The 258,452-nt window shown below is 40.1% G+C and overlaps 1 protein-coding gene across 4 annotated transcripts; it reads left to right on the forward strand.

Annotated features, from left to right (window-relative positions):
- Positions 1-18,643: 18,643 nt before the first annotated feature.
- On the forward strand, positions 18,644-221,040 carry ARHGAP26 (Rho GTPase activating protein 26). 4 transcript variants are annotated; one of them, XM_072146117.1, is made up of 23 exons: positions 18,654-19,138; positions 66,068-66,163; positions 66,929-66,990; positions 68,484-68,555; positions 69,636-69,737; positions 77,048-77,158; positions 82,369-82,473; positions 84,533-84,662; positions 85,696-85,796; positions 89,221-89,315; positions 92,116-92,194; positions 104,330-104,366; positions 113,390-113,455; positions 115,372-115,446; positions 126,471-126,558; positions 129,539-129,597; positions 131,874-131,979; positions 140,180-140,339; positions 156,572-156,710; positions 167,631-167,787; positions 196,684-196,788; positions 210,463-210,551; positions 219,270-221,040. In XM_072146117.1, the coding sequence occupies exons 1-23, from the start codon at positions 18,985-18,987 to the stop codon at positions 219,356-219,358; spliced, it is 2,277 nt and encodes a 758-aa protein (XP_072002218.1). In that variant the 5' UTR covers positions 18,654-18,984; the 3' UTR covers positions 219,359-221,040. The 4 variants fall into 4 exon arrangements, with proteins under 4 accessions (XP_072002219.1, XP_072002220.1, XP_072002218.1 ...); XM_072146116.1 differs by having other exon boundaries at positions 18,657-19,138; positions 167,628-167,787; XM_072146119.1 differs by lacking the exons at positions 167,631-167,787; positions 196,684-196,788; positions 210,463-210,551; positions 219,270-221,040 and adding an exon at positions 160,255-160,315 and having other exon boundaries at positions 18,652-19,138.
- Positions 221,041-258,452: the final 37,412 nt, after the last annotated feature.

Consider the following 258,452-nt stretch of genomic DNA (forward strand, 5'->3'; position numbering starts at 1 on the left):
CTGTATTTCTATGTTAGTGAAGTGTGGTTTTATTTCATTTTTTAATTTGTATTTATCAATGAACATAGAACAAAAGTAAACATTCTTGTATAAGAAAAATCCTAGAATAAAAGTTGACATTATATAGGCACAACATAGCAAAAGGTATAACATTAAGATACTGGGCTGGTTAGCAGAAATGTATTTACAGTTGTGTAGCACTGTAGAAGTTGCGAAGGGGCCCGCAATGTCAGGGGGCCCCAAAATCCAAACTGACACACTAAAGAATAGAGGATATGCATCATTATACATCCTATGCTGAACATTGTACAGCATAATATGTATATCAGTGCACATCTTCTACAGTACACAGCATGAATCAGCAGCTCATATACAAAAATGTTGGGTTATAGGGAGGGGACAGAAAAATGACAGGACTAGGGACCTCTCATCTCTAATTCCTGTTATGTACTTCCCCTATGCGGTCAGCAGGTAATGAGACAGATCTGTGTGAATAAATGTTGGTGTGTAAGAGTATACAAATGTGTATATTTTCTGAGGGGGTAGGGGTGTCCCATTCAGAAGTCTGCTTCTCCCAGTTACCCCCATGCTGGTTAGGTATCTTGCAACCAAGTAGGAAGAGCTAGGGCAATACACTGCTCCTGTAGCAACAGCAACACCCCAGGTGCATCAACTACCCAATCTGGATTTTCCTTAAAACTTTCCTGGAAAAAAATGTATATTAAAATGTATATTAAAAATGTGGATGAGGGGCTCTGTGACAGTACATTGTCACCACATGGTGTTTAATATACTCTAACTATTTATAACATCACCATTAGATGCTGGAGTATTAACAAGCAAGTGCTGTTTCCTAGCCAACGGATGATTAATAGATGATTAATGTTACTGACTGACGTTAGCATTAATCCGAAAAGAGGAAACTATAAAGACAATCAAAAGAATAGGAAAAGAGATGACAGCATGCAGAGAGCAGTCACCTCATACGTAGAGCATTCTAAGGAGAACCGAATAATCCTCCTGTTCTCAACGTTCTAAAGGGTGAAGAACATAATCTGCTATAAGTGATGTAAAATAGCATTGATTCACCAGCTAAGTAAAGATTAAAGTGTTAACATAATTAAGATCGTATAGTCATTAGCTAAATTAAATTAGCTATTAGTTACAACAATGCAATGCTCACACTACACATATCACCATTAATGTTATATTATTGGACACCGGAATGACAGCAGTGTAGTGTCATCATTGAAGTTTTCATACAAATGTATACATTGTATAAACATAAAAAGCTGCAAATACAGTAGGAATGTTACACTGACATCTATTGCTATGCTGTGACAAATAATCTTTTTGTGGACTTAAAAGGTATCTCTCTGTGTTGTCACACAAAATCCACACCTAAATTTGCACAAAATCCACCAATAGTTTCTTTGTGTTTATTATGCATATTTCTGTTATAAGAAATGCAATGTTGATGCAGATTAGTATATGGATTTTTCATGTGTTTTGTTCACAAATTATGTAACATTATTTCCAAAATAAATACATATAAAATCAGCTTCAGTGTTCAGACCAAAGAGATCAGTATAAAAACAAAATTCCTCAAACCTGAATTAAAGTGTAGCTGTAAATTCTGACATGTCGGTGACAATTCAGAATATTAGATGGAAATTTAGGTGGAAATTTGTTTCCCGAGATCCCCACCAACTGCTGAAATAAGAGTTTGACCGCTACTCTGCTTAAGTCTTTAAGGAGAGATGTGTAAAGATATTTATTTAAACGTTTTTTTTCCTTTTTTTACTGTAAGTGGAGCAACTAAAAAAACCCCAGTTGTAGGGGGAAACAGTCATGAGTCTTGAGCAGAACAGTACTTGTTCTGATAAGACCCAGCAAACCTGCCATTCAAATTAAAAGGACCTAAAAGGACCTTAAATGACATTACCCTGGTCACATGGCATGACAAGTGTTGAATGCTGAAAAAAAGGCATGGGACATGGCGAGGAGTAGATTGGAGGGGCTGGCTGAACAGGACACGCCCCCTATGACGCCAAGTAATATTACATAACGTTGGATGTGAGGGGAAAAAAAATTAGCTAAAAGAAGGGTGTCATTTAATTAATAGGGCTCCGTGGAAACCTACCAGTAGCTTTATTTGTGAAAATGTGGTGAGAGGTTCCCTTTAAGTTTTTGACAGCCGTCAACGTGATCGAGTAGGTGATAAAATAATTGCATACTATCTAAAGTTAGACCTTAGTTCAAAACCTAAAGTTATAGCAAAAATCAGTTCCTTCCATTTATTATCTGCTCCCTGTTCCAACTTGGAATCAGGATTTCAGGGCAGATTTATCAAAAGTGTCTTAAAGTACAGTGCAGAGGTAGACTAGATGTTTACTGATCCCAACATACACTATACACACTGGATGCAATACACAAAAGCAATTTTTCAACATCACACTCCACACAACACATACTGTACATAAAGCACATACATGCATTTCCTTTGCAGTGTTTGGCCACACCATGCTGTCACTAAAAGCTCTGCATCTATTCTTGTGGTTTTGCAGTCGTTTTTTTTTTAATTCTGACAACAATGCAGCAGTCTTGGGATTTTTCCAAAATCACTGTGGTAGGGTTACCATATAAGTTTGAGGGGCTTTAGCAGGTAACTGCTGTATTTTGTGTTACTTTGACTGTAAATTCTTCTTCTGTGCATATTTCTATTGTAATCCCCATTAGAACAATGGACTCCATAAGTGGCATTGCTACACGGTGTACATCCTGTGCCATGTATGCTTTCCTTGAACAGCCATTTGAGGGGGAATACTGCTGTGTGGGATGTGTGAAAATTGCTCATCTGGAAGCCCAGATTCTGGATCTAAATGAGCAAGTTTCAAGGCTGCGGGCAATTGACAATATGGAGCGAAGTTTACTGCTCCTGGAGCACAAACTCTCTGGGGAAGATGGGTGTGGGGAGGGAAGTATGGAGGTGCAGAGTGAGGGGGCTGCTAGTTGGGTAACATGTAGAAGGCGGGGTAGAGGGAAGAGTTGTAGGGAGTCTAGTCCTGATCTGGTGCACCCCAATAAGTTTGCCAGGCTGGCGGATGAGGGGGATATCAGCTCTGGGGTAGCAATGCTGCAGCAAGACGTGGCCTCTAGCAACCAGGGGACTGTCTGCTCCGGTAAGAAGGGTATTGGGAGCACAGGCAAGGTCAGACAGGTGCTGGTAGTGGGAGATTTGATTATTAGGGGAACACACAGGGCAATCTGTCACAAAGACCGTGCATACCGAACAGTGTGTTGTTTGCCGGGTGCTTGGGTTCGGCATGTTGCGGATCGGGTTGACAGATTACTGGGAGGGGCTGGTGAGGAACCAGCGGTCATGGTCCACATTGGCACTAATGACAAAGTAACAGGTAGGTGGAAGATCCTTAAAAATGATTTCAGGGATTTAGGCCATAAGCTCAGGGCAAGGACCTCAAAGGTAGTTTTCTCCGAAATACTGCCTGTACCACGTGCCACACCAGAAAGGCAGCGGGAGATCAGGGAGGTAAATAAGTGGCTCAAAAGTTGGTGTAGGAAGGAGGGTTTTGGGTTCATGGAGAACTGGGCTGACTTTTCTGTCGGCTACAGGCTCTACAGTAGGGATGGGCTGCACCTCAAAGGGGAGGGTGCAGCTGTTTTGGGGGAAAAAATGGCTAGAAGGTTGGAGGAGTGTTTAAACTAGAGACCTGGGGGGAGGGCAACTACACTTGTGCAGGGCAAATAGACAGTGTAGATAGAGAGCTGGGAAGAGTCATAGTCCATGGGGGAGGAAGGGGGGCTGGAATGAGATTGGGGAATAAGGACAAAAGGAATATGTACAGGGAAAACCATATAAAGTGTATGTACACAAATGCCAGAAGCCTCACAAAAAAAACGGAGGAACTGGAACTCTTGATGTTGGAGCGGAAATATGATATAGTGGGTATCAGCGAGACATGGCTGGACAGTAGCTATGACTGGGCTGTTACTATAGATGGTTATAGTCTTTTTAGAAAGGATCGTATAAATAAAAAAGGGGGAGGGGTTTGTTTATATGTGAATTCTTGCCTCAAGCCTGTCTTGCGAGATGACATCAGTAACACAAATGCAAATGTGGAGTCCCTATGGGTGGAGATAAGGGGAGGGAAAAAGAATAATAAAATATTACTAGGGGTTTGTTATAAAGCTCCAAATATAAAGGAGGCAGCAGAGGAAATGCTGATAAGTGAAATGGATGCGGCTTCAAAGCATGGTGAAGTACTTATCATGGGGGACTTCAATTACCCAGATATTGACTGGGGGACAGAAACATGCAGGTCCTTCAAAGGTAGCAGGTTCTTGTCAACAACAAAAGACAATTACCTGTCGCAAATAGTCCTGGAGTCAACAAGAGGGGGGGGGGGCACTGCTGGACCTTATCCTAACCAACAGACCTGATAGGGTATCAAAACTACAGGTTGGGGGGAACCTGGGGAATAGTGATCATAATATCATTGATTTTGTACTACAGTTTACTAAGAGCGTCAGGGAAGGGGCAACCAACACTCTAAACTTCAGGAGGGCAAATTTTCAGCAACTAAGGGAAGACCTTAAAGGCATAGACTGGGATAATGTTCTCAAAGACAAAAGCCCCCCCCCCCCAAAAAAAAATGGGAATTTTTCTCATATATTCTGAAAAAGTCCTGTGAGAAAGATACCTTATGGGAAAAAGCATAAGAGGAGCAAGAAAAAGCCAATGTGGCTAACTAGTCTTGTAAGGAAAGCAATAAGCGAGAAAGATAAGGCGTTTAAGGTGCTAAAACATGAAGGTAGCGATGAGGCATTACAGGATTATAGAGAGAAAAATAAATCCTGTAAAAAGCAGATAAAGGCTGCAAAAATAGAGACTGAGAGAAAAATTGCCAGAGAGAGCAAAAATAATCCCAAATTGTTTTTCAAGTATATAAATGATAAGAAACTAAAAACAGAGAGTGTGGGCCCCCTTGGAAATAACATGGGGATCATGGTGGAAGGGGATGAGGAAAGGGCCAGTCTACTGAATATCGCCTTCTCAACTGTCTTTGCCCAGGAAAATCCCCTGGTGGAAGACACAATGAGGAATAATGTAAATTCTTTTTGGAATGTCAACAGTTTAACCCAGGAAGAGGTACGGCGCCGCCTCGCAACCACTAAGATAGATAAATCACCGGGGCCAGATGGCATACACCCCCGGGTTCTGCATGAACTATGTACCGTGATAGACAGACCGTTATTTTTAATATTTGAAGATTCACTGAGGACTGGTTATGTTCCACAGGACTGGCGCATAGCAAATGTGGTACCAATATACAAAAAAGGATCAAATAGCGATCTGGAAACTACAGACCCGTGAGTCTAACTTCTGTGGTGGGGAAAATATTTGAGGGGTTTGTTAGAGATGCTATCCTGGAGTATCTCACTGTGCACAACCTTATAACCCAGCGTCAGCATTGGTGGATGGTAAACTTAATTTTAGTGACCAGAGCCAGGCGGCTGCTGCTAAAGCAAATAAAATAATGGGATGTATCAAGAGAGGAATAGATTCTCATGATAAAGACATAGTTTTGCCCTTAAACAAATCGCTGGTCAGACCACACATGGAATATTGTGTACAGTTTTGGGCAACAGTGTATAAAAAGGATATAGTAGAGCTGGAACGGGTGCAGAGGAGAGCAACCAGGATTATTAGGGGAATGGGGGGATTAGAATACACTGACAGATTACAAAATTTGGGATTATTCAGTTTAGAAAAAAGACGACTGAGGGGAGACCTCATTACAATGTACAAATACCTGAACGGACAGTACAAGGATCTCTCCAAAAATCTTTTTATACCTAGGCCTGTGACCAGGACAAGGGGCATCCTCTGCGCCTAGAGGGGAGGCGATTTTACCATCACCATAGACAAAGGTTCTTTACTGTAAGAGCAGTGAGACTGTGGAACTCTCTGCCGCAGGAGGTTGTTATGGCGGACTCTATGTACATGTTCAAGAGAGGCCTGGATGCCTTTCTGGAGAGCAAAAATATCACAGGTTATGGGGATAAAACATTTATTTAATTCTTAAAGGTTGGACTTGATGGACTTGCGTCTTTTTCCAGCCTTATATACTATGATACTATGATACTGTGATATATACTTGAGTATAAGCCGAGTTTTTCAGCACATAAAAATCTATAAACTTGGCTTGTACTCGAGACTATGAAAAAAAACAACTCTGTTTTTTTGGAAAAAAAAAACCTTTCCAACAACCTCCACAGGTCCTCTTCTGTCTTCAGCTCTGTCTCCGTCTTCGGGTCCTTGCGCGCTGCGTTGCACACACCATGACGCCTGTTGCTCACTGCACTGAGACCTGAAGATGGAGCTGAAGACAGAAGAGGACCTGGGAGGGGCGTTAGGGGCAGGCACTAGCTATATACTGGGGGCAGGGGACTACTGGCTATATACTAGGGGGAAGGCACTGGCTATATACTGGGCAGGGGCTTTCTGGCTATATGCTGGGGGGGCTGCTGGCTATATACTGGGGGGGGGGGCATGTGCTGGCTGGCTATACACTGAGTATAGGCTGTGACCAATGCATTTCATACCCTAGGCTTATTGTCGAGTTAATAGTTTTTCCAATTTTTTTGTTTTAAAATTAGGTACCTCTGCTTATACTCGGATTGGCTTATATTTGAATATATAAGGGAAACTTCCTCAAAGCTGGTTAAAATAGAGTTGCAATTTCTAAAATGGGGTCATTTATGGGTTTTTTTTTAATATAAGCTTTTCAAAGACACCTTTAACTGAACTTATTCCTCAAAAAGCAGATTTTAGTGATTTTTTTGTGAAAATATACAAAATCACACTAAAGTTTATAAGCAGCCATATCGTAAATGTTAGTTATTTTGTCATTTTTTGGGGGGAAAAATTAAAGTAGAAAATTTAGATTTTAGAAAATGGACAATTTTTTTTAAATTTCCACCAATTATTCTTTTTTTAAGATTAATAAATGTAAAAAATATGCTTTCAACTAACATAAAGTAAAATATTTCACGAGAAAACAATCTCAAAGACATCTGGATAGGTTAAAGTGTTCCAAAGTTATACTTATGATACATTTCAGATTCTAAAAATAGGGCTTGGTCACGAAGGTGAAAACTGGCTTCAGACACAAAGAGGTTAAATAGTAGAACATGTCTTGCTTGTCATCCACAGCAACATTGAGGGAGAAAAATAAAAGTTGTGCTTTAAGTACTCTGGAAATGCCAAAAAATATAGTTGTGTCCTGAAGAACAACACTGGCTGCATCCTGAAGGGTTTGGGGGTTAAAAGATCAATGTAAACAGGAAAGGTATAGCTTAAAACAATGGCTGTGATTTGTCACATTTTTGGCTTTCCTTTTACTCTTCTTTATTCAGCTTTTTCTTTAGGCGCAGTTGTGGATTTACACGTTTTTGCACCTAAGACTCACTCCCTGAGCTGTGCCTTATTTAACACTAGAATCCAAATGTTAAAATCCCTAAACTGTTGCGTGGTTCTCAAAAGAGTTGCGAATTTTTCCTCTCCTATAACATTGCTAGAGATGCACAAAAAAATTGTGACTTTTTTAAAGTCACAAACCTCCACAAACTAAAATGAAAGATTTAAAACCCTCTAGTATAAATTAGAAAAAAATTAAGCTCAAAAGGTTGGCCTTGACTGAACTAGGAAATGCTTTACTCTTAAATGGATGGGCATTCAACTATTAAAAAGTATTGGATTTTGGTCAAGAGAAGACTATAATAGAAGAGCAGTATATTCATAATATACAGTGATAAAAGTTGTTTTGCAGTATTGTATGAGAAATAAGTATGAGTAATCAGACCATCTCAGGTTTTAACACTCGAGGGGGGGAGGCGGCTATAAAACATTTCAACTATAGGGAACTCAGAAAGGAGGAAGAGAAAAAGGGTATGTTCTCTACACCAGGTGCTCAGAGATGGTGCAGTAAAACTGATGAACTGTTCGCAGAATAACTTTGGATATGTACTGTTATCTGGTACGGTGGGGAAAAGCAAACCCAAATTTTCTAAAAGAAGACAATCTTATTCTCAATTTGCTAACTCAAAACGGGTTTACACTCAAAGAGGGATGGAAAAAAAGGAAGCTGAAAGTGGATTTTAATGATAGAAATATATCGACCCTATGTCAAGGGAAAGAGTGTGAATTTTTTTTATTCCATTCTCTCCTCCGCCTAGGCGCATATTTAAGGAAGGTGTGTGTGCGTAAGGGATTATAAAAAGTGGAATAATTAGGAATAAGAATTATGCATAAACTCAATATGAAACTGAATTATGCCTACTGCACTGTATTAATTTACAGTACACCGGTCAGGCGCCAGGGGTAGTGGACCCACTGGACCACCGCGGACAATGACGTAAGCCGACACCTGGAATCGGAGTGGCACCTGGTTTTCTCCAGAGCCTGACGCCAAGCAGATTAGACTTTTTGCGGCGTGGTACCAATAGGTTGTTCCCCAGCTGCGACTTTGTCCGAGGTGGCAGCCAAGGCGAGGTACAGTGACGTTGAGCAGAATCGCAGTTGGGGACAGGCAGAAGGTCGGGACGGGCAGCACGGGATCAGATTTGGGGATGTAGCAATAGTTCAAGGCAGACAGCAGAAGAGCGTAATCAGGAACGGAACCGGGGTCACAACGGGAAATGACAATAACAGTGCAGAGCATGAGACAAAGCTCTCTAAGGCACAAGGCACGAAGATCCGGCAGGGGACACAGGAAGGAGCTGGGAATTTATCAGGGAAAGTGGTCAGCCAGGGCCAATTATTGGTGCGCTGGCCCTTTAAATCTTAGCAAGCTGGCACGGCGCTAACTAACGGTGACTCACGCGCTAGAGCGTGGGAGCCGCAGAGACCACCGCTCTGTCCAACTCCTCCATGGCAGGAACATCGGAAGTTACCGACAGCAGTAGAGATGGACGAGGATGGTGTCCATAGACATTAAAGAAGGGGTGGAGCTGGCAGATTCAGAATCCAAGGAATTATAGGAGAATTCTTCACACAGCAATAGAGTGGACCAGTTGTCTTGACAAGCAGAAACAAAATGACAGAGATTACATCCCAGAGTCTGGTTAATTCTCTCTACTTGTCCATTGGACTGAGGGTGGTACGCAGAGGACAAATCCAACTTTACTTGAAGTTGACCGCAGAGAAAACGTCAGAAGCAGGAAACAAACTGGACCCCCCGGTCAGAGACGATGTGCAGAGGAAGTCCATGTAATCGGAAGATCACATGGCAGAGGCACAAAATGAGACATCTTGGAGAATCGGTCCGTTACCACCCAGATGATGGTATTCCCATAAAAGATGGAAGACTGTGATGAAGTCCATTGCCACGTGAGACCACGGGGGGCTGGGTATCGGTAACAGCAGTAGTAGACCAGCTGGTTTGGTCGTCCACTTGGCAAATGAGGTTCAATGTGGATAAATGTAAGGTTATGCACCTGGGGCTAATAATCCAAAGGCAAAATATGTCCTTGGGGGAGTAAATCTGGGAGAGTCCCTTGTTGAGAAGGACCTGGGGGTAATAGTAGATCATAAATTGAATAACAGCATGCAATGTCAATCAGCTGCCTCTAAAGCCAGTAGTATCTTGTCATGTATCAAAAGGGGTATGGACTCTCGTGATAGGGATGTAATATTACCAATGTACAAGGCATTGGTTCGGGCTCAATTTTTTTCTAATTTTCACCAAATATCAGTTTTTTTTCATAAATAAAACATATGCAAAACATACCACCATTCAAAGTGTCACGAGAAAACATTTTAAAAATCACTTGTTAACCCCTTAATGACCTGGCCCTTTTTAGTTTTTTCATTCCCATTTTGCACCCCCCACCTTCAAAAATCTATAACTTTTTTATTTTTACACATAAAGAACTCTGTGACAGCTTGTTTTCTGCATAACAAATTGCACTTCATAGTGACAGTATATTATATTCCATGGCGTGTACTGGGAAGCAAGAAAAACATTCCAAATGCAGTGAAAATGGTGAAAAAACGCATTTGCACCATTTTCTTGTGGGCTTGGATTTACTGTGCGCCCCAAATGACATGTTTACTTTATTCTTTTAGTTGGTATGATCATGGGGATACCATGATTTTATAATGGATTTTTTATAAGGGATTTTTCTCCTCATTCATTACAATGTGCAATAAGCACTTTGTAATGAATGGGTTAAAACAAGACAGCCTGGGGTCTTCGGAAGACCCGAGGCTGTCATAGCAATGGATCGCTGCTCCCCGATTACATCACCGGGAGCAACGATCTTCAGCAAGATGGCGGCACCGATCGCGGGTGTTCCAGTAAGTCTTTGCTGCACTATGCAGCAACGACTTACTGGCTATATAGAGGGCTCAGCCCGTGAGACCTCTCCATGTACCTGCACCCAGGCTCGGACTGGGGAGCTTAGGGCCCACCAGTGAAGTTGAGTCTGGGGGCCCACCTACTGCTACAAGGAAATATTGCATGTACAATATAAGCCTGCGATCACACAATGCATTGGGGCACATTTACTTACCCGGTCCTGTTGCGATCCCCGATCCGGACTGTCCGAGGAGGCGAAGTCCAGCGCGATTCACCAAGATTGTGCGCCCAAGAGTCAACACGTGTTGCTTCGCCGCTGAAGTCCGCTGGAGTTCACCTTCTTCCCTGTGTATGTGAGTGCATGTCTTGCAACACAATTTGACATGTTAAATCCTGCGCGTTGTCTGAATCCGTCGGATCGTCTGACGGCCCGCCCCCCCATTTGTGTTGCATGAAAGCCGGCACCAATGCGCCAAAATCCTATCGCTTGCAACAAAAAGCCTTTCTAAATGCAGTGTACATTGGAAATCATCAGATATCCTGACTATAGTGCAGTCCGCGGACCCTTAGTAAATGAGCCCCATTGTGTTTTCAAATGCTCTAAAAAAAAGCCCCTTAACGACTTGTGATATACTACGGTAGTACGTCAACCAATTACATCTTGTAATTCCTTTTGTAAAACAGCTGTGCTCTGCTCTCAGACACTTTTGATTCATCTCCCCCATGATGTGAAAGCAGACTAAGGGTGGTGACAGTTTGCATGCGATTAACTCAAAATTGGCCTAAAAACAGGTTCAAAACGCCACGTGTGCCACCACCCTAAGGCCTCATGCACATGACAATTTTTATAATACAGGCCACAAACAGAGAAAGTTCCAGAATGCTCATGAGTGTCTCATGGTTAGGAGAGACACGGTGCTGCCACGGCTAGCTTACGGCTCCCAAATATGTTTGTGTGCATGGGGCCTAACGTCAAGTTCACAAGTTGTGTTTTGATATGCATTTCAAAGCACAATTCAAGTGCAACCTCCAAATATGGCAAATAGCTAATAACGCAAAGCTAAAAATTAAAATCACCCCCCTTTCCCTAGAACTGATATGAATATAATGAAACCATAAAGATCAAACATGTTAGTTATCGCTGCGCCCGAAAATGTCTGATCTATCAAAATATAATAACGGAAAATTCCACTTTTTTGCCATTTATGAAAAATAAATTAAATAAAAAGTGATCAAAAGGTTGTACAGTCCTAACAATTGTTGCATTAAAGACGTCAATAGTCCCCGAAAAATGACATCACCCACAGCTCTGTACACCAAAGAATGAAAAAGCTATTTGCGCCAGAAAATGGTAAAATGAAGAATTTTTTTTTTTTTGTACAGAAGGTTTTCATTTTTGTAAATATATGAAAACATTATAAAACCTATATAAATCTGGTATCTCCGTGATCGTACTGACCCAAAGTATAAAGGAGACCTGTCATTTGGAGTGAATAGTGAAAAGTGGCTTTGTGGTAAGGGGTTAATTCCCTGACATTACATAACCCTTGTAGCTGGTGCTTACACACCAAGAGCCAAGCTTACCCAACCCAATTTTGGTCCATTTTCAAGCAGTCCGTTAAAAAAACGCATGCGTTTTTTGAAAACGCATCCGTTTTTGACAGGTTTTACCAATTATCTTAATTAAAAGTGGCCAGAAAACGGATGCGTTTTCAAAAACGAATGCGTTTTTTAACATATGTGTTTTTGGACGGACTGCTTAAAAACGGACCAAAAACGGGTTCAAAACGCCACGTGTGACATCACCCTTAAGCTCTATGTCTGAGCCTAGAGCAGGTCCTATTCTTGGTTGTGCTTGCAGCTCTGCTGTACAATAGAGCTCCTAAATTACATGAAAAATCAATGGGAGAGCTTTATCAGAAGTGTCTGAGCAAAACTGTTCTAGTTTCCCATGGCAACCAATCAGAGCTAAGCTTTCATTTTCCCACAGCTGCTTACAAAATTACAGCTGAGCGCTGATGGTTTCCGTGGACAACTAGAACAGTTTTACCTCAGACACTACCCATAAATCTTCCCCTTTAAGGGGTAATCTCATTTCAGCAAATACACTTCCAGTGGAGAGAAATCTGACCATGGTCACACAGGTGCACGGCTCGTTATATCACACAGCTCTGATTACTCTCTGTGATGCTAACGAGCCGTGCACCTGTGTGACCATGGTCAGATTTCTATCCACTGGAAGTAAACATAGAAGCTTTCTACAATGACAGCAAGCAGAGATCGAGACTGTGATATATTGCTATAGAAAGTAAATTGTAAAATTGTATATCTTTCCATTATACAAAGAATATTAATTATTTGCCATACAAAAAATAGGCTTGTGTGCAGGAGATTCTGCACCAGATATTATAACTTATGTTTGATGATATATCTAAAGTAATTTAGAGTCTACTTTAGACCAGCTTTTAGTTATACGGTTCAAGGGGTTGTCCACTTTCAGCACCTAATTGATATGGTTTGTGTAAGGAAAAGTTTTACAATTTTCCAATATAGTTTCCATATCAGTTCCTCACAGTTTTCAAGATTACAGTTTTCTGTCCTTTTATTGAAAACGTTTATGTTCCTTCCAGTAGTGATGTGTCGTTCCGCGAACAAGCCGGCTCTAAGAGCCGACTCTTGTACGTGAATGACGGGAGCTGGCTCACTGATGGCTCACTTAACCCTGCCCCTAACCGGCTCACCATTCCCCCTTTTAACAATTGGTTAAAAGTGGAGTGTTGTGGGGTGATTGACTGGCCTGCGGCTCCCTATTATATATTTAATAGGGAGCCTTCAGGAGCCAGAAGAGTTGGCTCTTCTTAGTGAGTGGAGCCCAAAGAGCCAGCTCACTAAAAAGAGCTGGAATTCCCATCCCTAACTTACAGTGGATAGACCTCCAAACTTGTCTGAGGCATTGTGCTGTGTGATAAAACTGTACATTTTAGAGAAGCTTTTAACTGAGGGTAGCCTAATGCTCAGTTCAGTTCCGGTTGCTGAGTGTTCAGGCTAGACATTCAAGCAGGCACACAATGCGAGGTAGTCGCGTCAAACTTGCTTGTGAGCAATGGGCCCAAGTCACACTTGTGCTATAATCACACAAAGTTTTGAATAATATTTGACAGAAAATGGTTGATTTGGATAAGTACTACAATTATTAGATGTGAGTTTAACTCTTGCAAACTGGGACCAAAAAGAAAAGAGTTGTAATTTATGGTTAGCAGGACTCGAGACTTCCTGTGATGTCCTGTTGACTTCTTTTGGCTGGAGGGGGCCATATGCTCATTATTGTTTGCACACCCCCTCAGTGGTTGGTGGGACATGCTGAGGATGTCCATCTGCCAGTAGTGAATGACAAACGTTAACAGGGTAAAGTGTAATATAGGCGATAGTGGTAAAAGTATGAAATATAACCATAAGCAGTTGTTTCCAATTCTCTTTAACTCTTTTAATAAAATTCACATTTTATCATAGCCAACCATAAACTCATCCTTATTACAATCTAGAACCTAGACAGGATCTGCCATGAAGGAACGCTAGTGTGGTTCCCAAAGGGTTCATGGAAAACCTGTCTATGCAGAGACTGTGATCTTTCACACCAATCCTTGGGCACATGTCTTGTCTCTAGGATCAAAGGGGAAAGCTTAGTTGCTTCCAAAAGTAGAACAATGAGAACATATTACATATTTATCTAATAACTCGGACATAATTTGTACTTGTGAGGCCCCACTAACATGGTAGGGTTAAGGGAATCCACTTTACAGGGCTCGTAAATTTTAGAACTCTAGCTCTTCGGAATCAGGGTCAGATGACATAACACCCACAATTCTAAGCCTAACACCCATAAGTTTGGTATAAGGTGATAGAGTATGAGGTTTTTGTCAATTCAACATGGTTGTATCATTATAACCATTTTTGGAAATAATTGCTTAACACACCAAGAAATATGCCTCACTGAAGGGAGTGGAATATTTTATATTAACATATATTATTCCTCTCCTAATGACATCACCAGCCGGGAGGTGGGAGGAAGATCCACCATCTATAAATTATGGGGCTATGCTGATGCCTCTTGTCAGTCATCAAATACTACTTGGAAGGCTTCCCAAAAGAATTCCTAGCTGAGGTCTCACAATGCGGATATCTGCCACTATACATTAGTAAGGCTATTACCGTATTTTTCAGACTATAAGGCGCACAAAAAATCCTTTGATTTTCTCCGAAATCAAAGGTGGGCCTTACAGTCCAGTGCGCCTTATATATGAACCGTACTTACAGCCAACAGCTGCCTTGAACTGTGCACAGGACTGCCACCTACTGGTCATTCATCCTTATAATCAGGTGCACCTTATAATCCGGTGTGCCTTATATATGAACCTAGACGTTTAAGCAGGCATTTATTGATGGTGCTCCTTATAATCCGGTGCGCCTTATAGTCCGAAAAAAAACCTGTAGTTTTTATCTTACAACTTTGTATGTATGTGTATTATTTTGGAACCTTCTTATAGGACAACTGTGCACTGTCCTTTCGTATATTTCATTTTAAGACTTAACCCCTTAGTTAGGTGACCTGAAAAGCCTCTAGTAACTTTTATTTTAGCGAATTTTCGTAAGTGCCGGTTTAAGGGCCATAACATTTTTGTACATGCTACCTTAAAAATTTTTGCTGTGTTTTTTTCAGGACACATAGTGCTAGTTAAAAAGGTAAGTTTACACATTTTTCTTTGTGGTTAAAAGTGGAAAAAATAATTTTTTGTAAATTTTTGTCCTTTTTTTAAATTTTCAAACTAACTCAAAATTAACATTATTAATTAATTCCCCATTTTGCTCCGGTTGTTTTGATATAATATGTATAGGCTCGGACAAATTGGGCGATGCTTTCTCTAGTGTTTTTTTAATTATTATTTTTTTTTATTATATGGGGAAATGTCAATGTATTTTTAAGGAATATTTATTAATATTTTTGTGTGTGTGTTTTTACTTTATATGTCCCCCATGAGGTCATAAAAGACCCCTGGGGACATTTTCACTTTTTTTTTTTTAATTTTACTTTTTTTTTCTATTACATTTTTAAAAGCCTCAGTTATAGAGGAAATGACCACTTGTGACTGGGTATTCTGATTAGAGCTGGACTTGGTCTAATTAGACCCAGCAGCTCTGTTTAACCCATTTAGACTTGGCGGTCACGTGACCACCGAGCTCATAGAGCCGGTGGGCCGCTCCACTCCTCTATGAATCACACTCATTCAGCGCGATGCTGTGAGGAGCGGAGATGGGGTAACAAACCGCATCTCCCCTCTCCCTAGGGTCTCTGGGTGTTTCTGCTAACGCGGGAGCAGAAGAAAATTGAAGCAACGTCTAAAGATGTCGCTGCAGACTCCTGACCTGCCACCCGAGAAGAGTTAATAAGTATCTGCTTATAGCCTTAGAGAACCTAAGTTTCTGAAGAGATGGGGTTACCTGGAAGCATTTATTGTTAGTAATTGTATAGATAATTGTGTAATTTTTAATTTGTAAATTGGATTTCCAAATTGTTGAGAGATTACTGTGCTAAATTTGAGGATCTTTAGTGTAAGTCCAACACACCGGCTCAAGGGAAGAGGCTCCACTCCAAATATTGTAATAAAATGTAATATTCTTTATTGAAATCTTCTATTGCAATCATGCGGTTCCATCAAAGTTTTTTCAGTCTACCCATTTAGAACAACAACATACTATAGCAGGCTATATTAACTGCAACACGTCGTATTCTGTTTACTTAATTACCTCTGAAAGTTGTAAACTTCAATACGTAGGCTGTACTAGTGGTGCGTTAAAAAAACGCATTAGAAGACATCTCTCAGATGCCAAAAATGTGGATGCAGTTAACATCTCTATGGCATCCAAACACTTTGAGGTAGCTCATGGAGGGGACTGCAGATCCTTTTCATGCATGGGAATTGAAAGGGTCTTTAACCCTCCACGAGGAGGTGATCGAAAGAAAAAAATGTTCAATAGGGAAACATAGTGGATTTTTTGCCTTGAAACACGGACCCCCAAAGGGTTAAATAAACGACTAGATGTGATATGCCAGCTATAAGCATAAATACAATTCAGTTATTATCTATAACAGATATTATGTATACGGGTTGATAAATCATGCATGTTCTCATTTTATCTGATATATTTTGTATATTTTATGTTTGCTTGCAATGTAACCTGGGTTGTTTTAGAGTGTATTGGTTGAAGACGGATTGAATTTCATTGGCTGTGAATCAGCTGGTAACCTAATTAGAGGCAATATAACCTTAGAACCATTGCGGCTTTTGTCAGCCATGAATAAGGATGCAGTTTTCATCCGAAACGCGTAGGCATTTATCTTTGACTCCGTGCCATCCGTGTCCACAGTTTTATCTTTTGTATGAAGCAATAGAAGATTTCAATAAAGAATATTACACTTTATTACAATATTTGGAGTGGAGCCTTTTCCCTTGAGCCGGTGTGTTGGACTTGCATTGATTACTCCACGGAAGCTGGAGGTAGCCGTGCTCGGGATCTCTATCCTCCTGTCGACTGCGTCCCAGGTGAGCTGACTGCACCTCGTGTACACTGTTTGGATCTTTAGTGTAGGTGCATTCCGTGATGTAACTCGAGTGTGGGAGGTTTGTCACCGTGACCCTATTAGGGACTTATACTTACCGTGTTAAAGTTTGGTATAAGATGCCGAATCTCCTTTACATGAAGCCACTAGGACAGTGGTGGGGAACCTATGGCATGAGTGCCAGAGAAAGCACTCAGAGCCCTCTCTGTGGGCACCCAGGACATCACCCCAGAATAGAGTTGACCTGACAGGGCTCAAAGAATTCTGGCCCAACAATTCTTCCTGTACACAGGGACCCTGGAGAGAAGCTGCAAATAGTCAGAATTTGCCATCCTCCTTTCAACTGCGTTGGTGTCCTTAGCAATAAATTACTGCCTAAATTGCTGTGCTGACACTTTTCCATAAATAATTGGCTTTTTGTTCAAGTTTGGGCACTCAGGTTCTAAAAGGTTAGCCATCACTGCACTAGGAAATACTACTTGCCCCATGTAAAACAAGGGAGTGTAAATTGGAAGATAAAAAAGATATGAGTTTTGGAATGCGGGACATGAAAACCAGAAACCTAAAAATGGAAAAGAGCCTGCACCTTAAAGCTGGCGGCACATGTGGCATTTTGAACCCGTTTTTTGGCCGTTTTTAAGCAGTCCGTTAAAAAATGCATGCTTTTTTGAAAACGCATGCATTTTTGACCCGCTTTAATTAATATAATTGGTAAAACCGGTCAAAAACTGATGCGTTTTTTAACGGACTGCTTGAAAAACGGCCCCAAAACAGGTTCAAAACGCCACGTGTGCCCCCGGTCTAAGAATGAGGTCACAAGTACCACTTTGACTTTGTTTAAAAACTAGAAAGGAGGAAAAGTGGGTGCTCCTGCTAGAGACATGAGCGCTTGCTTTTCCTCCTTTCCACCTGCGCTCCAGCGGTCATAGCACCGCATCTCATCTCCATTTCTACTTATACCTTGTAATCCGTGCCTGACGAAGGTCTGATTTTATAAGACTGTTTATTCTGGATTAAATAAATTCTCCTCAATTTTTGCCCTATAAGGAGCGCCAAGTTATCTTTTCTCTGTATATATGGTGTAGTAACCTACTTGTGCACCCATATACTCCGAAACATCGAGTGACGTGTATTTTTTCCAATATTTTGCCCTATGGACACATACAGTTTGGTTTTCTCTTCCCGGCTTTAGTGATTTGTCACTGACGTCTTACTGACCCATTCCTTTCAATGGGCTTTTTTTTACACTTTTTTCCACTGATCCAGTATTGTCAGTGAACACAATAAGATCTGGGTCTAAACTGAATAGTGAGAAAAACTGAAGTGTGAAAAAGCCCTTTAAAAGGAATGGGTCAGTAAGACATCAAATCACTGAATTCAGGAAGAGAAAACCAATCTGTATGTGTCCATAGGGTTCACTGATGTGAAAGCATCCTTCTAGATGGTAGATGTGCTTTATGGAGGTAATGGGGGGCGGCTCAGATGTCAAACTTGTGCAGCTCCGTTCTATGAGTCTGTATTCTGCAATGAGCGCTCCTATGCAGGTGTGAACTTAGCCGTAGTGCACGGTGGAAGTTTTGGTGTGACAGGGCGCCCTGGGGTGTCAGGGTGCTGAGAAGCTGGGCGCCTCCGGTCACTGGAGGGGGGCGGTGCAGGGGCGGCTGTCAGCCGCCGGGGTAGGAGGTGTCTGGGCCGAGCTCGGTGGGAGGTGGCGGGCAGTGGCCATGAGATCACAGGGCCTTATCTGCGAGGCCCCATCTACTTCTCATTTCCTCCTGCTCCAATAAGAGTGCAGAGAGCCGGATGCCATCACAACCCGGGGGTTACCTCCGCACACGCCCGCCGCCGGAGCTCCGCCCTGTGCAGGGAAACTTTCAATGACTGCGGCTCCCCGGCTGTCCTGCCAGCATGTCCTGAGCCCTGCCGCCCGGGCACCTCTCTCCGGCGGGCACTGCTGATCCTGCTCCCTGCGCGCTGAGGCGGAAGATGGGGCTGCCCCCGCTGGAGTTCAGTGATTGTTACTTGGACAGCCCGCAATTCCGGGAGAGGCTGAAATCCCACGAAACTGAGCTGGAAAAGACCAACAAGTTCATCAAAGAGCTCATCAAGGATGGCAAGTCCCTGGTCGCTGCGCATAAGAGTAAGTGCCCCCCGGTGCCCATCACTAGACAGCTGGCATCACAGCAGAGCTCACCTGTGCCCGCAGCAGGGGCTGGCACTGCATGGCAGGGGGTGTTTGTCAGGTACTTCTTTGGCATTTCTAGCTGGCATGGAGCAGATACTGCAGTCCCTGCCGCAGCTTTTATCTTATATTGTAGGATTATTTTATCCTAGTGTCTAAAAATACCTGCTGGCGCTGTGACTCAGATGCCTAGCACTGCATGAAGACTCAGGAGTGATGCACCATGTCTGTGCTGCCCATCAATGCTGGGGCACACTGCTTCTGCCACTCATGCCTGAAATAATACCCAATTTAAGTGTTCAGCCCTTATACTGCCCCGATACTTATTGCTTTTGTACCTTGCTACGAATCATCCCTGGCGCTACCCATGTATATACCTGGTGTTGATTTGTGCATATATTGAAAGCTGGTAACCTGGCATCACTGACCCGGTGCCCCATGGGCAGGGAGGATGCCTCTTGTTAGCCGCAGTGAATATGTGATGATTTTCCTTACTTCCAGCTCTACAATTTAATGGCTGGTATGTTTTGGAAGCGGATTGCATCTACTAGAGCCAAAGGATGTTCATGTGCTCTGTGGGAACTATGTTTATCTCCAAGCATCAGACTCCCACATATTAACTACACAGGTTTTTTTTTCTTTCTTTGCCTGTAAAATAAAGCCAGAATAATAGGATTAAATGTATAAAATAAATGCAGACTGATGAAGAACATGTTGGCCTGGCAAGTAGTCAGCCTTTTAATTATTAAAAGCCCATTTACTATGGCAGATAGGGGGGTTGGGAATTAGAGATGAGCGTACCCAACCCAAGCTATTAATGCATTTGGAGCCAAAGGCCAATAAAGCAAATGCCCCCCCCCCCCCATGGCTGTGATTGGACAGGGGTAGTTACTAGGGCCGTTCATTTGCTGGATTGGCTGTTTGATCTGCAATATGTCGGGTCCAGGCGACCTGAACTTGAACGTTGGGTCCACTCCTCTTCAGTGCCTATAAGTACTACCAAAAGTTGCCCTCTCTCACTTCCATCTCCATGGAGGAGTTTTCTGGTGCATGGAGGATGAAATCATCTGATTGTGAACGGCCTCCATGTTAGCATGGGGCATTTTTTTTGGAATGGTTAGTAACCCCATGTAAATAGGCCTACAAGGGGGTTTGCATTATAATAATACTAATGATCTAACCTAGCTTGTTGCTCCAGGCTCCATCGGCTTCTCAGGCTGGTTTGCATATAGTCTTTCATCCTGGAGGTAAATGCCCTTTAAATTCTTTAGGGCCTTGAAGAAGAGCCCAGCTGGCTTGCGCAGCTATTTCTTAGAATCCCATAGAAGAAAACAGAGTTGTGTAGGCAGAGATACCTTTTACCAACCTGCTCTAGATTCCACCACCATCAGGACAACCTGGGTCTCTGACCACCCCTCGCTCATGCATTAAGTGCTGAATCCCCATGGAAAGCTTAATCTACACGGGATCGGCTTAATTATCATTTCAATGTAAAAATTTAAAGGGATGGTTCCCTACTTGCGTACCAAAGTGGACTCTCTTCTCATCCAAGGAGTGATGTGTAGATCATGTGTATATATAATAATTTTAAAATAAGCCGTCCGGATGTTTTGGGACACTCCACCACCAACAGGTGTTTATGGAGTGGTTTAGTGCTCCAACTTTCCCTTTATGATTACCATGACCCAGTTAAAGTAAAACCAAACATTTTATGCTAACCCAGAAATGAGTTTGTACAACATCCGTTTATGACCCAGGTAAGTATCTGTTTTAAGTTTCTTTTTAAAGGAAATCTACCATCTGGAAAATACTTGCCAAAATGTCTCCAGAGGCAGATAATAATAATAATAATAATCTTTATTTATATAGCACCATCATATTCCTCAGTGCTTTACAAATAAAGGCAGATTCCTGTTACTTAAAGGGCTTATCCACTTCCAGCAAATAATTGATATGATCTGTTTAAGGAAAAGTTAAATCATGGAATTCTAGACCTCTGCTGGCTGTTTTTCTTCATGGTTTACTTCCAGTGGATAGAAATCTGTCCATGGTCTTGTGATGGGCACGCAGGTGCACGAGACGATAGAGCCTGGAGCTCCTATGGCTCATTTGCATTCAGCCTTTCATCCTGCAGGTAGATGTCCTTTAAGTGAAAATATGGATCCCTTTTTCTAGAAAGATTACACATTTTTAAGGGAAATTAAGCACTTTAAAACAATGTATTTGGGTAGTGCACTTACAAGCACCTTGATCTGCGGTGATGTTGGATCGTGTTTTCAGAAGTCCCCGGAGGGGCCCGTTGCAGCGATAAACACCTTTAAGAAGTCATTGGGAGCCACTCTGAGCCACGTTTTTCCTAAATTCTGCTTTATTTTTAAGTTGTGGGCCATTTTATGACTCCATTCCTTGCAATGGGAAACAAATTAGGTTTCCTCTTTTAAGGGAACCTGTCAATGGATTTAAACCTAATGACAGGTTCCCACAGAAGTCTGTATTCTGTCCTGCATGCTTTTTTGGTATAAATATGTATAGCTCAGGTATACACTCACCGGCCACTTTATTAGGTACACCATGCTAGTAACGGGTTGGACCCCCTTTTGCCTTCAGAACTGCCTCAATTCTTCGTGGCATAGATTCAACAAGGTGCTGGAAGCATTCCTCAGAGATTTTGGTCCATATTGACATGATGGCATCACACAGTTGCCGCAGATTTGTCGGCTGCACATCCATGATGCGAATCTCCCGTTCTACCACATCCCAAAAATGCTCTAATGGATTGAGATCTGGTGACTGTGGAGGCCATTTGAGTACAGTGAACTCATTGTCATGTTCAAGAAACCAGTCTGAGATGATTCCAGCTTTATGACATGGCGCATTATCCTGCTGAAAGTAGCCATCAGATGTTGGGTACATTGTGGTCATAAAGGGATGGACATGGTCAGCAACAATACTCAGGTAGGCTGTGGCGTTGCAACAATGCTCAATTGGTACCAAGGGGCCCAAAGAGTGCCAAGAAAATATTCCCCACACCATGACACCACCACCACCAGCCTGAACCGTTGATACAAGGCAGGATGGATCCATGCTTTCATGTTGTTGACGCCAAATTCTGACCCTACCATCCGAATGTCGCAGCAGAAATCGAGACTCATCAGACCAGGCAACGTTTTTCCAATCTTCTACTGTCCAATTTCGATGAGCTTGTGCAAATTGTAGCCTCAGTTTCCTGTTCTTAGCTGAAAGGAGTGGCACCCGGTGTGGTCTTCTGCTGCTGTAGCCCATCTGCCTCAAAGTTTGACGTACTGTGCGTTCAGAGATGCTCTTCTGCCTACCTTGGTTGTAACTGGTTGCGATTTTGAGTCACTGTTGCCTTTCTATCAGCTCGAACCAGTCTGCCCATTCTCCTCTGGCATCAACAAGGCATTTCCGCCCACAGAACTGCCGCTCACTGGATGTTTTTTCTTTTTCGGACCATTCTCTGTAAACCCTAGAGATGGTTGTGCGTGAAAATCCCAGTAGATCAGCATTTTCTGAAATACTCAGACCAGCCCTTCTGGCACCAACAACCATGCCACGTTCAAAGGCACTCAAATCCCCTTTCTTCCCCATACTGATGCTCGGTTTGAACTGCAGGAGATTGTCTTGACCATGTCTACATGCCTAAATGCACTGAGTTGCCGCCATGCGATTGGCTGATTAGAAATTAAGTATTAACGAGCAGTTGGACAGGTGTACCTAATAAAGTGGCCGGTGAGTGTAGATAAAAACACTTTAGCTAGGAGTCTCAACAAGTCATAAGGGATGTGTTTTCTCTTCAGCCGAGCCGCAGCTCAACTCCCTCATTCCTTAAGTAGGGGAAATTGGGGAGCTGAGCTGCGACTCGGCTGAAGAGAAAACACATCTCTTGTGATTTGCTGAATGTCCTAGCGAGGTGCCAGCAACTTTGTAAAAGTGATTTTTAGATAAGGTATACAAAAATACATGGGGCAAAGTAAGAAGAGTTGTCATTCAGTTTAATGGTGTAAACCTGATGACAGGTTCCCTTTAATACACTTCCCTATAGGTTTTCTGTCAGGGCGGTTGTTTGTAAAGAGAGCCTGCTAGTATTTCATGTTTTGTGTGGCTCCTGACAGATTTCATGCTACGTTTTTTGTTTTCCTGGGATCAAATCTTGTTTTTAATCGTGGAATATTTTTTTTATTGGCTCGCTGGTGAAATTCCATTGCAGTTATATTTTTAGTATAGAGTCTTCAAGGAATTGGCAAGTGCCTGCTCCATTAGTGAACAATGATTTGTCAGTAGCGAATGGTAGATAGTCCAGTGTCGCCCAGCTATCTGTCATCAGAGTAGATACCTGAAGGAATAACCATGTACAAAGCTTCCTTTTCTTTACTATTCTGTTTTCATTTCAATTTTATTTGATCTGATCATTGTGTCACATAGCTTGTGACTAAGACCAGGGTCACATCGTGTCAGGTAGACCTGCTACAAAATAATTCAGAATCTGCCTAATATTCTGGGAGGCAGAAACTGCCTCTTGTTAAAAATGCAATCCAGTAAATGCATAGTAATCCCGGACATATAATCAGTAATATGACTATGCAGTGAGCTGCTCAGCACACCCCAGGCCCAGTTCATGTCTGTGTTGGGGCTTTCTTTTTTTATGACAGTGAAATGGAAGGTAGAGAGAAGTTCTTCCTTACACCTTCTGTTCCCCATATTCTTCAGTGTATAAAATGTTATGACTGCATCAGAACTGCGTAGTTCCTTTTCTAGAGTGCCTTATTTTAGGTTAACAAATCATGACATCCTACACAGTAACTTTACTGCCGGACCGCTGTAAGCTAGGTCCAACGATCGGACCGCTGTGTAGTGGACTGTTTTGTAGCTTATGGGTATGTTCCGGTAAAGCTACAGATTTGACAATGCGAGAACTGGGGGAGGACTAGGGAGCTACTTACTTTAGTATGAGCTAGAGTGTTCTAATGACCTGACAGGTTCTCTTTAAAGAGAACCTACCATCAGGGATCTACCTATTGAGGTAGATCTGATGGTAGGTTTCAACTAACATGCTAAGCCCTAAACTACCTTTCACTAATTCTATAACACTTTCTAACCTGACCTACACTATATAACTAACATAAAAATTTGTGGCAAAAAGCTAATGGGGCATGGAGTAGCCTCTGCAATACCTTCTACCTTCACGTCCTCAGACCAAAGCGGTTACTGTGCATGTGGAGAACTTGAAGGAGCGTGCCGAGGGTGTGCAGGCTGGTGGGATGGCAGAGGCTACTAGGGCGTGGAGTAGCCTTCGCCTGGAGAGGCTACTTCATGCCCCAATAGCCTCTGCTAAAAATTTGCTCTATACAGGCGGTACCCTACTTAAGGACACCCGACTTACAGACGACCCGTAGTTAACGACAGACCCCTCTGCTCACTGTGACCTCTGGTGAAGCTCTCTGTATGCTTGATCATGGACCCAGGCTGCAATGATCAGCTGTAAAGTTTAGCTTTATTGATAATCCTCGGTCCCATTACAGAAAAAAACTTTGAAACTCCAATTTTCAGTGGTGCGGAAAAAAAATTGCCTCGAACTACAATTATAAAATGTACAGTTTGGACTTTCATACAAATTCAACTTAAAGGGAACCTGTCACCAGGAGAGCCATTTTTAGCACTCCCCCCCCCCCCCCCCCCACAGAGCATACACTACATACACTACCAAAGTGTTTTTGTATAAAAAAATTGGTTTTACAGAAAAAAAGATATGTTATATTGTACCTTTCATTAGCATCTGCTGTGTAACTAGGCAGTTGCCAATTGGGAGGGGCTGGAAAGGAGCAGTTCCCCCCCCCCCCCCCACCCTTGGGAAACATATGACCTTTTCAAATATATGAATAACTCCCCACACTCAGGATTGGCTGTAGAGGAGCAGGGGGCGTCGCTAAGCCGAGTGATGGGTGTTTTCATATATTTGAAAAGGTCACATGGTGAAGCTGTTCCCCAAGGGTGGGGGGGGAAACTGCTCCTTTCCAGCTCCTCCCATTGGGCAACTGCCTAGTCACACAGAAGATGCTAATGAAAGGTACAATATAACATATCTTTTTTTCTGTAAAACCAATTTTTAATACAAAAACACTTTGGCAGTGTATGTACTATGCTCTGTGGGGACTGGGGGAGTGCTAAAAATGGGTTCCAAAGGTTTGTTCTTAAAGGGAACCTATCTTGTAGGTAACTCGGGGACTAATATAGATATATATATACTAATGTAATATATCTCATTTTGAAACGTATTTCAGTCGCATCAGGTTTTCTCCCTGAACGGACATGCATTTAGACCCCAAGTAGCAACATGTTTTGCCTGCTAACAAGACACATTTTAGCTACTTGCAGAATGCAAGTTTTTTGGTCTAAGTGCGTATGAGGTCGGGAAGGAGTAGCCCGTTTCACAACTTTCTCCAAGTGCTTTGTGTTACCGTGGCCTAAGGGGATCTGTTGACAAGGTAAGTAGATACAGCTGAAGCAATCTTTCTGTTTGTAGGCTTGTATTTCATTTTTCTCTAAAACCTATTGAAAAGATAAAGATGGGGAACATTGCAGTTTTTGCATTAGATGATGAGGTCATTGCAGGAAATGATTTGTGACAATCCAGGATATGAGCTAGTGCAAAGACGTTCTAAAGACAAGAAAAGGGAAGCAAAATCTGTAGCAAGGCTTGTATGTCTGTCTCCATCTGCTACTGCTTTTCTATCAGTTACATTAGAAGAATTGATCAGAAGACTGTGCAGTAGAGCGGATCCCTTATGCAAGGGAAATTATGGGACTATTAACTGCTAGGTCTTATTTATATGTCAGTAGTGTAGTCGCAGGTATTGTGATGGAAATATGTGCCCCTGTAAGGTGCAGTTTTAGCAGACTTTGACCTGTGAATAATTTTTTAGCCTAGTAATCTAGTAAATCCTCTGGCACATAAATAGTATCTTTTTGTATTGACTACTTGGCACTGTCACTAGATTCTGTATGTTGTGATCATCTTACTAGTTGAGTACAATGCATATTGATGACAAAACCCTATCAAATTGTATATTCGCACACAAATTAAAGCAACCTCTGGTAGGGAAGAATCAATGTCTGACCCTTTAATGGGCCTGGAAACATAGAAAGGATGTAAGTAATGTGTGGCCTGTAAGACTTTTTACATCTACTTGACATTCTGCAGAAGAAGTCCTGTCTCGTTGTATGGAGTGTAATTTTGTAGCCATAAGTATGTTTCGGCCTTTCTGCTATGTGTGAACATACCCGAAAAGTGGAATGCCATCTGTGGGACTAATGGTATACAGCTTCTACAAGTGATGGCTTGTCCTATAACTACAGACAAGCCACTCGGGACGCATAACTGAAAACTGCACGCTTACAACTAGACTAAGAGTATAGTTATTGTCACCAATGTCATAATTAAAATAGGCAAATAAAATCTCTAAAATAAAGGATGTGATTTTTCATTATTATGACTATGGGGAAGTGTAAATCACTCATATTAGATTTGTGATGGAATCCAATATCCCAGGTGAAAGAAACCTTTGAATAGGAAATAAGAGCCTGATTTATGCAGAAAGATTTCAGCCATATCCGTGCATAAAGTTTCTATTGAATATACAGCAAAAATGCCTAAAAACAATACAGAAAAAAAAATATAAAAATGCTATTGGGGAGATTTATCAAGTTTCTGAGGTAGAAGCCAATCAGAGCTTGGCTTTAATTTCAAAAACAGCTGTGGTGAAATGAAAGCTGAGCTTTGATTAGTTGCCCATGGAAACCAGACTAGTTCTGCTCTAAGAGACTTATGATAAATCTCCCCCTATAATTGTTTACTGTCTTATGCAGATGCTGTATAACTTTATTTATTTATTTATTAGTATCCCTTCTTAACAGAATTGGCAGCAGATTTTTGGTAATGGACCTGGTTCTATCTGTGATTGGCGGTTATCTCTGTATGAAGGCTGTTATTAAAGCCGGCTGTGTATGAGTATGGTGGTTGGTCCATGAAAAACTGAGCATATGCTTGCTGGATCTACCACAATGCAGAGGATTGGACTTCAATGGAAAACGCATGTGTGCTCTGGCCGAGGAGCAACCCAATACACTTGCATTTTGTTTGTAAACTCAACGTAAGCGCCATATTTGACCGCACCCTGTAATCCCTTTAGAAGATGGTGCTAATGCTGTTTAGAAAAAAAGTTCTGGTATGTTGGAGGAGGGGAATGGAAAGATGTAAACCTTAAAACTGAAAGGACTGTTGTGGCAAGGTGTTGGGCTACTGGTGCGGCACCATATCGCTCCGTGCTCCCATTGTCGTCTATGTGGGACCTATGTAGGGGCGCAAGCTTGTGGCTGTACATGTGTCCCCCTATGCTTGTGCAAATACAGCTTTGGGAAAATTTTATTTTCTGAAAACCTCTGCACCACAAAAAATTATGTGGCATGGGAATCTGCATGTAAAATTTGGATGCGGGTGCAGAATCGGCTTGGGTAGTGGAGACCCTCAAGCCTCCATTACACAGCAAGAATGTGTTTACTCTTGTAGTACTCCGATCTTTTCAATCTTCCTCTTACAATCCGTTTCCCTCTTTCCATCCTTCATAAGTGTCCACGCGGCACAGCATTGTAGGAGGAAGCCTTGTACTTGAGCCAGTTTCCTCCATGATAAATATGTACTTCCTTTTTATCTATTATATTTTTCACTTGTATAACAAAAGCACCTGGAGCCTTTGCTGTCCTTTTTTCTCGTTTCCATTAATTCATCTACTTGGAACAGCGGGATAAAACCTCATCTCTCTTCACAGTATTATGAGGGTGCGGTGACAAGATGCGTTATTTGTATGCATTGCAAAACGCCCCCATTTTTGCATGTTTACCGTGCTGTTGCTTGGTTTGACTCAGTTTCTCTTCATTTCTGAAAGTATTAGGGTGCAGCCACATGTTCAGTTTTTCAGATCCAGTTTTTAAAACCAAAAGCAGTGGATCATAAAGGGTGAGGACTTATCATTAAGAAGTGCTACTCCTTCTCTATTTTCCCTCCACTCCTGGTTTGGGCATAAAAAACTGAATGTGTGAATGCACCCTAAGCCGCTGTGTTTCACAGCTGCTTACAGTTCCGCATATGAGGAAAAGCCGGATTCAAACCAACCAAATGCATGGTAAACATGTAAAAATGCATGTTTAAAAACGTAACATGTGAGGGCGCGTTCAAAAGTTGCGTTTTGGTCGCGTTTTAATTGCGTTTGAAAAGCATATACAACAGCTGATGAGAGGTGATTTGCCTAATTACATTACGCGTTGTTAACATAGCGTTAACAGTGATGTAATTAGGCAAATCACCCCTCCTCAGCTGTTGTATATGCATTTCAAACGCAATGAAAACGCAGGTCAAAGCGCAACGTGTGAACGCGCCCTGACTGCACATGCAGTCATACGTGGCGTTTATATTGCATTTACGAACGCCCATCACAGGACTCGGCCCGATTGAATACAATCAGTAACCAGCACTTGGTTTCCGCCAGTTATTCAAATTAAATCATTAGGTGCTGGTTATCTATCATATGTGTTTAAATGGAAATCCATTTGCATTACTTGTGTAAATACAAACGCCATGTGTGAGCACATGGTGCAAAAACACCTGCGTTTTTAAAACTCATGCATTCTTAAAAAAACATCAAGAATGGACCAAAAATGTGACCAGGCCCCTAGGTTACTAATATATTGTCATTCCTGTCGCCCCACATCTCCTGGATTGTGTACATAGCAACTGAAAGCCAAGGCAAGACTCCTTAAAGATGGAGCATATGAAATAATTGCATATTTGTTCCCAACAGTAAGACAAGAATGCGTTGGGGGTGCTGGGACCCCACTGAAGTGGCTCGCTGAGTGTGGTTCCTTACTGTCTGGCGTTAGTTGGCTTCCTGATAGAGCTGAGCTGTGCACCATGGTATTTGGGGGTTAGAAGGTTTACAGCCTGTGCTCCTCTGAGGTTAGGTTCACATCTGCGCTAGGACTTCCATTTTTCTGTTTAGTGATGGGAGAGAAGAGAAATGTAATTCAAGCTGTGACTGGTTCATCAGTAAACACTGTTTTATAGCAGCTCCACTAAGATGAGCATAGATAAACCTCATGCTTGCTTCTCTCAGGGATGTTATTTGGCCATCAGTAAGCCATTGGGAGGACTGTTTTTGTTTGTTTTCTTGTTAATATAAAAAAAAAATCTAGAAAGTTAATTTCCCAGTAGATGCCGCAACATTTAATTTTCTCAATATCTGTTGAGTAGTGGAGTTGCTGTTAGTTGTAACCCCCTTTTTGGGGTATATGTTGTATTGAACCTGGAATAAATTGTAAGCTCCACACCTTGCAAACAAAAACGGCGCTTTCCCTCTGGGCAGAGAAGTAGTAGCTGGTGGTGCCAGCTTGTTCAGTGTGCAGGAGGTGATAAGGAGCCTAAGGGAGTTTCCCCGACCAAAGTCGCACACGACACCTCAGGTCTTACATACACTTAATGAGTTGTCATTCTCACTCAAAAACAGCAAGTGTATGAGCTCAGAGCTGCTCACAAGCCTTTTTCTGGTTAAAACAACGCCCTACAATAAATCTACCGGCTAACTAAATCAGTGAAGGTGCTGGACCCGTGACCCTTACATATAGTAAAAGATATATACATCTAAGAAAGTTCTCTGCAGTCCTGCCAGGACCTTTCAGACGCACATAACATATTATTACCCTGCACCTGCAGGAGTAGTCCATTTCCTTCTCCTTTGTCTGAGAGGCGCACACATAGTTGGGTTGCTTCAGCTTGATCTGTGTTTTGAAAGTAAAGTACAGTACCGTAGATATTCGGCTATTGCTAAAGTCTGCCAACTACAAGATCACAGGCTTTAAAACTTTAGAGATGTTTTTGTTTTCATATTTTGTTGATCAGATTACAGTTTTACATTAAGTTTCTCTAAAATATTTTTGGCAGCATTTATAAATCCTAATATTGTAGTAGTAAACACTGCCCTTGAACCCAACATTCACCTCCCCCCCCCCCCCTTCCAAAACAAAGAAAAAGTAGTTCTGTGTAAGACAGGCATATACCCACAATGTCCCTGTCTTGCAGGCTTTCATCACAAATATGAAGTTTCCTTTTTGTAATACTAGTAAATAATAATTTTTAAAGTACGTTTTAATACTGCCCGGATATGATATATCGACTCTAAGGGAACCTGTCACCAGGGACTTCATTTTCACTAAAGACAGGTTACATAAGTCCATTACAGCTGCATTGCAAATCTGCCTTTCTGCTTTCTCTAAGCATGTGCATTGTGTTATAACTTACCTTGCACCCTGACAGAATCCTCTGTGTAGTCGCAGGGGTTGGGCTTTGGTTTGGATGCGTTTCAAAAAACAACACGTGACTTGTCTGATGCAAACTGCTCAGCTGGCAGCCTCCACCTTTGTGCTCCTGTACAGCTCCTCCCTCCACCATTGTTGTCAGCTCACCAGGCTATGACCTCTGAGGAGGGAGGAGCTGTACAGGAGCATAAAGGTGGGGGCCAAGGGAAGAGCAGCACAGACTAGGATGACATAGAGGATTCTGTCAAGAAGCAAGGTAAGTTATAACACACAATTATATTGTAATGCAAATGCTTAGCGAAAGTAGAAGGGAATATTTTCCATGCCGCTGTAATGGGCTTCTGTAACTTGTCTTTAGTGAAACTGAGGTCCCTGGTGACAGTTTCCCTGGCTCCATGCACACGGCCGTACAGCAGGCAAGCATACTGCCGCATGCAGCGCTGCGCACCACTCCCCCCTCCATAAAGAAGTGAGTGCCTGATGCAGTAAGAGGGAGAAATATAGGACAGGTCCTATGTTTATCCATGTGTGGTCATGGTGGGGTGAGACGTGTGCTCACTGTGACCGGGTGCCACAGGTGTCTATGGGGACAGTTATCCGGCCACATGATATCGGTCCCGTTTCTTTACGAGGGGAATTGGACAAATGGGTACCACCTGATTGCAGTCCTAAGCCTAATGGGTTTACAACTGTGTGAATCGGTAAAAAGGAGTTGCGGGTCAGGTATTATGTCAGACGTCTTGACCTTGAAAGATACTGGTGGTTCTTGTAGTCACATTTAAAGAGAAATTTTCACCACCAACTCCTTTAATATGTGTCACTACACTCAATCGAGGCACATTTGGAATGTTACTAATATACACACAAGCGCACACGCACACACATATCGGGGTCACGCTTTTCAGGCTCTTCTTGAGCCCAGCGCTGCTAACCTGACAGCCTCATTAGCATTTTGTGTGCCAAAACTAACTACAGGCCTACTTAAGAACACCTGACTTACAGACGACCCCTAGTTACAAACAGACCTCTGGATATTGGTAATTTACTGTACTTTAGTCCAAAGCTACAATAAACAGCTATAACCGTTATTAAATGTGTCTGTAGTTAAGATTTATTGTGAATGTTGGTTCTTATGACAAGCCAACATTTTATAAATACAATTGTCAGAGACAAAAATTTGTCTGGAGTTACAGTTATAAAATGTACAGTTCCGATTTGCATACAAATTCAACTTAAAGGGGTATTCTCGCCTGGGCATTCACATTCAGTTTGATAAATCTGCCATACATAAACATTTCTTCAATTAGAGGTTATTAAAAAAAATGTTACTGTGTGAAGATAATTTCTCATAAATGTAGTCATTTTGTCCCTTAGAAACGAGATATCTTCCTCGGATACGGCCACGTCTGCTGGAGGGATTGCACAAAGAAACAAATTGTTTTTGTATATGAAAAGTCCGGGAGTTACTACATGACCCACAGCCGTCCTGTGGTAATGATCACTGAATCCAGGAGGTCAGACAAGACTCAATAGCTCATGTCTGGCCACCGCTGCCAGAGTGTGACGTGGTCGTAACCGAGGAAGCCATCTCGTTTCTAAGGGACAGAATGACTACATTTATGAGAAATTATCTTCACACAGGAACTTTTTTTTTAATAACATCCAATTGAAGAAATGTTTATAAATGGAAGATTAGTGAAACTGAATGTGAATGCCCAGGTGAGAATACCCCTTTAAGTACAAGAACCTATCTTGTACATAACCCGGGCACTGCCTGTATACTGATTGCTAGTGAAGAGTAGAGAAAACCTTCCAATTGGGTCATAAATGTCCTGATAATGGGTGCAAAGAGTTAGTGTAGATGATGAAATGCTCTTTTTAAAGTGGAAGACTATTAAATGTTTCAATTGGGAAGCTACTCTACATTAAAGTACTAGTATGTAAAAATAAGATCCAAAAGAGATGTACAGTACTATTGACTGTGACTGCACACACTAACTTGACTCCTGAAATGAGGCCAGTCCCTGGTTCTGTGATGTCACATTGTACATTGTATTATACCAGTTCTGGATAGGATTGCTGTCCTGGCACAGGGTGATTGCAATGGTTGAAGGAACATTGACCTTACCCGTCATATTGCTTTTTTTTTTTTGGTGAAAAAAGGGAACTTTATCTTTTGCAAGAGTAGGCGGTAGGATTTTTGTGTAGGTCAGTAACACATGATACACAACTTCTCATTTCTTGGGTCTGTCATACAAGTACCGGTAGATGTTTTCTGCAGGGCCTCGCCCCAGAAGCTAGCAGCCAAGGGAGTGACCCCATTGTCTATAGCAAATGATCAGTCTGTGTTTTTTATGAAAAGCCGAGCCTTGAGGAAGAGGTCAACCTGCTGCAGGGCTATGTCTATTGGTGTCATAGGGAGTAATACATAGGAATATATGTCTACTGGTGTCATAGGGGGTAATGCATAGGAATATATGCCTACTGGTGTCATAGGGGGTAATGCATAGGAATATACACTCACCGGCCACTTTATTAGGTACACCATGCTAGTAAAGGCTTGGACCCCCTTTTGCCTTCAGAACTGCCTCAATTCTTCGTGGCGTAGATTCAACAAGGTACTGGAAGCATTCCTCAGAGATTTTGGTCCATATTGATGGCATCACACAGTTGCCGCAGATTTGTCGGCTGCACATCCATGATGCGAATCTCCCGTTCCACCACATCCCAAAGATGCTCTATTGGATTGAGATCTGGTGACTGTGGAGGCCATTTGAGTACAGTGAACTCATTGTCATGTTCAAGAAACCAGTCTGAGATGATTCCAGCTTTTTGACATGGCGCATTATCCTGCTGAAAGTAGCCATCAGATGTTGGGTACATTGTGGTCATAAAGGGATGGACATGGTCAGCAACAATACTCAGGTAGGCTGTGGCGTTGCAACGATGCTCAATTGGTACCAAGGAGCCCAAAGAGTGCCAAGAAAATATTCCCCACACCATGACACCACCACCACCAGCCTGAACCGTTGATACAAGGCAGGATGGATCCAAGCTTTTTATGTTGTTGACGCCAAATTCTTACCCTACCATCCGAATGTCGCAGCAGAAATCGAGAGTCGTCAGACCAGGCAACGTTTTTCCAATCTTCTACTGTCCAATTTCGATGAGCTTGTGCAAATTGTAGCCTCAGTTTCCTGTTCTTAGCTGAAAGGAGTGGCACCCGGTGTGGTCTTCTGCTGCTGTAGCCCATCTGCCTCAAAGTTCGACGTACTGTGCGTTCAAAGATGCTCTTCTGCCTACTTTGGTTGTAACGGGTGGCTATTTGAGTCACTGTTGCCTTTCTATCAGCTTGAACCAGTCTGCCCATTCGCCTCTGACCTCTGGCATCAACAAGGCATTTCCGCCCACAGAACTGCCGCTCACTGAATGTTTTTTCTTTTTCGGACCGTTCTCTGTAAACCCTAGAGATGGTTGTGCGTGAAAATCCCAGTAGATCAGCAGTTTCTGAAATACTCAGACCAGCCCTTCTGGCACCAACAACCATGCCACGTTCAAAGGCACTCAAATCACCTTTCTTCCCCATACTGATGCTTGGTTTGAACGGCAGGAGATTGTCTTGACCATGTCTACATGCCTAAATGCATTGAGTTGCCGCCATGTGATTGGCGGATTAGAAATTAAGTGTTAACGAGCAGTTGGACAGGTGTACCTAATAAAGTGGCCGGTGAGTGTATGCCTACTGGTGTCATAGGGGGTAATGCATATGAGGTTTAATGGGTATATCGTGGAAAAGCTGTAAGAGTACTGCTCCGGGATCATGTAAATGCTGTCTATAACGGCTTATAAGATGGAGATGACGCTCATCCTCTTCATTTCTGGCCGCCTCTGATCACATGGTCCTGACACTCATTGTGCTTGACAGGCTGTATTCTAGTAAGATGAGATAAGCGGCAGAGCTGTGCATGAGAATAAACTCTTATCTGGATCCACGCTCCTGGGGGATGGGGTGTAGTCTATATGTGCAGGAAAGTATTTCTGGTATTTTCTGCCGGCCTTGCGTCACACTCCATGCTAATTTCTCTGAGGTTTTGGCAGCATTGTCAGCAATCCTGTATACAACACTGACAGATTTGTCTTTTTTTTTTTTTTTGTTCCCTTTGCTTTGCCATCCCATCTTTCCCTTTTCTGTTTTTTTTTTTTCTTTTCCCTTTCTCATTATTCTGCCTAAAATGTGCAGATATTTTCTGACACGTCCTGATTTGTATTGCTGACTTGGAAGCTGGAAATAACGCTTACTGTCCACAATCTGTCTGTATTGTCTTGACTTTTCATGAACAGTCCTGGCTGTAAATGGGTAGGATTTGTGGAAACCCCACTGAAAGAACAGTATAGTTACACAGAATACACTGGATATTTTGAGTCCGGTGTATTCATGAGTGGAGCACTGCCCACACCCTAACCCCAACCACAGCTGCCAATCAATGTATAGAGAGCAGTGGGAAGGAATGGGGGAGTCGCTATCCTCATGAATACACCAGACTCTTGGGAAATTATTTTCTCGTACAATTTCTATCTGACTAGACTTGGGCACGCGTCTTATGTTTTAAACAGTACATTGAACCAATGCTATCCGAGAAATACGCAGCATGCACTGCTCTGATCCGAAATATTCTTATAAAAAAATAATAAATATAAAACTAATATCAAAGTAAGCCGGTTTTTATGCAATATGCTGGAGACATTTCTTGTTTTATACCAAGCACAAAATGGGTCTTTACTGTACCTTTTGTGTGCAAGTACAAAGCTTCTTGCCTTCAGGACATAAACGCAGGTCAGAAAGTGGCCAGAATAAAAGATTTTGCTGGCATGTCTCCAGTTTGAAAGTTGGATTTTCTTATAGCTTATATGAAAAGTAATGACATTAAAAGGCAAATTCACTCAAATGTCTGTATCTCAGTCTTTAAAGTAAATCTACCTTCAAATATCGTTTAAAATTATGCTAATAATCCTGAATAGCTCCTGGGGGCGTTACCATAGCCCCTCCGTGCTGTAGCTTTACAGCCTGTTACACTGCGCAGGAGCAGCTCCCCCTTCCACTGTGTGCTTAAACTTCCTTTGCTGCAATGAGAGTACATCAGGAAGGGGGAAGTGCTGAGGAAGCAGAATGGAAGACATTGTAACAGCCTCTAAATCTGCAGCAGGGAGGGTAACTGGTAACAACCACCAAAGCTCTTGAGGCTCATTAGCATAATTTTAAACAATAATTTAAGAAGGAAGGAGGCAATGGATAACAAACATAAGAAGATTACTACAGTCATAGTGTGTGGATCTATGAGTAAGTGTCCCTGGGTTATCATGTTGGATTTTCATGGTAGATTTTCTTTTTCACAAGCAACAGAGACTGTTTTCTTCGGTTTCATACAGAAATGATTTCTTTAATACTGTATTCCTTACAAAGCCAACAGAGAAACTAAATTGTATCATGCTAGGCCAGGTGCAGAGCTTTTCTCCCCAGAAGCGCTGTAGAGAATAATTCCATATATATGGCACCCAACTGAGCATTGTCTGTCTGGCTCGGTGGATCAGCTTTTGTGTTCTAAAGGAAAGTAAAGGGGAAATCTGCTCCTTCGGACTCCTTGAGTGCACCTTAGAGATGTGCCCAGGAAAAGAATGTTATTTCTCTGAAAAGATGCATGTTATAAATATAATGAAGGTAATCTACTAGGTGATGGATTAAAGGGGTTGTCTGAAGGGTGAAAAACTTGACTGCTTTCCCCCCCCCCCCCCCAAAACCGCTCAACACCTGACCATGGCTAGTGTGTGATAATGAAACTAATCTTAAATTCAATACCTGCACAAACCACGGTCAGGCGTGGTGCTGTTCTTTGAAGAAAGCAGCCATGTATCTAAATAACCAGACATGCCCTTTAACTATGTAAACTGTCATGTGACTAGAAATCAGACTCTTATAGGAAATCAAGTTCTCTATTTCTATGCTGCCCCTTTCAAGGCTGTCATAGGAATAGAGAGAGAAACTACATGTTTATATACACTTTCATTTGGCTTCGGATCATTCTACTAGTATCTGACACGTAAAGAGATATGAGACAGATGAGAGATGATATGAGTTTCATGAGATGCATACAATTACATTCTCAGCTCTGCATCTCAGCCATTACATACTGTCAGACCTGCTGTGCCCCCCTCCCCTGAATAAAGACCTTATCTGTCTGTAGCTTTACTCTTGCCATGCTGTTGCTTGCCGACAGGAAGCCACTGTGTGAGTTCATTCTGGAATGCGGGGGCTGGAGGCAGAGGGGAGCTCAGCTCAGTGTAGCATCAGACTAGAGAACAATATGTCCACCCGACCCTAAAGTCAAGATTCACAGTTGGATCCCGGGGAAACCAAAATTGTGTATACCAGGACTGATAGACTGGTTGGAAATATATCTGTGAAATGCTGGATTTTTCTTATCAATGAATTAGGATAACAAATTAACACATCCTCTATGTGGTTAAGAATCTTCTTCGTGTGAATACTCCTTTTGGTTTTTTTTTTTTTATTTTCCTTTTACACGGGTAGATGATTTGTTGAAGACATGTGACATTAAAAATTTTAGTTTTTCTGCAACACTCCCCATGTAAACAATATAGCCGTAAAAATGCAGATAAATGTCTGCACCAACAATAGGAAGTTATAGTAAATTGTTCAGGAAGCGGTTTAAAAGAACTTGTAAAAACTTTGATGTGCCAGTCAATAAGTTTCCATTATGGGCAATTAATCTGCTCCTAAAAATAATCCTATCAAAATGGACACTTGGAGTCATTTGTTTATTGGATTTTGTACATTTCAAGAGGACAATTTGTTTGTGTCCCATCACCGTTGACTCTGTTGTAGCCTTTTGGTGCTTTTTTGCGGATTTCCAGACTTTGTGCTATCACTCTGCATTGTTTAGATTTAATAGTTATCCCTGTGGTAAAAGATGCTTATTCATTGGATGTGTGTTGCTGTCTGCACTGTGGACATGCAGAGCTTTGTATTGAAGACCTGCTTGTTTAGTGCAATATGTGAACCGCTACTCCCTCGCCTGGAAGCAGGCTGTTTAATATTTAATTGGAGAATAAAAATAAAAGCATGGATGATGCACCACTCATCCATGATCACATCTTTGGACCACTGTCCATTATCAAGTAGTCTGCTGAAATCCTTCTCTGATGTAAAAGCTGTTTTATACAGTACAGTATCGGGTTATTCCCGTCTCAGAGTGGAATGGTATTTTACTTTCTCATGGCAGCACTTTATGAACAATAGGGGTCAGACCTTTAGATTCCCCACCTATCCTAAGAATGGTGGGATGCAGTGCATGTGTTGGCACTGCCGTATAACAACAACAACGCAGCCCTGTTATTCTTGGGACTGTTTAAGGTCCTAGTTTACTGATGATTACATAATGGTCCATTTTAATCCTTTCTAACACTGTTAACGAAAGCAGTGTGTTTGCCATCAGAAAATCATCCCATCAGGAGATTCATTATGACTTTTCACAGCCATAACTTCAAAATGTCTTCTGTGTTCTATTGCATATTTCCACACTGTGCCCCTAAATATTCCTCAGTCACTTGTTGTATAGTGTCCCCTGATAACAAGAAATGCATACTGTGCTCCTAAATAATAAATGCAGGGAAATTATGTCAATATTATGTGCTCTTTACAGGAACACATTCGTTTGATTTTTTTTTTTTTTTTTTTTTTTTTTTTCTAACTGTACAGATATGCCAATTTTTTTTGCAGGCCCATACATTATATGGATGGACGCTTAAACCACCAATATGATGGTTCTCCATTGGCTTCAGCTATTCCTGTGCTCACACCATCGTAACTATGATGCAAAGAGTTTGATTCAGCAAATGTGGCTGCCTTAAACGTGCCTAAAATTTTGGTGCCAGGAAGAGCAGGCCACCTGCTGCTCCATTCAAATGGCACTTTGTGGCTACCACCGCCTCTCAGACGTTGAACTGGGTGGCAGGGAGCTTTCTCCAACCTGCAGCTCTATTGGTTAGCGGTGACAAGACCATTCTCATAACTGGTAGTCAAACCTCAACCAATCAAACTGTTAAATACAGACAACCCATTTTATAACTCAAGTGTCAGATTTAACTTTGCTATAAGTGGAGGACACGTTCACACATGCAGATCTGCTGTAATTTCTCTCTCAGCTGAAATGTGAATTGCAAAATTCCATTCATTGCTGCTGTCACTAATGATGTAAGGAATTCTTCAGTCTTGGAGAATGTCACCTGACCTCTCCGGTCTTGTCTTTTAAGTATAATGGAAAAGCATCTGGATTTCTGCATTTTCGTTCTCCTTTTTAAGCAGTTTGTCATAAATTTAGTCACATTGAATTGTATAACATTTGACCTTTTTTTTTTTTTTTTTTTTTTTTTTTCTCTTCTTCTTTCATATTGTCCTTCCTGTTCCTCTCTGAGTAGTCGGATGAAAATTAGCAACTTTGACTGAACCAGGGTCAAGGATTATAAACCAAGTGCACTGACCTACTGGTTTGTTCCCCTTCTTACAGGATTACCTTCTTACCACCATGATTTTTCTAAAAAGCCTTTAAAAATTCAGCAAATGAGCCTAGAGTTCTCTGAGCTCCATAGCTGGTAATAGAACACGGAGCCCCTGAGGCTCATTTGAATTATTCTTACAACCGCTTTTTTACAAAAATAGGTTTAATAAGGTAATGGAAGAGAGAATCCTGTTGGAAGGGCACACAACAGCGGGTAAGTGTGCTTGGTTTACAATCCTTGGTGGTAGAGTGACCAATGAAATGAAATTGCCTTTTACAAATTCCGAAAGGCTCAGTTTCCATTATGTTTCATTTAATTCGAGGTTTTCATCAGGAAGACTTCCTCAATGTATACCCAAGGCTAATACCAATGTATAGGTCCACTGCGGTATATGTCATTTTTGAGTTCCTATGTTGGACTTTGTACATATGGCTGAGATGTAGACTGAACTATTTTTAATGAAAGCATGAAGGGTTCACACCTAGGCATGCAGGCTATTTTTAGCAGGGCCAGTAAGTGTCGCCCCTCATGACTTGTGTGTGTGTTGGTAAAGACATTTATTCTCCGTGAAATAACAGCTCTGATGCTTTATTTCTAAACACTTTTTTTTTACGGTTTCCCTGTTATTACCTGTAATAAATTTAAATGGTTTGTCCAAAATTTGATTGTTTCCACTATTAACCGGATAGGAAGTAATTGGTGGGGATCCAACTGCTGGTAGGGTGAATGCAAGTGCTTGAAATATTGAAGTTGGTCATTGCCATAAACGTTGAATGGAGGGTAGGATGTATGATCGACCTCCTGCTTCATCAAATACTAGAACCCAGATCCCTGTTCTTGTCGTTCTAGCCCCCAAAGCCAAACTTGGGATAACCCCAAAGTGTTACCATTCCATTTGTCAAAGTAGTATGTCCCTACACTATTTGATTTGCATAATTATAATTTTTTTTGCACAGAAAGAGTAGCTGGACAATGTGTGGCTTGCGTGGGCATAGGCCTTCATAACATGGCCATTAGGCCTCTTGCTCATGGCTGCCATTGACTTCTACTATGCATAGTGTGATGATGCGAAACAATAACTGTTTGTATATTATCGTGGTTTCCTGGCTCTTATGGAGATGAGAGGATATGGGAGCACTGCTTACCCCTCTATCTCCATCCACCTGAAATGGGCTGCAAACTACCCCCTATTTGTAGTTCGTTTCAGCACACAGCCGTCTGTATGAGGCCTTAGCTTGGGGAGGTACATTGTGGTGACGGATTTTTAAAACTTTTTTTTTTTGACGGATCAACAAGAAAGATGCCTCAGGATTGGCATTTTTTATAGGAATTATATGTTTTGGTAAAATGGACATGTTGGGAAGTACTTTTCTTGGTAATGTAATTGTCTACATTAGTCTATGAAGGGGACATATCTCTCTCTCCTCGCCTGTTATTTCACGAGAAATATATACAAGTTGACTAAACTATTGTGGAGCATCTTTGTTCCCACCCTACTAGAAATCTATAAATAAATCGAGACCTAGGTGTTACCAGTTGGGGCTGTATCCTAGCACAATCTCGTACATGGTCTTATCAGTGTTTGCTATGCCACATTTTCTAGGCACAACCCATCTGGGGAGAGGAATGGAAATGCCCCGTTGACAAGTATTGTGAATTGTAAATTTATGAGGAACCAAATGGACATATGACATGCACTTCAGGGTTTTTTTTTTTTTTTTTTACTTTTATTGTTTGCATATAACACATACAGTCAAGTACAAGGCATGCAAACCAATGTCTATATACATTTGCTGACAAAGAATGTCAAAACACTTTACCAACATAGCTTATATACACTATATGGAATGGACTTCTTGTCCTGCTGACAAAAGCAAGCATGTAATAAAGCGAGGGGAAGATTAATGATAATAATTCCTTTATTTATATAGCACACGCAGATTCCGCAGCGCTGCAGAGCTTGCCAAATCAGTCCCTATCCCCAATGGGGCTCACAATCTAATCAACCTACCAGGAGTTTTGGAGTGTGGGAGAAAATCGGAGGAAACTCACTCAAACATGGACAGAACATACAAACTCTTTGCAGATGTTGACCTTGGGACTAGAACCCAGGTCCCCATTGCTGCAGGGCTGTAATGCTAACCACTAAGCCACCATGCTGCCCCAACCATAAGTAATTGTACATTAAAAATTCAACATGAAAAATTCAACTAATAAATTGCAATAAAACTAGTACAGGCAGTCCCCAGGTTACGTACATTTTATAATTGTAACCTCAGCCAAATATTTTTTGGTCTCTGTGGCAATTGAATTTAAAAATGTTGGGTTGTCATAAAAACCCTGATTAACAATAAACCTAATTGCAGACACCTGATAACTGTTACACCTGTTTATTGTAGCCTAGAACTAAATTACCGTAAATTACCAACATCCAAAGGTCCGTTTGTAACTAGGGGTCGTCTGTAAGTTGGGTGTCCTTAAGTAGGGGACCGCCTGTAAACCTATAAACCCAGGCACGCATATTGTCTATTTATAAACTCCACCTGCTTAAAAGATACAGTAGTCTAAGGATCAGAGGGAGTTATGCTTAAGGATGTCCCATTCCTCCCTCCCATTCCATATGATGTAATTCCCTCTCTCTCCAGAGGAAGATTGAGAACTTGAGCTACCCATGGATCCCACATTTTGTGGTAGGGGCCTGACTTATTGTACTGTATGGGATCAGCGTTTCGAGGAGGCAATGTTCAGCCATCAGTCCTTGTAAGTGGCCGATAGAAGGCAAATTATCCTTTTTCCAGTTCCTTGCAATAAGCAACTTGGCTATTTTATTTTGCTTTATTCCCAATCCCAAAATTGCCAGAGGTGGTTTAGAACACCTAGCAAAAACCTCCTTCCAGAAAGTGGTTAGTTTCAGACACCCCTAAAAGACATGTAGCACTTACTTATCTCTTTTGCCCCTTCTCCAGCATTTCCCCAAAGGAACCCGGGAATATTTCAGCAATTCTGCTGGGTGTTCGGTACCAGCTTGTGATTAGTATAAAATGGACTTCTATTAGGTTAGCTGTATATGACCATTTTGAAGCCCGGTATAGAGCTGATCCCCTTTTTACTGCAGGTTTTGATAAATGAAGCTCTGACTGATCTCCGTAATAATTCTAAGAATGTAATACACAAGGCATTAGATTGTTGATGCAAAAGGACACATTTGGTAATTGGGACACAGTTTTAGTCTTGTGCCAGTGTAATTGTGGCCCCTGTTCTTCAATCCCCCCTCCTCCCTATCAAAGTCTAGCTTCATTTGTTACAGCCCTTTGTGTATCTTGTTGCTTGAGAAGAGACTCCAGTAAATCGGTGAAATGGCTCTTTTTAACTTAAGAATTCCAATCAACAGGGGTTCATTGTTTAGGCTGTAGGATGAGATTTTTACTGGAAGGTATCCCAGTAACTCCCAGACAATTCATTCTGTGCATTTCTTTTAATAGCCGCACATATTCTCTGGATTTTAAGTAGAGAAAGTAAATAATCCTGACACTAAAAAAATCCTTATTTCAGTCTGTAACGTTCATTCATGTTGTAACTTACAAATATTGTATCCTCCTGGTTTGTCTTCTGCTACTTTCTCACACAAGTCTTTACATTGATTTTGGGTAATACCATGAATTACCGTATTTTAGACATTGGTCTACAACATCGACCATTTATGGAGCTATCTGACATTATTGTAACCATACACAACCATATGTAAACTTTTTTATTAATGGAAATCGATCATCAAAATTAAGAATGATAAACAAGGGGGACACTTACTCATAGATCCAGGCTCTGTGATGGTGGTAATCTTCTTATATTTGTTATCCGAGGCCTCCTTCCTGCTGAAATCTACATTTATAATTATGCTAATAAGCCTGGAGGGGCTGTACCAGAGCCCCCTCCATGCTGTAGTTTCATAGGCTGTGACACTTTGATTCCCCCTCCCATTTTGTGAGATTACAGCAGGAGAGGATGCAGTTCAGCTATACTTGTACAGATTCAACCAGGGTTTTGGGGTTGGTAAGCTAAAGTTCAGACTGATGCCTTCTCCTTTGTAAATGTTCAATAAATTGTATATAATTTTAGTTTAGTAAAAACATCTCTCCATTGTATATGTAATGGGACTCCTTACAATGTAAAGCATTTTTTTTGGGAAATATTTGGTATATACAACCTCCACAGAACATGTTAAGGACGCTTGATAGCTGTGGGTCCCAGAGTTGGTACCTAGACTTGCTATGAGAAGAGTAGTCTATGGATCTCCCACTTACAAGCTACTTGAATGGGCATTGGTCGACAGAAATTGTCCCCACTGATAAGAGTATATATGGTACCTTTCCATTCTGAGAGACCTATCCGGATGTCTCTGAGATCGGACAACCCATTTCAATTTCTGTTCATATGCAATAACTGGAGAACTTTCTTATATTTGTAATAAGGGATTAAGGAATAGGTTTTTCAGAAGAGTTTGAGGGCAAAACTTGATCTCAATGCGGGGGAGGAATGTATAGGCTGCTGCCAATATAGAGGGTGTTCTCCCAGTAACAATTGACGATGATGCAGCACTCTGTACTGGTAAGTGAAGATATTCCACCATAACAATGTGACGTTTCGGATAAAGACTTCCCCATAAAGGCATTATTAAGCCCTCACTGTTCCCCCAGTGATATCCTAATATGGACAGTGACATCACCGGGTCCCCCTTCTTTCCTGCCTCCCCATAGCCGTGCACACGTCGCTCAGGTGGTCAAGAACTTTGTAGCGAGTCCCTCACATACCTGTACCCATGTCATGCTAGGAATTCAAGCCTGTGGTAGTACCAAGCTTCATCGTGTGGGCTGGATAGCCCTGTCTCCTTGTGGTCATGGACTCTTTTTGAGAAAAGGTTTATTGTATGTTTGTTTTGTCTGTGTGGCAACAGGGGGATTATATTGTTGTAGTTGCATCAGTTTTCTGGTTGATAAATGTCTCAACTGGCCATTTGTCAAAAATGTGCAACTTTAAATTTTCACTTTATCATATCCGTCTACCACATAAGTGCAAATAAGCTAAAGTGCGCACTTTCAAAATGTCAAAAATATAGGCGCAAGTTTACTCCAGGGCATAGGAAATGCTTGGGAATCAGTTGTGCGGTACCTTTTTTACTTTTTGCCACATTTCTCAAGCTGTCTAAGCCACTCGGGATTCTTGTGCATGTCATATTTATCAAAGTCTAAAGGGGTTTAGGAAACCTGCCTAATAATGGTGAATATCCAAATTTTGGAATGGGGCATGTTATTGATAAGCAGACGTGTAACAATCAGGTGTCCTTGTTTTGGTTAGTTTTATCAACCAAACAATTCAATCTCTACTCTATTTCTATATCATTGTTACTCTTTTACAGTTTTTTTTTTTGACTATGAAAGCAATTCCTTTTGCCAATTATACTGCTTGGTAAAAATAAAAGGAAAGAAATCTAGACACTTATGTCAAAACATAGACGACAAAATTTGTGTTGCTTTATAAATAATTTTGAATCCCGTGTTGCGATAAAATCAGAATCCCAGATGTGCATAAAAGTTCAGTGAACTTAATGGAATCAGAATGTATAAGGTAAGGCAGGGGCTTCCTGCATCAGCTGTACAGCGCACCCCCACCACGGGCCTGACCATCATAATGAGGCTTCTACATGTCATGTTCAGATCTGTCTGTGAGTCCTGACATATTGTACACCGGTCAAAATGGAAAGGGATTAACGGCAGCCCTGAAATGCACCACCTTACAAGGATGGAGAACTGTGTAATACATGTTGCCATTGTGACAATTGTACATTTAGGAAAAAATGGCTGCCATTGAGACAATGGGAACAACCTCATGTGTTGAAGGATCTTGCATCTGTCCAAGTGGCAGTGTTTTGGACTTTCATCCTGTGCATATTCTAAAACTGTGGCAGCCATTTATAACCTGCTAACATGACCCGATAGTGGACAAATTGGCCATGAATGGTAAAATAAAACAACCTTCCAATTAAGGTAATTTTATCAGTCAGCCGCTTGTGTGTATCACATGTTACTTTATAGGTGGGCATAGAGGGTCACTATTTTCTGGTCATAAAGACAGATACTGGAGCCTTGGGTCCATACATGGGTGCTATTAAATCAGGTGTGTGATCACCTTGCAGTCCTTGGCTATGTGCAGAAAGTGTCATGTATGGGTGTGCAGAATCTGCAGCAAAAAGCCACACCTGTTACATCAGAATATTATTTATTACAGTGTATTACCGCATATACTTGAGTATAAGCCGAGACCCATAATTTACCAGCAAAACTGGGAAAATCTATTGACTCAAGTATAAGCCGAGGGTGTAGTATACAGCCTGCCAGCCCCACTTAGCATACAGCCTGCCAGACCCCTGTATGCCAAGCACATTAAAAAAAAAACCTTAATACTCACCCTCTGGTGATACTCTGAACCCCGATGCTCGTCGTGAATCCTGTTCTTTCTTCTCTTTCCTGTGATAGCTGGCAGACTCGTGTCCGTGCGATCTGCCGGCCAGTGCACACTATGATGTGACGGTGTCGCCGTTGATGACGTCCTCAACGGCGACACCGCCGCATCATAGTGTGTGCCGGCCGGCAGGTTGCATGGACGCGACTCTGCCGGCTAGGGAAGAAAGGGAGAAGAGGAGCCGCGCCAAGCATCTGGGCGTCGGAGGGTGAGTATTAAAGTTTTTATTTATTATTTTTTTTTATTGACTTGTGTATAGGCCGAGGTGAGGTTTTTCAGCACATTTTTTTTTTTTTTGTGCTGAAAAACTCTGCTTATACATGAGTATATACGGTAAGCTGAAGACTAAAGGCTCCTTAGGCTGCGTTTACAAGTTGCATGTACAGTGGGTTTGCATTCCATTTGCAATGTACCAACATTGTGGGAGTTTATTAACCCCTTCACGCTCTGGGATATATCCGCCGCAGAGCTATGAAGGGTGTATGAAGAGGGCTCATGGGCTGAGCCCTCTTCATACAGAGATGGGCTTTGCTGCGTACTGCAGCAAAGACCCATCGCTATCACCCGCGGTCTGTGCTTGCACCGATCGCGGGTGTTAACCTCTTCCCTGCTGCTGGCAAAGTCACCGGTGGCAGTTAAAGCATGGCAGTGCAAGGGCGCCGCCATCTTTCTTCAGATTGTAGCTCCCTCGAACGTCATCAGAGGGTGGCGATTGGTTGCCATGACAGCCTTGGGTCTTCATCAGACTAGAGAACAAGTAATTGCTTACAACCTACTTGCAGGTGATGGTTTTTATTGTAAATTTTAGTTGCTGTACATGGATGAGATTTATTCCCCCCCACCCCCAATGTTGCTACTGTGTATCTCATCGGGAGAAGCCTCCTGTGACCCCTCCCCTCTCCATAGAGATGCATGGGTACGGCCGTGCACATGGAGAAAGATGAGTCATGTCCTATCTTTTCCCCGTGTACGGAGCGGTATATGTGGCACCGTATCGCTCCGTGCAGCCATTGCTGTCTATGTGGCCGTACAAACGCCCCCCATGCGGTCATGTGAATGTGGCCTAACAGTGATGAAACTATTAAAACTTTTGAAATTATGAACAAAATAATCCAGACTCAGAAAGAAGGGAAGTGCTCCTGGTGTGAAACATTTTAACCCCTTCCCGTGTCACGGCATATAATTTTACGGGTACCACATAAATTGACACATGTTAGATTTGAATAAATCTGCCGTGTCAGGAAGGTGCAAAATGGCCAAGTCATTAAGAGGTTAAAGTCCATATGAGACCAGACAGTAAAAAGACTCATCTTGAGAGTGCAAATCTAGACGCAACACTAAGCACCAGGTTAACAGCTGCCAGTAACCACAGTTTCTTGAAGAAAACTGCCAATCATTTGCGGAAAAGCATCAACAGGTGACATGAATGTTTTGCATCAAACCTCCTAACTATAAAATAATCGGAAAACAACCACTTATTACAGTCATGGCCATAAGTTTTGAGAATAACACAAATATTATATTTTCACATGATCTGTTACCCTCTGGTTTTATGTGTGTTTGTCAGATGTTTTAATCACATACAGAAATACAAGTACAATCATATTATGGGTAACAAAAGCTTTTATTGACGGTTATAATGAGGTAATGCAGCAAGTCAATATTTGCAGTATTGACCCTTCTTCTTCAGGACCTCTGCCATTCTCCCTGGCAGCTCTTAATCAACTTCTGGACCAAATCCTGAGGGTGCGGTCACACGTCGCGTTTAACGCATGCGTTTAAAAACGCATTGCCATAGCTGGAGAGTGATTTGCCTAATTAAACAGCTGCTAACACCTGTGTTTACAAAACGCAATAGTTAACGCATTGTTAACACATGCGTTAACATCGCGGTTAACGCATGCGTTTTGTAAACACAAGTGTTAAGAGCTGTTTAATTAGGCAAATCACTCTCCAGCTATTCCAATGCGTTTTTAAACGCATGCGTTAAACGCGACGTGTGACCGCACCCTGACTGATAGCAGTCCATTCTTACACAATCAATGCTTGCATTTTGTCACAATTGTTGGCTTTTGTTTGTCCACCTGTCTCTTGATGATTGACCACAAGTTCTCAATGGGATTAAGATCTGGGGAGTTTCCAGGCCATGGACCCAAAATCTCTGTTTTGTTCCCAGAGCCATTTAGGTATCACCTTTGCTTTATGGTAAGGTGCTCCATCAAGGCATTGTTGATCACCAAACTGCTCTTGGACGGTTGGGAGAAGTTGCTCTTGGAGGACATTCTGCTACCATTCTTTATTCATGATGTGTTTTTAGGCAAAACTGTGAGAGAGCTGATTCCTTTGGCTAAGAAGCTGCCCCACACATGAATGGTTGCAGGATGCATTACATTTGGCATAAGACAAGACTGGTGGTAAAGCTCACCTTGTCTTCTCCAAACAAGCTGTTTTCCAGATGTTCCAAACAATCGGAAAGGGGATTCATCAGAGAAAATGAGTTTACCCCAGTCCTCAGCAGTCCACTCCCTGTACCTTTTGCAGAATATGTCTGTCCCTGATGTTTTTTCTGGAGAGAAGTGGCTTCTTTGCTGCCTTCCTTGACACCAAGCCTTGCTCCAAGAGTCTCAGCCTCACGGTGCGTGCAGATGCACTCACACCTGCCTGCTGCCATTCCTGAGCAAGCTCTGCACTGCTTGTAGCCCGATCCCAAAGCTGAAACACTTTTAAGAGACGGTCCTGGCACTTGCTGGTCCTTCTTGGGCACCCTGGAGCCTTTTTGGCAACAATGGAACCTCTCTCCTTGAATTCCTTGATGATGCGATAGATTGTTGACTGTGATGCAATCTTTCTTAGCTGCGATACTCTTCCCTGTTTTGTGCAGGGCAATGATGAATGCACATGTTTCTTTAGAGATAACCATGGTTAACGGAAGAGAAACAATTATGCCAAGCAACAGCCTCCCTTTAAAGTGTCAAGTGGTGTGATTCTTACTTAATCATGACAGATTGATCTCAACACACCTCTAACAACACCTGTGTTACTGGAGCAATCACTGAAACAATGTTAGCTGCTCCTTTTAAGGCAGGCCTGCAATGAAGTTGAAATGTGTTTTGGGGGAAAAAGTTCATTTTTTAGGCAAATATTGACTTTGCAATTAATTGCTGTTAAGCTGATCACTCTTTATAACATTCTGGAGTATATGCAAATTGCCATTATAAAACCTGATGCAGTAGACTTTGTAAAAATTAACATTTTGTATCATTCTCAAAACTTATGGCTATGAGTGTAGAAGTCTCATTATGCAGCACAATTCTGGGCTCAAACAAAGGATCAGTGGTCCATTTTTGCGTTCTGTGTTTCAGCAGTGTGTTTTCAGATATATGGCTCAGAAATGGATTAAACGGTCTACATTCTATCCTTGTGTCATCCATTGTTGTAATCCGGAAGGCTGGCGCTCTACACCCTACCATAAAACGCCCTGGTTATTATCCTTTGAGGGTAACAGCCGACTGCATGTATTTACATATTGGATGCATGATTGGTAAAAGCATTGCAAATCAGAGGTTAATACTGGCAGAGATAAAGATCAGACCTTTGAGAAAAAGAAATGACACATAAGAAACGGGATTCCTGTTAGTCTAAATAGTATGAGGATTTTTTTAAGCCAGGTAAAAGGCTAGACCTGTTTAACTATGTTGTAAACTGAGAACAAGCTAATTGTATGTCCCTAAAGTGCAGGATTTCACCTTTTGAACAATGTTTCCCAAAAGAAGCGGGGCACACAAAACTGCCAGCAGATCTTGGGCTGAATATATAATTACAGATTTTGTGCTTTTCACTGAACCTGGGGGTTCACACATACCATAAGAAAAGGAACGTTTGATGGAGTTAGACTACATGATTGCTATGGACACTGTGAACTATGTGGAGCAAACGCTGAGAAACTGCACTGTGGGCGCGACACTGGGCAGCAGCGAGCAAAGGTTCCTTCCCATGAACATAATGGAAATAGATATTGACTTCTATAGTGCCGTCCTATGGTAGGGTGAGCGCACGTTGTCTCACTGTACTGTAACTGCGCACAGCGAATTATAGGACATGTCCTATAATTCAATGTGTTATGATGTAGGCCCTGCTCTGCTTTATGGAGAGGGGAGGGGTGAGCAGTGCTCATTCCTCCTCCTCTCCAGCCCTGTGACTTCTGCATGTACCCTAAGGCTGCATTCGCATGATCATATGAAACTTTCCATATATATGGGTAACCTACGACTCCATTAATTTCAACGGCCCCATATAAGTTTATGGGAAAGTGTAAAATACAAGTTGCATACATGCTGCATATGGCTGTGCATCGTATGCTGCCGTATGCAAGTCCAGTATCCAGAGAGACCAGTGCAAGGGGCAGCCATCTGTCAGTCATCATTTGCCAGCCTACTGTATTTGAAGCTGTTGCGGTATGGATACAGTGACATACGTGCACATCCAGATGGAAAAACGTCACGGAAACGTATATGGAATCATACAGCACGGAAATACAGGACTTAAGAAATTGCACAAAGGTCCACTCTTCTTCCTCTGTTTTTGTTTCCACTGACTGCTGTAATTTTGCCTGATGCAAAACTGATTATGGGTGTTATATGCATTAGAAAATAGAAAGAAACAACAGCAGGTGATGGTCTGGGTAATATCCCAAGGAGAAATCATCTGTAGTATAGCAGAAAGCAGGCAGCTCTCCTATAGATATGGTGAAACAAAGTGTCTTTATTCATATGGGAGAATAAAGCCACTTTGTTTCACCATATCTATTGGAGTGCTCCCTGCTTTCTGCTATATCTAGACACTGTATATTTCATTTTATTTATGCTGTTCTCGGTAGTGTCAGAAAAAAAAACTTATGACCACAGGAGAGGAGCCGAGCTTTGTGATCTATAGGTTTCTATGTGATCTAGGTTTCTTGAACAAGGTTTTTGAACAAAAAATGAATGTAAAAAACTTATCGGACTTCTAGGAGAAACGTTAAGAGTTCTGATTTTTCTGCCCCACAACAAAACCAAGCATGTATATTTTTATTAAAGCATGGGTGGAAGACCAAACTTCAAGTCTGCCTTTCCCTGGGCCGTCCCAATCTAAGATTACAGCATATACCAAGGAGCTGGTGGATAATCTTATTTTGTCTACTTGTTTTGAGGCTGCAGATGTTCGGAAAAAGCTGATATGATGTGCCGCAGCTTCCTCTGTTTTAACTCTCCATTGACAGACTATTGGATTTAAAACCAATAACCTCATGCCAGATGGAGGTAGACAAAAAGGTCAGGATTACAATGGCTTTTGAAGAGAGGTGATTATTTTTAAGGCTGGTTTTAATTGTGAATCATACGTAAGTGACAATGACCTCAGTGGCTTAGGTCATGGTGGGAATATCTGTAGCCCTCTGTAATATCATTAGTAGAGTCCTCTGCTGTACCCCGCTGCCAGAAGTTTGCATTTTGATAGTTGTAAAGGTGTATGATGTGATCTTTCCAGCAGACTGAGAAGAAGCAGTGCACTCACATATGCATTTTATATTCGTATAGAACTGCTCCCCAGCAATCTGAAAAGATTTTGTTTTGTTCCCTAAGCTGGCAAAAAAACCCCAGCAGCCGAGTTGTATCGGCCCATTTGCCTACTATGCACTGCCATCAAGATTATTACTGAAGTACTTGCCAATAGGTTGATGGGATTTGTTTGGATCTTGTCCATGAAGATCAGACAGGCTTTATGCCTAGCAAATCCACTACCAACAATTTCTTCCTTAATCTGCTGATGTCCCGTGAGGGTACATTGGGTAAGGCTGTCCTCACTCGACGCTGCCAAAGCTTTGGACAGCATTGAGTGTGAATATTTGTGGGCAGTTATGTCAAGAATGTGATTTGGTCCATACCATCTGTGATGGGTACAGTTTCTGTACTTGAGACCAATCCCTACTGCCTGATCCCTTTGATTTTGGTAGAGGGATCCGGCAGGGTTGCCCCATCACCATTTTTGTGTTTGCCTTGGCTGTCAACCAATTCACATGTTTGGTTTGGGCTTCAGATGACATTACAGGTTTTCGGTATAGACCGATCTCTTAACTCTATATGTGAATGGCATGTTATTGTTACTTGGGGAAAGTGTAGAACTTCTTCGGTCCATATATGGATCGACTAGAAAAATGTGGCAGGTAATCTGGCCTTTAGATACACTGAGACAAGTTGCGAAGTTTCCCCGTGGATCCATTGCATCATGAGCTAGATCTGACCAAAATGGTCTTTAATGCCTCCATTTTTACACCTTCTCCATAAAGTGTGGATACCAATTACCTACTTTTATAGTATTCAGAGTTTCTTCAGAGAAGAGAAAGAAAGTGCCCTGGATAAATCTCAAGACGTTACAATGAGCTAATGATGAGGGGGAACTCTCCGAACCCAGTCTGTACCTTTTTACTTTCTGGCCATTCAACTGAAGGGCTAGGGGCAGACTCGTGGGGTAGACCTCCTTTGTATCTACTAGAAATTGTTGGTCCGGACAGACATGGGCCCCAATGCCCCCAATATCTCTTTGTTGACTAACATTTGGAAAAAGCTTAATCTATGTTGGACATGGTGTGTTATGCAAAATGTACATTGTTGATAAATATAGTGCTTTTTGAGGTGGCCGAATTGAAGGCACATGGGACAATTGGGGATACACTCCCTTTTTGCAATTGTTCTCTCATTGAGTTCTGAAGATTTTGAACAACTACGCACTGAATTTCAACTCCCACATATCCTGTTCTATAACTTTCAGCTGTGACATGCTTTGGAAACAGAGGTTCCTTTAACTATAACTTCCCATTTACTTATGATGCAGATTTTTTTTTTCCCAATACACATGTACACAAGAGCCATATAAAGACTTTGAAGGTCCTCCAAAGGTCCTTAAAGCACAGATTAAGACCAGGCAAAAGGAGCACATCCTCCATTCCCAAAGAAGCTGGTTTTAGTACTGTATCTAGGAAGTGAATTTGTAGGAGCTCTAATATTCATACAGCCCCGGGCTCATGTCAGTCTTAATCTCCCCCAGGTTGAGGGGGTGGTGAAAAGTAGTCTTTAACTACATTTGCTTACAGTGTATGAATGGTTGTTGCTAGGATTTGTTGAAGCCTGCCTTAAAATTTACATCGGGGGTATATTCATAGTCTGTGTAAAAGGTAGTTTACACTCTTGTGTGTAGGAGATGAACAAATTACCTGTCATATTCTGCTGTTAAAACTGACTGCATGAAAGAAGTAAAATCCTCGTAAAATCATTTTATTACAAATTCCTGATTTAAGTGCGGATTAACCGTGAAGATGGTGCACTCGCAAGCATCCATGTTTTTTTCCCCTCGTTCTGCTTTTGGCAGATTTGTCTTTGACAGATGCAGCATTTAATAATTACATCCATCATAATATAAATAGATTTTAAGCAGGAAGGAAGGGAGGAAGGCTTAGAACACAACCTTAAGGGTCTATTTATATATTGCATTTCCATTTATCTCGTAAATCGCTATTGACTGCTTGTTTGTTAATTATTTTTGAGAACTGCTTATTTTAATGATGGTGCATCTATGGTTCCTCTTCTGTTCCTTTTATGCTATGAAAGGGCACTGTACACTGTATCTGTAGTATTTTGCAAAGCCTAGAAACCTAATGTACAACATGTTTATCAAATCTGAGCCTCTATCACTTTATTTTAACATTTTAAGTCTAACGAAAAGGTTTGGTAAAGTCCTTCCTTTTCCCACTTGTGTCAGTTCCTTGGGCCTCAGTGATGATATACTTGCTGCAGTAGTCATGTGTTGACACCATTGGGAAGGTTGGGAGATTACCCCCTTTTTTATGTTGTTGGAGCCAGTTCTTTTTGATCAGTGAGTGTCCCATAAGTTTGATCCTCATTGACATATCACTTATGTGTACAGAATAATCCTATAAGTTCTCCTTTTAGTATTGTGTGTGTATATATATATATATATGTATATAATATTACATCACCATAGAAGCACAAGAGCAGAAGTTTAAATGTTGTTCTTGTCGGTCCGGGAAGGAGATGATCATTCATTCCAGTTCTCTCTTCCTTGTTATGCTCCTTTTATTTATCTTTGGATTAGCTTTTTAAGTCCGGGCTTTAGTGCAGAGCAAAATAGTTTAAGATCCTCTCTGTCGGATAATTGCTAAAATGGCTGCATAACTGTTCTGTGTTCACATAAATACAGCTTCTTGTGTAGTTTGTTGTTATGACCAGTATCTGTGATCAACTTATTTCATAATACTATCTAATTACTGTATGTTGAATTGATTGGCCCGGAAAATATACTTTTGGGGAGAGAATTTCAGGATCTGCCTACCAGCATATCTACCCTATTAGGTAGATGTGTGATGGTAGGTTTCCTTTAAATGGCACAGGAAAGTATTGAACACACTTGTGTACTGAAGTATGAAATGAATAAGTGTCTTGATTTTTATGGCTTCTGTTTACTTGGAGCTTAACTGCAGCCACCACATATGGGCTCTGTCCTCTGGATCTATTCTTCCCGCTCTACATCACAGGAGTCAGACCCCCTGATATTAATGACCTATCCTCTTTATAGGTCAAATATATCACTGACCTCTTTTTCTTAAAATTTGATGGTATCCAACCCCTGGTATTTGATGGCGTACTTTTCCAGAATTCCGAGTAATTCCTCACTATTTTACGAAGCCCTGAGCTGTGAAGTGACAGCCAGCTTTGCTTTTCAGGAAATTACTAACTTAAATAAAACCAAAAAAAGTACCTCCAAACTGGTTTAGAGTGATGCTTTTTATGAATGTCATCATATTGGAGCCTTGACTACCTACCAGAGGCATTTTCATGGAGTAATCTAGGTAGTGCATGTATACAACAGCAATAACCCCTGTTATAGAATCATCATCAATTTTACTTGTATCACAGGCTTAAACACGACTTTTTTTGACTTTGTGCTGATGGTATCATCTCATTTATAATGCTGCATAGCTTCCCCTTTGGAGAAACAAGCATCCTGTCCCATCGTTCCCAGCATGGATTCACATCCATCATGGAAAATTAGAGTTTTGATGTTCTCCAGACATCAGGAAGACACTGTGCTGTTCCCTCATTTGTCCTTGTTTACATTCCTACCAGAAAGAACACATATGTGTTTGTGAGTTTCAGTTCAAGCCCATGGTTACCTCCCTACTACTTGTACACAGTGTAATGTAACTTTTTAGCTTTTCTTTTTTTTACCATTTTTTCTTTTTCTGTAAGATTTATCTATGCCACGTGTTACTACTGGCCCAGTGACTTCATGGGTGGCTCAGAAACATAGTGCCACATAAACCACCCTATGCCATGATAAGTGGTAAATCATATTCCACCCTATGCCTTGGTAAGTGGGTCAGATTGCTGCAAAACAGAACCTGAAAACAAATATCCAGACTTTTTTGTGTATATATCCACCTCACACCTTCCCAAATCTTTAGCCCCAGATCATTATACAAGCTCCTCTACAACTGTGGACACTGAAAATATCCCAAGAAAAAAGTTGGGAACGAGGAACATCAGGTTCTGTGGTCCAGGCAGGGCAACTGAATCTATATAATAATAAAAACTAAAAAAAAAAATGTATAGCAGAAAATAATGGGTGTTTTGGGGCATGTAAAGGTGAAATGGGGGGGATATAGCTCAATAAATATTGGCAGTCTGCTGCTTCACATAGGGTTTTTATTCTGCGATCTTGAGGCTGGTGGTGAAAAGACAACATATTTGCAGTGATGTAATTTTAGCTGTGGTTTAGTTTCCACCTCTATGTAATAATCTTACTAACTGTGCCAAGATATACACATTATCTAAAGCTGTTTAACTTGTTTGTTTGTTGATTTTTCGGTCTGAACACTTTAAGTATTTTTAGCTTTGGACGAATGACACCGTTTGGATAAACTCGACTGCAGGTGTCCAGATTGTTATGTGACTCAGTCTCTCCGCTTTGCTCAATACATCTATTTTTCTCTTGAAGCTTGTTTTCAGTCCAGAGATTTTAAAGGAGGTTTTGAGTTATTTTCTTGCACCTATCCTTGTCCCCCCACGCAAAGAGTTTGTTCTGCTTCTGTGAAATTGTTTTCTGGCAAGAAGCACTTCAGAATTAAAATTGTATAGGCAAAAAAAGGGCAATTCCACCTTCATATGTGATATCACTCGTTATCAAAGATGAGCTTTCTGTATTTGTAATCCGAAACTTCCTGCAATTTGCTCTCAAAAGATCCTTTTTTTTAGGCCCCTTTACACATCTCTAAAATCCGTCCAATTGTTAGAAACTATTGTTAATAATAATAATAATTTATTTACATAGCATACACAGAGCTTGCCAAATCGGTCCCTGTCCTCAATGGGACTCGTAATCTAATCAACCTACCAGTATGTTTTGGAGTGTGGGAGGACCTAGGAAAGGTAATTTTGGGGACTGGAGGTTGTGGATTGGATATATGGGGGTTAGCTCAGCAGCCACTGGAGAAGGATGAGAACGGAACAACTGCTGAATGAATGTGTTGCCGAGGTACCTGCCTACAATGCTGCTCCATTTACTGCCCACAGCAGGAGCTGCTGCTCACTGAAGGTGTTGGAGGTGTCCCGGCACCAGTACATCTGTAATGGGCAGTAGGATGCGTGAAGATCAAAAATGCCATTTTTGAGGAGCCCCAAACCTTCAGTCATTTGCTTTTCCTGCCTCATCCTCCACCTGCTGTTCCAGACAAAATCATACTCTTCCTGGTGTTTGGGCAACACCTGTGTAAAAAAAAAACCTTGGGGGCGATCAAAATGTTCGGTCAAAATTGACTGGCTTTCGGACATGGATTATGACAGACTTTGATTGTATCATGCAACGCCTGCCTGGAGTAGTCCACTGAGCTGAGGAGTCAGTACCAAAGCCAAACTTTTGACTCCAGCATTGCCAAAATGGTCCCTGACACGACAGCTCTGTTTTCCTGGTCCTCTGCTTTAAGATGAGTGCAGACATTCCTTCCCTGTGACTTTTTATCATATGATCTGTAGTGGAGGAGTTTCACAAATGACCATGTACATAAAGTTCAGCCACATTCGTCAACACCGCTGGCATCTGGTGTGGGAGTAGTGGCCCGGGAGAGAAGCTGAAGATAGGCCCACCCCTCGTGAATACACAGTACTGCTAGGTTGATCGGACCTCTAAGCACCTCCTGTGTTTCACAGCTTTTTGATATGTTCCAATAAAGCTGAACATTTTAAAGGAAACCTACCACTTGAAGTGGCAGGTTTCTGATGGAAATACCGGGCACCAGCTCAGGGTGAGCTGGTGCCGGAGCTTATTTTTGTTAGTGTTTTAAACCGCGGTATCGCTCTGTTGTTTTATTGAGCTGACAGGTCCTCTTGAAGTAACAGATAGGGTTGTGGTTGGTGTCGTTGCAAGGAACCTGTGGCATGCGTCCAGTTGTAATGGAACCACTGCTTATATGATAATTTTTTAATTTTACCTAGTAAATAAAACATTAAATAGATATCTATCTATCTGAGAAATGGCACAATATGGAGCTTTACTAAATCCACCCCCAGAATTGTTTGTATTGCTCATAAAACATCAGAAGACATTTGGATACACATGGCTCTAGTTGTAGAACTATTAGCACGTTAAATTTTGATATTCTGTTCACTAGTGGGTTAACTGGTAACGTGGCTAATTTCATTGTACTCTGTAGTTATCCAATCCCTCCATAATGCAGAAATATTGTCTGATGTAAATCTTATTACCAAAAGTTTGAGAATTGTACAAAGCACAATTGCGCATAAATTGGCTAGATCCAGTTGTGACACTTGATGTAGAATTTCTTGATGGTGCCAGCAGATGACCTAAATCAGGCAGTAAGTTTTCTTTGGGTTGTGACGGTGAAAGATTTGGAGGTGATCCGGGGAAATATTTTCTACAGACTGAAAGGTTCCAGCTTGGCTTTCAGGAGCTGGAAAATAGGGTTTGTATCCAAGACACATTCCCCATTTCACATGACTCTAAAGGATTTAAGTTTAGATTATCTTCAACTCACTTTGTTAAATTGTTCCTATTAAATGAAGACGAGTCAAGTTGTAGATTACAAAATATTTTATAGTATTGTGATCTCAGTGTGGTATTTTATTATGTACATGAGGGATGCAGTACTTGGTACAGGGAATTCTATAGTGGACTGTATATGGGTTCACTGGCTTTCAGATTGCTGCTTAGAAGTTCAGTCTATGGGACTAAGGTTTTTTTTTTTTTTTTTTTTGTTCTAGTGTTGACTATAGTAGTTCTTCATCATGTATAGCAATATTTGTTTGAAGAAAACCTGTCACCAGATTTTCCCCCCACTAAATTACCTGTACCGTCAGGTATGAAATATTGTTTCTAGAATTTCCACGGTTTCATGTTAAAGGGGTTGTACAGGAAGAGAAAAAGTCGATATATGGCTGGGGTGTATTTAAATAATAAAATCTTATACTCCCCTCTCTGTGCTCCCATTCTCCTGCATTGATGGCAGTTGCTGCCATTTAACTATTAAAAAAAAATCATCCACAAATGTAAATGAGATGAGTCCCTGAGAGATCTTCACCCTATCCTGGGCTCTGTAGCACCTAGAACCATGCTGGTATTATATTATAAAATAATCTTTTTGTTTTAAATCCTATCAAGCTCATGGTTGCATGTTATGGAGCAGGAGACACAGGCAGCTAAAGAAACAATATTGGAAATGATAGCTTCCGGTAAAGACCCACTTCCTTACGATCTTCAAATATCCTCAATGGGTAGCACTACAGCCTTGCAGCGCTGAGTTCAGGTCCCATCCAGGTCAACATGTGCAAAGAGTTTTGTATGTTCTCTCCATGTTTGCTTGGGTTTCCTCCAAAACATACTGGTAGGTTGATTAGATTGTGAGCCCCATAGAGACCGGGACGTATCCGGCAAGCTCTGTGTACTGCTGCGGAATTTGTGTGCACTATATAAATAAAGGAATAATTATTGTTAGCTCTGATAAAATGGAGCTGGAAAGATTGATTTTCATATGATAATCTGTGAAGGAAATCTACCACCAGGAGGAAGGATTGTAAAGCAAGCACACTTTGGGTACATTCGGTATGACCGACGTGTGCTGGAGAGGAGGAGGAGGAGGTGGTGACCCCTCCTCCCTCCATAGAAAACAGCGGCGTGCTGCCGCACACTCTGAAAAATATAGAGCATGCGCTCTTTTTGCAGTGTACGGCGCGGATCAGTGCACCGTATCGCCGCCATTGCCGTCTATGGGGACGTATATATGGCCGCAAATTTGCGGCCTCATGTATGTCCCCCCAGATGGCCGTGTGAATGAGCCCTTACATGCTGGTGTGTGATCTCTCCCAGGATCTGCTCTTCTTTAAGCTTCATCTAGCCTTTTTTTTCGGAAAAAAAAGGTCTTTTAAATTTTCAGCAAATGAACCTGAGGGGCTCCAGACTCCATTAAAGGAAACCTACCACATGATATGGTGGGTGTAAGATGGAAATACCGAGCACCAGCTCAGGGTGAGCTGGTGCCGGAGCTTATTTTTGTTAGTATCCTAAACCGCTGTATCGCGCGTTAAAACACTTTTTAAACTTTATAGCCGAAGCTGCTTCGGCACACGGTGGTACGCACTTGGCGCACCATGCGCGCGGCTCTTTCACTTCCTATGTAAGCGCACGCACGGTGCGCCGAGCGCATACCACCGTGCGCCGAAGAAGCTTCGGCTATAAAGTTTAAAAACTTTATAGGACACTAACAAAAATAAGCTCCGGCACCAGCTCACCCTGAGCTGGCGCTCGGTATTTCCATCTTACACCTACCATATCATGTGGTAGGTTTCCTTTAACACCTATGGAGCACGGTGACCCTCAGGCTCATTTTGAAGAATTTTTAAAAATAGCTTCTTATTTCCTTGTTTTTAAAAAAACAAAAAAAAAGCCTAAAGTAGAGCGGGTCGCACCAGTATGTCAGTGTGCTTGTTTTACAAGCCTTCATGCTGGTGGTAGATGTCCTTTAATTTATTCTCCTCTTTTCCTCTACCCCCTTTCTAGTCTCCACCAATACAGACAGATATTTTTCTTATTAGTTTATCCCTAATCACTATAGATCTATCTCTGAGACTTGGCATTGTCATCTATTAATGTCTGACTTCATCCTGCACTGCTGTCATGTATCATGAGTCACAAGTTCTGTCGGGTAACCATAGTTACTTGTGTCAGGATCTGCTCATTATCAACCATCTTCTACAGAGAGACCCGTACAGCTGGACATGAGCCACAATGTGTTGCTCTTCCAAATTTACACCTTTTGGATTTGGATTATACATTTTATTTGTTCACATTGTCTTTAGGTTTTCGAGTGCAAGTTTTTTTGAGTTCCTGTCCAGATTTGGAATAGGCAAGAATTAATGATGGAATATCTACGGACTCTAGTTCTAGTCAAGAATCCAAGATGTGGTGGCAAAGAGACAAATGAGTAAAGCCCTCGTGGGATGAATGAATGAATAATGAAAGCTTGATCTGGATGAGAATTTTGGTGTTGGAGAGCCCTATCCAAAGTACAGTTTTTTGATAGGCCACTTGGCACCGACATGGAGTCTACTTAATGACTACACTCCATCATGTAATTGCATCAGTTTTCAGAGCTGGTGTTTCAGCACAACCTCCCACCACCTTCTGTCATCTCCATTCCTATTACATGGTTTTCCATCCTCTTACACATTACAGCAGAATCACATATGGGCCTCAATAGCTGATAATGAAGAGCAAGAGGGTTTTTACCCTTTACAACTTAATTGTAAGCCAATATTATATATTCTTCCTCTCCATTTTAAGAGCCCAATTATTATTTTTGGAGTTTTCTTTGTAATTTTATAGATATTAAACGGAACCTGTCAATTAAACTATCTTTGAAAATTGCAATCATGCAGAGGTACAACTATCCCCATATTGGTTCTCCCATGTCTGTAGCTTCCTCTACCCCCACCTCTAGCTTCCTGATTGATAAGGAGATTGCCTACTCGTCAGTCAACACAGCTCTTCATAATTATATTTTTATTTGCCCCTCCCTCAAGAATGATGGAGCCGTTTTGTGAAGCGCAAAGGAGATATTCTGTCTCATTCACATCTCCGTCATGAAAGGTAGCTCTCTCAATCCTCCCTCAGGGTGCTCTTCAAATAGTGCTCTCTTAACCCCCGAAATCCTCCCCCCTCAGAAATTCTCTGTAGTGATCACACACAGCCAGCATCTCTCTTAACCCCCCCATTTACCCCTCCCCCAGGAATTCTCTTTAGCAAATTATACAATCAGCGTCTTTCTTTTACGGCGGAATGAGAAGTTTTTAATGGTTTAGAGTTGCAGCACACTCCTGTATCATAATACATTTAGCAGGATTACTAGACAGATCTTATTATCAATAACCTTGATTACTGAACAGGCCCCCAGAGCTGAAATTGGAGAGGTTCAGAGTTGCCCATTATGGAAAATGGCAAAAAGTTGTGCATTTTTGCACAAAGAAAACTACACCTCTGTGCTTACATAGTTTAGAAGGGGTTGCTGAAGAATTTGTGATGTGTGTTTTTAGGGCGCATATGTTGCATACGCATGCCTCCCATCCATTCCGGATTCGGCGGGACATTCAAGATTTCTGAGCATTGCCCCGGGCAGCCCCTCTCCCCCGCATTGTCCTGCCGCCTCCTGGTCCTGTACATTACATCTGAAGCATCGGGGTCAGGAGAGAATCGGGATTAGCCTCTGCTACCTTCTCGCGTGCTTCTATTCTCCTGCAATAGCTCTTCCCGTCGGTCGGCCACACCCTCTCCTGCTGTTCAGTCAAAGCCAGGAAAAGAGAATGTCAGACAGCTGTGGGGAACGAGGTAAGGTAGGCCACATTTTTCTAATTTTTTTTTTTTTTGTTTGTTTAATACCCACAACGGGCCATAATAAGCAGAGGCTGGTGGAAAGAAGTCCACAGGAGGCCACAAGTAGAGGAGAGGCTGGAGGGCAGGAGGCCACGGGTAGAGGAGGCCACAATATGAGGAAGGTTGGAGGATAATAATTCCTTATATAGTGCACACAGATTATGCAGCGCTGCACAGAGCTTGCCAAATCGGTCCCTGTCCCCAATAGGGCTCACAATCTAATCAACCTACCAGTGTGTTTTGGAATGTGGTAGGAAAATGGAGGAAACCCATGCAAACACAGAGAGAACATACAAACTCTTGGCAGATATTGACCCTGGAACTTGAACCGAGGTCCCCAGCGCTGCAAGTCTATAATGCTACCCATTAGGTCAATATTATACTAAGCTTGCGGGTGGGACAGGTGGATGTGGTTTATATAAAGGGGGAGGGACTTTTTGTCCCTCTTGCCATATCTCCCAATTTTTGGGGCAAGAGAAAAAGTTTTGGTACCCAAAAAAAAGATTTTTTTGCCCTTTTTGGGGTCTCATCCTGATTTTAAGATATTTTTGTTAATGGAAATGAACAGACAGACATACAAGTTGTCCCTAGACTCCCATATGAAATAAAATGTTTATGGCCTTCATACATTTTCACAAAGTGCAGGAAAAGCTCAGGAGGCTACAATTTATGGGTCGTTTGGATCCCGTTTTTGGAGTAAAAATTGTGTCTGTCGTCAGTTTCCAAAAAGCGAGATCTTGCCTGACAGGTCGATCTTCAGTGTGCAGCTTGCATCTTACATGTCTAGTCCTTGAGCCAAACGTCTTCTTTCCCCCAGGCATATTGTGTCCTTAGAGTAAACAAATGTTAATGACAGAAGAACCTGTTTCCGTACACCAAGTACAGTTCCTCTCTGTGGCTTATACTTGTTTAAGGTCTATTTTTCAGCAATATCCCTCCCCCTCTTACACTTTGTTTGGGGTCTCAGCTATTGTTATTTTTTACTTTTTTGTCAAATTGGGATCGCTTCAACAACACCAAGTTTAAGGCCTTGTTCAATAACCAAATAGACTTTTCCAGCTCGGGCGTCGTTCTTCCATGCCCGCATAGTATCTGACAAATGAAGTTCAGGCCAGTTGCTCTGAAGAGTCACAATTCTTGTTAGATGCTTTGGAGCGTCCTGCATAGATTGAGAAGCAAAATACTTGTAATCCCAGTTCTGAACTTTATGGGTGTGCCCATGGCGGGCAGTATCTGAGCCCTGACAACCTTTGCAAAATATGCATTTTGGAATAAGTATATACCTTTTTACATATGTATTCTACCATCAAAATCAAGCCTCGATAAACCAGGCAAAGTTCATAAATTCTTCCGAAGTCAAAGGCTGTTACTGTCTCAACCTGCCCCTTTATTCATTCCTCCCTCTGCCTGTTTTAAAAGGGATCTACCATTTTGTTTTTATGCATTGTGATCCAAACATACCTTGAGTGCTGTAGTGACAGAGGCAGAAACAGATCTTGTTTGATCCCTGAAGCAAGTGGTTTTGCTCAAAAACTATAATAAAATTCAGGTTCTTGGGAAAGCTGGGTGCCGAACATAAACACTTGACTTCCACATACACAGGAGCTGCCTGAACTGTCCAGACAGGACTAATCAACCTGAGCTGGCTGACTCCTACACAGCAGCTGGGGGATGGTGCAGCGATTTGATTGCTTCTGCAGGGGCAACACAGTGATGACATGTCCTGCCCAGCATAAGCAGAGAATAAGGCTGAATCGGTGCATTATTAGGGTGAGGAGAACACCAGGGCAGTCACAGCAAAACCACTTAGCTCAGGGATTAAACAGGATACATTCCAGCATCGGTGTAGCTACAGCATTCTCAAGGTATGGTTTGGTTCAGAATGCATAAAAACAAATGGTATATTTCCTTTAATCTCTTTGCAGTGCAGGATTTTTCAGCACACGTTAGGAGAGGGAAGTGCTTCTTCCACACTATAACAGCCTGTGAATTTGCAGTATAGAGAGGCTCTGGGAACTGCCCCATTAGCCTTTTGGGCTCATTAGCATCATTTTAAAAGATGATTTTAGAAGGGAGGAGGTCATGAATAAAAAATATAGATGATTACCACAGGCACAGTGCCTGGATCTGAGTCCAGGTCCCTGGTTTATTATGCTTGATTTTGTGGGTAAATTTTTAATTTTTTTTTTAAAAAAAACGAAATCTACCATCAAAGTTTTCCATACATTGTATTCCTTCTAACCTGTGCCAAATATGAGATTGAGAAACAGCCTTGGGTCTTCGATGATGTCATGGGAAGCAACTTTTGCCAAGATGGCGCCACCATCTTTTTGAAGCCACCAGCAAAGATGGACAGGTGAACCGGGTTGGGTGAAGTGTTTGCTGCAATATACAGCAATGACTTACTGGCTATGGAGAGGGGTCAGCCCGTGAACTCTATCCAAGCACTCGCAGCAGACGTGTGCCCTACTATTACGGCGCATGTCGGGAAGGGGTTAGTACTTTGAACAAAAGTCATTATTACAGTATTAAAACATAGCCTGTATGGTGAATTTAGTTGCATGCATTTCTTGTGTGGATTTGGTATAGTAAAGTACTCTTTATATCCTAGAGCAGTGATGGCGAACCTATGGCACGGGTGCCAGAGGTGGCACTCAGAGCCATTTCTTTGGGCACTCAGGTTATCACCCCAGGACAGTGTTCACCAGACAGGAACAAATCCACCAAATCTCTCTGCAGTCCCAAGCAACTTTAGAGATGCTGCTCTAAGCGCTATTTTTAAGCAACACTTCATTGGCTGTTTGGAGCTGCGGGAAAAGGGAGAATGTGTGGACAGGGCTGCGGTATCTTTTTGAGGTCCCCCTGCTGGACCCTTCATTCTTCCTCTACAGAGAGACCCTGGAGAGAAGCTACAATCTCCGAGTCTGAATTTGCCCTCTTTCTTTCAACTGTATTGGTGTCCTCAGGGGGCTGATACGATTGAATGATGTTGAAGAACAGGTAGCAATACGTTACTGTATGAAATGCCATGTTGGCACTTCACGGTAAATAAGTGGATTTTGGTTGTAGCTTGGGCACTCGGTCTCTAAAAGGTTCGCCATCACTGTCCTAGAGGTTCTGTAGGTTCCTTATGAACTGTGTGCTTTTAGTTCCTTACATAGATTTTCTAAAGCTTGACTATCGTTCTATAGAACCAGTTGAGAGCTTCCTTGGCTGTGTGTTTTAGGGTAGATAGCAGCATTTTTTATTTATTTATTTTATATGTATATATTTTTTAAATCTAATGTCAGAAGAAACTAATGGAACTTGTAACTTGCACCACATGTTTTCCCTGTACATGATGCAAAACACGTGGTGCTTGTTATAGATTGCATCTGCATTTCACAGGAAATGCATTCAATCTTCACAAACCCCTCCCCACTCCAGTTGTTTTGCGTTTCAAAACTCATTGCAGGCGGAATGTGTGACCGCACCCACAACAATTAAATGCCTGTATGTATAACACTGGTGACGGGTTCCGTTCTTGGTTGCGTTCCTCATCACAGGGTCACCTTCTGCCGCTGTGTCTGGGCATGCTTCAGCTCCCTTAGGGTGCAGGCGGCACCTCTCTTAAAGCAGCAGGGCGTTTCCTAGCTAGGCTGTCCCAGCCTATTGACATGCGCCTCTAGCCATATAGCCCAGCATGCTGTGTTCTCCGTGCCTGAGCGAAGGTTCCTAGCTTGCTAGTCCTGCTGTATGGAGTTTGGTTTGATTTGTTGTGCTGTGTGTGCCCCGGCCTGTTCTCTGACTCCGTTCCTGTTCTGTGCTTCCTGGTATCCGACCCCGGCTTGTTTCGTGATCCTGCTCTGCCTGCCACGACCTTGTGCCTGTTCCTGACTCTGTACGCTACCTGCTTCGACTTCGGACTGACTTTGACTACCCGATCTGCTTGACCCCCTGGTACCATGTACCGGTGTCCCTGTGTCCACTGGACCAGCTGCTATGTATACTGGGACCACCACAAGAGGTAACAGCCTTGGGATCTCTCCACAGTGAAGTCCAGATCTCTGTATAAGTAAAACAGTGAATAGCGGAGAGGTCCAGGTGTGTGTGTGGCCCAGTCAAACCAGTTATATGGCACAGAGGGTGCACAAACCGCTGCTTGTTGCAGTATGTTTGTCTGATGTCTGTAAACAACGGTGATGATAAATACAGGGCATTCTAGTATTATACTACAAAGTGAAAGAAGTTTACCTGATTTTCACTCTGTTTCACTTTACATCAGTTGTCATCTGCTGGAAACGGCAGTTTATGCAGAAAGATTTTTCAGAGTATTTTTTTTTTTAAGCGTGTGGTGTTTTTTCTTAATATATTGGTGCACTTTTTTTTCAGAGACTCACAATATTGTAATCCTCTCCATGTGATTGAATCCTTCTCTTTTTCCTGCAGCTCTGTCCTCTGCAAAAAGGAAATTTGCTGGTTCCCTGAATGAATTCAAATTCCGATGCATTGGTGATGCGGAAACTGATGATGAAATCTGCATTGGTAAGACCCGTGTGTGTGTGATGCCTCTCCCTCCTCTCCAAACTGTGTATAGCACAGCCGCTGTCCATGGTGTGTTTTTCCTTAGTGGGCAATGATGACACATCTCTTCTGGGATGACGTCTTCTGGTGAATACATGAAGCAGACATGTATAGTTTTATGAGACAATATTCAGTCTGAGGACAGATCCTTATAGGCGGGTCAGTTAGCTATATGTCCATTTTGCTTCCGTGGTGTGTTTGTTTTTTGTTTTTTTTTGCAGACCCATACACTTCTATTGCCTTAAGTGATTCTTAAGCGTGAAAAAAAATAGTCCAGGGTCTGAAATTTTTTTTCATTGATCACTGGAGGCAAATGGACATGTGAAACTGGTTCCCACTAAAAGCTGACTGAACAGAAATGTGTTTTTTTTCCACATTAGGGGAGATTTATCAAAGCTTCCTTTTTTGTACAAGCCTTGAAAGTCACAATTCCTGCTGCATATCCATGAATTGCGACTATTTTCCCCCCCTTACTTTGACTGGAAAATCGTGGATGGCATACGAAGATAAAAACAGATAATTTCATTTTATTTTGGATATACATAGTAACAGGTTTCCTATAAGAGACATAAGGGTTGAAGTCTACCCTGCATCTTTAGGGTTAAGGCTTTTGGTTGTAATAGTTGTCGTATTGGAGCAGTGAGTGTGCTGACACATGCAGGAAGTTATCAGTGCGGCTGCCGTATGCTGTATTGTTTTTATTTCCTCTCTCTTTTGCCTTTTCAGCCAGGTCTTTGCAGGAATTTGCTGCTGTATTGGGGAATCTTGAAGATGAGCGGATGCGAATGGTAAGTTGTCGGTGCCCAAAGTGATAAACACCTGCTTAAAGTGTACAGTGTTTATCTGTTTGTGATGTGCAGGATGAGATTCCTGTGATCCTATTATTATGTGTAATATTGGTAAACATGGCAGGTGTATACCTATATACTGGGAACAGAGTGCGTTCATATGGACCACCAATATCATATCACATCATGATCAGAGAGAGTTCTACCACAAAGACCTTTGCCAATCAGCAAGTTGTCCCTTTTTGGGTGCTCAGATTCATCAGGAATATGATGCTGGCTTTCTAAAATAATCAGTTGTATTATGTGGTGCGTTTTAAAGGGGTTGTCCCAAGTGTGATATTTCCATCATTCCCATACAATTGAATGAAGAGGCAAGGAGCGATGCTTGACCTACCGCTTCCCCAATAAGTGAGAACGAGATTCCTGTTCTATGAAGAGCTTGGCTCCTCGCCCTCTTATAAGAAATGGACCTTTCACTGACTTCTATACACACACTTTGGGTTCCGTCTTTCCTCAGTTTGTTGACAAATACAATGTTTCCAATTAGATCCAAATAAATTGAACTTGCTTTTATCACTAAAATAAACTGGATCACTTCTTCTCTGTCCACACAACTTGCTCCTCAGCAAAGATTGGTCTAGCATTTTGTTTCTCTCAGCTAATGAGAAGTTTGGTCACTACAGAGTGGGCTTTCAGTCCACTTGTTCTTAAACTTCATGACACACACTATTACGAGGCCGATCCGAACTTGAGAGAAATTCCAGCAGCCGTGTTCAAACAATAACCCATGGAGTTTCTTTGCATTATCCTTTCTCTTTTTGCATCTATCTTTCTTGGAGAACTTGAATGAGTTTCATGTTGTAAAGACACAATATTTCAAGAAATCACAGGCTTTGAACAACCAACTTTTCTTGCTGTGGCTGATGAGGTCAACCCTTTGGCCTTTATCTGGAGAACCTGCTGCTGGAGGGTTTCAGTCACTTTGGAATGACGCGCTATTTTTGCAAGGTCCATGCAAACTGGAAAGTTGGGTGCCAGTTAAATGGGGTTTGTCAGAATATTATGGAAATTCACACCAGGTGCCAGATTAACAGCAATAACTTTTAGGTATATGAAAGTGTTCTCTTATTTTGATCAGTGTCTTTTACATTTTATTCTGTATTACATTGAACACCCACTAAGTAATGGTAGTATTGGGTGTACTTCTACTTTCTTTTACCACATTTAAACCCACGAGCAAGTTTGTTCTGATGAAACTTCCTCCGTTAGCTTGTAGGATTTCTGGGACCGTACTTGAATCACTTATCGGACATGCTGAGATCTGTTCTATGATTCTAGGTTCAATCTGATTTATCTCACAAGCATGTGGAGAGAGTTTCTTAGACAGGCTTTATAGACCAGGAGTAAAAATTATGTCCTGCTAGAATAGCACAGTGACCTTCAGTTACCATTAAGTAACTTTTTTTTTTTCATTTTAATTGATGTATTTGCAGATTGAAAATGCCGGAGAAGTTCTCATTACTCCTCTTGAAAAATTTCGGAAAGAGCAGATTGGTGCAGCAAAGGTAATAAATACCAAGTTGATGTTCAATAATAAATACTGCCTCTAAATATTAGTGTAATTACATACTTGTTCTAGGATGGGGTATATGGTGCTGATTTTCACATACACTATGATCTACTTTCCCAAAATATGCTTAAACACTTACCCCCCCCCCCCTACACTGTGGTAAAGCTTTACTAGACAGGGTAACACTGTAGACGATTTTTCTTGCTGCAAATGGTTTCTCTTAACAGTTATGTATAGGTTATTAGTCTGCTTTGATGTGCTTGGAGGACAACCCTGGGATTACCGCTGTATAGAGCAGTTAAGTACCTGCTTTTATAATGGTATTGTGGATCTCAGACTATCTCTGGGTTACGTACAATATAAGTTCCATAGGTTTGTTCTTAAGTTGAATTTGTTTGTAAGTCGGAACTGTATATTTTAACATTGTAGCCCCAGACAACATTTTATTTACCCCAGTGAAAATTGGAGTAAATTTGTTTACTGTAATGGGACCAAAGATCATCAATAAAGCTTCATTACAGACACCTTACAGCTGATTATTACAGCCGGAGACTATAGTAAAGCATCCAGAGAGCTTCACCTGAGGTCACAGTGGTCAGAGGTGTCAGTCTGTAACTAGGGATCATCTGTAAGTCGGGTGTCCTTAAGAGGTGACAAATCCGAATTAAAATTAAGTTTAAAACCACAGTACAGGCGGTCCCCTACTTAAGGACACCCGACTTACAGACAACCCATAGTTACAGACGGACCCCTCTGCCCACTGTGACCTCTGGTGAAGCTCTCTTGATGCTTTACTATAGTCCCAGACTGCAATGATCAGCTGTAAGATGTCTGTAATGAAGCTTTATTGATAATCTTTGTTCCAATTACACCAAAAATTTTGAAACTCCAATTGTCACTGGGGCAAAAGAAAAAAAATTGTCTAGAACTTCCATTATAAAATATACAGTTTCGACTTACATACAAATTCAACTTAAGAACAAACCTCCAGACCCTATCTTGTATGTAACCCGGGGACTGCCTGTACAGGCAGTTCCCTACTTATGTCCTTGAAAATTCTTTCTAATTTTTTCAGGAGGTGAAAAAGAAATATGACAAGGAGACTGAGAAATACTGCAGTGTTCTTGAAAAACACATGAACCTGTCTTCCAGGAAGAAGGAGGTGCATCTGCATGAGGTGAGCACAGATCTAGCATCTTCGTGTTGTAAAGAGAGAGAAATATTAACCTTCTAACTCACTTGATCTAACATTAAAACCCAATTTCCCAAGTCCATGATGATGAAATTTACTCTAAATTTTCTTTTTTTTTCTAGTCAAATTCCCCCCCCCCAAAAAAAACTAAAAAAAAAACCTAAAAACAACAAACAAACACTTTCTCTTACTCAGCTGTAACACTATTCAGGCCGGTTTGCTGTAAACACAGGCCGTCCACATTATTTGATAGTTCCGCACACTCTTAAGTAAATCCGGTGACACAGTTGCACCTTTTTTTTTTTTTTCTCCTCTTGGTGTACTTTGCTTTATGCTGCTGTGACACAATTGTGTTGAATCACAGTATTAAAGATGCCACAAACCATGAACACACACCAACTTGCCCCTTTAGGTGCACAGTTTTCTAAAGTATCGGACAAAATGCAACCGTGACACAATTGTGGCACAAACACTTTATAAATACAAGGGCAAGCACCAAAGACCGTTTTATTTTTAGTGCAAACTTCGACAAAAAACTGGCACAGACACAATAATATATCTGACCCATTGTATGCAATGGGATTTGTCAGACTTCCGTATTTTTTTTTCAAGCACACACCTGCTTTTTATTTTTTTGATCGTTAATGATCATATCGCACGTGAAAAACGGCCAATACAAGTCTAACAAGACACATAAAAAGTACTTTGCACTCTGTTGTGATCTGCAACAGAAATTTGAAAGGGCCTTACACCACGCTCCAAAAACATACTGGTAGATTGCTTAGATTGTGAGCCCCATTATGCAAGCTCTGCGTAATCTGTGTGCGCTATATAAAGGAATCATTATAAATTATTGTTATACCTCACCAGAACAGAAATGTAATGTGCATGTGAGATTTCGGATTATTCATGTAATACATTCAATTGAATGACCAGGTAAAAAGAGGGCAATACAGAAGCTACAGAACTTGTTGGGCAAACAGTGAAGTTTCAGAAGGGCGAGTTTATAGAAAGAAACTCCTGTGGGGAAGGTTTATCATATGCCGGTTCCCTTGCACAGGCGTATGATCGCAGCCTCCTTATCGCTCCGGATAAATCACGAGCCTTAGGCCTCATGATGTATCTGGCGGGTGCTGTGGCCAGCAAGCAAAACGACACTAGGTCGTACCTGGCTTAAAATCCAGTAAAGTTTTTTTGCAAAAGAACACAGGCAAGGGGTGGGAACATGGTGTGGAGGTGGCGAATTTGCGCCTCTGTGCAAGAATTTGCGATTATTCCACGGCTTCCACGCCAGAACTAGCGGGGAATAAAAGAAACGCAATGTATGGGGGAAAAAAATTACAATTATTTATAAAAATAAATATTATTTATTTTCTAAAATAGACATGCAAGGTGAGGTCATTTTTCCAGCTCCACATTTGGGTGAATTTATTTTTATTTATTTTTTTTTTTTTAATTTTATCTGGCACCAACAATAGCTCATTGTTCCATCTATAGAAGAGGAACACAAAAAATGTATCTTCAGAAAATCTGAGCTGTGCCATCGATATTGAAAGATTTCAAGTTGTCTGCATATAACTTGATTATCTCTGTATAAACCTATACTATTCGTCCCATTTTACGGTTGTGACTATAAGTCGAGTTGTGTGACCTCATCTCATGCGTTGTTTCTATGGATGCACAATCCAAGCTCTCATCTCTGGGGAACTACATGGTAAGGATGAGTCACACTTCTCTGCTGCTTGAAGCTGCGCATTTGTGGTATCAGTTCTTTGTAGAACAAACATATTAAGGGTGTAACAATCAGAATCCAGCTAGAATGATCAACACTATTCTTCATGGCAGAAGGGATTGTGTTCTGTGTTGGAAAGTGTGAGAAATTCTCATACTGAGCTCTAACGCCCTCCGGTGGTCTCTTTGGAAAAGTACAGGAATAGTGCAAATGTCCATGAGGTATCCTTCCTTCATTTTGCTTGCTGTAGGACCTCGTAATACACAAATCAGCTGGTTGTGTGTCAAAATAAAAGTCATTGCTGTACCAATTTTATTTTCTATGCAGATTATTAAATATGGCTGGTGCTAATAACTTTTTCATACGTTAGTGTACGGAGCTTCCCTCATTGTAATTTTTTGCGAGATGAGAATTTTTTCGTCGCTACCATTTCGAGAACGGTACAGCCTTTTGATCATTTTTTTAATTCCATTTTTTTTATATGTTGCAAAATGGAGAAAAAGTAGAATTTTGAACTTTTGGGCACTATTTTCCATGGGTTTAAATGCTGGGAATAAATGTCATTATATTTTGATGGGTATTGCTGGGTCCCATAATGTCTAACATCTTTAGGATATTTGAATTTATTTATTTTTTTTTACTTTAACTATTTTTCATACCCCCTGGGGACGCTGCCGTTTTGCTGCTGCCAGTAGCTTCACCGGCACCAATCAAATGGTTAACACCTGCAAGATGCAGCCAATGCCTACCTTGTATGTAGCGGATTCAGCCGTGAGCCCTCTTCATACACCCACAGCCGACATGTGACGCACTAATAGAAGAAGTTGGAGAGCAGCTATTGGTTGCAGGCGCATGTAGCTTAATATCTTTTAAATTATTGCTCAGCAGTGTCAAAGTAGCCTCGAAAACATTACTCTACTACATTTTGCTCATAGTCACCCAATAGTTTGAACCATAGGATATTGGGATCTTTTACAGAAGTAAAGATAACATTGGTCATTCCAAACTTGGCTTCCAACTAACATCTTACCCATCCTGATGCAGGCTTTATAACAGCAATAAACAGATTTAAACATAGGCTTTTAGCCAGAGGTCTTTCTCCTGATATGTTTTTTGTTTTGTGGGCGACCATGTAGTTTATCGATTTATTGTCAAATTATTTTGGATCTTTATTAGCACTGATCTAGAGATACCAGTGTGCGGTGCCATTGGCAGACATGCTGTTAGTGAGCTAATACCACCTGTTAGTCTCCGCTGGGAATGTAACAAACCCTAACCCCTACAGTACAGAAGATCTAATCCCTGTAATGTTATTGGCAGAGATCCTGCATTCCTCATTACTGGTGTATATTCCATTGAGCACAACAACGCATTGTCTTCCTCCTGTGAACATACTACATGATCTATTGGCATTTAATAGTGGTTTATTTCTGTGGCGGGTGTGTCTGTATCCAGCCAGGTGTAAGGACGGGGATTTCCTAGAAGTGACTACATTTTCAGGTCCTGTGATTGCTGAAATCACAGAACTGGACTTATTATTTGTTTGTCATGATGTGGCTTTCCAATATTGGTTAATGCTCCATTGGGTAAGCTAGAATGTAGAGGGGTTGTCCACTTTCAGCAAATCATTCATATTGTTTGTGTAAGGAAAAGTTCTACAATTTTCCAATATACTTTCTGTATCAATTCCTATGGGTGCGTTCCCACGTTCGATTTTTCAGATGCAGTTTTTGAAGCCAAAAACAGGTGTGGATCATGATAAGTGAGAACATTTGGAGCTGCTACTCCTCCTAGTTTTCTCACTCCACTGCATCAGAAAAACTAAATGTGTGAACACCCCCTTACACAGAACACAAACTTTTCTAGATCTCTACTTTATGTCCCTCTATAGAAAGCTTCCATGTTTACTTCCTTAGGATAAAGATCTGTCCATGGTCTTGTGATGGACATACAGGTGCACCAGGCGACATTACGACGGAGAGAAATCGGAGCCTCGTGTGATGCGTCTGCGTGTCCATCACAAGACCAGGGACAGATTTCTTTCCACTAGAAGTAGACAATGATGCTTTCTAGAGAGGGACATTAAGTAGAGATCTAGAAAACTGTGACAAATCAATTGAGAAAATGTATTGGAAAATTGTACAACTTCCCATAACACAAGCAATATCAATTTTCTGCTGTAAGTTGACAACCCCTTTAAAGGTCACATGTTTCCCAAGGGTGGAGGGGAACTGCTCCTTTCCAGCCCCTCCCAAAAGGCAACTGCCTAGTCACACAGCAGATGCTAATATAACATATCTTTTTTTTCTGTAAAACCAATTTTTAATACAAAAACACTTTGGCAGTGTATGTACTATGCTCTGTGGAGACTGGGGGAGTGCTAAAAATGGGTCTCCTGGTGACAGGTTCCCTTTAAGTACTGTGCAAAACACCTGCCAAGATCAAAAGCTTACAATGGAGGCTGCCACTAGGAGATTTTCGGCCCCTGACTGACAAGATTTTTGGGGGCCCTCCCAAACTTTCCCATCATGTAGTATTATGCCACATTGCATAAAGCACAAAATGCATTAACAATGCATATACAGTATATACTGTTTGTAGCGCAGCCGTCGCAGCACTTGCCCCCCCCCCCCCCCCCCCCCCCCCCACCTCCCAGTAGACTGGGAGCTGCCACAGCAAAGCACTTCCTGTGACTGGCTCTTCTTCGCTCCAGCTCCTAGGTCTTCCTTATGACCTAGGAACCGACGCTGTTGTTGCTAAGGCGATGGTGCTTGAGTCATAGAGAGGGGTGGACACCAGCAGCTCGGTTCCATCTAGTGGCTGGGTTCGGGATTGCAGTTTGCCGTTTCACCCTTTAGAAGTGACCCTGCTTACAATAAGGCTGCATTCACACTACCGTATAGAGGACGTTTGTACGGGCGCAAGCTTGCCGCCGTACATGCGTCCCCCATAGACTGCAATGGCCACACGGGGCGATGCGTTGCTGCACACGTGCGGCACCGCTCCGTAGACAGGAAAGAGATAGGACATGCCTTATCTTTTCCCCGTGTTATGGTCTGTACACTGATGCATTGCTCCCCTCCTCCTCTCCATGGCTCCGGAGGTATGCCCGCCGCCATACGTCAGTGTAAATGCAGCCTGTTTTTGGAGATGCACACTAGGGACTACTGTGTCTGATGTGTGATTAGGTAGGACAGAATGATTCTACTGATAATCTGGTGCTGCCATCTAGTGGGGAAAGATTGCATTCTCTTTAAAGCTAGTATTGTATTGTAGAACATTTCCACTTCTAGAATTTATCATTCTTTTATGAATAAAGTTTTTTTTTTATTTATTATTTTTTTAAATAAATATCAATGGACAGTTTGTAGTCATATCTTAGTTCTCTTGATAAAATAAGGACTTTTCCTTCTTGTTGGCCAATATGTAGTGGAAATACCAAGTAAATGTTTTCGGTATCCATCATCTTTCAGTTCTCTTTTTTTTTTTTTTTTTTTTTTTTTTTAACTTTTTTAAGATGTTTATTCATGTGTTACTCGTGTGTGTATATACATATTTAACATGTTTGGATCTTCAGTATAATAACAACTACAAGGACCTATTTCCGTATATACTCGAGTATAAGCCGACCCGAGTATAAGCCGAGACCCCTAATTTTACCACAGAAAACTGGGAAAACATATTGACTCGAGTATAAGCCGAGACCCCTAATTTTACCACAGAAAACTGGGAAAACATATTGACTCAAGTATAAGCCGAGGGTGTAGTATACAGCCAGCCAGCCCCCATGTAGCATACAGCCAGCCCCCATGTAGCATACAGCCAGCCCCCATGTAGCATACAGCCAGCCCCCATGTAGCATACAGCCAGCCCCCATGTAGCATACAGCCAGCCCCCATGTAGCATACAGCCTGCCCCCTTGCAGCATACAGCCTGCCCCCTTGCAGCATACAGCCTGCCCCCTTGCAGCATACAGCCTGCCCCCTTGCAGCATACAGCCTGCCCCCTTGCAGCATACAGCCTGCCCCCTTGCAGCATACAGATAAAAAAATAAACTTAATACTCACCATTCGGTGTCCCCGATGTTCCTCCCGGCGGCTTCTTCACTCTTCTATCTTCTCTGGCCGGGAGATCGCGCCGCACACTGTGGTGCGCCGCTGTCGCCGCTGATGACGTCATCAGCGGAGACAGCGCTGCATCAGTGTGCGACAGCCGGCAGATTGCATGGGAGCCACCGGGACCTGCGACAGGGATCGGGAGCCGCAACGAACATCGTGGACACCGGAGGGTGAGAATTACATTTTTTTTTTTTTTTCCCATTAACTCGTGTATAAGCCGAGGCGAGGTTTTTCAGCACATTTTTTTGTGCTGAAAAACTCTGCTTATACACGAGTATATACAGTACTTACTAAATGTTAGTGACTTTGACAATAGGACTAGTCACACTAGGCAGAGAGAAAAACAAGCAAATGGCCTTTTTGTGGAACTTACCATAATGTTACACTGTGGTAGATTTACTGATCCCCGACAGTAGTTACTGTCCAAGCTGTGAATAGAAAGTCTAAAAGAACTCAAATTTCTCCAATAGCCCCCTGTACTTAATTTGGCACATTGGTAAAATAGACCTTTTACTACTTACTGATCACCTTCTGATGGCCAGAATTTGCAACCACAATTTTAAAGCATTGTCAGTGCACATTGCTGCATGTCACACCACCCTGTCATTTTTTTCTTAATGTGCTTATGGTGAAGGCCTTGAAGGGTTGTACTGTGTTCAGTGAAGAGATCATCTACATCATTGCACCAGAGTACTCCATGTCCAGCTACAATATTGAAATAAAAATGTATTTATCACAGTCCTGCTGCTACTTACACAGATCTCCAGGCCAGTTCCTAAACAAATATTTGGGGATCCATACCCACATTTAGTAATTCTTTTGGTATTTTATCTGTTCTTTTTGAGCCGAAACCAGGAGTGGAAACTTTTCTAGTGCTACAAACAAGCTATTTTCAGAATTTTGTCTAGGATGTCAAGTTGAGAAGTGTGTGTGTCCTTATAAGCAGGAGATTTAAATAGCAGTTTTTATTTTTTGTTTAAAGGGAACCTGTCATCTCATGTTTTCACAAATACAGCTAGTGACCGGTTCTCATTTGCAAAATCTACCTCATGTTTGTACCCGAGTACATGAAATCACAACAATATAGACAGCCCTTTGAAAGGGAAGCCGTGGTGCCAAGTCTATTGGATTGGGGACACAAAGGGTCATCTTGGAATGAACCAGTGGGGCTACTTCTTAAATCAACTTTTAAAATCATGCTTAGTAAATAGGAGTAAAGAGTTGGTAATATAGGAAGGAGTTCATAATGCCTGTCACCATATATTAACTAATTTGCTAATGTTTTTATTTCTTCAGAGTTTTCATACTCCAAGTATTCATACAGTGGCTGAATTCAATACAATCACTCTGTAAATGCCGACCACACATCACAGCATGAACTGTCTGTCATACATAATTATCCATAACCAGTATAACGTGTCGCCACTTTCTTGCTTGTGCTGCAGGCTGACAGTCAGGTGGACCAAATGAGGCAACATTTCTATGAAGTGTCGTTAGAATATGTTTTAAAAATTCACGAAGTTCAGGAGCGAAAGATGTTTGAGTTTGTGGAGCCGGTAAGTTTATGAAATATCAATTTTTATGTTATTGACAGATTCTGAATTTGTGTGTGTGTTTGAAATCCATAATCGCTTAATTCATTTAGTGATTAATTTGTGGAGTTTTGTAATTAAAGTGAAATTAACCTAATATGTTGGTGTTCATGTTCCTTTCATCAACCAGAAAATCTACTTTGGGCATACCGCTGTACGCTGGAGAGGAGGTGACCCCTCCATATAGAAAAGCTTTGCACACACTAGGAAGCATAGAGCATGCTCTGTACGCTCTGTGGCACTGTACCGCCGCCTTTGCCGTCTATGGGGACATATATATTTGCGGCCGCATATACGTCCCCATAGACGGGCGTCTGAATGTACCCTTAGGCCGCTTTCTGACGACCTTTAGAGGGACATATATCTGGCTGCAAACTTGCGTCCGGATATACGTCTCCGTAAACTGTCATGGTGCCGGGTTTCGGTATGGTGAGCACAGTGCAGTGGCCATATACATGCGTAACAATCTAACCTTATAGTGAGATGTAATTTGATTGTAGGAGGCAGAGTTTTTACCACTACAGTCAGCCAAAGAATTGTCTCTTTACACACAAATGTATCCTACCCCTACCCTTTCCATAGATAGAACATGCTCTTTTTGCTGCGACTCATACGGTGAGACACCGTAGTACTGTGCCATATACAATGCACTTCTATTGCGGTCGTAGACCAGATGTCATTCGTACGGCTAGCATGTAGCCGCCATAATTGGGCACGTGAAAGGAGCGTAACTGTAATTAAATGCTCTGTGTCCAGGGTCCCCAATAAGTAGATCTCCTAAATTCTGTTTCATGTTGTCTATAATAAAGAGTTGTTCTGAGACTGGGGGAGCTTGACTTCAGTGAATAACTCTCCACCTACATATATACAACAAATTTACACCTCACCGGAGAGTTTATTTTTAAGATGATGCCAGTGCATCATGATCTGTATGGTTAAGCTTGTATATAAAACAAATGATATGTTCAGACATTACTATGTCTGTCTTCCTATGCACTCCATGATTCACAGACATCACACAGATTGCACTAGGCTACCACATGCTAAGCTTGTATTTGCCCATTTCCACCTAGCAGGATACCCCTTGATCCTGGTGGTTTATTCTGCTGTGTTTGTTTCACCCAATGTAGTTCTGTCTTAATATACATGCAACATCCGCAAAAGAATAGTTTAAAACAGATGCAAAGAAGTAGAGAAGTTTGCAAATCTTTATTCTCCCATAGTTGAAAATGTCAATACAACACGTATAGTTTCTAGCGTATTTGCTTACAAACCTGATTATAGTTCAGGGAGGAGTTCCTGATACTTCTCCTTCTGTTTTCTGTTCCTTGCAGTGGACACTTATGGTAACACCCATTAAATATTATTGTCCGTGTAATGAAAAGTATTCATACAGCTTGCTATACACTCACCGGCCACTTTATTAGGTACACCATGCTAGTAACGGGTTGGACCCCCCTTTTCCTTCAGAACTGCCTCAATTCTTCGTGGCGTAGATTCAATATGGACCAAAATCTCTGAGGAACGCTTCCAGCACCTTGTTGACATGATGGCATCACAAAGTTGCCGCAGATTTGTCGGCTGCACATCCATGATGCCAATCTCCCGTTCCACCACATCCCGAAGATGCTCTATTGGATTGAGATCTGGTGACTGTGGAGGCCATTTGAGTACAGTGACCTCATTGTCATGTTCAAGAAACCAGTCTGAGATGATTCCAGCTTTATGACATGGTGCATTATCCTGCTGAAAGTAGCCATCAGATGTTACAGGGTACATTGTGGTCATAAAGGGATGGACATGGTCAGCAGCAATATTTAGGTAGGCTGTGGCGTTGCAACGATGCTCAATTGGTACCAAGGGGCCCAAAGAGTGCCAAGAAAATATTCCCCACACCATGACACCAACAGCCTGAACCATTGATACAAGGCAGGATGGATCCATGCTTTCATGTTGTTGATGCCAAATTCTGACCCTACCATCCGAATGTTCGATGTACTGTGTGTTCAGAGATGCTCTTCTGCCTACCTTGGTTGTAACGGGTGGCGATTTGAGTTTTTCAGCTCGAACCAGTCTACCCATTCTCCTCTGACCTCTGGCATCAACAAGGCATTTCCGCCCACAGAACTGCCGCTCACTGGATGTTTTTTCTTTTTCGGACCATTCTCTGTAAACCCTAGAGATGGTTGTACGTGAAAATCCCAGTAGATCAGCAGTTTCTGAAATACTCAGACCAGCCCTTCTGGCACCAACAACCATGCCACTTTCAAAGGCACTCAAATCACCTTTCTTCCCCATACTGATGCTCGGTTTGAACTGCAGGAGATTGTCTTGACCATGTCTACATGCCTAAATGCACTGAGTTGCCGCCATGTGATTGGCTGATTAGAAATTAAGTGTTAACGAGCAGTTGGACGAGCAGTTGTACTATATCAATTATTTGCAGTTTTCTAGATCTCTGCTTGCTGTTATACCATAGAAAGCTTCTATGATTACTTCCTGTGGATAGAAATGGGCTCCTTATAGAGTAATCACAGCTGTGTGTTATAAGGAGCCGAGCACCTGTGTGACATCACATGACCCAGAATAAGTATTTAGCCAGCGCTTGGTTAACCCCTTACCGCTCAGTGCCGTCAATGGGCTCCTGCTAGTAGCGCTCAGCTGCATTTAAACATCCTTCTGGGTGTCTTTCCCCCACGATCTGCCCCCCGCGCCATCTTCTGAGGGTGCCGATCGTTACTATGGCAGGACCCCATAGCATGTGCATAGGCTGATACAGCTAATAACCTGTAATACATCAGTATTGCAAGGTATTATCATGAACAATCAGATGCAAAAATTATTTTTCCCTCCATTAAGGTTTTATTTGGCAAATTTTGTAAAATCTAAGAAAACATATTCAAGTATGCTATCCCCGTAATTGTATTTACCCACAGAATAAAGATAACATGATTATTGGTCTATACGGTGAACACCAAAAAAAAAGGTAAAAAATCCAGTACAGAATTGATGCTTTTATACTCCTACCCTCAAAAAAAAAAAAAGTTCCTACATTTTCAACAATAGGGGATGCCAACACCAAAATGGTAAAACCTAAAAAAAGCCTCTCATCCCACAAAAAAAAATGGCATCACATGGCCCCAATAACGAAAAAGCGAAAATTTTATAGCCTACAAAAGGGCAACTGCAGGGCGCTCCTTCCCTACTGCACTTCGCTGTGCACCACATGTGGGGGGGGGGGGTCTCTGTTATGCAATTTCTCCTGAGTACAAATTGTAAGATGATTTCTCTTTTTTGATTTAAAAATGGAAAGTTTAAAAAAAAAAATCATTTACATGAAAACAAGGAAATGAGCACTTTTGAAAAACTCAGGTGTACCACACAACTTAGATTAAACCAATATGAAAAGATGTGGTCAGACTGGGAGGACTTTGCCAAAAAGTCTATACAGGCAGTCCCCGGGTTACATACAAGATAGGGTCTGTAGGTTTGTTCTTAAGTTGAATTTGTATGTAAGTAGAAACTGTATATTTTATAATTGTAACCCCAGCCAATTTTTTTTTGGTCTCTGTGACAATTGGATTTTAAAAATGTTGGATTGTCATAAGAACCAGGATTAATAATAAAGCTTCATTGTAGACACCTGTGATAACTGTTATAGCTGATTATTGTAGCCTAGGACTAAAGTACAGTAATTTACCAATATCCAGAGGTCCGTTTGTAACTAGGGGTTGTATGTAAGTCAGATGTTCTTAAGTAGGGGACCGCCTGTAGACCTATTCACTCATTGAAAGCTCTCTGCATAAGTATATAGGCGGACCAAAACTCCACTTCATTCTCTGATTCATGTACTCAAACACAATTTTGAAAGATGCCCAAAGGGACCTGTTTCCTTTTCACTTTACTCTCTACAGTTTTTTTGTAAAATGATTTATACAGCTTTTTAATAATTTCCTACTTTTTTTTATTGTAAATGTGTTGTATACATTTATCTGCTCCCCTTTTTCTGTTCCGCCTACTTCTGTTCCTTATTTAAAAATAAGATATTTACAGTAAAAAGAATGTGATATTGGAAAATTGTATAATTTTTAATCATAAAAACCATAACATTTATTTGTTGGAACGGGAACACCCCTTTAAGCCTCCATGTTCCTATTCTATCTGTGCCATGATGTTATTTGTGGTATGTGTAGATGTACTACTGTGACAAGGTGTTCCTCACCATCCTCCTGCTTTCATCCCTGGTTGCTACATCCTTGTCTACTCTCCAGCCTACTCTCTTCTTCAGGTGATATTTAGAAAACTTGTTCTTAAGTGACCATAGCAAAAAAAAAGCACAGCATAAATTTTTTGAATTGGTATCCTAATCTTGAGAAATAAAACATTTTAAGGCTGTGTCCCTTTCTGTCTGGGCTCCTATGTTTTTTTTGTTTTATTTGGATTTTTATTTTTTTTTATGTACTATTGAAAGCTCATCACTTAAATTTTTATATAGGTCACTTTGAATGGAACATGAACCTGAGAAATATTCTAAGCTGGGATGACCCTTAAGCTTTCTTACTGTTTGCACACATAAGAGCTGCCCTTATTATAGAAGTAGCATATAACTAGTGGAGTTTCACATGGTTTTTAGTGCAGGAAGTAGGAGTCCGAAATGTATTTAACATGTGGCTTAGGTTTTCAGTTCACATGGATTTAGAGGCTTAGATCCTCTTTTGCGCCCCATTTCCTGTTCACACAAGGGAGTACACTGGTTTATACCAGTATACAACACTACTATAAATAGCTGGCAGATTAACAAAGGCCATTAATTATGTCTATATGTATCCGGTTACTTACTGATAGCAGGAAATGCACATTCCACTGAGATTTTCCTAGTAAACACATGAAAATATAAGCTTGTGAAGAGCTCTTGCAATTCAGAGGAACTCTCCAGTAAATGCTTGATGGCACCTAGGGGAAGGCTAAGTCTTGCAGAGTTGAACCATGGACCCATTGTGCGGGGCATTTACAGTCGGTATTGAAGGCACAGTTTGCTGCTTTGAACTGTTGACATAAAAATACATGTATGTTTATAGTATGATATTTGAGGCAATGGCTTTTTTATTTGCTTATGTTTTGTTTATTAAAAAAAAAATTCATGAAATAAAATGTTAGAATTTTCTTGTTTTCAGCTTCTTGCGTTTTTGCAAGGACTTTTCACTTTTTACCATCACGGCTATGAGCTGGCCAAAGACTTCAGTGATTTCAAGACACAGCTAACCATCAGTATCCAAAATGTAAGCCGAGCTAACCCTTTCACATCTGTATTGTTTTATGATTTAGTATTTATCTTGGTTATTTAGACAATTGTATGACGTGGTCCAAATTTGTGCCTTTAATTTCTGTCATTATTATTAATGGAAATCTACCATCCAGTTTACTGATACTAGATTGTCTTCAATTACCTGCTCGTCTTGTTTCCTAGGGGATGGTGTAGTGTTTCTCATGTTCCAGAAGGGCCGGACTATTCAGAAATTCACGTTATAAAATATGTAAATGAGCCAGAAGCACTCCGGCTTCATCACTCAAGCGCCTCTCGGCTGTGTGCCATCTTTCAGTTTCTACTAGGGTTGTACCAATGCCAGAATTTTGAGTGCGATACGATACCCAGAAAAGTATTGCGATAGTCAAAACCAATATGATCCATTTGGAAATGCAATGGAAACATCTGGGGGAGGTATGCGCACATACGCATTTCCTTTGAAACACATGAGATCAGTAATGGTCAATCGGTGATTTGCCAGGAGAAGCTTTGTAGTGTAGGTGTAGTATATGTTTTGTGATGGTTATCCTGGTAATGTTGATACAAAATACTATACTAAAGAGTATCATTTAGGGCTCAAGTAGATGGGTGTTTTTGATGTTTGTACGCTATCCTTTTTTAATGGAGGGCAAACTGGCCCACTGTTTCCTGTGGGTCTGTTCATATGTCCATATTTTTTTTCACAGATGTGCAGGCAGTGAGAAAATTGCAGCATCCGTTATTTTGTCTCACATGTGGCCCACGTACATCCATAGAAGTCAATGGATCCGCAAACAAAATGGACGGCACATGCATGACATCCGTATGCAGAGTGTTATTTCTTCAAATGTTGCTAGGCAACCAATGGGGGGACAAGAAGTAGATTAGAAAACCCATCAGCTTTTTTTTGCATATGTGAAAAAAAAACGGATGGCGTACAGATACAATATGGACTGATCAGACATCACGTCCGCATTTTTGGCAGATGAGCAGCGAACACACCCGTCTGAATGAGCCCTTATTTTTTTGTCTTGTACATTTTTATTCCTTTAATTTAACTGTATTATATGCTTAAAATAGTATAATCTCAATAATAATGATACTCTCCATAATAATAATAATAATAATAATATCTCAATACTAATCAACATAATAATCATCTCAATGATAATAATCTCTGAGAAGATCCCTCTCCATATACCAGTGCACGGAGCTTGTGTCACAATGTAACAGTGAAGCTCTTGGTTACATAAAATCCTCCCATAGACAACCACTAAGCCCATAGCCTAGTCTAGTGGATAGAGGCGCGGTCCTGTATTTCTATATATGGACAGATGGTGATATATCCCTAATGACGTGGTCCCTGCTCTGCCACAAACCTAACACATCTACACAAAAGATTCCCTGCCCAATGTCTCCTCTGCAGACAGATACAAGGAGTATATACAGTGTGTGGAAATCATTCAGTACCACAAGTAACAGAAACCGGGTATTGAACCGCTCTGGCTTTGAAAGTATCGCATAAGTACCGAGATTTCGATGCATTGTGCAACCCTAGTTTCAACACACCCCTATTCTGTTAATATACCTGGACCCTCCTGTCTAAGAGACATCACCAGCAGTCTGCAAGAGGAGCAGGTGGGATCGGGCTACAGGGGTGCACAGTCCCTTCTCCTTCTTCCCTGCATGCTTCTCCCCCCTCCAGGCGTGCAGAATGCCAGTGATGTCAATTGCACTGGCGGTTCCAGGCATATTAAGAGAATATGGGAGTGCATACATTGGAAGATTGGCTTATTTACATATTTTTCTGAAGAATCCAGCCTTTCCTGAACATGACAAAAAAGATTCCATCATGGATCAGGACAGGGTTCCATCAGGCCTATAGAGAATGTAGGAAATGGCTAAAGCCTACATTCAGAGGTGGGAACTGCTGGGCTGTTCTTGGAATTATGGGGTCACAGTAGTCTGAACCTAATTTATTTGTCCACTATCCAATGCATACTACAGAAATGCCATTTAAGATTTTCATGGTTTGTCTTTGCTGTATGTTATAGACTCGGGATCGTTTTGAAGGAACAAGGTCTGAAGTCGAAGCTCTGATGAAGAAGATGAAAGAAAACCCTCACGAACAACAAACTTTTAGTCCTTTCACAATGGAGGGTTACCTGTATATACAGGAGAAAAGTGAGTAAAGCATTCACATACAGGCCACATGCTTTTCAACTTTGATAATAAGCAGTGTAAATTAGATATTGTTTTATATGGCTTAGTTTGTATATTGAAACTTAAAATTTACCAATCTGAAGCATGAGTGCAGAGTTGGGCAAACCATTTTTTTTATACTTTACAGTTGTACCTTAAAGAGAACCCGTCATGCAAAATAACCCCCCTAAACTAACTATATAGTCATAAACTGCCATTAGAGAGCATTGCCTCTATCCCTTCATTGTCCCTCTACATGCCTGTAACCCTAAGCAATGAGGTCCTAAAGCTGTATGCAAATGACCTGTGAAATGACCTGTGAAATGTCCAGTGAAGCATTAGCTGTCCACCTTATTCATGAGTGGGAGGCACAGCCACACCCCCAGTGCATGACTGACAGCCTGTATAATGATGTGAGGCTGTATAATGATGTGCTTCCTGGTGCTGGCGCCCCCTGCAGCCTGTGTGTGCATGTGTGTGTGTTTAGGAGAGATACAGCAGCTCCAGGCAGCCATGTTACAGCAGAACATGTCAGATTCATGTGTAGCTGATGTCTGTGTCTCTCACCTGTATATTAGGAGGATGCAGCATGTCAGCAGATGCAGCACACACACCAGCAATGCTTTACTATACATTACACACAGACATGAGCAGGGGGAGGAGAGGGAAGGGGGAACAGGAGTGACATCACTGCCTCTGACCATGTGACCAGCCTCATTTACATAATAAAGAATAGATGATTTTACAATGATTAATGTATGAAATAACTAGATAAAGGCTGGGATGGGATCCTTGTGAGCTGCTCCAACAGGTAGTAGTGACAGGACAAGTGACACAGACCTGATGACAGGTGTCCTTTTAACTTCAATAAACTTTTTTTTGAAGAAACGCCCTAAATTTTTCATGGAAATATATCCTTTTTGCTGAAAGACAACTTGTAGATTATGCAGTAGAGTTTATTCCTAAAGTAATATCCTACTGTATTCACTAAAATAGATTTGTTGCTTCATTGAAGGACACTTTGGAACATCTTGGGTGAAACATTACTGCACCTATCAGCGGGATTCAAAGCAAATCACCCTGGTCCCGTTTGACCAGAAATCTGGGGGTAAAGTGGTAAGTGAAACTTTATTATTTTGTGGATTTGTCTACATTTTATGTGCATATCTGATTTAAAGGAAATCTACCAACTTATTTCATGCATTATGAAGCAAACATACCTTGAGAATTCTGTAGTTACACTGATGCAGGATCATATTTTGTTTAATCCCTGAGCTGAGTGGTTTTGCTGAAAAAAGAACAATAAAATTCAGGATAATGAGGCTCTGTTGCTCCTTTGCCTGGCTTGCCGCTTCTTTTCTTGCACTGCTAGATAATTATGTATTTAGTGTGTTGTGCCTGACAGGCAGAAGTGATCAATCTCTGCACCATCTCCCAGTTTCTGTGTAATTGTTTTTTTTTTCAGCAAAACAAGATATGTTCTGCATCAGTGTAGCTAAGATTTCTCAAGGTATGTTTGGTTCTTAATGCATGAAATTAAATGGTAAATGTGACATGTGACCAGATTTGACCACCCTGATTAGCAATGCCTGCTGATAAAGGGTTACAAGTCCTCCCCATATCACCTATAATTAGCTGCCAGGGGGGCATCTTAGTTACAGACTTTTTTCTGATAGGCAAATTAGATTTTGTGACTCAGGTCTGGTATCTCTAACTCTTCTCTCGCTCAGGCCGGGATTAAACCACACCCCAATATTTTGACTGGCAGCTCTGGGTCTTTTCCAATCACTGCTCTGCCTCCTTGTACTTGGGGAATGTCTACGGACATATAAAGCCCTATGTACAAATGGGAAATATTGTCAATTTCTTTACACCGTTCCTTGTGTTACGTTCATGACATGTGACCAGTGACCACATCACAGGTCCATTAACCTTCTAAGAATAGCAAACTGTACCCTATGTATGTGATCACATTAAATCACAGCAGCCTCCATGGAGGATGGAAGGGAGTAGAAGACTATGGAGGCTGCTGTGACTTCATATGGTCAGATACATGCATGGGGTTACGGTTTGCTATTGTTAAGAGGCTAAAGTTCCTGAGATTATGTCACTCTGGTCACGTGACATGAACTGTGACAAGTAAGGAGACATAAGGCATGGGGAGGATTAGATGGGAGGGGCCGGCCTAGCAGGACACATCCCTTCTGGTAATATAAGATAAAAGGTGATTTGTGTGGATGTAAGCGAAAGATATTTTTAGCTAAAAGAAGGAACCTGTAGGAACTCTGTAGGAACCTGTCACTGGCTGAATATGTTCAAATGTGGTGACAGGTTGGTAATGATGTTGGTCCATTTGGATAAAGTTTGTTGTTCAAGGAGATTTGGAGCTTGACCTGTTTATTGTAAGCTCGATCAGTGATGGATTCAGATTAGGGCTTTCCATAATTTAGGTCACATCCTCACACCTCTAGAAAGTGTTCCAGTCCATTAATTTCTCAGATGTGCAATAAATCACTAGTATGTAGTAGATAAGGTGGCAGGGATTCGTTCTTCTATTTCTTTAGAAGATGTGATACATTTAGTCTTCCTATTATTTAACAATCTGGTAACTAACCTCTGCAGATGCATTTACCATCTTACTCCCCGTAGTCCATGCTTTCCATACACGGCTGGCCAGTGACAGTGTGAGGTTTGTCTGTTCATAGCACATTTTTCTTATTTGGTCTTCTCTCGGTACTAGGTGACCCGTCCGTTTTTATGAAAACAAATAATAATTTAAGAAGAAGGGGGGGAAATGTAACTCAGAATAAACCTTTGTGGCGCTGCCTGAATGACTAGGGGCAGATGCACATGAAAATCGGACGTTTGATTCTCATTTTTTTAGAATGGACCGCAGAGTGCTGCATTTCATACAATGGGGCACATTTACTTACCCTGTCACTGCAGTTCACAGAAAGTGCATTGTCCGTCTATAATGCACCGTGCATCGATTCACTAAGATCGTGCGCCCGAAGTCATGAATGTTGTGTCGCTTCCCCACTCGGGTCCGACAGAGTTCACCATCTTTTTGGTGCATGTAAGTGCTAGGGCTTGCGACACCATTTCAAAGTTAAATACTGCGCTCAGGCTGAATTAGTCGGACCGTCCAACGGCAGTCCCCGTAAATTGTGTTGCATGGAAGCCGGCGCAGCTGCGCCAAAAAAAGGGTTGCATGTGCCACAATCCCCCCCGCACACACTTATTAAATACCTGTGCAAGCCGTTATAGCCCCAAAAATGGTGCACAGTCCAACAAAGTGTGTATGAGCCCCAATATTTTTTAATCGGTGTCCAATGATGCCCCGTTAACCCTTACAGGACTCTTCACCCTAGCTACCTTCACTCCAGAAGTGATAACTTCTTTTTATTTTTACGTTTACAGAGATGAAAGAGGGCTTGTTATCTGTACTTTTTGGTGGCGCAATTTGATATTCCATGCAATGTATTGGAAAGGTGGAAGAAGATTCCACATGCAGTGAAATTGACACACAAAAAACCCATTTGTGTCGTATTCTTGTGGGCTCTGTTTTTACGGCTTTCATTCTTTGCTCCAAATGACACTTCCTACACAGACTGAATATCTTAAGCCTGTGGCCCGGGGTACTGCACTTTAGCAGCACAAGGGCACACTGCGGGCATTTCATCTCTGTACGGGATTGTGTTTTTACGGTACCTGCTGGCGTGTGAAGTTATATCATTTTGGGACCTATATGACTGTTTGATCACTTTTTATTTAAATATTCATGGTTGGAAAAATTTGAGATCCCGATATTTGGGCGCTATTTTCTGCTATGGTGTTCAAGGCCGAGAATATTTTTATATTTTCATAGGTTTATGATTTTTACTGTGTTTTTTTTTTTTAATTTTTTTAATATGTGTTCTAGGGAAATACTAGATATCATATATCACTGTATTGCAGTATATAGCAATTTTACTGATGATCTCTAGGCTGCTATGGCAACCAATCGCCATTGGCTATACAAGATGGCGGTGCCCACAGGCAGCAATGTTGGGTGCCATGGTCGATCACGGCAGTTTGCAGGTTAACTTTCGCCATCGTTGCCAGCATCGACCTCGGCAATAACAGGCGGGTGTCAGCTATATTATACAGCTGACACCCTCTGTTAATGGAGAGCGCTTAGCCTGGTGCACGAGGGGTTAATGGACTGTGTGACCAATCAGCTAAAAAGTAGAGTATGTTCTAGTCAGTACCGCTTTTCATGGATCCCTCATAGACTATAGTTTGACAGTGAAGGACAGCTGATATGTAGGGGTTTGCTGTGGGTTGAACCCCCACCAAAGTGATATTGAGGATCTATTCTATGGAAATGTTCCTAGTATCCATTCAACTCCCATTCAAATGGTGCGTCAATCTCTCATAGTATAAAGCATACAATCTAATATACAGCAATATAATACAACGCATACAATCTAAATTACATGCTGGTAAAAACTCATTCATGCTCAGCTAATTATTAGATTATTATTTTTTTTATCTTTAGGGAGAGGAAGAAGTTGTGTTCTTGAAGTCCTGCATACGAAGGAAAACGGATTCTATCGAAAAGAGGTTTTGTTTTGATGTTGAACTTGTTGATAGGTAAGTGTATATGTGTCAGGGGAGTAATGACGTGCATGCACAAGCAAAGGCCAATCCATGCGTTCAGCCTGTGCCCTCTATGACATTAGATGGTGCCATTGCCTTATCGCACAGTGTTTGCGGGCAGCGCACACCAATGTGTCTCTGCCTGCATAGCTGCTGGGGCAGTTCCTATAGCCCCTCTGTGCTGCAGGTTCACAGACTATGTTGCATTGTGGAGGAGCACTTCCAACCCCCCTCCCACTGTGTGCTGAAACGTTATGTGCTTCACTGGGATTACATCAGATAGAGGGAACGGAGAAGGGAGCACAGGAGAAGGGTGAGACAGCGTAAGGGGCTCTGGGAACCCTCCAGTATCCCCTCAGGCTCATTAGCATAGTTTTAAAAGTTGATTTTAGTAGAAAGAAGGCAATGGATAAGGGGACCTGGACATTTCATTATTAAAGGCAGGCGGCTGAACTCTTCATGATTGAAGGGAAGCGGCTGGGCTGTGTATATGAGTATAGCTCTGTGGTAGCATATATGTGTATTATTAAATGTGTGCCGGGAGGGGGGGGGTGCCTGCAAGAGTTTAGGTGTATGGGGCCTCAATCCACAGCTTGCATTGGGGCCCACTGGTGTTTTATCTTGATAAACCTTAAGTTTTATCCAACTGCTGCCAGTGGAAAGAAGTGTTCTCTTCTAGTCCAATCTCTCTCACCCACCATGGCAGGGTGCTCTGGGCATTCACCATATACAGATTACCTTGTATAGGTGTCTGGCGAGATATTCAGCTGTCACAAGATCAAGCCCTACTTCATCAGTTGAAACTCCATCATCCCGAATGTGAAAAATGGCTATGTTTATCTTGTTTGCTCATCGTTCAGGCCCTGGTGTAGCACTAAGAGATTAAGGAAGCTCACATTTAGTTATAGACATAGTCATTGTGTGACATCTGCCTGTCAATCATTGAAGTGCAATGTGGCTGTGACCTGATGTGACATTACAGCCTGCCTTCTTCGCATGCTACTCATATAACTTTCCTTACAATGTGCTATAAGTATCCTGCCCTATCCCATATTGTATTTTTATTGTCCTAGGAAATAGTTTGAGAGAAGCTCCATACTAAGCACATGTCCTCTACTTTATAAAGAGCTGGAAGTAAAGTATATTTAGCCAAACATAGTCTGGAAATGGAATTTAAAGCGAAAATGCTGCCAACAAGATGATGTGCGATCTATATAGGGTGTAACAAAATAGTGGAGTATCTCATGAAATACACATTTGATTGAAAAACTAAAAATATGTGTCAAACATCTTGCAAAAATCTATCCAATATTACCAAACTTGGAGGCTAACTTCAAAATCTTGAATGGGACCCCAAATTTATTTATTCAAATTCGGATTCCCCAGGAAATATTACATTCATTTAACTTTGTTTTATTTTCAGTTTTGGTGACAGATGTCGCTGTAATTTGCCAAAATTAAAATGTATGCAAAAAATGTTCGGCTGTATCCCCTGAACCCTGGCACCATTAGCCAGCAATTGGCGCATAGAGCAGTGCGTACACGGGGACAAGATAGGACATGTCTGTGGCCCGGCATGCAAACGTTTGTGTAAATGCAGCCTTAAAGTTGTACTAAAATATTTAGATTTTTATGTACAACTTTCTATTTGTAACTTAAAGAGTTGATTATTCCTGGTTCTGTTAAGCATCCATATGTATTGGCATCCTTATATCATATTAAATGGGAAACTCTCCTGTTTAATATGACACCAATTGTGTTTCTAGGTACCAGGGTTCAGGGCAACATGGGCAAAGAGTTTATATGTTCTCTTCGTGTTTGTGTTGGTTTCCTCCTGTTTCCTCCCACCTTCCAAAACATACGGTTAGATTGTAGATTGTGAGCCCCCCCTTGTGGACAGAGTCTGATTTGGCAAACTCTGTGCAGCGCTGCGGAGTCTGTGTGCGCTATATAAATAATTATTTTTGTTATGTACCAGCCAGTAGCCCCTGCAGTTGGCACATCCCCTTTATATTGGAAGCCTTACAGGCTATGCATTTTGAATGAATATTTATTTTCTTCTCTTTAATGTAATATTAATGCCTATGCTAGTTGAAGCAATAAAGAAGCGGCTGTTCACCACAAATCTAAAAGGCCAATTGATGTATTTTTAAAAGGTAGATTGTATATAGGGCGGCACGGTGGCTGATTGAGTAGCACATCTGCCTTGCAGCACTGGAGTCCTGGGTTCGAATCCCACCCAGGTCAACATCTGCAAAGAGTTTGTATGTTCTCTCCGTGTTTGCGTGGGTTTCCTCTGGGTACTCCGGTTTCCTCCCACACTCCAAAACATACTGTTAGGTTGTTTAGATTGTGAGCCCCATGGGGACAGGGACCAGTTTGACATGCTTTGTACAGCGCTGCGTAATCTGTGTGCGCTATATAAATAAAGAATTATTATTATTATTATTATTATTATTGTAATTCTGTCAGCCCAGATGTCTGGAATTCCTTAACCTTGTTAATCTGTCAGACTGAGCTGTATAATTCACATTTCCCACTAGATGACAAAGACTGTGTCCTCAGTGTAGTGTTGGCTCCAGATCTATACTCCCACAGTCCCAACTGTTAGCTTCCTTTTACTAGTAGCATCTAAGGACAGGCGCTTCAAAACATGTTATGTCACTTTTGCCAATCCACTCATGACATCTTTGTGGCAAAGAGAGTTTTTGTCTGTTTGCTATTTTATGAACTAAAAACTCCTTTGATTTATTAGTTTTGTATGCATTTATTTTTTCCTTTATCTCTACCACAGGTCTACTACATTAACAATGCAGGCTCTTTCAGAAGATGACAGGCGGTTGTGGATGGAAGCCATGGATGGTAGAGAACCCGTAAGTATCCCTGATAAATTCTTGGGGTTGTGTATAAAGGAGCACCCTGAGGAACGGCAAATATGAACATGTTTACATATTTATTTTCTCTTCATAAGAACTATACAACAATAGAATAAAACCATTGGTATTTGCTTTTGCTTTGATATTGATCTTTTTGTCACTGCTGGAGCTAACATTTCCTCAACCGACTTTCTTATATGCTTAGTTTTTCAGTTCTTTGCTGCATTAAGAGCTCTGCTTGCTGTTCGTAAATTAAAGCGCATTAAAATATGACTAGAGATTAGCGCCAAACTAGAGAGACTGCTGTTTTGGAGTCAGTTCAGATAACAGTATTGGCTGGGTGAGAAGCCGTAGCTTTTGGGAAACGCTGGTTCTCTATTGAGAGATCTTGTGGATGTTGAAAGTCCTTTGTTGCATTCAACACTTTTTTTTCTCATAGGTTGTTGTGTTTCTGATTCTGTTGTGGCCTACTTCCTAGTCCAGCGACAAAGTTGATATCACTCCCTGTATTGGGTTACTATTTTGGAGGAAATAAACAATAGTTTACAAGTTTCTGTCAATGAAAGCTTTATTCATTTACATTTATAATCTGATTCCTACATGAAGAATAAGCACAACGGAGGACCGGCATATGGGCAGGAAGCAATCTATTTACATACAGTAATCCAGACATAGCAGTGTTAAAATATAATTTGGGAAGTTTTGAAGATCAAGTTAGATTCTACTCATAAGAAGTACAGTTCCAGTGGCACATTAACTAGTACCATATATAATTGTAATGAAAAGGCCTCAGATACAACAACTCTTACGTGCTGTTCCAATGTCCAGGTCATTGCGTATCATTTCTCCATTTTCAAGAGGTGGTTCTCGGGGGAATATTGGACAAGCAGGACAGGGCCTCAGTACCTCTGGATAAGATGTCCCCTATGATTTGCCAGGACAGCATTTTCCCAGTGAATTTCGCTGCTTCTAAAGGAAAGACTCTGTTAGGTCAAAGTGCTGCATATACGCCGCGATTATTACATTTAGGGATGTAGTTTGAAAACTAGGGTCAATTGTCGGTTTTATTTTTTTAGGTTTTCTATTGCCCCTCCAAGCCTCTGGATTTGTTAGCACATTCTTTGTAATTCTCAGTTCAAAATTCTCACCATATCACTTGGATAAATTAGCATGGTGTAAAATGTGGTGTTGTGTTATACAAGTGGTGTGCATTCAAAAATTATGGTCACCTATCGGATTCCCCTCTGTTTTGTACCACTAGGGCTCTCCAAATGCATCTTGACACATGTAAAAAGATTTCTGTCAAATTTGGTTTCTAAAAAGTAAACATCCCTGTTTCTCTGTGCTGTGTACTTGTACAACATTTTATATGCACATGTGGGGCAATTCTACACTCGGGGGGGGGGGGGGGGGGGGGTGAATCGTAGTACACTATTTTGGGGGTTGTTTTATCTTTTTATCCCTTATGGCTTACAAAAATTAGTGGTAATTTCCTTTTGGCTGCCTAATTGGATCATACAGGGAGAAAATACACATATTACACCTTGCTAAATTCTCCAAGGGGTGTACTTTCCTAAATGGTGACACTTGTTGGGGTTCCCCTCTGTTTTGTACCACTACGACTCTCCAAATGCAATTCTGACACGTGTAAAGAATTTCTATCAAATTTGGCTTCTAAAATGCAAACATCCCATTTTCCCTTTTGAGCCCTACTTTGTACCCATACAACACTTTATATGCAAAAGTGGTGCAGTTCTGTGCTTAGGAGAATTTTTACACACTTTTGGGGGGTCGTTTCATCCCTTGTGGCTTACAAAAATTTGGGGTAAAAGTGACTTTTTTGAGAAAATTTCACTTTTTTTTTCCTTTTTGGGGCCTAACTGAATAAAACACCTGTTGCGGCAAATACACATATTACACCTTGCTAAATTCTCCAAGGGGTGTGCTTTACAAAATGGTGTCGCTTTGTTCAGGTTCTCCTCTGTTTTGGTAACACTAAAAAAAAAAAAAACATTGTTTGAAAAACAATGCCAAGTTACAGCAGACATATGGAAAATGTTAGTCATATCACCAAAATAACTTGATAACCAACTTTCCAAAACACTTGAAAATGGTTCAAATGGTTCCAATTTTCAACCAACATGAAATACAATGTGTCACGAAAAAAAAAGTCTCAAAATCAACTAGCTATGTAAAAACGATCCGTAGGTATGACCACTTATAGCAGTGATGGCGAACCTTCTAAAGCCCCAGTGCCCAAACCTCAACCAAAAGCCACCCATCTATTGCACAGTGCCAGCACAGCAATTTAAGCAGTAATGTATTTCTCTTTGTTCATTGACAACTTTTGTTCATTGACAACCCGGTTGAAAGGAGGAGGGCAAATTCATCTATCATTGTAGCAATATTCTGCAAGCAGAATAGGTTCGCCACCCCTGACTTATAGTGACGCAGGGCAAATTTCAAAGAGTCGTGTCAGGAAGGTGCCAAATGGATAAGTTGTTTAAGGGGTTAAGACTGTGTTTCTCTGCTATGTAAAGTAAAAAAATAGGGATTTTGGCAGTGATATTAATGATTCGCATGGCTTACGGTTTTCTCTTCGAGACATAGTGTATGTTGGCCACTAGATGGCAGGCTGACGCAGAACATGGAATACAATTCGTATTCTGAATGTAGAGAAAATGAAAAAGAAATCGAAAAATTTGTTTCCCCTCAATTTCTGTCCTGTTGGATCCTGATGTTTAGACTGAGTCGTCCCAAATTGTTTTTCTTTTGTTTTGTCTCTTTTGTCCCCGCCTTCAACCTCTCTCTTTGCCAAATCTAGACACGCCCACTTGGAAAGGCGACTTTCTGTTTTTTTCCAGCTTGTCTTTCTGCTCCGTGTTTATGAAACGCTGAATCCAAGCACATGGCAAAGGATAAAACAGAAAAGCCACCGAGCAGCTTCTGAATGTCCCCTCAGTCTGGCTGCATCAAAGTGCTGGGCTTTTCAGGAGGCTTTAATTTTTTTTAGCCATCGTGACAGGGAAAAGGGCACGAGAGTAATATAGCAGGTCCTTAGGATTAGTGTCAAGTTTACACAACATAATAAAATGAATTTCAGCCATGCTCTGCTGAGCACACTCCATCTGTTCAAAGGTAAGTCAGATGGCTCTGCAACGTGAAGCGCGACATCGCCAATCCTACACGTTACCATGGTGATTACTATGGTCACGTTAATAAATCTGAACCCTGGTAAAGGTTTTAGTTCAGCCTCTGGAGAACTGCAATGGCTGTAAAATGTTGTACTTGTCCAAATTAAGCGTAAAACAGGCTTTTTTTTTTCCTCCGAGGCTAATGCCTTATAAAAAGACGCTGTGATGGGATTATACCATGTCCGGACATCTATCTAACCCAATAACAGATGGAGAGAAATTGATGTAAGATGTTACATTAGGCTTTATGCAAAATATTTATCACACTCATTTACAGGCATGAAAAGATTAGCAATAATATCATGCTCATTTTATAACCTGTCATTGGTAAAAATTATTCAAACAAGCCCCCTTTCTGCCTGTAAAAATGACTCGTCTCAGGTAAATATGACTCTTCTTAGACCATTTGCATAGGGCTTTATTATTATATATATATATATATATATATATATATATATATATATATATATATATATATATATATATATATATATATATATATATATATATATATTTTTTTTTTAATATATAAACAAGTAAGAATCTTTATAAGAGAGTGGGTGCTAGAAAGGATTAGCAGCTATTAGTTTAGTCATGGAAAAGCTGGTGACGGGTTCTCTTATTATAGTATGAGAGTACATTGCTTTGCTATTGCATTGATGGCTGATTGGTTGTGGTCTGTCTCAAGTGAGTCTGTTTAAGATATCGAGTTCATAGGAACTAAGACCCTGGCTTATAATTTCAATCAGTCATCAACACTCGCATGCTCAGGCAAGCATACATGTGTATGTGTAATCCGGAGGAATAGCAGTCTGATAGCTATTCACTGCTTAGCAAATTTTCTGCACAACAATGTTCTTTGCCGGCCTAGGGGCTATTATCTAGGGGCTGTTATCTAGCCCCGTTATGTCTTACCCTGCACATATTCTAGCCAAATATACAGTCATTCTTTTTATCTTGCAATGAATGAAGGAGGCCATAGATAATTTATATAAGATTACCGCAGTCACTGTGCTTAGATCTGAGTAAGTGTCCCTGGTTTGTCATGATGGATTTTGATGGTAGATTTCCTTTTTTATTGGTATTTTTCAGAATTTGGATATGAGCCTTAGAATAGGCTAGCTAGAATTGGATAGCTGAGACCTTGGAGCAAAAAGTACACTAACATGTCCAGTAGACAGTATATTACATTAACCCTCTAGCTACTATCCCTATACATTTTCCTTATTGCTCTCCTTGTTGATATGTGATGATGGTCCCTCTACTCCTGTCATTCATAGGATACAGCCTTGTATTTTACTACATGTGCCAGCTAAAGATTACTCCCTGAATGTAAGCTGCTTATTGATATGTGATGATGGTCCCTCTACTCCTGTCATTCATAGGATACAGCCTTGTATTTTACTGCATGTGCCAGCTAAAGATTACTCCCTGAATGTAAGCTACTTATTGATATTGAACTTGGTTTTGTGAGAGCTTTCATTCAAACTTGCCAAATTTACTATTTTAAAAAATATATATATATTTTAGTTCTCTTGCATTGAAAAATGGATGATTTGGAGAACAAAAGGGACACTGCAGTAGGTGGGGAAACCAGTCCTGTGGCACCCATTGTATATACCTTATTTCACCAACACCGTATGGGACAACTTAACTAAAGGGCTGTGTGCCCGTTTTCTGTCGGCCTTTGCACGTTCTTTCGAGTGTAAACTGCTTGTACATGTATTTAAGAAATGTCTGCACCACAAATGTGTCACATGTGATTGTTTTGTGGCGCAAGCACCATGTGACACGAATTAGGGGTGTTCCTGTGCAGAGTCAGACTTTGCATGATAAATCTGGTGCACAGTCTGTCACACGCCCGATGTTAAAGGTGCACCAAAAAACTCTGTCAAGCCAGTGCAGGGAAGCAACATATTCATGATCTCTGGCGCACCGAGCATTATACACAGGCAGAGCACTTTTAGTGCACATTCTTGGTAAATAGTGACCCTATTGCTATGCTGTTGGCCTGGTTACTACTAGGTGGCCATCTGCATGTACTGTCTATTCGAATAAAGAGATTTTCATCTCCTTGCCCTCAAATGCTTCACTGACCCATAATGAAAAGTCCTATAAAAGGGAAAAAAACTAGTCCAGTTCTGTAGCTCACAGGAACACAATGGTGTCATCTGAAAGATGAGATACTTATCTTTTTAATATGATACCAAAAGCATGTTCCCAGGTGCTATATAACCGAATATATGTGCATCTGCAGTGGCTCTCCCCTCTGCAGCCTCATATCCGCCAAAACATGACTCTGCTTGGCTCATTTTCACATGACCTTGGATGTGATCTTTTTGTAAGTAAAAGGATTAGGTTTCACCTAAGAGGCATTTCATACCGTACCTGAGGAGGCTACAAGGTTAATGGGGTAAGATGTGGGTGAAGGGTTCTCGTTACAGTAGTACCACATATTAAGATCTTTGTTTGCTGGGTGTTTCACTGTGTTGTGAGCTGCAGTTATGTGTACGGTAGGTAGTCATTGCCTCATGAAGCTGAGCAGTCTTTCTGATCTTTCAGATGTTTGTGTAACTCCGTGGTCTGATCTAACCAGAGGAAGTGTTACATGTTTGCTGCCTTAAATGCTTTAAGCTCTAAATTCCTACTTTTACATTCATCACCAATACAGTACTTGGGTTTTGTGGTTTTCTGCACAAGGAGACAAAGCTCCTTTATGTGGGAGAAAAGACTGCCTCAGTCTGAAAATCTCTCACAACATGTTTAACCCTCCTCTGCTTGGTGCAGGGTCCTATGTAAGGGCCTAGATTGGTTTTGGGAAGTCTTGGAGATTTCATTTGTGTCTTACAGGAGGCGCCCGCATTAGCTGCATATATGGAGGGGTGAAATCTGGGGAAGGAGGGAGAGGGGTACTTGTCTAATACATCAAATAAATATAAATGTAATCCCAAATCTACATTTTCTTTCCTTTTGTGCCATCTATTGAAACTGAAACCCTGATCTGTAATGCATTACACTTTCTTTCCACTGTATAAAAATATTTCTCTTCCAGGCCAGTTGACCTTTAGATACTGTAAATTATTGCTGTGTCTGCCAAGATGAGGTTACTTTACTTTAGATACGTTTTCTTTTTTATTTTTTCACATTGTAAAATGTGAACAATTAACATTTCACTCTTGGTGGCAAGAATTAACTAGTTTAACTACTTGCATATTCAGGCTAAAAGTCTGCCGTTCCTGTTGGATTAGAAGATTAGGGATTCTGTCCTTGAGAAACATGGACTAGAATTAATATAACAATCCATTGGGAACAACATGGATCCCAGCCAGCAGCACAGCGCAGATTTTTTAGAGGATGATGAACCCGACAAGCCTTCATTAAATATGTGACTTGACTAGCTGAAGACCTCTATAAGGCTTTGTAATTTACAAACTGTGTTTAGTAAGACTACTTGCCTTGAAGGTAATCTATCAGCGGTACAGTATAAATAATTTTCAACCTAAGCACACTTGCATGTAGCTGTGTGCCTGCTGATCCTGGAGCTTATGTACCTTAACCCTGAAATCTGTATTGAGTGTAATTAGTTTTAAAATTATGTAAATTAGGCTTTGATATACACAGTAGCCCCCTCTTGTTCTGTATTTTGCTAATTATTCACCGCTCTTGCAGTTGTCTATTCCTGGCACATGCACATTCGCTATCTGCAGAGCCCAAGAGCCTCATAGGTTTACGGGATGGGGAGGGCATAGATGCCTGCAAGAGGCGTGAATGATTAGCAAAGTGCAAAGCAACAAGTGGCTTCTGTGATGTATATAGTAGCCCCTGAGCATAATTGGCATATAATGAAGATAAGCTCCAGAATCAACAGGCACACACTTTTAATTGTTTGATTTGATGGTAGATTTCAACTGTGTGTTAGCGATGTGTTAGAAAATGTAACGTTAGCAGTATGTGTGACCGCAGCCTCGCAGGCTGTTACACTGTACAAGAGTCTCTGCTGCTCGGTTTTAAATGCGGGACACCTTGTGCTGGTCACCAACTGTATGTGTTTCCATGGGGCCACATGTGGCATTTGCATTGTGTTTAGAAACGCAACTAAAGCTAGAGTGTTGGGCAGGTCTCGTCCCAATCACACAATCATATGGTTCACACCAGCTTTTTAAGGCATCTGTACCTCATGATGGATGACATCAACATTAATGGGTGCACTTTTGTCAAACCGTACAGGTATTTAAGAAGCGGCCTTTTGTGGCGCAGCTGCGCTGGCTTCCGGCTTCCATGCAACACAAATCAGGATGCATGCCGCCGGTCGGTCTGACTGATTCAGACTGTGCGCTGTATTAAATTTTCAAATTGTGACGCACGCCCTATAATAAAGATGCACCACAAAAAAAGATGGTAGACCAGTGCGGGGAAGCGACAAATTCAGGATTTCAGGCACACGACCTTGGTGAATCGCCGCATGCAGCATTATAGACTGACAATGCACTTTTAGTGAACTCCATCAGCAATGTAAGTAAATGTGCCCCAATGTTGTAGAATGTCAGGCAAGAAGGCAGAAAAAAAATTACAGAAAAAAAATTACAACCAAAAAAAAATTTAAAAACCATCTGGTATTAATAAGTCAAGATAAACTGTAATTCATTCTCTTTTAATTCTGCAGTAAAACAAGTCGTAATTTACTATATAAATAAAGATGACTTTCTCTTAAAGATTACATTATTATTTTTAAAGTTTATGTGTGTATCCTTCATTTCTAATCCGTCTAGGTGATGAAAAATTTCTGCGGAAATGTACATATTTTCTGATAGCTTAAACCCACATTGAGATATCAGCTGGTTTTATGGCTGTTTTCCTTCGTCCTCCTTGCTTGTGTCTGTCTGTGCCGTTGCATGGGCAGTGTCCCTAGACGTAAGCCTGCTTGGTACATGTGCTATTGGTTGGCAGGAGTTTAGATTCCAGTCTGTTCTGGCAGAGATTCGGCACACATCTGTTCCGGGCTTATCCAATCGCGGAGCGGCTGTGACATCACCGCACATCGCAGCTGCTCTGCATTCCAAATCAAACATTTACTCACAGCTAACAAATCCCACTTCAACTCCTTCTCTTTGCCGTGATTATCAATTAGCATTTCACATAAAACCTTAAACATAGAATAACTGTATTATACATAATCTCCATTCCTTCTGCCAGATATACTGTATGTCTCTCCCAGACAGGAACAGAACTGTGGTGGTGGTCAATTGTATTTTTAGTAAACTCTGTCTGATGTCCTTGGGAGATTTCCAGTAAGTGGGGGTGGCGCACAAGGTTTACAGGGCTGCAACTAGGTCATGGGCTGCCATATGGACACCGACTATAGCGTTCTTTTTTAGGAATATGTATATAGTAATAGACATTGCTAAGGATGCCTTTCTTGCTCTTTTATATATAATAATCCATAAAGTTTAGTTAAACAGTGGGGGGGGGGGAGTTTTGGAGTAGAATAAAATGAATTATTATAACATAAATATGAATGTCCAGGAGAGGTAGGCTGTAATGAATCTCCACTTGATTAATGTATAGTATTGGAAAACTAAAGAAAATCTACTACCAAAATCCAGCCTGGATAAACCAGGGACACTGAGGGTGCGTCCACACATTCAGTGTTTCAGATGCAGTCTGAGGAGCAGCATCTCCCAATTATATGTTCTCATCCGTTAAGAGCCACACCTGCTTTTGAAACTGCACCTCTATGGCCCCCTTCCTCCAAAAAACAACTCTTCTAATTGTGCTAATGTTTCTCATTGTGATAGCCTAGGAATCTGCAGCACTGATGGCCTGGATAACAACAATAAGACGTTTACCGCAGTCATTTTGTCTTAATCTTGTAATAAACCAGGGACACATACTCATAGATCCAAAGTTTTGTATCGTGTTAGCCAGTTGAAGAAATTCCTGTTGCTCAATTAAAGTCACCTTCTTGAGCTTGTGATACCTTTTAATGGCTAACTGAAATATAAGATGTTACAAGCAAGCTTTCGGGACCGCTATGATGACTCCATGCCTGATGAAGGGATCATAGCTGTCCCGAAAGCTTGCTTGTAACATCTTAGGTCGACTGAAGTCACCTTCTTATCAAAAGCAACAGGAACTCCCGGTGTATTATACTTGGTTTTGATGGTAGTATTTGTTGAACATAAGTCTTCATCTATACAATGGATGTTTCTGATGTAATGCTATTGGGGTTACATTGCAAGTACTGTTCATTGTCATGTGTGATTTGTGATAAAACCATATTATTGTGATTAAACCTGGGTTACTTAGAGGACCCACCGGTATTCCAGTTGTACCTTGATCATATCTGCTGGAGTTTGGGAATGATGGGCTTGCTGTTTTACTTTCATAGAACAAAAAAAATGTTTAGGCTATTCTGTCTTTTGTTGTTCATGACATATACAAAAGCTACTTTGCTGTATAAATTCATATTTATAGTAGTATTTTCACTTATTCTTATTTTATTGTAATTGCTACTTGTTCAAAACTCCAAAAAAAATGCTAAAACATATTTAATCTCAAATAAAAATGAAAATATATGTAAAATGAGAATGGGAAGAGACACACAAGAAAAAGACAAATTTGTGGGGCAATCCACTTTTTCACCACATACACATGCAGCCAACTTATTGCAGAGGGGCTGGGCAGCTTATTGGAACCAGCAACTTCACGGAGACTAGCCTTCCAAAGGTCCAAGATTTTGTCATTCCTGTCCATAGACTAGACTTGGATAGAAAGCTATTCAAGCTATTGTTGGTTTATCATGATCCATGTCAATCTGGAAAAAGGGATACTGGGAAATTTCTAAGCTCCAGCTATTGTAATCCTAGCAGATTACACCAGAATCTTAGAACATAGCCATACACCATTCAGCACTGATGTATGGCCAACTGATTCTTGGTAAATGTCAGGCACCAGGAGTAGTGGACCCACTAGACCACTGCAGAGTCTAAGTGGCACCTGGTTTTCACCAGAGCCCACCAGAGCGGTGTCAACCAAGGCGAAGTGTAGAATCGTGGTCTGGATACAGGCAGGAGGTCCAGATAGGCAGCACAGGATCGGAGTCGGGGATGTAGCGGTAGGTCAGGGCAGGCAGCACAGGATCAGAGTCAATAACAGAATCGGGGTCACAACAGGAAACCACAGAGGAAACGCAGAGCATCAGGGTCAAGTTTTCTCAATGGCTATACGGCACAAAGAGCCGTCTGGTCGTGCAGGGAGAGGCTGGATTATAAGGGATTCTGGGAATGGCTAGCCCCAATCAACGGTGCGCTGGCCCTTTTAAATCTTCGGGAGTCAGCACACATACGCCCAAGGTGACGGGGACGGTTGAGCCTGAGACATGGGTCTCGGGAGCACCAGTGACAAATGAAAGTATGGCCTAACAAAAAAAGTATACACAGATGGAAAAACAAGGGTTAAATTGTGCTACAAAATCTTTGGATAAATAATCCAACTCACCTGGGATGCATGGGTCAAGGAGCTGAGGTGCTGGCAGCACATCTAAAGAGGACATTTTGAGGAAAATGAACCAGCAAATCCACTGGGATAAATTTGAAAAACACAAATCCTTTATTTATTCCATCTTGATAAAACCAGCAGCAGTATTACATCCGAGAATGGATCCACAGATCTTGAGTGTTTCCTTATTGCCCTATTCTCACTAGCCAATGTTATGAAACAACAGCAGGAATGAAGTGAGAATTTAATTTTGTACATAATAAAAACCTGTTCACAAAATAGATAACCAATACGCCACTATAACTATGCAACAATATCTCCAAATAAGAAGCAAAATCGATGCGACAACTGGACTGGTAAGGCACATCAGTGGAAGTACCCGGGTAATCAAAGGGCGAGGAGAAGTATATAATCCAGAAGCCATCAGGTTTTGGGATGGGTCAGTCAAATCCGAATCCACTCTCCCTAACCTCACAGGATTAACTCCCGCCCTTACAAGGATGGTACCATGTATCTTTGCCCTAACACACGAACACCCCTAACCCCCACCACCACCCTGACTCGTGGCAATAATTCACAGCATATTTCAACAAACACAGCCCTGTTTTGTGTAGTGTGTATATACACCCGCAGATTCACCCCCCCCTGGGGATGCAGATGTGGGGGCCCGGCAAATGATCCCATGATGTCAGACAGAAAGGACCCCTGAATTCAGAATCCTGATTTAAACTTGCTAGTGCAATGTAAAACCAAAAAAGGCCCCATATGCAGTCTCAACCGCCCTACAAAATCCAATACTAACAAACACCAAAGAAAAAGGGCTTAGAAAGATGATAGTAATACTTTATTCAGATAACAAAATAATACATATAAACAACTTCCAAAAGGGATTCCTGAAAGTCAAAATATAAGGGGAATCCGAGGAAAGTGCAAAAGAGCAATACAGTCACCCGGAGGTACCATCCAGTACTGATAAATGTCAGAAATGCAGGTCACGCTTACCCAAAGGCATTGTAAAGAGGGCACGGAGGCAGTCAGAGGGAAGGCCAGCAGGAACACCCCGACGCGTGTTTCACACTGATGCTCCTCCTGACGAAGCATCAGTGCGAAACGCACGTCGGGGTGTTCCTGCTGGCCTTCCCTCTTTTGCACATCGGTCTATCTTCCCTATACAAGTCCTACTTTTGGACATAAAATGTATTTGAAATGTATTTTTTGGCACATTTTTGGACTTTGGGGCATGTGAGGAAGGGGGGAGGGGTCATAGGTAGGTACTCTGTGTCAGTCCCATTTCCACCTAGTGCGATGTAAGCCTGTTTTTGTTTGTTTTTGTTTTTTTCATTGAAAATGTAATAATTCTTTTAGAGCAGTGTTGAATGTTTATAAAGCTAATGCAAACACTAGAATTGCAAATAATATTTTTTATTTTTTTTACTTTTAGGTCTACAATTCTAACAAAGATAGTCAAAGTGAAGGATGTAAGTATATTTTACACCCCCTTTATAGACGTGAAAATGAAGCATTATTTATTTAATTTCTGTGGCTATTGAATAAGCTGTTATCACTTTGCTCATTCATTCACTTGAAAGTTGTAAATTTGTGTGAATGCTGCCCCCCCCCCCCAAAAAAAAACTAGAAAGAAAATATTTTTGAGTGTATATTCCTAATTTCTATTGTCAATTGACCTAAAATACACCAAATTTAAATGTAACCACTGAGTGGCTGTACAGGTGCCATGCCATTCGACTCCTAACAGTGACTGGGAGCAGAGCAGGATGTCAATATCTCTATTGCCTGTTGAAAAATAAATTTTATGTTTTATTATTTGGTGACCTTGGGAAAAGTTTTTAAGTAAAAAAAACAATACAGACAGTCCTAGAGTTGCGTAAAAGATAAGTGTTTTCGGTTTGTTCTTAAGTTTTTTTGTTTTTAATAACTTGCTTTTTGGTCCTTATCAAATCAAGCATGATGGAGAAATGTACATAGTAAACACAACATAAAACCTGAGTAACAGCACACATCATGTACAGTCGATTTAAACACCACATTCACATCCACATTCTGGCCTCCACTTCCCACCAGCCTATTTTATAGGTTTTTTTTTTTTAATTTTAAGTTTATGTATGTTAGAAGTGATATTTTGTAAATGTAAGTTATCAGATTGCAGATAACCAAGGATGCTTTTGCAATCTCACCGGCACAAGTGTGTTTAGCGCAAGTGTCCTTGGTTACTCACAACTGCTTGTGGGAATTAAGAGAAGCCACATGGACGGGGGATCACACCGGCCTTGTTACTCAAGTACTTTTGTGCTGGCGAAATCCCTGTTCACAAGCCGAGACCAACACAAGTCATGGGGCTTGTATCTGTGACATTCCCGTTTTTAATTATGTTTTTCTTTTAGCCATAAAAATCTTCTTATTGTTAGTAGCTTATATTGGCGCAATACTTTGTTGTAAAGGCTTTCCTAACTACAAACAGCCGCATATTTCAACATACACCCATTAAGCAACTGGCTGGCCCTTTTCTTGAATTTTCTCGGTTCATATCATTAAAGCCTGTCTCAGCTTCCAACAAACATTACGGCAATCATTAGTCCAGTGTTTAGGCAGTGGCCAGAAACCTCTTTTTTTCATAAATTCAAAGTGTAATGCATGGAAGATAGATTTTAAATGATTTCTAAATTTTCATCAAATTTTTAATCTGTTCAAACATGAAAAAACCTATATAAATTTGCAATCACAGAGATTGTACAAAGCCAAAGAATAAAGGACAGGTGCACACAGTGAAAATCTGAAAAACTGAGCCCACAAGAAAAAGGCACAAATGCATTTTTTTTCTGCCATATTTGGGTTGTTTGGATTGGATATTTGGATTTTTTTTTCACACTTCCCTGTACACAGCATAGAATATTAAACAATGTCACTAGGAAGTACAATTTAAACATGCCCCTTATACAGCGCTTTACATTGAAAAATAAAAAAAGTTATGGAGTTTTTAAGGTGGGGATTGAAAAATGGAAACACAAAAACAAAAAAGGCCAAGTTGTTAAAGGGTTAATATCTCAATTAATATCTCAATTAATTTCAACATAATATCAACATGGCAGCATCTAAGGATTGAAATTGCCATGCTGGGTGTTGTCCCTTGGCCTGCAAGTCATGGTGCCTTACCACCTGAGTGAAGTTGGCCCCCCCACCTTGTTCAAATCAAACAAAATTGGTGTCAAACGTTTGCTACGTTTGTGTCGCCATAGTTTTCAAGATTTTAATGAAAGTTTCCAGAGGTCATCACAGGTCAACCAGCCCCCCCCCCCCACATCGCCAAAATCAAACAAAACTGGGACCGAACAATTCTGCTTCGTTTGTGCTGCTCAAATATTTGTTTGTGCTGCTTTTGTTTTGAATATATGAACAAAAAATTTAAGTTCAAAGTTCAACCAGCCCCCCCCCCCCACATTAACCGAATCAAACAAAACTGGTGTCAAACGTTAGTGGAGCAAAAATTTTCGTTTGTGCCGCTATCATTTTTAAGGTATGTTCAGGTGTTTAAGGTGTTTAGGATGAACTGGTAAAAAACAAATCTAGTGACACTTCTCTGGCTTGATCACCAGGGGGAGCTTACAAACACATTGTACTTTGGAAGAAATGAACTCTGATGACCTCTGCAAAAAAGTATGAATATATTAAAAATGATAGCGGCACAAACAGCACTAATGTTTGACTCCAGTTTTGTTTGATTCGGTTAATGTGGGGGGGCTGGTTGAACTTTTGAACTTAAATTTTTTGTTCATATATTCAAAACAAAAGCAGCGCAAACAAAAATTTGAGCAGCACAAACGAAGCAGAATTGTTCGGTTCCAGTTTTATTTGATGTGGGGGGGCTGGTTGACCTCTGATGACCTCTAGAAACTTTCATTAAAATCTTAAAAACGATAGCGGCACAAACGAAAATTTCTGCTGCACAAACGTAGCACAAACGTTTGACACCAATTTTGTTTGATTTGACAAGGTGGGGGGGGCAACTTTACTCAGGTTGCCTTACCTTACAACGCTGCAGTCCTTTTTACATATTTGCAGTTCAGTTTTTTTTCTTCTCTTCTTCTAAAATCCTTTCTGATGTTCCTATTTACAGAGCCATACAAGGGTTTGTTTCCTACAAAAGAAATTACTATCCCTAATGGCATGATAAAATATTCTGTTTATTGTATTAAAGGCTGGAAAAAATCCAAATCTGGTGGAATTGAGGGATTTTTAATTTTTTTTTTTTTTTTTTTGGAAGGGTATTGTTCATTCTTTAAATGGTAGAAATTAAGCATTACCTTTTTTACTTGGCTCATTAATTTCAAAAAAGAGATTCATATAGTTTTGTTTTTAAGAAAAACCTTTTAAAAGAACGTAAGAGAATGGTATTTTATTGACGTCAGATTTATTATAGGAGTTTAAACAGTTTTCTTAAAAGACATCTACCACCAGGATGAAGGATTGTAAACCAAACACACTGACTTACTGGTCCTTCTGGCAGGATCCATTTTTCTTTAAGCTTCTTATGCCCTTATTTTTAAGAATAAAAAGCTTTAAATTAGCCTGTGGGGCTCCAGGTTCCTTTTAAAGGGCGAGGAGCCCTTCAGTCTTATTTTCATAATTTTAAAATCCTTTTAAAAGCCATTTTTATGTTCAAATAACCTCATAGGTAGCATTTGGATGATCAATTATAACTATTAGAAACATGTTTGCCACACTTTGTCTAGACTTTTCAGTAAGGCCATCTACCGGCTGCATTCAACTAGATTTTGGTATTTGTATAGTGAGTTTAACTTGGACACATAACAATAAATCTCGAGTTTTACTAGAATGGTGGTAATGTTTTATAGGGCAATGTCTTATTATCATTGCATCACTTGCCAGTTTGTTTTAATAGATCAAGCTTCTAGTTCCCAGGATATGGTTCATAAGGAAACCAAGCCAAGCCAGTAATGTTTAGTGCACCGGTGAGGTGGGAAAAAGTAACTTTTTACAGTGGAAACATTATCCCTTGTAAATATTATGTAAATGGAATGGCACAAATATATTCCTCAGAACTGTACACAGAGCATCGCAATCGAAATCTCCGAAATTAAACGCATAACAAAGTCCATGTAAAAGATAAGTAATTTGTTTTTGTTTTTAGGGTGTTTCACAGGAAACTTTTTGGTACGAAAATAATGGTAATAGGGAAGAAAAGTTGTAATTGAAGACAAGACCACTGCTCTGTAAATCTGGTAAACACACATAATGTAGACCCAGCATTTACTAAAGTGATTGGCCTCTCAAATGACTTCCACATGAAGGTGCTTGCTTATCTTAGGGATACAAGACACTACTATAGAAGATGACTACATACCTAATAGATAAATGCAGACAGACATGCAATATATACATGGAAAATTAGTTTCCAAAAAATTGATAATTAAACCAAGTCTATAAATAAATGAAAATATTTTTATATTGTTTTTTTGTTCACACACATTTTTCTTCTCCAGATATGAGCTTGGTTTTTGCACCTATATTAATAGTGAGTATGGCAGAAGTAGACTATATATAGGAGCTGTGGCTGCACAGACGGCTAAGTGTTAGCATTCATGAGCAGGCCGGTTGTCTTCAGCAATGCCGAGCTTCTACTGAATTAGGCTGTGGCTCCAGGGAGACAGATAAAGTCAAATCTTTTGTACTGAAGCTTAGCAAACAAGCTCCTAGATATAAGCTCTTGTCCCTGAAGAGCCTCATTAAAAGTCAAATTAGAAGCTGATAAAAGCTGCTTGGATATTTAATTAGATATTATTTCTTGCGATTAAAAGGGTACAAGACTGCAAAAGAATCTCTGACCTTTCTTGATCTGAGCTGAACAGGAAGCTGACGTCTTTGGTTACAAGCTTATGGGAATTAGGCTCATCCTTCCCATCTGGATAGATCTAAAAACTTCTTGTCTGCTGCTAAACATTTTTGGAAGATTAGGACTAAAGATCTACATTAATAAAAGGATATCCATGCTTCCATGTCTTTCTATGGATTCTATAGTTAACACCTATCATATTAATAGCTTGTTAGAAATTGAGTCTTTATTTGCATTTCACTTATGAACAGGGGCGTAACTACAGCAGTAGCAGCTGCTATTGGGCCCACAGCGTCAGGGGGCCCCCTCATCTGACTTGACACTAAAGAATGAAGAATGAGCACCATTATATACATATTATGCTGCATATTGTTTATGTGTGTGTGTATCTGTGATGTGTATATGCTGTATGTGTATATGGTGTATGGTGTGTATAAATACAGTACGTTATGTGTGTATGTAAGCTGTATGTCTGTATATGGCACTGTATGTGTGAGGTGCATATGCTCTATATGTGTGTATAAATGTGTATGTATGAGTGAACTGTATGTTTATGTATATACGAATGTAATGTATGTATATTTTTAAGCTGGCAGAAGTCCCCTTCAGAAGTCTGCTATGGGGCCCTGCCTCTCCTAATTATTCCACTGCTTATGAAAAACCCTATTGTCCTTACTGGATCCATCAACCAGGAAATCAGAAAGTTTATCCAGCATGTTAAAAAAAAAAGCCATTTAAATCCCGGCAGCGCATGGGAGCTGCCATATTGGATTAAATCGCTGCACCCTGTGAAGTCTTCGGGGGCAGCGATCAGTTGCTGTGATAGCCTGGATCAAAGACCCAAGGCTGTCTGATTTTAACACGTTCATTAGTGTGCAATTTGCACATAGTAATAGATGATGTGTAAATCCAATATTTTGCTATATTCTAGTAGGATAGGATCAATCAGACAACCCAGGGTTAAAGTACCTAGGGGGGGCTGAAGATAGTAAAAAAAATTAAAAATGTCTGATCAAAACATAATAACAGATTTTTCCGTTGTTTAACCCCAGATCTAAAAAAATAGAGCCTAAAGTCGAAAATGGCTTTTTTTTTTTTTTGCCATTTTGAAAAAAATAAAATGCTATAAAAAGTGATCAAAAGGTCACAGTCTTTAAAATTATAGCATTTAAAACATCATCAAAAGTCCCAAAAAAGGACACCACGCACAGCTCCGTACACTGAAGTATGAAAATGTTATTAATGCCATAAGATGGCAAAATGAAGAATTTTTATTTTGTATTGGAGGTTTTAATTTTTGTAAATGTATGAAAACATATAAAAATTTGGGTCGGTGCGATCACGGGGATACCAAAGAATGAAATAGACATGTATTTTACAGCTTTTACTGTGTGCCCCAAATGACAAGTCCACAAGAATATGGCGCAAATTCCCTTTTTTTCTTTTTGCGCCTTTTTAAATACTGTCACTATGAAGTGCAAATTGTTACAATCAAAACAAGCCACCGCACAGCTCATTCCATGGAAAAGTTGTAGATATTTGAAGGTGGGGAGTAAAAAATGGAAATGCAAAAAACTTAAAAAGGGCCTCTGAGATTTTTCAAAACGGATGTTTCTCAAATTTGTTACTTTATTTAGAGCAACTCTGGTGCTGTCCTCTTTTGTAGAATGAATGTTGCTTGTAGTTTCCTGTTTTATTCTTTAGTATTTATCTTGAGCGATCTGCAACATTGCCCATTTTATTTCAAATACACACAATTCAGCAAAAACTTTATTTATGGGCTGCTAATGGGAATAGGAGCTATCCCTGCCTCATGCAATTCATACAATTGATTGGAGTTGGATGGACGGTCACCTAGAACACAAGGTTATCCCATTGGTTTAGAATTCCATAGGTCCATTTTAATTTTTTTTAGAATACCATAGGTCCATTTTTTCTACATGGTCTGGGTAGAAGTTGGGAGGAAGATGGACATTGTACCATGTTTTGTAAGAGAGTAATGCAGATGATAGGATGGGATGTGATGGTAGCGTACCAATATATAATGCCTGTAACACAGCATAATTCATGATTTGTAAAATAAAAGAAGCTTTGCAGTCAAAGTATTTCATGGGAGCCAAGTCAGTTCTTTAAATCAGAAAGGACGAGTTCATATCTTTCAGACAACGGTGTACAATACCTGCAAGCGTTAATTCCTATTCAGTATATGCATACACAAGAGGAGTATTCACCTTGTGTAATGTTCATATGTAAGAATGGCGAACCCAAGGAGAGCTCCCAACTACTGAAGTGTTTAATTGAGTCTTATATTTCATTAGTTTGACGGTTTTAGATCTCGCTTTCAGAATCTGAGCTGAATGCCTTCAGGGTATCATCATTTTATACAAAATAAATATTTTATCTTCCTCTAATAAATTCCCCAGACGAGTCTTTCACTTTGCAGCACTCCAGTATAATAGAGGTTGGTTTGTGGAAGTAATAAGATCCTATTGCTATTCCACAGGGACAAATAGATTTGGTCATATGTAGTTATTACTTATCACAGTTCCAGAATTTTCATTTGAGATCTCTCAGAAGGTGAAATACTTTGGCTTCAGATACAGTACACATTACATGGCAATGACTACTCATGTTGAATGGCCTTTGCTTAGTTGTAATGTTGGCATTGTCCTTCAGTGGTGCTCAGCTTCTGATGCTACTTTTTCCATTTAAAGAGTAAAGGTATTTTTTTTTTTTTTTAAATTTTTGTACTTCTTTCCTTTGTACTTCTGTTTCGCTAGTAAAGAAACCAACTTTAGGCTATATTCACACTGCCGTTGCCCGCCCGTACCGTAGCGGGCAACGGCAGTGTACGGGGAGAGGAGGAGGAGGTGAGTGCAGCTCACCCCCGCCCCTCTCCATAGCAACCTATGGCGCACTGCGCCGTATTATGGGAAAAGATAGGACAGGTCCTATCTTTTTCCCGGGTACGGAACGGTACGGTGCCGCACGTGTGCGGCACCGTACCGCTCCCGTAGGGTGCCGTGCGCCCATTGCTGCCTATGGGGAACGTATATCGGCCGTATATACGTCGCCCATACGTTAGTGTGAATGTAGCCTTAAAGTTTTTTAAGCTGCCCAACCGCCAGCCACATATCTATATCTAGACAACAGGTTTATTTTTTTTTCCTCTCCCTGTGCTTTTTACACTTCTCTGAGGAGTGAGTTTTAACCCTTTTTGCTCTTTTCCCGTTAGTATTCTACAATCATTATCTTCTAACAGAATTGTTCTTCTCCTGTTAGTAAAGCATGCTCATAGAATACTACGATTACTATATTATGTAAAGCACAACAGAATATGATGCCACTATATAAATAAGGATTATTATTATTATCATAATTATTATTATTATTATTGCAGATCTGGGGAAGTAAGGGTTACTCCTCACTGCTCAGATCTATTAACAGCTGTATAAACACAAGGAGATTAGACCAAAGCAGGTTACCAGCCTCTATAGGCTGGAATACAGATTTCAACAGAGAGATAAACTGTTGCCAAGGAGGCACTACTACTACTCCTCTATGGCATTTTTTTTTTAAATTTTATTAAACATACAGAGTTTATTGAGAATTACTTAAAACTTTGTAACACCTTTTTATGGTCTATTTTTGATTATATAAATACAGAGCAGACAGTCTAAATATGCACCAAATGTATGATAACTTGGTACATCTTAAGATTTCTTTGTCCAACATCAGGTTGCCTTATCGGTCATCAAAATTGTATTGTTGGGCAACACCCACTGTGTTTTTGAGAGCGAGACAAAAGCATTCAAAGGTATCCTATGACCAAGTTTACCTCTGAGCACACAGCTTCTCAACATTACTCTAGCACAGTGGTGGTGAATCTATGGCACGGGTGCCAGAGGTGGCACTCCGAGGCCTTTTTGTGGGCACCCAGGCCATCGTCCCACCACACCAGACAAGACTCAAAGAATCTTCCTGCAGTTGCAAGAAACTTAAAAGATACTGCTTTCAGTCATATTTTGATACTTCGCTACTTGGGACTGTAGGAAGAGTAAGAATTAGACAGGGTCAAATTATCTTTAGAGGACCTCTTGCAGGCCCCACGATTCTCTGTGTACAGAGAGAAACTGGAAAGAAGGTAAAATGATGAACATTTTCCATCTTTCTACTGTGTTGCTGTCCTCAGGAGGTAAATATGATTGAAAGTTGTTGAACAAGGAGCAATAAGTTACTGCTTTAATTTTTGGTTGGCACCTCACGATAAATAAGCAGGATTTTGGGTTGCAGTTTGGGCACTCGAACTCTAAAAGGTTCGCCATCACTGCTCTAGCACTTTCAAGTCTCTAGTGCCAGAGGGTCTTCTGATTATCCTGGATCAAACATTGTTATCGCTGGTTTGGAAACTGGTTATGCTTAGAAAAGCACAAGTATCTACACCATGTGGTGCTAAGCAATTACACTGGTATCATGGTGCACTTTTATGCCTGTCATATTTTACATATTGTCAGTGAGTTATTTTGTTGCAAATGTTTATAAGTGATTTCATTACGTCACCTGAACGTTTAATTATTTCACCTGAATGACAATGATGTCTGATACATTTAAACACTCTATCTTTCATTGTAGTTGCCCAGCTGGATAATATTGGCTTCAGCATCATCCGGAAGTGTATCCAAGCTGTGGAAACAAGAGGTGAGCACGTGTGCCACTTTACAACAGATGGCATAAAGCTTAGGTCAACTTAATGATCTCGGCTACACAGATGTCTTGTTACATTGTTTGTCTCTCACCTGTTTAGGAAACAAATTCTGATTAGTCATCAATAGGAAAATACTGCTGTGGCTCTGGAATAGTGTGTGAATTCCTGGTGATGCTTATACATTTATCCACATTTCTACTGTTGGATCAGAACAAAATAATTCTAATTGTAACTTTCCTAGGTTGTTATACGGCTTCTGCATTCTAACATTAGGGAACAGCAATCGGTGAAATAAAATGGTTTATTTCATTCAAGCTATTGGACATTCTGGATTGAAAGCATTAAATTTGCTTGACATTACTGAAAACTCAATAACAGGATTAGGGTGATGAAACATGGATTATTCAGAGGGGAGGCTCAGCACTTGGGGACGTATGATAAAGGAGAATAGATTATAACCATCTGCAGACCTAGTGAATCGCATGTGCACTGCAGTAAATAAGCATCATCTAAAAGACTGAAGTGAACAGACGAGAGTACACACCAATACAATCAAATGCTTCAACCTCCCATCCAGCTGGGCCTCTGGGCTTGTTGGTAGATACTACAGCTTCACTACCACCTATCACGGTTAGCCCAACTATTCTCCTGGGCTCTTGCAGAAGTACTTTACTAGAAGGATAAAGGTCACATACCCTCTGATTTGCAGGGGGAGGGGAAACCAGCTCTGCTCTTTGTAACAGCATGTGAGGGGCTTTGTAAACACCCACCAGAGCCCTCCAGCCTCATTAGCATAATTATAAACGTTTAAGGGTTTTTATGGTTTATTTTGGTTGATTTTGATGCTAGATTTCCTTTTAAGTCAGGTCTGCTGTAAGTGCTCTGGGAAGTCTTTCAGCCTGAAGAGCCTCCTGCTCTATGCATTGATCTGCTCCACAGCCCCTTCCTTCTCTGCTCAGAGTGACTGCTGTAGTGTTCAACCACAAACCTGCTGCAGCTTTTACTCACAGCAGAGAGGAGGGGCTGTGAAACATTTCAGTGAAGAGAACTAACAGCAGAAAAAAAAAATTACATCGTAGCGTTTGTGGGTATAAAGTCCTTTTTCTTTCTAGTAATGTTATCATTTGATAGAAATGTTTGTCCAAATGGTGACATAATCCACGTCCCATCTTCATTATCAAATTTCAGAGCTGGAGAAGTAAGAAGTTGGCTGATTTGACAGGCTGACAAAGATCTGGAATAAATAATGGCAGTCAGGGGTTTTCTATTCTGCTGCAGTCAAAAGCCATAATTAGGATGTAAGAAACCAATTAAGTCTGTTAAAAACATCTTGACCTTTCCAGAATCCTTTCTGATTTTAGAGATAGAGGGTTGCCATTGTTGGCAAGATTAGCATTCATTACTTTAAAGGCATTCACCTCTAGATTTACTGCTAACGTCAGAAGTCAACTGGTTAGTCATTTGGATGTTCATGTTGCCACAGACACCTCCACATGTTATCGCAGCAATTTGTAGTCTGGGTGACTAAGGCTGCGGAACAGAATTTAGGGGATTGGCTTCAAATCTTTCATAGGCTGCCCAGACTGGTAATATGCTTGTTAACAATACTGACCAATATGGAGCGCAAAATGATGTGCTATACAATATTCTAAAACTGGGCTCCTTTACTTGGAGTGCGTTGCTGTAAAGTTTACCCCTTGTGAGATGTTTCTTGTGTGGCACCTTTGCATAGCCGATCAGTGGAATTCGCTGATATTATTTATCAAGTGTCAGGATTGCTTTCTCATTTCTAATATTCTGTAATTCATGGAACGATACTTCTTCTGGCATTACATACATGAAAGAATAGTATTTCTTACATACTGCCTATATTTTTCATTGAATTTTAATCATACTGTATTTTTTGTAGGGATTAATGAACAAGGGCTTTACCGAATTGTTGGCGTTAACTCAAGAGTTCAAAAACTGTTGAATCTTTTAATGGGTAAGTGCAGTGAAATAAACATTTGTTTTAACGATTTAGGTTTTTTGATGAAAATACTAATCTCCTCTAGTTACTTCAAATCTGTCCCAATTGTATTTTTATTTAATCCCTGTTTCCATAACGTATGTGGTTTGCAGATCTTCTTTCTTTTCCCTGCACTCAGCAGCTCTAGGCCGTGGCAGCCGGCCAGATGAACATCTGTGGATACCTTTTAAAAATCATTAATATAATTTACTGAAAGGAAGTGGACACAAATGTTTGTCAGCTAGAAAACAACCTAATCATTGATAACAGTGGTGTGCGGCTGATCATATTCATCTGATTAATCAGAAATTATGAATGTAAAGATAAGACTTGTCCCGTCCTATGTTCAAGCCTATGCATATTTCCATTCCATTGTATGTACAGGAGCTTGTATTTGCATATAGCATTTTATTTTGTCAATGTATTATTTCATCCTTCATTTAATTATATGGCACCAATGTAGATGTGGTGTGACTAGCACAAAAAAAGCAAAGGGCACAGTCACATATGAAAACCTGTTAGTCCCTCATGTATTGTGGGTTGGTGAACTAGTTGAGAGACAGCATTTTAAAAAGGACGGCAGGGGAGAAGGGGAGAGTAAGTTTACTTGTTTTGTATTGTCTATGAAAACAAAAATGTTTAAAAATCAATCTGATTAAAAAAAATACAAAAACTTAAAAACACATATGAGTGGTTAACTTTTTAGAACTTAAGTTTTCTGTGAACCTGGCCACAAGGTGTTGGCTGTAATACACTGGGCATACACTATTGCCGCTAGACAATGTATAGGGGGGATTACATGCAGTTACATCAAGAAGTAGGTGCTAGAATTTCTTGATTCTCCCCCTGTCCCCCTTCCACATTTGGGATTTTTTGGGGTCAGGATGTGACCTAATGAGAATCTGCAGCAGAAAATCAATATGTTCTTTATACACTTAAGTATAAGCTGACCCGAATCTATGCCAAGGCACCTAATTTTACCACAAAAAAACTGGGAAAACCTATTGATTTGAATATGAGCCTAGTGGGAAATTCATTGGTCACAGGCTCACTAATTAAATGACCGGCGGACAGGGTCGGCTCCAGGTCTCAGTGGGCCCCTTTGCAGTAAACTCACATGGCAGCAGTCAAAATACAGAAACTAAAACAGATTCCTGTTCCCTAAAATATTCCAAAGTTTATCATCCCAAACAGCCCCTTCATGGTTATTTTATACACAGCCCCTTCATGGTTATTTTATATGTACCCCCTTATGTTTTATTTATATGCATCCTCATCATGGTTATTTTGTATAGCCCAGGTATTAAAAAAGTATCCAAAGCACCAGCGTTCAGCACATCCTATTGGAGCTATATACAATATGAGAAAAGTATAGTTCCCCAATAGAGTTTAACGCTGTGGTAGGAACAAATGATATTCACACAGTACTCTGTTGTTGAGATATGGCGCAATACGTCGTTGTATGTAGTTAGTGCATCAAACACCACGATGCTTATAACGAGATCAGTAATACATTCTCAAATCTTATGCCAGCAACATGTTTCTTTTAGTTGCAACAATGAAAATGAAGATGAAATGTGGTAACGTTACTCACGGCCCCTGATAAGCACTTTGTGTAAACGTGTATCTCCTTCGGCGTTGTTTCTGCTTGACTGCGCATGCGTGGAGGCCAGTTGAATGGTTACAGAGCTCCGTTTCTTACAACATGCGGTTTCTGATGAGAGTAATTCCAACTCAACAGCTCTCCCAATTTGTTTTGGAGATCACGCTGTGTTTCCTCTTTTCAAAGAGATTTCCTTCTCTATGAAACACAGGTGCTGTGCATGGGGAATAAAATGAATAATAGTGGGCCCAATGGAGACGTACACTCGCTGCCAAACGCATTTCGGATATTCTCCCACCTTCCTCAATTTCCATTGAGGAAGCTAAAGGGAGCTTTATGCGGTCTATTACTGTAATCTGCTGTGTGACTGTATGTACTGGACCCTATAACAGGAGCGTACACCTTTAGCAAAAGTCAGCTTTAGTTTAGTCTGTTACAACATCAAATATATTCAGTTCCTTTTAAAGAGAACCTGTCATCAAGAATTGATCTAATGAACCCCACCAGCATGTTATCAAGCAGCTGAGAAGCTTCTAGATTGTTTCTTTCATGGCCTAGTGTGGTGGCATCATCTAGAAATTCAACTTTGAAGTGGGATGTCAATTGGTTTTATGAAGTCAAGGAGTAGGAGAGTTTAAAGGGCATATCCGGGTTTTAAAAATTACTTATGGCTGGGCTGGGGAGGGCTAGTTGAACATAATAAACATGTACTTACCTCGTCCAGCGCCGCTGATGTCCCGCGCTGCGGTCCCTTCGATCTGTGCCCCTGTTTGTTTAAAGCCGGGCACAGGGAGCTTCCGGTCCGCGATGTGCCCGGCTCCTCCCATCCGTCCCCATCTCTCAGCGTTGTAAGCGCTGGGAGATGGTGTCGGATGGGAGCTTCCTGCCGTCCTGTGCGCCCTTGTAATGAAACCGGCACACCGAGAAGACCGGCCCCGGCCGGGAGATCGGCAGCAACGGACGAGGTAAGTACATGTTTATTGTGTTTAACCCCTTAACGACTTGGCCTTTTTTAGTTTTTTCACTTCCATTTTTCACTCCCAACCTTCAAAAATCTATAACTTTTTTATTTTTCCACATAAAGAGCTCTGTTATGGCTTATTTTCTGCGTAACAAATTGCACTTCGTAGTGACGGTATCTAATATTCCATGGCACGTACTGGGAAGCGGGGAAAAAAATTCCAATTGCAGTGAAATTGGTGAAAAAACACATTTGCGACACTTTCTTGTGGGCTTGGATTTTACAGCTTTCACTGTGTGCCACAAATGACATGTCTAATTTATTCTTTGGGTCGGTACGATCACGTGGATACCAAATTTGTATAGGTTTTATAATGTTTTCATAAATTTAAAAAAATTAAAACCTCCTGTACAAAAATTTTTTTTTTTTTATTTTGCCATTTCTGGCGGCAATAACTTTTTCATACTTTGGTGTACGGAGCTGTGGGTGGTGTCATTTTTTGCGAATTTTGATGGCGTTTTCATTGCTATCATTTTTAGGACTGTGCGACCTTTTGATCACTTTTTATTAATTTTTTTATATTTTCCAAAATGGCAAAAAGATGTCATTTTTGACTTTGGACGCTATTTTCCGTTACGAGGTTAAACGCAGTGAAAAACCGTAATTATATTTTGATCGGACATTTTCGGACGCGGCGATACCTAATGTGTTTATGATTTTTACTGTTTATTAATATTAATATCAGTTCTAGGGAAAGGGGGGTGATTTGAATTTTTAGGGTTTTTTTATTATAATTTTTTTTTTAAACTTTTTTTTTACTTTTACTATTTTCCAGACTCCCTAGGGTACTTTAACCCTAGGTTGTCTGATCGATCCTACCATATACTGCCATACTGCAATATGGCAGTATATGGGGATTTTACTCCTCATTCATTACAATGTGCTGGTAGCACATTGTAATGAATGGGTTAAAACGAGACTGCTTCGGGCCTTTGTGAGACCCGAAGCTGTCATGGCAACGGATCACCGCTCCCCGTGACGTCATCGGGGAGCGGCGATCCGCGGCAAGATGGTGGCGGTGATCGCCTTAAAATGCCCCCTTAAGTGTAATTGAATGTCCTGCTTGCATAAACATCATTTGATCAGGTCTGCTGAAGTCCGGCGCATAATGTCAATCACATGGGAGGAGGTGTTCAGGGGCGAGGAGAGCTTAACTTCAATGTTAAATGCTCTGCCGCACTGACTTTATTCGTGTAACTTCAAAGTTTGTTTTCGGGGTGAAGCCACTTTACTGGGTCATAAAAGAAACATGTTCTATAAGCTGTTCAACTGCATGACAAACATACAGGTAGGGCTTTATTAGGCCAATTTCTGATGACTGGTTCCCTTTAAATCCTTCTTAGTTTTCTACTGTGCTCCACTGTATGACTGGAAATATACTGTATAAATAAGACCTAAATAAACTATATAAAACCTCCATCCCAGTGTATTTACTGAATGTAATAGATACCTGGTTCACTATAAAAATTCTAGCATACAGATACCTTTATTAAATATTCTAGAATTTTCTGGATGTTTTGTACTTCTAATTTCCTGTTTGATACTTTTAAACTAGAATATCCACTGCACGTTAAATTAAAAACTACAGACTGACAAAGAATTCAAATGTGTCGCTTGGGCCTATATGTACATATAACACCTGGAGAGACCAATATTGGGTTGAGGGTACATTGACACAAGGTATGTTTGCCCGCACGTAGCTGCACACTTGAGAGGAGTAGGGGTGACCTTCCCCATCTCCATAGGGAAGCGAGTGGCCAGCACAGTGATCGGGCGCCATACACATCAATGGGAACCAATATGTGGCTGAAAATGGGATGTTCTCATCTGACCCTATTACGTTTGTGTGAATGAGCCCTTAAGACAAAGAAACCCTATAGCAGTGGTGGCAAACCTATGGCACGGGTGCCAGAGGTGGCACTCGGTGCCCTTTCTGTGGGCAGCACATTATTTACCAGACAGGACTCAAGGCTTCCTCCTGTGGTCCAAATCAGACCAGAACGTGCAAAGCTCATAGCTATTTTTAAGCTACATCTTTGGCTGCCAGGATTACAGGAGAAGCGGGATTGTGTGGATAGAGATGGATTATCCTGCTCCTGCTCTGCTCTGGGTCCCCTGATTCTTCCTCTTCAGGGGACCCTGGAGGGAGGTTACAATCCAAATTTCTCCATCTTCTTTCTATTGTATTAGTCCTCAGGAAGCCAATACGATTGAAACCTGTGATACAGCAGGGATCAATAAGTTACTGCTTAATTGTCATGTTGGCACTTTACAACCAAAACCCACTTATATGTTGCAGTTTGGGCACTCTGTCTCTAAAAGTTTCGCCATCATTGCCCTAAAGGGAACATGCCTATTAGACTGTGTATCCAGGCTGATCATAAGATCCAATCATGCTCCAGAAAATGATAGGGTGTATCCGCTCACGTATGTGATGGAAACGGCACGGGCCTCCTTGCTGCCTAGGTACATAAGAATCCAGAGGAATGTGCTATAAGCACATTCTAATGAATGAGGAATAAAATCCCCATATACTGCCATACAGTATATGATTGGATCAATCAGACAACCGAGGATTAAAGTACTTTAGTGAGTCTGAAAAATGGTAAAACCTAAAAATTAAAATCTCCCCCCTTTCCCTAGAACTGATATAAATAAACACATTATGTATCGCTACATCCAAAAATGCCCGATCTATCAAAATATAATAGTTTTTTTCACTGCATTTAACCCCATAACAGAAAATAGCACACCAAGTCAGAAGTGGCACTTTTTTGCTATTTTGAAAAATATAAAAAAAATCAATAAAAAGTGATCAAAGGGCCGTACAGTCCTAAAAATTGTAGCATTGTAAACTTCATTAGAAGTCTTTAAAAAATGACACCAGCCACAGCTATGTACACCAAAGTGTGAAAAAGTTATTAGCGCCAGAAGATGGCAAAATAAAAAATTTGTACACAAGTTTTTAATCTTTGTAAATGTATGAAAACATTATAAAACCTATTCGCACCGACCCAAAGAATAAAGTAGGCATGTCATTTGGGGCACACAGTGAAAGCTGTAAATTCTAAGCCCACAAGAAAACGCACCAAATGCATTTTTTCACTGCATTTTGAATTTTTTTCTGCTTCCCAGTACACGGCATGGAATATTCAATACCATCACTATGAAGTGCAACTTGTTACGCAGAAAATACTGCCTATACGGTACATGCTATTTTACTTGTAGTGAAAAGTACACCGAACGGTTGTCATATAAGTTGCCCAATAACAAAAGATAAGGGGGATATTGCTGACTGCTACATCCGGAGACCTGTGATGTGGATATCTCTCAGCAGCCCTGACTATATTGTAATGTTTTGATGACCCCCGTGCCATAACTGTCTGCTACAAGCTGACAACACAAGTCAGTATAACATCTTAGGAGGACATTATGTTTCTCGTTCTCTATTAGGCTTTGTATGTTAGTCTGTCAACACACTGATTTGCTTCTGCCGCTTTGGTCACCGTGGTAACAGATCTCTACCTTGTTAAAAAGGTGAAGAGACTGGCTGGCTTCACAATACACATACAGTCAATAAAACAACTGGACATAAGCTTGTGCTTTGTCCTATGGATAAGGGATATTTGCTTTGATACCACTTGGGTAATATAATATTCAGATGTCACTTAGATTTTTCCCAGTGTGTATCTCGCAGGTTGATCAAGAATATATTTACAATGAAACAAACATTTGTGTGTGTGCGCAGGCAATCTGTGTGTGTTGTAGCTCAGCTGTAGAAGAACTAAAGTGTGTCATTGTGTGTTTTATGCATCTCAAGGATCTCATCATCTCTCATCTATGACCTCTCTTCTCTCTTTTTCTCTGTGTCAGATGCTAGTAGAATGTTTAAAGCCAAATAATAATGTAGATAAACCTGGACCCTGAAAATCGAAGCACATTGTTGGCACACAGCATCTCACAGCACAGAAAAATCATAAAGTTTCTGCATAGACAGTCCCCGCCCACACTGACCATCACTGAGTTATAGGAGCTAAAACAGCAATAAAACTGAGTAAAATTGCAAAGTAAGGTGGTTCAAAATGAGCTTTATTGTGCAAACATCATTGCGGGGTTAACATTTCAGAACTCTTTCATTGGCAAACGCCTTCAAATCTATCTATCTGTAAATCTATATCATCTTTCATATTTATGTTCTATCATCAATCTACCTATCTCCTATAAAATTCAGTCCCATATTACAGATTGTAGTTTACAAACGGTAGTATGGTATGGCAAATTGTTGTTACTGTGCACAGCTAAAGCGAGCCTCTTGTCACTGTTCACTAAATAGTTTTATTTTTAGGCCCCACTTTGTTTTGCCCATGGCCCCACTTTGTCTAAAACCGGCTCTCTCCATTTCCATGCCGATATCCATGTGAGTAATTTTGCAGGACCTTCAATAATGTCAGAAGCATGTACCTGATCACATGCTTCCTGCATCACTGCATGGAACCAGGGCATAGGGCCAGCGGCCGGGGTTCGGGTATGAAAAGTGTGTGTCTGTTTTTGCAGTCATGTGGCTTATACAAGCGTTCAGATGATTGTCCAAGTCTAAGAAACAAAAAAAAAAAAAGTAAAGTTCCCTAAAGTAAGCATTTGATATGATAAATCTTGCTGTAATAAACCAGCACTTTAAATTACGAGTAAGAATTTTTAGATTGTAATTCACAGTATTTGTTTTATGTGAAATGCATCATCTGCCTTTCAATGATTTCCTATGGGAAAACTTGCTTTGATATAAGAGCGCTTTGGATTACAAGCACGTTCCCGGAAGTAATTATGCTGGTAATCCAAGGTTCCACTGTATATTCATACTGAATTCATAAATCTATACACCCTGAAAAACAAACCCCCTGCAGGAGAGTTGTGGACAGTAGCCTTTTGTAATGTTTTGTTCTTCCTCCTTGCTCCACTATTACAAGTGATTATTTTGAGACTAGCTCCACTTATTAATAAAATACTAATGCAGTCACTCTCCCATGTCTTGATGTGACTGAGGATTAACACGGCAAATAATACGATATTAGCGGATGTGCCACCTACTGAGAGCCTCTTGTTTTACTTCCCCGCAGCCCCTGCAAAATGTATAATCTGCTGTGGCTCAACACAACTTGCATGTGCACATTCGATATTCCTTGAAAGGGATACAGCTTTCATTTTCTAGGAAAGGAAATGAACTTTCAACCTCTCCTTAACAGTGATAATTCACCTTCTGTATTTTATAGAAAGAGAAAAGTCTGAGAGCGGATGAGAAATTAGATTAGATATTGAATGTCAAAGTTATAATAAGAGTTTTTTTCTTCCTTTTAGGTTCTCAATCATCATCTTCTAATACTTTATTACATTTTATATAAATTACATTGATACATAATTTAAATTGCATAATAAAACTGGATCAGAAGCTGAAACCATTATGTATGATCTGTCCTTATATGGACCGTTACATCACTGGAAACATCCCAGAGTGTGTGCTCAGCTGAGGCTGGAGATGGATGTGATACAGTTGCATCCTTCCCGCATTGGCTATGATGGACTCCAAGTGCACAAAAAAAAATAGTGCACACTTCACCAGCAGTGCAGGGGGCACCAGATTAATGAAGACTGTGTGCTAGTTATGATTAATATGCCACACTCTACATACTCCAAAGACAAACTGCATATAGTACAGACTACACTAGTTATGATAAATGTGGGCCATTGTGCTTCCTGCTGGATGTGACCTATACTGGGTGGATGAAGGCGAAAAGGAGGTTCCCATCCGTCAGTTTCTTCTATGGATGGGTTCATCATATATGCTTTCCTGGCATATAATGTCATATCCAAAAACGAAGCTTTACTTGTATATAAAGAAGTACAAGGGAGAGTATTAAAGATTTTTGCTCACGCATCTAAATCTGTATCTCTTGGCTTAAGGCTATATTCACACTGCCGTTGCCCGCCCGTACCGTACCGTAGCGGGCAACGGCAGTGTACTGGGAGCGGAGAAGGAGGTGAGCGCAGCTCACCCCCGCCCCTCTCCATAGGAAGTAATGGCGCACGGCGCCGTATTACAGGAAAAGATAGGACAGGTCCTATCTTTTTCCGGGTACGGAGTGGTACGGTGGCGTACGTGTGCTGTACCGTACCGCTCCCGTTGGGCGCCGTGAGCCCATTGCCGTCTATGGAGGACGTATATCGGCCGTATATACATCGGCCGTATATACGTCCTTCATACGGCAGTGTGAATGTAGCCTAATTCTCATGTATCTAAACCATTGTACTGCAGACCTGTGTAAACGCTGCTACAGTATGATGTAAGCTAAAAAGTCATGTGGACCCCATTAGGCCCTTTTCCATTAGCTTGTGCACCAGAAAACTCAAAATTGTGGCGCAGCAAACTATACCAACAGAGTAGAACTCCCCAGTCTTATACTTCATCTTATACTATCATCCAGCATCAAACACAGGGATTTATTTTGGCGCAGCAGAGAACTGTCTAGTTCACTCTCCACTGGTCAAAACCCAACACAATGGGGGACATTTACATAAAGCGTCGGTGGCTGCATTGGCTTTGTTACCAACCTGCTCTAGGTAAGAAGACACACATTTAATAATGTGTAGCTGTGCAGATAAATTTCTGGCGCCGAGACCATTTTCTGTCCCTGGGACCAAAATCTGTCCAGAACACCAGAAATGTGTCCAACAGTCGGAGAACAGGCGGCAGACATCCTGATGTGAGTGCAATAGCACTGTTTTGTGTCCCTGCTAGACCAAATTTCTTTTGGTCTACTTTACGCCAGTTTACAGCGTCCAAAAATGGCTGTGACACATATTAATTGGGGAATATTTATCATAAGTCTCTTAGACCAGAACTGTTTTAGTTGCCCATGGCAGCCAATCAGAGCTCAGTTTTCATCTCCCCACAGCTATTTATAAAATTCAAGCTGAGCTCTGATTGGTTTCCATGGGCAACTGGAACAGTTTTACCTCATAAACTTGATGATAAATCCCCATAATTGTGTCTGAGTTTCCACTCCGCCAAAGCCACGCTCCTTTTCAGAGAAGAGTCGGAGCAGGCGGAAAGTCATTTTTTCTGTCCCCGACAGCTAATAAATAGGTAGGAGAGCAGAAGATGCGGTGAAAGCACCACAAAACTGGTGGAAACACCATAGTAAATGTCCCCCATTAAGTCCCCATGCACATGACCGTGTATGGCCTATAGACTGTTATGGCGCATGGGCTCGTCAACAAACGCTCACCTTTCCGAGCCGTAGCTGCAAAAAGATAGAGCCTGCTCTATCTTTGGCCGTATCTATGGCCATTCGGCTAGTATTTTCTATGGAGAGGGACGCTGACGTGTGCCGGGCTACAGCATGGCGGGCATATGTTTGTGTGCATAAAGCCCCATACGTTTCCCCCGATGTGGGTGATGTCCTTGGTTGCAGGGCCATTTTTAGGTGCATAGATTTTGCTAAACTCTCTGCCTCTGACTTTTACATTTTACATCTCACCACACTGGGTCATAAAAGAAATCATGATCTGGAAGGTCTAAAGCTTCTTGACAATATACTGGTAGTGGTTTATGAGGTCATTTCTCTTTCCCAGGTTACCTTCAAGTTGAGACTTTTTTTATTTAGATGTATTTTAGTCTTAAAATGGGCGTTGTTATTTTTATTGAATGTTTTGATTTGTTTCAACTAGGCTTCCAGTCATCCAACACTGCCTCCTCTGTGAGAATGGTCCTGTCTCTACATTATCGCTCTCGCTGACAGCTGCTCTTATAGCTCTTGTATGCTCTCTGTTTAAAAACCTCTCCAGCCCGAGATGTGCTTGGTAATGTTACATAACAAGATCTTAGTTGGAGGATCAGCATTAGTCAAGATAAACACAGGGTTTTCTGAATGTGGTTAGAGCATCTATTCTGCTGACGGAAAAAATGCAGCAAGATGTGGCCTTGAATATTATGGTGCCAGTTTATGTTGTGATTTGTGTTGCTATGGTTCTCAGGCCTTTTATTATTTCCTCTTGAATAATTTCAAAGCTCTGTGCTAAATAGATTCGGGTGGTTGCTATTATAACCTGCTGCAAAGCCTTTAGAAAACAATTAACTAGAGTAATTAATAAAGGCTGCTTTCAGATCTGTCAATGCACAAATTAGTGTTGTAATAAACCTATATGAAAAATATCTTGCAGAAAAAAAAACAACTCCACAACATTCATAATGTGATTTTTTTTATTTTTTTTTCTTCTTCATGGTCATAAATATATCAAACCATATATCACAATATGTATATGATATACGCTGTGTGTATATATGTATTTTATATAATAGTTTTGCTCAATTCTACTTTTTAGATCCAAAGATTGCTATAGAGGCCGACACTGAAATCTCTTCTGATTGGGAAATTAAGACGATCACTAGTGCTTTGAAGACGTATTTGAGGTACTTCTGATAACATACTGCTGTTTGTTGATATAATTTGTCACCTTGTTTTATGTCTGAGCAATATGATCGCACAGTAGTCTGTCAATCTGTTTTCTGACTGCTCTAAATTGGTAATATATAAGCTTTCATAGGACCTAGAAATGTATAAATTTAATGAGATAATTGTCTATTACCAGTTGTGGGCAGTGGTGGAATATGTCTTTTTTAGGTGTCTGCCCTGGTCCACCTGAACAATTATTTGTCCAGAACGGAATCAAATCCCAATAAGGTAACCATATCAAGTGGTACTACACACATGAAAAAATAGCATATAAGAACCAAAAACAGAAACATGTGTCAAGTAGCTAAGAAATAATAAATCCTTTATTTATAAATACAAACATAGGAAAATCAAATGGACAGACGATATAAAACCAATTAAAAACACATGCTTTCCAGATTTCTATGCAGCAGCTTGTATTTTATTTTCTATCTTCATTTGGGATTTTCGTCCATTTCATTTTGTGTACCATGTTTTTTATGTCTGCTGCCACTGGAGCATACTAGTGACTCTTCTATCTTAGGGTTGGTCCTAGGGCAGTTTTGGCGAACCTTTTAGAGACCAAGTGCCCAAACTACAACCAAACCCACTTATTTAAATGCTAAGTGCCAACATGGCAATTTAAGAAGTGACATGTTGCTACCTGTTTTGCAACGGCTTTTAATTGTATTGGCATCCTGAGGACACCAATACAATTAAGAGAAAGAAAAGAAATTCTGACTATCATTGTAGCTTCCAGGGTCCTCTGAACAGGAAGAATTGTGGGGTCCCAGAGCAGAAGCTCCAATAAAAACGCAGCCTTGTCTGCACCTCCTTGCTCCTCCTGTAGTCCCAGGCAGCTAAGGATGTGTAGCTTTAAAATAGCCCTTATCACAGCACATCCTTGGTGGCCATGGACTGCAGAGGAGATTTTAAGCCCTGTCTGGAAACTGTGTGCTGGGGGGATGGCCTGGGTGTCCACAAGGAGTGCTCCGAGTGCCACTTCTGGCACCAGTGCCATAGGTTCGCCACCACTGTCCTAGTTGGTCCTTTTGCAGGTTGTCAGTCACTATTGCATGACTGCACCTGCTATGTTTTCATCACGAAAGCAGTTGATCTGCTTTTCGTGTTTTTAATTGGTTTTACATCGTCTGTCCATTTGATTTTCCTATGTTTGTATTTATAAATAAAGGATTTATTATTTCTTAGCTACTTGACACATGTTTCTGTATTTGGTTCTCACCTGAACAATTATGTCATCATCATCTATATAGCAAAGAAAAGAAAGGATCCAGCACCCGGCTGAAGTTCTTCTCAGTGAATACTTTATTTGGGAAAACTTGAAAAGTCTTGACACACATAGCAAAAGCGTTAAACATGTTTCAGCGAACGCCTTAGTTATCATTTCTTCCTTTTAGCAGAAATTGCAACCCATGAGCCACATATTGAAGGACCAGGAAAATACATACATGGGGTTCAATTATAGAATATAATTCTGTATAATGTGTGGGTGCATATGATTTTGTATATTAGATTATGATTAGGCCAACAGAACAATAAGAAGAATTACAAATTATTATCAGTTTTGATCATGATAGTTTGTATGCTGGATATGACGAGATCTGTCCCCAATCTGTATTTTGCTTTGATGAGAGCAGGCACAGAAGTTGTCCTAGGAGTTCTTGTCATGTTTCTTTTTTCAATCTATTGTCTAATAGTCAATGGTGCAATAAAAAAAAATACTTCTTGTAAAGTAAGTGGGTACAAAAAGGATGAATAAATTAAACAAAATGAATATAATTGAAGCAATGTTTTTTTTTTTTTAAAAGGTGATGAACAACAATGAGAGAATATTTTGCAGAATATGTTCAATGTTGTAACCATTTCCCACTTCCTCCTTACTTTGCACTAAACTACTGACTTTAAAGGACATTGCAGATTTGTGGTACACAGGATGTCAATTTCTATAAACAAGGAAGGGCATATACTTGTAACAGGGCTCTATATACTATAGGATGTTGTCAATCCTGATTGTTTGCTGGGGCATACATTTGTCATCTTTATTAGAGACTTGTACACTTAACTTTTTTTCGCTGATGCATAATCACCCTAAACACCACTGAAAGAGTGTTGCACATTCAGTCTCCTAGGAAATTAGTTGAATATAAAATATTCTACAAAAGGGGGGGTGAGGTGCTCCTGATTTAGTGTATCTGGTTGAGTGAGGCATGCTGTGAGAGGGAAGAGGCCACAGCATGCTTGCAGAAGATTGATCAAAGTAAAAACTATCTCCTCACCATGAAGATGCCAGCCAGCATAATTAACTAATTAAAACTTTTTTTATGCCAGAAATTAATAGGATGGATAATGATAGTAAACTTTGTAAGCTAGTTCATTAAATCAGATTCTGTGTTTTATTTTCTGCTTCTTTATCCTGCGGTGAGCAGTTTATCTGAAAGCCTCCAAGGTCTGTCTACTTGAGGTTAATGATTAAAAGGGATGGTCATTTATACTCAACTTTCACAGAATAAGTATAAAACCTTAATAGGGTCACACATATTCGAGTGACTCTATTAAGGTCTTATACTTGCCTGTTGTAGTTTGTTATAAGGGTACTTAGACCACCCAAGGACTGTCTGTAAAGAGTTAAGTCATTACTCTCTTTTTATAAGGTTCCTTTTATCTCTGTGGTGTCAGTGGATACAGGATAGAAAGCTGATATTAAATAAGGAAGGACACGGGGACATTTTTCTTTAATAAGGTTTATTACAAAGTTTACTATTATCATCTGCATTATTGGTTAATAAAGTTTTTGTCAAAAGTTTAGTTACACATTAGAGGTTGAGGATGATATTTCCATCACTACACATCTAAAACAGAGGAGCAATTGGGACTCGCAAACATATATATACACTGTAATGGTTAGGATAAAGCAGGTATGCTTTGTTTGTATTGCAGGATGCTTCCAGGCCCCCTCATGACATACCAGTTTCAGAGAAGCTTCATCAAGGCTGCTAGTAAGTTTTCTAAAAATGACAACGTACATTTAGAATCTGCTTCTTAGATGTGACCCTATGCCTCACCGCTGTTGGTAACACAAGCAGGCAAAGGAAAACTTTTAAACACGTTTGATATGTGGCAAGTTCAAATTTATTTTGTGATACATGACCCCATTTGCAGACTTCATATTTAAAGGGGTTGTCCGAGACTAATTAAAAAAAAAAAAAGGTGGCCAGGAGGGGGCTGCTTAAAATAATAAAGATGTACTTACCTTCTGGCGCCCTGTGGGTGTCCCACGCTGCTGTGACTCTTGTTCGTGCGCCATATAAACAAACATGGCCGCCGGAGCAGCGCTAGACTCAGTGTCCAGCCACGCCTACCCGTCCCTATTCACAGCACTGTGTATGCCTGCTGGATGGTTGTCTGGTCCGGCTGTAAGGCAAATCCAGCACTGCTCCGGCGGCCATGTTTGTTTACATGGCGCGCGCACCGCAGCGACAGCAGCTCGGGACACCCTGAGGACGTCGGAAGGTAAGGGCATCTTTATTTTTTTAAGCAGCCCCCTCCCGGGACGCTTTTTGTGTTTTTCATGACTCTCGGACAACCCCTTTAAGCAATGGCTAGTGGGAATCAATTTTATGATGGCTTTAAGTGGTGCATACAGTAACACTCTTCCTCTCTCTGTAAATCCCAGATTATGATGTGCCGTACATACTCAAGTATAAGCCAAGTTTTTCAGCATAATTTATTGCTATTATATACTGGAGTATATTAAAAAAAATAAAGTTAGTACTTACCCTTCAGCACTTAACCCCGGTGTCCTCTTCTCCCCGCGGCACATCTTCGGGTTCCCTGCCTGGCTGACAGATGCACTTCTATGCAATCTGCTGGCAAATAAACTATGACGTGGCAGTTTCGCCGCTTGTTGACGTAATGTGTGTGCTGGCAGATCACATACACCTGCATCTCCTGGCTCAGCCAGTAAACTTTATTTTTTTTAAAGAGGTATTCTGTTGGGCATTATATTTATGGGGGCACTCTGCTGGGCATTATATTTATGGGGGCACTCTGCTGGGCATTATATTTATGGGGGCACTCTGCTGGGCATTATATTTATGGGGGCACTCTGCTGGGCATTATATTTATGGGGGCACTCTGCTGGGCATTATATTTATGGGGGCACTCTGTTGGGCATTATATTCATGAGGGAAGACTACTGGACAATTTATTAGAGATTAGCAGCTGCATTTCCTACCCTAGGCTTATACTTTAGTCAATTTTCCCAGTTTTATGCTGTAAAATAAGGTATTCTACTCAGGTCTACTTATACTCGAGTATAAACGGTCGTTTCATCAAACTCGAAGTCTTATCATCTTTTACAAAAATAGAATACGGGTAGTGTTAAAATCGCAGCAAGTACTTGTTCCTAACAAGATACATTTTCCATACTGTATGTATGCATGCATGCTTCTAATAAAATAATAAAATAAAAAATAATGGTTGTTTGTGTGTTGTGGATAAGTTTTGTTAGATATTCATGTAAAACCAGTGGTTGTGTTCTACGCCCTATACAGAATTGTTGCATAAGGTGCAACAGTATTTTTTTGTTCTATTAAGTTTACAATTTACAACACATCTGCTTCATGAGAAATCAGCCTTGGACTGCATTCACACAAATGTTTAGGCAATAGGGGCATGGAGCGATAGGGTGCCACACATGTGTGGCACCATACCACTGTGTACACGGAGAAAAGATAGAACATGTTCCATCTTTCCCCTTGTGCACGGCTGGAGGGGGGGGGGGGGGGCTAATGTAGCATTAGAGTGGGATTGCTTTACCACTTTGCCTGTGCCGGCAGCATTTCCTTGACTGACCACAGCCTTTTGAACTATAATAATGACGCCTAACCTAGATGTATTGTTGGATTGAACAGCCAGTCCAGTAAATGAACTCCCCCTAGCAGCTAGCCATGGCCATTTGGTGGCCAGTCTGGAAATACTTCCCGGCACGACAGCCGAACCCAAACGGTAATGGCAGGTCCACTCATCTCGACCCCTAAGTAACTAGAACACCGTATACCGACCTTGGATTTATTTGGAATTGACACTGTATCACTAGGTACTGCTCCAATTGCACACAATGATCAGTTGGCAAGGCTGTTATCTATCCTGGAAATGCACCTGGCACAAAGATGGTTTTTATCTCTTGCATAAAACTGGCCTAACCACTACTTGCCAATATGTTCATCTCAGTAGTTAATCTTTTTATAATTTCTTTAAATTTTTAATACAGAGTTGGAAAACCACGAGTCTCGAATAAAGGAAATTCACTGTTTGATCCACCGCTTGCCACAAAAGAATCGGCAAATGTTAAACATGTTAATGAAGCACTTGTCAAAGTAAGTTGGTGTGTAGATAACACTGGTACTTAATATCTCCCTTCGTCTTTGTAGCTGGACTAATGCTGATGCTACAGAAGTCCTAATAAAAGTATATGTAAGGTAACAAGCGAAGGGGCTCCACCAAATACTTAAAGGAATAGACAGTAATGTTAAATTATATACTGTATGTCAGTGGTGGCGAACCTATGGCACGGGTGCCAGAGGTGGCACTCAGAGCCATTTCTATGGGCACTCAGACTATCGCCCCAGGACAGAGTTCACCAAATAGGATCAAATCTTCTTGCAGTCCCAGGCATCTTAAGCGACACTTCTTTGGAACTGCGGAAAAAGTGAGAAGGTGTTGACAGAACTGCATTATCTTTGGAGGTCATCTTGCTGGACCTTCCGTTCTTTCTCTACAGAGAGACCTTGGAGAGAAGCTACAATGAGAGTCTGAATTTGCCCTCCTTCTTTCAACTGTATTGGTTGCCTCAAGGTGCCGATGCGATTGACAGATGTGGAAGAACATGGAGCAATAAGTTACTGCTTAAAATGCCATGTTGGCACTTCACAGGAAATACTGAAGTGGATTTTGATTGTAGTTTGGGCACTTTGTCTCCAAAAGGTCCGCCATCACTGCTGTATGTGATATGCTATTATAACCAAACTGATCAGTTAAATACTTGAAATATTTTTATATACTTTTGTATCATGCCCCTAAAGCTTTGCTCAGATAGGACGTATAACTATATAAAGCAATATTTCTACAATGTGCTGTTCTAGATTTGTTTTCTTCTTGTATGACTACCACAGCCTAACTCAGTCCCATTTGTGGTACAACTCTGTGCGAGTGTGCGTGCAATGCTGTGACCCACATGTGGCTTGTGTGAGGAGGAAGCTGTAGTGGTTATCCGGTAAACGCCAAATACCAGGCAACAGGCTTCTCTGCAGTCCCACGACCTTGGACTTTGTATTTAAGGCTGGTTCAAGCAGCAGCATTTTTTATTTATTACATAATTTTTATTCCATTTCCTTATAAAGAATGGCTATATTTTTACTGTAAATTCTTCTATTTCTGTCCACCATGATGTGTAAAGCGCTATTGAATGTGATGGCGCTGTATAAATAAAGATGATTATTATTATATATAACAAAAATGTTTTAAATATTCTATATCAATGAATGCAATGTTTTGTGCACATGTGTTTATGTAATAGTAATCCATAAAGGGGTTTTCCCACAAAACAAGTAAGGCCCAATCCACAGGATAGGGCTCTGTTTGCTGGTCGGTGGGGGTCTCTGTGATAAGACCCCCTAATCCAGTGGTGGCGAACCTATGGCACGGGTGCCAGAGGTGGCACTCGGAGCCCTCTCTGTGGGCACCCAGGCCATTACCAGAGAGGACTCCAGGTATCTTCCTGAAGTCCCAGACAACCCAGGATTGCTGTGCACAGAACTATTTTAAAGTGACAGCGCTACCTGATATGAATAAAAGTTGTGACAGTTGGTTGCAGTTTGGGCACTCAGTCTCTAAAAGGTTCGCCATCACTGCCCTAATCGCTCCCCACAGGATAGGGCCTCACTGTTTCGTGGTAAAACCCCTTTAACATTATTTAATGTAAACGTTGACCCTTTAGTAACTCAGAGGACCTGATGTTATAGAACCTGGGTGTTTGCAGATCGTATTAACTGTAACAATCCATTCAGAATGTTTTTGCTGCAAGTGAGAGGGGCTGTTATAGCTAATCCACCAGGAGGATCAAGGATTTGTAAACCAAGCACATTTACTTTTCAGTAGGTGCCCCCTCTGGCAGCACATCTGCTAATCTTTTTGCTTCTTATTCCCTTGTTTTTAAATAAAAAAAAGGCTTTAAAGGACATCAACCGCTAGGATAAGGATTGTAAACCAAGCACACCTACATGCAGGTGTGTGCCCCATCTGGCGTTATCCACTCTTCTTTTTGCTTCTTATCATACCCCCCCCCCCCCCCACACACACACACACACACACACTTTTATTTTGTAAATAAACAAAAAAAGGTTTTAAAAATTATGCAAAGGAGTCTGAGGGGCTCTGGGCTCAATCAACATTTATGGAGCTCGGAGCCCCTCGGGCTCATTTGCAAAACTTTTAAATACCAATTTTGTAAATATACAGGGCATAAGAAGCAAAAGGAAAGGCAGTTCCTGCCAGAATGGGCTCACAACAACCTGTAAGTGTGCTTGGTTTACAATCCTTCATCCTGGTGGTAAATGCCCTACAAATATTATGCAAATAAGCATGAGAGGTGGCGGACTCATTTAACTGCTATGGAGCATGGAGCCCCTCAGGCTAACTTGCATAATTTTCAAAGACCTTTCTTTGTAAAAAAAAAAAAAAAAAAAAAAGCGCCATAAGAAGCTGACAGAAGAGAGGATTCGGCCTTAGAGGTCCACATCTAGATTTTCCTTTAAAACACAATAAAGCTGCATGGGAGAGAAATCTAATTAGCCTTAAAACTAAATGGCACAATGGACATACACATATCTAGATGGTCATTTAGTTAATGTCAGTAATATTGCTCCATTGGCAGTGGGTTAACCACTTTATTGTATAGACCATGGGGAAAATGATTATACTGAGGCACTTCATGAATACCCTGCCCCTCTTCTGCCTCAAATATATCAGGAAGCTCCTAATTGTACACCAGAAATGACTGGTGCTAGAAGAGTGTTATAACCTGTGCCTGGTAGGTATTGGACTATAGATTGTATGAAGGTGTGGGGCATGAGCGCTGGCCTACTCCGCCACCTAGAGATGTGGAATTACCGTATATGGACACGTGATAAGGTTTATCTGATGTCGTTGGTTCCTGTCTGCTGACTATAGTCAATACCTTAAAAGATACTGTTTTTAAACCGTTCTGAAGTTTCCAGTACCTAAAATTGAATAACTCTAATTGTCCTTGACAAATCCAGTTGTTAATGGATCAACTGGAGCTGGAGCTACAATTCTCAAATCTGTTACAACTTACCTACCAATTCAACTAAAATACAAACCTATTCTGTACATAACCTGGGGACTGCCTGTAATGCCTCATTATACCTAACAGTATAGCTAAACCAAATGAGGTAAACGGATAATACTTAGAGCATCAGGCATGTAATATTCCATAGAATAATTCCATTACTGTACCCGTAGAATAGTTGGCTTTATTGCAGTACATCACATGGTCCTGCATGTTCTCGTCATCTGCCTTTAAAATGTGCTTCCTCTGACAATCTCTGTGATCAGGTATTCTCTTTGTAATAGCAAATCAGACACAGTTTGTGGTCCATTTCCAGTACAATTCTGGAAATCCACATCCATCCTGTAGCATAATCTTTATAAGGATACAAAAGTCATAGGTAAGTTTTAGCACCTGATCCACTTTGTGGACAATGTACAGGCGTTCCCCTACTTAAGAACACCCGACTTACAGACGACCCCTAGTTACAAACGGACCTGTGGATGTTGGTAATTTACTGTACTTTAGCAATAGGCTTCAATAAGTAGCTATACCAGGTATCATGGGTGTCTGCAATTAAGCTTATTGTTAATCCTGGTTCTTATGACAATCCAACATTTTTTTAAATCTAATTGTTACAGAAACAAAAAATATTCTGTCTGGGATTACATTGATAAAATATACAGTTCTGACTTACATACAAATTCAACTTAAGAACAAACCTACAGAACCTATCTTGTATGTATCCTGGGAACTGCCTGTACAGTAATGACAATTCTATTCTATGATTCTTACCAATTACGTCTATCAGCACAATAATGCCTGTGCCAACCTGTGAAACACAGGCTCATGTTTAGTTGTTAGTTTTGGACTTCAGATATAAAACCTCCTTTAGATTCTTTTGTTTTTGAGCCAATAAGTAAAAGAAATTTCATTGGACTGTATGTCTCGGCCCTCAGCAAGTTATTGCTTTGTCTCTTCAAGCTGTAAAAATAAAGATTGAGCATAAAGTAAAGCACATCTGGCCGCTAAACCTTTTGTCATCTGTGGGGGTCCAGTTTTCACTCATTTATAAAAATGTGTTTTTGCTTTTTAGCATACTTTTGTTTGTTAGTGCTAAACGTTCCCACTTGGCTCTGACTAGATAGTAGATAAATCAGAAATTTGCACCTTTTTTTAGTGTGTGCGTAATGACTGTGACACATACACCCCTCATATTACTGTAAACACTAGAAGGTGCCTCATAGAAACCTGTGGTTTGATGTAGTTTCAGATTAGTAGAATTGTATAGGTATGTGAAATTGCAGATTACTTAAGGGGAAAAAAGGGTTTAAAAATGACTCTTCTCGCTTAGTTTATTGACTTGAGTAACCTCTACAAAACTAAGGATTTGTACACGGCACACTTTTTGCAATAATCAAAATCAAGCATGATAACCCAGGGAAAACTTGCTCATAGATTCAGGATCTGTGACTGCGGTAATATTCTTATATTTGCTATCCATGGCCTCCTTCCTTCTAAAATAAACTTTTAAAATTATGTTAATGAGCTTGGAAGGCTGTTGGGGCGTTTCTAAGAACCCCTCCCGCTGCTGATTCACAGGCTGTTACAGTGTGCAAGGAGCACCTCCCACTGTCTGCTGTTCTGCAGTGACATTACATCATACAGTTGCAGGGAGGTAGTTCTGATGGAGCAGGAGGGGAGGGTGAGACAGTATAACAGCCTGTGAATGTGCAGCATGGAGGGGATCTGGCAACCACCCTAGTAATTTTAAAAAGTTGATTTTAGAAGGAAGGAGGCTGTGGATAACAAATAAAAGATCACCACAGTCACGGTGCCTGAATCTATGAGTAAGTGTCCCTGGTTTATCATGCTTGATTTTGGTGGTAGATTTCCTTAAATAACATGCATATGCCCTGGACATAAGTGAATCTATAGTAAATACGTAAAGTAATGGTATTTAAAGAGTTGTCCTAAATTATGACTCTGAAGCTTTTAACACCTAGCTGTGAGCTAATGTTATAGTACATAAGCATGCAGCAAAGTATGTAGTATGGAGGGAGCTCATAACTTTACATGCCAGAGGCGCACGGTTGCTGTCAACTTATCACGGTGACGCCATAGAGAGCGCCAACCTGCCACCATGTCGGCTAGCGGTCTTTTATAAGACCCCAGGACTTGTCAACTCAAGATTCGTTTGCACGTTGAAACAAATTGTGTGCAAAAATGCCATATACCGTATCACTGTACCCAAGGGTGTCTAAAAAAAAATAGTAATGAAAAAAACATAAAACATTCAAATCATCCGCCTCTCCCTAGAATTGATCTAAAAATAAACAATAAAAATCATAAACATGTTGGGTATCGCTGTGTCCTACAAGTCCCAATCTATCAATATTTCCCAGTGGTGAAATCCTAAAAGTATATAATGCCCAATGTGAGAAAGCTGATACTTCTGTTCTGCAGTCCTGGGGAGATAAATGGGGCACGGCCTACTGCTCCCTTCACATATTTTCTAGGCACAATACTGGTTGGTGGGGGTCCTGGCAATAGTATACTAGAGCAATGCCATGGCTTTTTGTGATTGAGATATCCTATTGTTCTACATAATTCATGAATATCTTTTAGTTAAATATGGTTGCTAAATTGAAAAAAAAAAAAAATCAAGGTCCTTTTTTGTTCAGTATTTGGCAAACCGTCCATTAGAATATAAAAATAGCCACTACCTATAGAAACAAAAAGACCATTATAATGTGACACCACAAAGCTGACACCTAGAACGGATCCATTTCTAAACATTCTTACCAGGTCATTCTATTTTGTAGACCTCAGGAAAAGGTTTTTTGGCTTTATTGTTTTCAGTAGATAAATCTGATCCCAATAAAGTGATATTTATAGCACTAAAAACACCTTCTAACAACAAATCCTCAACCCCAGAAAGGAAAAAAGAAAAGATCAAAAAGTGTTCCAGACACTTAGGGAGGGGGTAAACCCTTTTTAAATATTTTGCGCCTCGCCCCCCCCCCCCCCCTCCCGCCTTCAATATAAGGTAGATGGTAGACTGTAAACAAGAAATGAACTCTTAATGTGGGCAGTGTTCAGTCATAGAACATGTAATATGAAAAATGGCGCAGGGTGAAGAGTTTATAAGAATTTTAGACAAATAATTTTAGACTTGGAGAATTGCTCAGAATGCCTTCAGAAGGAGACCATGTTTACCCACCTACACAACGCCACAGTGGTATGCGTTACCATGGCAAATGCCACTTTATTATAAAAACAGGATTATAGAGGTTAAAAGTTCAGTGTAAATCTACAGTACCGTTTTCAAAGGCATCATTACAGCAATTTAAAGTAAACCACTGAAAGCCTTCTCGTAACTAAACGTTTCCACAGATCTCTGAAATCAGATCTTCAAGATAAAAGACCCAAGTCTTTATATATACGATAAACCAGCATTTCTCATGTAACCAAATAGCAGCCTTACACTGATAAGAATCCTGCCAAGAATATGCCGGTATACTGTAAATAAAGACGCTAGATTAAGCAAATGTGGTAAAAAGAAATATTAAAATGTATAAATCCAGAATATGCACATGCTTATTTTCACCCATGCTAGAGCTCAGCACTTCCTCCTCCCTCTGCCGGATTTAAATGAAATCTACCATTTGTTTGTTTTTATGTATTATGAACCAAACCTACCTTGAGAATGCTGTAGCTACACTGATGCAGAAACATAGTTTGTTTAATCACTGAACTGAGTGGTTTTGCTGTAAAAAACTATTAGAACATTATGATGATGAGGCTCTGTCACTCCTGTGGCTGCCCCATAGCTTCTTCTCTTACCCTAATTATGCACTGCTCCAGCCTTGTCCCGTCTAGCATTAGCTGAGAATACCTCATCACTGTTGTCCCTGACAGGCAGAAGTAATCAATTGCTGCACTTTCCCCCCAGCTGCTGTCTTGAAGTCATCCAGCTCAGGTTGATTAGTCCTGTCTTCAAAGTTCAGGACGCTCTGTGTAATGTGTTTATGTATGGCAGCCAGTAGCACCAAGCTTTCCCAAGGTCTTGAATTTTAGAATTGTTTTTTAGCAAAACCACTCGGCTCAGGGTTTAAACAAGATATGTTTCTTGTTTTCATGCTATGTTTGGTTCACAATGCATAAAAACAAATGGTGGATTTCCTTTAATCCCACTGCAGAGGAAGTTCCGGTACACAGTGGAAGGAGGGGGGAGTGCTCCTACACAGTGTAACAGCCTGTGAAGCTTAGATAACACCCCCTCCCAAATGCCCTTATGGCTCATTTACATAATATTAAACATTTATTTTAGAAGGCAGAAGGCCTGGGATTACAAATACAAGACTATAAGAATAGTCGCCATGCCTAGTTTATTATGCTTGATTTTTCAGTTTTAAGTTATTTTTTGCTTTTATTTGGTGTGTTCACTTATGATCTCATATCATAGTGCCATCCAGTATAGTAAACCCATTTACCACCATGGGAAATCTAGATTTTATTCTTGCTTCTAAAACATGTGACATCTATATAATATAATATTATACAACTCCGTCTGCAGAAATAGCACAGTGTCCATTCAGTCTTCAGTACCTCATGTTGCTCCTAAAATATGACAAGGAGAACCCTAATGTCAGACTATCCCCACTGCGGCTGCTGTATGTGACCTATGTGCATTGGTTTGTAGACTTTTTATAGTGACATTGTGGCTATACTTTGTGTGGCACAGATCCTCATAGATTCTCTGACTACTTGAGTCTAGGCGAGACATAATGCATGAGTAAGATGCATCTTGGAAGGTGTAGTCTGGTCGGCTCGTTCTGCATTCCTGCAGTGTGATAGCTTGCCAAATTTCACGGTCATTTGAAGTGGCCACGAGCCAATCCGCACACTTGCCAAAACTGTAACTTTCATGTTAATCATTAAATTGTTGTTCTATGTTCTATATTTTTTTCCCTATAAAGTCGGTTATAGATTTAATTTAGGATAAGAAATGTTTCACATTGACCTCAATAAACTCGCAGTTTTCCATTGATGCCCAAAAAATGTGTTTACAGACATGAGAGATTTCCAAACAATCAGTAATGTGTACATGTTTGTGTTACTTTATGCATCTTGTGCTATTTCCAGGTGCAAAATGTCTATGAAGCTTAGGGAAAGGGATTATTTTTAGCCAGTGAATTAATTCTTGATAAATTTGTTCTGATTTTCAGTGTTGCTGCTAACCACAAGCAAAACTTGATGACTGTTGCTAACTTGGGTGTAGTTTTTGGGCCTACTTTACTACGCCCTCAAGAAGAGACTGTAGCGGCCATCATGGATATCAAATTCCAAAACATTGTGGTAGAAATAATTATTGAAAACCATGAAAAGGTAAAGCATTGTTTCTTGTTAGTTTTTGCTTTGATGTATTTATGCATTTATGTGCTAGCATGCTGGTGCCATAGATTAGGTAGAATGCTACTTGCATGTGCGGAATAGCAAAGTCACAGCGGTATATATGTAGCTATTCCACTGATATTGAAGCTAGATAAACCTGACTGGCTTCTTAATGCCCATAGTGGCTAAGGCAGGGGAGCTGAACTCAACAAGTGCACCAATTCCGCATCAGGATCAGGAGAGAAATCCCTTGGAAATCTGAAGTAGAAGTATACACTGCATATTTTTGTTTACACAGCGTGTGGATTGGACCTGTATACATTCCATCCACCTTGCTACTATTGTATTACGTTGTGGGTTTTCTGCATAGATATTTTTTATTTATTTTTTTTAATCGCAGGAGGCAGAATTTATGTGAAAAAATGGTTAAGCATACCATGATAAAGTGGTGCAATAAAAGATGAACAAAACTGTTTTCGCTAATGCACTTAATGCCAAATTTCACTACGAAAAAAAGGAACACTCATTTCTCAATTTATATATAACTATCTAGGAGAAATTATAGACAGGGGTGTAAAAAAAAAAACAATGGGGCACATTTATAAAAAACGTCCTAAGGTTAGACAGACAGACTAAGGGCTTATTCACATGGCCGTCTGCGGGGACGTACATGCAGCCGCAAATTTGCGGCATGTACATCCCCATAGACGGCAATAGCGGCGCGGCGCAGATACGGTGCCACACATGTGTGGCACCGAACCGGCCCGCACACCGCAAAAAGATAGAGCATGCTCTATCTTTTGGCGTGTGTGCGGCCGTGCGCCGCTATTCTCTATGGAGGGAGGAGGGGCCGCCTCCTCCTCCTCTCCAGCACACGCCGGTATGCCCGCACGGCGGGCATACCGCTGTGTGAATGTACCCTAAGACTAGACAGTCTTATTTTGCACCAGATTCATATAAGTGTCTGGTGCTGGATGATAGATCTGTCCTAGTATTAGACTGTCTAGTTGCACCTCCTAATAGTTGGCTTACTTTACACCAGAGGACAAAATTCTGTCGGGTCAGCAGTATTTTTGGAGCACCGACCTTTTTGGATGTCTTAAATACAATATATTAGATATTTGAGTAAGGTAGCTGATCTTTAGAATTATCAACAGAAAACTAAATTGAAATGACATTTAAATAATCTTGATAACTATAATTAAACCTGTAGGTCAGCAGCACACTACTGAAGACAAGACTCCACGCATCAGTGATATATGATGCAAGGAGCCCCTCCTTCCTCGCAAGATTGCAGATCAGAACTGTAATATTTATGGACAATGCTCATGTATCTCTGGCTCCAGGGCTTTTTGACATTGATGTTATTTTTCACATCCATGCTTCAGTGTTTTCCGCAGATTCCTCACCAAAGTCATTGTTTTCAATGGATTTTTTCACATTGGCTTATTTTTTTCACTGATCCGTTGTTCTTGGGGAAAAAATATAAAACATGTCCTATTTTTTTCACGGATGTGGATCACAAAAAGCAATAGAAGTTTATGGGTCCGCAAAAAAGACTGATAAAATGTTAGGGTTTTTTTTTTCACTGATGAGAATGAGTAAGCAGTTGTTCTGTTTTCAAAGCAATGTTAAACCTTCCGTTATTTTTGGAGGATTTGGGGACAACACGAAAGCAAATTGCAAAGGCTGCGCAGTGGGAGCACAGCACCAATGCCAATGGGAAGCTAGCCTTCTAGTGTGTTGTTTCTCACAACTTCTCAATCATTTTATGTCTTTTGAAGGCTTTCTCATTTAAGTTCACACTGTGCATGATGAGTACTGTGCCAGTGTTGTACCAAAGAAAAATACAACTGGATGTCATCTTATTATCCATTTAAAAAAAATATATATAATTGTGTTTTATTTGAGGTTTTTCAATAATACAATAAAAATTGCCGAACATGTATTATACAAATAAAAAACAGGATAGTACTGATCAACATCCCATTTCTACAATTCTTCTGTTTTACTTATTTTTATTTTGCTCATAACATCTCATTAATTCAGTGGCACAGAAAATGCCATTAATAAGAGTAATGAAATGATGTATTTATTACAAATAATAATAAAATAATAGTTATCACAATAAACACTCTGGTCTCCTTTTGAGATAAATTCTGAAATTTGGAAATTGTTTTGACAGTATTTTCTTTTACACTGGGCATAATGCCAGGGACCAGATTACACTGAGTAGATTAGTAGAACCACAAGGACAAATGATTTGACAGAACAAATACAAGATGGGGCCATTAAACATGTAATTAGACCAAGAACATTATTAAAATGGGGTGTCTATGCACACACTTTGCCAAGAAGTATAGAGATGTTTTCAAAGGTTTTCTGTTGGAAAGATAACAAGATACAGTGGCATCAGCTTAAAAGTTCATTATTGATTACGTGGAACTTGAACTTGCATTTTAAGACCAATAAATCTTGAGTTGATCAATGTAAGCTTGGCTCATAGTTCAATTAGGGGCACTGACAGATCAATGTGTGGTCTCTGCATACATCAGCTAAGAGGCAGCGGAAAATTATATCTTATAATCCTTGCGTATGCAAATAAAGTACAAAGTACTGAGGAAAGCGGAACCCTCGTGTGCTTCTTTTAATGAAATTTCAACTTTCCTTTCCAAATTTCTTATGGTTTTACCAATAAGAATAACAAGCTTTTTGAAATTGTCAATGTATCCATTGACTGTAGTCTTCAAATTTACGTTTATTATCCTGGTTGTCTTGGCAATGACTTTTTGGCTACTGTGCTATTTACTACACAGAAGTGTGGCCAGTAAGTAATTGTTGTTCGTGCATATTGTTCGTATGAAAGGCATCTCTTTTGTGCATTGTACTTTTTGTTTCAACTTGCATCTCTATTAAAAGAAAAGCTCTACATAAAACAAAAAACACTGTATCCGTAATATAAATAGGCAATGCGGGGCCATAAGAATTAAATAAATTCGGAGTCCATTGAGAATGTCCATCAGGTATGTAGAGCAAACATAAACTGCTAAATATATCAATTTGGAAATAACTAACAAATATAGAAAAAATAATTACAAATGTGTATAACAAAGTAATAAATGAAATAAAAAAATTTTTTTCATGGTTTCAGAGCCAGTCATAACAGTTGGTCAGAGCAAATCAACCAGGGTGTCCAAACTTGGTTAAAATATTGTAGCCGACCAGGCATGCAATAGGATGTTCTATATATCACGTCTTGGATACAATGATATAGGTCTATTCGGAAGGGCATTGTGATGATTTTAATTGATGACTAATAGCTGTAGGCTTTCGGGGTGGGGGTAGATTTACCGTGGCCAAATTTGGTAATCTCAGTATCTTATCAAAATTGACAAGAGTCAGCTTGATTTGGCCAATGGCCTGTATTATCATATTCTATTGTTTTATCATTGTTGATCAGAAATATATCTTACCATGTCAATTGTCTTTTCTGATAGTTTGACATTGGATAAAATCCTATCGAACAATACTATAAAACCAATTGACCAGACTAGACTACTAGTCTCAGAAAAATTACTCAAAGTGCATGGCAGAGAAATTGTTCAATCTTTTTTTTTTTCTCCTGACCATTGTCGCAATGCCCTAAAAAATTCTTTCTGCTGTAGGAGTTAGTTGACCACTGCGCCTTTTGTTCCATCTACATTTGATATAGCTCATCAATCAATTTAGATGACAATGTTGCAGTTGTTGTATACAGTATATGCTAGAAAATTTGCATCTAACATGTATCTGACCTAAATTAATAAACATAATAAATCTTTATATAGGGCCATCTCGTTACGCTGCACTGTACAGATCATGGGGTACATATACAAATAATACAAGACCTTGCAGAGTAATAGCATGGTCAGATGAAACTATAGGAATGGAGGCCCTGCTCACCAGAGCTTACAGTCTGAGGATGAAGTGGGTGACATTGAAGGTGACTGAAAGAATGGGTGGACCATTTTACAAGTATAGAGTAATTCAATAAATAAAAATTAACAAATTTATTTATTTTTAGAAAAGTCTTTATATGAATGTTAATGAAACATTAATGAAATAAGATTTGCCATTAGGAAAAGGTAAACTATGAAGATGTTTGATTGGCTTGTAAGGTCAATGCTGTGGCAAGTTGTTGATCTTTTCTGTATTGAGAACATTGAAAAATTTGATTGATCCTTTCACCAGATGTCTTTTGAGCAGCTTACTCTCAGGAACAGAAAATAATTTAAGAGGATATGGATGAGCTGCAATACTAGGAAGCAAGAGTAATGCTGGTTATTGTAAAAAAAAAAAAAAAAAAACTTTAAGGAGGGGTCTACAGAAAAGGGGGCAGTGTCATTGGAAGGGAGGTATTATACTATGTGGAAGGCAATATATAGTGTGAGAGGGGTGTAGTGGCATCGCAAGTATTGTAAACTGGAAAGACGTTTAAAAGTTTGTATTAACCCTTTCCAAAGAGTTATTGGTACCAAAATGTCCAGGTAAATTTCTGCAGTTCTGTTATGCTCTTCTTCGAAATGACCTCTTTACATATCATAATTTTTTTGAGTTGTCTTTTTATAAAACTTTAACTTAATAAGATAGTATTATTCATTTAAAGGAAACCTACCATCACATATCTACCTAAGGTAGCACCGTCAGTAGGTTCAAGCTGAAACCCTTTTCCCCATAGTATTTTTTGCTAAACAATCAAATAAGTATAGTTTGATAAAAAGCTTAAATAAGCTTAAAGGGAACCTGTCACCAGGGACCTCATTTTAACTAATGACAGATTGTAAAAGCCCATGACATCTGCTTTTCAAAAATGTGCCTCTGCCTTGTCTAAGCATTTGCATGACAATACAAGTGTGTGTTATATCTTACTCTTGCACCCTGACAAAATCCTGGCTGGCTTTGGTTTGGATACATTTCAAAAAACATGTGACTTGTCTGAGCTGCGGGATGTCTCCATCTTTGTGCTCCTGTACAGCTTGTCCCTCCCCCACTGATGTCAGGCTGACCAGGCTGTGCCCTCTGAGGAGCAGGAGGAGGAGCTGTATAGGAGCACAAAGGTGGGGGTCAAGCTCTGAGGAGTGAGTAAAACAAACAAGTCACATGTTGTTTTTTGAAATGCATCCAAACCAAAGTCCAGCCCCTGGGACTACCCCAGGATTTTGTCGGGGTGCAAGGTAAATTATAACACACAATTATATTGTAATGCAAATGCTTAGGAAAGGCAGATTTCCACTGCAGGTGTCATGGGCTTCTGCAACCTTTCTTTAGCGGAAATGAGGTCCCAGGTGACAGGTTCCCTTTAAAGTTTATTGATGGCCAATTATCCATATAAGAATATTTTCATTATTATTTAAACATGGCTTTACTAAGATCATGCCAAGTTTATCATATAAAGTGTTGGATGATGGTGCCGCCATCAGATGTAATGTAGGCTTATTATTCTACATATATTTTCAAGCGCTTGTATTATGTGATATTGTTATCTTAGCCAGCAGACCTGGTGGTTTTTGGTCTTTGCCTTGAAATGTAACCTTTACAATCTGTAATGATTGATAGTTGATCTCTGGAGATTGGGGCAGATGTCAACATTCTCTATCTGTTAAGAATATTACTTGTCAAAAATTTGTTTTTTGTTTTTTTTTCCTCCCCTAACAGAAAAAGAGCCATATGTATGCTTTCTTATTTTTTTCCCCTCTATGTATCTTTCAATAGGAATATGTATAACATTCTCTCAGCACAGAAGCAAAAAGATTATTTTCTGGTATATATGCAGATTAGATTCTGGGAAATATGCAAATAGGTTTCCCTGGATGGGACAAGGCATACCACAATTTTTGGCTACTGTGTAGGGTAACCCCCTTACCGTCAAGCATGACTTTCTGAAAACCTAATGACATGATGCGGGAATAAAGCCAAACCAGTATAACTATTCCAGAAGGAACAGTTTCCTAATTGTAGACAGCAATGTTTTAAGTGGTTAAAAAATAGTCCAAGTAAGAACGAGTATACGTGGCACATCCCATAAAACTTCAAAACTTTATTCTTCTTACATTAAAAGGTGCAAAAAAGGTAGCATGTAGGTAATCCCCCTACGCGTTTCAGCTTGCTGTGTCATATCCGGTTTGAAGAAACCAGATATGACACATTTAATTAATCAGGTGCATGTAGGCATTTAACTGCATACTATTGTTTGTTTATTCACACCATGACTAAGGCTTGAGAGCAAGCTGAAACGCGTAGGTGGATTACCTACATGCTACTTTTTTTGCACCTTTTAATGTAAGAAGAATAAAGTTTTTTGAAGTTTTATGGGATGTGCCACGTATACTCGTTCTTACTTGGACTATTTTTGGACACACACGCCAGCAACACGTGGGCACTCCAAACAAGCCTCCACAAAGCAAGTTTCTGGATATAAGGGTACGAGAGATATTTTCTCCTGTTTTAAGTGGTTGTATCTCTTCATTACAGTGTAGGGAACTGGTTTATCTGAGTGAGAGTCTTTTGACTTATTTGACTTTGCAAAATAATGCTGCCTTGCAGGCATATGGAAACTTGAAGCCATTGATGCTCCACTAGTTCGTTAAAGAGGTCAGGATTTTCCTTGTCCTATCCTGAAAAACTTATTTGCATACGACCCTCTGATGGAAACCATGAGAAATAATTTACTGACATTAATAGATATTTCCATGGCGTCCCCCATGACGGCCCCAACTGGAGGATGGCCCTTGACCTCTGTAGGGACAGGAAGCAGAGAGGTTAAATGCCCCTCCCCCGCACCCACACTCCAGTGGCTTCCTGTCCCTACACAGGGCAGGCAGTAGAGAGAAGTTTCTCTCCTCGCTTCCCATTAGTTGGGACAGTGAGGGGGGACACCATGGCGCGGGACCTATCCCTTATCCAGCACAGTTCCGGGCCTCGATCGGGTTGCGGCCCTTTCCTCTGCCCGCGGGGAACTGCGTTATTTTCCGGCTCTGCCCGCAGCTCCTGGAGCCTAGGACACCCGGAACACGTGATCCTTGCGCTCCCGCGCACTTCCGGTCGACCCCGGCGTCGACTTCCGGTGGAGTGGCGTCAAAGCCGCGCGACCCTGAAGCAGGATCGCAAGTTTAAATTGCTCTAGCATGGTAATCGCGTTGATCTGAGGTCTAATCTTCATTCTGCGGCTTACGAGTTAAAGGTTCTCTTTGGCGATTTTCAGGTCAGGTCTTGGCTTCAAACACCCTTATATGTACACCTGTGTATTATGTTGCACTATATTCTGACATGGGCCACGTTTACCTTATAGACCCTGGTGGATCTCTCCTGGCTTACCGGTACCAGGTAAAATCCTACCCTTTAACCGTTGCAGTGCTGATTTACAGGCCTTCAATTGTTATTATTACATTCTAGGCTGGCTGGTTACTGTAGTTCCTCTAGGAGCATGGAACCCTGCAATTTGGAGGCCTCTCGTCTGGACCTCATATCCCCACCTCCTGTGAGTAGGGGTTAAAAGGATAGGGTGGTGCGTCACCCACACGTCCCGTTTATAGCAGTTCCTTATCTGGGCTCTCCTTTCTTTGATGGGATCCCATGGAAAAGGAAAAAGGCCATGCTAAGGAGCAATCCTCCTCTGAGAGGAAGAAAACGGCTCATAAAAAGTGCAACACGTGCTTTGAAAAATTACCTAGTGCATATAAAAAACCTGTGTGCAAAAAATGCCTGGATAATTTGATTCGTGACGAAAGGACCTCATTCATGGATGAGATGCGCAGATTTATCCAGGAGGAAGTCCGATCATCTGTGTCTTCATCCTTGGCTGCCTTTGCCCCCCAGGAACCACCTCAAAAGCGCCAGAGAGTAGTGGATTCATCTTCTGACCCAGCTTCAGACTCTGAAGGTGCTACGGTCAAGGATTCTTTGGAGCCTGATACGTTCCCTTCCACCTCTGCAAACAGGATGGAATCAAGATATCTGTTTGCCTCTGAGGAACTGGAGCCCCTCTTAAAGGCGGTGCGAGATACCCTGAAGATAGAGGAGGTAGAAGAGACGCAGTCCATTCAGGATGAACTCTTTGGTCTGCTCAAAGTCAAGAAGCGGCGTGTGTTCCCAGTCAATAATACTCTCAGGGATCTGATTCTGGAAGAATGGAGGGATCCGGAAAACAAAATTTCTCTTTCAAAAGAATTCAGAAATCGCCTTTCTTTTGATGAAGAAGAAGCCAGGCTATGGAACTCTGCTCCTAAGATGGACATCCAGGTCACTAAAATGACCAAGAAGACCGACTTGCCTTTTGAGTATGCTACCCAGTTGAAAGATCCGCTGGATAGAAAGGCAGACAGCTTATTAAAAAAGAGCTGGGAATGTTCCATGCTGAACCTTAAATCTAACATTGCTACAACGTCCGTAGCTCGCACACTGTTCCACTGGGTAATGGAGTTGGAAAAACACGTAAGGGATGGGACCCCAAGGGAGCTGTTACTAAATACCTTCCCGACCCTGAAAGCAGCCACAGCTTTAATTGCAGACGCATCGGCGGAAGGAGTGAGGATTAGTGCTAAAGAAGGGGCTCTTTCCAACTCCGTAAGAAGATCCCTCTGGTTGCGCCAGTGGAGCGGAGACTTCAGGTCGAAGTCTAAATTGTGCGGCATCCCGTTCGAGGGAGAGTATGTGTTTGGGCCCGAATTGGACACCATCCTGGAGAGGGCGGCGGATAAGAAAAAGGGCTTCCCAGAATCCAGGACCAGTCTGAGGAAACCTTCCTTTCGTGACCCCAAAGACAGGAGACCATTCTTTAGGGGCAAGGGTAAACAAGGAAGGTGGAGCTACCCTAAAGGTGGAAGAGGCAGGGGGTTTCTGCTCAACCCCAGTAACTCCGCTACAAGTTTCAGGAAACAATGACGCCAAGGTGGGAGGAAGACTGTTGAATTTTCATCAGCAATGGAGCCGGATAACATCAAACCCCTGGATTCTGTTCATCCTCCAGGACGGCTACAAGATAGAATTGACCGCTCTTCCTCCCACAAATTTCTCCCTTACCAGGCAACCCTCTCGGGAGCTGTCGCTTCAACTCTGGACAGAAGTGCAGAAGTTATTAGAGCTGGATGTGATTATCCCTGGTTCCTCATAAAAACCAAACGGGAAGTCCAGGATGATCTGCAACCTGAAAGGGCTAAACAGGTTCGTCCTAATCCATCGTCAGGCGTTCATGTGTACAATAGACCTGAAGGACGCCTACTACCACGTCCCAATATACCCCACCTCGCAGAAGTTTCTCAGGTTCGCTGTCCTTTCACCAGAAGGCGAGGAAGCTCACTTTCAATACAAAGCCCTTCCCTTCGGAATATCTTCTGCACCGAGAACCTTTTCAAAGATTATGGTCGAGGTAGTAGCGTAGTAAGTGCCTCAAGTCAGGAGCTGATTCTTCACAGGGACATCACCATGAAGACTCTTCAACGGCTAGGCTGGATCATCAATACAGAAAAATCCAACCTAGAACCGAGCATGAACGTGGTATTCCTGGGAGTTCTAATAGACTCCACACAACAGATGTCTTTTCTTCCACCAGCAAAGAGAGAAAACTTAATCCTCCAGGTAAACACGTTCAAGAAAAAGAAGTGCTGCTCCATAAGAGAAGCAATGAGGATCCTTGGGCTCATGACTGCATGCATCCAGTGCGTGCAATGGAGCCAAAGTCATACAAGGACACTACAGAACTGGGTGCTGTCCTCTTGGGACAAAGATCCTCGTCACCTAAACCAAAAGGTGGAAATTCCCCTCAGTCTTACGATCCATAGACTGGTGGACAGATCCAGCAAACCTGGAAAAAGGAGTACCCTGGCATCCTTGGCCAGTGACACCTATACAGACGGACGCAAGTCAGTCGGGTTGGGGAGCGATTGTCGCAGGTCATCCTGTCCAAGGCCTGTGGCCCGATTCAGTGAAAACCCGTTCCTCAAATCATCGGGAGTTAAGAGCTGTACTGGAAACCCTGAGGTCCAGCACACAAATGCTGAGAGGAAAGCATATAAGAATATTCTCGGACAACGTCACTACGGTGGCCTACCTACGTCACCAAGGGGGAACCAAAAACCCGAGTCTCCTGGCACTCTCAAACAAAATCTTCACCTGGGCAGAAGACAACCTTCAATCCCTCTCCTCCATCCACCTCCAGGGGGAAGAAAATCAGACAGCAGACTTCCTCAGTCGGAGGAAGATAGATCAAAACGAGTGGTGTCTTCACGAAGATGTCTTCCTTCAGTTAACAAGGAGGTGGGGACATCCGTCAATAGACCTGTTTGCCTCTAGCAAGAACGCAAAGCTCCTGCGTTTCTTTTCCCTGGAACCTACAGTTCCCTTCAACCAAAGGGACGCATTCAGCCAGTCCTGGGGGGGGCTGTTACTGTATGCCTTTCCTCCGATACCTCTCGTGTCCCGGGTCATACAAAAGATTAGGGAAGACCAGGCGGAAGTTATACTCATAGTGCCTTGGTGGCCAAAAAGGAACTGGTTTCCTTGGCTGAAAAAGATGGCAATGGCGGATCCATTCCTGTTACCACCTCGCCCAGATCTCCTGTTCCAGGGTCCAGTCCTTCATCCCAATCCGCAGGCTCTCCAGCTCGCTGCATGGATCCTGAAAGGAAGATACTGACAGCCCAGGGGCTATCCGACAAAGTAATCTCCACGATGATCACCCACAGAATTTACCCCAGAATATGGAAGAAATTTGTGTCTTTTTGTGGCTCAGTCCCTCCTAACCAGTTGTCTCCCAACATCTCGCAGATACTGGATTTCCTGCAAGCAGGTTTTGATAAAGGGCTGAAGACGAGTACACTCAAGGTCCAGGTATCAGCCCTTAGTGCCTTCTTTGATACTTCCTTGGCGGAGCACAAGTGGATCCAGAGGTTCGTAAAAGCTACCTCCAGATTGAGACCTCACTTAAAACAAAATATCCCAAACTGGGATTTGTCTCTGGTGTTGAATCGCCTGACAGGTCCTCCATTTGAGCCCTTAGAGACTACGGACCTTAGAAGCCTAACCCTCAAGCTGACCTTCCTTATAGCCATAACCTCAGCTAGACGGTTAGGAGAAATCCAGGCTCTCTCCCTTAGAGAACCTTCCCTTAGAGTTCTGGAAGATAGAGTAATTCCAACTCTAGATAAGATCTTCGCTCCCAAAGTGTCTTCCAGTTTTCATCGCAATCAAGAAATTGTGTTCCCTTCTTTTTGCCAGAACCCTAAGAACAGTAAGGAGTCAGCATGGCATACTCTGGATGTGAGGAGATGTCTTCTCCACTACCTGGACATCTCTAGACCTTGTAGAAAGGACGACAACATCCTGCTGCAGTACACAGGGAAGAACAAGGGGAAGAAAGCTTCCAAAGCATCTATTGCCCGTTGGATCCGGACTACCATCAAAGAGGCATATGATGCCGCAAATATGGACATTCCTGGGACTGTCAGGGCCCACTCAACCAGGGGGGTGGCAGCCTCATGGGCTGAAAAACGTGAGCCTCTCTAGTCGATATCTGTAAAGCAGCTACCTGGTCTAGCCAGTTAACATTCGCTAGACACTACAGATTAGATATCCAAAGCGCCAGGGACCAGGCCTTCGGTAGGAAAGTCTCTTGCAGGCAGTTGTCCCACCCTAGAGGTACTGGTAATCTGGTACATCTCCAGTTGGGGCCGTCATGGAGGACGCCATGGAAAAGGAGAATTATTCTCACCGTTAATTCGGTTTCCATTAGTCCACCATGACGGCCCATATATTTTCCCGTCCCCTTTTATTTTTATAAGACAGAGTAGTCTTAGTTTTATTATTATTTAACCTGTTGTATCTGTGTGTGACTATAACATACAATAAATGGGTTGCATCCACAGCCGGTGTAGTTATTTGGTAGCCACTGGAGTGTGGGTGCGGGGGAGGGGCATTTAACCTCTCTGCTTCCTGTCCCTACAAAGGTGAAGGGCCATTCTCCAGTTGGGGCCGTCATGGTGGACTAATGGAAACCGAATTAACGGTGAGAATAATTCTCCTTATCTCTGTACTAACCAGTACAACAGTATGCCTGCAAAGGCAAGAACTACTACATTTTTAAAGCTGAAAATCTTGATATAGACTATGGTAAATCCTGCTCCTGTATGTCATAGGTCATGGATTGAACACTGACCGCCTACCCTTCCATCTTGGAGATGCCAGCGGTCATTTGGTCTGCTGAAACCAGCACAGAAGATTGGGGTGCATTATAGTCTTTATTGGCATAAGCATATAAAGTCCACAATTTTTGCACTGAAAATGCATAAAAAGCATTTTATTCTCAGTAATATCTGGTATTAAAAGATCTCACTCTTGTATAAACTACAGTATTGAAAGATCTGTGTGTTTTGTAGACTCAACCATGAAGCGTGAAGTTGCCGTCTCAGTTTGTATTTTCACAGCTTTGATAAAATGCATCTCATTTCATTGGTGCCTAAGCCTCTTACTTTAGGTGCTTATGAGACCTCTCGAAGTTCAGCCTTGCGGATTATCGAGCACAAAGTACACTAGTTCAGAGCTGATTGAATCCGCAGATTGTCAGTGCTAGACACAATGACAGAGCTATCCAATATCGGCTGACCTATATCAAGAAAAGCCAGAGTTCATTACATTGCAGGAGCTCATTTGTAGAGATGTGCAGATCTTGCTCTATGGCTCCATAGACATGGCTGTTTCTTTTGAACGTGTGTTAGTTGTGGTTTAGGGTCGGGAAGTAAGAGTTCTCCTTATGGAGACTGCCAATTAAGGCCACCGTGTAGACGTGTGGAGTCTTATAGACATGGATTCTCCACTAGGGGGACTCTGGGAAACCACGCCTCTCTTAGCTACCTTGTAAGGCAGCTGTTGTTTAGGTGTTGTTTACACAGCTGTGGGATCACAAACATGGCTGTAGCTTCTGCATTCGTGTGCGAGACGACTCCCCAGCCTGCAAATTATGAAGCGGTCCTATTTCTGACCATGTTTGCTGATCAGGCAGTCTTTCTATTGTCTATTCAACACATCTAGCCCAACCAAAGTAGATTGCCATCTGGCTTGTTCATAGATCTGTTTATGGTGTATTTTCCGTTTTGTTGTATGTGATTTTAACCTTTTTTAAAGAAACTCTCCCTCATCTCTTATCTCCATCAATTTTCTCAAATAGATTGTGAGTCCTCCGTGCACTTGTTTCAGATCACCGTAGTTTTTGTATTTTGCACTGGCATTTGTTCTCATCTTAATGTAATGGACGTGAACCCCTTCTTTAAAGTAGAGTACTATGTAAGTTATGGTGCTCTATAATTAAATAATTTAATAATATCCTGTATGAATAGTAGTAGATAATAGGTTGGAGACCTACTCAAAGGTCTCCGTGGGACCCAACACCGAGTTAAAAAGGACTTGGAGCCTTGATTGGAGAACATCCACCATGCAATTCTCGCAAGAGGATCAGTATTATATTCCTGATCTGTGTCTATTGCACTGTAGAGAGATGCTGGTTTTATATATTTTGGCTGTTTAACCCAAGTAAATACTAGAAGGATGTTCTAAATGATGATCCCAGCTATTGGACCTCTTACTTCAGACCTTTATCCCATGGATAGTGAGTGATGTGTCTGTGTAGCATTCTCTTACATTCAGCATGCTCTGTGACCTAATTGTTTTGGGCTTTGCAAAGGTGAGACCGTACATGCTCTTCTTACATGGGGCATTTACATTGCATTTAGAACTGCAATGCAATGCAGGGCTCAGCCCAATCGTATTTCTATGCGTTTCCAATTTTCCACAAACGGAAAATTTATAATTACGTTTGTGTCTTATACATTTTTTTCATTGTAACTATTTATTTTGTTTTTTAAAAAGGATAATGTAGTGATATATAGAGAGATCTCTGAGAAGATCCATCTCCTATATACCAGCGCATACCATCTGAATGACAACTCCTCCCCTTCCTGTTACAGCTAGTGCTTTTCCGTTGCGAGCACATTTGAGTACCACACCCACCTTCCAGCAGTTTCTGGAAAAAAACTAGAAAGTACTCTAACCATGTTGAAATCAGTCCCTAGCTGAGACTGGAGGTGTTGCAGACAGTTTGTCTTTAATTTTACCTCATAAAATATATAAAATACCACTTGTGCATAGGTGCCATCCCAGGTCCAGCCGCAGATATTGATCTCTGGTACGCTACACTTTCATTACTATGTATCTGTATGTGTTTGATACTCTACCTAATCACTCTCTCCATTTTGCTTTGTCTCATGGACTAATCCTTGTAGTTGGAACCCAGACTTTTATCCTGCCTAGTTGGGGGGTGAAACTTGGTTTTGTTTTTGTATATGTGCTTATGTATGTCTGTATGTGTATGTATATATCTTTTTTTTTTTTTTTTTTTATGTACAAAAAATAATCTGATTTGGGGGGAAAAAAATAAAAAATTGTCTCAGTTTATATTGGTTTTTTTTTTTTTTTTTTCAGTGAATACAAGTAAAGGCAAACATCACCTAGTTCTTAAATTTGCCCAGTCAGTTAATCACTATTTTTTTTTTAAAAAACACACTACTTTTACAAATAGGGTCAGGCAGCGGGACCAAAAATGCATAGGTTTCAAAATTTATATACAGGCAGCCCCCGGGTTACGTACAAGATAGGGTCTGGAGGTTTGTTCTTAAGTTGAATTTGTATGTAAGTCGAAACTGTATATTTTATAATTGTAGATCCAGACCAAAAAAATTTTGGCCCCAGTGACATTTGGAGTTTAAACATTTTTTGCTGTAATGGGACCAAGGATTACCAATAAAGCTTCATTACAGACACTATACAGCTGATTATTGCATTATGGGACTATAGTAAAGCATCCAGAAAGCTTCACCAAAGGTCAGAGGGGTCTGTCTGTAACTATGGGTTGTCTGTAAGTCGAGTGTCCTTAAGTAGGGGACCGCCTGTACTTTGTTGGTCTATCATCATAAAAACCAAAATACACTCAGTAGGTTTAGTACATTTTCAAAGAACAGCAGGCGAATCCAAAACAAATGATGAGAAGGCCAAACCATGGGTCATGTAATACGGTTGTTAACAAGAAATAGAAATGAATTTCAGTCAGCACGGCTAGAAATTATTATGGGTGTAGGTAGTGATATGATACTATGTGATTAAAGGCAACTACCTCTATTATGAACCCCCGAGGAAGCTATAACACTTAAAACTATGGGGGAGATCCTCCCTTTTTTTTTTTTTTTTTTTTTTTTTTTTTCCCAGTGTATTTCTGCATTGCCCCCACTTGGGTGAACTTTGATCTATAGTTGGATAGGTTTAAGGCAGAATTTAAATATTAAAATGTTGTTATGACCTACCAAATATAAGCCTTGATTACATCTGAGGCCCTTTACATTGCAGCTAGATAATCATGCTGGAGTTCTTTTCTAGAATCTCCTGGGTTGTGGTCCTTGGCTATTATGTTGTATATATTGTGATAATTTGTGGTGGTCTTTAATATTCAATTGCGTTTTATATTCAGTTTTTACACTTACCTCCATTTGAACAATCACTGATCCTTTCCCCATCCGTCAGAAGGAAAAAGTCCTGCACTTGTTTTTCTCCCGTAAAAAGTTGGAAGATTGCATACACATTTTACAGAAAAATCTCATAAAAGCAATAACTTTAACTTTTACCGTATATGGCACTAAAACTCAATTTCCCTGAGCTTTAAAGAGCCAAAGGACTGCACTTTTTTTGGATTCACTATTGGAGAACATTTTTGTGAACTAAGATGATGCTAAATTCCAACATCAGTCGTGCTTAAAGGACTTCCCTGGAATTCATAAAGCTCTAACATTTATAAAATACATTCAGGTGCAATTCCACTTCCAAAATCTCTGGCGCTGCAGCTGTTAGAACAACATATTGTTATGGGGGTATGAACTTGTGTATAGCAACCATTATTTACTCCATTGAAGACTGATCATGTATGTTTTTCATTCTGTTCACATTGTCACCTACATGGAGAGCACTGAAAAATATTTATACAGTAATGTCCCTTTTTTTTATAATTCCATTATTAAGTATTATATTTATCTAAAAAAAAAAAAAAAGTAGTGAGCCCTTTCCGTTTGTTAGCTTTGTGCTGCAACATATTTTTCTGCCATTTCCCCTCTGTGTTTTATAACCAGCTGACCTCTTGAATCTTATTTTATTTATAGATGTTTTCCACAGTGCCGGAGATGCCACATACAAACTCCCAGCTGCATTTGTCTCGTAAAAGGAGTACGGACTCCAAGCCGCCTTCCTGCAGCGAAAGACCCTTAACGCTATTCCACACAACACATTCCACAGATAAAGGTGGGTGCCACTGCCCCTCCCCCCAATATGATATTTTTTTCACATGTAATTTGATTCAAATGTATATTCACTATGATAACCGTTTTCCTATTTATCTATTTCTGATTTGCTTTCTGTTTGATTTGCTTTTTGTTTGAGCGCACAAACAATATAGGGTGACGCAAAACAATTTTCAGATATATACCCCAACTAATAAAAATGAGAGAGTATTAGAATAATATTTTTATTCCACAAAATTCATAAAAATCTATAAACGGCCAGCAGAAAAGACACTGCAAATGAGATCTAGGCATGCCCCTATGGTCAGAGTACTGTTATCCCACATGGATAGAAATCTGAATATAAACCTAGGTGCCACACAGAACCAACTCCAGGCAGCAGTAGGCCCCTGGGCAACAGAGCCTCAGTGGGCCTTTTTCAGTGAACTCACATGGCGGCATTAAAAATTCAGTAACTAAAACAGTCGTCTGTTCCCCTAAATAGTTTATCATCCCCAACAGCCTCCTCATGGTTATTTTTATAAACCCCCCTCACCCCCTATGGATTAGTTAGATACAGCCCCCTCACTTTCATGGATTACACGCGTACAGCCTCATGCGCTCCTCCAGCAGCTCTGGGCCACTTGCCCGGGTATGCCCAGTGTTGGCGCTGGCCCTGGTGCCACACGAAGTTCCGACGCATGTTTCTCCCCATGGGTTCATCCAGTAGGATGATATTCACTCATCTTTGAAATTATTCGTCTTTTTTTGTGGTTACAGTACTGATATATCCTTCAATGTCTCCATTGAGAAGGTGAAACGTTGCTTGAGTGCTGCTCAACCATACATGCCTGCCTACATCTCATTTATCTTTTCTGTAGGACTTTTTTTTTTTTTTTTTTTTATATATATATAATGAATTTTGTAGATTAATTAAAATGTCATTATAAAAATCTCTGTCACTATTTTTTAAATGATGAATAAATAGAGAGCTACAGCTTTTTGGGTAAAGTTATCCCAGTGAGCACTTCAACATCAACAAAATAATTTTTTTACAAAAAAAATCAGTGAGCATCAACCTGATACACAGGTTTCTAAAGACATCATTTGAATGTAAGGTTTTTTGCTGTTCGTATGAAAGGGGCTGAAAGAGGTGCTCCCTTTTTTACAGTGAAGTTCACCTTTCCATTATTAAATAGCAGATAAAATAGCACAGCATTCCACCTCTTTCTTCTACTATTAGTAGCAGAGGAGTACCTGAAGGTCCTATGGGGAAACAAGGGTGAACAAAAGAATGACTGTTAACAATAAATTTTTAGTTTCCATTACACAGAGTGTAATGCAAACCCTCACCACTGGGGGTGTAAATTGAGCCTCATACTGCTATGTAAATGCTCCAAGGAAAAGTGCAATAATGCCATTGTCTGCCATACAGATTACCATACAAAAGCAATGTTTGTTCATTCCTGCATCCCCAAACGAATGGAGTGACAGATTGGGCATGTGTGTTGCCACTTCATTCACCGTCTGACACTGAAGGAAGTAGCCGAGTACTGTGTTCTGCTATCTGTTATTACCATAGAGAAGTGCATTACACATTTATTACCTATCACTTTGGGGTACAGTGGACCCCTGTTTTCTATATTTCTGGGAGTCCCACTGATCAGTTAGTTATGCCCTGTGGATATGATTAGGCAGCAGAAGGGTTGCCGGCAGGCTAATCCACTGAATTGTACAGTAATGGCAAATCTCATCCGCGTGCCGCTGCCGAATGGCATAGTGGCTGGAGTGCAAAAGATGGGTTTTTTAAGCTGTGATTTTTCAGTAATGGCACATGTAGGTGGTTTTTCCCTTATTTTTCCTAGCATCCTACAGTGTTTACCACCTGGGCGTAGAGACTGACTTTATACGAAAACAATTTTTGTCATGTCGAGCAGAAAAACATTCACTTTTCTTAATCGCTACATTTCCAAATGACTATGACCCTTCAAGTAGAGCTGGAAATGGTGATATAGAAGGATAACAAGGTTTTTTTTTTCGCCTACCTTCTGTAATGTGAATGTTTCATCTTGCTTGATAATTGCTCTTGCATATGAACACACCTTGTGTTCTTTAAGAAGTGTTTTTCAAATGAGGTTTAAAAGGCAATGCTCTGCTTTGTGTGGCATGATTTTTACAGATGTCTATTCTGCAGAGACGTGGGAAGAATTATTAAAATGTTTTACTGCATGCCTACTTTGGTAATTTTCTTGGGTCTTCAGTGAAAGCTGGATTCAATCAGAACTGCTTTTATAACTCAATCTGCAAACAGTCATCAGTCTGGATTGTATAAACTTTTCATTTTATGGCTTTAGAATGGTTTGTGAAAATCCTTGAATGTTTTACTTTGTCCTAAAAAAAAAAATAAACAAAATCACACTGCTTGTTGTCAGATGTGACTTAGATTGACGTCAGGAGACACAATAATTCTGTCAAGGTCTTGAAATCCCCAGAACTATGCTACTATAGGGTTTTAATGGGCTGTACAAATTGGTATTATTATCCCCTTTCCACAGGAGACTAAAAACTGCTCCATCTAAAACTGGGATCTTTAATGATGTGGGGGTCCCAGCAGTTAAGTCCCATTTTCAATACGTAATGAAGCAGCATGTGTCATGCAACTCAGTTCAATACTGTCAGAAATTTGGGCATATTATTGAATGAAATTGCATGCTGGACCTGACACTTCATCAATTAGTGAGAACAAACCTACCAATCAGTGGGGGTCTTGGCGGTCAACCCACACTGGTCATATTGTCATCCCCTATCCAATGAATAGAGGAGAACTATATACTTTGGTACACGGTTTTAAGGTATAGGCATTGTCCCCAATTAGTTACGTGACTAGTCAATGGTTGATATTACATTTTGAGGTATGTGAATGAAGGTTTTTGGCTTGGTCTGGTTTGGACTAGAAGTTTTCTGAGTTTCCCAACTGCACCCTTACAATGAACATGTCCATAACCTCTAGAATAGATGAAAAACAAATTTGAATTTTTGGAAATTGTCTGTCTGTCAAGGTAAAAGAAAACTTCAGTTTCTAGGAAACCAGTGGTCGCATAGGAGTAAAATTGCCTGTACAAGCGTCTATGACTCTTGCACAGCTGTTATTACAACCCCTGCTTATAAAACGATCCATTAACAGGAAAAAATATAGACTTGAACAGCACTTGTATGAGAGAATTGTTTTTGGGCAATAGACCTAAATAGAAGGAGCCCACAGAAGCCTCAGGTTTTAAAGAGTGCTTATGTGGAAGAATGGGTCAAAGTCACACCAATACCGCTATGATGTAAGAAGTCCTCTGCTTCATCTGTGCTTCACAGACCAACAGCTGTGTAAAACTGCCCAGACTTATGAGTAATTGCTGTAGATTCTGTCGTTCTGTCACTGAGCTCAGTTGATGGTTTAATGTTTACAGCTCTTGGCGACCCATGCACAATGCATTGATATAATAATTTAATAATCAATGTAAGCCGAGAAGTACCACATATACATCCCAATCATGCTCTCTTTTTTCCGTTGACAGTACGGTACAGTGACAAATGTGTGTGTTCACCGTAATGCGACCGGGCACCATAGGCGTCTACAGGGGATCGATATCCAGCCGCAAATTCTGCTACCTGATTTCGGTTTCCAGAATGTTTGTGCGTGTGAAAGGAGGCTTCAGAGGTTAAGAGCTTTCGTGGTCAATAAAAAGAATCCAGTGAAAACAATTATGTAAAAATGGGGCAGTTTTAAAGAGGTATTCCCAGTTTGACAAATGTAACTGTCTTTATGATGAAAATATACTTTCTGTATCAATTTTTCACAGTTTTCTAGATCTCTGCTTGCTGTCTTTCTATAGAAAGCTTCATTTTTTATTTCCAGTGGATAGAAATCTGACTATGGTCACACAGGTGCACCGCTCATTATATCATAGAGCGTAATCAGAGCTGTGTGATATAACGAGCCATGCACCTGTGTGACCATGGTGAGATATCTGTCCACTGGAAATAAACAATGAAGCTTTTTATGGAATAACGGCAAGCAGAGATATAGAAGTATATTGAAAGTTGTATAACTTCTCAATTACTTAAACAATATCTATAACTTGCTGAAATGGGAAAACCCCTTTAACGTGTAAACCAGTTTTTGGCACGAATTAATCCAGTATTCTTGTGTGCGTAGCTCCGTAATTGTGTCCCACTACATTTCCATCTTTCCGTTTCCTTTTTAGTTAATTTGACTTGGAGAAAACTAATGGGATCAATCACAAACCTATAAAAGTTTTTCTTTATTTTTTAGCTTTTCCCTCATGTTTACTTCTGCCTTTTCGCACCATTTAACTCATTTTTTTTTTCTTTTTCACTTTTTTTCTTTTACTTAAAAATCACAATTCTGTCATTTTTAATTTCGTAAAGATTAAATATTTTTTTTTATAATTGCTAAGTTTAATTAGTCTGTATGGCTGGAAAGCAGAGGTGTGGTTCCTTTTTTTTATTAGATGTGTTTAGGCTAATGTGAAGGTCATTGGAAATGCAGATAGTGTGCTGCTGCTGAGAAAACTGTGAACTAGAAAGATAACCCTCCAGAATTCCAAAAAAGAATTTTAACCGTGTGGTTAAAAACATGTACACTTCTGGACAAAAGAGCCATTCTCTGTCCTCTCTGGCAGCACCCGTGCCCCCTTTGTGAAAGCCTCAGTGACTTGGTGGGCCATAATCCACAGACCCTCAGCTACTTCACAGAAACTGAATACTTATTTATTGAGACAACTTATATTCAGATCTTGAATGTCAAAGATTTGGTGGTGTCTTGGCCGCTGACAGGTTTTCAAACGGTTACTGACAGGTGGGAAAACTATGCAGGATACCTCATTCACTTTCCCATATTTCCTCATGTTCCAAATGCTATGCATGTTAACGTTGATCTTTTAAAACAGAGATATGTGTATAGCTGGGAAGGGGGGGGGAGTTACTGAAGAAACACAAAAAAGTCAGTTAAAGCCTATTATACTTGCCAATCAAGATGAAGTCTCTTCACACGTTGTAAACTGTGAGGACAACTTGCTGCTTAGCGAAGTGCCATGCAAATGTGTTTGCACAAGGAGGGAAAAGACTTTCAGCACACGGGTGGGACACAGCTACTATTGTCTCTAGCGAAAACCTGTCATTCACTTAAGTGACATTTTAAAGCTGAGGCTGCAAATAGACTTTTTGTAGAACAGTTTTCTAATTTTAATTATCTAGTTATTGGTCTAGTAGTGTCTAATTTTTGGACCTTTTAGACATATAGTCTAAAAATATGGCAGATTTATCACTAAGGCTGATGCAGCTTTACACTGTCTCTTCCAAGTTTATACCACCTATTTGTGTTCCATCTTGTGTCAGAAATATTAAGAATTCTAACACCGTTCTGGTGTACAGTGTTCAAACTTTTTGAATTTCAAAATGGAATAGAGCAAGTTACAATATTAAACCTTTCGAATATACTGAATTACGTACAGCAGCAAGTATTTGCCTTTTTTTCATCTGTTTCTTTCTCCTGTAGTGAGCAAAGTATCTACAGTATGTAGCACAACATGTGTAATGAAATATATGGATAAGAAAAGGAGACTAAAGCTCAATTCTTTCCATACCTAGAGATTTTATTTATTAAATGTTGTTAAAAGTTTGATTATGCTTTTAAGTCCCCTCTACTTTCAAGGCATGAAACTCCTTTTCTGATAAGCCATGCTCGCTATTTGGAAGGGGCAAAAAAAAGTCTCTAATAGACAAATTCAAATTCTTGATTATAATTATTTTTTGCACTGCCTTTCTGATGAAAAAGCTAGTATTGTCAGGTTTCAGAATGAATTTTACAGGCTCAAAACCCAATTAAATTTACATTTGCTCTAACAGTACAAAACCCATAGAGCAGTGATGGCAAACCTTTTAGAGACCGAGTGCCCAAACTACAACAAAGACCCACTGATTTATTGCAAAGTGCCAGCACAGAAATGTAATTTGTGATTTATACTCCCTTCTCTGTCACAGTTTTCATTGATACCAGCCCCTGAGGACACCAATAAAGCAGAAAATAGTCCCAGGTACAGCTGTAACTTTAAAATAGGTCTGTGCACAGCAAGTCCTGTGCTGTCTGGGACTGCAGGAAGATACCTGGAGTCCTCTCTGGTGATGGCCTGAGTGCCCATAGAAAGGGCTCCGAGTGCCACCTCTGGCACCAGTGCCATAGGTTAGCCATCACTGCCATAGAGGGATTGACTAGACTGAAGCATTTTTGGAACTTTTTTTCTTAATTTCTTTTTCATGATAAATGCTCTTTGGATTGACTAAAACATGGCTTTAGTTTCACTGGATGTGATTTATGTAGGCTCCGTTGAAGTGTTAGACACTCTTCCTACACCACCTCTTCGCTGACATACTTGACACCGATATTTTATCCCACAGTTTTAATAAAACTCATATGTTTTAAGGATGTGGACTATTTTCATCCCTCAAGAGTAAACCGTTTTATCAAACACATAATAAATATATTAAAGGGAACCTGTCAGCACCATTATGATTTTTGAACTGTACCTCATAGGACCTCAGATGACTTTAAAAGTAATGAATTTCTTGTATTTAGTAGTGGCAGCACAGTGGAGAAGAAACCTATATTGATTATTAATTCTCTGTCTGAAGTATCAGCCTGAAGTAGCATGCCTAAAAAACTCTCCATAGATGTCAATGAGTTTGCTCTAATCTATTGCTGCCTATTGATATGAGGTTACTGTAAAAATATCACTTAGTACCAAGAGCTAGTAGATACTAGAGCTCAGCCAACTTGGCAGCCCCTGTAGTCATGGACACAAAATACACAATCCATACATTTAAAAAAAAAAACATCACCAAGGACCTCATTTTCATTAAAGATAAGTTACAGAAGTCCATTATAGCTGTATTGCAAATATGTCCTTCTGCCTTCTCTAAGCATTTGCATTACAATATAATTGTGTTTTTTTACTTACCTTGCATCCTGACAGAATCATCTGTGTAGTCCCAGGGGTTTGGATGTATTTCAAAAAAACCACATGTGACTTTTCTGTGCTGCAGACTGCTCAGCTTTGTGCTCCTGCACAGCTCCTCCCTCCTGCTCCTTCACAGAGCACACAGCCTGAACACAAAGTTGGGGGCTGAGAGCTGTGAAGTGAGCAGTACAATTACAACACAATTGTATTGTAATGCAAATGCTTAACGAATGCAGAAATAACAATGTATCTGTAATGGGCGTATGTAACCTGTCTTTAGTGAAAATGAAATCCCTGGTGACGGGTTCCCTTTTAATGAGTCAAATCGAAAATTTGTGATATATTCCTTTTATAAAATTCTAACACGGATAAGTAGTTGCTGTAGTCCTATATTACCCGTACAGGTGAAAATGATACACTAGGTACAGGCAGTCCCCGGGTTACAAGATAGGGTCGGGAGGTTTGTTCTTAAGTTGAATTTGTATGTAAGTCGAAACTGTATATATTATATTTGTAGATCCAAAAAAAAAAAAATTTGGCCCCAGTGACAATTGGAGTTCAAACATTTTTTGCTGTAATGGGACCAAGGATTATCAATAAAGCTTCATTACAGACACCTTACAGCTGGTCATTGCAATCTGGGACTATAGTAAAGCTTCCAGAGAGTTTCACTAAAGATCAGAGGGGTCTGTCTGTAACTATGGGTTGTCTGTAAGTCGGGTGTCCTTAAGTAGGGGACCGCCTGTAATATATATTATTAGATAGGAAAGCTTCTTTCTCAGTTGTAAACTATACATAAACTTCGTTTTGGTTGAGCAAGATGGATTTTTCTGACGTAGGTTTTAGATTACAGCGGCTAATAAAAGGCTATAGAAAATGGAGGAGGGAGGAAACAAATGAGAAAACGGGGAACTTAAAAAGGGATCTGCATCTAATCGTAAGATTTTTATCTCACCAACAATTGTTTATGTTGGCAATGGTCAGTATTTCTCTATAACATCCTGCTTCTGTAGGGGACTACTGAGGATTCTAGACAAAGCCTACAGAGGGGAAAACTGCAAAAATGTCAAAACAAAAAAAACCGTTTCTGAGAAACATAAGGGGTATCAAGAAAATGAACCTTACAGTGTAGGACTGCCTCACGAGAGGATACAGCTGCATAAGGATCTATTTGCTATCGCCCATTATCCTTATGTAAGCGGCTCATTTTGGTTGAGAAATCTTATGTCATGTTTATATAGAGATTGCTCATTAACTTTAGATATTCTCACTTCATGTAAAAAGAATGCATTAAACTGCAGGGACATTTTGTCTCTCATCCAAAAAGAAATCTAGAGACGTATCAAACATGCTAGTTTTGACAGAAAGTAGGGAAATAAATAACATTTGTGTAACATAAATACACAGTGTAGTATAATATGTAATCCTAGAGATGTCTGCCAAGAACCTTCACCTCAAAACCAGAGACCTCTTGGAGCCTTATGGACAAGTTTTACTTTTAAGTTGAAAAGTGCAAATAATGTGGCGTTGTGGTCTGATATTTTCATAGAATTTAGGATATTGAATATAAATAACTACCTGCTTTGAACTTTATAGATTTTGCAAACACTTTCCCACATAAGATCTATTATGGAGAAGACCTGTCCATGTCCGTGGTAAATCTCATTCAGTGGTTAACAGTGTGATCTGGCACATGAGACGGATATTGATGGCAGCCGTTCATGTAGCCAAAAATGGGACTGTACTGTAATTGATGGCAATTTTTTAAATCTATTTTAAGAAGGATTAAGATTTTTTTTTTTTTTGTATAAATTTGTCTTATCAGACTGTAGACACACATAGCCCAGTCACTGCAGGCCAGAATAGCCAGTGGCTAACCAGCATAGGCCACAGCATGGATGGGGATGAGATTTTTGTAAATCTTTTTCAACATGCTACTGACTTAACAACAAGAACCTTTTTTTTTTTTTTCTTGTTTCATTGTTGAGGTCTGCATTTTGTGATAGTTTTAAGCAAGTAGTGGGTTCAAAATCTTTTTATTATATTTTTTCCTGTTTTAAATTCTCTCAGATATTTCTCACCTTTCTTTTTTTAACCATCTATGATTTTTGTAGTTAGCCCTCTTAACTATTGTTTTCTATGTGTTTATTATTACACCTTGCACTATTCTTTTTTTTCTCAACTGCAGACTGGTCTGCAAAAAAAAAATCTTTTGACAAGGCTCCTTAAAATCTGAATTTCAGCAAATTTTAGGCTTTTAAAGGGAACCTGTCATCAGAAATTGGCCTAATAAACCACTAGCAGTATGCTTTCAAGAAGGCGATCAGCTTCTAGATGATGTTTCTTTATTGGGGCACAGTGATGGCACAGTGGTTTTAAATTGGTAAATTAGTCAAGGAGGTGGAGAGTTTAACACTGAAGTCAAGCTTTTCCAGCTTTACAGTGCCCCCTTGACAGTAATTGATGGGCCTATATCCTAGGACATCATTGATCAGATCTCATTAAGTCCGGTGCATGATGTCAATCACATGGGAAGAGGTGTTCAAAGGCAGGGAGAGCATGACTTCAGTGTTAAACTCTCCGCCTCCGCGACTTTATACATTTTAACTTCGAAGTTTTCTGGGTGATGCCACCATGCTGGGTCTTAACCCCTTACCGACATGTGATGTAGTATTAAGTCACATGCCAGGTGCAGGTGCATGGAGAGGGCTCACAGGCTGAGCACTCTCCTAGCTGGTAAGTCTTTGCTGCATATTGCTAGCACCGATCGTGGGTGTTTTCCCGCTGATCGCCGCCATACTGTAGTATGGTAGTGTATGGTAGGATCGCTCCGACAACCTCCAAATACCCTAGGGAGTCTGAAAAATAGTAGAAATTAAAAAAAAGTTTAAAAAACATAACTCAAATCACCCCCTTTCCTTAGAACTGATATAAATATAAATAAACAGTACAAATCATAAACACATTAGCTATCGCCGTGTCCGAAAATGCCCGATTAAATTATAATAACTGTTTTTCACTGTGTTTAACCCTTGGCAGAAAAAAAGTCAAAAATGGCACTTTTTTGCCATTTTAAAAAATATAAAAAGTACTATAAAAAGTGATCAAAAGGTCATACAATCCTAAAAATGATAACATTGAAAATGGTATCAAAAGTCACAACAAAAATGACACCACCCAACACTCTGTGCACCAAAGTATAACAAAGTTATCAGCGACAGGAGATGGCAAAATCCCAAACTTTTTTTTGTACAGGAGGTTTTAATTTTTGTAAATGTATGAAAACAGTATAAAACCTATACAAATTTGGTATCCTCGTAATCGTACCAACCCAAAGATTAAAGTAGACATGTCATTTGGGGCACACAGTGAAATTCCTAAAAGACAAGCCCGCAAGAATGCTTTTGCGTTTTTTTTTTTACTGATTTTTCACTGCATTTGGAATTTTTTTCCCGCTTCCCAGTATACGGCATGGAATATTAAATACCACCATTTTGAAGGGTCATTTGTTAGGCAGAAAATAAGCCATAACACAGCTCTGTACATGAAAAAAATAAAAATTATAGATTTTTGCAGGTGGGGAGTGAAAAATGAAAACGCAAAAACGAAAAAGGGCATCGTCGGGAAGGGGTTAAAAAACTATCTAGAAGCTGTTCATCTGCTTGACAACATACTGGTCATGGTTTATTAGGCCAATTTCTGATGACAGGTTCCCTTTAAAGCCCGCACACAACTATGGCTGTGACTGGGCTTGGAGCCGAAAGGGAGGGGACAGGAGCCTGATAAAGTTACTAGGGCACAGTAAGATGGCGGGTGGACAAAACCATTGCTTGCAGTTTTTAGCCATTCATTTGAACAGACTTGGATTATGGAACAAATTTCAATTCTAACATATTTTGGTTTGGTTTCAGAAGAGAAGAGGAACAGTGTAAATTCAAGTGCAGAGTCGGTCAGTTCATCGAATGCAAACAGCTCGGTGAGCTCCAGCTGTGTTCAACGCTCCAATGTGAATAATCTCAACTCAAGTGATCCTGACCTGGAAGTGATTAAAGTGAGCAGGCCAAATTCCCTGTAAGTTTCATGATGTGTGGTGGTGCATTCTAAACATATATATATTTTTATTTAAAAATAATATTGGTAAAATTATATAGAAATATATACAAAAAATATAAGGATGGAAAGATATATATATATCTCTGTCAAGAGAGATCTTTTGTGTATCTGTATACTTTTTGCATGTTTCAAACACCTACACTTGCACATTTCTACTTGGCTCACTCAGTTGATCCACCCCGCACACAATCTTTTGCAGTGGCTTATTTCAACGAGAGCAAGAGGATTAGGCAGCTTGAAATCCTATCTTCCCTGACATCTGCAGAGTCTAATGTGTATGGATAGCTAAAGGATACCTAGTCCAATACAAAGTCCCTCCATGCTACTGATTCACAGGCTGCTACAGTGTGCAGGAGCACTTCCCCCACTGAAACTTCCTCTGTCCTAAGGAGATAACATTAAGCAGAGGGTGGGGAAAGTGCTGAGTGAGCAAAGGGGGAGAATGAGACCGTGTAACAGCCTTTGAAGCTACAACACAGAGAGGCCCTGGTAACAAGAGTCCTGAGAATAGAAACCGTGGATCACAAATCTAAGAAGAATGCCACTGTCACAGTGCCTGGATCTATGTGTTGGTTTTCCTGGTTTATCATTATTGATTTTGATGGTAGATTTCCTTTAATCTGCTTAAGAAAAGTTCAGAAATTATGGTGGATCTTATATCTTTGGTCTGGAATTGTGTGCCACTCTCTTTTTTTTCCGGTATAGAGTGAAATTGTACCTTTTTTTGGTTTTTTTTTAAACCATGCTCTTAAATTGGTTTGCCCATGAAAGAAAATTCTTAAAGTTCAACCCCCTAGTGAGGTTTATACAATGTCATTTTCATTACAATTTCACTCAGTTTTATTGCTGTTTTAGCACCTATCACTCAGTGATGGTCATTGTAAAATTCCAGTGTGTGGGCGTAATTTTCACTAAGCAGACACAAATTCATTCCTCTAGTGCTGTGAGATGCTGTGTGCTGACAATGTGTTTAGATTATCAGGGTCCAGGTTTACATACACTTTTATTTAGCTTCTGAACATTCTTTGAGTATCTGAACCATAGAAAGATAGATGAGAGATGTCTAATATGCATCTCATGTATCTAGTCATGACATTCTCAGCTCTGCTATAACAGCCATAACATACACATACGCTATAACAACCCTCCCCTGGATAAAGACCTTATCTGTCTCTCCTCATGCTGTTGCTTGCCGGCAGTAAGTGTGTGTGTATAAGCTCCTCTTCGAATGCATGGGTCAGGGTTGGAGTGCAGAGAGCAGTTCAGTGCAGGAAGGAGAACAATATGTCTTCACAACCTTAAACTCAGAAGATTTAGGGGCAACAGGTTGGCTCATATATCTGTGAAATGCTATATTTTTGTTAATAACAGTGAATTAGAGAATGTATTATTTTGTTATCCTGAGTATATTTAAGAATCTTGTCTTTGTGAGAATACCCCTTTAATTGTTTGGCCAAACAGTTATAATCTAAATTCTGTGTTTTTTATCGCCAAGTTAGTGAGTTTCGAAAAAAGTCAAAAGGCAAAAAGAAATCGGGTGATAACTCTGCCAACTCTGCAGAAAATCTTACTACAGCAAATTTATAGGAGGGTATTTTTAGGCACAAAAATGTGTAAATGTGCTCATGCATCAGAAAATTGGTAAATTTAGAGAAAAACAACAAATTCTTGTGCCCAGCATTGTTGCAGACTTTTCGCATAAAAAATATGCAAATTTACAGTGTATAACATGGTATTTAAAAAAATGATTCATTTTTGAATGACACCTATGATGAAGTATAAAGTATTCAGAAAGGATTTGCCTCACCTGAACATACGCTACTTATGTCATTTGTGTCATTACATTCCACATGTTCATGTTCTTTATGTATTTTCAAATGAAGAAAGAGGTGGGTAGAAGGAACATCCTTTTTTCGGTGTGGAGGTATTTTGTGTGCCCACCCTTCTTTGAAATTCCATCGAGGGATTTGTTCAGTGAGACTCAGTCGTAAACTTTGATTGGGGAAAGTTACACTTGTATCTACTATATAAACATGTTGATATTGGGAAATGCGTAAGAGCATAATCCTCGCCTATTTATCCGCAATACCAAGATAAACGAAGCACAAATCTACACATTGTTTAGAAACCAGATGAAGCACTCAGTCCTGGTGTGAAGCGTGTTGTTGTCCTGTCATTAAGCAGTTTTTTTATTGTATATTTTTTACCAAATAAACCCTGTGGTCATTTTACTGATAACTTTTTTTAATCAAATTGTATTGTTCCAAAACTGGAGTCATTGACCAAGGCTATGGCTCTGTTTCCGCATGCACAACGCCCCCAGGTGAGCAGCTAATTGGAGATTGTTGTACGAGAAACGTCTACACGAGAGTAGCGTCCTTTTGGGGTTTACGGTATATCTTTTCACAATTGAAGTTGCAGTCCTAACACATGTTATTGTGCAACCTTCTATATTTGATGTCTTCAAAGCTTAGATGTCTCAGAAAACTTTTTTTTGACTGTCTGTTATGTCGCTTCTATACTTTGATGTGTTAAGTACAGTTGGGTGGCGATTTCCTTAATTTCCTCCTCTGTTTTCTAGTTAACCTGAGGGTCCCAAGTCTTCCTGTACTAGTGTTTTATAGATATTGGTACATTTTTAGTCCTGTTGCTGCATGTGCCAGATATCATGCTTATCACATAATAAGAATCTATAATAAGAACATCAAGGTTAATTGTGGATTTCATGATTCTCTTTGGTCTTCACTTGGTTATCCAGCATCCTCTGTAGGTTATTTTTGACATTAAGTGTATATGAAGCAATTGAATTAAGTGTTGTATATCAGAATGTATCTTTCTATGTATAAATACATATTATCTATGATTGTATATTTTTAGAAAAAAAGGAACCAATTAATTCCCTCTAAAGCAAAGCTACTGGGGATGAGCCAATTTATTGCTTTTATCTCTGGCAATGAATGTGCTTTATCTCTGAAGATTATTTCAGACTAGGAGCAGACTTTTTTTTAACTTTTATAATTGAAAATGTGGCCTAAATAAGTAATTCGTTGGCATGGGAGTAGTAAAGTCACAAAAACGTGCGAGGCAGGTGTCAGTGTAAAATTCTTTTATAGTATCTAACTCGAAAATGTTTATCAAAGTACAAAGTAGGTGCAATAATTAATCCTCTTGTTCATGACTTTTAAATGTTATTGGTTACTTAAGTTCGTTCTATCCTGTTCACATTAATGTTGAGAATTCTTGCTTTAGTAATTGAAGGTCATTTAGCCCCTTACCGACGTGTGGCGTGGAAACCAATCAGAGCTCAGCTTTAATGTTACAAATAGCTATAGGAAAATGAAGGCTGAGCTTTGATTGGTTTTCATGAGCTACTAGAACAGTTCTGCTCTCAGACACCTCTAATAAATCTCAGTCATCTCTAAAAGGTTTGCCTTCACTGTCCTAGGTCATATCTACCATTATTGTATTTCACCCAGATTTGCCTCTGCGTAGCAACCTTCTGCATGTGTGGATAAAGTGTAATATGTACTGTATTTGAATAAATAAGCAGATTTGGAGATCATCATCTTTTTTTTTCTTTCTTCAATTAATTTTGTTTGAGAAAGGAACACAGAATATCAAAACAATATATAACAAAAATTGTACTGTAATACTCTTCAACACCAGGGTCTCTGTGTACCTTATGCTTGGTTTTATAAGCGATTAGTGTTTTTTATTTTTACATCCTAAAGGCCAATAGTGTTGTGTTTATGTTAGCTTTTTGTAACGTCTGACCTGTACTGTTAAATGCCGGGTCTTAGTTTTTACATGCCTACCTAAACTCTGCCTCTTTCCTGTCTTTCATATCACTCTTCTCAGATAGCTGCATAAGTTAGAAACATGACCTGGAGTTAGTACAGTATATTCTCTGGAATTCAGATTGTTTTGGGCGTTGCAGCGTGATTCTTTGATCAAAATAGTCTAAACTTTAGACAGCACATAGCTGGTGACGGGTGCATGTGCTAAATCCTGTTCGCCCACAAGGCGACATAGCCTTTGGCAGTAAAGAGGACAATGATTTGCATACTTTATTTATGGAGGTAAATAAGTGTCTCTGCTTGTGCAGAATTTTTGGAGCCATTTGGCAGATATGTCGTTATTTCAGCACTGACGGCCACAAATCTTAACCTTTTGTTAATAAAGTCTTTCCAACTATTGCATTTTTGACAGAGTAAGCTATGAGTGCTTACAAATGTTATCCATCTTCCCTCATATGTAGTTCATTTTTCTACTTCTCTAGATTTGTTGATCTTTGATATGTTATTATATGATGATTATATCCATTTGATGTATGCTGTAACCTCCACAGTAAGTGGCAGCATTTGCAAAGAGATGAATGTCGCAGTGACTAGGTTTCCAAATTATTTTTTTTCAATTTTCTTAATGGGTAAAATTATTTTAAATGGACTATTTAAAGGGAACCTGTTGTGTTCCAAATGTTTTCTTAGAAAAGAACTAAGTTAAATTATCTTTATGCCAGCAGTTGGACAGACCTAACTATACTTGGTCCACCCAGGTTTCTTTTAAAGGATATGTCACGTGGAATAACAGCCCAAAACAAGTCAGCTTTCCGCAACCATACCCTTGGTCAATCTCTAAGCATATTTGTTATTATTGATGTGTGTTTTGTAGCTTTTATAACTTTAGCTCCAACCTGGGACCCATTGTATGCTAATTAGCTATTATGGGTCTGATGGACCAGAACTCTCCATGCCCCTCTCCTCCTCTGTTTCTCCTCCTCTATCATCCCCTTTTGATTCCAGTTCTCGCGGCTCTGGTTTGTACGATTGCAATCCCTACTTCCAGTCAGGGTCTCTTGATTGCTGCACATGCGCTGCCCGCCTCGTGGTTTGTTTCTAGAATCTCCTGTGACGTAACTCACAAACCACAGCAGCCGGCGCAGCCATAGAGAGGGGAGCTACCTGGATCCCGGCAACTGGATGAGAGGAGGAGAAACACAGGAGGAGATTTACCCGTAGTAGTGAATTAGCATACTATGGGACTCAGGTTGGAGCTAAAGTAATAAAAGGTGTACAATACACATATAAACATAATGCATATACGGTACTTAGAAAGAGGCTCAGATGGTTTAGGAAGACTGCTTTGTTGTCGGCAGTTATTTCATAAGACAGGTGTCCTTTAAGCAGATTTGTGGCAAAGTAGTTGTTGTTCCTTCTTGCAGTTAGAGATTTGAGGCTCTATAGGGTCTTGCATACAGTAATATGATGTGTTTGTGATATTTGTGCTATTTCAGGTTATTTTTGCAACCTGCGCACCATGAGGAAATAATTGTTTTCGATTGAACCTTGTTGGTTTAGTAAGACTGTACTGTAAAAATGAACTTGCTTGACCTGAATTACATTTTTTCATCTTGCTTTGGCACAAATCCCAGTAATGCCAGACATTGTAAACTAAGAGGAAGTTTCACAGGTTCTTACTCTGTCAGAATGCATCAGGGTTCCTCCTGTTACTGATGAAGTCTATGGGGCACACGTACCATTTGTTTCTTTAGTCTCTTTCAACCCCTTAATGCTGAGGCCCTTTTTTGTTTTTTACATTTCAATTTTTATCACTCCCCACCTTCAAAAATAACTTTTTTATTTTTCCATCTAAAGAGCACTGCGATGGCTTGTTTTCTGCATAACAAATTGCACTTCATAGTAATGGCATTTAATATTCCATGCCGTGTACTGGAAGCGGGAAAAAAATTCCAAATGAAGTGAAATTGGTGGAAAATACATTTGTGCTGTTTTCTTGTGGGTTTGGATGTTACGGCTTTCAATGTGCGCCCCAAATGTCTACTTTGTTTGGATTGGTGCGATCACCAGGATACCACATTTATATCGGTTTTATAATGTTTTCATACATCTACAAAAATTAAAACCTAGTTTTGCCATATTCGTGCTAATAACTTTTTCATACTTAAAGGGGTATTCTCGTCTGGGCATTCACATTCAGTTTGATTAATCTGCCATTAATAAACATTTCTTCAATTAGATGTTATTAAAAAAAATGTTCCTGTGTGAAGATAATTTTCCATAGATGTAGTGATATGGTCCCTTAGAAACGAGATAGCTTCCTCGGATACGGCCACCTCTGCTGGAGTGATTGCACAAATAAACAAAAAGTTTTTGTATATGAAATATCTGAGAATTACTACATGTCCCACAGCCGTCCTGTGGTAATGATTGCTGAATCCTGGTGGTCAGGCAAGGCTCAATAGCGCATGTCTGGCCACTGCTGCCTAAATGTGACGTGGTCGTAACCGAGGAAGCCATCTAGTTTCTAAGGGACAACATGGCTATGTTTATGGGAAATTATCTTCACACCGAAACATTTTTTTTAATAACATCCAATTGAAGAAATGTTTATATATGAAAGATTAATGAAACTGAATGTGAATGCCGAGACGAGAATACCCCTTTAAGTGTACGGAGCTGTGTGTGGTGTAATTTTTTCTGACTTTTGATGATGTTTGCAATGCTACCATTTTAAGGACTGTAGGACCATTTGATCGTTTTTTATAGAATTTTTTTTTTATTTTTCAAAATGGCCAAAAAAATAGCAATAGACTTTGTGTGCTATTTTCCGTTACAGGGTTAAATGCCGGGAATAACTGTTATTAGGTTTTGATAGAGCAGATGATTTTTACTGTTTATTTATATCAATTCTAGGATAAGGGGGGTGATTTGAATTTTTAGGTGTTTTATTTTTTTATTTTTACTATTTTTCAAACCCCCTAGGGTACTTTAACCCTAGGTTGTCTGAGTGATCCTACCATATACTGTATATGGGGATTTAGCCCCTCGTTTATTACAATGTGCAAATCGCACATTGAAATGAATGTTTTAAAGTGTGTCAGCCTGCGTTCTTTGTATGACCCGAGGTTGTCATAGTAAGTGATTGCTGTCCATGGATGACCTAACAGTGGGCGGCGATCAAATCCAATATGGCGGCGCCCACCCACTGCTTGTATTTAAATGCATCTGGCAGCTTTTCCGGAGGCATTTCCTTGGTTAACACCTGCGATCGCTAGCAGCATCATCTGTGTAATATGCAGCAAACACCCAGATGGCATACTTTATGCTGAAGATGGCATACTTTAGCAGTGCTTTGTATCATTTTAATTTTGCCATTGTTATGAATGTTTTTTTTTTCTTATTCTCTGATTTGTAGGGTTTTTTAAAAAAAAATTTGCGACTTTCTAGGTACATGTATGGAACTAAGCAGGAGCCAGTTTTACTTCAATTTTCACCTGAAAAGTCTCTAATTTGCTAATTTAAAAAAAAGTCCTAAATCAAAAAAAGCATATGTCTTGCAAAGATAAATTAGGAACACCACAACAGAAACACCGACTCTACGTTGAAAAATGCATACAAAAAGTCCCCAAAAAGTGTAAGAAACCCGCAAAATGACTAGAAAACAAAACAAGTAAAAAAAAAAGATACATGTCCCCCTATGTGTATTAGTTGAGAGACTCATTTCTACTTGTAATGTTTATGTAATATATTAAGATGTAACGAAATGTGAAATAAATCCATAAGTAAATCTTTCCCTTTGTCAGAAAACTTACCAAGAAGCAAAGCTCTACTTAAATAATAATCTCTTCCAGAGCTCCATAAAATAAACTGATACATCCATAAAAGCATTCCCAACCATTGTCCTTAAAACAAGACCACAAGAGTTATTTGACCTTGTGCAGTGCTTTTGTCTCATGTAGAAGGATGCAAGACCAACCCTACAGACCCTCTTACATTGGGTATGTTGGCCTGTTAAGTGTCTAATACCAAACAGATTGTAGACTTTAGGGGTTGTCCACTTTAAGCACATTCCAGTAAATAATTGATATTGGTGTGTAATGAAAAGTTATACAAATTTCCAATATACTTTCTTTATCAATTCTTAACGGTTTTTCTAGATCTCTGCTTTCTGTATTCTTGCTGTCATGCAACAGAAAACTTCATTATTTACTTGGCCAGCTTGTTAGTATCACACATCTTTCATTACTCTCCCTGATATCACGAGACCTGCACCTGTGTGACATCACATGACTATAGACCGGTGTTTATCTACAGGACGTAAAGAATACAACACCTATCTAAAGAAAAAAGCCATTCCGACCAAAAAATGCAAAATACATATAATCTTTATTAGCTAATCAAATGATACACATTTTAAAAACAGAAAAGGAAAACAAGGACACTACACAAAATCAGACGAATATTGCAGGGTGATGTATGGGGATAGGTGCTACTCTCCTAAGAGAGGTGTGCCCAGAAAGATGTGCTATGAGTCCAAAAAGGAAATATCTCTGAGATAATCTGGGATCAATGTACAATATTTAAAGTGCATAGTGCCTATACATTAAGTGGGCATACCTTGCTCTGGAAGCACATGAATTAATTACAGCCTATCACAATAGCAGCAAAACAAACATATTGCACGTACCCATTGTTACTGGTTCACCTGCCGTCTGAAATAAAAGGAAGTAAAGAATGGAGTTTCCTATTACATGAAAGCAAAAATAAATCTAGAAAAAACATTGAGAATTGATAGAGAAAGTATAGTGGAAATGTGTATAACTTTTCATAACACAAACATTATCAATTATTTGCTGGAATGTTCCTAAAGTGAACAACCCTTTTATTGATATAAAATGCAGAGCTGGTGACTCTGGATGGGGAAGGGGGGAGGAGACAGACCGCAAGACTGCACAGAGCTGTGCATAACTAAGAGCCCATAGCTCTTCAGGATCATTTGCATTTACACAAAAAAAGCTAAAATTTTAGGTTTACAATCCATGATCCTGGTGGTAGATTTCCTTGAATCAAATTTTCCTGGTTTACGTGTACATGAGGTTATAGGGATGGGTTACTTTTACCTCATGAGTTTTACAATATGCTTAATGTGAAATCCTTATCCTGACCATGCAGAAACGCTTGGCTCAGATATTAAACCTTCAACCTTTGAAATGGGGGTGGATGAGAAAGTGTTAAAATAGTGTGACTTGTGATCCATAGAACAAGAAAAATACCATTATAGCTTATCCCTCTCCTCCATTGTTACATTCCATGTGCTAGTGGGAGATGGAACGTCACAGTGCAAGGATAAAACACTGGCTGGACTCCATGATATCCATGAATAGATCTAAAGACGGGACAAAAACCATCCAGCGCTGTGTTAAAAAGTTTTCAAGCTTTATTCTTCCAAAAAATGAACACATAGCACGTAAGACTGACTCGTTTCGAGCCCTTGAGGCTACGACTATGTGTTAATTTTTTGGAAGAATAAATCTTGAAAACTTTTCAACGCAGCGCTGGATAGTTTTTATCCTTTTTTGGATCTATTTTAAATGGATCAGTGGACCATCTCCAGCAAATCGGTGGCCTTCTTGGGCCAGGGGACTACAAACTCCTTTACTGCTAAGATCTGAATCACAGAATTTTCCAAGTAGATTGAAGACTGTCCGCCATCTATTAACTTAAATCAAAACTGTATAAAAATATACTTTTCTTTTCTTCCTATCTGAAAAGGGAATGCTTGTACAGATGCATTTCCATAAAATCAAAGGTTACAAACTTTATAGTATAACATTCCCACAGGTTTTCTCTGGCATATGATAAAATTCCTTTCATTTGGTATACATTTGGCAACCTTAATTCTGGTAACTGTTAATTGGCATCACAAAATAGTTCAACGTGACTTTTTGTTATTGTATCCATTGAGCAGATGGATCTAGACATAGGGCATCTGTTTGCATCCGTTTCCAAATGTTTGTTATTGCTCTTCCTAAAGCGTGAAAAGTATGCCTAAAAATACATACAATTGCATCATTTTCTTCGCTATGTATGCTGAACATAATAATTACATACATCATCTGTTGTGGCCAAATGTGGTGTAATGTATCCAAGGGGCTTTGAATTCCAAAGAGATGTGTTGGAGTTTTGCATTCAGCCTCAACCATTCTCAATGATATCGCCAGTTCTCAGGACATATCATGCCAACAAGTAATTGTGCATTTGCAAAATCAAAACCCTTCATTCTGAAATATGTTCTCGTTGCACTGGCCTATTCATTGTCTAATATCCTAATGAAACAGCTGTGTCCTGACAAGGAAATATATATGTTGGGAAACATCATTTATTGTATAAAGGAACGTGTAATTTTCTTTTGCAAAATGCCATCCAAATCCTAAATACCATAATCCCATGTGTAGCGGAAGATTGAAAAATTATCACAATTTGATGTTATAAAGTGAAGGGTGGCACGTCTCCTGCCATATGTGTTATTTATATCATGAATCTGTAAACTCCTTCCTCTACAAAATATGCTAGACATAAGATTTGCTTTTAAAATAGTGGTTTTATAAGGAGGACCAAGACTTGCCCTTGGGCTAAATTCACATCCTCTTTAGGCTTTCCATTTTTGCAAATTCAAAAAAAGTTGGAAGCGGAAAAGTCATCATATGAGGGACTTTTAATCTAGAGAAGGTCATCTTGTTTCATGTTCAACTTTTACTGTTTGTTAATTAAATTATCATTTTTGTAGAACTATCATACGTGTCTTGAAGAAATATGGTTGTGAAGAGGTAGTGGTGTAGTGGTCTGGACTCGATGGGGGAGATTTATCAGAAGTGTCTGGGGTGAAAGTGTCTAGCCTCCTTTGGAAACCAATCAGAGCTCATCTTTAACTTTATAAACAGCTGATGTATGCTGAGCTCTGATTGGTTGCCATGAGCAACTAGAACTGTTCTGCTCTCAGACACTTCTGGTAAATTTCCCCTAATGTGTATAAATAATGATATGGCACCAGGGCTGCATGCAGTGGAAAGACTTTGGATGAGATAGATAAGTTGGTTTTGAACAATTCTCATTGCCTATAGATGGTCTCAGTTCAGCCTCTAAGATCTGTGAGCCTACAGTGTCACATGTTTTAGGTTCTGTGTCTTCGCACCTGTCCAGACTCTAGACTGCCCCTGATTTAGACTAAAATGAATTACTGCCTTAACTAAACTAATCTTAGGCATTGGTAAAGCCAACGTGTATGTGTACTTAAGCCTAAGGCCACATGCACACAACAGTTACAAACAGACCAGAAGGCACATGGCTACACCTAATGCTGTCATTTTCAATTAATTCAGGCATCCAATATTTTAAAGGACCATGTGTCAATTCTGTAAAATAGAGAACCATTGTTTACAGATCTCTCATTGGCTATGGTATATGAGGATCCGTTAAAAACAGGTGCCAGACCAACGCGTTAACTTTAGTTTTTAATGGCCGAGTTTTGCAGATGGCCTAAAACTTTCTTGAACCCTCTTAGCCCTGTACTTTATTATTTTGCTTTATTCTGCAATCCTGACAGTACAAAATATAAATGTTGTGAATTAAATTTGAAACACCATTGCTATATAGAATACATCTGAAATCATTTATCTGTTATAAATTAAGTGTTGAAATAATTTTAGGAAGTCACCTTGAAAGTAAATTATAGTCAGCCTGTTGCTGCACTTTTTTTTTTTTTTAAATTTTATTTGAGTGTTAGTAAGAAAAGTCTTCTCAACTGAAAAGTCCATACGTTACAAGCTGAGCAATTCCCTAGTCCAGAGACAGCGAGAAGACACCGAGGAGCCATCTGTCCTGACTTGTATGCTGCATTTATCCTTTTGCAGGCTTTCTTTCTGATTTTTAGTTGTCTCAGATATTATTCTTAACCCTCTTGCCCCAAAGTATTTATATTGGGCATTCTAGAAGAACATACATGAAACACTTTGGGAAAAATAGAACACTTTCTATTTATTTCCTGCACCGTCTGTCTGCGTCTTCCTCGTGCAGCAGTTATTGAGTTTTTAAACATTATATGTAGTGGATACAGAAAGTATTCAGACCCAATTAAATTTTTCACACTTTGTTTCATTGGAGCTAATTGGTAAGATAAAAAAATTATTATATGCTGTACACCCCAGAAAATGCAGAAATGTGGATGTTTTTGCTAATTTGTTAAACCAGGAAAATGGAAATATCACATGCTCATAAGTATTCAGACCCTTTGCTGTGCCACTCATATTTAACTTACTATACATGCTATTTTTTATGATCCTCCTTAAGATGGTTTTATTCTTTCATTGGAGTCCAGCTGTTTTTAATTATAAAGATTGGACTTGATTAGGAAAGGCACACAACTATCTAAATAAGACCTCACAGCTCACAGTGCATGTCTTGCGTGCATTAGAATCATGAGGTCTAAGGAACTGCCCAAAGAGTTCAGAGCAATCTGGTATTAGGTAATACAAGGCAGTGGTAGCGAACCTATGGCACTGGTGCCAGAGGTGGCACTCAGAGCCCTTTGCGTGGGCACCCGGGCCATGGCCCCAGCCCACCAGACAGGACTCAAAGAATCTTCCTGCAGTTCCAAGCAACTTAAAAGATGCTGCTTTCAGTCATATTTTGATACTTACTTCTCTACTTGGGACTGTAGGAAGAGGGAGAATGAGTAGACAGGGCTGAATTATCTTTGGAGGACCTCCTGCTGGCCCCACAAATTTCTCTGTGTACAGAGGGACACTGGAAAGAAGCTAAAATGATGGAAATTTTCCATCTTTCTACTGTGTTGCTGTCCTCAGGAGGCCAATATGATTGAAAGTTGTTGAACAGGGAGCAATAAGTTACTGCTTTAATTTTTAGTTGGCACCTCGCGATAAATAAGGGGGGTTTTGGGTTGCAGTTTGGGCACTCGGACGCTAAAAGGTTCGCCATCACTGCTCTAAGGTAAAACACAATCAAATGGTGGAGACCCCTATTTATCCCTATTATGGTGGGGGTTTACCTTTTAAAAGGCTTGGTTTAAGCCTTTCATTAAATATCCAGGAGGAGCTGCCCAACAGTCAGATACCGTATGGTGCACTCTCGGTGGTGCACTCTTGGTAGCCTTGAAAAGCTTTATTTGCGTAAGACAAAAAGGCTAATACATGCAAAGAATTCCACTTTCAACTTGCTTTGGCACATCTTGGTCTTTTTTTTTTTTTTTTGAATGATCGTGTTTTATACTGTTTGATTGCATCGGTTCCTACTTTGCTACTTTGCATTTTTCTACAGTTCCATGTCACCTCCAATTATAGATAATGGTTCACCAGGGTCCTAAAAATGAGCATTTATTATGTCAGGGTGTGAGGGATAATAAATTGGTCTAGGTTTGTTTTGTTTATTTTTTTTCTCTTCTTGTTGTATATTCTTTCTTTTTTTACAGACATACTGAATTCAAGAGCATTTGGTTGTAATTATTGCTTCTAAAGGTTACCGTGAACCCATGCTCTAACCAGAATGTGTTGTGTATATATGTAATCTCGTTATTTCGATGTAGTTTACAGTACAGTAATAAGAGTATTCTTAAATGTAATTATTTGTTACCCAATGTTTCAAGCAACCAGAAAGCCTAGTTAACTTTAGAGAAGACAACAGTCCCTTGGAGCACCTAGGAAGTGAAGATCAAAGCCAATCTGATTATATATAACCTGATAAAGCAAACAAGTCACAGCATAACTTGCACCTATGCATTTGTATTACAAGTCACAATACATGATGTTACAAATAGAAAGATTTATCCCCTTCATTGTATTTCTGCTTCATAAAAATGTCCATTTATTGGCCATAATCGGTGTGTAATTTTTCTTTTGGCGGACAGCACAGAAATGCCTTTTCCTTCTTTTCTTTACCATGAGAACTTGAACAGGCAGAGTCATTCCAACAAGTCATTTCCCAGGCTGCCAGGATGACAGCTGTTTTTGATTTCTTACAGTAAAGTTACATATTGCACATCAGATTATTCTGTGCTGAATAGAATCACAAGGCTCCACCAGTTTTTTTTCACTATTTGCATTATACACCTTTTGAAAATGCATTCTCTTTTGAAAAGTGTTTGTTTAATTGGCAAAGAATGGTTTAGCTTTGTTAGGCCCCATTCATATGTCCCGCAGGTTTTCGGTTATTTGCATCCGTTATCATGAGCCAAATCCAGGTGTGGAAGAACACACAGAACAGGTGCAATTCTTCCCAATATACCTATGTATCCATCTGAAGTGAGTTTTGAAAAGCAACTCCATCAGAAAGGGGAGGAGCTTGTGCTGATCGGAAACGAGGACCACGTGTTTTGCATTGTTTACATGCTAAACTGATGGAGGGGATTTATCAGTCCTTCCACACCAGTTTCTGGCATAGAAGCACTGAAATAATCAAAATGAAAATAGTCAAAACAGAAACACTTATAGACCCCCCCTGATCCCAGATCACCCCACAAGTAAAAATAAAATCTGTAGAGAACTGTAAAAGCTTTAGACATTCCAGGAATCTATACACATGTGCCAGGCAGATTTGTGTCAGAAGTTTTTTTTAACCGGGGTAAAATAGGTTAATAGATTCAATATGATGTTCCATCGTTTGCAGTAAATTCTCCCGATTCATACCTGAGGATGCGTTTGCATGTTCTGCCTGGATTGCATTTCAAAGCATTGTACAGCGATGCTCAGATTCCGCCTCTTTAGTGAGAGCTGCATTGTACTCGGTCTAATGGCACTTTGTAAAGCAGTCTCCAGTGAGTATTTCTAGATATCTGCTGTGCATTTGCATGATGGAAGAATCATCCATTAATGACTCTTTAAAATGGAAATGTTTATAGTTTCAAGTGCCCAATTCATTTAATATCGCACACTGCCTTTCTAGACTCCCAGGCCTTTCTTTCAGTCTGATCATGAAGCATCCGGCAGAGCCAGATGTATGTTTAGAGATCACTAACCCTTAGGAGTCAGATTGCTTCTACCAGTATTGCAGTATATGGCAGGCTTACTAAAGTAGCCTTGGGTTCTAAAAAAGTTAGAAATTAAATTAAAAAAAAGTTCCAAAATGCCAATCACTCCTTATTTTACTTGAACACTTATAAAAATCTAAAAGTAAAATCATAAACTTGTTTGGTATCGCATTGTCCCAGAAGTCCTGATCAGTAGTGAACCCAGTAATGGAAAACAGTGCCAAAATGTCTGAAACACCACTTTTTTGCCATTTTGCAACTCATAAAAAAAAGGTTTTATGAGTTCATGGTATGGAATGTTAAATACCTTCTCTAGAAAGTACAATTTGTTATGCAGAAAACAAGCCCACTTACAGCACTGTACATGGAAAAATTAAAATATATTGTTTTTTTTAAGGTGGGGAATAAAAAACAGACCAAAAAACTAAAAAGGGCCTGTCCTTTCGGGGTTAAAGAGACTGTTTTCTATACTAACTACAAAAATCTACTTTTTAAGGAACTTGGTGAACTTCATTTTTAGCATTTAAATTTCCAAAGAAAGAACTAATTGTTACTCTTAGTATTTAGTCTTGCTGGTCCTCCCTCACCCAACCTCCTGGTCAGGTGACAGGGGTACACCCAATCCTATCCGTGAGTATTCTGTTGGAGAACGTAATTCCTAATTATGTCAAATATTCTCCAAAGATTCTCCTACTAAGGTGATATAACATCAGGTTTTCCAGCATGATTTTATCCACCCAGGCATATCAAATACAACTTGATATATTACTTTGGTTATGGCTGTTTTTTTTTTTTTTTTTTTTTTTTGTTAGGCCAAAGCTACTGGCTCCTGAGGCTTTATCATTGACTATGCGTTAGGAGAGGGGTGCACGGGACTTTCTTAATTTCCATAAATCCATAATGTGGCAGTTACCTGGTAATCGGAGCCGCCGTCTTTGTATTGATTAACCCTTTCAATGGGATGTAGAGTCTAGAAGCTCACAGAAATGTTTGGTCACAGTTAATTTTTCGGTCCATTGGTGTAGCACATCCTGTCAACAATAGTGAGCACATTTGTTTAGAGGCACCATGATAAATTTATAGCTCTTAACACAGAGCTACGGGGCAACCTCATTTTAACAACTATTCTGCTACTACTAGAACCATCCACTGTACTATCTTTAAACAGGTTGCCAGGTCTCCCTTCTACCTCTCTCTTTAGTTAGTTCTCTTTAGAACAAATCCTGGCTTGATACCCAACACAATGATCCTGGTCACAAACAAACCAAATACACAGCCTTGTAGATGTAAGCGTATTTCTCGAGAAAGTCCATGGTCTAAAAGGAGGGAAATTCTCATTGATGTATAACTGAATATTTCTGGGGCCCATGAATGTGGTGGTCGTGAGAAGCTTGGTTCACTAACTCTTTGCATATGGGAAATAAGATTTTGCTAAACAATGTTAAAATGGAAATCCGTAGAAACTGGGCAAGAGATGAGTTATCACAGCAATATCCTTGGTGCGTTGCAATGCAGTTACAACTGCATATAAATACAAAATTAAGGTTTCTTCGTATTCATACCATAGATTTTCTCATGCAATGTTTGCTTATTAAGCCGGACACTTCATCTACTATATCATATGTTTAGTTTATTTGCGACCTGGGAGCCAACAAAACATGGTTTTAATATGACCCAAAGACCTTCACTTCTCCCACTTGAAACATGAACCAATAATTTTGTTTTATGTGATGTCTACTTGTTTTGGACCACAACGACTGTCCTGCCCAGTACTCACAGTACAATATTTTTCATATTTTGGTTTGTTGATTTTTAAATTAACATAACCAAAATGGTAAACAGTACCCATTGGCCCAGATTATGATCGCAACATAGTGACACTATTTCAGTGCTTTCCAATGTCCTTGGTGGTACAGATAAATGCTGGATGCGAGAGATACCTCATCAGTCAAGCAGGTTGAATGTGGAATACGGAAGGGGATGTGGTGAAGATCCCCCTCCCCAAGTGACTAAATATATAAAATACCCCCAAATTAATTATAGCAACAATTTACAGTGACTCCCCTGTAATTAACATATACAGTATCTTTCTAATTACAATATAGTGCCTGCTGTGAATTGCTGGCAGACCCCGGGTTACGTACAAGATAGGTTCTGTAGGTTTGTTCTTAAGTTGAGTTTGTATGCAAGTCGAAAATGTATTTTATAATTATAAGCCCAGCCAAATATTTTTTGGTCTCTGTGACAATTGGATTTTAAAAGTGTTGTATTGTCATATGAACCAGGATTAACAATAAAGCTTCATTACAGACACCAGTGATTTACTGTTACAGCTGTTTATTGTAGCCTGGAACTAAAGTACAGTTATTTACCAACATCCATCCGTTGGTAACTAGGGTTGGTCTGTAAGTTGGGTGTTCTTAAGTAGGGAACCGCCTGAATTTTAATTGTCCTGATATTTATTTACTGCAATGAGTTCAATACGTAAATGCAGCACCAAGTAACATTCAGAAACGCAGAGGACCATGATCCCTGTACACATATATACAGTATCCCAAATAAGTTTACATATTTAGAGTCCTGTAATGCACACATATACAGTATCCTCCATGATGAATACAGGCATATACTGAGACCCCAGTGATAAATATAGATTTATTTACTGTGGCTCCTTACAGAGAGAACTATGTATACTCCCCTTACAGAGATCTATATATTGTGCCCCTTGTTTAGAGAAATATACTGTACCTCCTTACAGGGAGATATAGTTATATAATATGCCCCCTACAGAGGGATATAGATATATACTCTCCCCCAAAACAGACATTATATATACACTCACTGTGCCCTAACCCAGACATTATATATACACTCAATGTGCCACAAGACATTGATATTATCATCACACTACAGAGTCACAGAAAGGGCAGTACATTCATTATCAATAGCATCTGAATCTTAAAGATGCAGACACTATTGATTCTTCTTCCATTTGGAGCAGGTGGAAGACGAACACTTCACAAGGTCAGCACCCCGGACAGTCACTCGTCCCGCCCAGTGGTAGAAACAGCCATGGTAGTGTCCAATGTGCATAAGAGTCCAACAATATGAGGAGGAGAAGGCGCAGAATAGTTTATTTATACAAGTTATGTTATACACTCACCGGCCACTTTATTAGGTACACCTGTCCAACTGCTCGTTAACACTTAATTTCTAATCAGCCAATCACATGGCGGCAACTCAGTGCATTTAGGCATGTAGACATGGTCAAGACAATCTCCTGCAGTTCAAACCGAGCATCAGTATGAGGAATAAAGGTGATTTGAGTGCCTTTGAACGTGGCATGGTTGTTGGTGCCAGAAGGGCTGGTCTGAGTATTTCAGAAACTGCTGATCTACTGGGATTTTCACGTACAACCATCTCTAGGGTTTACAAAGAATGGTCCGAAAAAGAAAAAACATCCAGTGAGCAGCAGTTCTGTGGGCGGAAATGCCTTGTTGATGCCAGAGGTCAGAGGAAAATGGGCAGACTGGTTCGAGCTGATAGAAAGGCAACAGTGACTCAAATCGCCACCCGTTACAACCAAGGTAGGCAGAAGAGAATCTCTGAATGCACAGTACGTCGAACATTGAGGCAGATGGGCTACAGCAGCAGAAGACCACACTGGGTGCCACTCCTTTCAGCTAAGAACAGGAAACTGAGGCTACAATTTGCACAAGCTTATCGAAATTGGACAGTAGAAGATTGGAAAAACGTTGCCTGGTCTGATGAGTCTCGATTTCTGCTGCAACATTCGGATGGTAGGGTCAGAATTTGGCGTCAACAACATGAAAGCATGGATCCATCCTGCCTTGTATCAACGGTTCAGGCTGGTGGTGGTGGTGTCATGGTGTGGGCCCCTTGGTACCAATTGAGCATCGTTGCAACGCCACAGCCTACCTGAGTATTGTTGCTGACCATGTCCATCCCTTTATGACCACAATGTACCCAACATCTGATGGCTACTTTCAGCAGGATAATGCGCCATGTCATAAAGCTGGAATCATCTCAGACTGGTTTCTTGAACATGACAATGAGTTCACTGTACTCAAATGGCCTCCACAGTCACCAGATCTCAATCCAATAGAGCATCTTTGGGATGTGGTGAAACGGGAGATTCGCATCATGGATGTGCAGCCGACAAATCTGCGGCAACTGTGTGATGCTATCATGTCAATATGGACCAAAATCTCTGAGGAATGCTTCCAGCACCTTGTTGAATCTATGCCACGAAGAATTGAGGCAGTTCTGAAGGCAAAAGGGGGTCCAACCCGTTACTAGCATGGTGTACCTAATAAAGTGGCCGGTGAGTGTATATAAGTTATCTTATGCTGTTGCTCACAAGTATCATGAATGCAGAAATCCCTTTCCCAAAGTGTGTCACAAGAAATGCAATCTAGTACATAAGTTTCAAATAGAGTATTTGAACTTCTAAAGTTGTCCTGAGAATACCTTCCCATTGGAAAGTGATAAAGCTAACTCCACAGCCAAGAAACCCTCTAAAGCAGTGGTTCTCAACCTGTGGGTCGGGACCCCAGCGGGGGTCGAACGACCAAAACCGGGGGTCGCCTAAAGCCATCGGAGCCGCAATTTTATTGTGTTTTTACTGCGAGTTGCATGGTTTGGGGTCACCAAAGCATGAGGAACTGTATTGCGGGGTTCCAGCATTAGGAAGGTTGAGAACCACTGCTCTAAAGTGTCATACTGGTAAACGTCCACAGCGCAACAATGTATGAAGTACAATGAGTCAGAACATGTTTAAAATCTTGGCTCTTGAGTATCAACTGCAGTGTTGAAGTTGCTGTTATGGTTCTTTGTAAACCTAAAATAATCTTACAGCATCCTTTTGACTACAGTAGGTCTGTAGACCACAACAAATAGCTGAGCTCCATTATAGAGAAGTAGAATTTTTCTAAACTTCTTATTTCGTTCTGTTTTGCTGCTTAGCTACCCTTTCCGCAGCTGAGTCAATGTAGAATGTCATCACTTTCCATCTTCTTATTTTCAGCTGTGGTATCTTTGCCAGAGATGACTTCCTATTCTCAAACTAAAACATGAGCTCACCAAAACAGTTAAACTGAAATTTAGCATTCTCATTTCTTCACATTTTTAGGAGCATTGAGACTTTCGGCCATCTTTTTTTTCTTCATCTAACTTTTTACCTATGGCTTTTGTACATTTAGACTTGTACATATTTTTTTTTGTAGTCCATCTTGTTTGCAATATGTAAGATAAATATCAAATGGGCAGTACATTTAATTCGCATATAGAGAATATGCATGAATTTATCTAGGAAAGGATTTTCATGAGAGAGTTGCCTTGGCTCCACTAGGAGTTTTGTATATGTGAGGTTTATGCAACTTTAAACATAAGAAATTTATTGGTGTTATACTTAATAGATGTGTATGACAACCTGAACCTCTCCAGTAGATGCTAAACTATAATCACTAGAATGGCATGAGAGGCAATAAAGGCAGTTATGTTCTACTTACCAGAAACTGTGGAAATGTGGAGAAAAAAAGAGCTGGGACTTTGCCAGCATCACCGGCTCTCGGCCAGGGAAAAGGGAGGTAGTTGTGCATAATTACGGAGCCTCATTTAAATAATTTTTATTACTCGGTTTTTCTCCACATTTCCACAATTTCCGGGAAAGTAGAAAATAACTGCCTTTGTTAGTAAGTAAATCCGTAGTTGAGCTCAGCTAAAAAGTAGGTTTTAAAAGTGGTTTAGTTTCTTTAAGGCTAGTTGCAGAGGAACAACGGAAAACGCATCCCAAAAGTCCCAGTGGTGAACCCCGTAATGGAAAATAGCATCCAAATGTCCGTAACGCCACCATCACCATTGTCATTTTGCAACTCATCAAAATTTAAATAAAAGTGAGGAGAAGGTTGTACAGTCCTAAAAATGGTATCAATGTACATGTCCTCACATCCTGCAAAAAATGATACCTTATACAGCTCCTTACGCCAAAGTATGAAAGAATTATTACCCTCAGAATATGGCAAAATTTAATTATTTTTTTTTTGTACAAATGGAATTTTTAAAACCTAATTAAATCTCTTTGTTATTTAGGTTGTTTTGATTATGGGGATACCAAAAAATATATAAAGTGTCATTTAGAAGGCACAGTGAAAGCTGTAAAAACAGAGCCCACAGGAATATGGCGCAAAAGCTCACTGCATTTGGAATTTTCTTCCCAGTACACTGCATAGAAAATTAAGTACGGTACCTTTTCCTAGTACAGATCAACAGAAAAAAAAAGTTGTGTTGCGACTGGGTTCAAAAGAGGTTGCCTCTTCTTCACTGTGTAGGATATAAATAGTAAAAAGAACGGGAAACGCGGCCACTCACCGTTTAAAAAGTCTTCTTTATTTCATCATCCGTAAAAAAATCACATGGCACAGACCGTTCAGGGTAGAGGTGGGAGCAGGGGGTTTGGACAAGGGTGCCATGTGATTTTTTTACGGATGATGAAATAAAGAAGACTTTTTAAACGGTGAGTGGCCGCGTTTCCCTTGCTTTCTATTATTTATTGGACCTATATGCTTCTATGTATAACTAATGTCATCTCTGAACGGTATGTAAAAGGCATTTAATATCTAAACGAAGGCTTCCCGATAGTGCCCCTTTGCTTCTGTTCTGTATGGATTGACTGTGTAGGATATCATGTATGAGACGATGGTTATAATATTGTTTTCACTGTAGCTATGACTTGTGTAAGCATGTTTGTGTGTGTGTGTGTGTGTGTATGTATGTATGTATGTATGTATGTATGTATGTATAAATATAAGCATGAAAATAGGCAGCATTCCAAGACGTCCAGTGTTAAGTGAAAAAAGTGTTCTTCTTTATTCCATGTTTAAAGAGTACAACAAAGTACAGCAATGCTTCGGCTCACTAGGAGCTTTTTTCAAGCTTTTTCGGCTTACTTTGTTGTACTCTTTAGACCTGGAATAAAGAAGAACACTTTTTCTCCCTTAACATTGGACGTCTTGGAGTGCTGCCTATTTTCGTGATTAGATATTGGAGGACCTGGGGCCTGGTCCTATTTAGCCTGCACCCACTGCTACTCTTCACTCTTGTGTGCTGTTTGGACTTTCCTTGAGTGTATATACTGTGTATATGCATGCATCTCGAGTTATATTGTTTTTTTTTCGAATATCCTCACACGTCAAACTGATTAATGTTCCATGTTCAGTGGCTCTGAGGAGCATTTCACAACCTCCAGGTAATTTAGTGACATCAGCAAATATTTAGTTTGCACGCAAAGAGCCAAAAGTGATAATTGTTTTGTAAAACAAGTACTAGAAAAGTATTTGTTAGCCAGTACACAAGAAGTCAGTGCCACAGTGTAGCATTTGATTACTCAGCTCAAATACTCAACATAAATTGCTGCATTCAAAACACTCAAAATGTCCTCAAATTCCAAATAATGTTCACTAAAAGCTTTTCAAGGATTTCACTGCTGGAAACGGTAATACTGGTAATAATCTTGTAAAGTTTTGCACTTGGATTGCTACTGTTATAATGCCCTTTGACTATGGTGGTTATATGTTTTATAAAGCAGGCAACTAGAAAATGTACCCCACCCTCCCAGAGACAGAAATTATAGTGGATAGTAGGGGAAATAAAATGCAGGATTTATCCGTTACCGCGATATAACTTTGTACGTCCTTTAACCTTTTTTGTGATGGATTCTTTTTGCTTTATCGTGTCAGCGCAGCAAACTTGTTCTAACATCTGCAGTGTGGTGCCCTTTTATAACAACTTGTTTTTCTTACAGTGGGATTCACTCATGACTAAGTAGAATTTGAATTCAAACTTTTTATGTTTTGGGGCATAATAAAAACAACGCAACAGATTATAAGTCATTATTTATTAATCATAAAAAATGAAGAAGCCTTTTGTGAAAAATGCCAGTAGAACTACATTTAGCAACGGTAAATTAAATTGTTTTCACATACAAGAAATTTGACCTACTGTTTCACTTCAATTTGCATAATGGAACACCCCAGTCAAAGCGAATTGATTGTATAATGCATAGCACAGGGCCCGAAGGGAGGAGCACGACTCATTTTCATTGTAGTCCTAGAACCTAGAGTCATGCTCCCCCATCAGGCCCTGCACTAGGTATAATCAATGAATCAGTTGGGACTGGAGAGTTCCTTTAAGATGGTGGACTTCTAGTATTAAGGTTGAGTTGAGGTCCGAAATTAAATGCAAAACTAGTACACCCCAAACAGTAGCATCTGATTACATTTAATTTCATGATAGGATACAAGTTGTTGCCTTTCCAAACACTCTTCTTTTAGATGGCATTGTTTAATTTTTTTTTCTGCTAGAAAAATGGTAATAAACTCACTGAATCAGAACAGTCTAGAACCTCTAAAGGAGTATTCCAGTATCAAAAGTGTATGCCATAAGTTATTCCTCCACTTCCATGCCTCCACTTCCTCTCCTTCTTCCTTTCCTCCAAACCACAAGACACCCTGTAGACCTTGGTTACAATATTGTGAAGTACAATATATAAAAACACATGCATTGACTCTGTTTATCGACGCACCAGTGACCACATATGCCACCCTAGACGTCAAATATTGCTTTTGTGCTATAATCAGTACACCCCAGAGCAGACTAAAAATACAGTGCACAACCAGACAGTTGGAATGTTGTTCAGTATAGGGACTCTTTACTTGGCAATTGGGTTATCCTATTGGTATTTATAATACTGGAGACCCCTGGAGCAGAATTATGTGGGTAAGCCATATTAAATTCCTCCCAATGTCTTTTTACCACTTCCATTAGCTGGTATATAAAGGTTTACTCTCTATTGTGCTAGTCTTCTGAGTAGTGCATTTTGCTTGTTGTGTAAAGTTAAAACTATTTGCGAGACTGCTTCCTGCTTTTTTTGAGCCTCCAGTATAAGAGTGGACTTATGCCAATAAGGAAATACATGATTTACTTTTATCTTTTAGTGATTTTCACTTATGTTTTAAGCATGTCCAATCTCTTCCTGATGCATGTGACTAACATTAGAGATTTACATTGCAATTTTGTAAAGTACCAATTATGGGGAACGCCACTCTTGTCTCTTACTTTCTTATGTTGCATATGCATAGGGTCCTTTCTCGGTTTAGTTGGTTTCTTGACATATATAACACTTTTTACTATTTTTTGACATATCTTTTAAATAACTCTTTTCATTCAACCCACTTTGGCCACTTTACCTCATGTATTGTAGTGGGGGGGGGCAGGGTAATTAGGTAATTATGTAACCAATATAGGGTAATTAGGTAACCAATATATTTTGCTGCACTGCTTTCTTGATATGTAAAGTGAAGCCTTCTGTCTTTTACTTCATCAGCCAGACATTTCGGTCCAAAAAATGGCTGCAGATGAAGGGTCATGTGATCTCGATTAGTCCATTAGCAATTTCCCTGCCAGGACCTTATGATAGTATTCATGAATGTAAGATACAGGTCCTGGCAGCTAGCAATCACATGACCCTCATCTGCAGCCGTTTTATGGACAGGAATGTCTGAGACATAGGCTTCAATTTGCATATCAAGAAAGCAGTGCAGATGTATATTAGTAAATTAGTAAATTACCTAATACCCTGCCCCCACACACTTACACTCATTATTGTAGCCGCTGCCCTTTAAAGACCACTGTTGGGTTAAAAAGCTAATTTATACTTTATTCAATTATTTGCTTGTCATCTGATGCTTTGACCTTCAAAGATGCTATATAAGACAACATCTATCTTTTACTGTATTCCAATATAGATGCACATTTTCCTTATGACTCTGCTTGTCTTCATTACACTCAAACCACTAACCTTTGCAAAAAAAAGGTTATTGTCCTGTGCTAGGAAAGCCAGAAACCTTAAAATCCTATCCCTGCCTCCCCAAGATGATCACTAGGAGAAGGCCAAAAAATGTTGAGTCCTGGGTCACGCTTCTTCTAGTGTGGAAATAGTGAGTGAGCTTACATCTTAGCAGGTGTTGTCACGATATCAATCATATCCTTGGCTTCCTATATTTGGATCAGTGGCTTATTATGGATCATGACATGAAACTCAGGTTGGGGAAGGGTAGCGTTTCTCTCTTAAATTAATATTTTATGCTTTCTAGTTATTGATGAGATGTGTGTCAGAATGTGCATTTATATCAATTGTTAATATCATGCAGTCAACCTCATACCAGCACTGTATCATACTGTTGTATACATCAAAGCGTATACTTTGTAACCTCTAACACGGACTTGATGAAGGGGGTCCACCCCCGAAACGCGTTGTTAATTTTAATACAAAATTTTAAAAAGCCTCAAACAGACAAGTCACTGTCTCAAGAACTCCATGGATAGCGCGCCTGTAAACACCCATATTTTTCTGTGTTTTATGTTCATATTAGCACTGGCACTTCTGCTAAGATGCCTATAAATATTACAGACCATTTTTATAATATAATACAATACAATAAAACGTTGAAAGCTCGGAGCTGTGCTGTAGAAAACAATTTCCTCAGGGATTAATAACCTCTAAACAGAAAGCTTTAACACAAGTATGTATCATTCAAACATATAGGGAAGTGTTTTTTTGTTTTGTTTTTTTTCATCCGGGCTGGGGGTTATTACAATCTCAGCACCATTTTGGTACAATGTCTCTGATAATATAGTTCAATCGTTTCCAGGATAATTACAGTCCTGGAGCCCAGTTAACAGCAGTGTTTACTGATGGCGTTTTGTTTGTCGCAGGACTATGGAATCCATGGGATTGAAGTTATTTGTTGCGATAGATGTCGCTGTAAATTTGAGTCTATCACTCCATGTTGTTTCAAATCAGCTGATGGTTCTACAACTGTGCTCTGTGGGATTTGAACCTATGACCCTTGGTATCAGAAGCAGAAAACATGTTCATTAAGAGGGTTATCTATATAGCTTAATTTTTTTTCTCACCTATCTTTATACAGGCAGTCCCCGGGTTACATACAAGATAGGGTCTGTCGGTTTGTTCTTAAGTTGAATTTGTATGTAAGTCGGAACTCTATATTTTATCACTGTAATCCCAGCCACAACTTTTTTGGTCTCTGTGACAATTGGATTTTAAAAATGCTGGGATGTCATAAGTATCAATATTAACACTAAAGCTTCATTACAGACACCTGTGATAAGTGTTACAGCTGTTTATTGTAGCCTAGCACTAAAATACAATAAATTACCAATATCCAGAGGTCCGTTTGTAACTAGGGGTCGTATGTACGTCGGGTGTCCTTAAGTAGGGGACCGCCTGTATAGAATTTCTCCATATACCATACTAATGTTATATGTCTGTAATGAAGTAGATTGAGGCTTTAAGGCTAAGAAAATCTTCACTCTGATAATAACAGATGAGTTTGGGAATTGGCACACTCGTTTGCTGCCTCTGATACCATGGGTCGAGATCTGAGAAGTAGTGCCAGTGCTGACAGGAGACTGTCCCCGGGCACATAAGGGAGGAGGCGTATTTCCTACCGTGTCAACAAAGAGGCAGAAAACTCATGTAAGATGTCATCATGTTAGAAAATATGGCAGTAATCCATCATTTGTTGCAGGCTTTTTTTTTAGCATATACAAACCCTTTAAGGGATATATTGAGTGTTTTGTTCTTGGGGACTTGTTTAACTGCATGCTACAGTATGTTCTACAAATGTGATGTGCACTGTATAATTTCTGGTGTACCAACAACAATTAATCAGCCAAATTACAATACCATCACTTCGTCTGACGTTAACCCTACGAATAGCACAAGGCTGAAAGAATATTCTAGTAACCAAATGAGAATCTGAAGGCGCTAGTGAGCCAGTCGTTCCTTGTAAAGTTCTGGAAATAACAGTGGATTAGAGGGGGCTTGGAATACTTGCACAGCTAATGAGCAAATGTCTTTGTGTAAATTGGAAATTGGCCTTTTACAACTTATGCACACAAACTGCAGTAAAAGTAGATTTGTTAGTCCTCGACATCCCAACTGGGGCTGTAGTTACTTGGTGATCATTTATGTTTGACAGATATAGACCAATTGTGTTTAGGTACAGAGCATGAGTAATTGGCCCTCTATCCACATTGGCAGAAATCCCATTATGGTTTTGCATTGATGCTTTCTTCAATATCCTTTCAATGTTTTCAGAACACGCAATGCATTAAAATCCCGCCGTCTTTTGTGGCTCAACCCTTGAACGGTTCATATAACGCAACTTTTGTCTCTTTTACAAGGGCATCTAAGGACATAGCATGGGCTTAGATTGATGTTGTCAATTCAAAAGCCTATAGATATTAACCATTTAGTTATTGAAGTGTGTCTATTTGTGGAAAATACTTAAATAGGGTCTACATTTTGATTCCCAAAACTCAAATATAAATGTATTTAATTAAATATATTGACGGTTTTATGTGGTATATAAAATTATTTAGTTGGTTAGTTAGGTGTATTTTTACCTACATTACTGCATAGTGTGTTATTTAAAAAAAAACCTAAATGTGTGGTCATATTTAAAAGAGGAAAAAGTCTTGAAGTTGTATTGAATGACTGACCAAGACCAAGGTTTGGATTACAGAGCAGACTTTTCGCATGGTGAATGTAAAGACTGTTACATATGTATCCTGGAACTATTTTTGTGGTTGCATATTAAATGTTGGAAATTTTGGCAGGGTTAATTCAATTACATGACAAATTGTGTTTCCTCTCTTTGGAATCCTATTATAAAGAAACCACGTAGTGTTTGTCTTTTCCCCCCTTTCCGACATCGGCAAATATATCACTGCCTAAAATTGCTCACTTTGCCACAAATGAGTAATGAAAGTGTAGTTAATTGGAACACCAGATTATGTCTGGACAAAAAAAAAAACTATTTTGATTAGGTAGCAAAAGCAGCAATGAAATATGCGAATTCCTACGTCTGCCGTGCTACTATATAGTTAAACATCTATTACCGGTATTTGTATTCATGCACCACAAATATTTCATACATTAAAATATACCACAGGATTCGGTATCATATGTTATCTGCCAATAAAGGGAACCTGTCATTAGGATTTCACATTTTGATCTCTTGACAGTTTACCATTGGCCTTTCTACACTAATATTACTGTTTCCCCTCACTTATTACTGGCTCGAACTGCAAGGCCCCCCCCCCAATGAAGACCTGAGCTGACCCTCAGCTGACAGAAATTTTCTTGCAGCAAACGTCTACATGAGGGGAGGGAAGAAGAGGTAGTGATAATACCATGATAATGATCATGCCGGAAACCAGTTATATGTTCTATATTGTTAATTATAAAAGCAGATTGGGGATTCGTATTAAAGAGACGATGGGAACCTGTCATTAGGTCAAAATGTACAATACTGATGACAGGCTCCCTTTGAAGGCCATTTTAACATTTGAACTTTTTTATTGCTAGAACAAAGCAATTTCTAAATGTAATAGAAAGAATAGATTTGTTTGTGTTGTTTGGGAACAGATTCTGTACAGGCCTTCATGTTTTTATGGCAACAGACTACAAACAAATTCTGTGTAGTCTGATTCTGCTGACATATTCTATTCAATCTGTCCATTATTCCTTAATACAAGTATGTTAATATGCAGCAAGATTAGGCTATAGAGTTTGTATTTTTACTATCCAGTCCCATACATAAAGTTCTTTTATTACTATTTTAATGCCGGTAAAATGAATAATTATTTGTCCTATTGATCAAACCCCTAGACTTGCTTCCCATCTACAGATTATGTTCTTTTTTGTAAGACCAATAACAAGTATGATGACCTAGATATAAATGTGTATATATACTATATAATATGTGTGTGTGTATTCATAAATAAAGTTATCCTTTTTAAGTGCTTCTGTACTGAGTGCCTCTTGCTATTGTGTTGTACATTTAATAAGCATTATTTTGTTGTTTGGTTTCATGTTATAGAAATTATATATTTATAATTTATTTTTAGAACACTGAATCCAAGTCCTACATCCCCACTCACGTGCCCTATGTTCTCCGCACCATCAAGTCCAATGCCAACATCATCAACGTCTAATGATTCATCTCCGGTCAGGTTAGTGACTGGCATCATTTAGTGCCATAATCTGTGCTTTATGTATTTTTTTTTTTCAAATATCTTATGCAGTTTTTAGACTCATGATAATTGTGTAAATTAACCTTTCTACCTCAGCTCTTTTCACTAAGAAGGAATGTGGACCACAAAAGCCACCAGCTTAATATGAGTAGATATGACCACTCGTGACTTTATACTTTTATTGAGAAAAGTGGTGGCTCTTCTGGTTCACTACCTCCTGAGTGACAGGTACCATATATACTTGTGTATAAGCCGAGTTTTTCAGCACAAAAAATGTGCTGAAAAACGTCCCCTCGGCTTATACACGAGTCAATATCCAACTATAAAGAGTTAAAATACTTAAAAAATAATAAACATATATACTCACCCTACTGGGGCCCCGATGTGCAGCGCTGCTCCCCCGATGTCCGCGCCGCTTGTCTTCAGGCTTCCGCGCCCGTCTTCTTTCTTCTGCTGGGCGCCGCCATGTCTTTCCCCCTAGTATGGCGTCAGCAGCGGCACGTCATACTAGGCACCGACCGAGAGAGAGCAATGGCGGCGCCCAGCTGAAGAAAGAAGACTGGCGCGGAAGCCTGAAGACAAGCGGCGCGGACATCGGGGGAGCAGCGCTGCACATCTGGGCCACAGCAGGGTGAGTATATATGTTTATTTTTTTTTTAATGCTGGGGGCAGGCTGTATACTACTGGGGGCAAGCTGTATACTACTGGGGGCAAGCTGTATACCACTGGGGGCAAGCTGTATACCACTGGGGGCAAGCTGTATACTACTGGGGGCAAGCTGTATACCACTGGGGGCAAGCTGTATACCACTGGGGGCAGGCTGTATACCACTGGGGGCAGGCTGTATACCACTGGGGGCAGGCTGTATACCACTGGGGGCAGGCTGTATACCACTGGGGGCAGGCTGTATACCACTGGGGGCTGGCTGTATCCTATAGGGGGCTGGTTGGCTATATACTAGGGGGGGGGGGGTCTGTGACCAATGCATTTCCCACCCTCGGCTTATACTTGAGTCAATAGTTTTTCCCATTTTTCGGTGGTAAAATGAGGGGTCTCGGCTTATACTCGTGTCAGCTTATACTCGAGTATATACAGTAAATACCTTTTTCATTACATGAGCCAACTTTACCAACCTATGTGCCAGAAAGTAAAAATACTTTAAATAAATCTATCATCAAAATGAAACCTAATAAACTAGGGAACGTATTTGTTGATCCAGGCACTATGAAGTTATCCTTCTAAAATCAACTTTTAAAATTGTGCTAATCAGCCAGTAGGGCTCTGAGGGATGTTATCAGAGCCTCTCTGTGCTGTAGCTTCGCAGGCTTACACTGTCTCCCCCTACTCCTGCTCTCCCGGTACTTCCTCCTCCCAAATATATAAGAAGATTACCACAGTCACAACAGTAGAAAAGACCCTGGTTGACCAACAAATCCTTTTCCAGTATATTGTCACATAGAACAACATATTGTATAGGAGAGACAGAAAACTGTCTAAAACCCTTTGTAAATGTGGTGCTGACACTTTTTTAATGCAAACTACGACATAATTCTGTCGTTGACAGATTCATAAATCTCCCCCATTATGTTTTTTTGTAAAAAAAAAAAAAAATATCCTAAACCAGAATTGATGATTTTCTTTCAACCAGAAAGAGCACACATCCCCCAGAAATTTTTAATTTTATAGCCTGTGAAATATGACGTTGCAAATCTGCTCTGAATGGTGCTCCTACCCTTCAATACCCTGTTGTGCCCATACAGCGGTGTACCACCACTTGTCAGCTATTGGCATACCCGAGTGACATTGGGTATCAAACTTTATAAATTCTATTTTGTAATTTAATCCATTTTTTTATGTCATTTTTTGTGCTAAAGTTAACAATTTTCCGAAAAATGTCTTTCTCACCTCCATTTTGCTTTAACTCCTGTGAAACCCTGTGAATAGGTAACTAACCTATTAAAAGTAGATATATATTTGCTGAGAGTTGTTGCTTCAATAATGGAGTACATTGTGGGTTTTTACTATTTAGGGACAGCTCAGCTTTCAGGTGACTTGGAGAGGCATAAAATGTAAGATTTGACCATTTTATAAAAAAGGACACATATAAATTGAACCAATATACCGCAGATATTTGGTTAATGTTCAATATTTTCTTCCTACCAGGAACACAGTCATACCACCAAAATAACAAACTTAGAACATTTGAAAATTGAGAATTTTTTAACATTTTTCATCAAATTTCCACTTTTTTCATAACTAAATGCAAAATCTTAAAATCCCCTCAATATGTTGGTTATTACCGTATGGTGACACATGTCAGATTCTAAAGTGTTGGCCTTGTTGGGAATGTGGAAACTGCAGCAGGAAGGGGTTAATAGATGGCACCAGTGAGACACTTTTCTTCCTTTAGAAGTGCTCTCTATTCATATTATGGAATTTAATTTTTTTGTCTGACTATTGTGAAAATAGAACGTTTAGCATTGGTCCCATTTTAAGCTTCATGCCTTCAGCTATTGGATGATTTGATTACAAGTGAAGGCCCCTTCAGCATTTTAGTAAAACCTGCATTTCCCTTTACCTTACCATAACAAAAACTTCTCAGTTCAGTCATATTTATAAGCACCAGAGGGGCAGAATGAAAGCTGGGGAATGTATTCCTGGCCCTCTGCCATACTTACAGGCCAAAACAAATAAGAGGCCTATTCTAACTAGTTCATGCCCTTGAAATCTCAGCAGGGTATGAAGGGTATTACAGTGGCCAGGATATAACCGCTCTGACATCACCTCACAAGAGCACAGTAACCGTAACCATAATACATAGAATGTCACAGAGAGCAGAGCCGGATACATATCACATACATATATTTGCTTTATGAAGTAATTGATTACTCAATGGTTGTCGCATGTAAGTGATAATGCAGGTGTTTTACTTCAAGGGTTAAATGGTTTCTTTCTAATAACCAATACACCATGTGGTAATGAGTGTTTTTTACCATAAGAAAAAGGCACCCACAAGACATGGCAAACTAAGGCCGAGTATTCAGTCAGGGTAATATAATATACAGGGGTGTGACTAGGAGGGGCTGGGCCCCATAGTGGACTATTGCATGGGGGCCCTTACCTATTAGAAAATATACATAGTTGTACTGGTTTATACAATCATGCACATTTACATGCACTGTTACACACATACATTTATACATTCATGCACTAAGGCGCTATGCAGTATACAGTATCCACTTTATATACACATACAGTATATGCATATATAATGTCCACATACTCACAGTATTTAGATATCAAATACATGCATAAATTATATCTATATAATATTATTAGTCTACTCTATACAGTTCTATACAGTATAAACACATATATTGTATGTATTTCTGCGCCATATATACATACAATTTACAGACCCATAGCATATGCACACACATATATCACATATACACACATGCAGCATCTACACATACAGTGAATATACACATCACATAAACGCACAAATACAGCATATAGATACATTCATATTCATACATATGTATATACTCACTGATACAATGTGCAGCATAATGGGGCAGATTTACTTACCCGGTCCATTCGTGATCCAGCAGCGCGTTCTCTGCGGTGGATTCGGGTCCGGCTGGGATTCATTAAGGTAGTTCCTCCACCGTCCACCAGGTGGCGCTGCTGCGCTGAAAAGCATCGGAACCCACCGGAGTTCACCGAGCCGGGCTGAGTGAAGGTAAGTGCAAGCTCCGTGACAGTTTTTTTTTTTTTTTTTTTTTTTTTTTAAATGCGGCGGTTTTTCCGAATCCGTCTGTTTTTTTTGTTCGGCCACACCCCCGATTTCCATTGCGTGCATGCCAGTGCCGATGCGCCACAATCCGATTGCGTGCGCCAAAATCCCGGGGCAATTCAGGGGAAATTGGCGCAAATCGGAAATATTCGGGTAACATGTCGGGAAAACGCGAATCGGGCCCTTAGTTAATGACCCCCAATATGTATAGAATGGGGCACATTCTTCACTGTAGCAGGTTCGATGTCTGGGCCCCCTGACACCTTGGGTCCCAAGGCTACCACTGTAGTTTCGCCACTGAACTCATAGAACACACACTCCAACCTTACACTCTGCCCCCACAACCCCCTAAAGAGGGGTACGGGCAGCATAGCTTATCACTGTGCTATCTCCAGCCACCTCATACAGATCTCCTCACTGCCTATAGAAAGCATTTGTTACAATTGAGTATACTGCTTAGAACCAGTGGGCCAATGATTTCCATGCTATTTTACAGGCACAGAGTAGCATAACTCTAAAGAAAATCTCCCAGTAATTCATAATACCTACAGTAGGTGGGCAGATAATAAGTGTAAATAAACCTGATGAAACTGTAGCACTGTAATTTGTTTTATTACATTAATAAAACTTTTAAACCCTATTTAAGGAATACTACCGTGTATTGTGAAACAAGTAGATTTCACATTAGACAATAATGAGAAGGATTTTAAAGAAAGTGTCTATTTTTAGTGTTTGTTACATAACATTTTTTAACTTGCTTGAATTACATGCAAGGTTAAAGTTCCTGCTTCTGAGTCACCCTGGGGTCCTGGCCCCTTCTTCCTATTTGCTCACCATAACACGTTTTTCAATTCCCATTTTCCAGTATTGTTCCCTATTCTGTAGCTCTGTCACTTCCCTATTTATAAGTCTTCTACTCTGAAAAGTAATGGTTGCATGTTGCACGTATTTTTTTAAGCAAAACGCTGAATACAATCTAAAGATATAGGACTTCATTAATCCTATATGAGGGATTGGGATTCATAGCCTGTTTTAATGACGTAATTGGGGGTGTAGATCCGTTGCTGTGACTGTCAGCACGATCTATAACAATGTGCCTGTGGCACACTGGTATAGATGAATGAGAAAATCCCCATATACAGAATTACAGTAGTATTTCAATAGATGTTCGGATCAGTTAGACCACCTAGAGTTCAAGTACCCTAGGGGGCTCTAAAAATACAGTAGAAAATTTTAAAAAAGCATTGAAAACAAAACAAAAAAAATTACACGTTACACAGCACCATACACTGAAGTATGAAAAAGTAATTGGCCTAAGCATATGGCAAAATGAAGAATTAGTTTTTTTGTAAAAAAGGTTCAAATTTGTTTTCGGAGAGAAAGAAACCACATGACCCTCCATCTGCAGCCATTTTATGGACAGGAATGTCTGGCTGATGAGGTAAAAGACAGGAGGCTTCACTTTACCTATCAAGAAGGCAGAGCAGAACATTTATTAGATAGTATATTAATAACGTACCTAATACTCTGCCCCTCCCTCTTACACACACATTACAAAATATATGAGGTAAGTGGACAACCCCTTTAAAGAGCTATTTACAGCTATTCATACCTGCAGGTTATTCTTCCACAAGGTTGTGAGCTTATATTAGTCGTCTTTACGGTGTACCAGCTGTGTATATAATATTTGTGTGTGTGTATGTATGTATATATATATATATATATATATATATATATATATATATATATATATATATATATATATATATATATATATTATAATATATATAGTAGATAGACTTCCGACTCCAGCTTTGCCAGCAAACTACTGGATACACAATTAATCTTTTCTTTTCTATATGATTTACCTGATACGTCAAGATAAATTATCTGCTGTGAGCAGTAGCTCTGTATTTTAGCTGCAGCCAGCTGTGTTACCTTATTTGCTCTTTACAAAAGGGCAGTTGAGGAAAAGTATCCATGGGCTCTTGAAAATTTTGTCCATAACTTAGGAAGTTCAGAAAAAAAAACTCTAAAGCCATCAAGTGTGTTCATACATGCATTAAAATGTGAATAGAACACTATTAACAATAATGTATTTTATAGTAACTACACTATGTCCCTTCTTCAACATTGTTCACTGTCGGTTCCTCTACATTTTGTAGGTCAAGAAGGTGTCCAGCTAGACACATTACATAGTGAAAGCTTTAGAATCTTAAGCTTCCTAACTGTTTATTGAATGCAATGAGTTTTGTATGTTTGGCTTCTCACAGTATTGACTTCTATTTTCAATATATAGTCCTTTAAAAAAGAGGACTATATAGGTTTAAAGGGAACCTGTCACCAGGAGACCCCTTTTTTGCAACCCCCCGTCCTCATAGAGCATTGCACATACACTACTAAACATTTTTTGTATGAAAAATCGGTTTTACAGAACAAAAGATATCTTATATATTACCTTTGAATTACATGTACTGTGTAACTAGTCTAGTCGCCCCATGAGTGGAGCTGAAGAGGAGTATTTTCCCCCCACCCCTCCATCTAGTCATGGAGGTAGAGAGCTGCAATTTACAGTCTGTATACCCCACCATGCCCTGCCTTCTCACTCACGCTGACACTGCTAACCCAGCCCTCCCTCATGAATGAGAGAGACATACGACTCTCTGAAGGCATACCAGGTCTTTCTCAGCTCCTCACCTTTCTGAGGGAGTGGTTAATGATGTAGCGGTGCAAAGTCTGATACACCCCTGCCTGCCTGTCTCTCTCGCTCTCAACATTCCAGCAAGGAATTGTGTAGGATTTTCGACCTTTCCTACTGCCTCTGAAGCTGAAATATGTCTTTAGTTGAATATTGGCAGACATGTCGCATACTAGGTTCATACAACAGAATTGGACTCACATCCGGTCAGTTGAATATAACTTTACAAACGGATTTTTTTAAACATTGCAGCCATGGATAGAAATAAGAGCAATCATAGTTTTTAATGAAGTATTTATTTTTGGGTGCGTTCATTTGAATGGCAGATTCCCTTTACATCATACTTTGCAAGAAAAGAACGCTCCATAGTCAATATGTACAGATTTACTTTAGCCTGAAAATATGCTATATCAAAATGTGCTTATATTGTGCTAACACTTATCTGCATCATGCAGATACCATGTTTTATCTTCCTATCAATTTTTCCAATCTTTCCATTCTCTGCTGAAGCAAAGCATCCCAACAGTTTGATGCTACCATATCCACCATCCATGATGGGGATGATGTGCAATGTTGGCTTTCCTCCACACATAGCTCTCCCCATTTAGATTCAATTTCCAAAAGTTAATTTGACCTTATTTGACCTTATTTGACCTTATAGCCAGAAACTGTAGTTATGCCCTTCCTTCATAGATGAAGAGTATGATCAATGCACATTAAACATCATCAATACACTTGATGTGTGGTGTGCTCCTTGGTTTTCTTATTCCTGTTTTTTCACCAATGTTCTTTAACAAACCTCTTTTTTGTTATATTGAGAGGGGATGTTTCTGTTTACTAATTAGTTGACTATTCCAGGCAATTGGACACACTAGATTTTATTTTGGGGTTTCAGAAACAATGGGCTAAATACATATTCACACCACACTATTCAGTCTTTTTAATTTGCAAACATTTGGAAAAGTGTGTATCATTTCCTTACACTGCAAATAAGCAAACCTGTCACCAGGATTGTGATTTTTAGCTGTTGACATGTTCCAATACCCTATGCTTTGTCGATTTTAAAAATGCCTTTCTCAGCATTCTGAATCATTTCAGTATTTTACAAAAGTTGAATTCACATTACCTTGCTCCCTGCCAGCAGCATGTGGTGAGTCCCTGGGAAAACTATCTTACTCATCCAGCTCACCCCCACTTACTGTCAGGTGAATTGAGCTGGCAGATGTGTGATGGTAAGGAGGAGAAGATGTATGTACGAAGAGACACAGGCACACAGGGGTTTTGCAGAGGTGTACTCAAACGGCCCTTAGTGGCTGCATCAAGTGTTATGCACATCGTGATTAGGGTGCCGGTCCCCCTGACCCTGCAGGCCCTGTAGTAGCTCCTCTGGTGGTTATGCCTCTGTTCTGCACGTCAAGCAGGCTCATAAATTCCTCCACAGCAACCCTCTTCCCATCCTCAGTCACTGTCCTCCAGACACTTTCTACACTGCAGGGAAGCTGTTAACCCTTAGTACTCACACAGCACAAACTATACACTTCATGTAACAGTTTCACTGCTGTTTTCACTTCTTTATACATGTTCTGTGCTCTTCCATGTGATGAACTCTGCCAGGGTAGTCACCATATACATCCAGTGTGTACACACTATGCAGAGTTCAGTGGATTTACTTGTAGAGAACACAATGCATCATGGTTACTGAGTCAGATTTAGGTTGCCCACAAATTAAAAAGACAGGAAGAGGTTAGCACTCACCCACTTCACTGCTGCCTAAGAAAATAATTACAAAATTGGAGTTTATTTTTTTTTACTGTGGGAAAATATTAAATTAAAACTTGTTCAAAATGTTTGTATCTCTTTCATGAGTAAAAATCGTATTATCAGAAAATATAGTCTCTAAACATGTCTTGCTTCCCAACGGTATTTGGGCACCGGATTTTTGTGAGATATCTTTATTTTGTTGGTATACAATAATCACATCTGGGTGTTGTGAAGCCATTCCAAATACTTTCTTTCTGGAAGCGGCTGAGGGTGAATTTGAAGTTTATTTTGGAGCATTGTCTGTAATATCCATTTATTTAACTAATGGATAAACTGTGAGACGTTGGTTTTTGTTGGTATTTGTGCCTGCTTTCACGTAATATTTCCATGCCACTGGCTGCCACAAGACTTGAAACTGTTATTGAATTAGCCTTTTACTTTAGCAGTTGGCAAAGATGCTGCACATTTTCCTAAAATTATGCCTGGTAATGGTTTAATCCTTCTTTCATGCGAATACAACACTAAGCGTCTGTCCTGTCTACATGCCATGTGGCATATTTTAAAATGTGATCTTTGGTCAGATTTTATCTGAAGGCTTTAGCTAGCAGACAGACTCTGTCCCAGCCACTTTTGCTATATTACGGTAACCTTTTCAGCTGGTTGTTAGTTGAAGCACCCCCGTCCCAGTTTATATGTCACAATAAGTAGGCTTTTTGTTGAAAAAAGTCTTCACTTGCTTGGGATTTTCATATTTAGCACACAGCTCAATTAAGCTAGTCTTGGGTGTTTCAGCAGTTCTGATCATTTCATGTGTTTGGACAATGGTGATTTCATTCTGCCTTGTGAAGGACCATTGCCAACAGAATTTACAAGCAATGACACACCGGAGCACTATAATGCACCATAATCCCTTAGGCACTTAGATGGTCCAGCAAGTTTTTGCTGGTGATAGGTCTTTGCTATTCTTGACTAACCAGCCTCTGATCAAATTAGAACAGGACAACCAAAAAAAACCCCACAAAACTATAGCCTAAAAAATTACTGCAACATTGAAACATAGCAACATTGTAGGTAATATGAGGGCCATATGTAAGGAACAGTTCAATATGACAGTGTTAAAATAGGACATGTTCTGTTTATTTGTCACCTCTTATATATGGTTATTGGCAAATTCTATGTTGAAGTGACCCAAGTACTTATTTGGGGCTTTTATAACGGTCTTTTTTTTCTTTTCTTTTCTTTTTTTTTCTTTTTTTTTTTCATTGTTGTTTAGCATGCCATATAACTTGTTAATAAGTTGCATGTAAAAGAAGACCACCTGTCACCAGAATTTTACCCCTCACACCAATAATATCTGCTGGTAAAATGTTAAGTCTAAAATTATCTACCACTGAGGCACTGTACCTTAACCAGTGGCGTACCGTCCGCGGTACATCATCAGAAGGGGGGGCCCGGGCCGGGGCTATCACTAATGCCTCTTGTCTGTCGTGGCCCCCAGTCATGCATTGGCTGGCGTTCTGGCTCTCCCTGCTGCCCGCTCTTTCCCCAGCTCTCCGCTCTCTCCCTCCCCCGCTGCTCGGGTCCTCCGCTCTTCAGGTCTTCCGCTCCCCTCGGCTTCTCGGCTCCTCCACGCTCTTCGGATCTTCCGCTCCCCTCGGCTTCTCTGCTCCCTAGCTCCTCCGCTTCTCGACTCCTCTGCTCCTCTGCTCCATACAGTAGTATGGCAGTATATGATAGAATCGTACAGACAACCTAGGGTTAAAAACTCAAAACAACCCCTTTCCCTAGAACTGATATAAATAAACACATCATAAACACATTAGGTATCACAGTGTCCAAAAATGCCTGATCTATAAAAATATGATAACGTTTTTTCTCTGCGTTTAACCGTAACGGAAAATTGCGGCCAAAGTCGAAAATGGCACTTTTTTGCCATTTTTTAAAATTTTTTTTATAAAAAGTGATCAAAAGATCGCACAGTCCTAAAAATGATAACATGATAAACATCAAAATCTGCAATAAAACGACACCTCCCAAAGCCCCGTACATCAAAGTAGAAAAAAGTTATTACCGCCAGAAGATGGCAAAATCCCCCCAAAAATTTTTGTACAGGAGGTTTTAATTTTTTTAAATGTATGAAAACATTATAAAACCTATACAAATTTGGTATCCCCGTAATCGTACCGACCCAAAGAATAAAGTAGACATGTCATTTGGGGCGTTCAGTGAAATACGTAAAATCCAAGCCCACAAGAATACGGCACAAATGCGTTTTTTTACCAATTTAACTGCATTTGGAATTTTCCTGCTTCCCAGTACACGGCATGGAATATTAAATACCACCATTTAGAATTGTCATTTTTTACACAGAAAATAAGCCATAACACAGCTCTATACATGGAAAAATAAAAAAGTTATAGATTTTTGAAGGTGGGGAGTGAAAAATGAAAACGCAAAAATGAAAAAGGGCATCGGCATTAAGGGGTTAAAGGACATCTACCTATATGGAGACAACATAACATTCTTCTAATTAGTCTGCAATGCCTCAGACCACCTTGTTTTTAAATTTATTCACTCCCTATTCCGATACAAGTCCCACCCGTCCACAGTGCATAGAACAGGTGACGGATGAGATGGGGTGGGACCTGAACCGGAACAGGGGTAGTGAATACATTAAAACACAAGGTGCTCTGAGCTGGAGAGCCCCAGAATAATTATCATAATATTTCTAACTCTTTGTTGCCGCAATCGTGGTGTATAAAGTTATAGTAAAGAAATCCTGAGGAACATCGTTTGTTACGCTATCCGTAAAACTTATAGGAGATGGCCTTTAATAGCAGCTGTTTTACTAATATACTAATGAGTAGACCTGAGTCATATTCTCAATAGAAGAGTCATGTGAATCGTGGCTCCTTTTTTGATTGACAGCTCTGTATTTCTTCAAATCTTGGCCTGTGCAGACAGAAAGCCCTATTCATGTCCTTACCAGAATGCTGTCCCTCTCACCGCTTGGTATATTTATAAGTGTGCACTGTGAGAAACTGCAGATCTATGCAGCATTTTGCGCACCCCACTATGGGCGGAGCCAATAACTGATGTGTGGAACCAAGTGGCGGTGGGTGTGGCCAACATAGACAAAGAAAAGGATTGGGGAAATATTTTACTGATTGGAGGTGGCAGGTTTAAGTTAGGATGCCTGTACTGCAGTGAGGGCGCAGTTGGTGTATCGTGGCTGCACTTGATGACAGGTTTCCTTTAGGTCATAAGTTTTGCAAGACGAGTTGTCATTTTTTAATAGTAAATAAATACACAAAATTGTATTTTCTCACTTTTAATCAATAAATTTACCATTGTTCTTCTTGTGTGTTTACCATGTGTCATAGTGACATTTGATGTAAGGAATCCTAAATTTCTTATTTTTATTTCTAAATATTTATTATTATTTAGTTTGTGTTTTTACTTTGTGTCCCCCATAAGATCATAAAAGGTCCTTGGGGGACATTTCCACATTTATTTATTTTTTTTAATTTGCCTATTATTTTTTCATAAGGGTTCTTATACAGTAGATACCCTCCGTTACAGAGGGAAACATGATGTCTAATCAGACCTGTACTGTATCCTGCAGCTCCGATTCACCCTGCAGTCCCAGTGGTCACGTTGCTGGCAGCTCTGCTTTTCACTTCATAGCGCTACTTCAGCAGTGAAACATCACTTTTTTGCCATTTTTCCAAAAATTTAAACCAACCACCTCCTAAAAAACTTTATCAAAAGAATATCTGGAGCTCTGGGCTGCTAATTATGCATGCCCCTGCACATCACTTTCCCATGCTGGGAGCATGGGAGAGGGAAGTGACGTCATGGGATTGTTGTGAATTCACGCCTCTCGCTTGACGTCGCCTCCTTCTCCCAGCATGGGAGAGGGAGATGCGGGGGTGAGTATTAATAAGGTTTTTAGGTGATTGGTTTCCTTTAACAAAAAGTTATCAAAAGGTTGCACAATCTCTGGTGTCACTGAAAACGTCTTCATATCCTCTTCATTAACAACTTACACAGTACCATATGCAGACGTATAAAAAGGTTATTGGCCTACAAATGTGGCATAATGAGGACTTTTCTTGGTATCCATGTGCTCGTACCGACCAAAAGAGTAAAAAGAGAGCACACAAGAAAATTGTACTTGCTTCCCAGTACATGCTATGCAATACTAAATGCTGACACCAGAAAGTATAGTTTGTTACAGTGAAAAGAAGCCTTCATTCGGGTCTGTAAATGAAAAAGTAAAAATGTTATGGATTTTTGAAGGTGGGGAGCAAAAAACACATACAAAAAAAAAAAAAAAAAAAAATCAGGTCGTTAAAGGGGTTTAAGAAGGCAGAACATAACTTCAAAAATTGACTGTATATTTGGGCACCAATGACTCTTGGTCACAAAGGGATTAATTTGTATATACACTTACCGTGTATACTCGTGTATAAGCTCATACACGATTGTATAAAAAAATAAACTTCCATACTCACCTTGCAGCACTGCCCGATGCTCCCTGCGTGGCTTCTTTTCCTTCAGCTTGTTATATGTAACAAACCTAGCAGAGCGCATGGACGCATCTCTGCTCGGTTCATTGAAGGAAGAGAAGCCACGCGGGGAGCATCGGGCAGCGCCACAAGGGGATAATGGAAACACCCAGGGGCTGCTGGGCGTTTCATCGCCGTGGTGGCTGGCTGCAGGGCGTTTCATTAATATGGGGGCTGGCTGCAAGGTATTCCATTAATATGGGGGTTGGTTGCAGGGCATGTCATCAATATGGGGGCTGGCTGCAGGGCATTCCATTAATATGGGGGTTGGCTGCAGGGCATTCCATTAATATGGGGGCTGGCTGCTGGGCATTCCATCATTAGGTGGAATAAAGGCAGTTTCATTATTTTTTAGGGTTGCACCAGCATTTCATTTCTAGCAGAGGGGCAACATTTGGCATTTCATTAGTAGCGGCTCTGCTGGAGGGCATTTTATTACTTGGGGCTCTGCTGCTGGGCATTTCATTATTAGACAAGGCTGCTGGGCATTTCATTACTCGGGGAGGCTGTGACAAATGCATTTCCCAACCTAGGCTTATACTCTTATTTAATATGTTTTCCCAGTTATTTGTGGCAAAATTAGGGGCCTCGGTTTATACTCTGGTCGAATTATACTCAAGTATATACGGTAACTTTTAAATGTTTGTTGAAGGTAGACCTGTTATTTCACGCCTTTAAATTCCTGCTTTTGTGCAAAAATACTAATTAATGACAAGTGGTAATAACATACAAAATAATTCATTATAAAGAATAACAGGAAATAGAATAATATGAATTAATAATTCATGTAAACATGCTTTCTATTTTTTTTAATGTTTTTACAGTTTGCCAAGACGAGCAAAGGCTTTATATGCGTGTAAAGCTGAGCATGACTCTGAGCTTTCATTTACAGCAGGCACAGTGTTCGAAAATGGTAAGTACTCCAATCATGAAAATCTTAAGAATTAATCGATTCTTATCCGTAAATTAAGATATTATATAAATAAGTTTTCCTTCTTTTTTTTTTTTTTGTTCCTTTCATTTCATTACTTGAACATTATGATTTTCAGGGCCAGGATAAGACATTTTGGTAGCCGAGGCAGGCAGGAAAAATTGTACCTCCCGCACAAGCCATGAAGTCATTAACTAGGGCTAATGGTAGAGATGTGGTTAAAGGGAACCTGTCAGATTCTTGGTGCTATAGCTACTTTTCAGTATATCTACATATTACTAAAATATTGCTGCATATTTAGAACAGCGAAACTTTAGAACAGTTTACCGTATTTTTCGCCCTATACGGCGCACCGGACTATAAGGCGCATTAGTCCGATGCGCCTTATATATGTAATAATTCCATATATAAGGCGCATCGGACTATAAGGCGCGGGGTCCGGGGGCGTGGCGGAGGTCCGGGGGCGGAGCGGAGACCCGATGGGACGCGACGCCGAGACGCGACGGGGAACGCGGGGAAGGTGAGCGGGAGGTGGAGGAGGGCAGCGGACCCTACTTACATAGGTCCCCGCTACCGGAGACAGCAGATCTCCAGCGGGAACTGCAGACCACGCGGCAGAAGTTGTTCGTGCCGCGTGGTCTGCAGTTCCCGCTGGAGATCTGCTGTCTCCGGTCTCCGGTAGCGGGGACCTATGTAAGTATGGTCCGCTGCCCAGCGCCATACATAGGGCGCACCGGACTATAAGGCGCACTTTGGATTTCCACGGAAATCCAAGGCTTTTAAGTGCGCCTTATAGTCCGGAAAATACGGTAGTAGGTATAAAATCGTCTGTGGCCAGTCTTTCCTTCAGTTTCTCTTACCCCAGCACAGCGAATTAATAGGTCTTTCAATATACAAAGATAGGGAAAGAACTGTGACTTATTCCTTCTAAACAAATGGGGAGAATCGGCTTTAATGCTCCATTTAATGCAAACCTTTTATAGGTTATGGGTAAATATTCCATTTCCTGGGGACTGATGTTATCTCACTCCCAAGGATCCAGCTCTATTTGTATTCCAACCACCTGTCCACAAGGTGATGAGTTGGGCCCTCAATGCTGGTATCTTTTATATGGGTGCCAGGAGATGACTGATGGAATACCCTACATATAGGGAAACGCATGTACCCTAAACCCCCCGTCCTTACCATACATTAAAACACAGACTTGACCCCATGCCCCCTACTTCTCACACCTCCATATTCTTCTTTTCTTCACACACCAATCACCCTAGCAATGTCCCATGACCGCCTTAGCTGCCGTGTGATGCTATCTTCCATAGCAGTCTATGGAGCACAGGGTGAAACTCCTAGAGATATGAAGTGATGAGAGCAGAAGACTGGAACGGTAATAAATTGTCAGTTAAAGGCCACACCTGCTCATGCGAACAACTGCAGCAAAGCTAAAAGATGAGAAATTACTTTATAATACTTGTCACTGTGTACAGTTGGTATCTAAACATTTCATGAAGCTGTCTAACTTCACATTAATCCCCTATTAGATTTCTTAATCTTTTGGATGCTTGTCACACTTCGTTTCGTATCACAAATTTAAATATAAAATACCAGTAAACTCAAAAGTTTTTAAATTGAGGTATATGTGGATAAGTAATCAAAACCTATAGGGCCCTGTGTAAAAACCGCATTGCCCCCTCCTTTCCTTAAATCATAAATTAACTGTATTTTCTCACATCATTGGGAAGCTGGGTTCAAGTTCTCTAACCTCATCCAAGGTCTGTCTACTGCCATAAAGTTAGACAATGTGGGGGATGCAAAAATATTCAGGCCGCCCAAATTGACCTCAAGAGCGCAGGAACAGCTCATCCAAGACATCACTAAACACCCCCACTACAGAAGCTATTAACCCCTGTTAAAGGAGTTGCCCCATTAAAGAAAGTTCTCAAATTTCAATCCCCTAGTGATGTTTACACAATAAAGATCATTGTTAACCCCTTACAATTTTACGAACAGTTTATTGATTAATTAGCTCCTATCACTCAGTGATGGTCAGGGTAAAATTCTAGTTTGTGGGTAGGGACTCTCTAAGCGGACACTTCATGATCCCTCTAGTGCTGTGAAATGTTGTGTGATGACAATGTGCTTAGAATGTCAGGGTACAGGTTTATCTACACTTTTATTTAGCTTCTGAAGATTCTAATAGTATCTGATACAGAGAAAAAGAGAGATGAGCAGTGGCGTAATATGAGTCCCCTTGGCTCGGGGGCAAAATTCCTAATGGGGCTCCCAGCCCCTTATGTCTCACTTTGTTAGGCCCCCCTGCCTTTGCCCTAAATTTGACAGATGCTGGTCATATATGAACTGCACACACTTACACATAAAGGGAAAATGGGCTGGGGCAGGGAATTCCTGTCCTGACTCTTAGCACTTGCTATAGCCCATGAGCATTCATCGGTTACTTGCAATAGCACCATACAGGCGTGGGAGGCCAGGGTGGGATTTTATCATACATAGGCGTATGATACATCAACCCACATAGTACAGGTAAACCCACATACTGCATACACATATAATTACAAATACACACATCTATTCCACCTAATTAACATTATTCACACATATGGTATCTATACCTCTCTCACACAAACATGCATAAGATAAATACATAGCACACATTACTGAAATAATATTAATAATTCTTTATTTATATAGCGCCTACAGATTACGCAGCGCTGCACAAAGCATGACAAATCAGTCCCCAATGGGATAACATACTGTAAATACACATAGGGAGGAATTATCATACCCCAGCAAAACAAGCCTTTTAGCGTATGATAAATTCCATCCTATATGAATCTGTGGCGGTTGATACATCAAGAAGTATAGGCCTCTTGATGTACCCCTCCGATGGTTACAGCACCAGGTCTGGCCTGACTTAGTTTTGTGTCTGCAGCTTTTTAACCCTTAAATGACCAGGCCACATTCAAAAGTCAGTGATAACTTTTTTTTATTCCTCTATATCAGTGGTGACGAACTATGGCACGGGTGCCAGAGGTGGCACTCAGAGCCCTCTTTATGGGCACCCTTGCCATCACCCCAGGGTAGAGTTTGTCAGACAGGACTCAAGGCCTCTTGCAGTCCCAGGCAGCCCAGGACCCTAGAAGGAAGCTACAATGATAATCCAAACTTCTTCTCCTTCTTTCTACTGTATTGGTGTCCTCAGGTGCCTATACAATTTAAACCTGTGAAAAAGCAGGTAGTAATAAATTACTGCTTAAATTGTCGCATTGGCACTTTGCGAAAAATATGCGGGTTTTGGTTGTAGTTTGGGCACTTGGTGTCTAAAAGGTTTGCCATCACTGCTCTATATAAAGAGCTGTACGTGGGCTTGTTTTCTGCGTTACAAATTTGCACTTTGTAGTGACAGTATTTATTCCTTTCGTGTACTGGGAAGCAGAAAACAAAATACCAAATGCAGTGAAATTGGTTAAAAAGCGCATTTGCGCCATTTTTTTGTTAGCTTGGTTTTTACGGCTTTCACAGTGTGCCCCAAATGTCATGTCGCCTTTATTCTTTGGATAGGTACAATCATGGGAACACCAAATGTATGAGTTTTATGTGTTTTAATAAATTGAAAAAAAGCAAAACCTTCTGTACAAAAAAAAATCTTCATTTTGCCATTTTCTGACAATAATAACTTTTTCACACTTCCGTGTACAGAACTGTGTGACATGTTATTTTTATTGCGAGATGAGGTGACATTCATTGCTGCCATTTTGAGGACTGTACAGCCTTTTGATCACTTTTTATGAAATTTTTTGTGTTGAAAATGGTCAAAAAGTGGCGTTTTGGACATTTGGACTATTTTTCGTTAGGGAGCCTTGGGTCTGACAAAAACGCCAGGCTGTCATGGAGACAGATTGTCGCTTCCCGTTGACATCATGGTCCTGGTTAGTGTAGCTTTCCTTGGGACCACAGGATTGCACTCCTCCTTCCTCTGCATCCCTCAGCGTCCCGTCAGCTGGCTCTCAGTAGCTGACCCAAGCACTTCCTCTATTATCTGTGGTGCTGCCAGGACTAGCATGGTCTTGCAGCACACAGCAGGCAGATACCTCTGCAGGGACCTCCACACTGAAAGCCCGGGACTGGTGGGTGTGGCCTCTGATGTGTACAGAGGAAAGAGCTTTCTCCTTAGAAGCTGTTGGAGTGTGATACTGACCGGGGCCGTGGCTTCTCATAGTTCACTATAATAACATCTTCCCGTGTGCTGAGCTGTTTTCTAACTGTATCATTGCAGCATATGGGAAAATGCTCAAATATTAACACACTGACAGCTGCAGGCCCACCCCTCCCGACTGGCCCGGTCGCAGGGGATCGTTACGCCACTGGAGAGGATACAGATGGGAGATAAAATCCATGAGATGGATATAAAACACAATGATGCTCTCAGCTCTGCTCCCTCACCTAATCAATAAAATACACTGTCAGCACTGCTATAAAGACCTTATCTTGTCTGTAGCTAGTAGAGTAAGTCTCTGTACACGGATTATGGCTGGCAGGAAGATCCTGTGCCTGAGCTGGTCTTGTAATGCAGGGAGGGAGGGGCAGGAGGCAGAGAGCACTGCAGTGTACAGACAAGAGAATCTATTCATAAAGTGTTCATGACTCCATCATAAGAGAGAGTTCAAGATCATTGTTGAGCAAAAAGAAGATAAAGGCCTGTCTCAGTTTTGCCAGAGACAATCTTGATGATTCCTAAGACTTTTGGGAAAAGACTGATGAGACAAAGGTTTAACTTTTTGTAGGTGCAAGTCCCATTATATCTGGCGTAGATGTAAAAGGAACATCAAATTGATGTGGTGACAGCGTGGTAGGTTTGGGGTGCCCAGGACCTGGGAGACTTGTTGCTGCAAGCTAAGGAGCTGTGTCTACCTTCCCCTTTGAATCTCAGACAGATTTGGTACAATGGCGTATGTTCACGCTACTCAAGTCTACTAGTGTAGGGTTCCTAAACTAAGGATTCGCTAGCTTCTTTTTGGTCTCATTTTCCCCTAGTCAGCCGCAAAGAGACCTGTTTGGCCACCAGCAGTTTTAACAAACCTAACAACTCCTCCCCTTCCTGTTACACCTATGGTTCATGGGTGTGGCCCACATTGGCATGTCCCGCCTACCTTCTAACCGGTTCTATGAAAAACTGGAAAGTACTCGCAACACCTAAAGCAGTTCCAACTACAGACACTGGGTGTCACTGTTGCAGTTTCTGTGTGTAGTGTAATGACAGTTTAACCCATTCCCTGCCTGCCAGTTACACAGGTACAGGGAACACAATTTACATAACAACATTATGGAACATAAGACAAAATACCAATTGTGAATAGGTGCCATCCTAGGCCCCGCCGCATGAATTACACCCTGGTATTCTACAGACAGTCTTACGGCCAACACTTTTGATAAATCTGCCCCATTATTTTCATTTGGAGGCCTTCTGTAATGGTCTTTTTAACTTCCCAGGGCTTTGTGTTATAGTCCTATGCCTTAAAGAGAACAGAAAGAAGAAAAGGTCACTGCTCGCGCAGTGTCTAATTTCTTCTGCCTGTGTAATTATATTTGTAGCCTTGTTCAAAGAGCAAGGCAATGCACCACAGCTGCTGACAGTGCGATCTTCTTTTTCCATCTTCTAGTCCTCCTTTATCACAAGTCTGACTGTGTAAAAGAGTATATATGTGTATGTGTGCTTTTAGATAGATACTTGTTATAAGCTACTGAAAAAAAACCTCTTCCATTATAATCCAATTTGTTTAGACAATACCAGAATAGATAATATTTTTGTATACATTTCTGTGGATTCTATAAAAAAAAAATTGAATCAGTGATAATTGCTGGTTTAGAGATTGAACGGAAACCACAAGACAATTCTTCCTTTGTTTTAACAATCTATTTTACGTTTCCTTATCTCTTTGTTAGGATTATTTTTTAATATTGAAGTCGAGGTGGAGATTCTCTATAACTGCAGTTTAAACACCACATGTAGTCCTCCCAATGATTGCATTTATTTCAGTTTCACATTATTATACATAAAGTGCACACTGGAAAGTAATGGCAAATCTCCCACAAGGGGTTTTGTATTAAGTCCTGGTAAATCTTGTTCCCCCAGCCCCTTTGGCCTTGCCGAATATATAAAGAGGCTCCAGCCCTGCCTGGCATAGAGTAGTGCTTTAATCTGCACCAGGGATAGGCACAACCAACTCTATCCCATCAATTAGAGTGGGGGTAGGGAAGATAACCATACACATGGATAGCCGTTGGCCTTCTGCCTGTTAGGCAGCTTTTCCTCTTGACCACTCTCATACAGATTAACTATCAGTGGGGACAGAAGAGGAAGATGCTGCCAGACTTCTCAGTTGGCAACCTATCTATGCCAAGAACAGAAGGTTCAGGTATGTTGAAATAAAACTGCTGATAATTCCATTTAAGAGGGGTCAAAAGTCCCCCTCAGAAACAAGATGTTCAGCCACTCCAACTGAAATAGTCATGTTTGGCTTACATAAATCCTAGTGTGAATGGGCAGCCTATTGTAAATGTTGCACTAGGGTATCCTTCTGGCCACCATCCCAAGCTCTGCCTCTCTTTGGGATTCGTTCGGCAAATAGCTAAAACAAAGCTAATTTCTTAACATTTTCACTGCCAAGAAACTATTTTAACCAGGTAAGAAAACCCACCATTTTTCTGTTCAGCTTTTCATTTAGATTGTATGAAAAGATTTTTTATGATTGGCATAAATAATGGGGTCTTGCAATAAAATGCACACCTACCTGACTTGATCAGTCAGTTACACATTACTGACCTTCTAATGATCTTCAGAACACACTTTAGCTGATTGGTTTTTTTTTTTTGTTTGTTTTTTTAAATATACTAATATTATTTTTAATAATAATATACACCTCTTTGTAGAAAAATTGCATGGAGGCGCCCATGGATATCAAGTGCCAAGTGGTGTTCTCACAATGTGGCCGTTACTTCCAGAAAGTAATTGGATACGGGGTTATTATATATTATATTATGATTTCATTTGTGTATGTGGAAAATGTGGTGTATCCCAAAACCTCTAGCAGTAAAAACCCTAGCTAGTAGCTCTCTTTAATGAATTGGATAGCAGCCAAACATAGAAGTGCCCTAAAACATTAAGTTATAGTACTCCTAAGGTCAGAGAGTCCTGCTGTGGTCCTAATAGGAAGCGAAGATTTAACCAACTCTTTCTCCTATTATTTGCTTAACACATGTCTAAGAGTATAGATTTATGTGTATGGAGATTGCCGGGCTTCAGTAAAGTATTTCTCTTTGGATGTGAAAACAGTGGGGCTAAACAGATCTTAGAGGTTTTTCTAGGTTAATAAAATAAACTGAGGCTGTGACCCAGATGCTGTGTTGTAACAGATGATCAGTGCGGAAAAGACAGACTTGGTCAATCCAAATTGAGTTTCGACCTCAGTTTTTATTTCGGTTGAAAAAAAATCTCTCCTCTTAAACAAATCAGTGTTCTATAGCAGCTCAATGGAATTACTTACCAAGTGTCTGGACTCCCTAGACATATAAATTAGCCAAAACCAGACTAACCAGAGCCTAAAATGTATTTCTGTGTATGAACAGTTCATAAAATGCAGCGTTCCCTCTCTTGTCTAAATTCATCCAGGCTCTATTATAAGCAGATGACGTGCCAACTAGTCTCCTGGTGTCATTTTTCTTTACACAACGCAATCTTACACGTATAATAAAAGAAAACAAACAGACAAAACATGACAGGTCACCCGATGGAGAATGGTAATAGTGTATAGAAAGAATGCTGTGTCCTATAGGTATCATTTGTTTGATATTGAACTTTATAGCATTTTAATGGAATTTTAACTGAAAAGAACTTGGAACAATGTGAATGCAGGCTTATTAATAGACTTCAGTACTGTAATGATTAAGTCATTTGCTACACCCTCAATTTTTCCCTTTAGGGGCTGTTCAAATTTAGTTTTTTATTTACATTTTACAAGTAGGTCAGGTCACTTTTTTTTAACACCATAGGTAATGGATTATTATTGGTTTTTATTAGGCATGCGTGCACTGCTCCGCTTGTGCGTGAAGGTTTGGAGTACACACAGGCTCTAGGTGCACCAATTTCTACACATTCACCTAGTTATTAAAGGCACTAGGAAGGGTGCTATGTAATGAATTTCCATGTGTTCTGTAACAGTGTTTGCCTTCGTATGTTTGACCTTTGCTTGCGTTAACTGACAATTAATCTCTTTTGTGTTCCTGACTTGCGGTATTGACTCTGGGCTACTTGTCTGACACTACCTGCCCTGACCTCAGCCTGTCCTCTCACCATACCTCTGATTGTTACTTTGGTGCCCAATGCTCTCAGTATCTCTCAGCTAGTCTCAACAACTTTAAACATATACTCCTGAAAGAGGACTATTATGGGGATTTTCTTGTGGTGGTGAACAGAAGTGTGCGTATCTAGATAGATATAGATATGTGTGTGTGTAATATACATATATATGTTTTTTTATGGAATTCTGAATTTATCTTTTTCCATTATTTCACCACAGGAGGTAAATAGAGCCTTGCTTTTCATATATAACTGCATTTTTTCACATTTTATTGTATACTTGGAAAAAGATGTAAGTGGTCAGATGTTATTGTCTTTCTCTCCAATAGTTCATCCATCGCAGGAGCCAGGATGGTTAGAAGGGACGCTCAATGGGAAGACTGGACTTATCCCTGAGAACTATGTGGAATTCCTATAGCTTTATTTTCTGCCAGCAATCCTACGCTTTACATGGTATCCATGACAACAGCTGATGGCGTTGAAGATTATCTCACTATGCCTCCATGATTTACAGGGTGAAGGTCTTTTCACTACCTGTTGCAGTGAAAATGTGTGTATATCTCTGTGTATGTCTGAAATTCTATATGGTGGTGAAAAGTATACAGAGGTGCAGGCATTTTTTTATTTTTATTTCTTAGCAAGGGACCATTCTATGTTAATTGTTCTTGTATTGTTTTAATTCACTGTACCTTGTAACCACTAAATGTCAACAGAACATATACTTTGCCAGTCTGGACTAAAGCAAGAATTATTAGCAGACTGCTCGGGCAACTATATTAGACATTTCTAATATTTTTTTATATATATGCAAAATCAAACAACTTGAGTGCAGATCTTAATGCTGCCACACTTAGACCAGTTATAACGCAATGATCCACTATTTTAAGGAGTGTGTATTGATGAGTTACAGTACATTTGGCTACAATACTTGTTTTATAAAAATTTTACATGTGCAAAGAGCATTTTTAGTGAAACTCACAGGTCCCATGCCGCTGCTTATATGGCAGGTGACCGGCAGAAAACAGCCATGTTTTTTATTCTTAAAGATACTTGTACTATATCTATTGTATGGGAAGCAGCACAACTTTAGCTGGTAATTACTTTGATCTTTAAAGTGTTACCCCCACAATTAAATTCATTTAGAATGGACAGATTACATAGAACGCAAAATTCTCAACCTAAATTATTTCTAAGATAAGATAATGTCCAAGTATAAATAATCTGGTTATTATTGTCTACTTGTTAAAGGACCCACTTCTGTTTATTTCCTTTTCTGGAGGTCACAAATGCTCAGTAGTCCCACTATCCTGATCCTCATGTACACTAAAAGTCATCATTATAGTGAATGAACGAAAGGACACGTTACAGAAATATCTAGACACAGGGGCATAACTAGGAGAGGCATGGCCCCATAGCAGACTTCTAATAGGGGTCCCCCAACTGCATAACACATACATATTTGTACAGCATGTATACATCACATATTATGTCCATTTATATCCATTTATATGGATTGTGTATGGACGCTTCAAAGAACTAGAGATAACCACCCTTAAAAATCGAAATTTTTTAGTACAAATTTATGTACAACTTTCTATTTCCAATTGTAACTTTAGGAGTGGAAATCTCTGGTTCATATCAAAGGGGACTCTCCTGTTTTAATATGACACTACAATTGTGTTTCTAGGTGCAAGGTTTCAGGAGAAATATGGGCGTTTGTAGTGAGCCCCGCCAGGCTGCCATCTAAAGGTAGAATGTAGAAGAAGCAGCTGGAGACTTTCACGTTCACTTTCCAGAAGTACATGCACCCTCTGCATATGTACTTGAACCTGGTAAAGGTTGATGAAATGTTGCTGTTCGTATTTATAACATATTTTAGTAACATATTTTATTTAAAAAAAACTTTAATTGAAAAAAATTTAAAAAATGTATTTTTTTCACATTTGTAGTCAATTATAAGAAAATAATATACAATTGATAAAAATATCCTATAAAGTTTGTCTCTCATGTCATGAAAAAAAGGAAAAATTGTTATGATATGTAAAGCTTTTCCAGCGATATCATATAAAGGAAACCTACCACTTGAAGTGGCAGGTATAAGGGGGAACTACCGAGCACCAGCTGAGGGTGAGCTGGTGCCGGAGCTTATTTTTGTTAGTGTTTTAAACCGCAGTATTGCGGTTTAAAACACTTTTTAAACTTTATGGCCGAAGCTGCTTCGGCGCAGGGAGGTACGCGCTCGGCGCACCATGCGCGCGACCGTGCCCGCGGCTCTCATTCACTTCCTATGTAGCCGCGTGCACGGTCGCGCGCATGGTGCGCCGCGCGCGTACCTCCCTGCACCATAAAGTTTAAAAAGGGTTTTAAACCGCAATGCTGCGGTTTAAAACACTAACAAAAATAAGCTCCGGCACCAGCTCACCCTGAGCTGGTGCTCGGTAGTTCCCTCTTCTACCTGCCACTTCAAGTGGTAGGTTTCCTTTAAAGAAGCGCACAGCAGTCAAAGAGGTGTAAACTTGATGTTGACATCCTCCTGGTCAGTGGAGTGTGTCCTTCCAAATTACAATACTACCGGTAGTAGCACTGATTGGGCATTATCAGCCTGAGTGTGAACCCACCCCCAAAAAAATTATGGAGCAGGTCCTGTTCCTGCCTGTGTTTGTGGCTCAGGAAGTCTTTTTCTATTGTCATTGGCACATGAACAGACCTCACACTCCAATCTGACCACAGGTTTGTTCTCTGTGGCCTGCAATTGCACATGTTTGTATGCAGGCTGCCTTACTAAAATATACATGTCAGGAGAGCTGACAGGTCCTCTTTACGAGGATGATTAAATAATCTGACTAGTTGTTTATGTGCAGCTAGTCCTGTCCTGATAGGCCGGCTGCACACAAACATCTTCAGCCCAAGGCACTGCCAGCTCTGCAGTTTGGATGGAGTCCTTGCATCAAATTTCTCTATGATGCAAGGACTCCTATACACTGCCTTGGGTTTGGTCCAAGAAATTCTAGCTGCACACAGATCTGTTAACACAGACAAACACATTCATGAGCAGCCAGCATTAGCCCCAGCCAATAAATAATCCTTCATCTGATCTAGCAGTTTGTAAGCCCTCTCCGCTGGTAGGCTTCAACAATGTGGAGAGAAGTTAAGGTTTTCTTAACACAGGTAAAAAAAAGATAATTTGAAAGCACTTTCCCAATTCCAAATCCTAATCCTGTCCATGATAGACCTCTGTCTCTGTTCCCTCTGAAAGCAGAAATTAAGTTGAAGTGTAAGCATTTAAGATTCTGCACTCAAGATTGTTGAAGCTCCTTGGTTGCACTGTGTGTGCCCTGCAGATATGCCTGTGTGTGCTCTCTTTTAGTGTCTCCTTTTTTTTGTATTTTTTTAAGTTTCAAGTACTTGAGTTTATAAATTGCTGTATATTTTATTTTGCAAATGTAACAATGTAAATAGAAAGTTCTGTTAAGTGCTGTGAGGTAAAGTTTTATATTTGATATATCTTGTGCACTAATTCAGCTCACTGGGTTGGACTTTTCTAGATGTTTTTATAACCAGAGTTGCTGTAAAGTTCTAAGAAATAAGTTGGAGCCACGCTTACTTGTTGTATGACAGTGACATAGAAACCCTGTGACGCCACCTGATTTTATAAATTATTTTTGTACCTTGAGTCAATTTCACTGGATTACCCTGTAAAAATACTCAGCATGCACATTGCCTATTCATGGCTGAGGTTGGGCGATGCTTCATTCTGTCTGCTCCTGGCAAAGAAAGGCTGCATCCTTATTGATTTCTCTTCAGCCCTTGAAACACTGCCTTAACTTTGTGCCATGCTATGCCTCAATGCTATTATTTGTTCCTTGGGAACTCACAGGCCACTTCCTTTATGTACTTGCCCGCAGAGTGACTGCCTTAAAGGGAACCTGTCATCAGAAATTAGCCTAATAAACCACCCTCAGTATGTTGTTAAACAGCTGAGCAGCTTCTAGATGATGTTTCTTTCATGACACAGTGTTGTGGCATCATCCAGAAAATCAGCTTTGAAGTGAGATGGAAACTGGTTTTATGAAGTCAAGGAGGCGGAGAGTTTAACACTGAAGTCAAGCTTTATCTGCCTTAAAATGCCCCCTTTACTGTAATTGTTGGCTCTGCATCCAGGAACATCATTGATCAGATCTCCTGAAATCCGGTGCATGATGTCGGTCACATGGGATGAGGTGTTTAAAGTTAGAGAGAGCTTGACTTCAATGTTAAACTTTACACCTCCTTAACTTTATACACCCAACTTCAAAGTTGATTTTCTGGATGATACCACCAAGCTGGGTCATGAAAGAAACATGATCTATAAGCTGTTCAACTGCTTTACCAAATACTGGTAGTGGTTTATTAGACCAATTTCTAATGACAGGTTCCCTTTAACTGTGTGTGGAACAGTCCTACATTACAGCAGCTCTTCACTGTCCATAACACATGGTTATAGCATTGGTTTTATGGATTGCTTTTCCTGCTTTGTCTGCTTACAAAGTCACTGTTTCAATGCACGCAACACACTATTTCCTGTTTCATGGATAACCCCTTTAACATCTTGTGCTGTGAATAGATTTTACCCGGGGGATACTAAACTAACCTGAGGTTTCTCATAGTTGTGCTTTTAGTGCAGTACATCACTGTCCTTAATCTTATGTGGGCTAAATCCAGAAGCCTTACACATCCCTCTTGCCTTGAATTAAAGGGTTTGGCTGCTAATACAAGAGTTTATCAGGATATAAGTCCCTATTGGGGTCACTCATGCTGTACTTACCCTGGTAAACCTTCTCTGCAGTGTGTGGGAGCCACTGCTCGCATAACCCACCAGCAGGAGGTCTCTAGACTTCCAGTGACGTTACAGGTCCTGCAGTTTTCCAGCGGATCAAGGGGGCCATGCACCCATTACTTTATGAACACCGCCTCCATGATAACCCTCCCCATATTTGTGCTTATGCGTGTATGCCACTGACATGGTACTGGTTATCACTGAGGGAGCATACAGCATAGCCATTCTGATCCGCTAAAAGCCAGCAGGACGCAGGATGGCAGATGTAAGTCCAGAGCCAGGTCCTGTGACCCAAGGCTCCTATGGAATACAGAGAAAATATACCGGCCTAAGGACAATATCAGTGACCTTATTAGGTTCTTTTACTTACCCATGTAAACTTTTTGCCAACACTTTAAAAAACTGTATACTGCTTTATTATCGACATATATATGTAAGGCAAGACAGATGCTTTTACCAACTCTTATTTCATGGTCACAGCATACAACATATTCAGACATTCCTGCACAGATCGGAAAAAGTTACAGCAAGTTATTTGGATAAGTATATTTAACGGGGATCTACCACATGAATGCAGTTCTTCTACACCAAGCACACCTACATGCTGGCGCGTGCCTCCTGATACAGCATCCGTTCTTCTTTTCGCTTCTAAAAGCTTAGCTTTAGAGAATAACATCACATTGCTCCATTGTAAAAGTGGGCTGATGTCACCGTCTCTCTGGCTGGGGAGGAAGTACCTACCGTATTTTTTGCCCTATAGGGCGCACCGGACTATAAGGCGTGGGGTCCAGGGGCGTGGCGGAGGTCCGGGGGCGTGGCGGAGACCCGACGGGACGCGACGGGACGTGGCGACGGAACGCGACGGGGAACGCGGGGAAGGTGAGGGGGAGGTGGAGGAGGGCAGCGGACCATACTTACATAGGTCCCCGCTACCGGAGACAGCAGATCTCCAGCGGGAACTGCAGACCACGCGGCAGAAGTTGTTCGTGCCGCGTGGTCTGCAGTTCCCGCTGGAGATCTACTGTATCCGGTAGCGGGGACCTATGTAAGTATGGTCCGCTGCCCTGTGCCCAGCGCCATACATAGGGCGCACCGGACTATAAGGCGCACTTTGGATTTCCACGGAAATCCAATGCTTTTAAGTGCGCCTTATAGTCCGGAAAATACGGTAATAGAGGTGTGAACAATTACCAGACAAAGGAGCCGGAAGGGACTCCTGAGACGTAAACAGGTGCCCGAGGCTCATTTGCATAATTTAAAAAGTCTTTTTTCTCAAAAACTAAGCTACTAGGACCAATTCTTCTTTTTGCTTCTGTTTCAGGAGGCACATGCCAGCATGAAGTGTGCTTGGTTTTGAGGCACTGCATCCATGAGATTTCATTTTAATATGACGTTCTGCTTTGCTGGTTATCAGGTGTTCCTGGTACTTACATTTTGGATTGTTTATATAGGTTTTTGTATAGCAATGCTGGTGACCCTCATAAGATGCAAATCCTTATAATAGCTATATAAACCTGCTGTCCACATAACAAGATTTTGTTACTTACCATTTCTTTCCTTTTGCAGTTAACATTAGATAATCCAATCTGCCATTACATGGATACCCAAGTATGCTAATAAAGTGATTTTCTGCTATGTAATAGTCTTCTTGTGTCCAATTGTGAGTAGCAGGTGGAGATTATTGGTATAAATCCTATCTGACATTATAAAATGTGATGCAGTGAAAATCCTGGCATCTGCAGTATATATTCCTAGATGCTGAGTGTCATGTGTTAACTCTTACAGTAGGCAATAGCAGAATATTTTAGCAGTCATTTTAGTGACTCGTCTTCTTGTGCTAATTTATCCGGGCCAGATTGCAAGGCAATAAGCTGTGTGTTTTCCACTAAAATGCGTAGAGCAGGTGATGACTTTCACAGCTTCTCTATAAGAAATGTCAGCTCGGTGTTCTTCTCTGGGCACACGCCTCATATATATTGCTGCAATTAGTGCTATGGGATCACAGTATAGCTTCCCTTTCTGTAAATCATTTCATGATCTGCTGCCAAAGTCTGTTTATTTGTAGACCACAAATATGTGTATGTTTTAGTGTATCTGGGTTCTGATTGCTGACCTGAGGGTAATGGATATTTCGGCTAGCTCTCCTATGGGAACAATCACTTTAAAGGTCTTGGGTTTACAAACATTTTGTGACTTTTACAATGCATCTCCAAATAAACGTACAATATGTATAATCCATTTATATGTCATCCTTTCTTTGTGCTACAATTATTTTGTCTTGTGTCTTTTTTATTATTCTATGATGCTTTATTGTCTTTCATTGGCTGAAAACTTTTGTTTTTGTAACAAGAGTTCTGAAAATCACATATTGCAGAAGTTTAAAAACTATACGTTCATTTTCCCTTACAAGTGAACCCTGTACTTGAGTCCCTCATTGTGAAATGATTCTGTCTTCTACGTTATGGCAATACTTTTTATCTTTTGATCTGATTGTAATGCATACACATAGTACCACTTACTGCTTCTGGTCCTTTGTTTACCACGTGAACCATGCTTGGACCAAATCTTACAACATCTACTGTATTTGAAGCCAAAGATGACATGCCCTTGTATACATCAGCAGCGAGCAGAGAGGTCTCTGGGATCACAGGCCAACCCTAACCCTATAGTTTCCCTACCATATCCACAGGAAGTTCACTATGGTTTTTGTTTTTTAACTTAATTTATATTTCATAATGTCAATAAACAATTCAGCATTTAAAGGAAATCAAGCATAAGCAAGTGAGCAGGAAGTGCTCACAAGTGCTGAGGGAGCAGGGGGGGGGTGAGACAGTGTAACGGTCTGTAAACCGAGATCACAGAGGGGCTAAGGTCGCCCCTGAGGATCATAGTCACCCTGAAGTTGCCATAGTCACTGCGGTGGGACAGTATTTGTAGAAAGCGACAAACTCAAGATCCTCCGATACATCGTGGGCTCAGATCCTGTAACACCAGTGTTTGTGTTTTGTGCACTATAAATACAAATAAAGGCTTAGTCACGTTATACTCTCCATATCTTACAATATATCTTACAAAATGAAAAAGCTTATATATCAGACATCTAAATATATTACTGACAAATGCCCTAAAGAAGCCACCAAAAGTATAACAGACTATAAACAAAGATATAAAAATGACAAACCTCTATATATAGGTTTAAAAAAACAACAGCCATATAGCATAACAGAACCACCCCAAGTAGTTTCTCACACATCCCATCATAATCTCTGACGAGCCATGACAATGAGTCATGTAATTGTTTGGTGGCATTGTTGCTAAATAATACAGTACAGGTGTAGCCCAATATATGAGGGATAAAACAAGAAAATCCTGAATCCCATGCTAGATGCAGGATACATTTTTAAGATGGATACACATTGTTTTACAACAAGTAGACAAAATGTTATTGGTTGTTCTGTTCTGCTGTTTTTATATCTTAGTTTATTGCATTGCTCATTTGGACTTGGTTATCTAACTAGTCACATCTCCATAAGATATAAACTTCAAACATTGGTAGGACTATGGGTCATAGTGAATGCTCAATGAGTGTGTAGAAGGCCCTGTTGTAGGAAGCCCTTTTGCCACAAGAACATTCATTAGTGACATAGTGACGTTACTGATCTATTCTGAATCTGTCCTGATCAACTGTAAATGCTAATTGTATATTGGAAACCTCTAGTAATTGTAGCAGTTCAGCCTCAAAGTGGCACATAAAGCAAACTCACCAAGCGAGGCCACCAAGTGCTTAATCCTAAGGTAAGTAACAATAAAATATCCTCTGTACCACCAGAATTCCTATCTGCCCCTGGTGGTGGCATTGGCAACTGTTCATTAAGTGCTTTATACATATCCAGCAGCTGTACAATAACCTAAAATCTCCAGACTAGAACTCTAGCTGGTGTAGTGTAAATCGTGCCTCCATAGAAACAATTGGAGCATGCTCTCTGGTGTAAAGAGGCACTTTCCTCTGGCCATTTTGGGATGTCCTGGTGATAGATGTATTAATAATAATAAATAATAATAAATCTTTATTTATATAGCGCCATCAAATTACGTAGCGCTTTACAAATCATAGGGGACATATACTAAAGTAATAGAATGGACAAAGTGTTTTTACCAGTGATCTTAGACTTTTGGAGGAGATTTATCAGACTTATAAGCCAGTTTTCTTGCATACAAGCCCTGATTATAACCTCCTGGTGTGTCGGCTGCGCTGGTGTAGAATTGCGCTATTACCAGCAGACATTCCTGCCTCACGCCTGCGCACTTGCTACTGCGTGCAACCGTACAATGTTTGCTGGTAATAGGGCAGTTCTAAGCCAACGCAGCCGACTACCGCGTACACCAGGATTGTGGAGCCCTGTGATGTATCCGGCACACCAGAGGTGCTATGCTTTCATCATACACACAATGTTCATAGTATCTATGCATAGATTGAAATGGGATAATACCAAATATAAATTTCTGCAATATCTTTCTTAATTTATTTTTCGCATACAAATAAAATGTCAATCTGACAAAAGGAAAAAACTTTTTTTCTACATCTTCGGAATATAAAAATTATATATTTTCCCCTTCCACAAAACCAAAAATAGGAAAACATTCAGTAGTTCTATACTTTTTCTCTATAAAAGCATCAGTATTATGTGTGCTGTCTTTTATCTGGAGTAAAGAAGTATTATGTATTTGCAGTCAATGTTTTAATTTCAGCTAAATATAAAACATTTCAAGATAACTTAGCAGCAGTGGGAAGAAAGCGTGTTGTTTGCTGACTGTGAAATGTTTGGGGAGAACACCTGCAGTCCAAGGGAAGGGCCTGGCCTGCGATTGCGGAAGTAACTTGTCACTGTTGGCAGTTTTCCGTTTTACAGTCAGCGCTGCAGCTCAGTGTGATCTCTTTATTAGGCACAGAACTATTTGTGTTACTTTGAGGTTTTAACTGATCTTTATAAGTGCGGCATGATTGTGTTTAATAATACACAACATGGCCTAAACCTGCCGAACAGCAGAGACCATTGCGTGCCGAAATATGTCATTGTCATCACTGGCTATGCAAACAGTGTGTGTTATTTGTGAAAAGGGTAATCCTTTTTGCAGGTTAGTTGAGGAGAGGCTGTCACTATAATGGATTTTGTTGCAGTCAGTTGGTTTGGTGAATAATGAAGTAGAAATCCCTTTTTGTAATGCTGATAGCAACATTTACTTAGATGGCGAGATTTTTGAGGAACGCACGTAATGGGTTTAACTTTCCCCATAGCCTTCCTAATATTTATCTGTCATTATATATCATCCATATTCCATCCAGAACACTTCCACTTTACTCTATTTCCTTTTCCAACATATAGCTAAGAACAAAGCAAACAGCCTGCAACAGTTTACTATGAGCAAATATAGTAATTCCACATATAATGTGACTAATTTGTATTAACAGACTTTCATGCAGCCTGAGAGGATATTTGTCATTTTCTGCTGCTTTTTAAGCACTTTTGACTTTAATAAAGATCACTTTTTGTTTTAAATATCTATATGCAATGCAGAAAAGTTCAATTGTTTAGCACAATGGGTTTTTTTAAATGGGGACATTTTTGCTATTGGAAACCTATTAATGTAGATCTGATTGAAGGTATTTACTTATTAAATATTTACCTAAATTTAGCTAACCCTATCTCTAGCTTCCTAAACTAAGCTAAATTAGCTAATATGTAAATTTTCCAGAGAGGCTCCTGGGGCGTGGAGTAGCCTCTGTAATTCCTCCCTGCCTATGCATCCTTGGCATACTACTGCTTCTGCTGTTCATTGCTCCATTGGCGTTCTGTGCATGCGCAGTAGCTCGGGCATCAGTGTAATATGTGGGCGCATCGCCACATCTGCTGCACATGCGCAGAGCTCCGATAGAGCACTGAAAAGCAGGAGCAGTATCGTGCTGAGGACACGCAGGTAGGGAGGGATCACAAAGGCCACTTTTGGCTCAACTGTTGGCGCCCTCCTTTCCATTTTTAATCTCTTCAAAGACAGTTTTTTAAATACTTTTTTTTACAACTTGTTGGAAAAGACAGTGTTTCTTCACCAAATAATTGTGGCATTAATTTAATTTTAATTTTTCTGGCATTCGCTATGCCAACATATAAGAGCCTTTTTTATCCTAGGCAAAAAATGTAATGCCACACCTCCCCCCCCCCCCCCCCCAGCGCTTTTTACCCTCATCCACTGCCATATTCGGACCACTGACTTTACAGACAAAAAAGTATCTGCAAACTGATCAGAACGTGCTGATAATATCGCCAAATAGTCCAAAAAAGAAAAAGTGTGTTATCTATGAGCCAAAAAGATCGTTAAAAGAACAATCTTTATTTCTATCAAATACAAAGACAAAACACCAGATACATATACGTTCTAAAAAGCAATTAAAAAGTACAAATATGCACCACAACATAAATGGAAACAGTGGGTCTGGTAACACCACTGACTCCACCACCCCAGACCTAAAACAGTCTGGTAGTTGCAGGTCAATTGCAGACAAATGAATCACAATAAATAGGCAATAAAATATAGGATGTACTCATCCCTGGTATGCAACAAAAAGATCACCTTTTAGATAAGTAGCCCCATGAGTCAGTCCAAAGAGATCTATAACAATTCAGTCAGGAACCAAACATAACACATGATAATAGATGAAATACCTTAAAAAGGTGTAACCTGTGCAAGTCCCGAGGGACCAGGCCACATATGCTTAACATATAAATACCAAGGACCAAGTGGATGGTCAATAAGGCAGGAAACGAATCCAAACCCTGACTGGGGTGGTGGGCTCCCCACGCATATTGTTGCTCAAGCGACTCCCCCCTCATGTACCCAGTGACTACACCTGCTAAATCAAAATAGGCGGTATGAGAATAGTTGCATAGGTAACACGGGCTTGTAATAAGTCAAATGTGAGTGCCAAGATGGTGGTGAACAGGAAATAACACATAGGAGCTGATGCATGCCAGTATCACAAGAGCTCCAAGTAAATGGTATATAGAAAAATGGCGCCGGACATGAAGTAATATATAATAAAGCAACGGACCATCAGAAATGGCGTCGGGTCTCCAAAATGGCTTGCAATAAGTCACTTGTGAGCACCAAGATGATGGTGAATAGGAAGGAGCACATGCATGCCAGTATAACAAGTACACCAAGTAAATGATACACAGAAAAATGGAGTCAGACAGGAAGTGCCATGTAATAAGACATTGGCAAAGATGGTAGAGACCTGGAATTGACATCATAGGTAAAACCTCAACTATGAGAGGCAAAATGAGAACAGAAAATCACATTTGTCTGGTTTTTAAAGAATGTATTTGCAAATTATGGTGGAAAATTAAGTGTTTGGTCAATAACAGTTTCTCTCAATACTTGTATATCCATTGTTGTCAATGACAGAGGTCAAATTTTTCTGTAAGTCTTCACAAGGTTGGCACACACTGTTGCTGCTATATTGGCCCATTCCGCCATGCAGATTTCCTCTAAAGCAGTGATGTTTTGGGGCAATCACTGGGCAACACAGACTTTCAACTCACTCCAAAGTTTTTCTATGGGGTTGAGATCTGGAGACTGACTCGGTCACACCAGGACCTTGAAATGCTTCTTACGAAGCCACACCTGCGTTGCCCTGGTGATGTGCTTGGGATCATTGTCATGCTCAAACCATGTTTCAAATCCCTTGCTGAAGGAAGGTTTGCTCTCCAAATCTCATGATACATGGCCCCATTTATTCTTTCCTCTGCACAGATCAGTCACCCTGATCCCTCTGCAGGGAAACTGCCCGAAAGCATGAGGTGACCCCCCCCCCCCCCCCATGCTTCACAGTAGGTTAGGTGTTCTTTGGATGCAATGCAGCATTCACTCTCGTCCAAACACAATGAGCTGTGTTTCTACCAAACAGTTTTACTTTGGTTTCATCTGACCATATGAAATTCTCTCAATACTCTTCCAGAACATCTAAATGCTCTGTAGCAAACTTCAGACGGGCCCAGATATGCACTGAATTAAGCAGACGGACACGTCTAGCACTGCGGGATCTGAGTCCCTGGGGGTGTAGTGTGTTACGGCGGTAAACTTTGTTACATGGTCCCAGCCTGAGGCAGGTCATTCACTCTTGTGAATGTTTTAACCCCAAGGGGTGAGATCTTGCATGGAGCTTTGGATCAAGGGAGATTATTGCTCCCACAGGTGATTTCTTCACACCAAGCTGCTTGCCTATTGCTGATTCAGTCTTCCCATATGTGTGCAGGTCCACAAATTTTTTCCTGGTCTCCTTCGACAGCTCTTTGGTCTTCAACATAGTGGAGTTTGGAGTGTGACTGAGGTTGTGGACAGGTGTCTTTTACAGGCGGTCCCCTACTTAAGGACATCCGACTTACAGACAACCCATAGTTACAGACAGACCCCTCTGACTTCTGGTGAAGCTTTCTGAATGCTTTACTATAGTCCCAGATTGTAATAATCAGCTGTAAAGTGTCTGTAATGAAGCTATATTGATAATTATTGGTCCCATTGCAGCAAAAATTGTTTAAACTCCAATTGTCACTGGGGCCAAAATTTTTTGGTCTGGATCTACAATGATAAAATATACAGTTTCGACTTACATACAAATTCAACTTAAGAACAAACCTCCAGACCCTATCTTGTACGTAACCCGGGGACTGCCTGTATACTGATAACATCTTCAAAGAGGAGCCATTACTACAGGTAATGAGTGAAGGACAGAGGAGCCTCTTAAAGAATTGTTACAGGTCTGTGAGAGCCAGAAATCTTGCTTATTTGTAGGTGACAAAATTGTTGAAGAACTTGCACACTTGGTGGCTAAATACTTTGTATCCCCCACAATAGCCTCCAATAGTTTAATGATATACAGCTCCCCCATCATCTTAACACTATATAGCCCCAACCCAGAGTTTTATTATTATTCACCCCCCTCCATAGTTTCAGTAGATGGATCTTTATAAATCTGTGTTAAACATGTCCAGTAAGAAAATATTTAAAGTAATGCTCATCTCCGGTCTCCATCACCACTGCATTGTCCTCTTCTCCCAGCTGCCCTGCTAGAAGCCGTGCAGTGTCTTCATTGCAGAGACGCAATGTTGCTCTGCGAGATCACGCCGGCCTGTGTCATACAGAGCAGTGCAGACTGAAGTGTCAGTCCTGCTATGCTCTTCTCATCAGTTGTATCAATACCAATGCAAATTATTTATCTGGTAGTATGGACTTGCCAGCAATTGGCCTAACTTCATGCAAACTGCCGCCCCCATGAGTGTTCAGTCATCTGCTGCCTGATGCAGTATTTTCATCAAGCCTTATGGCAGATGCGGTGCTGCTTATTATTCATCAGTTAAAGGCACCTTGACAAATCTAGCATAGTTTAAGGGCGGCAACAGGTAAGCTTGTTGGGACACTGTGTGTGCTAGAATGACCGACCCCGATTCTGAGCACCAGGAACTGGATTCAACATGTCAATTCAGCTGCTCAACGTTTCGAACGGACACATCCTTTGAGTTTGACTGAACAAACTCACTTGTATGAAGCTGGGCTAACCATGTACTCTACAGATTAAAATTAAAGAACAATGGGTAATCACTTGATTATTTTTCCAGAAATAATGTAATCTAAATTGATCAACAATTGAAGGATTTTTGTAAGGGGTTCAGCATGCTGCTAGAACAATGTTTTACAAAATAACCAAAGTATATCAACATAAAACCTTTATTTTGCAGAAAAAAAACATAACATTTTCAGAAGGTTACACCAGTCACCAATCAGTAGGAAGTGTACAGGTCTTTTCTCTGAATGACTTCAGCACATCTGCAGCCACAGGACATCACTAGTCTCTCACACTGCACTGGGGTGATTTTGGTCCATTCTTCTTCCAGTCTCTTCTACAGTTCTGTGATTGTCGTAGGTTTCTTGGTCATAACTTTGTCACCAAGGATTTTCCAGGGGTTCCCTACTGGGTTCTGATGAGCACTCTGTACTAGTCATTTCATTGCTTCAATGTTTGCTGTTTCAAGGAACTGCTTTACCTGTTTTTCTGTGTGACGGAGGGCATTGTCCTGCATGAAAATTGCTGTCCACACAACATGCTTCACTGGCCTTTTGATTCATTCTGCTAATGAAAGGTTTGGTCACAGCACAGTGGAGTTTCAGGCCAAATGCATATAAACATTGTTACAGAAGAGACAGATCCTTACCCTTTTTAGTGCTGAACTGGCTAGCAATTCAAGCTGCAGTGTTGAAACGATTACCCGTGGAGATACTCTGCATTATCCTGTCCTCTCTTGCACTTGTCTTTCGAGAGTGACCAGCCTTCTTGGGGGACTTGAATGAGCTTGTAATGATGCAATATTTTATAAATCACAGACTTTGAATGACCAGCTTCTCTTGGTATGGCTGAAAGGGTCACCTCTTTGGCCTTCATCTAGACAATCGACTGGTGGAGGGTTTGGAATAATTTTTTTTTTGCAGAGTCAGGGAAAATTGGAAAGTTAGGGGCCAGTTAAATAGGGTTTGTCAGAAAAAAATAGGGTTAGCATCAGGTGCCAGGTAACTTGCAGGTATCTGAAAGTGCTCTCTAATTGTTTCTAATTTTGATGTTATTTTACAATTATTTAATTAACATTTCTATTCTGTTCTTTGGAATATATACAATTTTGTCAGAAAGCCAAAAATATGATACTAATTGGCAACACTATTCCACACATACACTTCTATTATGTTCCACTGTCCTAGATCAGGTTTCAACAAACCTTTCATGAAATGGGATTTCAACCGTGTAACCCTTAGGCTACCTGCACACAATTTTTCCTTTGGATTCAAACTACAGCTCTCTAGTCCATTTTTGCGGTCAGTGTAAAAAATGGTTTGCGTGTCCACAAAAACACAGGCTGGTAAATAATTGTGTTAACTAGCAGCTGATTTGCTATTATGGACAGCCCATGGATGACGCCTGTTTTGGATCAGTATTTTGACCACAAACAGAGTCAAGAAAATAGCTTCCACTCTGAGTGAGAGGGGCTTTGTGTGTGAACCCATAGAAATACATGGGGTCGTGAGCAAATCCCAAAACCCATGGCTATGACATGAGGAAAAAACATTTGCGTGCATGAGGTCTTAGTATAGAGTGGTATTTATTATGTCTTGTCTCATCTTTTTAGTTTGGAACAGTATTGCTGCCACCTCATAACCATACACTATTTTCTTTCCTACATGTTGTAAAAAATAATTGTGATTATTGAGCTCTTGAAGTTTCTCCATGTAGTTCAGAAGTTCAACCAGTAAGGTTAGAATACAACATTATAACCCGCAGAGAATTGTGGACAACATTCGCTTGTATCTACAGTGCAGTGAAGTGATGAAGATGGAGTACACATTGTAACTACAGGGCAAAAGTGCACACTGCAGGAATTGTTATTGCAATTCACGTCAAAATGAGCAGTCATTACCAGAACCTGTCTACTGTGAGCCCTCGGGCTGTCAGTTACCGCAGAGAATTTCAGGTATAGTATAACCCCCTTTGTAAGTAGCTGTCACCAACCATATAGATTATATAACAGGATTTTAAAGCAACTGTAATCTTGTTTCTTATAGAACATTTCAAAATCTGTCCCCGTGACCTCTGTGAGATTCAATTGTCTTACAGCCTGTACCTTTACCAATCATTTCTCTTCCACTTCATTATCCAGACTTGTAACTGTTGGTGTTTTACATGAGTTTATTGATTTCCCTATTACTTAACCTCTTTCTGACCAGGCATTGAAAGGCTTTAAAGAACGGTCACTTTAAGCAATTTTTTGTACATATTGGCCTAAAAAAACTTATTTTTTTGTGCAATAACTTAAAGGGAACATGTCATCAAGAAGGTAATTTTTCAATGATGACAGGTTCCAGTAGGCTATTATAAAATGCCTTTCTCAAAATCTGGATTAATCTGAGAGGTTTAGAATCTTCTTCGATTTCACCTGCCATTAGCTTCTAGTGAGTCATGGGGGAAGGCGGGGGGAGTTCAGAATTAAGGAACCATTGTTCCATCAATTCCTCCTTCCATCCTCTGCAATTCTGGACCTCACAACCAGTCCTTCTGGCTCTCCCATGCCCCCCTGCTTCCATCATTTCACCTCCCTCAATCAAGCAAGCTCTAGCTTTCTATCATGCACACTAAGAAACAAGCACAGAGTTATCCGTCTTCACTTCTTATTGCGCATGCGTCAAGTACTCAAGCCACTTGCTAGAGCTCCCCATACTAGGAGGAATTAATGCAACAATGGTTCCGGGACTCGGTAGAGGCTACTGGCAGGGGGCCAGGCAAGATGAAAGCTAAGATTTTAAACCACTGAAATTAATCTAGGTTTTGAGAAAGGCATTTTTATCATGAAGTAGCGTACTGGATCTGTCATCATAGAAAAATTACCTTCTTGATGACAGGTTCCCTTTAATATCTTTGTTTTTTTTTGTGAAAAAAATGTAAAAAAATCTTAAAGGACCTTTTAAAGGAATTTTTAATTATTTTTTTCTTGGGGGGGGGGGGTTATATATATATACATATACCTATTTTAGCATTAAAATGCTACCGGCAGTCCGTTGATTTCCTCCGCGCAGAGCAGACACAGATCAGAAGATGTCCACTGGTCACATGTTCTGCACCTGCCTGGTAAGGTCATGTGATCACCACTGTTTTGGCTGTTGTCGGTTGGTTGCAGTGCATCCTGTATGGCCAGTGTTGTGGTGGTGGCAGTTACACATCATTACTATGGTAACCGAACAAGTCTAAATCTTCACTGGGAGCAGAGCATAAGAGGTAGCAGCCGTTACTGAGAACTAAAGGATCTTGGGGCTTGTAGTTTCCAGTGATGGCCATCTTGGTGATAACTTTTGAGATGCTATAAAATATTGTGAGTCATAAAAATCAAAGTATTTAAACTCCATTTTTTTTACTAATTACATTGAGTTTTCTTGTATGCATTTATTGATTGCATTATAGGTTTCAATGTTCAAATTCCCGGAATACCCCTTAAATTTATTTATTTTTTGTTTCATTTTCAAATTAACTCAAAATTATCATTCTAAATTACGTTTTGCAATGTATCTGGGGCATCTATTATAGCAGCTCTGCTTAACTTTTGCAGAGCCGGCAATTACGTTACTGCCGAGAATATAGAGCCGGTATGCAGTGGAGAAAAGAGAAGTCAGAAGTAGTAATAAATCACTTCTGCTTTCTCTCCGGGGAATCTGGTTGTGTCTGACGGCTAGGGACTCGGTCCTGCTTCCGTGATTAGCGCGGGATCAGAAAAAATTGCAGCTCAGGACCAGTGTCCGCTGACTTCTTTAGTGAGTGGGCTTTGTCTTTTATTTCATATATATTATGGTTGAGTTAGTAAAATTTTATAGGGGGTTAGCCAATATCTTGTCTCCTTTATTTTCATATTTATGTCACTTTCTATCCTCAACACATTTTTCTATTTTATATCATTTATTAAAGTAACTATCATAGTTTTCTAGGCGCTTCTGTATACTCTGGTGTAATTTGAGTATGTCTCCAATGCTTTTTTTCTTGCCGGAAAAAGAGTATGTAATAATTTTGCCTCTCATAATACATTTCCCTGCTTCCTAAAAGAAGATGGGGTCATTACTGTGTTCTCATGGACCAGATCCGTTTCGTATTTGAACCACCACTTTGGCAGGGGCTCCACAAAGTTTCTATCTTCCAACAAATAATTTGGGAATCGCCAGATATTGCGCTTGCGAATTTTCCTTTTTTGAGTTCCAAGAATAATAAGACTGGTGCATGATCGGATATGACAATATTAGGAATTTTGACCTTCTTGACAGACCCATATAGTTTCTTTGACACAAAGTGGTTGTCCAACCTTGACATGCATCCATGGGCGCTTGAGAAGGCTGAGCCCTCTCCATAGCTGGTAAGTCTTTGCTGCATATTGCAGCATATTGCAGCACACGATCGGTGTGCTAACCCACACAGCTGCCGGCGGCTTCAAAAAGATGGCGGCGCATGGGTGCCGCCATCTTGTTGGAGATTGTCGCTCCCCATGACATCATCTGGGAGTGGCGTTCAGTTGCCATGACAGCCTCAGGTCTTCCGAAGTCCAAAAGGCTGTCTTGTTTAAATCCATTGATTACTATGTGCGATTTGCACATTGTAATGGATGAGGAGGAAAATCCTCATACTCTAACCCTAGGTATGTCAGTATATGACATATGAGTATATGTCCCTGTACGGCAAAGTACCCTAGGAAGTCTGAAAAATAGTAAAAGTAACAATTTAAAAAAAGTTAAAGAAAACAATAAATTCAAATCTAAAATTCAAATATAAATAAACCGTAAAAATTACAAACCCATTAGGTATCTTCACATCCGAAAATGTCGATCTATCAAAATAGAATAACCTTTTTTCACTGTGTTTAACCCAGTAACAGGAAAAAAATCTATAAAAATTGTTCAAAATGTCATACAGTCCTAAAAATGGTACCATTGAAAACTTAATCAAAAGTCGCAAAAAAAGATACCACCCACAGATTTGTGGCGCACAGTGAAAGACGTAAATTCCAAGCCAACAAGAAAACGACGCAAATGCGTTTTTTCAACAATTTCACTGCATTTGGAATTTTTTGCCATTACCCAGTACACGGCATGGAAGATGAAATACCATCACTATGAAGTGCAAATTGTTATGCAGAAAACAAGCCGTCACTGAGCTAGATTTTTGATTGCGAGGAGTGAAAAATAAGAATGAAAAAAAAGGGCGAGGTCCTAAAGGGTAAATGTTATTAAATCATGTTTACTAAAATGAGTTTCCTGTAGCAAGGCTACATCTGCTTTAATTTTTTTTTTAGATTTCGTATTTTGTCTCTCTTAGCTGATATGCCATTTCCCTACACGTTCCAGGTCACAAAATTAATTTCCTCAACCATTTTTTAATATTTTATTTTGCCATAATTTGTGTCGCGCCCTCCATTCCCAAAAGTTATGCAACCATTTTCTATTATTTTATTCTTTCCCAGAATTTATTCTGCTCTATATTCCCACCTCCCATCATCGAGTGGTCCCATTCCCTTAATCTACTTCTCTTATTTCCTAACAGCTTGATGCGATAAGTTTTGATTTTCCTGTTCTGCCGCTGGGGGTTCCAACCCCTAGGTGTCGTTATATGTACATATATGGCATCTGGCCTGTGAACAGTGTATATTTCATGTATAGTTGTAATGTTTTGGTGAATGGCAGCTAATTTAGTTTGAATCTATAGATTTATATCTTCATTTCTCTTATCTCATCCTGCTACAGCTCATTTTTCTCTGCTCCCCTCCAGTGACCCTTATTTGTTATTAAACGTTCTATCCATGTAAGCTTGTGCTTCTTCTGCAAGGAACAATGTCGATTGGCCATTTCCTGGGATGATTTTTAGGGTTGCTGGATATCTTAGTTGGAAGCGTATGCCTTTAGTCGTTAATATTTCACAGACTGTGTTAAATTCTTGATTTGAATCCTCGATTAGTAACTCTCTTTTACTCCTATATGCCATCATAATGGCTTCCTTGTCTAGAGTATTTAGAAAGCGGGCAATTACACTCCTCTGTTTATTTTCTGTCCCCTGGCGTATTGGTCTGATTCGGTGAGCTCTTTCAACATAAATTGGTGAGTTCATCCCCAGCGCCTTGTAAGTGGGCTTTGACAGACTAGTTAAAGGGGTATTCCCATTTCTGTAAATTAATGTTATTGTTTGTATTATAAAAAGTAAAAAAAATTCCAAAAAACTTTCTGTATCAGTTCCTCGCTGTTTTCTAGATCTCTGCTTGACCATGGTCACACAGGTGCATGGCTCGTTATAACAAACAGCTCTGATTACTCTCTATGATATAACGAGCCGTGCACCTGTGTGACCATGGTCAGATTTCTGTCCACTGGAAGTAAACAATGCAACTTTCCATAGGAAAGCTTGAGGAACTATGAGGAATCAATACAGAAAATTATATAACTTTTTATAATATAAACAATAACATTAATTTGCTAAAATGGGAACACCCCTTTAAATGTTTCAATTTACTTGTCAATTTACTTTACTTGTCAAACATTGCAACAACTTTTAATTATTCACTTAAAAAAAAGTCTCTTAAAGTTTTCACATTTCCAGGATCTGTTTTTCTATACTTTGATTTACTGTATCTCAACATTAGTTTTTTTGCATGTGATGTATAATAGACTGTGACCTAGTCTCTGAATTAGCATCTGTATTTCAGATACGAATCTGTTATAGCAGATTTATGAATGGCTTAGCGCTTCTTGGGTGACGGTAAAGATTTCTACTAACTGTATTGTACATTGATCATAAAGAAGACATCTCATGTAATAATACAGTAACCAGGACTGGGATGCTGTACTCTCTCTCCTATAAATCAGCAATCTGTTTTTATATCTTAGAATGACACAATTCGGAATAAATTTCTCTACAAATTACAGTTATAAATCTCTTCTGCTTTTTTTTCAGGGTAAAAACATGAATGTAAGAAGATGCAGTGATAAATGATTAGTTCTAGATCCAGCAGGTTGGAAATTAAAACGACAACAACAAAGAATATACTAGCACTGTATAAAATCTTATATGGTCTAAATAATGGCGGCACAGGCTTTATTAATCATAACACGATAAGTTTTTTTTTTTTTTTAAATGTATTGTCAAACTTTGAATTCAGGCATATAAAGAATTTATTCACTGTAGCTCAAACAATCATTTTTATATTGAAAAATCATAGCCGTAAATCTCCCCTTTGTAGTAACAATTTGTTTTTCCACTTCCCCTTGGCAGCCATTTATGTCCTTAGTCTCATAAAATGATATTAAATTATAATTTGAAATTATGTTTTGTATGATGCAAAGTGAAAGTTTTGCCTTCCTGCCATCCCTTTTTATATACTATCATTAATATGAAGTGCTTAAGACTGCTCTGCTTTTTTCATATGCAAATGATATTGAACTCCTTAAGGTACAATACAGATTAGAAACTATAAGTGGGTTTTATTCATTTTTTTTTATATATTTTTTTTTTACAGTTATTACAGCTGACAGCCAAATAGTCTCTGGTATCTCTGATGGGAGCCGCATAAAATAAATTAGTGTTTCCTCCCCTTACATAATATTTGCATTCATCGGCTTAACATATACACTCACCGGCCACTTTATTAGGTACGCCATGCTAGTAACGGGTTGGACCCCCTTTTGCCTTCAGAACTGCCTCAATTCTTCATGGCATAGATTCAACAAGGTCCTGGAAGCATTCCTAAGAGATTTTGGTCCATATTGACATGATGGCATCACACAGTTGCCGCAGATTTGTCGGCTGCACATCCATGATGCGAAACTCCCGTTCCACCACATCCCAAAGATGCTCTATTGGATTGAGATCTGGTGACTGTGGAGGCCATTTGAGTACAGTGAACTCATTGTCATGTTCAAGAAACCAGTCTGAGAAGATTCCAGCTTTATGACATGGCGCATTATCCTGCTGAAAGTAGCCATCAGATGTTGGGTACATTGTGGTCATAAAGGGATGGACATGGTCAGCAACAATACTCAGGTAGGCTGTGGTGTTGCAACGATGCTCAATTGGTACCAAGGGGCCCAAAGAGTGCCAAGAAAATATTCCCCACACTATGACACCACCACTAGCCTGAACCGTTGATACAAGGCAGGATGGATCCATGCTTTCATGTTGTTGATGCCAAATTCTGACCCTACAATCCAAATGTCGCAGCAGAAATCGAGACTCATCAGACCAGGCAACGTTTTTCTAATCTTCTACTGTCCAATTTCGATGAGCTTGTGCAAATTGTAGCCTCAGTTTCTTGTTCTTAGCTGAAAGGAGTGACACCCGGTGTGGTCTTCTGCTGCTGTAGCCCATCTGCCTCAAAGTTCGACGTACTGTGCGTTCAGAGATGCTCTTCTGCCTACCTTGGTTGTAACGGATGGCGATTTGAGTCACTGTTGCCTTTCTATCAGCTCAAACCAGTCTGCCCATTCTCCTCTGACCTCTGGCATCAACAAGGAATTTCCGCCCACAGAACTGCCTCTCACTGGATGTTTTTTCTTTTTCGGACCATTCTCTGTAAACCCTAGAGATGGTTGTGCGTGAAAATCCCAGCAGATCAGCAGTTTCTGAAATACTCAGACCAGCCCTTCTGGCACCAACAACCATGCCACGTTCAAAGGCACTCAAATCACCTTTCTTCCCCATACTGATGCTCGGTTTGAACTTCAGGAGATTGTCTTGACCAAGTCTACATGCCTAAATGCACTGAGTTGCCGCCATGAGATTGGCTGATTAGAAATTAAGTGTTAACGAACAGTTGGACAGGTGTACCTAATAAAGTGGCCGGTGAGTGTAAATAGCAACTGAGGCAAAGGCCATATGTACCTTGGATCAACATGGAAATTCGCTTACCACAGCTGAAACTGCCACTGCTAGAAAAAATATCTGTACATTCAGTCCCCGGGTTACATACAAGATAGGTTCTGCAGGTTTGTTCTTAAGTTGTTTGTATATTTTATCATTGTAACCCCAGCCAGAATTTTATTGGTTTCTGTAACAATTGGATTTCAAAAATGTTGGATTGTCATAAGAACCAGGATTAACAATAAATATTAATTACAGCCACCTGTGATAACTGTTACAGCTGTTTATTGTAGCCTAGGGCTAAAGTACTGTAAATTACCAACATCCAGAGGTCTGTTTGTAATTAGGGATTGTCTATAAGTCGGGTGTTCTTAAGTAGGGGACCGCCTGTATTAAGAAACAGTCACTGGCAAAATAGAACTTTAATAATGTATTATGCATAAGGATATGATTAAAAAGTTTTCTTAAATTAAGTGTGAAAATTAAAAGTAAGTTAAAAAATCTGTAATATCTCACGGTAGAGGAGCAACATAGAATTGATGAGGAACATACCATATTGAGTATATAGCCTGAACTGCCAGAATTTTATGCAAACCCCAACCTTGTGCTACAAAAAACTGCTTTGTACAACTTGTGCCACAGGTTTAGAATCTACAACTTGTTACAGTAACTATTAATGAAGATGCCACTGATTTATCTGCAGCTTGTGTTCCCAACCATGTCATTCCCTGCCCATATCTGTGGTTGCATCCTGGTTCTTAATTCTCAACTTTTGAAGCAGCTAGTCATAGCACCCAAATTAATTCATAATTTACATTTCCTAAATGTCTGCTTTATGTTGGCATGGTTTTTTAAGATTCCACATATTCTACTAGAATGTTCGGTGCAATTTTTTAAAACTTTTGGGAAAATAACCAAAACCTGTATGTAGAGGGACCTGCTCAACTTCTAATTGACTGTGAGAGGCCTAAATAATAACAAGACTCGTAAATTACCCCATTATGGAAACTACACCCCTCAACGTATGAAAAAGCACTTTTAAGAAGATTCTTAACCCTTTAGGTGTTTTATAGCGGTTAAAACGAAATGGAGGTGAGGTCTACAAATTGTAATATTTTTTGACAATACATTAATTTTGGGTGGAAAATTAAACATTTGCAACAGATTAAATGAAAAAAGGCTCCACAAAGTTTGATGCCCCATATGTGGTGGTATGGGTGCACGGAAGGGAATAGAATGGAAGGAGCACAATCCGTAGCAGATTATGCATTCACATTGTACAGGCTATAATTTATTTCCTTTTTTTTAATGTGGACCTAATGAGGGCTTACTTTTTGCATGAGGGCATTAAAGGGTATTAATTAAAAATTCTTTTTTTTTTTTGAGTGGTTTTAAAAAATTTTTTTACAGGGCTCACTGTGCCGGCCCAGTAACTATTCTGTTTTATTATGCAGATTGTCCTGGAGTCAGAAATACCAAATATCTGGGGTTTTTGTGTATTTTATTACATTGTACTGAATAAAAACTAATTTGGAGAAAATCTCGTTAATTTAATCATCACCATCTTTTTTTTTTTGGCTGACAAATCCGCTTAAGGGCTTATTTTTTTATGAGAAGAGGTCTTATTTTAGAGTGTGTAACATTTTTTTTAAATCACTTTTTATAGCATTTTTTAATGATTTTCGGAATCATTTGTGTTTTTTTGCCGTTTTTAGTCCTGTAGGGTTAAAATGCATTTATATTCCAGAACTGAACTGAGCACTTCTCCACAGCCCCTTCAGTTTTCTGTAATATCTAACCAGAAGCTTTCTGCTCCTTATACAATGAAGAAGGAATTTCATATTTTATGAAAAGAGGTCCCCCGAGTGGTGCAGTGGCCCCAACAAAAATTTATTGCTGAACAAAACAATAATTTCTAAAAATAGAAATTATGCCGAATTACAAAGAAATAGGGATTTTCTGGTCTATAAATTCTTAATAGTTGATTATTGAGGGTTTGACACCACAGTCTGCAGTGCGGTCAGATAGACCATTAATACTTTTGAGATTTAAAACTGTCTTACAGCCTATTCAAAATAACTTCCTTAAGTAGTTAAAGTGTCCATTCTTGTCCAAATTTTCAACAGCTGCAGAACATATACAGCAGTCCTTGCTGGGGCAGTGAGTCTACCTACACATGAATGAGTGCATTCATGGGCCAAAAACACTAGAGCTGGTCCCTTGTTCTTGGGCTGTGTCATCTATATATACGTTCCTCTCGTGCACCAATGAGAGTAGAAAAGACTGCCCGAACCGCAAAAATGGACAGGAATAGGACCTGGTCTACAGTTTGTGGCTCAGGCAGCCGGCTGTAGGAAACCACAGCTGTAGAAATTCATGGGGACGTCTGCTAGCCATTGAAACAACGGATAGTACACGTCCTAGATATACATTCATGTGCATTAGCCCTGTTTGTCCAATGTTTAACATATTCCAAACCCTTTTCCGTTTTTCTCTCCCATGAGAAGAAAATTGTTACAAAGGTTATTTATTTTCCACATAAGTCAATGGAGTGACAAACATATTGTACATATGTACTATGGGGCAATATGAGGGGGTAACAAAAAAAACACTTGGACCAGACCCCGAAAAGGCACAGCAAAACATTCCTCTTCTTTCTCGTAAAATGTTATAGTAACTGCAAATGCGCATAAATGACCAAATAAATTTACAATATACCACACAATTCATCCAAGTTTTGACTAATATGTGGCGAGGGCTAGCAGGTGAAGTTTAACCGCACCTAGAAGACGGGCAGTTTATCCTTAATTCTTCTTGTATCTTCTTGCAAGGTTTCTGACATAGTTATAATTGTGCAAATAAAACCTTCTTATGCTTCATATTGGCTCCAGAAGGTTTCAGGTGGCCACTAAAGCTTATGCCTTTTTAAATTCAAGACCTAAAATGTCACCTTTATAGCAATAACTCAGTCAAATCTTTCCTCCCAAAGGCAATATCAAGTTAGATCCTCAGTAGGCAGGCTGCAATAAAAATGATATTTTCTGAGCTGCTGGAATCCTAGTATTGCTTTATTATCTGACACTTTCTTATTATCTTTCATTTCTTAATCATCAGAGCTTCATATAAATTTCCTTTTTTTTCTACTGTCAGTAAAGCTTCATCGATTTTAATATTCTGTTACTAAAATAGGAATCTTAAGAACCTACAGAAGTTACTTTACAGGGGCTGATTACAAAGGTTAGTATTAGACATGACAATGATTCTACCGTGGTTTCAATATTGATATGTAACAGAATATCATTGTAGGTTTGAAATATTGTAATCCAAGATCATAACTAGGAAAAATAGACCAAATTATTATCCAAAAAAAAAAAATACAAAAGAAAAATGAATGATACAGATAAACCAAATCCTCAGAAAGATTTGTGGAAGCTGAAGTTGTAGGCAAAGAAATGGCTGATGAAGTTTGATGTAAGGTTGTGCACTTGGGTCATGGGAACAAAAAGTATAATTATGTTCTAAACAGTCAATTACTTTGTAAAACTGGAGATGAAAAGGACTTGGGGGTATTGGTGGATGGTAAACTTAATTTTAGTGACTAGAGCCAGGCGGCTGCTGCCAAAGCAAATAAAATTATGGGATGTATCAAGAGAGGAATAGATTCTCTGTGCCCTAACACAAATCCCTGGTCAGACCACACATGGAATATTGTGTACAGTTTTGGGCACCAGTGTATAAAAAGGACATAGTAGAACTGGAACGGGTGCAGAGGAGAGCAACCAGGATTATTAGGGGAATGGGGGGATTAGAATACAATGATAGTTTACAAAACTTGGGGTTATTCAGCTTAAAAAAGAAGACTGAGGGGAGACCTCATTACAATGTGCAAATACCTGAACGGACAGTACAAGGATCTCTCCAAAGATCTTTTTATACCTCGGCCTGTGACCAGGACAAGGGGGCATCCTCTACGCCTAGAGGAGAGGAGATTCTACCATCACCATAGACAAAGGTTCTTTACTGTAATAGCAGTGAGACTGTGGAGCTCTCTGCCGCAGGAGGTTGTTATGGCGGACTCTATGTACATGTTCAAGAGAGGCCTGGATACCTTTCTGGAGAGCAAAAATACGGACCGGTGTCTTTTTCCAACCTTCTATACTATGATAAAGCTGTCAATTGAGCTTTATCCTACTCTCTATTGCTGATTTGATCCCTGATGTCTCATTCTGTAAGGAGATCCAATAAAAAATATAATATTTGGTCCCCTAGCAAATGAACAGATTGTCGTAATCCCATGTACTGGTAGTAAAAGGACTCCCGTCCCCCAGCTACTGAGACATCGGCCGATTAGCATATCAATAGGATATAACAATTAAATTTGGATTCAAATTTGGACTTTGTTTTATCCTATTGACACAGACATTAATTTGGTTATGAAAAAAACATAAAACATTGATTTGAGGAACATTATTACACATTTTTTATGTCTGAGAGACATGGGACATCTTATCTCTCTGTATTTGTACAATATCAAAAAATACAAATTGGTAATATATACACAAGCAATTATGAATATTAAATAGATTTTATTAGTTATACAAAGAGATTACTAACAACAAATTTACATAGCATGGTAGTTATACAATGGGAATACATAATTAAAAACAGTGCAATAGCCACATATAAAACAAGCAAAGTGCCATAGAGAATATAGAAAATCCGTATGGAATAAGAGACCTAGTGACTAAAAGCAGAAGACAGCTATATATAAGCCTTAGCTTATTAACATGGATGGCTCAAAACAGTACTAGAAAGTCATTACCATACCAGGATACAGAGTGTGCACTGTGAAGCCCCAACACGTGTTTCGCCCACTTGCTTTCTCAAGGGGACTCCATTTGGTGCCCATATCCTTAGCTCCCCCATCTATTTGATTTGATCTGTATTTGTACAGTAAACTTCTGTTTCTAAACCTCCATATACAATTTGTAGTAGCTGCAACCATCAAAAAAATGTTATCCGAGTCCCACATGCTAAATCTGATTGTCCCCCTCTGCCCCATTTACAGTCCCTGAATTATTTATTATACCGACTTATCTTTACTGAAATGTATTTGAGGGGGTAGGGGGGTATTTCAAAATCTGTGTTCCCATACATGTTTGAAAATAAAATCTATTTGTTGCTAAAACTGTATGTAGAATTAAATAACCAGTAGTTAGTGGTCAATCTATTGTATAAAAAAATCACATTATAGAGGAAAACTGGCTGACTGTTGGAGGTTTAACTCTCAGTGAGAAGACACTTAAAGAGGACCTATCGCCCATAAAAAAGGTTTCTAAAGTAAGCAGCTCTTAGCACTTCCCCATTTTTAGCAGTGATAAACTGCTAGATTTATCAGAACACACCAATGAAGCTAGCGGACACTGCCGCGCAGTACAATAGGAACGGTGGACTGCGCTCAAAGCGGTCCAGCATATTCATGAGGTGGTGGGACTAAGAGGCGGTGACTGCTGCATGAAGCTCAGCAGTCACTGTTGGCATATGGAGTGGGAGGGGTGGTCTGGGTAAGAAGCAGAGCCTTGCACCGCCCCCTCATGAATACGCCGGACTGCTTTGAGCGCGATCTGGCATTCCTATTGTACTGCATGACAGTGTCTGTTAGTTTTAGCGGAGGGTTCAGATAAAGCTAGCAGTTTTCACTACTAAAAATGGTGCAGCGATAGGAGCTGCTTACTTTTAGTAAGCAGCTTCTAGTGCCTTTTTTTTTTTAATAGGTGACTGGTCCTCTATAACTTGTGGACAGGGGTTCTGTCTTTTACGGGCACAACCCCTTTATGATATCTGTGAATGTTCCAGGTTGTCCTGAAGCAACACAAAGTTGTGCATTTTTTTTATGCGGTCTTGAATGGGGTAGTGCAAACACTCTGGAGGGTGTTACCAGAGCCAGCTGTCAGCCAGAGGCTCTGGAAGGGAATACAGAAGCAGTTTATATCAGTATCTGTTGTCTACCATAGCATAATGGAGGCCTCCTCAGTGCCACTGCTTGTAATGGACCCTGCGATCATTTTATAACCAAGTGACTATTGCCCCTATAGAAGATGTTCTCCCCTGTAACAGGGGCTCTTATACATGCCCCATTTTTGAATAAAATATGAATAACTGTAAAGTAAGAAACCAGAGGTCAAGTAAACTCCATACAGACAACCTCTAAAAGCAAATTAGCAAGGAAAAAAACTGACCCTCCCCGAAAGCAAAACACTGACTCTCCAACACCTTTGTACAATAACATTGTACATTGTCAATTTCCTAATTTAAGAATGATTGGGTTCTATAGATTTTTTTCCCATATTTTTTAAGTAGTAAAACCTAAAATAAAAAAATTTTGTTAAACTGTAACTTTATTTAATATGTTTTATGGAGAAAATAAGCAAACTTTATGTTTTGTATTTTACCTTATATAAAATTTTTAATACAATTCAACAACTTTGTTCATGAAGGGATAAATGTCTGATTGTGGGAGACCAATACAATAGAGGATTTAGTAAGAATCCAGCATAATTGTGGGTGCAGCCCAGGCCGACATTATAGGTTGTTACTAAGAAGTGATATTGCAGTGTATTAAAGTAATTTATTGGCATGTATTGCTTCACTGTAGCATATTATAATTAGTGGCTTATGTATAAGCATATAATGTTAATGTACTGCGTCCAGTCCTTCGCACCCACTAGTGACTTTGGACATTCTGGTCCGGGTAGACTGGAAATAATACAGCTTCCAATGAAATGTAAAAACTCTATTTTCACAGCTGTGTGCAAGATGTTAATGGTTGTATAAAGAGCAGATATTTAACAGCACGCTGCCACTCTCCACTGGCATGTCCCGCATTCCCATGGAAAACATTAACATAGGATAAACAGTCAGCAGCTGTCACAGTCTGAGCCTAATCCATCAATGGTGGTAAAGATTATATGGCCGTCCGAGGCTAAGGTTACCCAAGGCTACATTTCATCATAGCTCTGTATTGAGAATATATGATGTCTGCCTTATGTACTGTGAGCCAATAAAGGAGGATTCCTTGTGTGCCATAATAACAATTATACATGCTGGTTTATAACCAAATATCAGGTACATTACTTCATAGTCTAACTCTGCACTGTCTAACTTTAGGACACTCATTTTATAAATCTGCCCCAAAGTTTGTATAGTACATTGCAATGAACAGTGTTACAGCCAGTTCACACCTCCGTTATTTTCTCTATAGAAACAGGTGCATATGTTTCCATTATACAAAAAAACTTTATGTGATTGTCAGTTACAATATACATAAACAACTCACCAAATTGGGTGTTTCACTTCATACGCATAACACATATCAGCTTTTATCCCCTACCCCTATCCTTCCCCACAGACTTCTGCCCAGTTCTACCCCTTCTTATATGTCACTACAGTTTCCAAATTCTGGCTATTGACGGGTTGGAATGAACATTGTTAGAACAAGGTTAACACCTCCGTTATTGGCAACCGTTATAGTAAAATATAACCAGCGGCAAAGTCTATACAGAGCACATCTTTCCATTACAGGCAGTCCCCAAGTTACATACAAGATAGGTAAGTTGAATAAGTTCATAAGTTGAATTTGCATGTAAGTTGGAACTGTATACTTTAGAATTGTAACCAAAGTCAACATTTTTTTGGTCTCTGTGACAGTTGGATTTTAAAAATGTCTTGTTGTCATTAGAACCAGGATTAACAATAAAGCTTCATTACAGACACCTGTGATAACTGTTATAGCTGTTTATTGTAACCTATCCAGAGGTCTGTTTGTAACGAGGGGTCGTCTGTAAGTCGGGTGTTCTTAAGTAGGGGACCTCCTGTATATCTTATTTTAATGTATTCTCCACTCCTAGTTTTGGTTGAGAATAACTGAGATGTGAACTGGCTCTAATGAAATCTGATGTATTACAGTTTTTTCACAACAGTTTTCACATCTATTCATCATTTCACCCTCTCATTTATTATACCATCCACTAGGCACTGTTCACATTTATACACTGATTTATTCTTACACATTCCTTTATGCTCTTTTTTTCTATTAGATTCTTATATATTCATTATGAAAAAGAATATATGGTAAAACACCTACTAATTATAATGCCAGTGTTTTCTAATTATAGTATTTGCTATCCCAGGATTGATTTCCTGTTGACTTGTCCTCACAGATGATACAACATACTCATCAGTTAACAAATTAACAAATTTCTTTTTCACCTCAGTGGTACAGAATAAGGGGAAAACGGTTTTCAGCGCCCAAATTTTTATATAAATACTTTATCATAAATTATATATTTTGGAGGCCTTATGAATATAACATGATTTAATTATTAAGCATTACTTATTTAACAAGATTATCTTTTTTAGTTAATAATTTGCTCTTTTCTATTTGTGTATAACTATGGGGGGGCTGAACCTATTTATAAAGATTAGTTCTCTTTCTTATATGGCACTTTGCTACTAGAAAAAATATATACAGAGACTTATTACCGAGTATTTGTCTTTGTATTTGCGGTTGGCCGCCATATTGGTCCTCTTAGTTTATACAGTACTTTTCTAGCACTTGGAATTTGAATCCATCTTGGTACTCATGTGTCATGTACACCTAGTTCTCGCAATCTTTTGTTAGCCATCTGGTTCACACGTGTCGGCATGTGTTTAGAGGTGGAAGAGATGTATAAAGGCCAGGCGAGCCGAGAGGAGGAGCCACGTGAGGAGCCTCCCACCCCAGCCTTGGGTCATGCCACACCTGTAACACTCTGTTACCCATTACCTGACGTTATAATTTTCTGTTCCTTGGGTTGAATACAGTAAGATCTTTGGCTAGCACATTGTTATCTATGTATGCTCTGCATTCATGTAGCTCATTTACTGTTGTAACCATACTATATTGCCTGGGGACGCTATGTATTTAGATTTGAGGCATATTTTGACCCATGTGATACATTTGGCTGTGGGTTCAGTTTTATTGTATGTGTATTACGGTACTTTTAAGTGTTTTTAGAGGTCTCCTGTATGTATTTTCTATGATTTTTGGTATGTGGAATAATGTAATTTTATATTGTAATTCTGGTCTGTTTATGCACACTTCGTTGTGTTAAGAATTGTAGCACAGTACATTACCCCAAGTTTTTCTGAATACTTCTGATCCAAGAGTAAGATGTCTTAGTTCTCAGGGCACATTGGGAGACATAGTTTCACATGACACCTACATCTTTATAGGATATTTTTGATGACCAAATGCACCTCCAGCATGTGCAATACACTTCAGGAGGCAGAGAACCTAGAAATAACTGCACAGTACAGATGACAAGGGCCATAGAGGGAATGAGGGGCAATAGGGGAGCAGGGATAGGTGGACCAAACTAGAATACAGAATTTCTCTATTAATATTTTGACTGACAGTAAATATTGGTAAAAAGTACATGTAGATGGGGGGACTGACTACCAGATAAAGTCTCTCCTCATAAAATGTGCACATGAAGTAAACGCAGTCTTCCAGCTGCTTCTAATGGTGTAATTGCTCTCTGATGTGGAAAGTTAAGAAACCGTTACAAGCGAGATTGTGTAACAAGAATTTCTCAGGACTTTTCATCCAAGTATAGCATTCTAGAAAATGAATACATTTCAGCAGTTGAAGAAAAGCCACTTCATATTTTCATTGAGGTTGTGATCAGTAACATCTGTAAGTAATTGTCTTGTTAAAGCTCTAGTCACATCATGGATATAACTTTTTCTTCAGGCTGGTAACCTACGAAGACCGTGATTTCCTTCTAACTGTAGAACCTGATTTGACCTGATCAACATTTCCCTTCATCCCTATAAGAACAAGGATTCAGGGTGTATTCACACGACCAGTTTTTCAGATGCAGTTTTTGATGTCCAAACCAGGAGTGGAGATAAAAGAGCAGAAATAGTGGCTCTTAATGAAATGTTTTCGCCCATTATGATCCACAGCTGTGTTTGGCTTCAAAAACTGCAACTGAACGTGAAAACGCACCCTGACGCCTGCGTTTTTAAATGTTACAATGCGTTTGGCTACTCAGGAAGCGGTTTTCTTCATTGCTGTAAGTGTAAGCAGCTGTGTAAACATTTTTGCAGCTGCTTACACTTACAGCAATGAAGAACACTTCCAGAGTAGCAAAACGCATAATAAAGTGTAAAAATGCACGTGTCCTGAGGCATGCGTTTTGATGCATCAAAAACAACACATGTGAACGCACACAGAGGGTGCAATCACACATAGCGCTAACGCTGCGTTTGTGTAGCATGCGGTGGTGGGCCTTGGCCTGATCGCATATGCATTTCTATGCTAACAGCAAAATCTGGTGTCTTGCATTAAACAATACAAGACACCGAGATTTTGTGTTCGCTTGTGTTTCCATAGAAACGCATATGCAATCAAGATGAGTCCCTCCCCGGTACACTAGCGGTGCGTTTAATTGCACCTTGGGGCTGTGCCTTCACTTGATCATCAACTTCTAATATAGAACTCTTTTTAAGAACTAATGGTCATTGTTTTAAATCAAATTTCAACAAATTTATATTATGTAGGGTTTGTTTTTTGCTGGATGATGTGTACTATTTTATTTTTGACTATACATTGACTCTTTAGCGACCAAAGAGTTTTGGGCCTTAAAGACCAGGTCATTTTTTTGTGTTTCTCTTTCAGGAGCCATGTTTTTTTACTTTGCAACTTAATGTAGCTATGAAGTCTTGTTTTTTGAAAGACAAACTGTAGTGTTTAAAATGAACATGTCTTGAGGATCCAGGCTAATAAACTGCGACCAACCTGTTCTATAGAAAAAAAATCACTTTGGTGTGGTTATTATCCTATGTAGGTCTGAGCAGTTGACTAAGCAGAGAGGGCTAGCTGGAGGAGACAGAAGATAACAAATTATCATATAATAAACTAAACTATTCACTAATATAAAAACATCGAAATAAGAGTTTCTCTTTAAATTCAAACACCTATGTACAACCAGTCAAATAAAGACAAAGAGTAGAAGTTGGTTAATGAAAAAGCATGTTTTTATTATGTGACTTCAACGTTTCTTTTTATTGAGAGCTGCAGCGTATGTCTCACGTGTACTGCAACACTGTACAAATGGGACTTGGTTTTACCCAAACAGCAAATTATGAGAAAATAAATGCAAACCTGTTCCACACAAGACATAATAGTCCAACAATTCACAAAATAAAGAAAAAGACATTATTACAAGTGAATTTCATTCAGCATGTATAAAAAGAAAACCCTACATTTTAACAGAGGTTACTGTTTTAATTTTATACAGGGTTTACAATTAATGTAAAAAAAAATATATACGTCATCTTTCTATTAATTTCTAATAAGGCCTTACACCATTATAGAATTCAATCTCTCCCCATTATAATGTATTTCTTATACTTTATACAAAATAAAATATTGACATATTTCCAATCTGTTCATAAGGATTATTCTAGAGAAAAGGGTTAAAAACAATATCAGCATCTGCTGAGATCAAGAAACATGTATTTTTTTAATATATATATATATATTTTGGCTATAACAAGTAGCAAAGTAATCAGCAGAGGCTTACAGACAGAAGAACGGACATGTAAGAGCAGCGCAATGCTGTGGGTATGATCAGATGTTGTATCAATAATTTAATGGTGAATGTTAAAGCTTGACAAGGATGACAACTACATCATAAAAATTGTTCAATGCACGCAGAACAATTCCAATATTCCCTATACATATAACGAATAACACCAGGCCAATAGAAAAGTGCTTTCTATAAGTGTGCAAGCCCTCCACCCCCCCAACCCACCCCGACCTGATATACTAATTGGCACATCCATATGGATAAGGCAAAGAGACATTACTAGAAGTGGGCACCTCTTTAGGGTGTCAGTAGTGTGCTGCATGGTAAAATCTACTACACACAATGTTTGACCATGTGGCACACTAGTGGTGAATGTGAATTCTTGTCATTACTTTGGAAAAGAAACTATCCAATATCAGAACTAATATAACAAGTTACTTCCTCCCCAGCATGTATGTAGTATGGCTTCTCAATTATGGGCTGGAGTAAACTGGCCTCACTGCCTCACTGATATATGTATATATGTATATATTAGTTTTTTTGTTTTTTTTACTTTTTGTTCTCTGCTTTGCTCAATAAGCGACTCATTTGGGGGATGTTTCACTGCAATTATTTACATTTTTTGTCTTCAAAATGTCTCACAATTATTGCATCTGCCATAACTTATTCCACTTTTCACTTCAGTCAGCTTACCCCAGATTAATAAAGTGAATCCAGAGGAAATGGACAGATTTATCAAGCGCAACTTTAGATGCAAATCCATTCCCTCAGTGGTTTAGGAAAACTAAGGTGCTAGTTGCAGCAAATCTGCAGGTTTTTAACTGAAAAGTTGCATGTCCACTGCAGACCTCGAAGGGGTTGGCAACATTACCTCCAGTTTTTTTTGTAATGAATGTGCAAACGTGTGAGGGCAGGATATTGGGTAATTTACCAATTTACTATCTAATAAGTTCTGCACTGCTTTCTTGATATGTGAAGTGAAGCTTCCTGTCACCTCATCAGTCGGACATTCCTGTCCATAAAATGGCTGCAGACGGAGGGTCATGTGATCTTTAACTGTCCATGAACAAATGCCCTGCCAGGACCTTGATCTTACATTCATGAATACTATGATAAGGTCCTGGCAGGGCATTTGTTCATGGACAGTTAAAGATCACATGACCTTCCGTCTACAGCCATTTTATGGACAGGAATGTCTGGCTGATGAGGTTAAATACAGGAGGCTTCACTTTACACATCAAGAAAGCAGAACTTTTACACACACACTACAAAATACATGAGGTAAAGTGGCCAACCCCTTTAACAGCTCAAGTACCAGATTTGTCAAGCGGTCTAAGCAACTGATAAATCTGAGGTAAAAAAAAACCTGTTAAGAGCTCTGTCTAAAAAACTGGACTAAGATCCTGCCTGAAAAGTCTGTTAAGGCAGAATATCTCTGAAATAAAACAGCAATAATCTGCAGGTGGTGACTGACGGGAGAAGCATCACCTTTATCTCACCATAGTTTATGATAAGAAACCATCAGTCAGACCACAGTCATGAGCTCCCATTAGGAAGGTGGTGCCACTAAATGAGGCAAACTCTCAACCTCAGCTTTCTAGTGTGGATTCCTTGGAATTAGTTTTGGAGCAGATTTTCAATTGGAAAAATATCTCAAATTCTGCTCCAAAACCTCTGTGTGAACATGACACGTTATATCAGCTGTATAACTGGGTTTCCATGAAAGCTCAGTCTCTTTAGGAGGCGATTTTCCTGTGCCCTTATCAACCCCCAGATGTAAGGACCAGTTCACTTCTCTGTTCAGTCTTCAGTTATTCCGAGCCAACTACAGGACAGGTTGAAGTCCTTGTAGAGGTAAGGTATAAGGGAAAAACTTGCCCTTCTTCTGTGTGTTCTACCACTCCTGATTTTGGCTCAGAATAACTGAAGTAATTAACTACATCTCCGTTCCACCCTCACAATGTCACTTGAAACAAATATATTATAATCTACTTAATGCTTTCTAGATCATGAAACAGTATTAAGAACTACCAGTATTTGGAAAAAGCGCTGTCCTGTTTGTAAATCTGCATTTCCTTCTCTTTGGAATTCCTTCCCACAAATCCCTTTTACAAGGCCTAAAAGTGAAACCCAAGTGCAACAACCATGCCATGTCAACATGGTTTTAGTCTATTACACTATATACCCCACCCCCCAAAAGCAGTCAAATATAGCGCTCGCTAGTAAAAATGTGCCTGCTGCTCCCATGGGTATAATTAAGTGCTGTCTTTATATCATATTACCACAAACTAAGACACTGACTTGTTGTCTGAGAGGTGCTATATTGGGTCAGAAATATATACGGTAGGTCCCTCCAGATCTATAAAATATTAAGAATCCAATATTCTGTAGAACTGAACCTTACTGTGGACCTTTTTTTTTCTGCATCATGTTCCAGAATCTATTCACGACATTTATTTCTGGTTAATGCTTTTAGAAATATGAATAAGTCAACCCCCCCTCCCCAACATATATTTAAGGCAATAGCTCAGACTGTAGGAACTTTTAGCAATTGTGCCAAAGACAGAGTTTCAAAATCCCTCGTCACCCTCTCAGGATGGGGAACGTTTAATATAAATCGGCTAATGAACATCACATACAGATGTGTCCACCCTAAACTTAGCTCATATTTACAACGGATTGAAACTACTCTTAGAAACCATTTCAATACAATATTGCGACATGCTAGAAAAACCCCGCACAAGCTGCAAATCACAAAACAACCACTAGATGGCCGCACACAGACACACAAAGCAAACCACTGGACACAATGTGGGATATGTTACTTTGAGAAGCTGCTCATCTCATGACACACAGATCATGCCCAGCTACGTGGAAAGGTAAAACGAGGCGTCTGTGTAATATCTACACTGGATTATGATTATAATTTCATGTCCGCTTCCATGCAGCAATGTTCATGGCTCAATATGTTCTCATGAGAAATATTATATGGGTAGACATGTTATTGGAAACGATAAGCAGAGACCAAGATGAAATACTCCCCCTACCTATGACATTGTAAAATATCAGAGTCCCCACACATCAGCAGACTTCATGGATTAGGATTATTTTGTCTGTTCTTTGCGATGCTAAACGGATAAAAATATAGTTTTATGGCTATAAAAACTTATTTAAAAAAATACTGGATGGGACAGTCATTTTAGATGGAGTTTGATTTAAAAAAAATAACACATGGTTGATTACTATATCTGATTGTTTGTAAAATGAAATGGTGTCCATCCCCAGGTTTAGGGCCATGGACTGTCATTACACAATGTCAGTGGGTTTCAGGGACATAAACCTGGCAAAATCAGAACTGACAAGAGCTATACCAGATAGATAGTGGACTACTCCTTTCCTAAAATTTACTTGAAATGGAGTTGAAAGCCCCCCATGCTCTTTAATACAATAGAAATACTAAATATGCTATATATACTTCCTGAATAGTCACATTGAGACAAAAGTGAATTGTACATTTGATGGAATAAGCTTCAGTCTCTGATAACTTTCTATTGGCCACATCATAAAAATAAAAAAAAGTGCTTTTTCCAGGACTGGAATATTGATGACCTATCCTTAGTATAGGGCCATCAACCCCAGGCTGGTGGTGGGGCCGATATCTGAAGTGTCACAGCATTGTCATAGGCTTGTTACCTTATCAATAAATGCACTCTAGGAATATACAGTTACCCTGAACTATGCACATCTTTTATGTGCAGGATTTGGTATTATAAAGTGCCCTCTACAAGCAAGGAATGGCTGGCTAGGTAGGTTCTGTAGGTACTCCACAACGCAGTAAGTTTTAGGTAATAGCATAGCTCTTCAAGACTAAGGCCGTCTTCATACTAGATGTTGTTATCACAGTTTCTCACAACAACTTATACAATGTGTGAATGCACCCTAAGGACTTACAGTACTCACAAATGTCAAATCACAGGTGTTGCTGAAAATACATTTTTCCATGATTTTACAGTAAAGAACTGCACAGATTTGACCGCACAATGTGAATAGATGTGAACAGCCTGTGGTGCAGTTAATATATTGAGACCATCAGTCTTATCCCTGGAAACAGCTGAAACCAAACTCTTAAGGCATTAAAGATTTCACAACACATATCTTTAAGGAGACAGAGAAAATAAACTTGCAACTTCAATACTATGATAACTATATTATGCACTACAGGAATATACAATACATTAGGCCATCAGTGATAAGGGGGGCGATGGGTTATCACATGTAGGCTGCATTAACACTACCATATGGGGGATGTATGTACGACTGCAAGATTACAGCCGTACATATGTCCCCCATAGATAGTAATGGCCGCACGGAGCAATACGGTGCCGACTGCTCCGAACACAGGGAAGAGATAGGACATGTCCTATCTTTCCCCATTTTATGGCCCATATGCCATGCATTTTAATGGAGAGGGGGGTTACCCCTCCTCCTCTCCATGGCGCTGGACGTATGCGGGCATACATTCGTGTGCATGCAGCAATAATCTGTCTTGAAAACATACATAATAGATCTATATAGTCCGCAAAAATGA

This window comes from Engystomops pustulosus, chromosome 4 (genome assembly GCF_040894005.1).
Source record: "Engystomops pustulosus chromosome 4, aEngPut4.maternal, whole genome shotgun sequence".
In the NCBI taxonomy this organism is placed as follows: domain Eukaryota; kingdom Metazoa; phylum Chordata; class Amphibia; order Anura; family Leptodactylidae; genus Engystomops; species Engystomops pustulosus.

What these genes read in the sequence shown, in the direction of transcription:
- ARHGAP26 (XM_072146116.1), top strand. Translation starts at nt 18,985, where the DNA reads ATGGGGCTGCCCCCGCTGGAGTTCAGTGATTGTTACTTGGACAGCCCG. An exon ending in AGAAATCTGGGGGTAAAGTG is followed by an intron (nt 85,797 to 89,220) that starts GTAAGTGAAACT and finishes TTTTATCTTTAG; the next exon opens with GGAGAGGAAGAAGTTGTGTT. An exon ending in CCAAGCTGTGGAAACAAGAG is followed by an intron (nt 113,456 to 115,371) that starts GTGAGCACGTGT and finishes TATTTTTTGTAG; the next exon opens with GGATTAATGAACAAGGGCTT.